General features: G+C 43.7%; 6 protein-coding genes and 2 long non-coding RNA genes across 12 annotated transcripts; 4 read left to right on the top strand and 4 right to left on the bottom strand.

The window, feature by feature from the left end:
* Positions 1-2,065: 2,065 nt before the first annotated feature.
* Positions 2,066-3,786, bottom strand: GPR135 (G protein-coupled receptor 135). Its single transcript, XM_056493143.1, has one exon. It carries the CDS (start codon positions 3,778-3,780, stop codon positions 2,518-2,520), a length of 1,263 nt encoding a protein of 420 aa, XP_056349118.1. The 5' UTR covers positions 3,781-3,786; the 3' UTR covers positions 2,066-2,517.
* A 1,534-nt stretch (positions 3,787-5,320) lies between these two features.
* On the bottom strand, positions 5,321-8,517 carry L3HYPDH (trans-L-3-hydroxyproline dehydratase). Its single transcript, XM_056493141.1, has 5 exons — positions 7,945-8,517; positions 7,525-7,694; positions 7,124-7,246; positions 6,103-6,240; positions 5,321-5,807 (listed from the first exon to the last, which is right to left on the bottom strand). The coding sequence occupies exons 1-5, from the start codon at positions 8,492-8,494 to the stop codon at positions 5,682-5,684; spliced, it is 1,107 nt and encodes a 368-aa protein (XP_056349116.1). The 5' UTR covers positions 8,495-8,517; the 3' UTR covers positions 5,321-5,681.
* Positions 8,518-8,834: 317 nt separating this feature from the next.
* Positions 8,835-13,285, top strand: JKAMP (JNK1/MAPK8 associated membrane protein). Its single transcript, XM_056493142.1, has 6 exons — positions 8,835-9,006; positions 9,538-9,692; positions 10,371-10,577; positions 11,219-11,400; positions 12,056-12,132; positions 12,428-13,285. Exons 2-6 carry the CDS (start codon positions 9,631-9,633, stop codon positions 12,644-12,646), a joined length of 747 nt encoding a protein of 248 aa, XP_056349117.1. The 5' UTR covers positions 8,835-9,006; positions 9,538-9,630; the 3' UTR covers positions 12,647-13,285.
* A 31,318-nt stretch (positions 13,286-44,603) lies between these two features.
* RTN1 (reticulon 1) lies at positions 44,604-160,321 on the bottom strand. 2 transcript variants are annotated; one of them, XM_056494021.1, is made up of 9 exons: positions 159,643-160,321; positions 93,238-93,975; positions 89,422-90,201; positions 48,685-48,892; positions 47,689-47,827; positions 46,768-46,837; positions 46,335-46,381; positions 46,188-46,246; positions 44,604-45,422 (listed from the first exon to the last, which is right to left on the bottom strand). In XM_056494021.1, the coding sequence occupies exons 1-9, from the start codon at positions 159,809-159,811 to the stop codon at positions 45,380-45,382; spliced, it is 2,253 nt and encodes a 750-aa protein (XP_056349996.1). In that variant the 5' UTR covers positions 159,812-160,321; the 3' UTR covers positions 44,604-45,379. The 2 variants fall into 2 exon arrangements, with proteins under 2 accessions (XP_056349996.1, XP_056349997.1); XM_056494022.1 differs by lacking the exons at positions 89,422-90,201; positions 93,238-93,975; positions 159,643-160,321 and adding an exon at positions 60,639-61,020.
* A 36,643-nt stretch (positions 160,322-196,964) lies between these two features.
* Positions 196,965-216,075, top strand: LOC130254417 (uncharacterized). The gene is made up of 3 exons (XR_008840706.1): positions 196,965-197,329; positions 209,483-209,651; positions 215,980-216,075. It is a non-coding gene; the product is annotated as an uncharacterized LOC130254417 (long non-coding RNA).
* A 22,423-nt stretch (positions 216,076-238,498) lies between these two features.
* On the top strand, positions 238,499-256,298 carry PCNX4 (pecanex 4). 4 transcript variants are annotated; one of them, XM_056492212.1, is made up of 13 exons: positions 238,566-238,654; positions 239,219-239,360; positions 241,357-241,437; positions 241,526-242,252; positions 243,898-244,077; positions 244,166-244,680; positions 245,486-245,586; positions 245,733-245,855; positions 247,265-247,628; positions 250,768-250,871; positions 251,290-252,326; positions 252,826-253,012; positions 253,343-256,298. In XM_056492212.1, the coding sequence occupies exons 4-13, from the start codon at positions 241,564-241,566 to the stop codon at positions 253,592-253,594; spliced, it is 3,552 nt and encodes a 1,183-aa protein (XP_056348187.1). In that variant the 5' UTR covers positions 238,566-238,654; positions 239,219-239,360; positions 241,357-241,437; positions 241,526-241,563; the 3' UTR covers positions 253,595-256,298. The 4 variants fall into 4 exon arrangements, with proteins under 4 accessions (XP_056348186.1, XP_056348187.1, XP_056348190.1 ...); XM_056492211.1 differs by lacking the exon at positions 239,219-239,360 and having other exon boundaries at positions 238,499-238,654; XM_056492215.1 differs by lacking the exons at positions 239,219-239,360; positions 243,898-244,077 and having other exon boundaries at positions 238,569-238,654.
* A 100-nt stretch (positions 256,299-256,398) lies between these two features.
* On the bottom strand, positions 256,399-275,060 carry DHRS7 (dehydrogenase/reductase 7). Its single transcript, XM_056492216.1, has 7 exons — positions 274,817-275,060; positions 270,142-270,294; positions 264,490-264,596; positions 263,941-264,180; positions 259,137-259,259; positions 256,999-257,214; positions 256,399-256,616 (listed from the first exon to the last, which is right to left on the bottom strand). The coding sequence occupies exons 1-7, from the start codon at positions 274,941-274,943 to the stop codon at positions 256,581-256,583; spliced, it is 1,002 nt and encodes a 333-aa protein (XP_056348191.1). The 5' UTR covers positions 274,944-275,060; the 3' UTR covers positions 256,399-256,580.
* On the top strand, positions 274,583-276,740 carry LOC130253552 (uncharacterized). The gene is made up of 2 exons (XR_008840579.1): positions 274,583-274,670; positions 275,382-276,740. It is a non-coding gene; the product is annotated as an uncharacterized LOC130253552 (long non-coding RNA).
* The last annotated feature ends 1,593 nt before the right edge of the window (positions 276,741-278,333 follow it).

Raw genomic sequence — 278,333 nt, 5'->3', positions numbered from 1 at the left:
TTGCCAAACACTAGAACAGGCTGCCAGGGAAGAAGTAAAGTCACAGTCCCTGGAGGCACTGAAAATACATCTAGATGTGGCACTTATGACACGGGTTAGTGGTGGATTTGGCAGTGCTGGAATTCGATGTCCCAAGAGGCCTTTTTCAACAGAAATGATTCTATGATTCTGTGATTATGAGAAGCACAGGCCAGGCACAGCTTTAAAACACAAGCTGCCTCTCTACTGGAGCTGCAGCAGCTCCATGTCAAAAAGGATCAGGTCATGAATCTTCCCTTGCTGCAGCCCAAGTTAGCATTTCACAAAATGTGCCAATTTGTGATGCCTCCAAGACCACAGCCAGCTGCCCTCGTTCAACTCCTCACATGCAAGACTAACATGCACCGGCCTGAGCTTGTTAAAAATACATTGAAACTTGTGTTACAGCAGTTCACTGCCACTTTCCTAGAAAGCTGTGTTACTTCCACTCCCAGTGCAGCTCCTCAGTCCTGACATCCCCAGTCCCTCCCTTGCCACAACTGGCTGCCACAGAGATGCTTCCCTGTGGTACACTGGTCAGGACAATAAATCAGTAGAAAAGGAAACCAGTATGAAAAAGAGGGAATCAGGGGTTGTTCAGTGCCTGAGTGACTGGGCTGGTGGGGACAGAAGGACAGGGAAGGTGGCCAGAGCCAGGCACTCAGGGGAGCAGGACCACCCTCTTCAGGGGCTTTCAGCCCCTGAATGATGTTCTGCATCATCAACTATCCACCCCCAATCTCCTTGGTACCACCTGCAGCTACCCAGGTTAGAGTTAAAACCAATCCCACCACTCACAGCCACCCTCTTCCATTTACACTTAGTCACACATTGCTGGGGAAGAGCAGGTATGCCAAAAATTCCTTCTTTCAATCCAATTTCAAAAGTTGTTGCCCTTCCAACAAGCCACCCGTGTTCACTTGCTGTCAATCAGCTCCTGTGAAGAGCTGGGGCTTTCTGCACAGCTTCTTTCTGAAACAGCAAGAAAACACTGCTCAACCTGCAACATCCAGTAGCTGCAGGGCAAATTAGCAGTGCTGAGTAGTCAAGGGCCAGATCTTTTCCTCATGAGCTTCAGGAGCATCAGAGAAGAAAGCTACAGTAATGCTTACAGCATGGAAACCAGCTGCATTAAAATTTCACAAACAATGAGGTCTCTCTACTGTCATTCATCTGGCAATTTTTTACAGGAGTTCCCTTCCCAAGGCTGGCCTGAGAATGATGCCAGGCTGAGACACTTTCATTTCCTGCATAAAAGACAATTTATTTCTTGTCTCACAAAATAATGATACTGTGTTCACCTGCATCACAAACAGCTGAAAAATCTGGTAAAAATGAAACACTGGAGTTTTAAAGCTTGTACAAGCAAAAATACTGTCTCACACTTAACTCTGACAAGGACAAACAAAGGCCAAATCTTAATTTCTGATTCAAAATACTAATTTAAGGCTTTGGGCCCTTGAAGAAAAAGATTACACTGATAAATTCATCATTTGAATTTATACTGTGCAGTCCCACTTCCAAGGTGTTATTTTCCTTTTTTTTTTTTTTTTTTTCAATAGCAAACAGCTGGTTTTGAAACATTGTATTCCAATGGATTTCTGCCATCAATACAATATCTGTTCTGTGCATATACACATTTTCACGTGCTGCAGAGCACACAAGAAACATGTGCTATTGCTTTACCTCTCCTTTCAGACATTTTTCTCACACAGCTCCTCTAATTATGGTAAAACCCTTGGAGATGTGAGACACTTGGATGAGCTCAAAAGAAAACACACATCTTGTGCACACCACAGTTTACACCCACACACTTTTCAGTCTGTCTGAGGAACTCATGTTTCTCATATTCATTGTATTTTAAGTTGACTTTACCTGCAAAAAAAGAGAAAAGGCTGCTGAAATTCCAACACCTGAGGTACTACCTTCCTTTCCTTCCCTCCCAGTATCACATATCATCCCTTTCATAATTTCTTTTTATGCCTCAGAGTTTAAATTAAAAAATAAATAAATAAATATATAAATAGATCACTTCTTCAGCCTGTCCTGCAGTCTGTGACTTTATGACTATTGGCACTTCCACACAGAACGGGATAAAAGCAACATTTTCCTGCCATGAAGCGGTTTTCACAGTGTGGTGTTTTCAGAGTGGCTTCCAGCTGCCAGTGCTCAGCTTTCAATCGCTTTTTGGGCACTTAGCAAGCAGCTCTCACAGTCATTCAGTCACTTTGGGATGCTTTGGTGTGTCGGAGCTTCACAGTGGCACATTCTGCAGCTCTGGAGCCAACGCTGTCCTGTTCTGGCAGCCGAGCTCTTGCTTGGCCGGGCTCAAAAGAGGCATTTCCCTCCCTGTGCAGCTCCTGCTGCTCGGACATCGGGTCACCAAACCAGAGCTCACAGAGTGGAGAAACACAGTCCCGTGCTGGTAATCCGGCTGCAAGGGGCTCCAAGCACCAGGGCTTTCTGCAGGGAGGTCCAGCCGCCTCATGCCCCATCCCCTCACAGGCTGGTGTCGATGGCGCCCGCTTTGGCCTTCAGGGCCTCGGAGGCGGTGTCGGGCTGCCCGTCGCGGCAGAAGAGCACAGCGGGAGTCTTGCAGGCCCACATGGCGAGCTCAGCGCCGCTGGCCGGGCTGGAGGAGGACAGGCCGCTGCCCGGGCCGGCGCTCTGCCGGTTGATGTAGCGCTCCCGCACCCGCTCGGCGCGGCCGCGGGGCTCGGGCTGCCGGCCCGGCACCGACAGGTAGGCCACCACGTTGTTCCGAGTCCTGTAGCCGCCCTCCCGGCTGCGCCGCAGCAGCACCGAGATGTTGGGGTTACGGGCGGCGTAGATGAGCGGGTTGATGGCGCCGTTGGCCCAGGCCATCCCGCTGGCCACGGCGTCCATGGTGGGCGAGAAGGGCAAGCGGCCGGCGGCGGCCGCCAGCCCCAGGACGCAGTAGGGCCCCCAGCAGCAGATGATGGAGACGATCATGATGAGCACCGTGGTGGCCGTGCGCATCTCCCCGTAGGCCCGCAGCAGGTGCCCGTAGGTGGTCAGCGGCCGCACGCGGCTCTCGGCCAGCCGCACCGCCCGGCAGATGTTGAAGTGGCAGAAGCACATGACGGCGAAGGGCAGCAGGTAGCACAGCACGATGAGGGCGGCGCCGTAGGGCGGCCCGAGCCGCGAGGAGCCCCAGGGCAGCACGTAGACGCAGCGGTAGGCGCCGGGCCGGGGCTCGCCGTGCCCCTCGCCCGCCAGCCCGTACCAGGGCCCGGCCAGCGCCAGCGCCGCCAGCCAGACCGCGGCCAGCAGCTGCGCGGCGCGGCGCCGGCCCATCTTGTGCCGCGGCTGGCGCACGATGGCACAGTAGCGGTCGAAGGACAGCAGGGCCATGGTGAGCGTGGCGGCGATGCCCAGCCCGGCGTGCAGGGCGGCGCTGGCCAGGCACAGGCGCTGCCCGAAGAGCCAAGCGCCGGGCGGGCGGCTGAGCAGGCTGAGGAAGGCCAGCGGCAGGCACAGCAGGGCGCCCAGCAGCTCCGACAGCGACAGCGACAGCACGAAGGCGTTGGTGACCGTGCGGAGCTGCCGGTGCCGGGCGATCACCAGCACCACCGCCCCGTTGCCCAGCGCCGAGAGGGCGAAGATGAGCAGCAGCGCGGCCGCTTGCGAGGCCAGCGCCGCCGCCGACCAGCCCGTCCCCGTCCCCGCCGCCGCCGCCCCGCCGCTCTCGTTGCCGCCGCCGCGGGAGAGGTTGCCCGGCACGGCCGCCGCCGGCTCCATGCGCAGCCTCACGGCCCGGCCCCGCCGCGGCTGCACAGGCCCCGCCGCTCCCGGCTCCCCCGGCTCCCCCGGCCGCTGACGTCGCTCGGCCGCCGTTGCCCGGGGAACCGGCCCGGCCCGGCCCGGCGGGACCCGCGGGCGGCGGAGCGGAGCCGCTGCGGACCGGCAGTGGGGCTGGGGGACCGCACCCCCCACACCGGCATCGTCCCCATGCTGGAGACGGCGGTGGGTCCGCACAGATGTGCTCCCCCATCAGCCCCTCTCCCCGCACAGCCCATCACGAAGGAACAGCTACCCCCAGACACTCGGGTGGAGGGATCCACCGCCCCGGCTCACCGGGCTCCGGCTTGATCTGCAGCTGCAGGATTGGGGGATCAGGCCAGGCACCCCCACATGGGAACCAGGACCCTTTATCCCCACTCTCATCCATGCTATAGCTGCCTGCCCCTACTTGAAAATTTTCTTAGGGATGGAGGGTAGAGAATAGGTAATGAAGGAAGCATCCCAATTAGTGCCTGAAGAACCTCCAAACATCCTGTGCTGGGCTTCATGATTTGCTGTCCCAGCTCTTTCTCAGGAGCCAGGCTGAGGGGCTGATCAGAAGAGGGATGCCCAGAAGATGAAAACACATGGAAGAGTGTGCTCCTGCTAGCACAGAGGATGTTGCTTCTAGTTCTCCTGGACCAGAGGCTTTACAAGGGGTTACAGGAAAGCTGGGAGCAAGAGCCCCAGACACCATCCTAAAAAACCTCTATTAGCACCATAGCAGTTGCATGAATCGGGGGATTTTTGTTTCCTCCTGCTACAAAGTTTTTTTCATGCTGACAGAAAAAAATCCTCCCAGGCTTTTCTGTGCCAGCCTTATCTAAGTAACCAGTCTGACTTTCTCCCTTCTGCTGCAAGAGCTTCTGTGAGATGATCCATTCTCATTTTCATGCCTCATTTTAATAAGTGCCAGTTCCTCCCATGAGTGTCTTCATTTAACAAGCACCATTTTGTCCAGAGACATAGTGGAAGTGACAGGCCACCAGAGGTCTGAATCTCTGCTCCTGCCACTGCAAATGCTTGGGTTTTCCCTGGAGGCACTCCAGCAAAGCAAGCATTGACTGCACTCTGCTGCACAAACTGCCCCTGGATTGGGACAAAATCAGTAAATAATTAGCAGTCAAAGGTCGTAATGGCTCAGCCCTTCAAACACAGCTGCTCCTGTTGAAAGTTAACCACAGGGTATTTGCAGCCAGTGGTCCAAGATAAGCAAGAGAGGAAGGCTTAGGGAAGCAGCACAGCATGGACACTCAGCAGGAACATAGGAAATTCTGATGAAATACCTGAATCCATCCCCAGGATGCAGGAGAGCCCTGGTGGGGTGAAATGAGTGAGGAAGGGATTGTCTGGACAGGCTAAGCAGGGAAAGTGGGACATGAGACAGAGCAGCACAGCTGGCTGAGCAGGAGACAAGAGTTTGCAGTTCAAACCCAGAGTCATGACACTCAGCAGAATCCTGCAAATGAGCTATGGGAGTGAAAACAAGGAAAATGGCAGTTTTCAGAGTTTTCAGTTTTAATAGAAATCTAACTTTGAAATTCATAATTTGCAGACATAGAGAAGGCACATAAATTTGAAGGCAGCTCTCCAACATCAGCTCTGTTTTCTGTGAATTATTGGGAAGAAAAAGAAGAAAAATACTACAGCTTCTCAGAGCAGCTTGTATGTGTTAATCACAGTGCTCCCAATATGCTAATCACAAGAGGGCAACAGGCCTGTTATCCTGAAATGTGACAAATGCTGTCACACCACCCAAGGCTGCTCCTGTTGCAACATCTGGAGAAGCAAAACAGAAATTCATGGGCAGGAGAAGCACAGCAACATCAGTGAGACTTTGCCACCACCCATGGCTCGGGTCACTTGAAGAAGAAGCCGTGTTTCAGTGGGTCCTCCTCTTCCACAGTGAAGGTGGCTGTGCCAGTGTAAAAGGCTTCTCCTGACACTTCCACAATGACGGCGTTGTAGCTCCCAAACTTGGTTTCCTGCAGAGGGATTAGGATGAGGATAGAGGCAACAGGAACCCCTCCACTCTCCCAACCCCACAGAACTCCAGTGCTGCCTGACATTTATGCAGACACCCTTCCCCGAGCTCTCTCACACATCCCAAAGCATGCAGCAGCCATGCTACACAAGGTCCTAAAAATCCTTGAAGTGCCCGCAGGCTCCTCCCTCCTTCCTACACCTTCCCCAGGCACAGAAAGGCTTTTCTGCTTCCCCACTGAGCAGAGCAGCCCTTGAGACAGGGGCAAAGTCCAGCATCCAGCACAAGCCACTTGCCTTCAGTGCCTTCCCAGTGAAGAAGGAGCCCGTGGTGCTGCTGCGGAAGGTTCTGGCCTGGCCCAGCTGGATGAGTCCCTTATGGAACTGCAGGGCAATGCGAGCTGTCACCCCCGAACCTGTGGGACTTCGGTCAACCTGCAGCAGAGAGATGAATCTAGAGCAGCTTGAGACTTTGGGGTTTAACACAAAATGAGATGGCTCTCCTCAGTTCTCTCTGCCACCTTTATATTGCCCTTGGGGGAAACCCCTCCACCCCAGGGTTTTGTAGAGGATACAGATATATCACAACTGAGAAGGAAAAAAGAAGCAGGTTTGGGGTACTTCTGGACTGTGATTGGCTTTAGCACAATTAGGGATGAATGATGTAACAAACACTGAGGCTATTTAGGAACACTTGAAATCTTTCCAGAATCATCTCAAAAGGACTGAGAGGGGCTGAGACCACCTGCCCCATTCTCACACTTCAAGGCCAGACTGGTTCTCTTCATGCTCAGGGGGCTTCTGGCCAACCTGATTTTTAAAATCTCCAAAAACACAGTGTTGACCAGCTTCTGAGGTGACCTGTCGCACTGCTCCACACTCTTCACTGCTGGGAAGCCCAAGCAAAGCTTCCCCTGCCATTTATATGATACCTTATGCACTGCAGACAGGAATAGAATTTTAACACCCCATTTCTCTCCTGTTGTTCATCCCCAGAGGATGTTCCCTAGATTAGGAGTTTAGAGACATGTACTATGTTCGGATCCTGTCTCAGCCCCTGAACTCCTGGAAAATTCCAATCAACAGGTTTTGAGTATGAACCTTTTTAAAATGCCATCATCTAAGGTGTGCAAAAGTATTTCTGCTATTAGGGGCAAAACCAGAATGTGTGCATTGACACTGCTATCCAAGGACACAACAGCAGCACAAGCAATCACTGTCCAAACCAAGAATCAGAACAGTCTCTCTTCTTTGCAGTGTAAGGGACAAAAGTACAATTGTGGTGCCTCTTGTGCCTGAGAAGAGCCTGTTTTTGTACCTGTTCATCTGCAAACACACAGATGTTGGTGGTGGGCTCCTCGCTAAAGGCATCTTTCCCATCTGTCAGTATGGTGCCATAGAGGAAAGCCAGGTCTTCACTCTCAGGGTGATGAAGCTTGAACTGGGAACAGCACAGAGAGGGTCACAAACACACACACCAGCAGAATGTGTGCAGTGCAGCTTCTGTGAGAGACCAGAGGAAGGGGACAAGGACACACTGCTGCATTTCCACCTCTGCTTCGCAGGTAACAGAGAGAAGCAGGAAGGCTCCTTCTCCTGTCCCTTTAAGGACTCTGAAATTCAACATGGGCCCGGGAGAATGGGACTCTCCTACCACCCTGAGCATCTCAGTCTGGTGATGCAGGGAACATGCTGGGATGCCACAGTGCTCATCCATACCTGTTTCTTCACCGCCTCTGTCACTGCACTCGCTGCACTGACAAGGTCTCTGATCTTTGAAGAGCACACATCAAGGCCCAGCTGCTCGGCACTGAGGAAGGCATAAAAAGTGCCACCATAGCCGACGTCAACCACCACCTTCCCATAGCCAGGAACATCAATGGCCAAGTCTGAGCAGAGAAAGGGAGGAAGGTGAGGAGGCAAAACTGTGCTGAGCCATGGGCTTGCACAGAGTTAAGGAACCCAGCTGTATGCGAGGGCAGTGGACGGGGATAACTTGAGTACTCCTATGGCACCTTACAGCATCCCTGATGACCTCTGAAGAACAGCAGAACTAGGGACATAACTACCAAGGGACGTAACTACCAGACCTCCCTCAGCCAGGCCACCACCCACCCCTCAAAACCCACTGTTCCCCACCAGTGGCGGCAGCGAAGGCGGGCACGCTGTGGAAGCGCACGGGGTTGCCGCTGCGGCGGCCGTCCCAGGGCACGAAGGCGGTGACGGGCCCGCAGGGGCAGCGCAGGCGGACGGCGGTCTCGGGCCGGGTGGGCGCCGGCACCAGCCCGTAGTCGAGGGCGAAGCGGCCGAGGCCCATGACGGCGTGGCCGCACATGGCGCTGTAGCCGGAGCAGTGCAGGAACAGGGCGGCCAGGTGCGCGCCCTCCGCGGCCGCCGCGCCGCGCACCACCACGGCGCCGTACATGGCGGCGTGCCCGCGCGGCTCGTGCATCAGCGCCCGCCGCACGTGGTCCTGCCCGGCCGCCACCTCCCGCCGCAGCGACAGCAGCGACAGCCCCGCCGCCGCCGCCCGCTCCGCCGCCTCCAGCCGCGGCACGATGCGCAGCGGCTCGCCGCCCGTGTGCATCTCCACCGTCTGCAGCAGCACGCCCGAGGGCGAGTGCGGCGGCAGCGCCCGTCCCGCTCCGCCACCGTCACCGCCGCTGTCACCGCGGCCCTGCTCCGCCATCGCGCCCGCACCGCCCCACAGGAGACCACGCCCACAAAGCAGAGACCACGCCCCACCCGGGCCCTCCCAGCATGAGGCCACGCCCACACGACGCACACCAAACCTCAGCAACCACGCCCACAGCTGTAACCACGCCCCGCCCTCAGGCCCCGCCCCTCGCGCGTTCCCGCGGCCGCATTCCCGGGCGGAGCCGCCCCGCGGCGGAAGCGGAAGCGGCGCGGCGGAAGGAGCGCGCGGCGGTTGCTGGGTTACCGCGATGTTCCGCGCCGGTAGCGCGGGCCGGGATGGGGCAGCGGGACGGGGCTGGGAATGGGAGGGAGCGGGGTGTGGATGGGGTTAAGGGTGTTGTCAGCGGCCGGAGCGGGCCGGGACTGGCGTTCGGTGCCTCTCCCGGTAACGCGGCCCGCGCTCTCCCCGCAGCTGTGGAGATCCAGCCCGCCTGCCTCGGGCTGTACTGCGGCAGGACCGTGCTGTCGGTGAACGGCTCCCTGGAGACGTACGGGGACTGCGGGGTGAGTGCGGGGCTCGGCGCGGTGCGGTACAGCTCCCTGAGCTCCCCGAAGGAGCTGCTGCAGGCTCGGTGCTGAACCCGGGCTGAGGAGGGGCTGGGAAAGCTGGAGCGGAACGCCATGGTGTGGAGAGCTGCGCTGAAATAAGTCACTCTGCATGCCAGTTTTGTTGGAGTGCTGAGGAAAAGCTTGATCCAGGAAGGGTGGGATGAAAGGGAAGCAAGGAATGGGAACAGTGGTTGTGAGCAGCCTGGTGAGGGAGCTGAGGTGAAAGGGAGCGGTGTGACAGCAGGAGAGGAAAATGGAGGCTTGCATGAAGGCTTTTAATCATGCTTCACCCTTGTTTGTATTAAAAAAGAAGAGCAAGAGAGAGCAGGTGCAAGCCGAGAAATTACTGGGGTTATTGTTTTGTCTCTTAAAAAAATCTGCTCTGTTTCTTCATCTGTTGATGACAATCTTCAAGCTGTTTTTCCATTAACTGGAGTGATTTGCTGTTGGTAGTGGGGTTCTAAATGCAGCCTCTGCTTTCTGTAGGTGTGTCCTAGAGGCCAAAGAACCGATGACAACAAAATCTGCCGGGAATGTACGGGATCTCCAGACCGCTATGACTGGCTGTACCTCGGCTTCATGGCCATGTTGCCCCTGGTTTTACACTGGTTCTTCATTGAGTGGTATTCTGGAAAGAAGAGGTTTGTGTACCCTTTCTCTAGATGAGTTGTTTAAAATTGGAAATCATTTGTCCATGAGTGATCAATCTGAGATACTGAACTGAACTGTCCAACAGTTCTTAGAATCCGAGACTGGTTTTATTGAGAGGGAACCTTAAAGATCATCCAGTTCCAATTCTCTCTCATGGGTGAGGACACTTTCCAGTAGAACAGGTTGCTCAGAGCCCCAGGTTTAAATCCACAGCTGCATGTGGCCATTAGGTGTTAGACTGGAGTTTTTTAAGAATTGATGGCTCTGGAGTGTGCTGAACTGTCCCTGTCCATGGCAGGGAGTTGGAACTGGATAGTCTTTAAAGTCCATGCTAACCTGAATCATTCTGTGAGCATTGAAAAGATAGGGGACTGGGAATGTTTAATATATGAATATTACCATCTTGCAGCTTTGGAAACTCTGCTCATATCACATGCAGCAATATCACCCCTTCTGAGATGTGTGGTGCGTCATGCTCACGTCTCTTCTTTTACACCCTAAATCACCTGAGATTGCCAAAGAGTTTCCACAGTCAGCAGGTTTTAACTCTGCTGAGCTAAGGGAAGGCTGTGCCCTGCCCAGCCCGCTGGGTGTTGGGGTTTGCCAGGAGTGGCAGTGGCAGAGGCAGTGACAGAGGCAGTGACACTGACATGCGTGCTGTCCCGCAGCTCCAGCGCGCTGCTGCAGCACCTGACGGCGCTGCTGGAGTGCAGCACGGCGGCCCTGGTGACGCTGCTGCTCAGCGACCCCGTGGGCTCCCTGCACATCCGCTCCTGCAGGGTGAAGAAGCTCTCAGACTGGTACACCATGCTCTACAACCCCAGCCCCGACTACATCACCACAGTGCACTGCACCCACGAGGCCGTCTACCCCCTGTGAGTGTGAAGGGTTCGTGCTCCTGCCTGCCCCTGCCCTTTGTACAGCTGGGTGTCTGTCCCTGCCCCCTCACAGCTGCCAAAAGTCTTCAGCTAGAGCTGGATCAGTGACAGTCAATCCCCGGAGTTTTTTGTGCATTGAGCTGTTTTACACAGATTTAGCAACACTTAATGACTTTCTGAGTAATCAAACAAAGTGGCATAGCCCAGGCTGTCACACAATCAGTTTGGTTGGAAAAGACCTCTGGGATTATTGAGTCCAACCTATGCCCAACACCACCATGGCACTAAGTGCCAATTGCAGTCTTTCCATAAACATCTCTAGGGATGGTGACTCCATCACCTCCCTGGTCAGCCCATTCCAGTGTCTGATCACCCTTTCTGTGAAAAAATTCCTCCTGATGTCCAACCTGAACCTCCCCATTGTGCAGCTTGAGACTATGTCCTCTCATCCTGCCACTAGGTAGCTTAAAACTTTTTTTCTTGGCTGTTTCTCCTAAGGGAAAGTGAACCCATCATTCTGTGTTTACACCTTTTCCCTATAAAATCTAGAGTTCACTGACTAACCCTAAATTCCTTGGTTATGACCTAAATCTCCATGAGAAAACTGCACATTTTAAGGAACTATTTTTTTTTTCCAGGTACACCATTGTGTTTATCTATTATGCTTTCTGTCTCGTGCTGATGATGCTGCTTCGGCCTCTCCTGGTTAAGAAGATTGCCTGTGGTTTGGGAAGGTCTGACCGATTTAAAAGCATTTATGCAGCACTCTACTTCTTCCCCATCCTCACTGTGCTGCAGGCCGTGGGAGGAGGCCTCCTCTGTGAGTTCTCTTCTAAAAACACTCCTGAACACACCTGTAAATGCACACTAAGAAAGGACTTCAGAGAGAGAAGGAAGGGACACTTTTTGCTTTGGGAATAAGGATATTGTTTAGGGTTATTTTGAGGGGTTTCACCTGAAAAGATTGTTTGTTAGGAGCTCTGTCCTCACCAGGTACCTGACCAACACTGTTTTGCCTCAGCCAGTGCTGCTAGAGACTGTCCCTTTCCCAAAAAAGGAGTGGAGGGGGTGTGAGAGGAAAGTACTTCTGAGGGAGCTAGATCCACTTTTTGCTAAGGCAGAGTTTGTGTGTTTTCAGAGATGGATTTCAGTGTAAATTCAGGGAGATTTGGCTATTTTTAGTTTTGCTTCCAGCATTCTTGTCACATTTGGAGAGGTGCCACAAAATCCCCACTCAGCTTGACTACTTTTCTCATTATGTGCCTTTTTCAATTCCTGGTGTAAGTGTTGAGTTACTCCACTGAGAGATAGCAGAAAACCTCAGAGGGAACAGCTGAAGGCTTGTGCTTGGCTGACCCCTTACTGCTGAGGCAGCTAGAGTAGCTCAGTTTGCTTCACACCTGTGGAAAAACTCTCTGTTGAAGGATAAGCTCTGCCATGTTTTGCCTGCTAACATGTTGCATGTTTCCCTTTAGATTATGCCTTCCCATACATCATCCTGGTGCTCTCTTTGGTTACACTGGCTGTGTACATGTCTGCTTCTGAAGTGGAGGTGGGTAAACACATTTCCAGAGTAAAAAAGTTGAATGAGCAGAGACCACTTTGTCACTTGCCTTTTCTCAGTGGTGTATTTTACATTTAAGCCTCTTCCTTTATCCCTTCTCCTTTTGGCTGGAGGAATCTCATGTGAGAATTCCCTCTGATGTTGCACTGAAAAACTGGGTGCTGGAAGGGTTCAAACCCAGGAGGCTTCACATGGTTTTTGTGCTCTGCTTGTCACAACTCTTAAATTTCAGGTGCTGGGTAACAGGCTGAATGCTAACAGGATATTGTGTTTATTTTGCAAGTTTTTCAAGGATCTGCTCGTGAGGAAGAAAAGGCTCGTTGTCCTCTTCAGCCACTGGTTACTTCATGCCTATGGAATCATCTCCATTTCCAAACTGGATAAGCTTGAGCAGGACCTGCCTTTGCTTGCCTTGGTGCCTGCCCCTGCCCTCTTCTACTTGATGACAGCAAAGTACACAGAGCCCTCACGCATCCTCTCTGAAGGGGGGAATGGACATTGAAAGGAGCCTGTGCCAACACCTCTGTCCCACTGATCTGGAGAAAGCAATTTTAGTGCTTGTCATGCTTTGGACACTTCTGTTTTCAAAAAGAAGTTGTTTATGTGCCAGCCTTCTGGTGAAACACCTCTGGGTGAGACTGTATAATATTAAAAAGCTGCACTTTGTATTCTTCCTGAGTATCTGGTATAGATCAAAAGCAATGTCTTTTTATCTGTTTATCACTGTGAATCTGTATAAAAAGCTTGTGATACATCCTAGTACAATGGTTGGTTTGTGTATTGTTCATTTCCTAACACAATATTTGAATAAAACAATAGAGCCTGGTTTTCAATAGACTTTAATTAAAAAAAAGTAGAGCTTGAATATACCAGAGAACTTGATTTTCTCATCACATGCTCTATCTTCTATCCCCCACCAGTGGAAACAGACTGTCTTCTTCCTTCCATCAAAAGATAAAACATGTGCATGATTCCTCATGATGTTTGAGTCTGCTAGAGAAGAAATGCACTGTAAAAGAAGAAATGCAAAATTCTGTAAAATTCTTTATAAGGTCGAGTTTATGCTCTTGTGTGCTTCATATATGGAGACCTTCTTGGAGAGCATTAAATGGATCAGATTAAAGATTTTCTTTTCTTGGGAGCTGAGTTAGTATTGATGCTGTAGAGGGTCTAGAGGAAGATGCAGAGCAGTGCTTAAGGGCCAAAACCAGAACCAAGAGTAAGAAGAATCTCTCAATTAAACCCTTTCCACTGTATGGATAAGTGGCTGTAACAGTCCATATTTGTATGTGTCTGACAATGCTTTTTTCATTCACCTGCAAACACTGCTAAGGACAGAGTCTGCCAGCAGCTCAGCTTTGAAAGGTGTCATCTCAGCCAGGCTGCCTCGAGCTGCCACTCTCCTCCATAGAAAGTTTGTTTTTGCTACATCTGATACGCCCTTCCTCACAGCTTTATGTGATTTTTTTATTTTAATGTGAAATGCCACTTAACAGGCTCACTACACCTAAAAACTCTGTGCAAGCAAACTCACTCCTGCATGCAGAAGTGAGGTTTTATTTAGGGATTACAGAAGTAATTGATCTTCTTAAATACTATTTGTACTGCTGTGTACAACGTCTACTTTGCAGACACAGTGATCTAGAGGAGATAAAATATAAGGACTGAAAGATATTCTTAACAAGAATAAAAAGAAAGTCACTTTTAAAACATTTTGAAGTAGTTATTAACATGTTACCATGAAGCACTGTAGGTCATTCAGGCTTTTGCCTACTGCTGGCTGGAATTCACTGCAAAAATATCTTCTTTTATTATTGCTCTGTGAAAAAAATAATTACAACTGAATATTACCACGGCTTTCTAAATATTTTCCTAAGAGTTTCACTGTTTCTAGAGAGATCAGGAAGAATAAAATGAGGTTTAGCTTATGGAAATACAAAGGTTAATGTATTCATCTGACATTAAAAAGACAGTTTTTCTTTCAACAACATCATCCATTTCACCTCTCTGAACAAATTTTAGGAGTTTCCAAAATCAACACAAGCCACTCGTGTCTATGGCAGCAAATAAAATGAGTGAGAACAGCTCAAGCAGGGAAATTCTTCCTCCTTTGTTGCCATAAAATTGTGTTGTCTCAATAATGTTGGGTCAGCTCTACCCAGCTGAATTTCATCCTGGGGGAAGCCTTTGTTTCCAGACAGATCTAATCAGATAGAGCTGGCAGACAAGAGTCTGAAAGGTGCAGAATAATTTCAAAGCATAAACTCCACATTTCACATTTCCTATGCCACCCCTCACCTGCATCCCAGCCCCTTCATGTGCCAGGGAAGTGTTTTCCTAAAATCCCTGAGTGCACCTGACACACAATATTGATTATGCCTCATGCCTTAGACACTCCTCTTTGTTTCCTTCCAAATTTATTCTCTCTTCTGCAAAGCAGAGAAAAGGTTTTTAGACAGTGTAATGACTGACCATTAGACTTATGCTGTTATGAATAAAAGCAGGATCTATCAGCAACTGATTGGCTTAACCTGTCTCCTTTTTTTTTTTAAATTTTAAATTTTGTGTATTTCTCTTTTGTTTCTCTCTGGGTTTCTCCCAAGGTTAGCCTGCTTATGGTTTAATTCTTCTTCTTTTTACAGCAGAAGAAAGAATACTGAAAGTAATCTCAAAAGGTCATCCTAGTCCATCTCTGCTGTGCAGCAGAATCAATTAGACCTAAGTACCCTGACAGATGTTTGATTTGTCCTTAAAAACCCTGGTGGCAGAAATACTCTGTGTCTGCAAAACTCAGACAACTGGTTCCAGTTTGATTCTAGGGGCTTCCTCAGAGCTTTCTAAGGGCCTTCTTCTCATGTTAAATCTGTTCTGTTCCCAGTTAGTTGTCTGAAAAAGTGGACAAGGAGAAAACTTACTGTCTTGCTAGGAATTTTTATTTATTTGACGGTTCCTACCGTGCCTTCTCTTGGATTTACCTGTTTTAAATGGAAAAGTTGTACATTTCTTCAACTTGTTTTCATAATTTATTGAATTCCTCTTCAATCTCAAAATAATCTGCATCCTCCTTTAAGCTCCAGCTCTGTCCTATATCAAGCTACAGGTGAGAACACACACCTTAAACTTTGCCAGGCCACCTTTTCACACACACTGGGCTGACTATTGCCTTTGTCATTGCTTCAAATCTTTGTTCACTTATGTTCAACTTCTCAGCTTTAATTCTGTTTATCATTGCTTAAATAGCTCCCTCATGATGGATTTCCACAAACAACTGTTTCCACCTAAATGCGAAAACATGGATTTTTAACAGTAAAAATTATTATGAAGCATTTTTTCCCTTAAATAATTTTCTGGCTTGCTAAAGTAATTCTTAATTCTAGTTCTGCCCTGCAGAGGGTGCTCCCACTCTTATCATGTTTGTCATCAGCAGATATGATAAGCATTTGCTCTATCCTTTTTTCTATCAGGAAAAAAGAGATTAATTCCAGTGTGAGGCCAGACCTCCTGCAAACTACCAGGAATCATTATTCTGTTCAGTCAGTAAAGCATGGATAACAATTATCTAGGGTGATTTTTCCAGCTGTTTTTGCTCAGCCTGAAAAAGAGGCAGTTGAAGGGACATAAAGTAAAGGTGTGTAAAAATCACACCCACCTTTGCTGGAGGAGATGAGATGAGTTACTGTTTCTCATTGCACAAGAACTGCAGGATGCCAATAAACTTTTGAGACAGCAAGTTTAAAATAAGGGAATTCTTGTTCTTATTAAATAAATTATATAAGTTATTAGGGAGGATAAATGTATATGTGAGCTAAAAGAATCAATCAGTGACAGAATATTGCACTGAAGATCCAGCATAGCATAAAATTCCAACAAAAGCTATTAAAATGCAGATATCATCCTCATCCAGAGAAGCTCCTGACACCCCATTTGTCATGGAGATTATACAGAAGGGTCATTCTATATTTGACTGTTCTTGCATTACTTCTCCAAGGAGGATTATTGATCACTGCAGAAGACAGGATCCTGGAAGGACTGAGCCTTGCCCAGCATGGCTATTTTGGGAAATGAAGCTGATTTGAACTTCACTCACCTATTCCTGATGAGCACTTAAATATAATCACGAGAAGCTCTGGCCAAAAAAGAGTCTAATTTGATGTATGTGCATCTCTCAGCATAGCAGAATCTCATCTTGGTTAAGGCCAAAGAAACACAAGCCACAAGTTAAATGACTTTTCAGTGGAAAAATACATCCCTTCTGTTTTGCTGCAGCAGGGAAAAGCACAGAAAGGGGGGACAGGAACAATCTAGGCAGGCTGGGAGACTTGGAGAACAGAGAGACAAGATGATACCCAGAAAATAAAGCCAGACAAAGGGATGAAACTGGGCCCAGGATGAGAAGCAACACAGGACTCTGAACTCACTTCTGTGCAGGATTTCAATGTCAAGTGCTGCACTGCCTGTTTTTGTTCCCTCTGAGGCTCTGAAGTCGGGTAAATCTGTTGTACCCACTCCTGTGATCAAAGACAAAAAACATCAGATAAACTCAAAGTATAGATGTTTGGATATTCTCATGAGCTTTAATTTTATTTTTTTTAACAAAGGACTTAGCAGAAAAATCAGTATAAAAATGAAAAAAAAAGTGAAATATGGAGAACAGAGGAAATGGCTTCCTTGGCAGAAACAGGTATGTGAGGAAGGCAGAGAAAGGTGAGCTGAGTCTTATTTCTGTGAAGTTCTTTGATATTTTGCATCACAGTGATGCTCCAAACAGAGAAGAATGAGCTTGATCTGACATGGATCCTACAAAGGAATTTATTCCCCTCACACACCTCACCTCCCTAACACAGCATGCAGACAGGCATTTTACAAATTAAAATAGTGAAGGGCAAGTGCAAGAAATACTGAAAACCCTGAAAGAAAAATGGAGGAGAAAAGGAAGCAAATTCTGTTGTTCCATCAAAATAGGATGAAATAAAGCAAAGTAGGAAAAGTTAAAATAGAAGGGAGTGTTACCAGTGTGTCACTGAGTGAAAATAAACAATTACAATTGGTTTTTATACCTAGTTCTGTTCAGGACACAAAAGCAAGACCAATCCTCTGGTAACGATCTGATCAGCACTGTACTGGATAAGGAGGAAGCTCTTTTAGAATGGATTATATCAAGGAAAAGACAGAGCAGGAAAGTATCAAGGTATATTTGGTCACTCTTCTGAATGCTCTGCTTAGCTCAGCTGCCAGGAAGAGCACGAGAACAAACCCAGCACAGTGGTTCACTCTGCAGGGACAGCCTCAGCCCTGATTTCTGGGGAGGCTTGAGGAGTTACACGAGCATGGCTCTCCTTTGTGATGTGGGAGCACAACCTCTCCTCCAGAGAATGAGAACAACCCTCAAGGCCAGCTGTAAATCCACCTTTCTAAGGTCAGCCATGCAAGGAGGATGTTTCCTGCACTCCTGGCATCTGATTTATCCTGTCTCAGATCAGACAATTTCCCTGGGGATGGAGCATCTGCTATGGACCAAAGGAGCTCTTGGAATCTTTGAAAGCTGCACAGTTCATATTCAGCATTTCAGTGCCCTACTTTCTTTGGGAAAGAAGCTCCTCATTGTTCTAAGGAGCAGTGACAGTAGCCTTGGGGGATGTCCTGACCACCATCACTCACTCCAATGGATTTACTAAAAATTCAGAGAAAACTTCAACCAGTGCCTAAAATGGGGAAGTGTGGACAGTGAAGGATGGGATGGCAGGCATGCAATATCAGTGCAGGCAGGCAGGAATCATGAGTCTGGGCTAATGGAGGCAAGTGCAGGAAAATTAAAGAAACACAGGAAATAGGAATGTGGGTGATTGGGGTCATGGCTGTGAAAGCTGTACAGGAGCAGGTGGAGGGGCCATGGGATGGGAAGAGCGGGGCAGGAATGTGAATTCTGTCCCATCTGTTAACCCAGCTGGGGCAGTGACCCTGATCTCCTGGCACACATTATCTGCTCATGGGCCATCTTTAAACCAGCTGGGCAATCATCTTTATCTTCCCACAGCCCATCCTCCCTCCAGGAGATATCTCCTGTTCATGGCCAGTGAGTCCCAGGGCATGACTGATAAAATTCCATCATCCCACTGGGAGATGCTCCAGCCAGGGGAGGAGCCAAGCCTTTCCTACCCAGATAAAAACTGACATTTTGGACACCAAGGCACCTTCTTTCCACTGGATTCCAGAGGAAAGCCAGACCTTTGCACATCATCCCTGGAGCTTCAGAGGAAACTGCACCTTCTCCAGGAGCACTGCTCCAGCTGAACCACATCTGCCCCTGCAGGAGGATGCAGCCACCATTGAATGGGACTGTGCCAACACCCTGACTGACTGACGGGTGTCAGCTTGGATTCTGACTCTGGCAGGGTTTGGGATTGCTCTTTGTAATACTGCATTTCTATTTTAATTTTCCTAGTACAGAACTGTTATTCCTAATTCCCCTATCTTTGCCTTAGAGCCCCTTAATTTCAAAACTATAATAATAATTTGGAGGGAGGGGGTTTACATTCTCCATTTCAAAGAGAAGCTTCTGCCTTTATTGGCAGACACCTGTCCTTCAAACCAGGACAGGGACAAAGCCAGCAGAGCCCCTGTGGACAGATGTGTGCAGAGCCCCCATTGGATTTAGATCTTCCCTCCACACATTGAAAGTCAATAATAACTTACAAAAAGCACTTCACCCTCAGCTTTCCAGACCAGGAACTTGACCTCATCCTTGCTGACAAACCTCCCCACAATCCTCCCACATCCATCTGTCTGCCCCATGCTCTTACTGCACTTTTAGTCCCTCCCAAATCAACATCCTAACATCATCATCCTCTCTTCCCTTCCACCCCAGCACACAAAACCTCTCCTTCAAGCTCATCAGAACCCTCAATGCCTCTTAAGTCTTTCAACATTAGCCCATGGCCTCATTAATAAAAATGTGAGCTAGGATAAATATAATACTCTTACCTTTTCAGGTTCCTTATTTAAGTCTTTCTTTTCCTGGGCAATTTTTGATTATAAAAGTAGTAACTTAGAATCAAGCTGAATCCTAATAAACAAAACCAATGTAGACATATTTAGGAGGTTGTTAGCAAAAAAAAACCAACCCAAAAATTAAGAAAAAAAATCATGCATTCTAATTTTCAGGTCTCTCATATGAGTATAAGGAATGTCTACATGCTTTTGAGCTCTATTCCATCTTTATTCATTAATTCCCTCTGATATATCTGATGGGAATGAAATTGGCAAAGAAGGCAAGGACATACAGAACCAGTAGGATTTCTACTACAAGGCCTTAAATCACAAGTCGAGGCAGGCTTGTGGGGAGAGGCAATATTTTCCACAGAAAAAGAGAAAACAGATGCTTCAGGTAGGTAAGTCCAACCTGCTGGTCTACAGGATAAAAGTCTGAGCACAGATTTATATTTCTCTCTTGGGTGAACATTGTACATTTGTGTTTTACAGGATGCCCTCAGAACAGGGGATAGTTGCTTCCTTTTTTAATTTCCTATAAAACAGGAGTTGTGCAAGAAGCACAAGCCTACCCAAAGAAGTGTTTGAGGAAAGAAATCTGATACAGAGGAGGAGAGGATAAACCAAAGGGAAAAAAAGAGGAATAAGAAACACCAACACACTAGCAAGTTTTATATCAAACAAATACAGAACCAGAAATCCATCTTGACCAGGCTTGGGGAGCATGTGGCAAAAAATATGAAGGAAAAAATACATTGATGAGATATTTTCTTTAGTTCAACTCAACTGAGCAGCTGTAAAAATGCAGCACAAAGAAAAAAAAAAAAACTAACAAGAAAAAGAAAAAAAACAACAAAAAAAGCAACAGAGAGACAATGTTTCTGTGAAATTCCTGCAGCTCTCTGGTCAGCATCAAATCATAACCATCAAAACAACTTTGTCAACTTCCCCAGCAAAAATATTCCTACTGAAGTTAATTCTCAGAAGAGTAAAGATGAGACATTTATAACTGCCTGCAAGATCAAGGGCCATGGCTGATGCTGGCTGCAGCTCATTTTTTACAGTAATTACATTGCTAATTAATGGCAACACTCATTTCATGAGGACATTAATGAAATAGTTCTGCCACCAAGAAAAATAGTAGAGTTCTGAGCAATGGTTTTACACAAGTTTCCAGGAACTCTTATTTTCTTCTCTGCAGGGTTTATTAGCTGAGACTGTGCAGGGAAGGGGGTTCAAAAGTGGGGTTGGGTTCACCAGGAAGAGTCTCAGCTTTTCTCCCTTTACTTTTGTCCCACAACCCTTCAAAAGGCAGATCAGGAGAGAAGCAACTAATAGATAAAATAATAAAAAGAATGATAAATTATTATTATGGTGCTAAATTGAGTATCTGCACATTAAGCTCCATGGATAACTCCACAGAATATTTGGATTATTTTGCCTGTTCACACTTTTTGCAATGCCTTGCAATTCAGGTGATAATCAGAAGAAGAAACCTCTGTGCCACAGATTCTCTTTTCAGAGAATGTCAAAATGCCTGTCTCTTTAAATTTCATTTTTCCCAGTTGCTTTTTTTATTTATTTTTCAGATTTGCTATGAGAATTAAATATAGCCTATAAAAATAAAACAGAATATGTCAAAACAAATGAAATTTCCAAAACAGCAAATAATGAATCCCTTTACTGCCACTGGTGGGCTTTTTTTAAAGTTTTCATAATATCTGCATGAGTATCTACTATTTTCTAGCCCCTCTGAGATTTCACAGTTAGAAATTTCAACAGTCTGCAAAGAAAGAATACAAAAGGAGCAGTGGTTAAGGCTGTATTTTCTGTATTTAATTGTATTTAAATAAACAATAACCAATGCAGCTTGGTAATAAAAACAAACTTTAGAATGTTTACCTGGGAAATCTGCTATTGGAGGGATCCTCATTGCAGGATTAACTCAGGTTTAAATTCTGGAGGAGTACAGACTCTTTCATAGAGTCTGAAGAGTCTTCTTTCCTAAATTTCTTCCTATTTCACATCCTAGTTTGCATCCACTAAATATCTGTTGATTTTAATTTCTCCTTTCAGCTGGTCCTCCAAGCAGCTCCAGCAGAGGCATGGGAGGGACTGGGATCCAAATCAGCCTCTCACTGACTCTTTTTAACATTCCTTATAAAAATATCCTGATAAATTGACCAAAAGAATAGCAAACTGTTCCATGAATCTGGTTAAAACAGATTTTTTTTTTTGTTTTAGAAAGTGACTTTACAACCAAGTAATTAACAGTTAATAAGGTCAGACATCAGAAAAGCTCATTTTCTTCTTCAAAGGTGGGGACAGCATTTCTCTATAAATGCCCCTCACTTTGGCCAATTATAAAATTGAATTTTGACCTTTGCAGTAATAAACCCAAAGAATTTTGTGTATAATGTACCATTGAATTCAGACTTATCAAATGCTATAAGTCCAATAATTTTATACTTGGGTTTTCAACCTTTTTCTTGGAAGATTTTCTTGGAAGACAATCATTAAGATTTTTTTTTCTTTTAATTTATTTCTTCCATATTAAAAATAATGCAATTAACTGAGCAATGTACTGTGCAATATTTAGCACTTTAAATTAAAACATCTGAAGCCTTCCAAAATTAAACAAGCATAAAACTTAGACTGGAAGAAAATAATTTTCTGCAAAAACCACAGCTATGTACCAGACCACAAAATTCTGTTAGATAAAGAAACTATGACTAATTAATATACCATGCAAATTAGAACCTGATCAAATTTCATGTGATTTTAGTCCAGTGTAGGAACCTGATTATACCAGATTTAGTAAAAAATCTAAATAATTTTTAATCTGGTAATCTGTCCTTATGTTATCATTCAGAAAGTATATCAAATATACACAACAGAAAATAGGACAGAACATAAAATCCAGTAAAACCTCATCTCACAGCTTGCTGGGAAATGCAGGTACCTTTATTTTAAGCAGTTTGCCTGGAGGGAGTGAATTCCAAGTATGTGTTTGTTTGTCTGACAGTCTGTAAGAAGCATCAGTACAGATGTGACATTCTGAGATGTTCTGATACAGAAAAAAATTCACATTCTCTGTGTGTGAGTGCATATATTTATATATACCACACAAACACAAGTCAAATCTGCTCATGTGCACCCAAGGGAGTCACTTTTCTGCCTGTGCCACTGTGGGAACAAGCCAGCTCCATATGAGAAGGCAAAATTCAACATCTGGAATAATTTCTAAGGTAATTTCATTTCTGGCACTGTATAATTATCTGCAGAACTGGGAGTGGGTTTAAAGCCTTTACCTTTTATCACACTCACAGAAGCACAGAATGGTTTGGGTTGGAAAGGATTTTCAAGATGATCTCATTCCAGGTTTCCCTGCCCCTGGAATGAAGTCCCTTCCAACCCAAAACATTCTGTGATTCCAAAATTCTGTGTGTGTTGAAATGAATCCCTGCTTATCCATACATGAATAAAATTAATATACATGCAATAATGCATGACATGACCAGCAGCTGTGGTAAGACCATCTAAAACTTTGTGTTCCAGTAAAACAGACTGCAGTTATTTGTATCTTAACTTCTAGGAAGTTTATGCTTTTTCTGATGCACTTGTTCCCCACCAGTTTCATTTAAAATGGGAGGGCTGCTTGCAAGCACTGGAAGAACAAAGAAAGCAGGGAGAGGTTTCCCCAAAGAAGGAGAATTGTGATTTATTTTTGAGCAGCTCTAGCAGCGTGGCAGAAGGTGGCAGTGGCATGAAATCTGGCAGGGAGAAAACAAATACTTCCCAAATCTCTGTTGGAGCAGCCCTTGAAGAAGAAGATGGATCTCTAGCAGAGATTCTAACACACACTCTAACACAGTTACTGATTCAGAATTATTCTGTCCTTTTTTTTTTTTTTTTTTTTTTTGGGTTGAAAACTGTGATTTTTAATGAGGGAACAGCCTCAAGTTGTGCCAGGGAATGCTTAGAATGGATATTGGGGAAAATGTTGTCACTGAAGGGATGACCAGGGAAGTGCTGCAGTCACCAGCCCTGGAGGGATTTAAAAGATGTGTAGAAGTGGCATTTAGGGCTATGTTTTAATGAAGGGCTTTAGCAGTGCTGAATAATGGCTGGACTCAATCTTAGAGGGCTTTTCCATCCTTAATGATCCTGTTCTATGATTTTTGTCTGCAGTAGTTCTTTAACATTAATTGTTAAAACTCTGGTTTTCCCTCAGTGAGCTGTAGAAGGCAGGCAGCAGCAGGCAGGCTCTGCTGTTCCAGAAAAAAAGATCTTAAAAACCTCTTGCTGCTGCAGCAGAGAGTAGCTTAGGAGCCCTCAGCAGTGATCTGCAGGGGTGAGGGCCAAGCACTGCTCACCATGTTTTGAAAATATTTCTGTTCTCAATAATGCCACCAGTGCAGTTTTCCACACATGCAGCATCCTCTCTTTCCAAAGGGTTTCTTTGCCTCTCACACAGGAATCCAGTTCCATAAGCACAGCAAGCTGCAGCTGATGTGATTTTTCTGAACAGCACTACATTCATGTGCAGCAGGAACAAGGGCTAAAAAATAAATGCAAAATGCCTCTTAGGTATAAAAAGCTATTTAGATATATAAGATAATGCATTAAGGGATTGATTTATAATCTCCAGTTCTCTACCATTGATGCTGCCAGCTGGTAAAGGATAGCTGTGATTCTGACAGCCCAGAAATCACATATTTATTCCAGTAGTTTAGTCTTACTACATTTTCCCTGAGTCATCTGCATTTATCAACAAGAAGCCTGCTGTGTTCTCACAGTACAACTGCTCTTTTTCATGCTGTTTATCTAAGAAACTCATTAGACATACAGTGAACTGATAAAAATTACTCCTTTCCTCCCCAAAACCTCTCCTGCACGATGAGCTCTGGCAGCCAGGGATAAGGAGTAGGAGCACCTGGTTGAAATTCAGTATTTTTCTCCCAGAAAAGCCACTGCTGTGTGAGAGGGAAGAGCATGGAGGCTCTGGGGATGAAGCTCCTCTGTGCAGGGGTGTTGTACTGCAGCATCTCTTCACCTTTAGAGATGAGAGACACACCAGGGTACAGCCACTCCATCAAAAAAAATCATTTAGGGAGTGCAGGATGGGAGCAAAAAACACAAAGAACCTTCTGGCTGCAAAGCAGACACAGGCTGTGGGCAGAGAGAGGTGAGGCAAGGAACTGGCTATGAAAGGAAGCAAACAACAAACATCAAGCAAAGCTGTGGGGGAGAAAAAAGAAAAAGAGAATAAGAGAAAAGGTCTGGTTGCTGTTTTTTGATGTATTTAAAGATGATCTAACTCAGCAGTAGTAAAAAAAAGCCAGTCCTGCTCTCCCTGGTCATTCTGCCACATTCCCAAATCTCCTGCTTTGCCACCCCAGCAGTCATGGTTAGCTGGATAAAGAACTGCACTTCCCTTGCTTCTCCCAAGGAAAGGAATCCCTGATTTTTATCTTTAACACCTCCCTGAACATTCTGTTTTGTGGCCACAGCAAAGAGAAGGGTGGTAACAGAATATGCCTTGGTCATCCTACAAGTCAAGCCATACCTGAGGGAAAAAAGAAAGAGAAATAGAGCTCAAAGTTTATTTCATGTGGGTATGTAAATTGGAGCTGAGGCTTTACTCTCCTCTCAGAGCCAATGGAGAGAAAGAGAAACTTCCAGCTCGTGATGAGCTCCAGCTCCAGCCTGGAGAAGAGCAGGCTCAGAGGGAAAATTCTCACTCTGCACTCCCAGACAGGAGGGAGCAGCCAGGGGGGGTCAGGCTCTGCTGCCAGGGAACAATGGATGGACAAGAGGAAATGGCCTAAGCTGTGCCTGGGAAGGCTTAGGTTGGGTATCAGGGAAAATCTCTTCACTGAAAGGGTTGTCAAGCACTGGCACTGCCCAGGACAGGGCTGGAGTCACCACCCTTGGAGGGATCTGAGAAATGTGTGGATGTGACACCTGGGGACATGGGTCAGTGGTGGCCTTGGCAGTGCTGGGGAATGGTTGGACTTGATGACCTGAGAGGTGTTTTCCAACCTAAACGATCCTGTGATTCTCCTGAGTTGCTTTAAACATCTATTCCAGGATGCAGGATGTCTGAGAATGCCTCTTACTCTTGGCTGCCTGAAAGGTGACAAGTGTTTGGACAGGTGAACCCCACCCAGAAACAGTGTCACACCTGGTTAAATATCATTATCCCTGCCTCACACAGAGGGGAGCTGCAGCACAGAGCTGGGGTCAGAAGGAAATGCTGCAGTTCTCCAGTCCTTCCTCTACTGCTTGTGCTTTTCCTCAGTAAAGATGCTTCTCATTTAGACTCTTATGTGAGATTAACCCTCACAGTATCACACATCAGCAAACACCCATCTTCTTCCATTAATAATTTATTAATTATTAATTAATTTTTAGAAGTAATATTTACTTTACAGAACACTTCAAATTGTTTAAATGCGTATAAAATTCAATTCTCTTGCTGGAGTTTCTTTAGGGGGTGTTTTTTTCAGGGCTGGTTAAGTCAGGACTACCTGTCTTCTCTGCAATAATCTCTCCTGATTATTATTATATCTCATATTATTATGTGGTTAGCTAGAAAACCGCTCGGAAGATCACGCGGTGTACGAGGAGTTAGGGCCCCTCCCTCTCCACAGTGTTGGCTGATCACAGTCGGCATGGTAGAGTGACGTAAGCACCTGTCGGGTATTTAAGCCGGTGCCCGTCAATCAATAAACGCACTTTGCCATCCACCATATTGGTGTAGTGTGCAATTTGTCGTGGCCAGTTTGTAGTTTCGCCGCGGTCTCCCTCCGGACCAGGTCGCCCTTGCTTTGCGTCACCAACGCGAAGCAACATAGTGGTGCCGAAACCCCCGGGACACCACACGGGCGCCGAACCCCGTCCGCTCCCCGGCACACGGGTTCGAGCGGCGGGCGACGGGATTCGCGCTGGAGGAGGCGAGACGGTCGGAGCAGCAGGTCTGACTCCGGCGGGGAGGACGCTCCCGTACCGCCAGCATAGATTCGCTGTGCAAGGTAATTCTTGAGGTTTATAGACAGTGGGGAACCGAGTGCAAGCAAAAAGATTTTGAATGCGCAATCATGCAGTTATTGAAGTTAAAAGCGATTGATCGTCCCGTCGACATCCTGCACCCAGGCTGTTGGGACGAGTGTACTAAGGCACTTGCAAACGATGTTATTACTTCAGGCTCCAGCATGTGTCTCAAGAGTTGGGGGAGGGTCACCCAGGCGCTCGAAAAGGCTCTTATAGAGCAAGAAACGTGGAAGGCAGCCCGTAGTTGTTTGAAAATTATACCCAAATTGGGTGTGGGAGCTGCTACACAGACCGCGTTCGGGGATTGCGTCGAAGACCCGTGTCCGTCGGTCGAAACTAACCTCCGCCCACGACCCCAGTCCCCTAATCTAATCACCGAACACGAAGCACAGCTAGATAGTGACGGAGCCTGTGGGTTTCAGGGCAACTTTGATTGCACGAAACCTAATAAGGTTTGGGAACGGCCGCCACCCTATGCACCACAAAATGGCGCCGGCCGAGAGGGAGAGGGGCGGGACGCACAGCGCTTTCCCGCCAAGGACACGCGCGGTTGCGAGCACGGGGAGGAGACCGCGGTTGGCAAGGGGGAGGAACCACCAATGTCCGATCAGGGAGCGCGCCCCAAAACACGCCCGCACACGGCGATATGCTCCCCTGAGGGGAGGTGGAGAAGGGAAAGGGAGGAACCCACCCGGGAGGCTGTTAGGGGGCGGAGTCCAGTTAAAAGGCGCCACTGCCCGGAAAAACGCTGTCAGTCGACTTCCCCCGAGTCGGACAGTGAACAAGGGTGGATCCGGCGGCTGCCGTGGGATGAGTGGTGGGGGAAACAAAAGAGCAAAAAGCGGTATCCATCCTTCGAATCCGGTTCCGATTCTGACAGCAGCGGCACGTCGGCTGCACCCACCAAAATTACTAACCCGCTTGTCCCACGCACAAATAAAAAGGGCCTTGTCGCCCAATTTAGCTACTCAAAAATAAGCAGTCCAGAACAATGTAAATGGGACACCCTCCGTAAGGGAATTACCCTGGAAATGGTCTCTGGTCAAGGGATCTGTATAGGCAGCCAACAACTCATAAACCAAAACAGACACCTTTGTAACACATCAATCACCCTCAACAAGCAGTACCAATGGGCCATTCCTGCAGTTCCAGGCACGTGGGCTTGTCACGCCACAGGTATCACCCCGTGTGTCTCCATTAAGCACTTTGATGAAATTAACGACTTTTGTATCCAAGTTGTTGTCGTTCCCAGGATTTTATATCATCCTGACGATGAGGTGCTTCTTCACTTCGACGACAGACCCTATCGGCAGAGACGGGAACTGGTAACTGCAGTTAGCCTCGCAGTGCTCCTAAGCTTGGGAGCAACGGGTACCGCTACCGGAGTGTCCGCATTGGTATCGCAAAAACAAAACCTGCTACAGCTACAAAAGACTATAGATGAGGACTTACTTGAGATCCAAAAGAACATTTTAAGGTTGGAAGAATCCCTCTTGTCCCTATCTGAAATGGTCCTGCAAAATAGGCGGGGTTTAGACCTTCTCCTAATGCAGCAAGGAGGCTTGTGTGTTGCCCTTAATGAGGAATGTTGCAGTTACGTAAACCACTCCGGGATTATCAGAAAGTCCATGGCAGAGCTGAAAAGCAGGCTCCAGCGACGCAGCCAGGAGCTTCAGCAACAGAGTTGGTTCAATTCTTTCCTCACCCAGCACCCCTGGATCACCGCCCTTATTTCCACCATTATGGGACCTGTTGTAGTTGTTGTGTTCGCACTTCTGTTCGGTCCCTGTTTGCTCAATAAGATAGCCCAGTTTGTTAAAAACCGTCTTAGTAAAATAGATGTTTTGCTGTTAGAACAAAGACAGTTATCCTAAGCAAGTTCAGTCACTCCTTCAGTTTACTAGTTCACAAGTTATAAAAACAAGTTGTGGTTGCACCTAAATGTTTAAAATAGTTCAGGCCTTGTTACTAACACGTTCTACAAGTTGATACTAACACAAGTTTAATATAGTTGTAAAGTTTAATTGTTCATGGAGAGGGGGGAAATGTGGTTAGCTAGAAAACTGCTCGGAAGATCACGCGGTGTACGAGGAGTTAGGGCCCCTCCCTCTCCACAGCGTTAGCCGATCACAGTCGGCATGGTAGAGTGACGTAAGCACCTGTCGGGTATTTAAGCCGGTGCCCGTCAATCAATAAACGCACTTTGCCATCCACCATATTGGTGTAGTGTGCAATTTGTCGTGGCCAGTTTGTAGTTTCGCCGCGGTCTCCCTCCAGACCAGGTCGCCCTTGCTTTGCGTCACCAACGCGAAGCAACATTATTATAAATTCTGCATTCTGAAGCAAAGATTGCTGCCATTTATAGTCTCTTCTAGACATTCAAGCATATGCCTTCAAATTTCTTTCTGACAATTAAAAAAAAACAAAAACACAAGTGACAATGAAGTGATACAACTGATAAAAAAAGCACTTTTTCCTTACAATTTTTATTTTAAATTTTTGATACTGGGTATTTTCCATGTCTAGGTAAATCATTCTGCTTGCTCACCTTGTTCAACAGGTTTCCCAGAGAACTGTGGCTGCCCCATCCCTGGAACTGTTCCAGGCCAGGTTGGATGGAACAAGTGGGATAGTGGAAGGTGTCCCTGCCCATGGCAGGGGAGTTGGAACTGGATGGACTTTAAGGCAACACAACTTATGCATAAATCCAATTCAATCTTCCTCCTTGAGTTTTTCTGGAAGCTACAATCACCTGCTGAGACACTATGGAAAGAAATTATATTGTTGAACTCTGCTGTCTGCAGAGCCAGCTCTGCATACATGCATATAAATGACTCTCCTTTCCTTGGCAAGGTGAAATATTTGGAGGTGTAAAATAAATGTGTAAAAGGTTTTAATTTTCCTGTGAGTTACATTCTCAATTAGCTGAAGTGGTGAAAAAGAAAACAGCTTTATGATTTCAGCACCTTGCATAAAACACTCATCTGACAGACTAATGCAGAGCTGGCCTAAAACAAGATGATTTAGAGACCCACTGAAGGAGAAAGGGGAGTTTTGGATAGATAAATACATTATGGAGATGCTTTTAAAGCACCTTCTGCTGAAGATATTCTGGCTTTATTGGCTTCAGAGGTTTTACCTGTGAGCAGCCATCCCCAGCTCATAATTGCTGCCAGGTTTTTATTACCAAGCAGTCACCATTCAAGAGGTGTTTGGGCAGCACCCTCAGGGCCATGGTGGAATTTTTGGTGATGCCCTGTGCAGGGCCAGGAGTTGGACTTGATGATCCTTGTGGTTCCCTTTCAACTCAAGGCATTCTATGAATCTATGCAAAAGTTTTGAGTAAAGATAAATATTTTTAAAAAATCACTTTGCACCCAGTCAAAGGGCAAACCAGCCTCCTGCAGGGAGGGGAGCAGAGTTTTAAATGTTCAGGCATTCAGGATGTAAAAAGCTCCACACAAGCTTTGCCTCCATGTGATTTTCATGGTGCTCCTGCCCAGTCAGGATTCAGAGCTTGCACAAAAGCAAACAATGAAATCACAGCAGACCTGAGAGGAGAACTTCAGCCCTGAGTCACAATTCACTGACCACAAGACCCTTACTCTTCTTACTTTGACAGAAGTGTAGGCACACATCTTTAAAAGGGTTAACTGCACCACTCAATTAGTGGCTTGTCTTCATTTTCTTCTGTCTTCACTCAGAGTCAGGGTCCAAAACACGAAGGAGATGAATTTTCTTGTGTTTGGGCTTGGTTGTTTATTAAATCTTATCTAAAGTACAGAAAGTTCAGCAGCACTTCTAGCCACCAGCTAAAAGTGAGCAAAATGGAGGTGAATCAGTTAGTTACAAGGTTTTTTAAACAATCCAATAGAGAATTAACACCTATATTATTTATACTTTTGACCCAATAACCAAACTCCTGTGGCCCTCAGTGCAGCACTGACTGTCCAACCAGAAACTACTGCCTGAAACCATGAAGAAAAAGGAAGAAGACAGAAAGAGACACCACCCAAAATCCTCCATCTTGTCCCACACCTATTACTATATTCCAAAACCTTCAAATTTAAAACCCTTCACCATGTGAAATTACACACTTTCATTTTAACTCTGTACATTTAACAGTGATTCTAACTCCATCACTCAAATTTGGAAGTTTTCTCCAAGGCCTCAGGTCAAAAGCAGTGTTCTCCAGGGGGTCAGTGCCAGAAAGCACAGAAAGATCAAAATCCCAGGTTTCTGGGATCCAACAAGATCAAGCTTCCCCAGCCCCTATAATGTATAAATGGCACCTTTTGCTCTCCCATTAAAGCCCCTCCAGGTGAGCCAAGGCTTGGATCAGCTGTGCCACCTTCTCTATCAGATTGTTTTTTTTCTGTGACAGCCAAACCTCTGCAGGCAGCAGAGAGCAGGCAAGCTCCTCCCATCACCCCAAAATGCCTTTTTTCTTTCTCTCTTAATTCACACCAGAGAGCACTTCTGATAGTACAACTGTGAAAGATTAATTCCATGGTTACCAACTAATTTATTCCCATATGTTTGAGACTAAAAATTAAATTTTCCTTACCAATTTCTTAATAGCAGCAATTGTACCTTCAAGACACTGCACAATTTCCCTGCTGAATGCAGAGCCTTCATTTTCCAAGCGTTTTCCTAAATGAAAAACACAATGAAATTAGAATGTATGGTTTCTAAGTGTCAAATATTGCTCTATTGTTCTGCAAGAATTACTCTGAAAGAGAAGGTTGGTTTTTTTTTAAATTATTTTCTAAAGCTGTTTTCCCTTGTTCTAAAGTAGGTCAGCATCTTTCACACTCCTCCTCCTCCTGGTGCACAGAAGAGGCAGATGCACCAGCAGTGTTTGAATTCCACAGGACCTGGTAAAATTTTCAGTGAAAAAATGCTTCCAACTTCAGTTCTGCTGAGTTAATCTTTTAAAACAGTCATCCAGAGAAGTTTACAGAGGTTATTCAACTGAATTAAGAGCTGTGGATCAAAATAATTTCCCCTTAAGCAGGGTGTAGCTAATATTTAGGAATTTTGCAGACAGTCATGCCTTCATTACATCTTTTTCCAACCAAAAATATTAATCCAGATTTGTCAAAGCCTGAAGTGAGATTTACATTAGCCCAGAAACTACTCTTTGTGTTGTAAATTTTAATTTAGCTTGAGCTGTAATAATAACTGCAGGGATTTGAATTCATCCAGAATATTATTGTACCTGTTACAGTGGCGTGAAATTTTTTTAATACCCTGATTTAGTAACAGAACCCAAATCCTCCTAGGAGTGGGAGTAAGAAAATTTGTAATCCATGAATAAGTGAATTTGTAGTGAAGATGAGGGACTTGGCCATGGGGTCCTCATCCACAGCTGGGGGAACAGAGGGCAGGAGAAGCTCCTGCCTCAGCCTTACCTGCCCATCTTCATCCCTCATGGTGACAGCTGCTGGATGGCATTTCCTGTGAAATACCAGCAGGAGAAATGCTGGAAAACAAGTCCATGCATACAGCAAAGAGCAGAGTTGCTGTTCTGGAAGGGAAGGATTTGCCCCAGCTTCACCAATTTGCAGCAATTCCAGGCAATTCTTTCCAACAGCAGAAATCATGAGTTTTTTTGCCACCTTCAGATCAATAGAGCTGTGAGTTACCTTCCCCAGAAACATCAGAAAATTTAAAGTATATTGTGAATAAATGAAGGTACATGATGAAATCTAACTAAAGTGCTGCCTTCTGTCAGTGGGAAGCTGCTGCCCCTGGTGCTGTCCCTCCAGGCCCTGGTACACAGCCCCTCTGCCTCTTCCAGGGAAAAAAAGAAAAAAATTTAAAAAAAGAAAAAAAAAGAAAAAAGAAAAAAGAAAAAAAAAAAAAAAAAAACCACCCAAAAAAAACAAAAAAACAAAAAAACAAAAAAACAAACAAACAAACAAACAAAAACAAACAAACAAACAAACAAAAAACCAAAAAAAAAACAAACAAAAAAATTGAGATAAAGCATTTAGATATTTTCAATTTCCTTCCACGCCTATTTCTGAACCAAAAAATAAACTCATGTTAATGAAGTAAAGGGGTTTTATTAAGGAAACAATCCCTCTGGGAAGTCTTGCCAATTTTTCCTCCGTGTTCCTCCAGAATCCAGCCTGCCTTTTATCCCAGCCTCTTCACTGCTGAAGTTTTTCTCCTAATCAAACCTTTAAGCCTTTTAAAAGTGGTTTAAAAATTAGGGTGATATGCAAAAAATGTCAGCTGACCCTTTTCCATCCCTCCTGGACTCACTCATTGCCACAGGCACAAACTTCTGGCTTCAGAACAGCACCAGCTCATCTTCCCTGCACAGCAGAGCACTGCTTGCACACCATGTTCCCAGAAACCATGGAATATTTAGGTTGGAAAAGACCTTTATGCTCATCCAGCCCCCAGCACTGCCAAGGCCACCACTAAACCATGTCCCTGAGTGCCACATCCACGTGTCTTTTACATCCCTGCAGGGATTTTGGCTCCATCCCTTCCCTGTTCACTGGCATCACTGTCATGGACACAGCAGAGCTGCTGGTTTGTCCCACCTGAAATCCCTCCCCAACCCCCTGGCTGCTTTGGGCCAGGAGGGCAGAGTGCTGAGACCATGGGCAGTCACTGCTAAAGTGCTCCCAGACCATCTCACAGCTCAGGAACCAGCTCATGTCACCCCAAGCCATTGGTCTGCTCTGGGAATGCCTTTTTCTGACTCCTGGTTAAAATCTCTTTGAGGGACATCACAAATGTGCAGCATTGGAAACCAAACTGCCCTGAAACAACAGGGCAGCTCAGGCCCCCATCCCAGACAGTCCTTATTCTGACAGATGAATATTCAAAATACTCCAGAAGTGAATATTTTATGCTGTACATGTTATAAGCACAAGCTGTGCCAAATCCTCACTATTTATAATAAACCAGTTTTGTTAGACAGGAATAACTTTCCATTGCAGTTGAACAGATGTGACAGCAATGGAAAGTTTTGGACATTCTGAAATTGGATAATTTGGAGTGATAACCAGGGGCAGTGTGGAATCCATCCCTGGGGATTGCTCAGCCACCTCTGCCCCTACATCCCAAAGAGGACATTTCAGAGACAGATAAAACTTGTTTGAAATGTGCCTCCTGGTACTCAGTTTATTTGGTGCTTTTTTCTCTGGGCAACTTTATTACTCATAGTGCAATTTCCTTGCTTGCACTTGAAGTGATCCTTCTCCTGCATGGTGATTAATCTTGCCTTCTGAAACAAATTTATTCTGTTTTTAGCCATTACTTCATCTCTTTCAGGAAGGCCTTCACACCGAGGTGCTGATTGCTGAATTGTTCCAGTTTTGCATCCCTGTAATCCATCCAGGTACCCTGACAGCAGGCTGTATTTCTTACAGCAGTCATCAAGACAAATGGCATTCAATAGGTCACATTTATCTTCCAAGGAAGCCAAACAGCTCCAAAGCCAGGTCCTTGTCTGATACAGCACAGGGGAAAAAAAATTAACATTCAAGAGAGTTCAAGAGCTTCTAACCTCTCAAGACCTGAAAAGAATGAATTTGTGCTCTGAGCATGTTTTAAATTTCCTTCTGCCTTCAGATCCCAGGCCACATGACCACTTCAGAGGCCGGGGGACAAGGAGCATCTGTCTCTCACCACCTGCCACTGAACCACCCTGCAAGGTGCAGTCACCTCCTAATGCACCACCAGACTTGTCAGTGAAGGAGGATTTTCCCAGCACTGCCCTGCAACATCAACACTGATGATGTTGACAGCAAGGTTTGTGTGACAGGTAAAGACTGCAGCTCCATTTTTTTTTTTTTTTTTTTTTTTTTTTTTTTGAACAAGGTATTCAGAAATTAGATGCAGTAGAAAGGGTCAAAGAGGAAAAAACCTAGACATCTTCATGTACAGGCTTGCCAAAAAGTCTTGGGAGTCCCACAGAGGAACCAGATGGCCCCATATGTGAGAGTAAAACCAAAAAGACAAGGAGGAAGTGCATTAATAACCATGGCAGCCACCTCATCATGAAACACATGGCCTTCACATGGCCCTTCCCCACCAGATGCTGTGACTCTCCCCTTTGGATTTTATGTCTTTTACATTACCCCAGAAAACTGGAAAAGACAACCCATGGCCAGTGCAGCCACTGTGATAACTGTGTTTTCTTAGGCAGATATTTAAATTAAAAAAAAACCAATTAAAAATAGTAAGTTAAAATAAGACCCATTTTCCCTATTAATCCTTGTCTCCAAATATCCCCACATGAGAAATCATGTACAATACAAGGAGATGGTCATTTCACAAAACACAGAGCATACAATATTTCCAGCAATTAAAATAAATAATTTCTGGCCTTGGAGACTATGCTGGCATCCCAAACTTTCAAAACACAGAGGGATAAATAATATTAGTAATAAATATTACCTTACACTCTTTATTTTCTCTTCCAAGGCTGGACATTGCAGTTGAGTTGCATTTTGGGGCTTTCCCATGGATGTGTTTAAATGCAGCCATCTGTGTTTTACAGTTATCACAGGGGGGTCTAAGTACAAATATCAACTCAGAACTGAAGAGAGTGATTGTATGAGGGAATATCAGGTATCACTGCTGATCATTTCTGTGAGAAACAGGCTTGGAGAAACAGCAGGATTACCTAAAAAAAGTCTAATAAAAAGTGCTGCAACTTTCCTCTGGAGACAATCAGCTTGATAGGAGATGGCTCCTTTCTCTCCATCATATTTACAGCTGCTGCCACCCTGCCAGGCTGCTCCTGGAGACCTTCCCCATTCCAAGTCAGCCTTGATTTATGGCTCAGCAAGGGACCAGCAGCAAGGCTGGGGCCATCCTTCACCTCCAGCACGCTGAGAAATTGCCTTGGAAATTGAGCTGTGCCAAGAACAGCCAGGTGGTAAATGATCTGTGTGTCAGGCACCTGCACTGGACCTGATCCCAAGAGAGGTGAGACTCTTCCCATTCCTCCTCCTGATGTTTGAAAGGGATGGGGGAAATCAGTGCACCCTGCCCTGTGGGGTGGAGCAATGCTCTTCTGTGGTCTGCATGTGCAAAGTGTCCCCAAAACACATGGATCCATGTCCCCATTGTCCTGCAGGCAAAATACCTTTATCTGGATGAACACAGTTATCCCTGGAATAGCAGAAGACCTATTTTACCTGGCTTTATGGGGGAGGGGGGAAGTCACCTGTTCATTGCATGACAGCCAAATGAATAATTAACAATTAAACTTTGCTAGGAAGAAAAGTAGGCCCTCTTTTTCTGAATATCTTTTCAAGTCTTAAACAGGACTCAGGACTGTCTAGGTTTGAACAGGACAGGTGTCTCCTAAGAAAAGTAGCAGCTTCTCTTTGAAATGGAGAATGTAAACCCCCTCCCTTCAAATTATTATAATTTTGAAATTAAGGGGCTCTCAGGCAAAGATATGGGAATAGAAATAACATTTATTTACAAAGAAAAATTAAAATAGAAATGCAGTATTACACAGAACAATCCCAACCCTGCCAGAGTCAGAATCCAAGCTGACACCCGTCAGTCAGTCAGGGTGTTGGCACAGTCCCATTCAATGGTGGCTGCATCCTCCTGCAGGGGCAGATGTGGTTCAGCTGGAGCAGTGCTCCTGGAGAAGGTGCAGTTTCCTCTGAAGCTCCAGGGATGATGTGGAAAGGTCTGGCTTTCCTCTGGAATCCAGTGGAAAGAAGGTGCCTTGGTGTCCAAAATGTCAGTTTTTATCTGGTAGGAAAGGCTTGGCTCCTCCCCTGGCTGGAGCATCTCCCAGTGGGATGATGGAATTTTATCAGTCATGCCCTGGGACTCACTGGCCATTAACAGGAGATATCTCCTGGAGGGAGGATGGGTCATGGGAAGGATGAACACTGCCCCAGCTGGTTTAAGGATGGCCCATTAGCAGAGGATATCTCCACAGAGATGAGGGTCACTGCCCCACCTGCTTTCAGCAGATGCTGATAGAATACACATTTTTGGTTACATGCTGCATTGCAACCCAAGACAAGACCTCAGTGAACTTGGTAGTTGCACTTTTGTACCTGACTGAGCCACGAAAACAAATGGATTTAAAATCACAGAATTGCTGAGGTTGGAAAAGACCTCTAAGATCATCAAGTCCAATCATTAACCCAGCACTATAAAACCAAAATACTCTGTTCTGCTGGTGAGGTTAGCCTCTCAACTAGAAATTATTCTTAAGGAAGAATTATAGGTTGGTTCCTTTTCAAGCATTAAAACACTTCTAGGTAGAATATTTACCTATTCTTCACTTTTTTTTTGTGTATTATGTTTCCACAGTTGTGGTGGCACAGCTTTGTACAAATACTTTAGTGGAATTACAGATTTTAATGGAAAAATAATAGTAATGTTGCTTTTTCTTTATGAACTGCATGACCTCTCTTTTATATTTCTTTCCCCCCTGTAAAAACAGCCTCAAAATCAGAACTTCTGATATGAAATAGTAACTTTTTTTTTTTTTCCAACAGATATTTCAAGCCAGGCCTTCACTTCAAACAGCTCTGCAGAGTGCACAGGAATTTCAGTCCTTTAACACTTAAAAGAAGATGTCTGGTGACTCCTACACAGAAGGTCCTCTACAGGGTTTTCTCCTCTCCCAGAGAAATGCCTTTTCCATTGCAATCTTGGTGCTTCTGCATGTCCAATAAAACCTTATCTGCTGGTCTTGCTTTCAAACTCCTGTCAAAGATGAGGGTGTTAAATAAGGTACAGACACATAAAGTGCAAAAGCAAAGGATAAGTCATGAGCTGGGATGGTTTTACTGCTGCTGCAGGACACTTAAGCTAAGAAATACTCTGATTTCTAGCCCCAGACTTCTAAGGATTTATTGCTGCCCTGTATCTGAAATAAATCCAGCAGCTACTGCAATGATCATCAAATGGGGACAGAGAAATCCCTGCCCAGCCTGAAGGTGAGAGCAGCTGGGAAATGCAGCACCAGCCTGCAAGAGCCCAGGGTGCTGGGCCTGAGCTGGCAGAGGTGATTCTGTGTGGGAGGATCTGCTCCCTCCTTCCTTCACTACAACTCCCAGTCTGAGCAAATGTGTGTATGTTCTTAATGGAAATTTCCACCTCTCATACATCACCTGCATCCTGACAAGTTTATTAAAAACTAAGAAGAGAATTCGAGTAGATTTTTTCCACTTCTATTTACTTACACCAAACAGAAAACCCCTGTGGGTTTGTTTGCACCCATTTCTATAAACCCATCCATCACAACCCAAATCTAATCCAATGGTTACCCTTTCCCCCACCTGCAAAACTGTGTCACAGCAAGCCAGATTCACAGAGGAAGACATGGCCCAGTCTGCCTTTATAGCATCTTTCAGGAAACAAGAGGAGTCATGAAGCACCATTTGGAAGGATTGACAATTCTCTACAATTTTGTCACAAGCCTAATGATGGCCTCATGGGTGCCTGGGAGAGTTCCTGCCTCTCTGAGGACTTCAGCTGAGCCTGGAACATCCTTCTTGGGTTCACAGACATGGCCAGTTAATAATAAATGATAAGAGCAATCTTTTCTTCCCAAGGAGAATGGGCCAAATTTTGAGTTCATGTGATCTCTGACTTCAGCAGATCTGATTGTTCATATTCACGTGCATGTATTATTCTCTTCCTGATAAATAAACACAGGCACACTCTGATAGCTAAATGCACTGGTGCAGTAACTGCTGGGGGGGAAAATGTGTGTGATTCTCTTCAATCCTCTCTTGTAGACTCACTTTTTTTGGTAAATTCTCCTTTCACAATGGAGAGCCACAAGGGAAATTGCCACCTGTGCATGTCATCAACAAGACACTGCATTTTACATAACCTATTTCCCACCCTGAATGACTCAGAGATTCACAGTGCTTGTTCCTAACTCCTATTTGGGAGCCAGTGTTAATTTCCCTGAGCAATAATAAATTTGAAGGTACAGAACAAAACCACAGAATGCAATTTTTTCCCCCCATGTCATCATTTAGCACCTTAATTAAGCACTAGCTTAGACAGATTTTAGTCTTCCTATGTTTATGAGCAATGCACAGGTAAGGAGCAATTCTCAGCCTCTGGTTTCTATAAGTAACAAAGCTGAACTCTTCTGGACTCCAGTCCTGTAAAGGCCCCACATTCCCTTGTACAACCCTAACAGCATTTCTCTGCCCCACTGAGCATTTTCACACAGTGTTTAACCAGAATTTTTCATCAGTACTTGTTTCTAACCAGCAGCCTTCTAGCCACCAAGGTAATTTTCTGTTATCAGTCCAGGACAGAACTCTGAAATGCAAAGTACAATCAGATTTTTATTGCTCATGGGTGTCAAGATTACCCCTCTCCTTCCCTGTGACATCCCCTTCTGATGGGAACTTCACCACTTCATATCTTCAGCAAAGCTCAGTAGCTTTTTTATTTTCATTTTGTGTTACCAATTCTCATCTGCTCCTGGAGATCTCCTTAAAAATCTTGCATTAATCAAGGTTTTTCCTGCTTCACTCATAATTTCTCTCTCCAGACATCAGCACCATACCCATGACACCTTGACTGCAGGTACTCTAAGGGCTTCCCTGGCTGATTTTTTATTTGGAAAATGTAGTTATGAACCTCAGTTCATCCACAGCAGAGACATTTCTCTGCAGAGGCAAACTTACTCAGGTCTCTTGTGACTGGGGAGCTGTGGGAGTACCTCTGGTTAAATGGCAGTAGGAAAAATGTTTTCTTTTAATTTGCACTATTGGTGTAGTTTGTGAGTAATAGACGTGTGACTGCTGTGGGGAAAGTGGGTGGGAGAAAACACTTGAGAGGAAGAGAGATGCTTGATTAAATAATGATGTCAGAATTAAAATTTAAGCTGATTTCCTGAAAGTCTGGTGTTCAAAAGAGGCAGTAGTACTATCAGAATTTTACACTCCTTCAGGTTTTTTTTTAAGCTGGCACATGAAAATTCAGAATATAGTTTTTGAGAGTTTTTCTCTCTGCAGTTCATCATATTTCTATATTTCATCTGGAAAAAGTTGCAAATTGTATAATTTTTGAGGGGAGGGAGGTGTGAATAAGGACTTCAATATTTCCAGCTAGAAGGAATATAAGAAGTTCTTCCTCAGGTAGGTTCTTCTAAGAACCACCTCTTCCTATCTAAGCACCTCAACTTTGCTGAACACTGAGAAGTCAAGTTGATGTTCTGCTCATCTGCTCAGTAATTATGTTTAACCTGTGCCAAAAGTGATACTTTTTCACTCACTGTGACAATTGTGTGGATGCTGGTTTCTCCAAGCAAGCATCTGTGGAATTAGGAGAAATGAAATTAGACCTCATATCTAACTCAGCAAATGAAGAATACTTTATGTAAAGACATCTGCTATTGAAGCCACTCCACTGCCTGGATGTCACATATATTTTGTTGTTGTTTTTGGCACATCTATAAAATGCTGTAAGAGTTTTTGATGTTACTGTAGATCACAGAGATGTTGGAGTCCAGAGGAGGTCACAAAGATGCTTTGAGCACCTCTGCTGTGAGGAAAGGCTGAGAGAGCTTGGTGAAGGCTCCACACAAATCTTAGAGCCCCTTCCAGAACCTAAAAGGGCTGCAAGAGAGATGGAAAGGGATTTTGGGCAAGGAGCTGGAGTGACAGGAATGGCTTCACACTGGGCAGGGATAGGTGGGATATTGGGAAAGAATTCCTGGCTCTGAGGGTGGCACAGGCTGCCCAGAGAAGCTGTGGCTGCTCCATCTCTGAAAGTGTCCAGGTTGGATGGGGCTTGGAGCAACCTGGGATAGTGGAAGATGTCCCTGCCCATGGCAGGGTGTTGAAATTAGATAAGCTTTAAGGCTCCTTCTAACACAAACCATTCCTGGATTCTATAATCCTGTGATTTTTAGACTGGTCTGGGGTACTTTATATCACAGCATCTAAATTAGAAGGCTGTGCAAAAGAAGTAAAAATGTAAGTAAATTCTCTTTACAGCTCCCCCATAATGAAATGTGTGCAGAGGGACCTTAGTGTAAATGACAATTAGCTTCACTGGACTGAATTATTTTTTCAGCTAAAACAAAAAGACTCATGAGGAGGCATAAATTGCAACTTGGAGGCTGAACCTCTTTAATATTCAATGAACAAGGGAAATGAGTCTGACTTGGGGGCAGGCAGGAGGGAAAGGGAATGAAAGCTTGTCAGCACAGGCACCCTTGGTCCCTTGGTTTTCTTAGACAGACTCCTGCAGCTCTGCCCATCCTCTCATGCTGACCAGGTGCCTGCAGCATCTCCCAGTGCTTTGGCTGGGGCAGAAGCAGTGAAAGGGAGGAGAGTAGGGCAGTGCAGAGATGAGCATGTCCCAGTTGCAGAGGGATTGCAGAAAGCTGAACAGACCAGTCAGGTAACTTCACTCTGCCTTCACACACCTGGTGGTGTCCCCAGATTATAAACCTGGCACATTCATAGATTCAGAACACTTTCTAGGGCAGCTGCAGGAGTGGCAGCCACGTGGATCAGATGGTGACCAGAGGAGAGCTTGGAGCTCACAGTGACCTGAACTTCCCTTGTGAGCAGACACCAAAGACAAGGAAATGAGCAGCTCAGATAAATGAGAGAAGCAGATCAAACCCACTTACCTGCTTAGAACCCAGTCCCATTTCCCTGTGGAGAAGGGTCCCCCACTCTCAATATCATTCCATGCTATGTCAGAGAGCAGGGCTCTGCCACTCTCCTGTACAGGTGCTGAGCACCCAGGAAGCCTGGCAGAAATGAGCAGAGCCCACTCCTCCTCCTGCTGCTTCAGGCACTGCAGCTTTGACTCCTGTCAGTGGACATATCTCACCCTGACCCAAATACCACATGTCCTGCAGGGCTGCATGCACCAGCCAGGCTCACTCACTCCTGAAATCCAGGAAACCCACACACACGCTCCCTGATGGAGCATCTTCTGACCCTGTGCCTAAAAAATGAATATAATTAGAGGAGTTAGGAAGAAATGCATCACACTTGGTCTTCTGAAAGCTGCACTGGGCAAACACAGGCTTGTCACATATTTCCCTGGCCCATATGGAGAAGGAAAGGCTGGTAAGCTCACAGCTACTGACTTGTAACCCACCAGGACAGGGATGGGAGCCAGCTGCCATCTGAGAGCAAACAGGGAGAGAGCAAAAGCCATGGGGGAGCAGCCAGATTCTCTCTCAATGGATTAGCTGCTCACAGAATATTATAACATTCTTATCTCCTCCCAGTTGCAAGGCTTTCCTGACACTCATGTGCTTTATGATCCTACTCTCACTAGATAAATACTAAAGAGCAGAAGGAGAATAAAAGAGATCAGTAACAGAGGCAAACATAATAGAGGAGTAGAATGCTGCTGAAGCACCAAGAACCAGGGAATCAAAACCAGTGACCTTGGAGAAAATTCACAATTCACGTGAAATACCAATGCAGTAATCATTTCAAGGTGCAGGAACAGACATTTAAGTGACATAAAGCTCTGACAGAACTTTAAAGTAACTTAGGAGGCAGCAGTTTAGGAGCAGGGTTATAAAGTTTCTGCAAGGTACAATGAAACATGGAGAAGATGTTTTAAAGTCATAGAGGATGAGAAAAGACTCATGTGGATGTTCTGACAAAGTTTTCTCACCTGCCAGCACAGCACTCCTGATTTCATACCCCCAAGTCAGAGTTAAATTACTTTCAGCTCAAATTAGCAGTCATTTGGGCTGGCTCTCAAAGCTCAGCTCAGCAGGTGGAGTTGTTATGTTCCTTGGAAAGCAGCACCACGTTGAGCAGATCAAAAGCTGCATTTACATTTCCCAGCCATGGAAAGGCCTGGTCTGTACCATCCCTGCATCTAAAGCAGCCTGTGCCACTGACCCTGGAGACCCTCAGCTGCCTCTCCAGAAAGGCAACATCAGAGATGAGGAGGGAGGCACAGCCAGGACAGGTGTTTGGCACACACCTGCCTCCAACCACCTCAACAACCTCCCGTGGTGAGGTGGGTCCCCAAAACCTCCTCCCTGGCTTCTCTCATTAAAGCAGCCCTTGAAGCAGGTGGAAAAGCTGGCCCTGAGTCACTGGGGATTTCATGTCCAGGCTCCTCACCCAAGGGACACTTTGAAGAGAAATGAATGGTTTAACACCTTCCCCTGCATTTTAACAGGCAGAGTGAGCTACCTCCCAGGTTTCACCTGCCCAGAAACACCCACAAATTTTCTGCTTTTACCAGTCAAGCTTTCCTATGCTGTTTTTACTTTGCAAGTGCAGATCAGAAACAAAAGGGCTTCACAGCCTGTGTATGTCAGAGCACAGCTCATGAATGTGTTATTCTGCTATCTTCAGCCCCCTACTGTAATCACATTAAAATATTTTAACAAGCAGAGCTCGGTGTTGGTTATTTTCCCCCACATTTGTTTGAAAACCAAAGAAATGGATGTCCAGGGACACCAAGGGTGCCACAAACCTTCACTCCCCATATGCACTGGGACTCTGTTATTGCAAGGTGTGTAGCAGGACAAAGAATTATCAGAGATTGGCTTTCTCCAGGCTTCCATGTTCAAAGGTATCACAGGAAGTGCTGCTGTGTAAGGGGCTGGTGGCCATGAGCAGCATCAGCAATTCAAACCCTGCCAGGAACCCTCTGCTTCTCCCACACCCCAGCCTGGTCCCACCCACCAGGTTAAGCCACCCCAGCTGCTCAGCAGCACTTGCAGGATGTTTCTGCCAAATAAATGCAAAGCCAGAGCAGCTCTGGGGAAGTTGGGGAGTTTTCTTGGCAAGGTGGGATGTGAGAAAAGGATGTGGGTTTGAGAGGTGTGTGTGTGCAGGGGTACAGTCAGCATGGTTGGGGATTGGGGCTTGAGAGAGGAGGATGCTGGAGGAAACAAATATGGGAATCTTGGTCTCTGTTGATTTAGGCTCTTGAGGATAGTTGTACTCTTCCAAAAGGTTTATTTTGCTTTATTTCCAAATATGCAGGAGATGTAGCTTTTAAATTGTGCTTAGGGTTCAGCATTGCAAAAGGCCAACCTTGGATATTACTGCACTGGGGGTATGAGGGAAGAACACATTTATGGGACCAGGGGGATGAGACATTTAATGGGCTCATTTTCAAAATTAACATGTTGAGCCCACACACTCATCTTGTAAGTAATAAGAATTCTGGTGGTCAATCTTTATCCTCAAGGATGCTTTGTATGATCTGCACTCCCTTCCTCAGAGACACAGGGAGCTCCAAGGCAGCTAGAGCTGGGGGTTCATGTTGAATTTTAACTCCTGGCTGCAAACTGCACATGCTAAAGCAGACAGACTCAGTTTGACCAAAACCAATACATATTCTTTTAACACATTCAGCTTCTCATTCAGGAAAAATGTTCCCATCTAGCTGCAGGTGACATTTAAAACCCAAGTTAGTGTTTTGAACATTTAGATAAAAAATTTAAAAGAAAATAAGGGTATTTGTGACTTGTCACGAGAATTAACTAGCCCACAGCCACACCAATGTTTCTACTAACTCCTTATGTGCATTTGGGTTTTACAGTTAGATACAAACAGAACTGCAGCCAGGCCTTGGATAGGTGTGACTGTGGCGATGTAGAGCTGAGACAAAGGTGAATTAAGGAATGAGTCTAAGGAAAGACTTCACTTTTAAAAAGGTGAGATAAGTGTTTAAAAATCTAGTTCTTTGTATAAAAATTAATTCTTCATAAAACCATTGTGACTGAAAAAGAGAAAACCAGCAATTTGGCTGAAGATATTTTGGTGTTCACATTTGTATAAAAAAAAAAAAATCACAGGTGTGTTCCACAAATGAGCAAATCAAGCACTTAACCAAGTGTTTGTTTTGAAGCACTTTGGGTAATGTTCAAGAGCTATTTCTCTCCTCTGCTGGTTCTTAAACACCAAACTCCAACTTTTAAAAACCTTCACCTTTGAACCAGAGTAAATGCTTGTTTCAGCTCCCAGTGTCTGGATTTGATATTGGTTCTGTTTAAAGCAGATTTCAGAGAACAGCTTTGGGTAAGAGAGCAATTGGTGATAAGGAAATTGAAAAGCCCTTTGTGCTGTGCTGACACCTCCACACTCTGCTCATGGTTTGCACAGTGAGCAAACAGAGGACAGACACTTGCTCATGTGCCTGATACTTGCTACACCACCAACAAAAATAAACTGAGTGCAGAGATCTTCCTTTCATTCCAAGAAAGATCATCAACATGTAAAAATATTAGATTAGCTCAAGATGTAAAAATGCTAGATTAGCTACTCTTAGTTAGATACTACTCGTTGGACTGCACCATGGTGTAAGGGCAAAGTGTGTGCAGGTGTCCAGAGGAGACAGAAAGAGGGAAAATGCTCCTTTTTGCACAGTATGTGTCCAGTTCCCAAATGCCAAGGTAATCCCAGTGGTGAAAAGAAAGAGAACTTTTTACATTTAGTAACATTTATTTCTGCATTCGGTATCAAGTACATAAGTGCAAATATTCAGAGTCCATAATTAAGTCCATTAGGAACTACAGAGAATGTAATACAAATTGTAATAAATTGAACATGCTGGAACTTTCCAGTTACCATACATGTAAATCAGCCTGTCAATCCTTTACGACAAAAGTACTGGGTTTTGTGTTCTTTTTTTTTTTTTTTTTTTGAGTTATACAAAACTGATTACCATAAGTACCGATTACTGTTTATTTTATTTGTGCTGGAAAACACTAAAACATCAGTCTACAATTCTATATAGTTAATAAAGATGAATCCAACCAGCAACCCAGTGACGTAGAAGCAATTTTAACTATTGCATCAAGTGCGCTAAGCAGGAAAGCCCCTAGCCACATGTAACATTAAAAGTTATAGAAGCAATGCCAATAGAAGAAGGAAAAACACTAAAAAGAAAAAAATTTAAATAAAGAGGTCAATATTATTTAGGCTCTCACCATCATGCACTTTATAAGCAACACAAAAAACCACATCTAGTACACTTTTCTCTTTACTATACTTTAGTGCTTGACACAAGTGATTGCAAATATTCTAAGTGCAGAAGCAGCAGGGGAAAAGCACTGCTTCTCAGTTGTATGTTTCTAAGATTATGGTGTTGAGAAAAAAAAAAAAGAATGATAAATTTGCAGTAAAGTGTAAGAACAGAGCTGTTTTCACTCCAGATTTCCCCATTATGCACTACTGTAGTCAGTGAATTCTTGATGTCTGCTTTACTCTGCCTTTCTCTTAGCACCTGGGATTTTAGCTTGAATCCTAAAAAATAAAGAAGAAAAAGGATTATACAGTGAGGCAGTTATTCCATTGCAGTGGGTTCCCACCTGGTTTCTTCTCCAGGGATAACTTCTAGTCCATGTGAAGTGTGTTGTCTCAACAGGGGAATTAAAGTGCCATGAGAAACAGGAGTGATGCCCATCTAGGTGTTCTTACAGGTTTTTGGTGTTTCACGTAATCTTGGGATATGTTCAGTGATATTCTCCCCTGACATTATTTCTCCATGGTCTATTGTCAATAGAAAGCCTGGAATGGAGTCTAAACATAGAATTTTCAGGACAACATTTCAAAATTTCACCCAGGTCTTCTGCCTGTTCCATGGGGATTGGAAACACTAAAGATCATGGTGCTCTCAGGTATTTGTGTGAGAGGGTGGTGTCCTAATTCCCACTTTGGTCATTAATGCTATCAACTCCCTTAATGCCCAAAAAACCAGGCTTGGAGTGGTCAGTGGGGAAGAGAATTAACTCATTCCATCCTGTTTGTCCTGGCTAGGTACCAGTGTGGACACCAGTCCACGACTGGGCTGCTCTGTCCACAATTCCCCCAAATTGTGGGAAGGGACAGAAGGATGGAATGCCTCAGTCTGCACTCAGCTGGGAGAGTCTGCATTTCTCCAGGGATCTGTTCTCCCTCAACCTCTCCCATTCCAGGGTCTGGAGAGGACACCAGTGACAGGACACAGTGTCCCCAGGACCACCCAGCCCCCAGCCACCCCCAGGGCACCACTGAACACACTGAACTCACTTTGCCACCACCGTGTTTATGTGGGTCCGCACCAGCCCCAAGTATTGATCAATCTGTGCCTGCAGAGAGCAAGGGGAGACCAAGTCAGTGAGACAACAGCCAAGCAGAGCCCCCCAGCCACCCCAAATGCACTCTGCAGAGACCTACCTGGTACTTGTCATATACAACAGGGAGAGTAAACATAGACACCACAGCTGAGGAGGAAAAGAGCACAGTGTTATGTTCCTGCAGATCAGATTCCTCCAGAGGACAGACCTACTTTGGTGACAAACACATGATCGTGCCACTTGGTCAGCTGATCCAGCAGGGAGCCTTGTATTAAAAATGCACTTTGCTCAAACCTCCCAAATATGGAATTCCCCATTGCTCTGGGACTGAGAGCTGCAAAACCATAAACTGCAAAGTAGCTCTAGCAGGAGGGATGGCATAATAGCACAATGAATATTTACTGGGAAGGGAAATAAATGCTGGTGGTTTAACTGAGGGGAAGGCATGCCAGGGATGGGCTGTTTTGTCTACACTGAAATCCAGAGGGATTTCAAGTTAAAAATAGATTTTTAAAAGAAATGTAGGTTTTTACCCATTATCAGAAGAGTCAGGCCATTGAAGAGGGCTCCCACATAAGTCAGCAGCCACATTAGTACTGCAAACTAAATTAAAGATGGATCATTACATCACCTCTACTGCCAGCATAAGAAGAAAGTAGTTTGCTTAACTAGCTAATATAACAGCACATTAGTCTTTTTTAATGTAGAAGGGAGTGGTGAAGGCACATTAGGAGCTAGATAGATTTTCTAGGTGTACAAACCCCATTCTCTGTTCTGCTTCTCACCCTCTTAGCTCAGCTTTGTGTCTATTTAGGGCTTAAATTGCATCCATATAGGACTCTGCATTGAGAATGGCATGGGCAGATTTCTCCATCTAATTTTTATGATGGCAGGGGTCATCCCAAACAGGTTACACAGAGCCATGAAGTGATAATCCCAGGGAGTGATAACACTTGAGGCTGAGGGATGGGTATATTTTCCTTAAATTCTTTACACATTTAGGAGCCTAACCTATGTCTGTTCACTTAATGATTTTCCCTTTGCTCTAAAGGACACCTGCTTGAGTGTAAGGCTAAAAATCAATAGTCATTTCAGCAGGGAGTGAAAGATCTTCTTCCATAGCTGGAAATGCCACCAGAGGAAATTCAGATTTAAAGCGGGGAACATTATTTTATAGCAAAGCACAGAAAGCATAATGCTGGGACACTTCTAGAACTGAGGAGGAGCTAAGCTGGTTCTGCAAATTTATACATTCTGTATTACCTATCAATACATTCAAATACCAAACCTCTAAAGTGCTGGAAACAGTTTTTAATTCAAAAAACAGAGCAACTTTCATATTTGGAGCTACACAAAACTAGACTTCATGAGAACTCTGTCAACATGGGAAGAAGCTCTTTGAAATGTAGATTGATCCTCCAGAGAGGGGTTAAAAATATTTAAAGCAATCTTACTTTTAAAGAATCCACGAGGTCCTGAACGAGAAAGAGTCTCCTCAGCTCTTTGACTGTGCTGTTGACATATAGCTGGAGACAATCTGTGTATTTCTGGATCTGGTCCTGTGAAAGATTCATCTCCATCTCCAAGTAGGCTCTGCCAGAACACAGGTCCTGTTACAAACCTGGAAGTTTTCCCTGCTGTTGGTGCTCATACCCACCCAGCCCATCATTCCCTGCTTCCCAGACCTTTCCTTGTGCTGGAACAAGGTGCTCCCCTCCCTGCAGGCACAGGGCCACCAGCACAGCCCCTTCACCCTGCAGGACCATCCCTCTGGGTGATCCAGCCTCGCCCTCTTCCCACACAGAGCCTGGTCTGGATGGGATTTCTCTCTTTTCCTCACCCAAAGGGGGATACAATCTGACCTGTGAGTTTTCCCCACAAGTTCCTGTGCTGCTCTCTGAGTCACTGCTCAGAACAAGAGAAGCAGAAGGAGCAGCACCCCAAAAAGATTCTTTTGTAGGATGTGTGTGCTTGCAAATCACACCAGTTCCACGACCTGGTTTACCAACTGGTTGGCTCAGCAGAGGAGAAAGGATCACTGTTCTTGTGGAGCAAAAAACCCCCTGTGAAGAGTGGGGAGTGCATTGGCACTGGCACCATCACTTAGATTTTGAGTTGCTGGAGAAGAGACACAGATAGCTTCCTTCTATGCCCAATAGATTGTGCTCAGAAACAATGCTCTCTTCTCTTGCAGGTATGCTGTATTATCACCAGCTCTAAAGAAACTCCTTTTCTCTGCTTGCCTAAAACTTCCTGTATCTTTTTTGAGAGAAAACCCCCATGCCTTAGAAGATGACAATTTTTGTGCTGCGTTGTTTTTCATTCTCTCTGCAGGATCTAAGCCAATAGTACCTTACCATTTTTGAGACACTGTGAAAACACTATTATTTCTGTTTTATGAGCAAGAAGAGAATTTCATCCAGCTTGGGCATCACTATGAAGCCACTCACTTGAAGGGGTGGCCCTCGTCCGTCTTCTGCACAGCCTGTAGCACTGATTTGTAGATTCTGAAGCTGATGGTGGCTGAGAGACCAGCCAGGGCCAGGTAAGCCACCACGCTGACAACGCTGAACTGGGTCAGGGAGAAGAGCAGCAGCAGCAGGCTGCCAAACACGATCCCTGTCTGCTTGATGTCACGCCAGTACAACAGGTCGATAGCTGGGGGGAGAAAACCAAGTTGTTAAAGGCAGGAACTGGGATGGCATTGGTGGTTATGGAAGGGACTTGCTGCTGGTCTGTGAGACAGAAAGAGTTAACTGATAGAGTTTGCTTCTGAAAGGAATTTTACCAAGGCTGTTGGTATGGAGACCGAGAAGAGAAGAAGGAGAAGATAAGCAAGAAGAAATCTCCAGCTGGGAAAAGTATTTTTAGAAAAGTTTTGTGAAAAGCAGTGGTGGAGACTGTTTTGCACCAATCAACACTATGTTGATCTATTGCAACCAATGAATAAAGTGTAAACTTTGCAGAGTGTATAAAAGACAGCCAGCTGTTGTAATAAATGAATTTTAGCCTTTGAGATGTAGTGTGTCCTTTTGTGTGTCACACCCACTGCTGTGGCACTGGGTGACCTCAGAGGAGCAGGGAGCAGGGATGTCTCTGCTCATAGCAGCACCAACACAAGCTCCTCAACAGGAGCAGGAGCAGCCAAGGCACTTGAGTGACTTGCTGAGGAAACTACAACCCATGATCTGCTTGAAACCCTTGTTTTCCTCATGCCTGGCTTAGATAAGATGGATGAATATCTCCAACTGCAGCTTGGTGGGTGGGTCTCCTGCAGCAGCAAGGCAACTGCAAGCTGGGGTTTGTGTTGTTAATAGGGCTGCATGAAAGATTTCAACCTACCTGGCATTTACTCAGTCTGAAAACACCATTTATTTATTTATTTATTTATTTATTTATTTATTTATTTATTTATTTATTTACAAGTTCAAGTGCCAAATGCTTGATCAAAACATTTCCCAGTTTTGGTTGTTGATAAATGAATGAGGAAGTTTGGGGCTAGCCACAACAAACCACTTTCCCATTCAAAGTTTTGACAATTTGATTTTGTTGTTTCTTAAGTTTTGAGAAAGGAAAAGACTCCTGGTTTTACCACTGCTTTATAGTTCCCTGAGTAGGAAACCATTTTTCAGAGAAGGCCTTCAAATACAGAATAACTCTTGCTGCTCAATTCAACCATCTCAAAAATACTAAAAAAAAATAAAAAAGCTTTCTGCTTGTTATATAACTTCCCTTGTCCATGGGAGGTGCTGGTTAGAACAAAACAAGTGCATCAGACCATTTTCAACTAGTGCATTTTTACATTTGTAAACCAGTTAACTCTTGCTCTATTTTCCACCCACTTGATATATTTTATTTCAACCTCTTCAGCAAAAAATTTTAGCATCAGAGACAGGCACTAAAATAGCAAAATTTTATGAAAGGATTGTGGAATATCCAGTCCACAGAGGTGAATTTAATCTGTTTACACCCACAACCTGTTTTTCAGAGGACATGGGGTGGAGATCCAGCCAGAGAATGTGCTCATGACAACCTAAACAAATCAGCTTTAATTTCACACACTGCACAAGTCCCCAAGAACAGCTTGAACACACCACCAGCCAAACAGATTTGAGAGATGCCACTTGTCAAATCATTCTGAACAAAGAGTAAATTCAGGAAAACTGCAATCTGTCAAGGAAAAAAAAAAAGTCACCGATACTGAAAGAGACAAAATTAATCCAGCCTCTTAGTCCTTATCATCTAATCTCCAAAAATTGTGAGTCATCAGTGTGTTTGCCTTGAGTCAATGAATTATATTACTCATTACTATTACACATATTAGCCTTGCTTCACAGTGATGGGCTTGAATGCAAAAATTGCTCTTGTATTACTGAGCTCTCCTCTTTTCATGCATCATTCACATCCAATTATATTCTCCATCAATGTACACTATATAATAATAACCTTTTACTATTTTTAAGCATTCAGCCCTGGACCTGTGACCATGAGCACCCATGACTGGATCCTGTGGGCTGCATGGAAGCCATGGGACCTTGGTGCCTGTTTTGGGATCCTGGCTGCTGACTCCCCAAAACAGGGACCAGTCTTTTCTGCTTCCTGCAGAAATCCTGGGGCAGGGAGTATGAACACTCCAAAATGCAGTTCCAGCATTGTCAGAGCACCTGGATGAGGAGGTGTAGCAGCAGACACAGCTGGATTGCAGGACACAGCTGGAGCTCCACGGATTGCTCACAGTAATGAGCATGCAACTCCATCCTCACAAACCATCCTTACAAAATGGCATCCAGAACATAAACATGCAGGTTTGGCCATTTTTCATATTCTTTTTCAGTAAAGTGACTTCAAAATCCTGCACACAACAACTAGGTGTTGTCACCAGTGAGCATTTGGACAAAGTTATTATATTTTCTGTGAGGGTGGTGAGGCACAGGGTCCCCACAGAAGCTGTGGCTGCTCCATCCCTGGAATTGTTCAAGACTAGGTTGGATGAGGCTTGGAACAAGTGGAAGGTGTCCCTGCCATGGCAGGAGGGGTGAGATGAGATGATTTTTAAGGTTCCTTCCAACTCAACCCATTCTAAAATTCTGTGATTATTCACAACCTGATATCTTTTCTGCTCAAAAATTACTCTGTCCGAGGAGAGTACTGGAAATTTATGAAAACCTGACTTTGAGATATTTAAGTTTTCCATCACACAAAATTTCAACATTAAATTAAATAAGCACAGGTGAGCTGATGTACTTGGTACATTATCTGCTGATGGCAGAAAAAGGATGTGCCAGGAGAAAACACTCCCTGGGACACAGGCAGTAAAGAGACAAAAAAATGAGAACTGAGCCAAAAAATACAAACTGAACTCAAATAGAGTTCCCTGAATTAATCCCAATTAATTATAAGATCCAAAATAACCAGCTAAGCCTTTTTCTTCCATTGGTCTCCCAGCTCATACTCCTGCAGACTGGCAGTGGGCTGCATTCTCATGCAGAGAGATGCCAAACTGCAATTTCTCATTCCCTTCAAAAGGGAAGATGCTGAGTTACTCAAGACAGGCTTGACCAGGTATGTGCATATCCTGAAAGTCACCTGTTCCTGCCATGGAATGACTGGGATATTTCCTCAGCTGTATCAGGAAAGGAAAGGATCAGAGATGGACAGAGGCCAAGTGACACAGTTCTGGGAACAAGTGCATGTGCAAGGGAGGAGATGAAAAAGCATCTGGCCTCTTTCTGCAGCCAGAGGAGACCTGGGAGAGAGGGATCCTGTGTCTTTTAGACCTGAGGCAAATATTCCCACGTGCATAGAAAGAAAAATGCCAAACACTAGCGGAAAAATCTCAGCACAGAAAAGGGAGATAAGTTCAGTGATTTTTACACGGCTCCCCCAGTGCCCAGGTCCAGCCTGGGAGCACATTCCCCTCACCCACAGCCTGCCAGGTCTGTCAGCATTCTCAAGGGCAAGAAGCACATCTGCCTTCTCCTCATATCCCTTGAAGGGACAGGGAGCTGCAGCACTGCTGCCCTGCCCAGCTGTTTGATTGGGATTTCATGCTCCTGCAGCCATTCCTCCTCCTCTTCCTCAAGGAGAAGGGGCTGAGCCAAACCTCCTTGCAGAAGGTGACACAGGAGGGAGGTGAACCTCACAGCTCCTTGGGCAGGGAAGGGGAAGAAGGAGGATCCAGAGCTAGAAATCAGTAGAGACTTGGGGAGACTTTGGCTGACAGGCCTCAGGGATTTGAGCTGTATCAGCTCCCCTGGAATTCAGATGCTGCTAAAAAGACCTGAACTACACCTGTCAGAGCCATGTTTTATCTTTCAGTTGCACCTTCTGTCACTTCAAAGGCTTTTTTACTGGAATGGAATGGAATGGAATGGAATGGAATGGAATGGAATGGAATGGAATGGAATGGAATAGAATAGAATAGAATAGAATAGAATAGAATAGAATAGAATAGAATAGAATAGAATAGAATAGAATAGAATAGAATAGAATAGAATTATTTCAGTTGGGAGGCACCTACAACCATCACCTACTCTGACAACCTGACCAATTCAGGGCTGAGCAATAGCTAAAATATGTTTTTGAGGGCATTTTCCAAATGCCTCTGACACACTGACAGGTTTGGGGCATTTACCCTCTCTTTAGAAGCCAGTTCCAGTTTGACCACCCTCTTGGTAAATAAATGCTCCCTTGCTGAAGCAGTAGTAAAATCTTTTTTCTCCTGTATTTCCTTATCTAAGCAAATCTCCCTTAAAAATTGAGAGAGGTGCTCTGGGTACAGAATGCCCCAGCTGGGATCCTTTGCCTGCTTCATCAGAGTGCCATTTTCTCCTGTAACCATTTACACCAGAGCCAAAGTACCTCTGACATCACTGTCTGGTGCTGTAAATAAAGACCAAGGGGCAAATGAATGAGAAATTTTCTTATTGACCATCAGGTGAACCTAGACTTGTGCCAACCCTCCTCACACCTTTTCTTTTTTATTCTAAACAGGAATTCAAATTAAAGATGAGGTTGTCCACCACATTTATATGGTCACTAAGCATGGCCAGTGCCTGAGCCTCTGCTGAGGGGCAGCTGCCTGTGCCCCTCCCTTGGCACTCTGAAGAGACAGCCAGGCAGGCTCAGAGCAGCACATGGGGATGCAGAGGGGATGAGGATGGCAGGGCCAGGAGCTGAGCTGGAGCTGCAGCTCTCACACACACACACTCTGGGCAGAGCCACTGGGCAGCACACGCTGGCCCCACGCTCAGCCAGGCTGGGACAGCCCCAGCCCAGCTCCAAGGGGACACAGCACTCCCCAGACAGACTACAGGACAGAGGATACCCCACTGCATGAATTAACCACACCATGAGTGCTTTGGGCAACCAGAAGGGGAAGGATAAAAGGTCCCAGTGTGGTGCAGGGTCTGGGAAGGGGTGTGTGTGTGTGTGCACTGCCCAGACCCCACCACAATGGCACAATTCTGAGTGATGCACACTGAATATTCATGAGGCAGGAGGCTGCTGCCACGTGAGGCTGTCGATGTGTGATGTGCATGCAGTTGGACAGGGGCTCAGCCTGTTTGCTGAGCAAGATCCACTCCTGAGAGCCAGAACACCAACTTCAAACCACCCCGTTTGCAGCAAGGACTTGCAAAAGGGGTTTGGGCATCCAAATCAGCCTTGGCTTCACTTGAGGGTTGGGCTCCTTCTGTTTTGAAGATCTCTACTGTAAAATCCTGGCCATGCCCATTAACATGCAGAGGCTGTTCTGCTGTAGCTTTCCATGTCTCCCTTCAGCCTCCTGGAAGGAGGGAAGCAACATCACTCACTTTGCACTCTTAACAGTACAACTCACCAGAGGTCTGAGTCATTTGTGGAGGTACAAAAGGGCTCTGGGTTTTGCCAGAACTGCCTCAGACTCAAAACTATTTGCATTTATTAAGGAAGACTTACCAGACATCCTTAAGACAGCAGTGCTGCAGGTCACTGCCACTGCCTTTGAAGAATTTTTCTGGAGAAGTGTCCGATGAGCTGTTTATCTGCAAGTATTGCCTGCCTGTGCTTTTCAACTCACAGCACAACTTGAAAAATGTTACTCAAGTAGTTTCTAGTTGCAATATTTTTCAAGGGTACCAAAACAGTGCTGTAAAGCCACACTTTATGGCAGAACCTCACCTGACTGAACTAACAGAATCCTGCACTTGGGGCCAAGCCACAGACTAGCAGAGGTGAACTCTATGGTACAAGAAGCCACCTGTTAATATGAACAGCTGGTAAGTACCCATGTTTGTGGGGCAAGCTAAAATTAACCTCCCAAATATAAGGAGCAGCAGCAGCAGGCAGTGCTTGGCAGCAAGCAATGGCTCACTAGTGCCTGAAAGCTCTCACAGCTCCTAGCATGGCTTGGAGCAGAAAATGTTCCTGCTCCTCAGTACTTGGTACCAGAAAATGCAGAAGACAGATGTGGGGGCTGGAAAGGGCAGTGCCAAGGTAGACTGGTAAAAAATGCTCCTGAGTCCATTCTTGTTAGGATCTGGAAACCAGGGCTGGGCTTTGGGGGTTTTTATGGTGCCCAGAAGCCTCGTGGTGTAGGGAGCTGCAGGCTCAGCCTCCTGAGCAGAGACCCCAGAGGGAGAACAGAGGATCCAAAACAACTTAGAGCTAAAATGTCCTCCTGCATGGTTATGTTTTCCAAAAATCCTTCTGTGGGAAAAATGGGGATCTTCCCATTCTATGTCTCAAAGAAAGCATTTTAGAATGAAAATTAATGATCAACCAAGCAGAGATTGGACAATTCAAATCTTCCACAGCTTCTCCTCTGAAAATCTGCTCTCTCCTTCTGACTTTACAAGTTCTTCCCCTACTGCAATGACTGTGTGAAAAATGATCATGCAAAAACCAGCATTTCCATGGAATCTAGTACAAAAAGTGTGAGCAAACTCCTGGTACCCAGCCTTCAAATGAAGCCCATGGGCCTAGATGATTATATAAAAGGTTGTATGCTCTGAAGTACACAACAACACCTTTGGAAGTGATCAGGCTGCTCTTCCCACCATGGAGGTACCACCAGACCTGCTTAGGAGGTAAAATCAATGGCTTGTACTGCTTCACTCCCTATCCAAAAACAGCTTTTAAGGGAAGTGAGAAAAACATCTCTGAACATTTACTTCTGCACACTGTGCAACATTACAATTCATAAATATAAATGACTTCATAAGGCATTTATCAGACCTTCTGGGAGTGAAAAAGCCAAGAAACACAATTTATGAAAAGCAATCTTGTTTGTAGCGCTGTCACAGAAGTATTTGACAACAAATAAGAGAATGCTGTGGGTTTTGAGTAGAAATAAATACTGCTGACACTCAAAGCAAGCCCAGTTTGCAGGTTTAACCACAGGCTGCAGCCTCTCCCTCTCCTCTCCAGTGAAGGATCCAGTGTGGACACTGCTCCCTTCCCCACAGCAGATTTGATTCTAACAAAATACAGATGGATACACAGTTTAATGAGCACTCTGCTGCCTTCAGGAGACTGATGTGATGAACAGCAGAGCCAGGAGAGAATACCTGTGCTGTTTCATCAGCCATATCTCCTGATCCTTCACCTCCAGCCTGGAGGAATCTCTCCAAACCTCTACCTCTTGTTCACACTCTGGCCATTAACTTCCTGTCCTCAGTTCAGCTTTATAACTTTATTATCCACCTGTTTCAAGGTTTAACTTGAAAGTTCAGACCCTCTTAGTCCCCAGAGTCTGATGAGAGGAGACCTGGAACAAGAATAAGGACCAGGGAAAATGAAAGCCTTGGTACAGGATGCCCTCCATGTTATCTCCTAACATCTGCAAGATCTAGATATGAGCACAAAAAATACTGATGGATTGCCTCGTGTGAGGCACCAGAGTAGGCTTGGGTAGACAAGAAAGGACTGGCAGTAAAAGAGGATTGTCAGTAAAAAAATCAATTCTCATATTGACCAACAGGTGAACCCAGACTGGTGTCAACCCTCCTCACACTCTTTCTTTTTTATTCTAAACAGGAATTAAAATTAAAGATGATTTTCAAAATGAGTGGTTCAGACCTATGTTATTTATAATTAAATATGATGTGGAGAAATTATCCCCTTCTAATATCATAAAAGCCTCACCAGAACTCACTTCCCAGGGACCTAATGAGAACAAAGCAGCTCTCCAACACTACCTTCAGCTATTGCTCCCCCATCACCCCCCTGATGGAGTTTAAATTAATCTCAGGGAATACCTCCATATACTCTTACTTTTGGGAATTTTCACCTTGTTCTGGCAATGAAAGAATTTAATCCATCAGTTCTTAAAAGACATGGCTCTGAGCAACGTGGTCTGGTGGAAGTGTCCCTGGCCATGGAAGGGAGGTTGGATCTGGGTGGTCTTTAAGGTCACTTCCATCCCAAACCCTTCTGTGATTCTGTGCTGGCAGCACATTTTCTCACTGATCTTTTTTTGCCATCCACAGGAACGTGCTGGAAGAAGAACTGATACAATTTCTGCATCAGTGACCAAAAAAAAAAAAAAAGCATCTTAAAGTGGTAAGCAATCTTGACATATTTCCTTCAAACTTCACAGGAAATCATCTGTGAAATTAGGAAATAAACTCCCCATAAATTGGTAAATTTTTTTTAAACTATGAGCTAAATTTTTTACAGCAGATATTGAGTTGGTACCAAGGTTTTAGCCCTACCAAGATCCAACAAAAGAACCAAATACTGGAGCAGATCTTTATCAAGTGGATCCCAGCTGAGAGATCAGCCCACAATATTTTCAATAAAGCACTGAAAGTACCAACTGGCTGAAGTTTTATTCTCATTATAAACTGTAATTAGGCAGACTTCACAACTGTCAATAAGATTACAGATTAACAGCATGCAACTGTATTGTTGCCATTGAAATTCTTTATCAGTCTTAAAGTGAGGAACATCACCATGAACAGTTGCTGCAGCTTCCATCACCCTTTGGAAACCAGTGGATACCTCAATCAGGTAAGGAAGCTGGCTCTCTGAAAACAGCTGCCAAGAAAATGATAATCAATAACTGCAGTCCCAGTGCACTAACGTCAACTAGATGGATTTGATGAAGTCTGCAGCCCTTTTCCACATTAAGTTATAATTATAATGTGGGTAACATTTAGGATCATTTATATGAACACTTCACAGGCCTGTGCCTCTGGATCTTTTCATTTTTCTTTTTTTAATAATTCTTGCAGAAGGTTGAAGTTGCAGGGGCAAGCCTGACACTTGTGACCAGCCAAGAGTTGGCTTGTGGAAGGAGAAGTGGAAAAGGGAATATTCATGAGCACCATTGTGCTGACACCAACCAACTCTTCCAAGCTGGGGTGCAAACTTGGGCACTGATCTCTCTGTGGTAGCTGAGGGAAGGGCTGTAGATGTGTCAGGGGAGGTTTAGGTTGGATATCAGGGAAGGTTCCTCACCCAGAGGGTGTTTGGGCACTGAACAGGCTCCCCAGGGCAGTGGTCACAGCACCAAACCTGCAGAGCTCAAGGAGGGTTTGGACAATGCTCTCAGGCACAGGGTGGGATTGTTGGGGTGTCCTGTCCAGAAACTGGACTTTGACAGCCCTGAGTCCCTCCCAGCTCAGGACACTCTATGGTTTTATGTTTAGCACCTCTCCAGCAGGGTGTGAAGCTGTGTCCTGAGCTGAGCTCAGTCCCGGGGAGGGCAGGGCTCCTGCTCCATCCCTGGCCAGCATCTCCCGGAGGGAAGCTGCGCTGTGTCACTCCGTGTCACACACGCTGGCACAGCCTGCGGGCTGCTCTCCAAGGCCCGCAGCCACCAGCACAGCCAGCAGGGACATTTCCCTCACACTCATGCATTATGCATGGCTCCATCCCAGCTGCTTCCAGTGCATCACCTTCCCGAGCCGAGATGACTGGGGCGTGGAAGCCGCGGCCATTCCTGTTAATATTCTGAATGAAGCACACGCCCAGCAGGGGTGAATTACTGCCCTGCCGAAGGGCTGCATCGTCACCTACCTTTGCTCTAATCCTGCTGTACCTGCAGGATGGCCAGGGAAAAACCAACATTTCCAAATCTGTGCAGCAGCAGCAGTTAATTCACTGCAAGGGAAATATCAGTACCTCGACTGAGTGGGGCAAAGTCAAAGCATCACCAAGAGTCTTTGCTGCTTCTCACAATCCCCACCCGATTTTACACCAATTATCAATTCAATGATACAGCTAGTTGCAGGCTTGGTTGTTGAGTAATCAAAACTTTTGTTAACCCTGTTGTTGAATCTCCATCATTTCCATAAAAATATGTTCTGTATTTACTGAGGCTTCTCTCTGCATCTGTTACACTCACAGACACATTCCAGACTTTTCAGGGAGGAACCATAATTCCATTGACAATCAAGCTGGCAGAATTATGCATCTCCAGATTTGCTCAAAAACTGATATTCCAGGTTGAGACAGAGACAACATGAATAATAGATATTAAAGGAATCAATGGATCGTCTTTAGTCTTCATTCTCCTGAATTTTAAATTTCCTCTATTTTATCAGGGACTGATCAAAGAATTTTGATGACAGAAATAATATTCTGTGGCTATTTCATGCTTTTGGCAGGATCATTTTGGAATCATAAAGCACCAACCAAGGAAAGGAAAAAAAATATGCAAATGCTGGGGAAGTGAAGCAAGTGATTTATTTTAACTGCGTTGATTTTTTCAGACCTGGGATTTTTTTTCAAATTAGCATGGGACGTATTGTGTCATTCAATTTTCATCAAATCTACCCCACTTTCAAAAAGAAAAGCACTGAAGGAGAGAAACCCCACTATTATTATTAATTATTAATTTAAAAAATAGCAGCACGCCCTTTGTTATTCCTCTTTTTTAATTTATGATTTTTTTTTTTCTGATGAGAAGGAAAATGCTCAGTTTGCTTCTAATAACAGGTGGTTCAGCAATCTGACTCAGCAAGTCAATGTTTTTGTAACAATCAGCACAATACTGAGCAATTTTGAAGAAAAACCCAAACCCCACCCTACGAGGAAGTTCATCTGCAAAGCTCAGAGGAAAAGACCCTGAAGTTTGGTTGTGACTCTCTTGCAAAAGCTTAATGAATCCCACAAAAGACATGGAAAACCCTTCATTTCGGGGTGGAAAGCCGGAGTTGCTGGAGCCTGGTATTTAACAGGTGCATCTGTTTACTTTCCAGCTACTCATCCTCCTTAAAAAACCCTCAGTTCCTAAATACAATTAGATGCTGAATTGATTGCAAAAAATCAAGATCCCTAGAGACAAGCGGCTGAAAGGTCTCTCCATCCCCTCCCTCCCCCCCAAAAAAAACAATTTAAGAAGGTTTTCCAGCTTCTGTTGCATCGAGCTGCGTTTATGAAACTGTCTGCAAGCATCCTTGGACCCTTTAACGAGATGATGCTATGGAGTAATCGCTGTCCCAGGGACCCTGCTGTGAGCATCAGCACCACGAACGGACTGTACAGCGTAAACACGCACCTTAAAATTACAAAAAACACATCCAAACAAAGCCTGCCCGAAAGGATCAGCCACTAGCTTTTCTCCCTCTAATCTGCCCACCGAGCAGCGTCACAGAGACTGTCTTTTATCAAAACAAAGGCTGGATGCTGGCTGGGAAGTGTGAAGCCGACTAAAAATGGCTGAAAAGCTGCCCAAGGCACCCGGGAAGGTGGCCAGCCCCACCCAGCGCAGACACCGACCCGCTCAAAATCCGCTGAAATTCAGCCCGAAAAGGGAGATGCCATTGTTCCCTTCGCCCACGCGGCAGCGAGAAAACATCACCGCGATATTTTACCCCCCACAAAAAGTGCTCGGGTGCATAATGAAAGGATTAATGTGGGTTTTTTGTAAAAAAACAATCCTAGAGGAGAGTAGGAATCGCGGGCCATCCCGATTGCCGGAGCTGCGTTTTCTTTGTGTGACACAAGGCTGAGCCCGGCTCTGGGTGTGTCCGTGGGCAGAGGCACCCAGCAGCCCAATGCCAGCACCCAGGGCACCGGCACAGCGGTACCCAGCATCCCTAAAGCCGCAAGGAAGGGAATCATGCCTGCGATACCCCGGCGGAGAGAGGCGAGCGGCAGGAACGACGCTCTAAGGGCAAGGGCGGATGCTGTAAGGTGGGAAGGGAGGACCTGTATCCTGGATGCTTTCAGGCTGAGACACCTGGCGATGGGAGAAATGCATTCCGAGGACAGAAACAGGGGGTTTTTAAACCTTTCCTCCTTAAATTACCCCCAAAGAACAAACCTGGCGGGGAGGGAGAGAGGGGAAACAGCATGCAAAGGCCCACAAGGTGAACAATGCAAAAAAAAAAAATTTAAAAAAAAATGGATGAACCCTGCCTGTGCCTCCTCTTCCATGCACTCGCAGCATGCAACAGCAGAAGAGATAGAATACCCTGACACTTCCAGTTGCTCCACAGACAGTCCATCCTGGCGGGGTCGGCGCTGGCTTGCATGGCGGGCGGTGCGGCGGAGCGCTGCGCTAGCGCTCCCGCATCCCCGAGCGGCGGCGGCTCCGCGGGCACCGCGCTCCCCGCCCGGCCCCGGACTGATGCTGTCAGCAGCACGGGCGGAGGGGGAGGGCATATTGTACGCGCTGCGGTTTCCACTGCAGCAAATCAGCGCTGTGATGTGGCTGCCCTAGGGAGCAAGGCTCCTTTGAAAAGGGGGATGCGGTCCCTTTTCGAATCGAGAGCTTGCGCTCGGGCGGCTTAGCCCGCTCCGAAAGCCGTGGAAATGGTTAAGGCAACCTGATGGCAAAGAAATAAAAACAAATCGGGTGTGGGTAAAGCTGGGGGGGGGGGCGGTGGTGGGTGAGCAGTGTTTTCTATGTGTCAGTATGGTTGTGGCTGTTCGTGTTCCAGAAATTTCTTGACAGTGATGGAATCTGGTGTTTTCTTCTTTTTTTTCCCCTTTCTTTTTCTTTTATTTTTTTTAAATTTTTTTTTTTCCCTTTCTTTCTTTCTTTCTTTTTTTTTTTTTTTTTTTTTTAAATGAAGGCGAAATTTCACCCTCAAGGTTTTCATGCCTCCCTCTCCTCTGCCCAGCTGGGTGGGGTCGGGGAGTAGGCAGGAAAACAAACAAGGTCAGGATCCAAGCCCTGCTGAGCAACCCCTATTTTGCTTTTTTTTTTAAAAAATCCTACGAGCATGGGGTGACCCGTGTGACGCCCCCCACCACACCAGGATGCTGAAGATTCCCAGTTGCTCCAGGTTTGGGTGTGCTGCCTGCTCTCACTGCCCAAAATGCTGCATAAATCAAGATTTGAGGTGTAAGGGTGCAGGAATAAGGACAATTTGTGAAAGGCCCACTAATATCTGAATTTTAACATGGGCCCCACTCCTTCCCTAGCAGGGCACAGCCTCTGCCTCAGTTTCCCCACCAATAAACTATCATGAATAGCCTTGCAGAGACATCATAACCATAATTCACATAAAACTTGTGTATCCTTGTCCCTGGAATAGCCCTAAACACCCCAAATACAGTGCATAGTCAAATTCATGGCTACTGTGTGTGTACCAACAGCAACACAGCAGAGATTTCTGATTTCTGTTTGGTCTCACTGTAACCCAAATTTCTCAGTCAAGTACAAAGGACAAATTCCCTTTGGGCAGAAGAGTGGCCCTTGCACATTTAACATCCCACTAATGATTTCTCCTTGCCTTCATTATTTGTAGAAATTTGTCTTGCCACAGACTTGATGTCTCCATTCCCTCTTACAGGCTACCAAAAAGAGCCACACCATCAGGCTTCCTGCTCAAATTCTTATTCCTCTTTGGAAAAGTGTCTCTTCAGACCTGGCCCATGTGATGGGACTCTCCCACACTACTTCCAGAACTATTTTAATTCACAGGCACCAGAGCCCATCACTCTACCAGCAGTAACAGGAACACTGCATTTGTGTCAGAAACAGAACTGAACCAGAAGGGTGAGATGAAGACACTTTAAAAATGCACATGGGCTAAGAAGGGCTTCCAGTGTGCACTCACTTGTCCCAGGACCTGAGGCAGGTGGGGGACAGAAGCAAAGCTGTGTGTGACTACAGAAATTGCACAAAATCCCAATCAGTGCTGGGTGGAAACAGGACTGAAATGGCATTGATAAAAAAGGCATTTCTGCAATGAGATTTTAAATTATGCATTCAGTAAGTAGTGAGACAGAATTAGGGCTAGGCACTTAGCCATCAATCCTGGGGTTAAGAACTGCTGCTTTGCCACAGAACTAAACCAGGAACAGGCTGGAAGGCACAAATAAACATTGCACTGCCTGGATCTTAAAAGGGTGAGACATGCACAGAGATTTTGGCATCAGCTGCAGGAGAGTTCAGTGTTGGAGGAAAACTTTCCTGTGATCATGAATATGAGCAGGATGAAAAGTAGTAAGTGGAATTTGCTTCCCTTCAGAGCACTGTCCATTGGAAGCCTCCTTCTGCTATGGATGTTGCTGAAATTATTACAGATCTTCAGATGTGTTAGTGAGGTCACAAGAAACTCAGTGTTGATGGCACAGCCACAAGCCAAGAGGGCTCATCAGCCCTTGTCTGTTAGCTCTGCTGGAGATAATGACCTGTGTGTGCAGGATGTGTGGGGCGAGCACTCAGTAAAATAAAGTTACCCATGGGATCACTGCAGGAAACCACTCACCAAGTGAGCACATGAGGAGGGTATTGCTGTCTGCCTCATTTATTTCCATCCCTCCAGCTCCAACAGACATCACAGAATCACAGAATCATACCTTAAAATGCCTTAAAGGTCATCTAGTTCCAAAGCCTTTGCCCATGGGCAGGGATGCCACCCACTAGACAAAGTTTCTTAAAGCCCTGTCCAACCCACCTTGAACAATTCCAGACATGGAGCACCCACCTCTGGATGGCCAGATGAGCCTGTGGCTCTGCAGAGGCCAGGGACACTCTGCCATGGAGTATGGCCACCAGGGTTGTGCCTCTTGCAGGGGCACAGGAAATCCTGCAGCAGGATGGAGCTCCAGCCCTACCTTGAGTCCCCCACAGTGACCCAACCCACCTGTGCACCACTGATGAGCTCTAACAAGGTCAGAGCTAGCAACATTTAAGGTTTTTTAGGTAAATCTACTGGAATGGACCATAACAGTCCATAAGAGCTCAGAAGCACCCACTGTTCTACCAGGAACTAAACTTCAGGGCTGGCCCTCAACAACCCCGCTGGAGGGCAGGGGTGAAAGTCAGCTGGTTTCAGTTGGTTTCAAAGATGATTTGGTGTTTAAAAATCCAAAGTCAGAGCTGAAACCACTGTTTGGAGTGCAGTGACTTTGAAGGCATTTGGCTGATTGCTCTTTCCTGCACCACTCCACGTCAAGGCTCCGTGGGACACATTGAGGGCAGCGCCAGATCTGCAGCGTGGTGCTGAAAGACCCTGACACTTAGCACTTTAGCAGAACAATGGCATTAAGGGAGATCATTTGGGTTATTTTTCTAAGCCAATTTGTTCTTGACATTAGCAACAAAAATAGGGAGGATGCTATTTTAAAAGTTGCATTAATATGTCTCGAAGCTCTAAAGAGCAACGGGGAATTTTTGCCTGAGCACTCCAAGCGAGGGCAGCCAGCAATTACATTTTTGTGAGGAGGCTGTCAATAGCAGAAGGATAGGCCAAATCCTGGCTCTGCTCTCATCCTTTTCACTGTCTTGTGCTCGTTCTTGCACATTTTCTGGTCTGCAGAGCTGCTCAGAGGCAGCTCAGATGCAAGGCCACGAGCTGGGAGATGCTGATGCTGTTCCAGGTCCATCACTTCTCACAGTACAGGAAGCACATAGACAGCTCTGTCCTTGCTCTCTTTTGCCCCAGGTCTTTGCTACTTTCTCTTAGAAGATGTAATGCAGTGATGAATTACCTTTTTCCTAAGGTCTTCAGACCACAAAAGGAATCAATAGCTGGTAAAAAAAGACAATATGGTCTTAAACTGGCAGAATTAAAGTCAGAAGCTGAACAATCACAACAAAAGAAGCCCCATGTCGTGGCATGTCACATAATGTTCCAGCTTCCCTGAAATTTCTTTTTAAGTCCTGAAATGCCTGGATTTATAGGGGGCGTTTTTAATCATCAGTCAAAATATTTGGGGTTTTCACGAGGACAAGAAGTGTGATTTTGAGACGTGCTAAGCTTCTGCTCTGCTGCCTCTGTTTCACTTTTCTGCTGAGCAAAACTGTTCTTACCCATCTTTGCTCATAGGCTGAGATTATAGATATCTATATCTATATATAGATATATATGGATAGATCTAATCACAGAAGTGTAAATTGGAAGGGACCTTAAAGATCATTCAGTTCCCAACCCCTTCCACTATCCCAGGTTGCTCCAAGCCCCATCCAACCTGGCCTTGGACACTTCAGGGATGGGGCAGCCACAGCTTCTCTGGGCACCCTGTGCCAGGGCCTCAGCACCCTCACAGGGAAGAATTTCTTCTTAACATCAGATCTAAACCTGCCTTCTGTCAGATGAAGCCATTCCCCTTTCTCCTATGACTCTGTGCCCTTGTCCAAAATCCCTCTCCAGCTCTCCTGTCAGCCCCCTTTAGGCACTGGAAGGTGCTGAGGTCTCCCCTTCTCCAAGTTCAAGAGTCCTGACTGTATAAGAGGACTAAATAACAACTACATATAACTGTAAAATTAATCATATATAACTGTATAATAACTGTGTATAACTGTATAATTAAACCTTATTATCACCAGATTTTCTTCAGCAAGCCAGTGACAGGAGTTGGTGAAAGATCCAGGTGAGACAAGCTTTGTGCTTGCTTCCTTCCCTGGGAATGAGGTGGCCTTTCCTTGAATCCTAGTAAATGAGAATTTTGGGAGGGAGCTCCTTATATTCAATGTTGTTATTAAGAAACCATTTTGGGTTTTGAGCCTGTGATGCACCTCAGTGAACACAGACCTTCCCCAGCAGCCATCCCAGGGATGGCTGGGACTCCTGTGGTGCCATTTGAGCTCCCTGATTACTGCAGCCAGCAGCACAACCAACACATAACAATCAGTTTTGATTTACTCCTGGTTCTTCAGAGGGAGATAATTTCTCTTGGTTCTTTAATGTTATTTTTGAACTGCAAGGTTCATAGAAATAAAGGCTCTATTCCTGCCATTGACCTAGAAAAGTCTTTTGATTCTTTCCAGTGGGACTACTTTTTTCAGTTGCTGGGAACCTTAAAATCATTCTCTCTTCTGTGGGAGGTAGTTGCAGCATCTTCATTACTCCTTTAAGATTTGATCAGTAAAGCTGAAGAGACCCTAAATCTCTCTCTGACCTCCTGCACTCCCCCATTACAAAGGGAAGTGCTTGCAGCTTACTCCCATTTTCAAGCCTTCTGTTTTTAAGCCTGTGCTGTGAAGTTTTTCTCTCCTACAGCACTGCTGGTGCTGCAGCTGGCATTATTAATTCCATTTCATTAACTGATCTTCTTAATGTACTGGAAGACAAAAGGGAAGACAGTCCTGAGACCACAGAGTGGCTCAGCCTCAGGAGATCTGTTCAGTGCCCACGTCTGCCACAGGCTTCCTGCATGACCTTGGGAATTCTCTGTCTCAGGTCTCTGGGTCTGCTCAGTCTATTTAAATTTGGGGCATTGTTTCTGCAGCACCCAGCACAACATCTGAGGCTCCCACAAAGGAGCCTTGCTCATTTCTGCAGCACAGCTTGCAAGGCTGGGGCTACTGGCTGCCATTCTTGGAGCAGGGAGATGAAGCAAGGTTGTAAAGATGAATTTGGATTGCACTGCCCCTGGAAATGGTGGAATCCTGCCTGGTGGTGTGTGAGGGGCACAGGGGACTCTCCTCTTTGGCCAAGCATGCCCTGAACAGATGATGATGATGATGCATTTTCAGCAAACTCTTGCAGCAAGGTTTGTTGTCCAGTGCCTGAGCTGGGAAATGAGGCAGTGCCACACAGCAGTGCCACACAGCAGTGCCACACAGCAGTGCCACACAGCAGTGCCACACAGCAGTGCCACACACAGCAGTGCCACACAGCAGTGCCACACAGCAGTGCCACACACAGCAGTGCCACACAGCAGTGCCACACACAGCAGTGCCACAAGCCACCAGGGAGAGGTCCTGTCCTGCCCTTTGCTCCTCTGCACATCCAGGTCCTGAGCTCAGGCAGCTCTGGTGCCCCCCCAGGAAAGATGTTCCCCCAAAAATGCCAAAGCTTTGCTTCCAGCTTGCAGGGCTGCCCTTTGCTCCTGCTCTGCTGGGATCAGACCCAAATTTTGAAGCTGATTCAGAGGTTGGGATGCTCTGCCCAAGTGCAAAATGCAACTACAAATTTTGCAAATGTGACAGCAAATTAAACCAACAGCCTGCAAGCAGAGGCTCAGGAGACTGAGGCCACATTTGCAGCAGTGCCACAAGCCCTTAATTGGGTTTGGGGTGCTCATGAGCAGCCAGGGGTGCCTGAGAATGAGCTCTGGTTTGCAGCATTTCTGCTGGCTCCCCTGCTCCTGTACCTGGCACTCCTGCTGCCAGCCCAATGCAGGCCAGGGGAGAAGGTGCAGAATAATTTAATGTAGATCAAGCCCCTTTCCCCAGCTTCAGATGCTCCCAAAAATAATATTCTTTGGGAAAAGGTGCTCTCCAGATGGGCCTGGGTTTCTCACCATGCTGGGGAGCTGCTTCAAGCCTCTCACCACGGGCATCTTTCCATCCTCCACCTGCCCTGCAGGGAGGATAAAACACATGAGTGGTGGAAGTGTGTGGATACTGCAGCCCTGCACTGGCTTGGCCAGCACACAATTGTCATGGCAACCCCAGCTTTCCCTGGAAAACAGAAGCAAATCACTGAAACACTGCTGGATTCAGCCTGCTCCAGCATGAGAGACACCTGGGTACCAAGATGCTCTCTGCAGAGGGACAGCTCCAGTCATGCCCAGCCTGGGAATGCTGTTAACATGGGAAAATGCTGGCTGAGGTTGCAGGGAGATGGAGCACAGGCTGGACAGGGGGAGGTGAAGAAGCAGCTGCTCCTGTCCTGAGCAAGCTCAGCCTAAATTTCTTACAGAAGTGATGGAGGAGGCAGTGTGGCTGCTCATTGCAGCAATGCCAGTGGTGGTGGTGGCACAAAGTGGGGGAAAAAACCCAAAGGGAGCAATGAAGGACATTAAAATGCTGATGTGTAAGGCAGAAGTGCCCGTGCAAGGCTGTGAGAAGAGGAAAACAAGGAGAGAAGAGGTCAGGGTTTTGCTGAGAGTCTGTGTGGGCACTGGCTGGAGAAATGCTTTGGATCCAAAGCAGCACTCTGAGCTTTAAATGTTATTATGGGCCTCCAGGGCAATTAGAAGAATTAGATCAGGAAATGATGTGCCAGAAGTGTTGGCTTAAAAGTGCTCAGAGTTGTGTTTGCTGGGGAAATGAACAGGAAAAATGGTTTTCTGTGGTATTTTAGGACATGGGTTGGAAGTGAAGTAACACAGAAAAGCAGAAGTGGTTTGAGTAGTGGGAGGCTGGCCTCACATGGGGCAGAGGGAAGAGGACAGATCACTTGTATATATCTTATAAGATATAAGCAAGGTCAAGCAAGCTTCCAGCATCCAATCAGCAGAAAATGCCATGAAAATCCATGCCCTGGAGCCAGCTCATTGGGAACTTAAGATCAGTCATCCCTGAAACCAGTTATCATATGCAAACAGATGCAAAAGGAGGAAAGAGAGAAGGAAAAAAAATGCAGAACCCAGTTGAACCCACTGAACTTGTGGAAATGGGCTTCTCTCTGAAGAACAGATCCCATCTCTGAGCACTTGGCTATCATACAACCTCACTCCCTCTCTGCACACAGTGAGCAAGTCCTGATTTGGATGCTGACATCAAGTAGCTGAGAAAAGACAATTTAATTTCCCATTCTCAAGGTTAAAGGATTAAAGATAGAACAGCAAAACTATTTCACATTTAGAAAACCAAACGAAAAAGCCTGGGGAATTCAGATTTTCCCAAAGATATTGTTAAATACCACAAACCACATTTTCCTGACTGCTTCTGCAGAAGGACTGAGAGCTCTCTATCCTGGGGTGAGTGTGAGCAAAATACAAGGTATAGGGTGGATTTGAATATATACTTAAAAATGGAATTATTTTTCCATATTTATCAATTAATAAGTAGCTTGAAAGTCCACTGGACAGAACTGAACAAGGGGAGGTGTTTTCCTTATTGACAGCACATTTAACCACTCTGCTGTGATAACAGCACATGGATATGGAGAAGCATCAGGAATTTCAGGGTAACTGCACATTTGCAGGAATCCAGAAACAGCTTTATCCCAGGGCACTGCACACGAGCAATGTGAGGTGGAAGGAAGCATACCACACATTCTGCATGGATGTGAATTCCCCTGCAACAGGTTTGGCATGGGGAAATGGGGAATTTCCAAAGAGAACAGTAAAATAGGTCTGGGCAGGATTCACAAAAGGTCTGCTGGGATTTCAGAACTGCTTTCCTTAAGTGTTTCCCTCCTTGCACACATTTAAGTCCATGGGGCTTTGATGAAAGTCCCTGACTGAGACAGGTGCCACCAAATACCTCATTGTATTGTATCAGTTAGTTCATTCTTAATAAATCCACCCAGGGGTCCAAAGCACAATATCCCTTGTGAGATTCTTGAATTTCAAATGCCAGGTACTTAAAATTAATGTCTTGCAGATGAATCAGAGATAAACCATAATGGCATGACATTAATTTCAAATTATAAATTTGAAGAAAACCACAATCTTATTTTGGTTTGCAAACCAAAAACACCCAAACCCCAAACTCAATTGTTGTATTTTTGTTTTGGATGAACCTGCTCTTTCACAGGTGCAGTAGATATGATCAGCTCTTGCTGAATTCTGGGCAGGACTCTGAGCCCAGCTGGTGCTCAGCACCTGTGGGGCTGGGCTTTGGAAAGCTCAGCCTCTGAGTACCCCCCAGCTGGAAACACCAGCCCACAAGATTAGGATGATTTATACTGGGAAGAGAGGGATTTGGTTTTGGAAGCAGCAGCAGCAGCAGCTCTTACCTTTTCCAAAACACTTTCTTTTTAACTGTGCTTTCCCCCCACCTCATCCTTTTCCCAGACTGCCTGACATTTAAAGTGATCAAAGTTCCCTGTGAACCACAGCTTCTAAATTTCAGATAAATATAGCCACACTGCTCTGCATTTGTTTGTTTTTCTCAGGTTGCAAACCTGCAGCAGAGACCTACTTACTGTGGAGCAGGGGGAGCTGCTGGTTTGTCACCCCGTGTCCAGCAGCCAGGAGGGAGCAGAGCCCTCTGTGCAGGATGGGGCTCACAGGGTCCAGTCCTGCTCTGAAAACTCAGAACAAACCCAGCAGCAGCCCCTTGTTGGCTGGAGGAGCCAGAGCAGCCCTGGAGTGGGCAGAAGGCACATGGAGACATGATGCAGGGAGGGAGGATGGAGATGGCTGTGGCTGAGCACTGTGACACGTTGTGTTGGGTTGATGTGGCCAGAAATGTGAATTCTGTCCCCATCTGTTAACCCAGGTGGGGCAGTGACCCTGATCTCCTGGCACACATTATCTGCTCATGGGCCATCTTTAAACCAGCTGGGCAATCATCTTTATCTTTCCCACAGCCCCTCCTCCCTCCAGGAGATATCTCCTGTTCATGGCCACTGAGTCCCAGGGCATGACTGATAAAATTCCATCATCCCACTGGGAGATGCTCCAGCCAGGGGAGGAGCCAAGCCTTTCCTACCCAGATAAAAACTGACATTTTGGACACCAAGGAACCTTCTTTCCACTCGATTCCAGAGGAAAACCAGACCTTTGCACATCATCCCTGGAGCTTCAGAGGAAACTGCACCTTCTCCAGGAGCACTGCTCCAGCTGAACCACATCTGCCCCTGCAGGAGGATGCAGCCACCATTGAATGGGACTGTGCCAACACCCTGACTGACTGACGGGTGTCAGCTTGGATTCTGACTCTGGCAGGGTTTGGGGATTGCTCTTTGTAATACTGCATTTCTATTTTAATTTTCCTAGTACAAAACTGTTATTCCTAATTCCCATATCCTTGCCTGAGAGCCCCTTAATTTCAAAATTATAATAATAATTTGGAGGGGGGAGGTTTTACATTCTCCATTTCAAAGAGAAGCTTCTGCCTTTATTGGCAGACACCTGTCCTCCAAACCAGGACACATGTCCAGCCCACACTGACACACAGGGGGACAACCCTGAGCCCTTCGAGACATTGGGAAGCTCTGTGGGCTCTGGGGTGTGGATGGAATCACATGCTAGAGCAGGAAGGTCCTGCCCCTGCTCATACATACACAGCCACTCAGCCAGGTACAATTTATTTTGTCCTCCTCATTAGCTGGGAGGCAAACGTGGCAATTTGTACATCTGAAGTGTCAGAACCCTTTGGCACATTTCCCTGAAGCTGAATAATTAATGAAAGGTTCTGATTAGTGTGAATCTGGTGGAATCATCAGACAGCATGGAGTGACATTTATTTCTTGATGCCTGAGACAGGGCTTTGTGAGGAGGTTTCCATCCTTCCCTGCAGCTGGAAGGGCGTGGCCTGAGGTTTGTTCTGGAAAAAAGGTTTCTGCCCTGCTTTGTGCTTAGGCTGCCACAGGCACGAGCAGCCTTCAAAATAGGAATAATGGAAGATAAAATGAGTGATGGAAGATAAAATATATTTATTTTCCACGCAGGAAAGACATCCTGCAAATGCAGCACCCAGCAGCTCATTCCTCTCAGTGCCTCATTAGAGTCACCACATCTACAAGGGATTTTTTTCCCCTCTTACTGACAAACAGGAGTCAAGGAGAAGATACCAGGTGTGCATCTGCCAGGGGTGGGGCTCAGATCCTGTGAACTCAGCCCCCACAGCAGGATCTGGCTCCCAGGGCAGTGGGATTCCAGGCTGGCACTGGGTGGCAGAGCAAGCTGGTGTCCCTGCAGGGTGAGCCCTTCCAATAAGAGGCAGCTGCATGGGAGGTACAGGAAGAGCTGGTGGCTGCCACTTTAAGTCCATTTTCTTCTACAATTTCTTTCTGAATCAATTCCCCACACAAAACACAGCAGAGAGTTGTACTGAGCTGTGGCACACAACTCTGTGTGAGCTGCTGCCCTTTTCCCAGCCCTCCCTCATTTTATCATCAAACTGCAAAAAATCTGGTTTTTACCCTGAGGGAGAGAGGTTTTTACTGAGGAGGAGAGGGGCTGCCCAGAGAACACATGGAGCTATCACATGTGCAAATTTGGTATCTTTGGGGTCCTGCAGTGCAGAAGAAGGTAAATCTTCACCTCTCCAGGGAGGAGATGAAAGTAAAGCAAAGAGTTTACATAAAAGCAGAACTCTTCTGATCCCAAATGCCACAGCCAGAGTGACACCAGCTCCAAAATGCACTGTCCCTGCTCTGTCTCATGCATTTCATCTCTGAGCAGCACCTTCACATGCTCAGGGATTATACTTTCAAACCTGTGCATCAACACCTGTCAGACTCCTCAAAAAGCTGCCTCTTCCTAGAGAGATTTCCTCCTCACACAGAGTTTTGTGAAAACAGGAGGTAAAGGACTCCTTGCAAGGAAAAGCAAATAGTTTGGAAATCATGTACTTGAAGTCTGTGCCTGGTTCTGCCTCATCCAACATGTGTTTCCATGGAAGCAGAAGAGGAAATGGGCAGCCTGTGGCTGCAAATCACAGCAATCCCACTGCCTGCTCACGAGCCTGAAAAGACAAATGGATCATTAAAAATAAAAAACACCTGAAATTTTAAACAGCCCTTTTGATAGTAGATAGCTGGTATTTAGTGCTGCAGTGTTCTCTTCAGGGACAGGGTTTCAGGTGCATCACAGATGAGTGAAACCAAACCTGGGCTCATTCTCAGAGGAAACAGAGTATGTGCCAAATAAAATTATTTTTGCTCTTTTGTTGGTCACACTGGTGTAGTGATCGTGTGAGCACAGAGAATGGCAGTGCAGCACACAAAGGCAGTTACATAAATGGAATAAAAACATGTTTTCAGCATGGTTTGGAGGAGTAAGAGAGATCTAACCAAGGATGGTTCAGGAAACATGGATTGTTTAGGAAAAGGAAGGGTTTATCTGTTGATCAAACCTGATTTTGATTTCAGGAGTGAGTCTCCTGAAGTCAGCCTGTCAGTCTTATCAACATGTTCTTTGAGCATAAACTTGTTTCTGACTACAACCACAAAATTTTCCTGGCCTTAAACGAGCATCTTGAGGCATCACTGCATCCCAAGAAAACACACAGCTCCCAACAGCTCTCTTAACACCTTGCTGCTGAGCCAGGCACATTTCACTGGGAGTAATTACCATTTATCCCCAGGTAAGAGCTGCTTCTTGGCCAAAATGTGGCACTGGGTGACTTGATTGTAGCTGCTTTCCAGTGACCTGGTGGCTTTGTGCCAGCTCCCAGCAAGGCTGATCTGTGTGCAGCCATCACAGCATCCATGCACAATGTCCTTCCTGCACTTACCCCCCTCAGAAAAACATTTCTCTCTTTTACAGCAGTCCCAAAAGGCTGCAGAATCTCTCACCAGTTATGGGTTTCTTTTCTTTCTTGACTATCAGGCAAGAAAATTTAGCCACGCTTAGAAAAACTGCCAATTAGAAAACAGAGTTGCAGGCTCCAGTGAGTTTAAAATCCTGAATTTCCACAGCTCTCTGTGCAAAGGATTTGGAGCTGTTGCCTGTAGCTGCCTGAATGCTGAATTTCTGAATACTGTGGTCAATACTGTATTGAATAACAATACCTATGATCTAATGGCAGCTCTGTGTGCATCTAGGACTTAAGTTTAGTAGACTGTTTTCAGGCAGAGAACAGCAAAAATTGAAAGAATGGATCAAATCCATTTGAGTTTCTTAGAAGCTACATCCAAACAGGGAAATATGAGAGATTAAAATAAATCTACTGGGTGAAATGAAGAGATTGAGCTTGTACCAGGACTGACCCTATTTCCAGAGCCTGCAAAGGTCCCAGAGAGCTCAACACCTGCAAATCCCAGTGAGCAGATGGGAGAACCACAGAAGGTGTCCTTCCTTTAGCAGCCTGTGAGCACATGGCTTAAAGGGAGGGTGCATTGGGCTGGTTTTCATCTCTGACTAGTGCTTAATATTCTTCATCTCACCAGTGGAAATTGCCTGCTGGTACTGGCTGGTGCCATGAACTGTGATAATCTGGGATTTTTCCTTTTTTTTTGTCAAAAATATGGATGTCAAATCATAATAATGGTTTGTGCATTAGTATTATTAGATCAAACTGTAATAGTGATTTGTGGGTTGTTTCTACCTATACTATTGATAAGTGAGCCACTGAGTGTCCACTGGGCCCAAAAGCCTGAAGATGAAAGGCTCCTGTATCCTGTATCCTATTCCCAACTCCAGGCCCACCAGGACACAGCTGGGAGTGTTCAAGTCCAAGCTGAATGGGGTTTTCAGCAACCTGGTCTAATGGAAAGTGTCCCTGGCCATGGCAGGGGGTTGGAACTGGGAGATCTTTAAGATCCCTTCCAAACCTAACTATTCTGTGATTTGAGGATTTTATAGAAAGGCTCTGCAAATTTTGTAAATGTGTAAATAAAGGAAGAATACTGCAAGAAAATTCTTGGACTAGGTAGGAAGGAAGTGAAAGGTGAGCAGAAAACTGGTGCAGATGTGCTTGCACTAGGAGGATATCAGAAAAGCATTTGCTTCCAGACAGCCAGAGATATTGATCTGCAGTCACACAGCAGCACAGGCTGGACAGGAAGCATCAGCAGAAATTGGCTGAGGGAGAGGGAGAAACATGTCAATAAAATCAAGCCATGTGTCAAAGGGAGGAGGAGGAGGATGGAAGAGACCAGCAGGGCAGCCTGTGCTGGAGCCATGGGTGTTTACCTCACTCTGTGTATCAGTGACCTTGGGGGTGATGCCATTATCTAATGATGCCAAATTGTAGGAGGCACAGAACAAATTAATTACAAATGGGAGATTATGCTCACGGTCTGATAAGCAGCTCACGGAGTTCAATGGAGAGAAGTTTTAATGAGATTAAGTGACAAAGCCATCACTTAGAAGGAAGCATTAAAAAGACTACAGACAAGGAGAAAGAACTGGGGGCGAAGGCAGAGGACTATTAAAACCATCTGTGTTATTAAAAGAGGAGTAAACAAGGGCTGTGCCTCTCAGGGAGGAGTGGGGATGGTAGAGAGGAGTGAACGTATTGCATGAAACATCTCAGGCAGACTCAGGGGGATATTGATGGGAAACCCAGCACAAATTTGGGATTATCACCAGCAGCAAAGCACTGAATGATGGCTAGGAATAACTGCAAGCAGCAGCCTGGAGAGCAGGTCCAGGAGCCTGGGTGAGTGGGAGGTGGCAAAGGGCTGGAGCTGGCTTGATGGAGAAGAGCTCTGCTTCAGCCCAAGAGCAAAAAGAGCAGCATGGTAGCAATCAAGGAAAGAAACTGGCCAGCAGTTTATATGCCAGGCTCTTAAATAATAATAGCTCTTGCTAATGATGAATAATTAAAGCAGAGCCCTTGGTCCTCAGGCCACTCCTCTAACGCATGGCAGAAGAATCATTTATAGTATGTGGCAGGAGGAATCTTGTGATCACAGGGACTGGCTCTGCCTCATCTCCTACCAAACCCACTGCATCCTTCTCCCTCAGCTATATTTAAAGCTGAGTTCAAATAAAATTGGAATGGGAGCAGCTTCGAATCAGTCTGATCAGAGACCTGGGGTGTGGTGATTGGAAATAATGTCCTGTTTATGTTACCTGCAGGCAACGGGCCAAAACAGCTCCTGGAAAGGAGGAGACATCTCTTAGTTCAACATCAGTGGGCAGAACCCTGTGTGGCTGTGCTATAAAGCAAATGTTAGGCACGTTTCCTCACCCTTCCTGTCTGTGATGGGGCAGGAGCTGTTGGGGTACCCGGGGCTGGCTGGCATTGTCAGGCATCTAGTGACTCACTGACACACGGACTTGCCAATTCTCACCTTTCAAATGCATAAAAGGTTGGAAAGAAAGCAGAGCAGACCCCTCGTTTTTCTCCCTTCTCCCTCCCTTCCCACCCACCACATCACCATTGTGAGGGGACTGAGAAAAGGAACAGGCACCAGGCAAAGCAGAGCTGACCCTCAGACAACACAAAAAAGTGGCAATTCCTGCATTTAATAACCCTCCTCACAATGAAATTCATCCTACAAGCTCTCCAAGGAAAGGACCTTACTGCTTGCTCTCGTCTTGGCTAACAAAAGATCCTGATCTTGACTGGGTCTCCAGACACTACATCTAAAATAAGATCTAAAAACAATAATCAGCCCAGAGCTTTCTTTTTCCTGAGAAATCAGGGAGCAATTTGTGCATGTTAAGAAACACATCCAGCACTGCAGCCTTTCAAAGTCATCTGCTATTCCCTTGACTTCCCTTGCAATGCAGATTACCCAAATGCAGATCCCTGGATGCTCTCTGATACCCAATTCCAGTAAATATTTACATCCCCTCTCTTGCTATTTTGGGTCAAAATATGCTAAAAGGATGCATAGGGGATGCCTCAGCATTTTGCAGTTTCTTCACTTTGGTCAGCAAAACTGAGATCCTGTGGGGGTGACAGCTAAAAATGTGTTGCAATCTCACCTTTCTGGAAAGATTCAAACCCCTACAGTTAAACCTGGTTTAAAAAAATGCAGGTAGAGGGTTATACATACAGGTATGATATGGGTCTATGCTTAATTCAAATTCACAAATAGAACCCACAGCTCTGAACTCCAGCCTTGCCCACAGGGCAGGAGCAAAGTTCTCATCTGAATAAATCCTGAAAACCTCATCTGCAACAGCAACAGGAGCTGAAGCCAAGTGCTCTGAATATCTCCTTGCAGAATTCCCAGGAGAGCACAGCTATATGTAACAGATATTTCCACGGTGTTTGAGGCAACGTTTCTATCTTAGCAGACACAGAGGTGCCAGGAAATGATTCTACTCCCCAGGCAGGATTCAAACCACAGCACAGGCAGGCCTGTGAGGCCATGGCCATCACATTGATCTTTTTAACCCCCTCCATGGACCATCAGGCATGAGCTGAGTGACCACTGCTCACCCAGACACTCCTTTAGCTGCCGTGCTGTAGGGAAAGGCAATGCCCCTGCCCAGACTGTCCCTGAGCAGGGCCAGGTCCCTGCTAAGGAAGATTCTTCAGCTCCCTGCCCTCCTTCACATGTAATGCAGAACAGCTTGCTGAGCCAGTGTTGCTCCCTTTCTGTGGGGTTTGAAGTGCAGGGGAGAGGGGCAGTAGCTGCAGACAGCTGCCCAGGTTGGTCAGGGTTGGTCTCCTCACCTGGACAAGCAGCACTGGGGGAGGCACTGATCTAAGTTAACAAGGGGTGCAGGAGCAGAAGGAAGCAAGACTCCTCTAGGAGGGATAAGAGATGGCATGTTCCCCTGCCAGGTGTGTCTGACAAAGGTGAATTTCCATTCTGCATGGCTCTGCATGCTCCATCAGCTGCCCCACCAACCCCTCTGACCCTGCTGGCCATGGCCAGCTCTTTGCCATGCCTCCCCTCAGAGGGAAGGTCTCACATCCCAAACTGAGCCAATCTGGGCCCACAAACATCACTGAAGTCACTGCCAAACCATCCACTCTCTCCTTTACAAAGGCTTTACCTGACAGCCCTGGCACTCCAGGGTGGGATCCCTGCCCCATTCCCTGTGAGCCCTGTGACACTGGGACATTTGGCTCTGTGACACTGGGACATTTGGCTCTGTGACACTGGGACATTTGGCTCTGTAACACTGGGACATTGGCTCTGTGACACCAGGACATTTGGCCAACACATCCTCTAGCATTTGTCCTCCAGCACCCTCATGTATTTCCTTTTGCAATGTCAGTTTGCCCAGGCAGCTCAATGAATAATTCAGCAATATTAAACACGTGCTAAAGCTGTTTCAGCTCTCAGTAGGATCAGTTCTTTGGTCATTTTCTCCATTTAAACTTCATTCCAACATAATCTCCTCTTCATTGCTGCTGTGGGAGCAAGATCCACAAGTAAGAGCACGCTGCCATATTTATATGGAAATATAACAATATATATGGAAATTCCCTCTTTGATAGGAATGGTGTGCTGCTAATCATTCTGCTGGATGCATTGCTGCTCCCACTCACTGCTTCTGCTAATGATGGAAAAAACAGCTATTTTTTTTTCACAGACATCTATTGGATATAAGGTTCAATAACCACACCATCAGGATGATATCACTAACCAGAATCCAGAAAAAACCTGAGGCAATTTCCCAGATTTGTTGTGTGTTCCTGGTGTTACTGCAGTGAAAGCAATTCATCACACCCAACAAATCAATTACTCACACAATAAATTAGCCAATATTATTCCTTTTTCAGCAGCTTTTCCCGACAAAAGGGGTTGCACATGTGGTGGAGTCAGTGTGTGACATCCAGCTGCAATAACTGTGCACAGGAAGGGTAAGGTGAGTGCCCATTTCAGAAGGCAAATTGCTACTGTAGCTTTTATTAAATCCTACTCATTTTATCCCTCCCTGGTTGGAGCAATAAGCCTTTCACTTTCAGCTAAGGGTGAAACATGGCTTTGTTTTATTTTTGCATCAGCAGAGCTCCAGTGCAGGAATCCCAGACAAACAGGGAAGACATCCCATTCTCCCTCTTTGGGAATAATTTCCAGTTATTTGGAGCAGCTCTTGCATTTAAGCTAAGCAGGTAAGCACAGCTGCTTGTGTTTCAGTGTTTCAATGCTGCATTAGCTGATAAAGAAAACTTCAGAAATCCTGGCTGTTAATCTCTGCTGACTTTTCTTCAGGCTCCCCTGCCCTGCTTGTTGCTCAGACACAGACCTTGTTTTGTTGTACCAGCCAGGTATGGTGGTACCAAACCTTGGAATTCTGAATTACTTTTATCCCTTGAATTTTGCAGTCTCATTGCAATTTCTATTCAAAAGATAAGAAGCTATTAAAAAAAAATTTGCATTTTGCTCATCTGTATGAAATGTGTTGCTCTCATCCCAGATGGATGATGTAGTAACATCAAAAGCTGTTTCCTGAGGAATTATTCTTTAGGATCCAGTTTGAAAGAGGACAGTCTTTAGTGAGATTCCTACATTACCTGGCAGTCTGGGTGGTCTAATGGAAAATCCTTAAGGCCAGCTCAATTTGCTGCTTTATATCTCCCTTTCTAAGCCATGACTTTTTGCAAAGGCAATACTGATTATCTGTGTCCTTTTAGTGCCTCTCAAGTCACCTCAGCTCAGAGGACTCCTGAGGTCACCTCTCACTGTAGCTCGCACTCTCAGGAACTGAGTTGTGAATTATTTTGATATGAACTGGGAGAAATCTTGTACACCTTTCCCAGTGATGCTGGAGAGTTTCAGGAAAGGATTGGAGCACTAATTCCATATAAAATCTCATGGCACCAGCTGGGAAAGGGTTTCTCTAACAAGTGATATCCAAAGGCTTTCAGTGCATAGACTCAAACATGAGTCAAGTAGGAGCTGCAAGGAACATAAACCACAAAAACAGAGGTTCTGGCACCAAAGCAACCCAATTAGCAGGGCTTTTCCCCCACAAAAAAAAATCACTGTTATGTAAGATAGCTGCAAATCTGTCATGTTTTTGTGTCTTCTGAGCCCTGAACACTCAGGAAACAATTGCTCAGCTATGTTGAGTGGAGAAACACCTATTTCTGAAGCACAAGGAACTTTGTATGCCAAATTTTCAGGAATAAGACACAGCTGGACCCTCCCAGACCCAGAGCAATTGTGAAATTGGTCACCACCACTGAAAAGACAAACCTTCACCTTCATTTCTACAGCTGATTTAAACACCCCTGACATCCCCATACATCCCCAGCACAGGCAGGCTTGCATCTGGCAGACCTGTGGAGGGAGCAGGAGATTATTGGCAACAAAACCAAGCTGTGTTCTGTGTGCATTAAGGGTTTTTTTCCATACTTATTTGTATTTTTCACACACAAATGAAAAGCAGCAGAACCAGAACACCAGAATGAGCTCTCACCACCACAGCTCCCATGAAACCACCAAGCTGGTCTCAGAGCCAAAGGGGAAAGAGGGTATTTGTGATATCTCCCTGGAAAAAAATAGCAGACTAAATTCTCCAGGCTGTGTAAAGGTCGAGAGAGTTTGAAAAAATATACTGCAAAAGAATAAAGAAAAGGAATGTGGTAACTAAGGTAAGATCAGGAGCCAAAGTGACAAGGACACAAGATGCTTCCTTCAGGGGGGAATTCAAGCCCTTCAGATTGAATGTTGGATCATTGCAAGTCCCTTAACTTCTATATTGTTCTGAACTGATATGAACTCAGCAGCTCCCCAAGGAAAACAAACCAAAAAAAAAAAAAAATCCCCTTTTGAGTCAATATGGCTGTTATGTCCCAATCAGCAGTGTACCCTTGGAAGCTAAGGAAAAAACACCAGGAAAATCAATACCCACCTCCAGGTTTTATTCTCAGTGGAAATCTATCACATGCCCACCCTTCACTACAGTCAAATACATTAATTTTAACTTCATGGTATCTACCAGACACAAATAGCAATACCCAAGGAAGTCCTTATTCTGCTGAACATCAGAGGAATTAGAGCCAGCAGTTCCAGGAATTTGTGTTCCACCTCTCAATGAGACCTAGAAATATATTTTGTATCACTGGAGCTTAATCTTAAATTTAAATCTGACCTGAAATGAGTCCAAACTCTTCAAATGAATTAATCAATGAAACTGGTGAAAAAACATAATTCCCAGCTCAGACCATTGCAGAGGTTAAGCAGCAGCATTTCTAGATCAGAAAACAACATTCCTGGAGTTCCCTGCAAAATACTCAATTTATGAAAAAAATTCTGAATTAATAAGAAAACTATTCTGTAAACAAAAAAAAATATATTTTAATTTTTCATTCACCTAATCTGTATCCCACTTTATAAACTTCCCTAAGCACCTTTTGAGCTAAAACCTTGAATTGTTATGGATGCCTCATCCTTGGAAGTGTTCAGGACCAGCTGGTCTAGTGAAAGGTGTCCCTGTCATGGCAGGGGGCTGGAACAAGGTGATCTTTAAAATCCCTTCCAATCCAAACCATTCTGTTATTCTATGAAGGATTTTTTTAGCATAATTTACAAAAAACCTTACAGGTTGTATAACTTTCACCCCTTCATTATTTATGACTTAGGGTTTGTTTTTTCCCCTGTTTCTGTGTGCCTCTCACTATCTATTGTGTCAGCCACAGAAAAGCTGTCATTGCTATCTCATAGGTGCTAGATGTGTCTCTGTCTGGAATATCCAGACAAAGCATCCCCACATCCAGGCATCTGCAAAACCTGGCCACCATCAGAGTGTCAGTGTCACAGCCTTGCCTGAGAGCTGAGTCATTGATCCCTGGCACAAAGAGACACCAAAAGGGACTCTATGTCTAAATTTTGGCTTTTGGTGTTTAAACTATGAGTGATTCTGCACTTGGGGAGTGCCTGAATTAACAGAAAAATCACCCATGAAAAGAACAGTTGTCTCCTTGCAGCCTTTCCCAGGAGCAGAACTGAGCCAACTTCAGGTGCTCAGCTTGGTGTGGCATGAACATGGATAAGGATATGGATATGAATATGGATATGGATAAGGATATGGACATGGATAAGGATATGGATATGGATATGGATATATGTAGAAGGAGCAGAAACCCTGACAAAACCTCCCTGGAAAACCATCCCTTAGATAAGGAATTGCTTACTTAGAATGACTCATACTAAAAATATTTTCCCCCCTTTGTAAACCCCCACTTTATTTCTTTGTGATTTAATTAGTCCATTTTTGATCCCCTAGGTAATTGGTCACTTTTTTACCTAAAATCCCTAACAGCTGGTTAGTTTCACAATCCTCCATATCATTGGTCCATTTTTAAGACACTCTGACCCTACAAAAGCCCCTTAGTACCTTATACATTTGGATTGTTGCCTGGATGGAACCTCCATGTAGCTTTCTTGGTCTCTTTCTCTGCTGGCCAAGAAGATATTTTGCAAGCTGAGCAGAAATCACAGTAAGAGCTGATGGCCTGAACTCTAGGCATTGCTTGCATCCAAGTACCTTGTGGCTGAAATCTGCCTGAGACACCAGGAGATGCTGTTCCTTATGGGACACCTTATCCAGGCTTGTTGTGGCAGCTTGGGGCAAAGCTCAAGCCCCAGCAATCACAAATATGGATATAGATATGGATATAAAGATGGTTATGGATATGGGTAGAGCAAGCTGTAGACTCACAGAGACAAGTCTTTGCACACAGCACATTTTTTCTCTCCATTCCTTTTGTTAGCAAGTTCTTGTTTGTCTACAGATACCTCCCAGCTCTCTGTGCTTGGCCTGCACTTTGCTATTCATGGCCCTTAAACATTTGACACAGCCATCAGGTCCCTGCACACAGTTAAACAAGCAGCTTTCTGGGGTGTGTCTGTTTGTTTTTCTGCTGGTCACTCTGTAATCTTGATCTGGCAGGAAGATTTTATAAATGCCATCTCGTGTCATGTCTGTCAGAAAGGTACACTTGTGTCTGCGTGCTGTGGCTGATGACAGCTCTTCAGAGGCTGTCCCTTGCTCTGAAAGGGAAGATATATAAAACAGGAAGGAAAAAGCCTGTAATTTTTTATAGCTCAGTACTTAACACTCACAGGCAGTGGAGTAGACAGCAGTCCCAGGAGGAGACATGTGATCCTCCCACGTTAGAGCTGTACCCAATTTTAAAAGCCCCTCTGAGCATCCAGTCACTGTGTTTAAGATGCTTTGACACACATGCATTAAAAGTTTGACCTTAACCAACAGATGGGGAGTAATTTTCACCAACAGAGACAAAAATCAGGGGAGGAGAGAGATGCCAGAGGTGAAACAAGCCAAATACTCAGGCTATGGATAACACAGGTTGTGGAATGAAGGCGTGAGATTTACTGAGACATTTCTGAAGGTCATATAAAGGTCATGCTCTGTGTACATGGTGCTCACTGTGAGAGGGATTATTGCAGTAATCACCACTGATCCCAGCCACTGCCCAAGCAAACCAATATCTCTAAGGACAAAATCCCCTGTTCTTTGCTGTGTTCTGATATTTTCCAGGGTGCAGGCATCTCCCCTAAGTGCCCACTCCTCAATTAGGAGACCCTGCTGTGCTGCCATCAAACCAGGACTCCAGGAAGAACTCCAAAGTCAGCACCTGACTATTTTTCAGCTCTCTGTAACCCCTATGCAGAGGGGACAGATGACACTGCAACCACTCCTGAGGCCAGAAGGGGCCAAACTCACTCCTTGCTTCCTGAAAAAGGAGTGAAGGACAAATCCTGTACAGCACAGCCCTGGTGTGCACGCTGCTCATTTCCAGCACCATGGCCTGCACATCCTCATTTTCTCCAGCTCAGCTCTGGCTGAGTTAGCACAGCTTGGTGGGTGACAAGCTGTCAGGTGGCAGCTGAACTGCAAGAAATGGCCACAAGTGGGGAGGTGGGCAGGAGTGTGTGCCTGTGATGTTCTCTCCTCCATGGGCACAGGAAGCGCCAGTGCTGGAATGGGAAAACTCCTCCAGCCATGGTGGCTGGAGAGGATGTCTGGGACCCAATGGTAGGAAAGAACAGAGGGAATGAGACAGTTCAGGAAGCTCAAAAACATAAAAAAAAAAAAGAGAAGAAACCAGAATTGCTTAGCCTAAAGCAAAGAAGGATGGAAGAGTGATAACAGTTTTGGAGAGACACCTGGAGCTGGTGGAGGATCTGCCAACAGAGGCCTTTCCAAATGAGTCACAAGCATCTGTCAAGAGTGTTCTACCAGGAATGGTGGCTGTGGGCCAGGAGATGGCTCTTGGGGCCTCGTGGAGCTCCTGCCAGCCCACTCTGCATTGGGTGGCATTTCTCCTTTACCCTGCTCTGCCTGCAGGCACAGGACTCACCCAGACCTGCAGGCTGCAACTCTCAGCTCCCCCAAACCTCTGCCTTGCTGAGAGGATGGACAGAAGTGGCAGAGGAAGGCAGAGGTCCTGCCAAACTGCTTTGAGAGCAAGGGCTGGACCAGCTGCTTCCCACCTGAACTGCTCCCTGTGGGAGGAAAGTCCAGAGAGGCTCACCAAGCTACTCCAAGGTTTCATGGCAAGACCAGGACTAGGCTCACATGTTTACTGCTCTGGACAGGTTTTTATCCCACTCCTAGAGCATCACAAGGTGCAGACACTCCTCCCCCAGGCAGGACATCCCTCTCCCCTACACCTTTTCCAAGCAGGGGCTTTCCAAAGGATGCAAAGCTACCCGAGCCCCATCAAAAGCAAACTGAAGCACAGAAAACAGATGGGCCAGAGTGTGGAGGCACTTACAGCAGATGGCACTAAAATATTAAACTAACATCACCGTATGCTTAAGCCTTGGCCTGGCTTGCTGCTGATTGCAGAGCCAGCCTGGTGCAGATGAGAAACAAGCCTCAGATTGCTGAAGCACCCAACCAAACATCCCCTTCCCACGGAAAAATGCCTCACTAGCAGCTCCTCCAGCAGCAGGGATGTGCTAACTCCATGCAGATGATGTTTAGCTGAGCAAAAGAGCATTCCCAACAAATTCAGGTCTTTCCCAGATCTCTGCTGGAAAACCATTTCCTAGAGAAACTCTGTAAAATCAGTGGCACCAAACAGGGAAAAGCCCACACTGTTTAGTGTTTGTGGGATTGCCCTGGACACCTGGGACAGCACAGGAGGCACCAGGAAGGAGGGAGAACACCTTCTGCAACCCAGGGCATTTGCCATGTCACCCCACAGCCAGAAGTGATCAACCTGCACAACCTGCAGCTTGTGGCACTACCCAAGAGACACCAGGACACCACACAGAGGTGGTGGCCCCAAGCCTTGGTGTCCCTGGTGGGTGCTTGGAGCCACAGCAGCCACCAAGGGTGGGATAAGGACACATATTTGTACTGGAGCAGTGCTGTGAAGCCCTTTCAAGGCATCAAAATCAAGATGCTTCCTGGCAGGTTGGCACAGGACTGTGCTGCAGAGTAATGCACTTGAAATGATTAATTTTATTTGACTGTGTGTCCAGCAGGATCTTGCCCATTGTGTCATCTAACCTGTGAGTGACAGCCCACAGCCCCAGGCCTGGGCTTTCCTTTTATTAAGTGAAACTTTGCCATAAAGCAAAAAGAAAATTAAAATAACCACTACATTGAATGTCCACATCTCTTTTATATCCTGAGGTCAGGTATCTGAAAGGTAACAAGCTGCTGTGTATTTCATTAAATGGATCAAGAAGAAGGAATCTTCTAATAGTGTGACTGAGAGAGGGGCTGGGGAGAGACAGTATCCTCCAGCATGAGGGAGATTTCCTGCCAGGACCAGGTCCTCAGGCTGTGGGACACCAGCACAAGGTCAGCCAGGCCATCCTGGCAGAGGGGCCAAAAGAGAAGACAGGAAAGCACTCAGCAAAGAGTCCTTCTCAGCTTGCCTTGATCCAGGCTTCTTTTGGGCTTCTTGCAAAATGCCCCAGGCCAAAGGATTCATGTTTCCAGGTCTTTTCTGAAGTTCCCTCTATGCCCAAAACATATGCAAATCCAGCACATAATAATTTTTTAAAAAAGAATAAAAAGGAAGAAACTGAGCTGTCACCTGTTGGAACACTGGAAACTGAGAGTTTTAGACTTTCTGTGCTGACAGGCTCTGACCCCCAAGAAAACACTACTTTTGACCTGAGGCCTTGGAGAAGGCTTCCAAAATTGAAGATAGAACTGAAATCACTGGTGTGTAATTTGAATAAAAGTGTGTAATATCACATGGTAGAAAACTTACAATTTAAGGTTTTAAAATGTAACAGTGTATGGAAGGCAAGATAGAGGTTTTAAGGTGGAAGTTTCTTTCTTCTCCACTTTCTTCTTCATGAGTCTAAGTGGTACTTTTGTAATTGAATGAAAAATTCAGCATTGCAGGTCACAAGTGTTTAGTTATTAGGTTAAAAATAAAAATAATTTAAGTGTCCATTCTTAATTGAACAGTTTAATCTTAAAAGGCCTTGTAGAGAAAAAATATGTCACCATTCTTAGCTTGTTAGCTAGAAGTACTGTAGAATTCACTGTAACATAAATGAGAATTAATAAACATCTGAGTCCAAATAGAAAATAGAAAAAAAAAAAAAAAGAAGAAAAAAAAAAATAAAACACAATAGTCACCCTCCCTCCCTGCAGTGCCACAGTCAGGATACTCCAAGCCCTGTTGTGTGAGGGCTGTGCCCACCCCTGGGAGGAGATGCCAGGGGTGATGTGAGGGCTGCTTGGCTCAGCTCTGCAGGAGGAGCTGGCAGCACTGACACAGGTGACAACTGCACATCCCTGGGCAAAGCCAAGCCTGGGGTGCACCAAGCAAAGAACAGCTCCCCTCCACCAAATCCTGGCAGCTCCAGTGAAATGGAGGTGGGGAGTCACTGCCCGTTTTTGTTATTGCCACTGGATGGCAATAGACGTTCAGCAGAGATCACTGTGCCCAGCACACATGCACTTGCTGCTCAGGGGTATGGCCATGGTGTCAGCACGCCCAGCACACACACAGAGAGCTCCAGAGCCCCCAGGCTGCAGCAGCACAACCAGCAAGACTCTTGCTGGGTCAGGTTGAACACTGGGCTCTTCCTTTGCACAGCCTTTCCTGCACTCAAAATCAATCTTTGTCTCACCAGCTCACAGCAAACTCTTCTGATGAGCAAAATACATTAATGCCATGGATGGGGGTGAAAAAACACCTGGTGGGATTGCAGCACCATGTGTGAAACTGGTTGTTTTTCAATTACATATACCTGGCTATGAGCTGGCCAAAAGCCACAGAAAAATCTACAGAGGGGTGTCAAAAACACAGCCAGGTGTGCTGAACAGCCTCATTTGGTCTTGTGTAACAAGTAAGTAATAGGAAACAATCAAGGTTTTTCTGATTTCTATATTTAACAAGTACATTGTTGTGTCTTGTTAGTACTCTCTTAATGATAGATAACTATGACTAAGATAATTCTCCTGATTAATGAATGATGACTGCTCCTGCTTTGGGTGACATCACTCTGCTGTCACAGCCCCTCTGCTCTGTGTCACTGCCACTCCTCCCCTGCTCTCCTCACTCTGGCTGAGTGTGGCCAGTGCCAGATGCCTGCCAGGTGCCTCTGAGCTGGCACATCACAAATGTGATGCTGTGATGCCAGTCTCTGCCAGGACCTCAAGCTGGTGCCATGAAAGCAGTCCCTGTCCCAGTGGATGTGCTCTGCCACATCATTTCCCTGCCAGCCAATGTGTCCTGGGAGGACCCATGGGGATGCTCTGGTTCCACCAAGCCAGTTAACACATCCCTCAGTTCACCTCTGATAACTGATAAAGTGCTTTCATGTGGATTTTGTGTGGCTTTCATGTGGATTCTCTGAGTGAGGGACCAGCTCTCCTTTCCCAGGAGAGAAGGAGAGCCCCATACACCACCTGTAATAATTTTTAAATATTGCCCAGATATAGCAACACTGTGCACTGGAAGGCATTGTAAAAATCCTACATCATCCAGACTTTCTTGTTTTGAACCTACCTCTCCATATCTAGAAATCAGCTTTAAAAAAAATATACACAAGTTTTACCAACAATACTCTCAAGAGGCTCTATGTTTTTGTTTTCCTTGCCTTAGGCACCAGCAAGAAAGCTGTCTTGAGAGCAAAAAAGCACATACTGAATTAGTCCTCTTTGCACCACCAAGCAGTAGTTAGCTGTCTTGTGAGGAAAAGTTCCTGCCCCTACTGCCCTAGGGGAATAAAGATAGGAAACATGGACACAGGGACAAAGTCTGCCCACTACACAGGGATTTTCTCTGACCACCATGTGAGAACAAGTATGTTAACATCACTTCAGGCAATGACAGAAATAAAGAGAGTCACGAAACTTAAGCAAAAAAAATCTGAATGTGACTGAGGGGTATTAAAAATTGTAACAGATCCTGAAATCTCAAAACTGAGGGACAGAACACTAGCTGTCCACGTGATAATCCCCAGCTGCTTTCCCAAATCCAAGACCAAATTTTTACTGTTTTGTCCATTGCAACACACATACACTGGGATTGCAAACACCCAATGCTAGACTGAAGGAGCAGTGTTTAAAAGTTACAAAATTAGAATTAATTTAATCAGCCCTACAGCTTGTAGGATTTGGGCAGAGGCTTCTCTAGTCCTAAAAAATGGGAATTTGGTAAGTGGGAAAGAAATGGTTTGAGCTCAGGCTGTTTGTGAGGGAGATGAGATGCACAGCATGACATTGGGAGCTCTGAGAGTCTGCCAGGAAAACACACAAGCAGCAATCATGTTTCTCCTTCAGACTGTTAATGTCATCAGTGCATTGCCACTCAGAATCAGTATTAACATATTTTGTTTGTGCTGCAGATCTTGCAGCCCTCAGCACATGATGCAAGTTCAGGCTGTTTCTTGCATGTTTGGGCTCACAGCACACAGAAAATGGGTTTAAGTGTGCCACTCACACACCTGCCACATCTCCAGGCCATCATGTGGGACACGCCTGCACAAACGTGGGCAGAGGGAAAAGATGCTCTTTAAGCAGGGTGGGGGGGATTCTTGCTCCCCTCCGATCTCTATCCAGCTATTTGCAAGGAAGCAGCAGCTCCAAAAACAGCCCATCTGACAAGAGATGTGGGTACTCACTGTCCTCCAGCCCAGCCAGGGGGGTGGCAGCAGGGCAGGTGTGGGGCAGCCCCAGTGTCCCTCCCTCCCACACCAGCCTACAAAGCCAGGGCACACAAAATACTACTTAAAGCTGGCATCTTGCAAAGAATAAAGTGCCTTTTTTTCCTCAGTGGTTTGTAACCCAAGCCCCTTACAGCCTATAGGGACCCCAGCAGTGTCAGCAGTGACCACACCCTACCCCTTGGTCCTCAGGGTTCAGCTCAGACTAAAACCTGGAATTCTCTCTAAAGGTTTGGTGGGTCCTGTTATACCACAGTGCCTGGCACGGCAAGCCTGGACCTGGCTGGTTCTGCACTGGCCTTGAAGGGATCCTATGGGCAGACAGCTTGAGCTCACCTAGAAGTGAGACCTAGAAGTGTCCTGGCCTTCCTCCTCACACTGCTGGATTCAGGAAGAGGATCTCAGAGGAGCACACAGGGTGTCCCCTAAGTCCTGCACAGCTGGGATGAGCCACCCACTTCCCTGCACTGGAAGTATCCTCATTATTAAGAATGGAAGTGTCAACCACCATGAGAGATTTGTTTAAACTGCATCAGCTTCAGTATCACTGAATGGTTTGGGTTGGAAGAGACCTTAAATATTATACAATTCCAATGCCACATTCACAGACAGGAGACAGGGACACTTTCCACCGGACCTGACTGCTCAAAGCTCCATCCAACCTGGCCTTGAATACTTCCAGAAACACCCAGACTCCCCAAACCCAACTCCTCTCCTTCTCCACTTCTTCTTTTTTTTTTTTTTTTTTTTTTTTTTTTTTAATGAATGCTTCCTGAAAATCTGTATCCTTACCCTTCTGAGAGATGCAGAATGACATCACTGATTGCACCCCTTCCCTGGGACAAGGCAAGTAGTATTTAAAAGATAAGATGATCATTTGTTCTCTTTGTCCTCAGATGCCTGATGTACAAATCAGGTATGGCACTGGGGTTACTGCACCATCCTGTATCTATGCTTAAGCCTAAAAATGTGGATACTGGTGAGGATTCAGGGAAAGATGCAGCTTGCATTTTCCCAAGCTGCTCAAAGAAAACAGAAGCAGTGGAATTAATAACAGAGATATGCACCTGGTGTTGATCACAGAGCAGTGCATGGGCTACGTGATGATTTGGTAAGAGCATGTTTCCAATTCTTGAACCAATGAGCTTTTTCTATTCTGTGTTGCACGATCTAACCTATAAAAGTTACTTTTTAATAAACCGCTTTTCTTCTGCCTCAGAAGGAAGTGTGTGTGTTGCTATATTATTCGCCATTCCTAGTCTGATAGCGACATAAAAATTATTGTTGCTGGTATTCATTTTTTTCCCTAAGAGGATGGGCAGGTGATGTATAGATTGTCACAGACACACCCAGCTCCCACCTGAGGATATCCTGTGCCAGCAGCTCTGCACTTTGAACATCTCCCTGCAAGGAACTTCTCCCTCCCCTCCTGTCAGCAGCACCACAAAAAACCAACATAACATCTGCATTTACCTTTCTGCTTATTTAAAAACGGCAGTAGGAACGAAGCCAAAGGACTTTTTTTGCCAAAGTCCTTAGAAGACACTTTACTTTGGTTAACAACAGTTTCTTCAATGGGTTTCTTCAGTTTTACTCTTTCCTTCAGCTCCTCGGTGCTGACGGCAGAGGTCGGGGGCTCGGCGCCTGTTTTTGGTGCAACAAAGGAGCTTTTCAGGTAGGACGAGGACTCTGCCAGGTTCTCCCTGTTCATCCTGCTCTCCGTCATTTTACCGGCCTCGTAGTCCGAGGCGTCAGTGCGCGCGTTGTTCTCCTCCTTGATGATGTCCATGACCTTGGGCTTCATCAGCGGCGAGTCCTGCTCCCTCTTGGGGCTCTCCTCCGAGGCCGACGAGGCGTCGCAGGACTCGATGATGAGCTCGCTGTCGAGCTCTGCCTCCCGCTCCTCCCGCAGGATGCTGTACTGGATGGAGGGCGAGGCGGGCGACGGAGGCGGCCCGCCGATGTGGCTGAAGGTCATGTAGTTGGAGTGCAGCACCTCCTCGGCGGCCAGCGGGTCCTCCGAGACCAGCTCGATCTCCGAGTCGCCGGACTCGGCGCTGCTGGCGTCGTGGTCGCCGTGCGGGGCTGCGGGAGCGCGGCCGGGCTTGCGCTGCTCCCGCTTCTCCGCGGCCGCGGCTGCCGGGCGCGGAGCCTCCGCCGCCTCCAGGGAAAAGCTCTTGGCTTCCTTGATGGCACTGATGAGCTCGTCCTCCGACAGGCTGCCTTTGCCCTGCGACTCTGAGCCGGATGGTTCTGCCGTGCACGAGGAAAGAGAAAAAGGAAAAAAAAAATAAATAATCCTATTTTCTAGCAATTTGCGGAACGAACGCAATAGATTTCACAGTGGCACGTATCCCTCTAGCAGGGCTGGGAGCACAGGCACAAAGTGTACCAGTCTGGGATGACAACAGCAATAACAGCCTGACCTCATACAGCATCTCCCATGCAGGTACTCCTTATCGCAGAACCATCACTTTCTAAAGAAAAAGCTGAGGTTGAAGGCAGTGCCGCTTACTGCTGGACCAGTGGCTCAACAATGTGGTTTTCACCAGGAAAACCATCAGTCAGGAGGAACATAGGACACACATGACAGCATCAGACTGCCACCAACAGATACTCATCTGTTCTGGGGGACAAATACACACCTGGGGCTGGTGGGTTCTGCTGATCCTGTAATTTCCAAACTTTGACTTTCAGGTGTGAAAAAATTTAAGATCAGAAACTTTTCTCTCTCTCTCTCTCTTTTTTTTTTTTTTTTTGTTCTTTGTTTTGTTTTGTTTGTTTGTTAGTTCTTGGCTGACTAGTTTTTTTTTTTTTTTTCATTAATTTGGGGGTTTTGTTTTTTTTTCTCAGGGTATAGGTGGTGAATTCTGGAATTCTGTCTGTTTGCTTTTAGCTCAGTTGGGTCCAAGAATGGAACCAATTTTTTTCTACTGCAATTCTTAATGTCATTTTGAACTATGTTAACAAAAATAATTACTATCTCATCACCCAAAACTTGAAACAAAACTAAACAAAAATATTTACAACTAGTCTGCATTTTCTGACTGCAATTCCCCAGTCACATTGAAAAAGCCATCAAGTGATGGCTTTTTAATGTGATGGGGCCACTAAGTGGCATTGCAGGTTGTGAGGAGTCAAGAAAGCCACCAGGAAAATAAATCCCCAAGTTTTCTCCAGTGGATGCTGGTGAAGAGGTCCATGAGAGGACAGTGCCTGCAGGTATCCACAGGGCTGGGTACCACAGAGGAGTGCAGGAAGGTTTCCAGTGGTTGCAGATGACACAAGAAAGTCCTCCTGCACCCAAACTGTGGCCACAGACAGGATTAAGGTGCTGGCACTGTTGCAACACACTCCAGTCTGGATGCTGGGAATTTTCTGCTGCATTGGGAGCTCGTGCATCCTTCCCTGGCTGCAGGAAGCTGTGCTGCTCTCCTGCATCACCACATGTGGGCATTTTCTCCCTGAGCCACGACTGGATCCGGCACAAATCCAAACAGGCATGTGACTTCCAGCCCTCCCTGGGCTTCACCCCACTCCTCCCTGAGCTGGCAGTAACTCCCAGGCCTGGCATTCACCTTGGGAATAAAACAGTCCTTTGTGGCCAGCAGCAGGGTGTCACATTTACTGCTGGCACTGGGAAGTGGATAAATACCCACAGCCTTTCAGCACAGCACAGAGACAAACCACATCTTCCTTCCCCACAAAGATGAGGGACAGAGATTAAAAGCAAAATGTTTTCAAAAGTCTTGATCCAAGCAGGGGGTGACTGGCAGCTTTGCCAGAATGCTTGAGGGGTACCTTTGTTGGGTCACTGCACGGGAACAGCAAGGGCAGGTTTCAAATTTCTTCATCACTTGTGAACGTGGGGTCTGGGCATGCAACATTCCCAGCTGCAGGAAAGGGGGGAAATCCAGAGGAAACACTCCTTGGGAGCCAATCTTTTAGAAGAAGATGCTGCCTTCTCTCCTTAACAGGATGGATAAGCAGTTTTGGTGGGATACAGACACCAAGCATCCCCAAGGCAGCCTTGAACAGTCACCAGGACTAAGTAACTAACAGTGCCTGAAGTCCTTAATTACCTTGTAGCAAAACGTGTAAATCGATGAACAGAGGCACGTCTCAGGAGCAGTGTGTGATTTCACTCAGTCAAATAAAAGAAGAAAAATGTGGCTCTAAAGTCTATTCATTAAAGTTTCTGGCTGATGTAGGCAGAATAAATTCACAGCTGTAGTGGACTCTGTCTCCTTTTCCTATGTGGAAATGCAAAAATGCTCCCTCACTTTTCTCTAGGGACTAAATATTTCTCCAAGGGGAGATATTAGTATGGGTGCCAGACTGCCATTTTAAGGAAAATCTAATTGATTCGAAATGAAATTGAAGCAATGGAAGTTTCAGCTTGGGGATGTCCTTTGTCAAATGTTCATTGTTCAAGGGTTTTGATCCATGACTTTGAAATTTGATTTTCAGTCCTAAAAAATTCCGTTTTCTCTCACAAAACTTTAGCCCTTTTTAAAGGGCTATGCTACTTTTATATTTTAGCAGTGTATAATAGGGAAAATGAGGAATAGATACTATGCACTACTGCAGTAATCAGACAGTAGGAAAATGTATAAACTTGGGATTTGGTGACCCACCCCCCCAATAGCAATCAGAAGTCTTTTAAAGAGACTGGCCCTTTGTCCCTCCAGTCTCCTTTGTAAATGAGGTGAGAGCATTTTCCTCCTCAGCACTTTATAAAAGCAGCATTTGGACATGAAAACAGCACTGATTTTTAACAATTTAACCTTAATTTCTGCAGGGGGGCAAAGAGATGTTAAGCCAGCCATTAAAATTTTAATAATATGAACCCAGTCAGCTGCATTGCCCTGATCCCACACACCTCATTTCCCTTGGGGAGTCTGGACAGCCAGGGTGACCAAGAGACCCCAAACACCAGGATCCAGCTCAAACCATGACCTAGATGAAGATACCCCAGTGATGCCACTGCTTCTCCTCCAGGAGAGATCCCTGAGGGCTGAGCTCAGCCTGGATCCCTTTCCACACAGCAAGGGCAGCCCATCCTGAGCAGTGTGTCGTGATGGGCAGCACAGTTTGCCTCTACTTTCACTTTGGCTGCACAAACTGGTGCCAGAGCAGAGCACAATCATGGAGACACAGCATGGAGACTCATCCATGTCCTGTCACACCCCAAAAATCCACGGTAATTCTCCAATGTGCAGGGTACAATTGTACAACCGCCCCTTGAATAGCAAAACCCTCAGTGGCCTGCAGCAGCACCAGCATTACCTGTGCCAGAGGAGGGGGGTGTGACAGATCCTGGGCTGTCATCCTCTGGCTCTGACACCGTCACCGTTGGCACCACCTCTCGGCTCGGCTTCAGGCCGGCGTCCGGCTGGGTCGGGCTCGGCTCTTTGCTGGCAGCTTCCTTGGTGCTGTCTGTCTCGGTGAGTGTGATCTTGACAGGGCTTGTAGCCACAGAGGGACTGTGCTGAGCCCCACACCTTCTGTCTTCCAGCAGGTCTTGCTCCTTGGCTGCCTTTGTGCTCTCCGAGGGCGCCCGCGGAGGTTGGGCGGCGTGGCCGGACCCTGCGGGTGCTCCCCGGTACTTGTCACTAAGGCCTGGGCTCTCATCTTCTGAGTCAGAGTCATAATTTCCTTGGTACTTTATTTCTTCTGATCTACTCATGTCCATGTATTTGTAAGCTTCTACTTTCATGGGATCTGCTAAGGTTTTGTCGACTTCAGTAGACTCGGCAGGAGTCATCTCTATTCCCGAGTCTGAGCTAAACAAGCCACGGGACTCAAACCCAGTCACGTCTTGAACAGGATGCCCCAGAGCATTAAACCCTTCTGTGCTGCCTGAGCAGGGAATGGGGGTGTTTTCCTGCTGATAGATGCCAGTGAAATAGGTGGAGTCCCGTGGGGTGGTGTAGTGGACATCAGAGATCAGAGAGGTGTAGAAGGAGTTGTCCCCCCCGTTGGCGGTGGAGCCGAAGTCAAAGAGATGTGAGGAGCCTGTGACACCTGAAGCAAACACACAAAAACGAGGCACAGTAAGACACAAATGCCTGCATGCTTTCTGCATCAAGCTTTCTGCATCAAGCTTTCTGCAAAGCCACACTCACCCCCTGCTGATTTTAGATTTGGTTTGTGAACCAGACTTGACTTTGCTTGCAAGCTCTTGGGGCTGTCTCTTTCTATACCTTTGGGCAATATAGTGGCACATCTGTCACACAAGGCTTCCAGCTGCTGTTCCTTCTTAAAATAGCTGTAAGGATCCTGATAGTAACTAAGCATTCCTGGCCAATGTTTGCCCAGCCTGTAAATAAAACCTTCCTGTGATTGCAACCTCTCAACATCACTCAAAATCCAACCCAGTGGCTCAGCATCCAATATCCTTAAAAGAAATCTAATGTCCAATGCTAAATCAATATTTCTTTTTAAATACATAGACCTGGAGGAAATTCATCCTAAGGAAACTTTTTATTATGAAAAAAAAATCTGCTGGGCAGAAATTGAGAGGGAAAGTTGGCAAGTAGATTTAGATTGCATTTCATCTTAAATTTGTGAAACACCAGGGCATCACCATCCTCATTCAGTGATTTCCACACATTCAGAAAGCTGTAGCCCATGTGCATCATCTAGAAATCATGCTGGCACGAAGGTGGTTAAATCCATGCATCATTTTCATGCACTGCCTCTAATTCCCTCTGCCAGGCTCCAGCTCCTGGGGATGATGCTAATTAAATTAGAAGCAGTGGCCACTGTCCCTCTGCAGCATTCACACACAGCACAGCTCGATAGGAGCAGTGAGATCCCCATGAGAGGTGGAGAGATGGATTTCTGTGGGGGCTGAGGGGATGGGATGAGAGGAGCAAAGCCAATGTCTGTAGGAGCTGGTGCCTATGGGAGGGAGCAGCCTGTTAACCCCTCGTGTGCTGAAGCATCTCAGGGGCTGGCTGGCTTTCTCTGACCTCTGCTCATCACCTGCAGGGGATGTGAGGCTCCTGACCTGCTCCACACATGCCTGGACTACCACACACAGTGCAGACTTCATCATAACCCTTAAGGGACATTGCTGCAGCTGCAAAGCCAGAAGCTGGAAAATGTCCATTTGAAAGCTTTTGCATTTTGCTGCTTGCTTTTGAGTATTTCCCTCCTCCTTGCACACACAGAGAATGATACCATCTCTAAACACCACCACCACTGCTTTTCCCCACATGCATCAGGGATGTGCAGCTCATTTAGCAAGCCCTGGAGCAGTATTTTCCACCCTGTAATACCTCAGAGTTGTAGCTGAAGGCTTTATTTTACTGCACAGCCTCACTGGATTTGACACACACGCCCCCCAAGCCCTGCACAAAGGCAGAGTGATCATTTCCCTCATCACATTTCTGCACTGTTCAGTGTTGTGATGTCTTACAAGCAATTCCTTTTCCCTGGATTGCCTCTAGGCTGGGAACAACATGCCCCTCTTATTACAGGGGGAAACCTGTTAGCACAGGGGAAAAGCAACCCAGAAGTGCCCCTCCTTGCTTTTCAGCCCACCTGTGCCACCTGCTCCTGTGTCCCCATCCTCCCTGGCTTTGGGTGCTGTGCTCCCCACCAGTCCCCCTGCTGATCTGCTCCTGCACACGATGCTGGCAGCAGCTCCATCCCCTCAGCCAGGGATTTGTAGCAGCCTTTGCCACGGGAGAGCACTGAGCAAGGGATGCTGCAGCCAGCAGGTGGAAAACCATCCATTCCCAGTCATTCCCAGCCTTCAGCTGGCTGTTCTCACTGCACAGGACTTTTCATAGAAACATTTATCATCAAGACAAGCTCTTGTCTCAGAGTATTGAGGGTCACTGTAGAGATGTGAACTTGGGGCTTATTTCCCCCTCTCTTTCTGTGCACCTTTATATTTACCTACTCCAAATTTCACCTTCTATTTTCCTGCCAGCTCACTCAGGGCTGCAAGATGCTTTTGTAACTTGGTGCAGGCAGCTCCCATCCTCACTGCTCCAAATAACCCAGTCCCAACAGCAAAGCTACATGAGAATGAAGCCACAGGGGAAAGGCACAGTGGAACCAAAGCAGAATAAGAGATAAACAGAGCTGGCCAGCACCCAGGTTCGACCTGAGGTCATCCAGTGCCTCACAAGGACAGCTCATACCCAGAACACATTCCTAAATGAGCAGTAAGCAAAAGGGAAAAGGTTCTATTCCTTGCAAGTGCTCTTCTTGCTGAACTTGCCTTTTTGAAAATTATCCATGAGCAGGCTTGGATTTTCCCAAATGTGTTGGTTAGCTGGAATTATCTGATGCATTGTTTACGCCAACATATTCCAGGCTGTGAGCTGCTGACTACAGACTATTCATGCCTGTTGCTGCCAGTATCTGCTATTTGTAATTTACTGTTTGTGCTGGGTGAGTGGCTGTCTAAATCACGGGGTTTCAGGGCTGCTCTTTCATTAAATGCTTCCTCAGTGCCTCCTGGAGCTGACCCAAAGCCCACAGAATTCTCTAGAAAAGTCCCACTGACTCTGAGTGGCCGTGGACCAGCTCAAGATGGCTGTGGGATTCTTCCTGCTCACGAGGAGCACACTGTCACAGCACCATCAGAGGGCAAAAATCCAGTCCTACAAACATCCCAGTCTTGCAAGGAGAAAGGGAGCACAAACAGAGTCAAAGGAGATTGCAGCCACTGCCAAAGCAATATTCACAGATGCTGCTCACAGCTTTCATTTGTGCTCTGTCCACACTACATGGGAGCCAGATGCACAAGCATTTTCAGCTCCTGGCAGTGCTGATCAATAGGGCAGGGAAAGGGTTTCTGATGCATTTGTGTCAGGTGCTTCATAGCAGGAGTTATAGCCAGAGCAGCTCACAGGAGAGCCATGGTGATAAAGACAGGCTGAGGAAATACCAGCCTGTTCTTCAGGTTATTGCTCAGAAAGAAAAATAACCCTGAAATAGTCATTCACACAAACATCACATTTTCAAACAGCACAAACCCAGTACTGTAGCAGATGTTTAACACAGGAGCTGATTTAGAATGGAATCACTGTCAATCAAACCTTTTTTTCTTTTTCCTGCAGCAGTTTTGCAAATAAAAATGAAACCAGAAAATGCATTTCCTACTGGGGTTGAGGAGGAGAAAGAGTTACAGGGTATGTGAGCAAAGGGAAGGTTCACATTAGCAGGACATATGGGGATCCCAACTCTCAAGGCAACAGCAGAGTCAAAAGCACTGAAGACAGCTGAAATTGCCTAATTAATAGGATTTAATGTAACTCCCTATTTCCACTGGGATTGATTTAAAGCCATTGCTAAAACTGCTCTCATTTGGGAAGCATGAATCTCTCAGCTATTAGACTGGCTGTTAAAGACATGGAAACTGATAATGGCTGAGCAGATTTTTGCTGAAGAATAGTGTACTCAGCCTGGTGATGAAGCAATGCCCTCTCTGACTTTAGGTTTATTTGGTTCAATATCCGTGGGAAGGAGAAGCCTTGAATAGCACTGGTAACAGATGACAGTATCAGGTCTGAATTTACCCTTGTTACAAAGGTTGGGGTTTTTTAAAATCTGGATTTTACTCAAAACTGCCCAAAAACTTGCCTGCCAATTCAGGTGAAGGAAAGCTATTCAGCTCCTGAGAGCAGCAGTTGTGCTTTCTTGTAACATGAGCCCTGGGGAAATAATTTCACTTCCTGCAACAAGCTAAGAAGCAATGGATGTGATTCAATCACTCCAGCCCAGCTGAGATGCTCAGCAAGTTACATGTGCTTTCATCAACTGCAAAGGAAAAAAAAAAAAAAAATATTGGAAAATGACTGTTTTGTTTGCTCAGAATAAGTGAATGCTCCAGAAATCCTCTGCTATGGAACAGGATTTAAGAGCTATTTAGCCATTGACACAGGAAATAATTTAGAAATCATTGGTTCCATGCAGAGTAGCTCTTAATTTAAGAAAGGCAGCTGAAGACCAATTTGGATCAAGGCAAGATGCACTGCTGCAGCACACTGGAACAGGGAACAAAAAGTTAGCTGAGGATCACAGTCAAGAAAAAGAGCTGATTTAAATAAAACTGATTCTTTTTTATCCTCAACCAGAGTATTCTTGGCCTTATTAAAATTGATCACTTCAGAATATTGTGCTCAACTCTCAATAAAATAGCCTTATTTCGTATTAACCTCTCAAGCTCCACATGCAGCTCTGGTGATCTTCACTGGCACAGACACACTGACATTTGAGGGACCTGGTCTAGTGGAAAGTATCCCTGACCACAGCAGGAGGGTTGGAACAAGATGACCTTTAAGGTCCCTTTCCACTCAAACCATTCCATGATTCTGTGACATGAAATTTCAGTTCCCCAAAACAGCTGGCAACCCCTCAAATCAAGGTTCTGTATTTATTGTCACTGCTTTGCTCAAAATTAATAATTTTTCAGAAGAAGAGAGGGGAGAATGAATCTTTAATTAGTTGATGCAGTTTTTACAGCCTGGAGCTGTGCAGAGAAGACAAAACCTTTTTGGTTGCAATGGGAGGAATCAAGGTTTCAGTGACCTTTTCAGACAAAAGCAGAATAGTGGGAACAAGCAGCTTCCAGCAAATTCCTGTAAGTCTTTTAAATCATTGGCTCTGACTTTTTGCTTTGGGTCTTGAGCTTCAGGAGGCATTGCTGGCTGCCCCAGTGCTGCAGGGATGAAAGCTCCCAGAAGCAGAGTCTTCCCAGCTCTCCCCCATGTCCACCCTGTCCCACTTCAACAATCCCTGACCTGCAGTAATTAATCAACCAGAGATATTTCATTTTTATCACTCAGCCATGACCATTAGGAAAATGTATCTTCCTGCTTTCTTCCAAATGCACGACAAAAGTTGTTATTAAACTGTCCTGCCTCTTTTTTCTGGACCAAATTTACAACTTTGTCATCAGTCACTAGTAAAAAGCCTTTGCTTGACCTTGGCTTTTTTTATTCCTCACTTATGCTTTAAAAACAAGGGGGGAAAAGGGAAGGATTTTTTCCTGGTTTTTGACCCTGATACATGATGTCTCATTGTGTCCTTTTAGTTCCTGAACTCAGTTCTTTTCTTTTTCAAAACGCATGATGTCTCACTGCATTCTCATCTGTATCCATGCACATCTTTATGCAGGTGTTCAGTCTTACATCACTTTTCCACTCCTCTTTACCATACCCAGACAGACCAGCAGTCCCAAGTGTGTCTCCAAATTCAAAGCACACCATTTTCTTGGATCCAGACCAAGCTGTTTTCCCCTCTCTGCTTGATTTCAAATTCAACCCAAACCTCAGGAAAGCTCCAGATTTCTGAATGTCCTTGACTAGAACCTTCCTGTCAGTAGCAAGGGCAGCTTGCACCAGTGGCAGAAGCATCTCTTACCCTCAACCCAAGTCATACACTGCTTCAAAATAATCTCACCCTCAGGGATATTCGAGTGTACCACTTGGGAGTCATCCTCTCAGTTCTGCAAGACCCTTCTGCTTGAATTTTCTAACCCCAAACACTTCGATATCCAAACAAAACTCAAAAGTACTCCAGCAATTGTGTGTCAACAGCTTGAAACCCAAATGGCTGAGAGGTCTCAGGCCAAGCAGAGGCATCAGTGTGCTGTGGATCAGCTCCCAGTGACTCCTGGATTAGCCCTTCTCAGTGGCCATGTCAGCCCTGAGCTCTCCCACCTCCAGATGCTCTGGGCTGGACAGAGAGAGCAGCAAGCCCTGCAGCAGAAGTGCAATAGGGAGTGCATCCCTGGGAGCAGTGCCAGCCATCCCCAGCTGCCAGGAGATGGTGCTCTTTGTTTTAGCTCGGGATTCCCAAACCCACTTTACAGGTTGGCAACTTCCCTTCCTCCAGAACTCTCATAATCCTGTCTGCAGCAAAGCTACATCCCCACAAATGGCACTGGCAGGCATGAATAGCCACACTCTGAGAATCTTTTGGGAATTCATGTGCACAGTAGATGCTACAGGAAAGGACGTATCTGGAGGGTTCATGATCCCATTCTGTTATTCCTCCCCGTGGTTCTCTGCATGGTCCTGGATGTGCTGGGGAAACTCAGAGCAGCAGGAAGGCTGCTCCCTGCTGTCCCCAGCAGCTGACAGCCCGTGCCTCAGCTCCTGGGGACAGGAGTGAGTCAGAGCCTCAGCTGGGCAAGTTATTCATCCTTCCCCCAGACCCCACAGCAACCAGAGGGAACATTGCCATGGCAGGTGCTGTCTCCAGCACAGGTAGGAGGGCAGGAGGACAGTGTGGAAAAAACAGACTTAATCCTACTGACACTCTGATTACACAATTGATTTCTTTGCAGTGGCTTCTGATTCATCCTCCCCTGAGATGGAAGTGAGTCCTAAATTCAAACAAGTGAATGATCAGCTTTGGTGCATGTAAAACCTCTCCCCCAGGTCATTTTGCAGAGGGTATGAGTTACTACAGCCTCCTAGTTGGAGCTGCATCACTTTTCCACAGCTTTGGCAGTCTATTGTAAATAGGCATTGCAGCTTCCAGATCCAGGGATACCCAATCTCAGCCCTCCACATGATATGGATATGGGGGAATGGGGGTCAGCTGGGATCCCAGCCCACAAAAACCTTGGGTGCTGAGGATCAACTCCCCATCTTCTTGTAAGCACAGAGAATGGAGCAGGGGACAAATCCCTTTCAGGATCCAACCCTTAGGGGCCCTAACACGTTTGGGAGCATCAGTTTGCCTGGTTGAGAAACCCCTCAGCAGCTGGTGGCAGGTCACCACCACGTTGTGGCTCTCCCCAGGGCTCTGCTTTGGGGCTTTTCCTGTAGCCCAAACCAGCTCCTGGTTTCTTCCAGCATCTGGGCAGGCATGGATCAGGTCCTGGCTCTGCTGTAGAGTGCTACAGCCTCATCTGTGGAAGGGAGCTTTTAATAAGATTAAGGAGGTCCACTCCATCCCAGCAGGATATTTACAGCATCATTTTTTGGCTGCAGATGCTGCACCACAGCAGCTATTGTTTCCCTTGCAGTGACACCAGGTTCCACTTTTTGCTGCTGCTGAGCAGCCACTGTGGGTGCCAGGGTGCACCCAGACCAAGCCAAGCCACAGAGGGGAGCAGAGCTTGGTTTGGTGATGCTGAACATCCTCAGCCCCCACGGGCATCCACGGGCCTCCAGGGCTCACAGCATCTGGCAGGAGATGCTGAGCAGGTACCCAAAGCCCAAACCATCAGTGTGCAAAGTGAACCCATCCTAAAGGATCCAGCACTTCCCACCCCCACCTGCCCTCGGGGCTTTCTGCTTCAGTGAATGGTCTCAGAGAGCTCCAGTTTGACCTGGCAGTAAAACCCTCACATAAGGTCTGTGACAGCCCTCCACAGTACTCTGGGCAGTGAAATGTATGAAAAATACAGAGCATTTTAAAAGGAGGTCTGAGAAAACACAAGCATGGTTTCTTTTGCAAATGCTGCTAGATCTGCAGCATTATTTAAAAAATATAAATATCATTTAGTGAGTTAAAAATCTGGTTCTTGTAAAGAGGTTTTCACTCTGGTGATAGTAACATGACTGGTAAATAGGTTTCAATGACACCATGATACTACCTAAAACACCTTCAAATGCAATTTCCTGAGGATAATTAAAGCCCACTTATACAATTAATTCTTTCTTATTTCGCTGTAGTCACATTTTCCCTGGAATGATAAAACTTCACTGAGCTCCATGACAAAAATACTCCAAGCACTAAGTGAATTAGCACCTAAATCATGTTTTTCCATTACCTGAAATGAGACTCAACTCCCTTTAGAGCAATAGACTCCAAAGCATCTCACAAAATCTGGATGTGTTTGGCTAAGTCTCATTTGTCTTTTAAAATACTGAAATCCCATTTCCAGCATGATTCAGGAAATTCAGCTGCTCACTGCTCTTACCCTTAGAGCAGACCAGGTTGTCCTCCAACCTCCCTTGCAGAACCACCTTCTCTTCTGGCCAGATTCCACCCCTGGAATGCCCCATCCCAGGCACCTTCAGCCCACCTTTGCTGGGTCCCAGTTCCTTGTGAATTCAGCTTTTCAGGATTGCTCCAAGTCAATCTCCAGTCACAGAGCTACAGATTCCCCCTCAGCCTGGAAAAGGGAGAGATTCCAGCTGCTTTTGATGCTGAGATAAAACTGCCCTGCAGCTTTAGGCTCTTCCACAGGGAGGGAAAACCCAGAGTTGGAGAAGAGCTTTGCTGAAATACAAGGTTTTTTGTAAGAATCTGATACACATCTAGAGGGATTGCTGAGTTCTCTCTATGCCACTCATACCTGACCACAACAAATCCTGGAAATCTCAGGGAAATCCATGTATAAAAAATGAGAGAAAAGGCAAAAAGGGTTGTCTTGCACTTGGACTTGTCTCCCCATCCCCCAGGGCTGAAGCCACTCCAGCTGCATGAATCTTCCAGGGAGCAGAGTGACAATTGCAGAGAGCTTCAGCTGAAATCACCGAGGGCTCTGGAGAGGAAAATTAATTTTGTGACAATGCCTAACACCTACAGTGATGTGTCAGGCACAGTAATTCAGGGAGAAAACCAGCTGTCAGGCACTGCAGGCTGGGGTAAATCAGAAGTGACTCCACCAAAGGTACAAGAGTTACACCTGCATAAAAATGTCACCAGGGAAGGAAGTATGAGACCCTGGGAGCCAACAAGTAGAGTCTGAAGACAAGGCATTACTGGCCATAAATCAGCATCAGATCTAATGCCCAGGGCACAGCAGGGAAATCTAGGTCAGGGAGGACATGGCAGTGCCAGCCTGACACAGCCAGACACAGAAAAATATCAAAAATCATCATCAAGCTCTCTTTCCACCAAGGTCTTCCCACCTCAGCATGACCTGCTCCAGAAAGGCCAGAGGAGCAGGTGCTGGTGTCTACCTGTACAGGCAGCAACAGAAATATTAGGGCAAAGGACCCTGGAGAGCATTGAGCTGGATACAGGATATATAATATCAGAAATTATTTAAAGAAAAAAGGAGAAATGGGGAGGTTCTGCAGAGGCAGGTGAGGCAGCAGACTCTGATCCAAGCCCTAATGGGGTTTCCTTGAGCATTAAGTGATTTCTCTCTGTTTCTAGAAGGTGGTGCTGCCAAGGATGCACCTGAAAGTCAATCAAAAAGTTTTCAACATTAGATTAAAAGTTAAACCTCTCCAAGTAGTGCAGAATTTGGGGCAGAACCACTGCAGTCATAAATCAGCATCAACCTGCTGGCTCCAGCTTCTGCTTGAGGAGGACTGGGCCATGTGTGCTATAACTAATGCTAGAAATGTCCTTGCCTTCAAGGTCTCTCCTTTCTTTACCTGCCACTGTCTCTTCTGTGACAGATGAACTCACTCCAAGCAGAGACAGGAAAATCCTCCCAGACATCTCACTCCCCTGGAGGATGTTTTTTAGACCTATCCCACCCTTTGCAGGAGAACCAATACAAGTCCTTCCCTCTCTTTTCTGTGAATTCATGACACCAAAACTATTCACCCTCCCAGGAGAGCAGCCAGAAAGTTTGAACTCTGTGCTCTGAGTGGAGACATAACCAAAATTTCAAGGAGGACAGGTTGGCTTGACTGTGAGACCCCAGAGGATGCTCCTGCTCCTTCCTCCCTTCCTTGCAGGGGACCCAGCTCCCCACAGCTGAGGTTGGTGGCTGAATCAGCTTTCTGCAGAGTTAACAACAGCACAACCTGCACTCCTGAAAGCTTTGCAGCTCGTGGCAGAGCAAGCTGGATGCAAACCAACCATTTTCTGGGATTGTGGGGTGTTATTAGAGCAGGAGGGGGCAGCAGCACCAGGAGCTCATCCTGGTGCTCAGCAGCACAGCTGGGGCTTGGCTCCACCAGGGAAGGGCTGGGATAATTACACAGCTCCTGATTCCTCCTGCAGCTCTACCAGAGCCCAAACAGGAGCCAGCTGCCTGTGGAACCTGCAGGGAAGGGCAGGAGCAGGAGCTCTCCTATTGCCTCATCCACACCTGCTGCAGGATTTCTAGGAAAATCTGCAATGAAAACTTAGATTTTCACTCACAGGGAGGTCTGCTTTCCTCCAAAGAATGTCTCTTCCCCTGTTGGAACCCTAAAGCCTGGAAGTTTTGAACTTTCTGTGCTTTTTGGCACTGACCCTCAAAAGAGCACTGCTTCTGACTTGAGGCTTTGGAGAAAACTTCCAAATTTGAGTGATGAAGTTGGAATCATTGGTGTGTAGTTTGAATAGAAGTGTGTGATATCACATGGTTAAGAGTTTGGAATTTCGGGTTTTAAAATATAGTAATGGGTATGGGACAAAATAGAAGTTCTTAGGCATTATCTCTTCTTCCTTCTTGTTCCTTCTTAGTTTTAAGTAGTGGTGTTTGTTGGACAGAAAGTACCACAATGTGGGTCACAGGTGTTTAGTCATTGGGTCAAAAGTATAAATGATATACATATTAATTTTTAATTAGATAGCTAGGCTTTAAAAGACTTTGTAACTAACAAGAACTACCAACATTTTCTCACTTTTGGCTTATTAGCTAAAAGTTCAAAAGAACTCTCTGTACTGCAGATAAGAATTAATAAACAACTGAGTCCAAACACGAAAATCTGTCTCTTGTACTTCAATTCTAAGTAAAAGCAAAAATAAATAAACAAACTAGCCATTAATATGTAGTGCCACCAATATTCCCCCAGTGGGACACCCAAGACTCCCAGCCTAATGCTACCCTGGCTCCAGAGGAGGCAGAAGACACTGGAATAGTTTCCTGTGCAGCCCAGGAAGGTTTCAGACCCTGAGGAACTGAAAGTTTTTGGGAGCAGTTACAGAAGGAACCCTCAGATGCAATCAGTGCAGCTGCTCCTGCTTGGAGTGACAGGGTAAATACATGACCTCCAGGGCAGGTCTCCTGCTTCAGGCTTTAGCATGAGCTGCTTTTGGAAAACAGCTGCACAACAGCCAGAACTGCATCTGTGAAGAGCAACAAGGACCTTTCCATCCCAGCAGATACAGCACTTCAGCTGAGGAGGGAGCAGCTTCTAGAACAAGTATTGGGCAGAACATCTCTGCAGATACTGCTGATTCACCCACAGGTTTGTTCCATAATGATAAAAATGTCCAAAGAGAATATAAAAATATGGCAAGCAGTTTTTTCTGCACTGTTTTCAAAGAGACAGGAGATCCAGAAAACTTCAGGGCAAGTGAAGCAGTCTTTCCTCTGGGAAAAGCCCATTTTTAGAGTCTACCACTGCCAGTGAGCCAGAGGGCATTTGGAAAAGCATCACTATAGGTAAGTTTAAGCATTAGAATCATAGAATAGACCTCATAGATCATCCAGTTCCACCCCCTGCCATGGCAGGGACACCTTGCACTGCCCCAGATTGCTCCAAACCCCTCCAGCCTGGCCTGGAGCACTGCCAGGGATGGGGCAGCCACAGCTCCTCTGGATAACCTGTTCCAGGGCCTCAGCACCCTCACAGGGAAGAATTTCTTCCTAATCTCCAACCTAACCTCACCCTCTGGCAGATAGAAGCCATTTCCCCCAGGTCTTCTCAGTCCATGCCCCTGTAAACAGCCCAGGACACAGCTGACTTTTTGTGCTGCCAGCACATATTGCTCAGTCATGTCCAGCCTCTGGCTTGTGCTTCACAAAAAAAAAAAAAAAAAAGTGTTTAAAAATTAAATCTAATAGCCTCCTTGGCTATAATACTGCCTTTAGGCAGCACAGGAAAAATACTGAGTGTGGGAAACTTCATTTTCGCTTGTAATTTTGGCATTTGGTTCCCTCTGGTAATCTACTCATAACAGGATATCAGACAGATGGATAAAGTGGTAACAGGGGAATTAAGACACTAGGATGTCCTGGAGTGAGGTCTTTACATGCAGTATCAGATACTGGTAATCATTCATTGCTTTAAAAACCTCAGCCAGGGTGGTGTAAAAGCATCAGAGGATGACCCTGTGCTCAGGGGTGCAGTGCATTCCCCTCAGCAGAGAGTGTGTGTGTGCAGTGCTGTGCCTGAGCACAACTAACACCCAGCAGGACACAAAGGAGGCCAGAGCCAGCCCAGGAACAGAAATAATATAAATAACAGCTCATGCACTAACCTGCAATGTAAAACAGAAAGTCCCTGACAGGTGTGGGCAGGGCAGGGAGAAGAGACCCCCATTATTTGTTTGTACCTTGTCCTTTAGCACAGAAAACCCAGGAGCTGGGCATTTCTGTGTTTCATTGCTTTCCCTGTTTGGGGGGACAAGGACAGGAAGGTGCAGAGAAGGGACAGAGATGCTGATGGCACAAGCACTGAGGGCAGGACCTGGGGCCAGATTGGAGGAGGGAATAACAGATAAATTTATATTGCACAGTAGAGAACAGGATCACAGTCTATAAATATTCTCAAGGTAGAAGTGAAGGGAGGGAATTAGTCACAGTCTTAGAGGATGGGAGGAAAAGTGGCTTGGAGTTAATATATAAAATTAGGCTACATGTCCAGGTATATTTCTTGATGGAAAAGGGCAGGGGAGTGGGATAGGGAGCACAGGGGTGCCCATACAGCACATCTGGATGAGGGAATGAATTCCAGTCCTGCCCTTTGACAGGGTTCCAGATGTCTTTTTCTGGCACCACCATAAACAACCCAATTTTGCCTCTTGTCACTTAGCACTGCAGATGAAAACTGGGCAAGTAAGAGACTCTTCAATTTGGCAAGAGAGAAAATTAAAGGGAGGTAATTCTACTTGGAACTGAGCTGTAACAGATTTTTTTTTTTTAAAACGATTTTTTCAACGTGAAACAAAAACAAACCAATAAAAATCATTCTAGGTCAAATCAATTTAATTTGACCTGAAGCTAAATGTCAGATCTGGTTTACAGCAAACTTCTAATACCAAAAGGGAGCTGCTGTGCATCAGGGTCCCTCATGGCTGAAAATGCAAATTGGTGCACAGGGAGGATTCTGGAGTGTCCTCGATTTTCACTCCCAGCCCAGCTGCACCCAACAGGGTCCAGCCCCCTTCAGAGCCAGAGCAGCATCTTTTATCTTCTACCCTGACTTTTCCCCAAGTCCAATCATTCCAGCACAGCACCCACATGACCAAAGTCCTAAATCACTCTCAGGCCCATCTTAGCTCCCAGCATTTTGGATTTAAGCCCATGAAATTATTCACCACATCATATAGTTGCTATAGCAACATCCTATTGAGTATTAATATAAATTGCTGTTCCAAAATCCCATCTATTGGAAGGAGTTGTGCAGCAGGGGTAAGAGACATCTTTTTCTGAGTGGCTTCCATTTCCCCTTGCTCCCAACAGCAGCTGATCCAGGCACTGGATTAACCATGTTGTGTCTTCCCTCAGTGCTATCAGCTGTGGAACCCCACTTCCAAGGGCCCAGCTTCTCCAAAGCTGCCTCTTCACAGCAAAGTTTCCAGAAGTGAACAAAATACAACCTAATTTAAATGCAGGCAATGAGGATTTTGGGTAGCCCAAGCAAACATGTTAAATCTTTCCCCCTCCTTTTTTGATAAGAATTTAAAGTATGGTGCTGCAGAGGTTTAATTTTTTCAGTAGAACTTTCTGGACACTTCCTTTTTCAACAATTTTTTTCCTGATGTTGAATGTTAGAACAGTGCACATTCCTCATCACACATGAGATTAGGTTGGTACAGAGCTGAGGATGGACAGAGAACACTGGATGGAGGAAGAATGAGGCTGCCAGAAGTAACTATATCCTTCCACTAAATTCCTTTTCCAAGAGGAAAAGTGGCTTGGAGTGGTTAAATACAACTAATTTGTTAGACAATGGCTTTCCACAATAAGTTAGGGATTTCAAGAAGTTTTAAATAGCACTTGATGCTTTCTTATCCAAATGCAGGATGGCTCAGGCTCTTTCCTTACAGCCCATAGCCTGGCAGATACTCACATCAGCCATGGAATTTTAACACAAAAAGAGCTGCTGAGGCCCACACAGCTCCCAGACTGACCTGAACTATCCCAAATCCCAACATTTTTCTCCTTTACAAACTGGAAATGGGAGAGATGAGGGAAGTTGAGGGTAGGAGACAGCATGAAGAGCATTTCCAGCAGGCTATTTATATCCTCTCTGGCTCGAATCCACTTCCCCTGAAGGCATTTAACACTGTTCCGTGGTGTGAAAGGGTCTTCATGTGGATAAACATTCAGGTCTGTCACTGTAAGACACTCACAACATATGGGCAGACTCTTCATTTCTAACGTTTTCATCTGTTTAAATACATCAGATCCAGGCTTAAGGGTTTTGTGTCTGATTCTGAGCAAGATGAGAAGTGCAAACAGCCATTTCAGTGAGGTATGAAACACCTCCCTTTGGCTGCCATCCCTGCTCCTGAGCCAAATCTGTGCTGGCCACCCAGGTCAGGGCTGTCTTTGGGGATCAAGAGTCCCCAGAGTGAAAAGGAGACAAAGGAGAACAGGGAGCACTGGTAAGAGCAGGGAGAAGTATTGGAAAGGAAGAAAAAGATGAGGTGTGGAGAAGGATGGAAAGCAGAGGAAGGGAAGGACACTAATGGGAAGGGAGAGAAACAGGCAGAGCAGAGTGAGAGTTAAATGAAAAAAAAAATAATGAAGCCATGGGAACAAAGGACAAAGAAAGGTAGAGAAGAAAGCAAATACTGGAACATAAAATGGGTGAGAAAAGAAATTTTAGAAGCTCTAGAATAGACACATATACCTGTCCATTTGTAGACTCTGAAGGTTACTACATTTGTTCTTCCCTCATTCATATTTATCCAACATACAGTTCTGGGAGGCTATTTTTAACCATGCACAAAAAACACACAAGGAGCTTTTCTCACTTCCATTTTGGAGGAAGGACCAGGCACTTCCCAGGCAGAAGGCAGATCTCTTTTTAGAATAAATTCAGAGAGACTATCAGAGCAAACCCATTGCCTGTGAATAAATAACACTGTTCTGCAGAGGAGGCTGTGGCAAGGAGTTATTCTCAGGCAGCACACAGCCCCAAAGGAGAGCATGTTTGGGAGTGAATGAGGAGGTGGTGGCCTCCCTGTATGGAATTTTACCTGCCTCCTCAGGCATTTTACCTGTCTTCTTGCAGGGAATGAGCTCTTCCAGTCTGGAGCATGAGGAACAAAATGTGCACAAAGGAATGTGTGCACACATGAGCTCTGTGCAGGCAGCAGCTTCCTGCACCATGGCCATGCCAGTCTGCTGGAGGATAGCCTGAAACAGGTTGAGAAACACCAGCCTGATGCTGGTTTTGCTCCATGTCAGGTGTGGGGACCTTGGCTGGAGCAGAGGTGCTCTGGAGGGATGCTCTGTGCATCCTCAGCAGCAGGGCTGGATATTGCTGCAGTGGGAAATGCTGGGCAGGGAGGGGATTAGTTCAAGGCAGAAATGTGCTGATTTAAGGCTGAACTTTCCCCCAGGGTCATCTGTGTGCTTGAATCAGTCAAATAAGCTGCTGTGTCCTGTTCCCTGCACGTTACAGCTGCTCTGCCCCTCTCTGTAAGCATCAGCTGGGGATGATTTAACTAGTTACAGGAGGAAGAACCCAGAATTTATAAAAGAAACAGCCATCCCTTCTTGGGTAGGAGACCAAGGAAGGCAGGGATTGAGTCTGAGGAAGCATCACATTCCCCTTAGGGCTGCTGGAGGCTGGCTTAACCCTGTCTCAAGGCTGCTCTAACTCCAATTGGAGCCACTCTCATTACTCCACATGAAGTGGGAGCACATGGAGATGCACAAAGCCATTCCTACCCACCTTTCCCCCCAGCCATTTGACCATAAGGTACATTTAGTCTGCTTTGAAAAGAATGTCCCTCTCCTGGGAGGTGGCTGGGGACACCCATGAGCAGGGACCCAGGAGCTAAACACTGCTTGCCAGGTCTCAGACAACAATCTTACTGCTCATTTTTTTTTATGTTCCTTCTCCTTGGCTGCTAGATTTTACTGACTATCTAATTGTTCAGCCTTATCCATCTGGAAGTTTATGAAGTAGGACATTGGTGAATCTTATAAGATGGCACTGGAGGCATCACTTTTTTGAGAGGTAAAAACAAAAGACTTTGGACAATCTGCAATTTGACTTTACTCAGCTGCCTCTTAGAGCAACTGGGCTCACTGAGATGCATCCTCCTGAGAGCCCAGGCACTAAAAATGTCAGTAATGTGCATCAGAGTCTGAGTGCCTGCACAATTTATCCTCATTAAATTGCTGTACAATTTGAAGATACCTATCCTTGCTTAAAAATTCATATGTTTCCCAATCCTGGTCCATTCCCAAAGTCTCCAGGACTGGAGTTCCAGAAGGCCTGGCTGCAGCAGAGATGGCTTTCATGAATTCAGCTGGTTGGGCTGTGTCCTGTGGCCAGAAGAATGAGCCAGGGATGCAGGGAGATGCTAAATGCAGGGAGAAGGTAAAGCTGGATGGAAATAGAGCAGCAGTGCTGAACTCCTGGCAGGGCTGTGGCTCAGCTGTGAAGATGCAGAAGTGCTGCCTGATGGTTGGAGGCACATGTTCCTGGTGAGTTCAATTGCTAATGCACATGCAGAAGGTGGAGAATGCACAAATGTCCAGATGGGAATCAGCCTCTCCTGATAGCCCCCTGTCATCCCTGCAAAGCCATGCAGAGCACAGGCAGTGCAGAACAAAACCCTCAGAGGGTTTGAGACATGGGAGAGTTGCAGAGTTTCAGGCACAGCCTGCCTTGATGCCACACTTAAAGGAGATGAGTATCTCAGATCTGAGGCTTGCTGCCAGCCTTGGGAATGGCTGGAAGCTCTTTCTGCTAATCAGCACTTCAGCCCTCAAAAATAAATCTATTTCCTATCAGTCCTTGGCAGGAGGTGCTGCTGGGAGGGAATGGCAGCCTGTTCATAGGGCAAATGGAAGCAGGGAAATGCCCTCCAGATGTGCAAGGCAAGGGCTGGCACACAAGGTGATGCACTTGGAGTTCCTGCCCTTTCCACCCCCACAATGCCTGGCATCTCCATGACTTGCTTCTCAACTCCAGTTTTTGGGGTTTTCTTCAGATGGGACAAGGCCATCCTATATATCTCCAGCTACCACACCTTTAAACCAAGGAGACAGAGTTCTGTAACCAAGCTGCTCCCTCACACAGGCCTCTGCTGCTTTCCTACACATTTTAAGGACACTCCATGGGCAAAGGAACCAGATTTCCACAAAACTCAAAGTTAAAAGTGAAGAACACTTGGATCAATAGGCAAAGCCACCCCCTTGCCAAATGTCAAATACTGTCATAGGACCTTTTTCAGGACATCAACCTCTGTCTTAAAAAGCAATTTGGCTTTTGATTCCTTACACTCCTTAGAAAGTTATTACACAACCTGTCTGATATTAAGGAGTCTCCTAAATTTCCAGCCCGAATTTATTCCTCACCAACCCATGTCCATTAGTTATTCTGTCAGCATCAGCTCTTGCCCCTTGAAAATATTCATAGGAAGCAATCACTCCCTTGGAGCTCTCATTTTGCTAGACTGAACAAATTACTGTCACCAGTCTCCTAAGGAAAGCTCTCCATTCTTGGACACTAAATCTCCTGGAGACTCTAGTATGCCTGGTGTTACACTCTAGAAAGTTTCTTTTATTTTTTGTCCTAAATTCTTCTTTAATGCTGTGTATTTTGAGCCACTCTTTAATGAAGTTTCTACACATGGAAATACATTTTAGTGCAGTGCAGGCAGCTCACACCATTATTTCAGTTGGCTGGAGCAGCACAAAAATCCACTGATAGCAGTAGGATGATTTCTGAAGCATTATTCTTTCTGGTTCAACCATAATAATTTCTGCTCTGGTATCATGAAAGGAAGAGAAACACTGATAAGGATCAGAAATGGTGCTGAAATCGGAAGCACACAGTATTATCAGAGTCAAGAAAGCAGATATCAGTTTTCCTGGCAAGCATGGCCACACAGTAAATGTCACATCAAAGAATCAAAAGCCAACTACTCCAAAACACATCCATAGGAAGGCACATCCATGTGTTCTCACACACCTACATGCACATCCCCTTCTCTCCCAAGCACAGGAATTAAGTTCCCAAGCACTCTGAGATTGCTGGAACCACATTTCAGGATGAGCCCTACACTCAGTGCCTTTCCCAGTCCCTGCATCACTGTGCCTGGAAAGGGAAGCTCTGTGCAAGTCAGCAGGCTCACACTGAGTGTCAGCAGAGTATCCTGGCCCATCTGCTGCAGATTAAGACCACAATGAAGCAGAGCATTAATAAATGATCTGCAATTCCTGCCCTCCTCCACTTTAAGACATAGGGGGGAAAAAATATTCCCAACGCCCAAATGCACTTTTCAGCAACAAATAATGATTTGGCTGAACATTAAGCACAAAAGAAAAAAGGTTAATGCAGAACCTGAGCACCATCCTATCTCACAGGGCTTTTGTTTCAGCATGAAGAATTACATAAAGCTGAATCTTTTTCTTAGATTAATTCAATTCTTCAGCTGCTTAGACTGCTCCTGTACATCCTTTCTAAATTAAATTTGTTTTTCTATACCTGCAGCCATGGTTATCCTGTGCATTTTCCTGTGTATTCCACTGTGAAAATCGTGATTAAGTTCACTTGTCATAAAACAAACATGATGCCATGAATGATAAATAAGCAGAGCGTGCTGCAGAGCCTGGCAGTGCAGCTCAGCCTCCTGGGTGCCTGGGGAGTGGGGAGAGTTTCTGTGCCACTCATGTCTGAGATTAAAAAGCTTCCTAATGAAGAAATCTGTCTAACAAATGATGTCATTCTGGCAAAGCCACGAGCTAATTTGCAAGGAAGGGCCCAGCGACCCCAGCATCACCTCCCCAGGCGTGTGGAGGAGGAGATTTCTTTCCTGGCTCTCAAGAAAGCAGGATGTGGAGGGAAGGCAGCAGTGGGGGGCTGCCTGAGCTTCACAGCCCCACACACCTCCTCAGGAGCTGGGGGGACATCCACCCCAAGGGGACACAGCCTCCTGTCATTCTCACTGCATCCCTGGAGACCCCTGAGCTCACCCACTGCTGCACACCCCTGCTCACTCTAATCCACTTCCAGAGGGGAGCAGTGCAACACTCAGAGCCATATTTTGTTAAATTCATCTCAGGATAAGCCATCATGGCTGGCAGTATTTCAGGAGTCATTCACCCCAGCCCAAACCCAGCTGTGAGCCAGAGGGGAGCACAGAACCACGAGCAGGGGGCTGTGTTCTCAGCATCCCTCACATCCCAGATTTCAGGAGGTTCCAAAGCAGCCTCACCCACACCCAGGAGAGCCACCTGATGAGATCCAGGGCACAGGAATCAGCCCCTCAGCTCTGCTGGTCACCACAAGCTCCTGACCCACCACCCTCATCACTGTTTATTTTATCACCATCCCTGGATTTCAGCACTTCATGGAACAGAAGCCCATTTTCCCTATCATGATTCTTTAACTCAAGGCAGATCAAATGTTAAACTCAGATCCCAGGAAGCTTTCAGTGTTTTGTGGCACCCCTGGCTGGAAGGGGAGGTGATGAGTGCTGCAGTTCTCAGCCTGTGCTGCCCTGCTCTTGCTTCCAATTTTTCTGCTGGAGTTTCTTCCTCTGTTGACTTGATTTGCACCATCTTGCTTCCTTCTGCAGAGCCCACAGGTTCTTACTCAGACCTCTTAATTACATGTTTAACATAAAACACAGGAATAGACAGAATACAAGCCCATGCTTTGCTAAGTCATAGCAAAAACAAAAAGCTGCAACTCCTGAGTTATAAAGACATCTTCACTGTCTATAATTCAATCCTACTCAGGCTCTTCCTTCTCCAGCTCCCAGCCCACCCAGAGAATTTTCTTGCTCTTAAGTTCTGTCTTCCTCTGCTAATTATTCACCTAGCAAGCCTCAATAAAAACATTTTTTTTTTGCCATTTTCTCTGCCCTCTTGCACCAAAGACCCCCAGGCTCATTGACATGTTTTCCACTAACCTCATGCTCTAAGGCATCCATAGGTCTTTGTGCTGGAAACCACATTTGGAGCTGGAGTTCTAAAGAAAGTCCTAAACAAAAGGCTTGCAAAGGCAGCCAGCCAAATACTGACCTGCCCAATGCAGCAGCTGCAAACCAGCCAAACACTGGGATGTGGACCCAGGAGAGCTGCCTCCAGAAGAGAGGCAGCTTTTCTTTATCCACAGGGTAATGGACAAGATGGAGATAGGAATCACCTGCAAAAATTCAGAGCAAATTTATGACCTCTCCCTGTGGATTTTCAGGGCATTCACTCCATTCAGCTGTAGGTCAATCCTTTTTCATTTACTTTATTTACAAGAACCACAACTGTGTTTGCTTAATTCCCCAGTCCCTTCTGTCTTCTGCTTTTCAGAGTGGATTCAATTTCAGCTTTCCCCAGTCCCAAAAATCTCTTTGGCTAATTCTCCTCCTAACTCAGTTTAAAAAGCTTCAGTTAGTGGTGGTTCAATACCTTCCCATTAATGCAGCCTTTTCTCTTCCATACGTAATGAAGGCAAGATGCAAATACACCCTGCTGTCCTGGAGCCTCATCTCTTTCTGGAGCCCATCAGACATGCACTTTCTCACCTTTCTGACATGCTTTCCAACAAGGTTGTCCCCTCTTCCCTTAATTGCTCTCATTACCTGCTGTCTGCTGTGCTGGGAGCAGCTGTAAATAAAAAGCTGCTCCCAGTATCACCTGAATCCATTCTGTCCCCCAAAGCAGCCCATGAGTCCCCATGGCCTCTGCCCAGATCACAGCAAACTGAGTCCAGATTTGTGACAAAGCATATTTTTACCTGTAGAGTTTTTTAGGAATGGGTATCCCAGTTTTGCAGCTATTCATGTATTTCACCTGGCTGAAAACTCAATAAAGCCAGTCAGAATTATTTCTACTTACATAAAGCTTTCAGTCAGGTCACCTCCATCCCCTGTAGGAGCCAACCAGGGGAGGAATTAATAAGTTTCTACAGAACTTAGCCCAGACACATTCTAGCTACAAGACCCTTTGGGATAATCTGAACAGCACACAGGCAGACAGGAAGATTGTGCCAAGTGCTGGGAATTTTCCTATAGACATTATTAAACAAGGAGAGGAGCTGCTCTTGAGAGCAGAGGCTCACTGCTTTTTAAATTCACTCTCAGGAAGACCTGCACTGAATCGATGCTGCATCTGTAAGTGCAGGGTAGGAGCTCCCCAGTCAGGCAATAATGGGGTTTGTCAGAACAATTACATTGGAAAATGCATTTTTAGGTGTCACCTAGTGGCTGGCAACGCTAGCAGAAAAGTTTTTAAAAAATAAACCCAACAACCTGCTGCTCAGTGAGGCAGCTACAGACAGCAAAGCTCTCCACCAGCCTGCTCACTGCACAGAACAGAGTGGAATTTCACAGCTCTGCAGGGCACTGATACAAATGGGTTTGTATCCCATCTTCCTAAGCCATGGAGCACTGCAGGCATGGCAGAGCAGGGACAGTCTCCAGCCTGCTCCTTGCCAGGGCTGCAGTCAGTGGGCAGAGCATCCCTGCTGGAGAGACCCACCCTGCACAGGGCTGGTCCAGGAGAGCAGCTTCCCTTCCACCCACAGTGAGAGACTGTGAGACTGAACACCTAAATAATGTGCCCAAAGCCACAATGGGGAGGTCAAGGAGGTGAATGGCCACCTCAGGTCATGCTCACCCCAAAATGGGTGTGTGCCCTGTGTGCTCAGCAGGGGATTCCTCACAGCCACAGCAAACACCACAGCCCTATTGCAGCACCATGATTAGAACACACACAGAGTATGTTTTCAAATTTAAAAACCTCTTTGGGGCATTACTCTGGCGTTCAGACAAAGCAGCAGCAGCAATGGAGAGGCATTGATTGAGCTTGGTCAAAGACAGATCATAATAGATTTTGGTCCCAAAAGGAGAGCTCCATCACCAGAGCAGGAAGGTGGAGGCAAATGGGTTCATGCAGACAATCCAAGGCACAAGCTCCTGACTGCAGCACAGACTTTGTAACCCACTAACCTGACATGTGATGGCAGAATGACATCAGGCTTGTAGAGAGATCTGAGAAAACTTTTGAAACGCTGGTTATGTCAGTGTGTGAGCAACTGGAGAACAGGGAGAGCACAGGGAGGTGTTTCTGGGGACAGCTTTGGAGCTCCAGGTTTGATCAGTGCCACTCTACAATGGGAACACCGACTCAAAGGCTGCCAGGATTCGGTGCAGCCATTATTGCAGACTTCAAGGGGCTTTGAAGCAGAACACCAGGGATTAGAGTAACTTTTACTACAATTGCTTTTACAATAAAGCCACAAGATGACAACACCTTCTGCCTCATACATCTCCAAATATCCAAGAGCTTAAAACAATCTGTCTTTTTCTGTTCCTAAAGGCACATCCACAGTTTTTCTGTGTGCCATGTGTCCAGCTGTCAGTGGCGCTTAAGGAGGATAAAGAGACTCTAGAATGCCAACTTACAAAAAGGTTTTTTCTAAGATTCAGGACTTTTCAGTGCTTTGTACAGCATATTCAAGCTTTAAAACAATGCCATCTGTCATGATGTATTTCTTGAACTTACACCAAGAAGGATGGGACAGTTGGAAGCACCATCAGTCCAGCTCAAGATGTCACACCTCAATATCTGTGCAACAACAGACCTCAGCAAATAACTCAGGTGAATCATGATGCTCACAAAGTGCTTTGAGGGGGTTTTGTTTGCTTGTTTTATTTTAAGGTGTCCTTGCTAAACAATCACACATTTGTGTAAAATAGATTACTGCCAGAGAAGAACAAGTGCACTCATCAGATGCAGCAGGGTCTCCTTCCACATTTTTCCTTTAATTGCATTAGCAGAACAATGATAAAGAACTTCATTTCCAGGATGCCATAAAAGCAAGCAGATTGTGAGCAGCAAAATAATTTTAGAGCAGAGGAATAAGTATTAGGAAAAACAATCCTTGACTGTGAGGGTGATGGGGAGCAGGCTGCCCAGAGAACTGTGGATGCCCCAGCCCTGGCAGTGACCCAGGCAAGGCTGGACAGGGCTCTGAAAAACCTAAACTAGTGGAAGGGGTCCCTGCCCATGGCACGGGTGGAACAAGGTGGTTTTAATGTCCCTTCTATCCCAAATCATTCTATCAATGTACATCTAATGCTGAAATTACTGCTCTTTTCCAAATAAGAGCTCAACCAAAAGCACTTTTAAATCAGTGAGCGCTGCTTGCCCGCAAAACTGGCAGAGAAGATGGAGCCATGTCCAGTCAGCTGGAATTCAACCACCAGTAATTCTGGTGGGAAGTGTCACGTGAAACACCCTGCACAGAAGGGCTGCTGGCCTACCAGGATGGGTCCATACCCTGCAAATGTTCAATTTTTATGCCAGTTGAGAAATAGCAGTGTCCAGTATGGGAGAATCTAACACCAAAAAAACAACATGGGAAAGTAGGCAGGAGTCTGCAACCAGTCAATCAGACCATGCACTTGGAAACAGAGAGGCACAGGCTCCACTGCCTGCTCCAAAATCACATTATACATCTTTAACAGCTTATAAATAAACCAGCACAAGAACAGGGACTGAAATTGGGTCCTTTGTCTGGGAGGCCTGCCTGTAGCACTGGTACTTTCCATCTCCAGTTGGCTGCACAGAGGCTCCTGCACTCACCTGCTGGCTGCAGCTTGTGCCCAGCCCTCCTGAAAACAAGGACAAGGCACTGATGTCCTAGGGAAGGGCAGATTCCCTCCCCATCCCTGTTCCTCAACCCAAATCAGCTGCTTCATCAGCTATTTGGGCTTCCCCAAATGAACCAATGGCCTGGGTGTCAAAATCCAGACCTGCAGCTGGTGAGTTCAGCACCTCCAGACTCACCTGCTGTGCAGACCAGCTGGAGATGCAAGTGACTCCCAAAAAAGAGCTGTGTGAGGAAAGCAGGGCTGGGCCAACAGCTCTTTTCTGAAATGGCTTTGTTCCCCACCATGTTTATCACTACTTCACTTGTCCAGCTTTAAGGACAGGGCAAAGATTTAAGTGCTTTTACTAGCCCAGTGCCAAGACTAAATTAATGATGTGTATTAATAATATACAGCATTCTTAATGAAGCTGAGGCCATTTTCTGATGCATAAAACAGTAAGCTAAAAATGACTGATTTTAAAATCAATACAAAATTCACTCTCTGGTACTACTGCATAAACTGCAACTTTCATGCTGTGTCTTAAATATTAGATGGAAGCAGCTGGAAAACTCTGACTGAGAAAGTTCTGCTCCTCTTCAATCTCAGAGGTGACCTGCAGGTTTACAAGTGATTTTGGACATCCCTGGAGAAGAAAAACTGGAGAGCCACTGAATGCAGTGAGAGACCCTTCAGAAACCAGACTATCACCTGGTAATTCATGGGCAGCACATAGACCCACCAACTATCCAGCCCTGTGAAGCAAAGAGCCTTTTAACCAAAACAGAAGCACTTCAGGGAAAGCCACCCTAAACCATAGAAAGGTTCATGTCAGGTTTACCAAGCAGCTCCTCACCTTTGAGTTAAAAGGTCACATTTATGTACCCTTGTCCCTCTTTTTAGTCAGGCTAAACCACTGAAAAAGTAATTCAGAGAGACCACAAAACACTTGTCCTGGGATTCCTCTTGGCCATCTCTGGACATAGAGGTTTTTAAGGATTATTGGAAGGGGTTTTTTTGGTTTTTTTTTTTTTTTTTAAATCTGTGAGCACAAGCACCATGGCATGCAGCACAGTGGTTTTTGTGCACACCCAGAGCTGTGGCAGGAGAGCACTCAGGGGTTTCTGAGGTTGTAAAACCTCCCAGGATGGGGCCAGTGCACACAGAGGATACAGTCAGAGCCCTGGACTCCCATATGGAAATGGCTCTGAGCCACATTATTACCTAAAATGGGATTTAGCTAAAGCCATGCTATTCAACTCACTGAATAAAACACACATGGGACACAAGAAAGCAGTCAGGATGAAAATGATCAATGTTTGAGCTGGAGAGTTGTGACTAGGACACCTTCACAGGCACAAACATGAGATGTGGATCATTAAGAAAGGCACCTGCTTCCAAATCTTTGAATTTCAGCTGTGTGGAAACATTCTTGTGCTTTTCTGACAAACAGGTTCTGTCTGTCTGTTTTAATTTTGGAAGAAATTGCTGTAACCCCCAGATACTTGGGCAGACCACAAAAGTTAAAAGGTTTCCATAACAAAATCTCTACCAGCTTCCCTAAAACCAAACATGTCAGAGCAGGACTAATGCAAAGGAAAATAATATTATTCTTAATTAAATACAAATATTACTATTATTAAATACAAAACCAAAACAATTTGCTTTATGGGTGTGTCTTACTCTTCAGCACCTGTAAATAGATCTTATTCCATTGAGATAAGCCAGAAAGCCAGTTTTTAAAACACTAAAGCCAGGGAAATGAGTACTATCCCTAAGAGCATAGTATCCTGAGCTAGAAACATATTTCAGTTACAGGCTCCTAGAAATATCCAGTATTTCTCTTATAACATGAAACCACTTCCAGCCATGTCCCCAGCTGGTGGCAGGCAATAGAGCTGAGTCTTAAAATAGATACAGATGTAGGACACACTCTATTTCCCAAGGCAAACTACAGGCAAAATACCATGACCATTATAAAAAATGAAGGAAAAAAACCCACACAGGAAACTCACAGGCAAGAAACAGGTTGGTATCTAAGGGAGAATTTAGTGCAGGTACATCCTGCAGGGTAACACCAGTGCAAGGACACACTCACACACCTCCCCAGTGCACAGAGGTGAGGACACACCATACAAACCCTCCAAAAAAACCCCTCCCCACATAAATCCTCAGCTCTGGGCTCTTTGCAAGCACAGAGGCAGCTGAGGGAGACACTCCTGTTTGGGAGCTAATTAGATAAAGCAGAGCTAATTAGCAAACTCTGCTGTTCAAGTCAAAGTGGAGACCAGGGGGCTGTAGGAGAGGAAATTCTGGTGTGTGTGTGGCTGGAGGAGCTCTGCTGGCTGCTGAGCAGCTCTGTCCCCTGTGTGTGTGTTTATAACTCTCCCACAGGAGCAGCCACTGCTGCTGGGAGCCTGGAGGTGGAGAGGGCAGGGCATGGGGTGGAGGAATTCCCTGTGGCTTTGGCTCCAGCAGCAGCTCCAGCTCACCCAGCTGCACAGAGCAGCACCAGCACATGCAGCTCTGACAGCACTGGGAGTTTGCACCACCCAATTAGTGGTTTGTCTCAGTCTCTTCTGTCTTCACTCAGAGCCAGGATTAACAAATACACCATGGAGATGAATTTTCTTGTGTTCAGGCTTGGTTGTTTATTAAATCTTATCATAAAGTACAGAGCATCCAGCAGCACTTCTAGCTACCTGCTAGAAGCAAGGAAAATGGAGGAAGATCCAGCTTCTACAAGGTCTCTTAAAGCTAAACAGTCCAACAGAGAATGAACACCTATATTATTTATACTTTTAACTCAATAACCAAATTCCCATGACTCTCAGTGTGGCACTGACTGTCCAATCAGAAACTACAACCTGAAACCATGAAGAGGAAGAAAGATGAACACCAAAAGGAGACACCACCCCAAATCCTCCATCTTGTCCCACACCTATTACAATACTATAAAAACCTCAAATTCCAAACCCTTCACCCTGTGAAATCACACACTTCTATTTAACTACACACCAGTGATTTTAACTCCATCACTCAAATTTGGAATCCTTCTCCAAGGCATCAGGTCAAAAGCAGTGTTCTCCTGGGGGTCCAAATTTGAATGATGGAGTTAAAATCACTGGTGTGTAGTTAAATAGAAGTGTGTGATTTCACAGGGTGAAGGGTTTGGAATTTGAGGTTTTAGAATACAGTAATAGGTGTGGGACAAGATAGATGCTCTTGGGTACTGTCTTCTTCTTCCTTGTTGTTCCTTCTTCTTCTTGATTTTAGGTAGTACTTTTTGGTTAAATAGAAACTACCACAGTGTGGGTCACAGGTGTTTGGTCATTGAATCAAAAGTATAAATAATATAAATGTTAGTTTTTAATTGGATAATTAGGCCTTAAAAGACCTTGCAGTGAGCAAAACACAGCTCCATTTTGTCACTTTTAGCTTGTTAGCTAGAAGTGCTGTAGAACTCACTGTACTATAGATAAGAATTAATAAAAAACTGAGTCCAAACATGAAAATCTGTCTCTTGTGCTTCAATCCCAACTCTAACCAAAGGCAAAGGAAAAAGGAAAGTAGCCACTAATACCCCAGCTTTAGTTCTTGCTGTTTATAAAACAGCAAGAAAATCTTCATGCTAAAGCCTCCCTGCATTAAAAAAAGGCTCCTGAATCTTTTTGTGTTCAAACCAGCTTTGGCTGAGCCTCCTTCATGAAGTTACTCTGTACAACAGGTACAAACAATACATTTTCCAGGGTGGCCTCAGTGTCACACACACTGTGCTGTGCACACCAGGCACAGAGCCCTGCCACCTGCACCATGGACACAGCACTGTCACACCAAGCAGCACTATGAAAAGTTGGGAATCCACAAGGGGAATCAAGCACAGCAAAATAAATCACGTGTGTGATGCACCATGGCCTGTGAGGTAAGGAAAAAACACCAAGAAATTTGTGTTGTGTGAGTTACTGAAGTCCAAGGGTGTTTTTTTTTTCCTAAAGCAGCACCTGGGAGCCCCCAGCAGGAATTCCCTGCAAACCCCACAGGTGGGACAAACGTGTCACCAGCCCTTCTGCACATCTCATCCTGAGATGGTTTTATTCAAACACCACACTGCCAGTCTGCATTAATGCCAGAATGTTAATATCTAGGGAAGCCAATCTGACTAAACAGCATGCTGCTCTAATGAGCAATTCTTCTGTATTCACCAGCAGCAAGGCTCTGTTGTGGATGTGGCTCTCCATAATTAGCACCCACTCGTCGCGCTGCTGGGAGCTGCTGTCTGAAGGCAGAAATAAGAAGGGAAGCCCATAAAGTTGGAAACACTCCTTCAGTGGGATTTTATTAGGGACAAAGATGTTCTACAGCCCTTTTTAGCACAGAGAAAGGAGAGGGATTGGAGGAAAAAGCAGTGGTATCTTCCAAAGGATAAGGAGCATCTCAACAAAGCTGAATAAAACCACAGCTTTGAAAGCTGTGCCTGTAGATACCTGTGACAGGGCACATCCTCTGTTTTCAGCTGTTTCCCCTCTGAGCCAAGCAAGCTCAGTGACTTCTCTCCTTGTTATGAGGGTGCTGGTGGGAGGCAGCAGTAAGTGAAGGAGCCCCCACATTGCACAGTTCACCCACAGACCTGGAAGCTGTCACAGGTTTTGCAGAGCTTGTCAGGAACCAGCAGCTCTGCAGGCTCTGGCTGACTCAGCAGGATGCTGCATGGCTCAGAGGATGGTGCTAACAACCTGGATGGCTTTGATCTTGGGCACTGAATGAAACAGATCTCACACTCCTCAGCTCTGGGCAATTTTAGAGCCATGCTGGGGGTTACAGAAGTGTTTTGTCTGAGAGGCTCAGTGAGGAAAACAGCATTTTGAGAAAGAGAAGTACCTGAATCACCTTTGGCTGGGTGGAACATGTTGGCACTAGCAGTGATGTTCTCCCTGCTGTTAGCTTTCCATATCCTCCCTACCCGTGGTCACTTAATAAAGATACATTAAATGAAAGCAAAAAAAATTTGTCATGCATTTTTCCAATTTTTAAAAAAAATTCTTTTTTAGGCATTTAGAATAGCAGCTACAACAAAACAGGGCACATTTGTGGACCAGTAAGCAAATATTCAACCATTTCAGACATATTTTCCCCTCAAAGCCCTGACTAATTAATTGCTAAAAAGCTCAGGTTGAGGGAAATTATTACATCACCACATGTGGTAATCCTCAACACCACTTAATAAAGGGGAGGGGGGTAAAGGATCTAAGATGCTTTTTTAGTTTCCAGATTTTAGCTTTGAAACACCTGTGCTCTGTAATTGTTGGGGGGAAAGAGTGAGATTTGTAGTCAGTAATTTCAGGCTTCTCCTGGTAAGTGCAGAAGGCAGAATGGTTTTTTGGGGCTTGGACCAGCCCAGAGCCCAGTTCTTGCTGTTGGGCATGGAATCCACCCTCCAAATGCAGCACGAGTGGGAATGCTAATGCAAATCTCAAATCTCCAATTCACTGGCTGAAACTTTCATATTTTAAGACATAAAGATGTTAGTCTATACTAAAAATACCACTAAAATAAGTGCAGCAAGGGGGGGTATGTAGGGCAGAGCCACTCAAGGCAGGTGAACTCCCTCTGCTTTGGCTCAACAGGACATAAAATGGATCATTACACCTGCTGAAGTATTTGGCTGTCAGCAGCTCCATTCACAAGCAATGCACTGAAAACCTCATCTCCCCATTATTTTTCATGTGTTCAGCATTTGTCCTGTAATAAACCCTCATCCAAACCCACACTGCCTCAACAGCATCCCCCATCTGCAAACCAGCAAAGCAGTGACACATGAGATGAATTCCCTGCTCAGATGCAGGCACGTGCTTTGGTAAGTTGTGAGTTTATGGAAGCCAGGGGTACCAGCTGAAACAGCAGGTCATGCTAAACCAAATCCCTTTTGAGCCCCTGATCTTCCACATGCATGAGACCAGCTGAGTCACTGCCTGTGCAGGGAGGAAAACACTGGCCTCTAGTAGTGACATCGAGAATTTTCCTAATAAAATCTCCCTGCATTACAGGTCAAGCTATCTCCCCTTGATACAGTGCTGGTACTGGACATTGCAATCATCCTGGTTTCCTCCTACAGGAACTCCTCTCCTGCAGATTGAGGTTATAAAGTAGACAAAAAGGTGAAAGAGCATCAAAAATCAAATTACTTCTATTTTCCCATCTCCACCCACCTCTGGGAAAAAAGACAGCAAAATGCCAAGCTCCAGCAGATGATTTCCCTCCTACAAGGAGAGAGGGAGAGAGGAGACAGAGGGTCCCAGTGAGGCAGGGGACCTGCAGGTGGCATGGCCTGCCCCTTGGCTGGGGCCAAGGCAAGAGAAGCAGCACAGGAGGGTCAGAGGTGCCCCACTGGCACTGCTGGAATCAGGGGTGAGCCATGGAGTGTTTCCATCCACAGGCTGTTTAAAATCCTCTTCCCATTCCATGGCTGGATCCCCCTGGTGGCTCCACAGAGCTTTCCCTGGAGGTTGCCTGTGGTTGCATGCAGCCAAAAATCTTGTAGTAAGGACTTTTTTCCTCTCTTTTTCCTTCTCTGCAGATGTCTCATGTGTGAAAACCATGTCCTTGAGTGCAACCATCTCCTGGCTTGATCTTCTCCTTATTCATGTCTCTCATTCAGCAGGCATTAATGCTGGTTCATTCATAAACATGTATTTATAGCCTTCTTCAAGGATACGTCAGACTACACACAATGCCAACACTCAGCTGGCTTCTTTTTATAATGCTGTTGTTTTCATTGTTTTGCTAGACCTTCCCCTCTTCTATAATAATTTTCTTCAGTCCTCCAGGATGACTCACCAGTGGGGTTAGGGAAAATACAGTTCCTGCACACCTCACCTAGAAGGATTAGTAAAAACCTAAAGATTGTTGAAATCCCTCTCCTTTCCTTTACTGTAGCAAAACAGGGGAAAAGAGGCAGCTTGTAACTCTGCTCCCAAAAGCCATCTGAACCTGATTAGTGATTGGGAAATTTGGGAAATCATGTGGAAAAAAAAAAAAAAAAAATAAAATAAAAGGTTTCTACACAGGGATGCAAAGAGAATTATAGAATTGCTCACTTATAACAATCACCCTCTGCCTGTGCTGAGCTTGAGGAGCTGATCCTTTATCCTGGTCAGCAGGATCTTTGTGCCCTGGAGATGCAAATCCTCATTCTGAATGTCCACAATGCTGGAGATGGCCCCTGGCAAGCAGGAGCAGACATGAGGGAGCACTTGTGCCTGGGAGCTGCCTGTTTTCCCTACCAGTATTAGCTGGTCCATTAGAAGTTGTTATCTCTCCTTTCCAGTGGAGCCTCGTGTGTCCCCAGGCCATCACAGCTGCAGTGATGCTCTGCCTCTGAAAACAGCTCTGAAGGCCAAGTCTGAGGTGTTACAACACCACAAAGATGGGGCTCGAGGGGGATGGGGAGGAAACACACAAACCCTTCTCCAGATCTCACCGAACTTGCAGCAGCACATCTCAGGATGATGTCCTGGTCACTGCACTCACTGGAAACTCCACCAGGCTGCAGGGTGATGGGGATTTACTCCTCATTTCTTCACCAACAAGAGGGGTTTGACCCCTTTGTTCATTCAGATTGCTCCTTCCTTTGCTAAAAAAAAATGAGCTGAATGTCTTCCCTCCCTTTCCCCCCCCATTTCAACTAGTTAAAAAATAAATTCCTTCTCTCTCTCATCTCCAAAAGCCAGCAAATACCTGCACAATCAAAGAGCGCTCAGCTGATGGAGGCAGAGTTGGCTGTGTGGGAAAAGTGCTCCTAGCACAGACCTATCCATAGGGACCTGATGGAGAAGATCATGGAGAATGGAACTGAAACCTGGTTTTAGGAAGATAAATACCTTTCCCTCCCAATAAACAACCTCACCACGAAATGCAATTTCTGTGATGAGGATCAGGGTTTCTGTGCAGAAATAAAACACCCAGTGCATGCAGTGAGGGGCTGAGAAACCTAAAGATAAATGCAGAGTCCTGAGAGGAAGACATCTGGATCCTCTGAGAGCTGTGAGCAGTGTTTACTGCAGAGCAATAGTGGCGCTTGCAAATGCAAATGTGTGTGTGAATCCCAAAAAGCAACAGACTGCAGGAGCAACACCAGCGCGTGGGTTGCCACACAGCATCAGCTATATCTGCCTGGGCTCTTGGTTTTTTGGGTTTTTTTTGTAAGGGTAGGGAAAGAAAGAGTTTGTAATGCCAAGGGAATTTAGCACACTAAACCTTGTCACTATAAGGATGGATTTCTGGCTTGGGTGTTTAAAAGAAAGAAAGAAATCTATCACCCAACTAATTCATTTATCCTTCTGCTTCATGTCACTGCCATCCAGGGTGGCAAATGTCCTTTGATCACTGTGTGAGGGGTCAATGAAACTCTAATAATCTAGATTTAACAGACAATTACAATGAAATACCCTTTTAAAAAGCCAGCCTGGAAAGCCTTGCCTGTCTCTTAAGGAGCAGCATGGGAATTTCAAGAGCTCTTCAAAGGCTTTGCTGAGCTCACTAAAAGCAGAGGTGGAGCAGGAGCAATGCTGGGGCTGCTCTGTGTGAGGAGATACAACTGCTCCCCACTCATGCTCAGTCACTCTGCACTGCAGGTGGGTTTATTGTCTCCTACAGTGTCTCCACACAGCACTGCTCTTAGAATACATTAGTGCAGGGTGCCCAAAATAGGTCCAAAACAGGTTCAAGCCTGACTTTCCAAAGAGAAATGCTCACCTGCCTCTCTGGTGCACATCTGATGCACTGGTACCTCAGGGCTGAGAAAACCTGTTCTCTTGCACACAAGAACAAAATCCATTACTGCTGTGCACGTACTATTACTATCAATTATTTGAATTTCAATAAATTTAAATAGGAGCCCCAGTAATGATTTTTACTCCTATGTGCTGAGAAATGAAGATAGTGTTGTGCCAAATGGCTACAGCCTGAAAAGCCAGAGGCAGAAAGTGAAGGAGAAAGGGGAACAGAAAAAAGTCATGTCAGTGGAACTGGGACCATTTACTATTTTAGTTCTGTGCACCTCTGAGAGAGGCTCTCTCTTATTACATATCTGTAGAGTACCAATCTCAATAGTGCCTTGACCTTGATTGATGTTATAAGATGAATGTGATAATAAGAAATGGCATTTTCTGAGTGTGCTCACCTGAGACCCATGGTTTTCTGAGGGCTGGAAGGAAGAACCAAGCAATGCCTTGCTGAAAACAGGTTGGCAAGAAATTTTCTTAGGTGGGAACTGTATTACCAGTGCCAGACAAAAAGGCTGGATTGCTTTTAACCAAACACTGAACAGCCACATCTTTCACAAATGTCCTCCCACTGCTTTCAATAAGATCTGTAAAAGGCTTGAACTTTTAAAAAGCTAGGAATTACATCTGAGTTCCCAAATGGCATATCTAGGTTTTTAATCTGCATCTCCTTTACTATCACATTGTTTGTTTTGAATAAATGATCCATAAACCTGGGCCCTTTTATTGTCCCTCAGTTCTGCTTTCTATAAATACATCCATTATTTGCATGTTGTCACTGAACACTTAATACTCTCTCACATGGAGGTATGGAAAATTGTTATATTGGAATATACACACTGCTCATTAGACACTGTGGAACTAAACAATTAACTCACATTATGTTGTCTCCTTCAGCTGATGATCAGAGTAACCAGCAGCAGATTATGAATAACAAATTTCCACATTATCAAGGAACAGCCCCGTGGAAATGAAGAGGAGCATTGCTGGATGAGCCACCTTGGACTGGATCAGAACTGGAGCCAAAACTTGGGAGTGCTGCTTTATCCCACTGTAATAACCCCTTTGTTTTTTAAAAAAAAATTGTCAAAGAAGATTAAAAGAAGTGCTGGGAAATAATTTCCAGCTTTGAGCCACAGAGCAAAAGAGGAATTGATAAAACAGTCTCTGTGTGTTTCCACACTCGTGGATGGTACAGGAGAGAGATGGGGTCAGGCAGCCTGCACACAGCACAGGGCTGCAAACTCTCCTGTGTGCCTCATCCAGGGAGAGGTGTGTGCCTTTGGGCACTCCATTTCCCCATCTGTTGACTCACTTGGCCTTGATATTTCCACTCCCACTATGGGAAGAGGCAGAACATGTGAATTAGAATCCATTAAAAGTGTTGAAGAACTACACAACATAAGGGAATGCACTTATTTCAAATACACCAAAAGCTAGGAAGAATGAAAAGGCTTCTTCTATTTCCCATCCCTTTCAAACATGGACATGCACAGAAACACACTCTGACTTCCAAGGTAATTACTGACAGAGTGAGTTTGACCTTGCCACAGCACTATAAGATAAAATCTTTAAGCATGATTTCTGCAGGATGTCAGATTAAATGATTCAATTTTAAACTCTGCTTTAAATCCAAGGAGGACCATTTCCTTCCACCAGTAACCCTCCATCCATGAAATGCAACTGATCTTTAGCTTTGCTTTCTTTTTTTTTTTTCTTCTTTCCACATTAAACTGTTCCAGTGAATGGAGAAGGCCACGTGCTCCTCCTCCTCCTGCACTTCCATCTCAACTCTGCTGTATCCCAAATTCCCACACTCATGCACCACAATTCCCTGTGTATTTTTAGCCCTCCAGGATGGTAACTACAATTTCAAGTTGTGCAACCTCCTGAGCCAAGGAGCAATGCACTGATGCATTAGGGAGCCTCTGAAAGAGACCCAGCACAGCATATTGCTTATTGCCTTTTCAATAATAGATGGATTCAAATCTATTCATGGTTTTTAAGAAGGAGCACTTTTGACTTCAGTATATTACTGTATCATAACATCAGCAGCCATTAAGAGTGCAAACTTCAGCGTGTCATGGTCCCTCTGTAACACAGCAGAGCCTGATCTGATTATTGCAGATTATTGCCACTCACAGTGCCTGCCCCAGCCCAAGAGCCCCAAATAAACTGTGGTGTGTCCCTGTGGGCATCACCTTTGCATTTTGCTGCTCTGTGGGCCCTGGCTGACATCAGATGTGGCAGAAGTGTCCCGAGGAGGAGCCCTAAAAGTGCCCTGGGAAACAGCAGGGTGCTGATGGCTTGTGTGACTCACACAGCTCCTGTCAGCAGAACCACAAGCTAAAGATGCATCAGAAGTCCTGGGCATCAAAAGGCTATTTTTGATTTTCACCTTGAACTTTTAGAGGTGTCAGAGATGTTTGTGGTTTACAGAATTTGCCTCTGTTCCTTTGACTCTGCAGGAGGGACAAGTCACCACTGCACAAGTCAACACTGCTGAGGGCAGAGTCCTGATGCCACATTGCAGGAGGAAGGACTGGAGACACAGGACTAATTCCAACATCCATGTGCACAGAGCATCTAGCAAAGAAGATAGCAGCTCTGGGCAGGGCAGTCAGGCATGTTTTGATGACAAAAGAAAGGAAAATTCCACCCAGGTATCCTATTGAAACTCTCTTTGCAGGTTCTACCTGGTCAGATATCCCACTTCAGACTGACAAACAGTCCCAGAGCTGTCCCCTCGTCCCAAAACTCCCTCCACTAAAAAAAAATGGAAAGAAAGAGGAAAAGGAAAAGGAAAAGGAAAAGGAAAAGGAAAAGGAAAAGGAAAAGGAAAAGGAAAAGGAAAAGGAAAAGGAAAAGGAAAAGGAAAAGGAAAAGGAAAAGGAAAAGGAAAAAGAAGGAAAAAGTTGGTCTAACTCAATGGGGAAGTAAATTCTGACCCAGTTCTCTTGAAAACTGTGCTGGGGTACATCCATATGAAAGACAGTGCATGAAACAGCCCTTAACTCATTAAGCATGGGCAGTGCAGTGGTATTTTGCACATGGGAAGGAGAGTCTTGTGCTGTTTCCATAGCAGGACACTGCATTTTGGTTTGTTTGGGAGCTCTCCTTGCTTGAATGAAATGTGTTACTCACCTGAATTGTGCAGTCAGCACCAGCCACACTGTATTGCTCCTCAGGCTGCTAACACTGCACACCATGAGCAATGCCACAAGAGAAATGATGTCTTTTTGGTTTTCCTGCTTACTTTAGTGTTCCAGCCTGTGCCAGTGGATTGCCTGGATGCCCAGTGCAGGGGCAGCAGGTGTTTACCTGAATATGCACCACACACATCTGGTATTTCTGGCCAGACCTGTATAAGTGTGTCACACCCCCTAATTCTCTTTGGACAACATTTCCAGGTGGTAAAGGAAGCTCAGCTCTATATATAGAAGAGCTCTGCCCTCTGTGCAGGCCCTGCTCCAGCAGCCTCCATCCCCTGGGATCTTGCCCTAATTCTGCCCTAATTACTGAGAGCTGAGTGGTGCCTGGGGTCAGGCAGAGAAAAAGGCTGGGGGGAACCAGCTGGGCTGCTCTGCCCTACATGGCAAAGGGCTCCTGGGAATGAGGAACTCTGGTTTCTATTCCTGGCTCTAGAAAGCAGTGTAGCCTCTGGGTGATGCACAGCCTGGTGGAGATGGGCAGATGTCCCCTGCTCACTTCACAGGCCAGCTCCCATGACATTTTATTTAGTGGTTTTTAAACAAGGTGCTTTGTGGGAGGAACATCTTAAGCCAGGGTTTTATCCTTCTTTCTCAGGCACAAGTCTTACACTTAAAATAATGAGTTAATCTTTAAAAGAGCTGCAGTAGGAGGCTTTAAAATGACTCAATGCTGTATTTTGAAAAGAACTCGTGGATCGCCTGTGTCTCAGAGCTATTTATACACTACCTGCCAGGGAAATTCACAGATGAACGAGCTAGCAAGAAACATGCTATACAAGAGAGACATTCTTAGGATCTGGAGTCAAAAAAACACACACAAAATTGCATAAGGGTTCTGGTTCAGAGGGCTCTACTTGCTGGAGAGAAACTCTCAGACACCATTTCTCCATGTGCTGCTAAAAAGGGGCTCTCCCCTCTGCCAGAGAAGTCACCACCAAGCAGGTTTGGAGTCCAACACTTTCCAACAAATGGATATTGCAGCAATGTTCTCTGTGCTATAGCTGTCTGTGAAACCAGGCTGCAATAAATGGGAGAATATCTATGCACAAAACTGGCTCATGACCTTTAGTTCCATGGTGGAATAGTAATAAACACAAGTGAAAATCCAGCAGGCTTCCTTGCCTTCCCCTTAAGTGTTGAATGGGACATTTGGAGGGCCATGGTCTCTGTGTGTCACTTTGCTCATCACCAAGTAACCCCAAGAATTTCTCCAGGGGTGGAAGCTGGATTTGGAGATGCTGGTGCAGCCTGCAAGATGCCAGAGAGGGAAATCTGTGAAGAGAGGGAGAGGCAGCCCTGAGACACCCAGCCCCAGGATTAGGATGCAGACAGAAATCTTGTGTTAGGCTCAGGGACTTGCTGGTTTTAACAACACCAGAATGACCACAGGGCACGTCTCCAAGTCCCTTTTTGGGGTGGTCCTGGCAGCCTCAGCCCGGGCTCCTAAAGAGCAGTTCAGAGAGTGCAGGGAGGGGCTCTCCACACCCACATCTGGCAGGGGCAAGGAGGAATGTCCTGCTGCTGCTGCAGGGAGCAGCCTGGGCTGAGAGCTGGTGTGTAACATTGGGTGTCAGGGTGGCACAGGAGAGGGGGAGTGCCAGAGCACTCAGCAACCTGGGGACATCCCCTTGGAGAAGGGTCTCCCCACACCTCCCACTACATTGCAAGAAGTCCTTGGAGATTTTTTTTTTCCTTCTCCTTCTGCTTCTTCCTCTCTTCCTCCTCATCCTCCTGGGCTTTCAGGGGACACCCCAGTCCTGCAGCAGATCATGGCTTGGAGGCAAGGTTCTGTCCTGCTTGCCATACTTTCCTCTTTCCTCAGGTGTTTTCCAGGCTTTAGGGAAGGTCTGCCACTTCTCACCATGATCTCCCCTTCCTTGGTGCCATCCCTGAGTACCACAGACGCCATCCCTGGTGCCACAGAGGCCATCCCTGGTGCCACAGAGGCCATCCCTGGGTACCACAGAGGCCATCCCTGGGTGCCACAGAGGCCATCCTTGGTGCCACAGAGGCCATCCCTGGGTACCACAGAGGCCATCCCTGGGTACCAGAGATGCCATCCCTGGGTACCACAGAGGCAGGCAAGCCTGCAGGGCTGACCCCTCCTGATGGGCAAAGGGAGGCTTCACCTCCCTACACCACTGCCCATGGAGGATGCTCTCCCAACAGCAGAAAGGCTGCCATGAGGCACAACCCAAAAAAACCCCTTGTGCTCATGCCTGCCACTGCCCACTCTCCATCTCTGAACAGTTCAGCAATTTCCCTGCCCCCTCAGACCTGGGCTGGGGCGGTGGTGGGTCAGATGTGACCCCCTGAGCCTTCTCTGACCATCCTGCAGGAAAACAATTGAGGGTGTTTGCCAATGGGAAAGTGATGAAAGTGCTCAGCTGCTGGGAAGAAGCTGCTGGTTGGGAATGTCAGACACCCCTGGGAACCCCCAGCCCAGAGAGCCAGGGCTGCCTGCTGCACAGACAGTGTGGGGAGGATGGAGGAGGGCAGCAGCACTGGCACACAAAGCCCAGCCCTGCTGGGCAGTCCCTGAGCTGCACTGGAACTCCCACCTCAACAAGAGTGGCTGCCCAAAGGCACCACGAGGGCAAAACCACAACAAAAGTACAGGATGTACTTCCACTGTTCTCTTTTTTATTACATCTGTTCAGCTCCTTGCAGGTTGCAGGGGATCTGGCAGAACTACTGCTGGAAAAGGCACCTTTCCTACTGAAAAGAGTGAGAAAAAAAAACCTCCTCCCTGTGTTTCATGATCATCTGACTTTGTGACTGATGGAGTCCTTTTTTCACACAACTCCCCCCATTCCTGGCAAACCCTACAATGGGCATGTTTTAAAGTCAGCAGTATATGTATATGTATATGTATATGTATATGTATATGTATATGTATATGTATATGTATATGTATATGTATATGTATATGTATATGTATGTTTGTGTATGTTTGTATATGTTTTAAAATCAGGATTATAGCCCATGAGGACAAGTCCCCTCTTATTTACACCTCTTTATACTGAATGTCAGGAAACCAGCTCAAAAGGCAAATGAAAAATAGTTGATCTAAAATTAACTCCTTTTTAAAAAAGGTATTTAAAATTTCCCTCTAGGGGTTCCCATTAACCTTAACAGCTGGACATGCAATGGGCAGACAGACATGCAGTGGCTGTTCTCAGGTGCTCACAGTCTAACAGGGACAGAATCAGCAAATCACAGAATTGTTAAGGCTGGAAAAGACCTCTAAGTTCGTTGAGTCACACACTTAACCCAACACCACCATGATCACCACTAAACCAGGTCCCAAAGTGCCACATTTCATCTGAAATTTACAGGAGTGGCATTTCCAACAGCTCCCTGGGCAACCTATCCCAATTCCTGACCACTCCTAGGCACTGGGTGGTCATTTTTCCTATTATCCAACCCACACTGCCCCTGGTATAACTGGGGACCATTTCTTCCCATCCTGTTGTTTGTTCCTTGGGAGCAGAGCCTGACCCTCACCTGGCTGCTGCACCCTCCTGTCAGGGGGTTGTAGAGAGGAAGAAAGTCTCCCCTGAGCCTCCTCTTCTCCAATCTCAGCCCCTCCAGCTCCCTCAGCTGCTCCTCATCAGACCTGTGCTCCAGACCCTTCCCCTGCTCCACTGCCCTTCTCTGGACACAGGGATGGAGACAAGAACCTATTAACACAGAAAATAAAATAAACTATTCCAGGCCAGACTTTGGGTTTTTTTCCTAAGGTCAAAGCCCTTTGTTTTTCATTCCAAGCATGAAAATGTTGCTATCTGATGACATGGAAATTGTTCCAGGAAGACTGACCCCATTCCTGACCCTCCTCCTTCTCCCTGTCCTGCCCTGTGTCTCTGTTGCTTTGAACAGCCCTAGATCAAAGAATTTCAATTTTTTAGTAGCAACAACTATCTGGAGATTTTGGCTTCTGGTTTCAAATAACATGAGAAATGTTCTGGAAAATGTCAAACCAAAGTTATAGAAATATACCATGTTCTTCAAACACCTCCAGGAGCTTTCCCTACTATGGACAGGGAAAACATTTCCTTGCTGTATTTACTGGGGTGATTTTTAATGCCCTCAAAGATTGCCAGGTCAGTGACCCCTTGCACATTACAAGGCACTGCCATGTACCATCCTGGGACTCTCCCTGGCTTCACTAAAAATGGGGATAGAGGAGAAAGTCAGGAAAAATTATCCCTCTCCAGAGCTTTGGGTCTACCTGTGGGAATTTTGCTGTGTTGGGGTTTCACCCTCAATTTCAGCATCCCAGTGTGAGCCCACCTTTCACAGCTCAGTATCTTCTGAAGGATGCCCCTTTTCACAGTTTATTCCCAAACACAAACAGCAGCTAATTCCTCTTTGGAACAGATCAAAGGAAGAAGCAGAAATATTTCTGAAACTTGCTCATAGCCCTCGAGACCCATTTATTTTTCCTAGTTTATCCTGAAGATGCATTTAAGTGTTTCTTGAGCCCCAGGTGTCTGCCTGGATGGGCCAGAGGGGCCACACAAACCGTGTTCACAGCTGCAGAGCAAATCCTCAAATCCCTCCCAGCAGCACATGTATTCAGCTGGAGCCACTCCCATAAGGGAAATGCCATCACACAGGATGGTCTGGAGGGTTTTTTATCTTTCAGTAGAGGCATCAGTAAATATTATGCTTACAACAATGTCCCTGAGCTCCTGCAGGGGAGTTTTACCAGATTATAACAGCCAAAAATCAAGCCTGTGCACGGTGGTACCTTTCCATGCCTGGCACAGGTGTTCTCCCCACACCTGCCCAAAGCACTGGCTGGTCCAGATTCATTCAGCACATTCCCTGTCCATCCCAACTGGCCCCATCTGCTTTCCAGGAGGAGCTCTCTCTGCGTAACCCTGCCTGTCAGAGCAGATAAGGCTGCTCCTTGTGCTTTTCCCCACGAGACAGATGGGAAGGAGGGAAGCAGGAGGCACCTCAGACACACTGTTGTGGTGCCAGCAGGGCTGGCTGTGACGGGCTGGTGGAGAGGGGACCTGTCTGACACCAGGGCTGTGCCAGCCAGCAGGAGCACAGGGACCAGCAGGGACCACAGGGACCAGCAGGAACCACAGGGACCATGGGGATCAGCAGGAGCCACAGGGGCCAGCAGGGACCAGCAGAGACCAGCAGGGACCAGCAGGAGCCACAGGGACCAGCAGAGACCAGAAGAGACCAGCAGAGACCAGCAGGGACCAACAGAGACCAACAGGGACCAGCAGGGACCAACAGGAGCCACAGGGACCAGCAGGGACCAGCAGGGACCATGGGGACCAGCAGGGACCAAGAGGGACCAGCAGGGACCACAGGGACCAGCAGGGACCATGGGGACCAGCAGGGACCAAGAGGGACCAGCAGGGACCACAGGGACCAGCAGGGACCATGGGGACCAGCAGGGACCAAGAGGGACCAGCAGGGACCACAGGGACCATGAGGACCAGTAGGAGCCACAGGGACCAGCAGGGACCAGCAGAGACCAACAGGGACCAGCAGGAGCCACAGGGAACAGCAGGGACCAACAGGAACCAGCAGGAGCCACAGGGAACAGCAGGGACCAACAGGAACCAGCAGGAGCCACAGGGACCAGCAGGCACCAGGAGGGACCAGCAGGAGCCACAGGAACCAGCAGGGACCAGCAGGGACCAGCAGGGACCAGCAGGGACCACAGGGACCAGTAGGGACCAGGAGGGACCAGCAGGAGCCACAAGGACCAGCAGGGATCAGCAGGGACCAGCAGGAACCACAGGGACCAGTAGGGACCAGGAGGGATCAGCAGGGACCAGCAGGAGCCACAGGGACCAGTAGGGACCAGGAGGGATCAGCAGGGACCACAGGGACCAGCAGGGATCAGCAGGGACCCTGTGACTCAGCTCTTATGTTGGGAGTTACAGGAGCAAATAAAGGGATGTGCAGCTGGTGCTCAGGAGAGAAAGGGAGGCAAAACCAGCAGGATGAGGTTACATTCCCCAGCAGGAGCAGAACTGCTTGGTTGCTTGCAAGTAGGATGAGCTTGGATACTGGGGATGACCTGCAAACATCACATCTCCTTGGAAATGGCCTGGATACCAGACCTGCTGTAACAGAGCACAGTGCCAAGGCTTCATTTCCCTGCTCAGAACTTAAACAAAGGACATCCAGGCTGAAGTGTAGCATTTAAAAGAGGAGTGTACCCTCCTCAGCAATGCACCCACCCAGCTGGTTTTATGGTAGGGGGATGTGTATTCCTGCCCCCAGCTAGAGAGAAGCTCAACTAGAGCAGTTGATGGCCTCCAGATTTTATCCATGCTGGAATAATCCCAGTTTCATAACTAAGGGATATAGCTGACAAATTTCTCAATTTGCAGATTAGAGGAAGTTCAACCCCAGCTTAATCAGCTGCTGTGAGGGGTCAGGAGACAGAGTAACTCATAAACAGTGTGAAATTCATGCAAGTATTTATCATATTGTGCATGCAGTTTTCCATGCCTGCAATCCAAAGAAAACAGAAAGGGGAGTCCAAAAGCCCTCCAAACAATTGCCAAATATGTTCTTGGAAAAATCAAGATAGGAATGTAGCAGGGAATATTCAACCAAGTGCAAACTGTGAGGGATTAGATTCACCCTTCCCAAGGATAGTCCTGGGGCAGAGAAGGGTTTTGGAATGGACCTTTGCAAATCCATAGCCCTACTGAATCCAAAAAAAAACCAGAGGAGAGACCTCAGTGGAGCTCTGCTGGCTTGCAGTGGCTGAGTCCAGGTCTGCCATCCCACAGGTCACCCTTGGCACTCACAGCAGGGCACAGCCCATGCAGGGGTGGCAGAGATGTTGTGGATGACATTGGTTTTACTGGAGGAACTCCAGCAGAAGTTTTTCAAAGGAGCAACAGAGAGGCAGAATTCTGCAGAAAAGAGGTAGTAAATATCTGTGGTAAATATTTCTTCTTTGTTTAAACCTCCTTTCAAAACACATTTAGGGCTTAACAATAGGCTTCATATTTTTTCAGGATTCAAATACATGTTTTCATCCACTCCACCCAGTTAAGGGTTGTTGGAGTGAGAAAAGACTCTATTTAGTGCAGATAAATGGCACAGCAGATTATATTGGGGGCAGACTGTATTAGAGTACTTAGGAATGAAGGCTCAGCAGCACAGTTTGATTTCTGTAAAGCTACACTTAGGAAATAAATGTTGTTCAGCAGGGCTGCACACCTCACAGCTTCTATAAACCAACAGCAAGGCACAGCAGCGTTTTCTGTCAATACCTTCACCCCTCTGTCCTGCAAACCTCTGTGTGCCATTCTCCATGGAGAATGAAGACTAACTGTGGACTATCGTGCCTTGAATGAAGTGACTCCACCGCTGAGCGCTGCCGTGCCGGACATGCTGGAGCTGCAGTATGAGTTGGAGTCCAAGGCAGCAAGGTGGTATGCCACCATTGACATTGCCAATGCGTTTTTCTCCATTCCTCTGGCAGCAGAGTGCAGACCTCAGTTTGCTTTCACCTGGAGGGGCGTGCAGTACACCTGGAATCGACTGCCCCAGGGGTGGAAACACAGTCCCACCATCTGTCATGGACTGATCCAGGCTGCACTGGAAAAGGGTGAGGCTCCGGAACATCTACAATATATTGATGACATCATCGTATGGGGGAACACAGCAGCAGAAGTGTTTGAGAAAGGAGAGAAAATTATCCAAATCCTCCTGGAAGCCGGCTTCGCCATCAAGAAGAGTAAGGTTAAGGGACCTGCACGTGAGATCCAGTTCCTGGGAGTGAAGTGGCAAGATGGACGGCGTCAGATTCCTACTGATGTCATTAACAAAATTACAGCTATGTCCCCACCTACCAACAAGAAAGAGACCCAAGCTTTCCTAGGTGCCATAGGCTTTTGGAGAATGCACATCCCTGAGTACAGCCAAATTGTAAGCCCTCTTTACCAGGTCACTCGCAAGAAGAACGATTTCCACTGGGGCCCTGAACAACAGCAAGCTTTTGCCCAGATCAAGCAGGAGATCGCTCATGCAGTGGCCCTTGGCCCAGTCAGGATGGGACCAGAGGTAAAGAATGTGCTCTACTCTGCAGCTGGGAACCATGGTCTGTCCTGGAGCCTGTGGCAGAAGGTGCCTGGTGAAACCCGAGGCCGACCCCTGGGATTCTGGAGCAGAAGTTACAGAGGGTCTGAAGGCAATTACACCCCAACGGAGAAGGAAATTTTGGCCGCCTGTGAGGGAGTCCAAGCCGCCTCAGAAGTCATTGGTACGGAAGCACAGCTTCTCCTGGCACCCCGACTGCCAGTGCTGGGGTGGATGTTCAGCGGAAAGGTTCCCTCAACCCACCATGCCACCAGTGCCACGTGGAGCAAGTGGATAGCCCTCATCACTCAGCGTGCCAGAATCGGGAAACTAAATCGTCCTGGGATTCTGGAAATAATTACAAACTGGCCCGAAGGTGAAAGTTTCGGTGTCGCGGATGAAGAAGAACCAGTGACACGGGCTGAAGAAGCTCCACCATACAACGAGCTACCGGCAGAGGAAACACGCTATGCTCTATCCACTTGACCACAATCTCTGTGTCATCCCCTATGACTGCAGCTCCTGGTGAGTGTCTCTGGTTTCCCCAGCCTTCTGCAGACCAGTCACCATCACAAGCTGGAGACTGACTGCTCCCATTCACCTTCTACAGTCTGGCTGGTGGCAAATGTCCACCTTTGTCCTTGGGCACAGCTGCTCAGTGCTGTGAGAGCCTGTTTTGTGCAGGCAGGCAGAGCACTGCAGCTCACAGGATGGGATGGCACCTCCACAGAGTGTGGCATTGCCCAGGGTGGTTGGAGAGGTGGCTCAACCCTAGATGTGGCTACACAGCCTGCTTCCAGCAGCATCTCCCTTAGCAAGTTCCCATTCTCCTTCTGTCTGAACATCCAGCATTCATCAGAGGGAATTTCTCCTGAGAAAGTCAAGGCCTGAGGAAGTGAGCACCACTTTTGGGTCCAGCACACCCTCAATGCCAACAGCTACTGACTGAAATAGATAATGGTGCTTCATTTTTTCCTTTCCTGCCTTGCTCAAGAGTTGTTACAATCTCAGAGTGAGCAGAACAGCAGGAGAAGTGCACACTGCCCATGGAAATGAGGCCAGAAAATAAACAAGCCAAGCCACAGCAGGAGAGAGTGGTCAGACACTCCTGCTCTCATCCCTTTGCCTTGGTCCAAACCAGCTGGGTCCCACCTGTGCAACTGGGAGCAGCAGATTCATGGACAAACACTTTTCCCCTGCAGAAATCAAGACTTGAAGTGTTAATCAGGTTTTCCACCCATGAGCTGATGGCACAGCACACGAGCAAACATCAGCACTTTAGTCACTGCCTTGCCCTTATTCTGTTATCACCACCCCTCTGCACAAAATGCTGCTGGCAAAGAGTGCCAGCTCCAAGAGGAAACCATTCCTCATCTCTGAGGATGGGGAAAAGAGGGACAGAGACAGGAGAATGTGCACAGAAGAGGTGGCTGTCCCCATTCCATTGTCCAGTCAAATCACCCCACAGAAAACCCATCCCTGCACTTTCACCTTTCTCCTTAGTTTCAGCCCAGCTTTTCACTCCTATAAGACAAAAACCACTCCATTGCCAGATTATTTCTCCTTGAAACCACCAGTGCAAATCTCTGCTTTAAACTGTTAAAAATTGGCCTTTGTAGCACAAATTAGGGATACAGGAATTCCCTGCTGCACTGCCAGAAGTGAAGCTGGCTGAGGTTTGGGGTGTTGGTAGGTGATTGGGTGAAAAGCTCACATTTGATTAACCTCAACATTTGAAAGTTTCTGCCAAACTCAGCCAATTATTTTAGCTAAATAATTTTAATTATTTTAAAAATATTTTTTAAATTTAATTAATTTTTATTTAATTAATTATTAATTTTAGCTTAAAAATTATTTATTTCTAATAAAAGAAGAAAGCTTTTGTTGCACAGTGGTTGTGGCAGACTGTACTGCAATTTATGTGCAGTGTCTTTTCCCAAGCTGACTTTTCATAAAAGTAATAAGTAGTTTCCAAAGTGAAGTGAAAGGAACTGGCAGGGAGAAAATTGAACACCTGGGATTTAATAAAAACAATTTTTTAATTTGGTTTGTTTGTTTGTTTTCCTGAGGACAGTGAGACTTCCTAGTCTCAGGCAGAAATACATATATTTTATTTCATTAATTCAGTCTGTGAACTAGAAAGACTGAAGAGACTGACACAGCAGAGCAACAAGACATGCAGCTGGGTTGGAGAAGCAACCCAAGCCCTTTGTTGGTGCAGAAGTGCCTTGAGGGCCAGCAGCCAACTTTTAAAATAGCCCTAATTACCTTTATATTTATAATGGGAAAACAGGTGGAAGTGGTCAGGAATAGAAGGTAGAAGAGAGCAGAGAGAAAGGTGATAAAACCAAGTCTTTAAAGTCAGAATTACAGGAAAAATTAGGCTGGAGGAGACATCTGGAGGGCTCCAGACCAAACCCTGCTCAAAGCAGAGGCATTTCAAAGCTAGCTCAGGTAGCTCAACTTCCCTTCTATCCACCCTTGGCTGAACAGAAGGAAAAACCTCTTCCCTCTTCTCCCTGGCTGAGCCCACACTGCTCATTCCAGCTCAGTTACTGACCACCAGAACCTCTGCACATCAGTCAGACAAAACAATTGCACCATGTGTTTGCAGCATACCCGGTATATTTGGTGAATGAATGTGTTATTCAGACTATGCTAGCAAAGTTCTGATGAATTTTAAATTACTGAAATCCAATTAAAGCCAAAGAAACACCCTAAAAAAATTCCAAGGCTGTTCACTTCTCATAAATCATGTTTTTTTTTGCCCCATGGGATAATGATGTTAACTATAACCTCACTCAAATCCCAGCATTTGAATTTCAGGCTGTATGGAAGTTTGTCTCAGCATTGCACACAATGAAATGAAAAGATTTCCACAATTCAACACCACTTTAACATCAGGTTTTATAAGTTTAACACCATTGGTCTGTGAAAGAAAACACAAATATTTTTCAGAAAACATAATAATGTGTTGTTATAGCTACTCAAGGTTACATTAAATGCATATGTTCCCTTCTAAGTGGGGAAACAATGATACCTCAAAGCCATAAAACAAAAGTCTGTTTAAAAAATGGGTTTTGTCCTTGGCTTTTCATGGTGGTTGATGGGGGAAGGTGCATGTCTGCAGTTGAAAACAACTTTGAGATGTTTTGTCTCAAGCAAGAACTGCACCACCAGCCACAAGCAGCAATTAAGGAAAATTATTCTAGTCAATGCCACCTTTCTACCAGCTCAACAAGATTTTGCTGTGGTGGGAACATAAGCTAAAGTCTTCTAATCATGAAGTGGCCAGAGTTCACCTCTCTAAATAAAATCCTTTCTGTAACAGGGTTGTAGCATTTCCAGACCAGCAAGTGGTAAAAGATTTGGGCATTCCCAGAACTGCAAAATCTCAGGCCAATTAAGCTGAGTCAGCAAAGCAGAGAATATCAAGATTATTTTAATCGTGCACAGACACTTGAGACCTTATTTTCCTTCTTACATGCAGACTAAGATCTGCAAATATTGAAAAAAACATGAAAATTTGGTCTTCATATTTTGTGAGAAAAATATTGGTCCAATCAAAGAAACAACCATCTGGCACCACTCCTTCCAGATGTCTTCCTAACCATTCTTATTTTTTCTTCCCAAATGTGTGTTTTCTGCATACTCAAAGAACTGCCATGATCCCCTCTTGTTTATCCATGCCTAGCTTCAGATTTCCAAGCCTGTTATTTCCTTCTCTTTTTTCTTCCTTAATCTGTCATTCCTTTGGTCATTGAATCTATTAAAAAAACAATGTTGTGTTTTGGAAAGAATTTTATTTTGATTATGTTTGTTGTTCAAGGGGTTGTGGCTGGCTTGGCAGTGTTTTTGAGAAGACAGTTTGCTAATAATTTAAACCAACACATAGACCAAGGAATTTTGGAAATCACCATGCCACCACAATGAATTTACAACATTCACTTGAGCTGGGAAACAATCATCAGTGCTTGGAATGGTGGAATCATAGATGGAACAGAAAATGACTGTATTGTATCTGTGGAGTCACTCTCCAAATAGATAATCTCATTTTTTACTCTGTTAAAAAATCTGTAACTTCAGCAATTAATTAGGTCAGGTATCCTGGACTGGTGTAACTGCACTGATCTTTACAGGGAAAAAAATGAAGATTATTTTTCAATCCAGGCAGGTCATTGACTCTGACTTGCATCAGCCTTTGCTGCTAGGCAGAGAGAAGATCACATTTGTCATGTTTTATGAAACACTCATGAAACACAGCTTTAAATCCAATGAAAAGGTACTTCAGAGAAGGCTCTGCTGAAATCTGGTGTAGCTGTGTGCTTTAATAGAGTTTAATACAGTTCTCAGGAAACACAAAGGGGTTTTTTTCCCCAAACTTAATAAACAAATTTTCATGAGAAAATTGTGGCACAAGCAGTGTACCACAAATGGTGAAAACTGCCCATCTGCTCCAGCTGGAACTAGATGGCTTTTGAAGTCCCTTCCAAGCCAAGCCTTTCTGTGATTTTTGGAGATCTTTTGAGGACTTTGTGCTTCCCACTAATGCTGGATGCAGGATGAGACCCAGAGATGGGCAGATGTGGCAATGGAGCAGCAATATTGGAGCTGCAACACCCACTCTTGTTCTGAGGTGAGAATTCCAGCCACCCTCCTGCCCAGGAGAAACATAAACATACCAGAAACACACACAAAAAAAACAAAAAAACAAAAAAAAAACAAAAAAAAACCAAAAAAACCAAGACAAAACAAGACAAAACAAAACAAAACAAAACAAATTTTAAAAAAAGATAAGACAAACCAACTAAGCAAAATAAAAACCAAACAAAAAAACCAAACCAAAACAAAACAAAAAACAAAACTGTGGGATACTCTAGGGCTTTCCTGTTTTACCTTCCCCAACACAAAACAAAACAAAAAAACCCACCAAACCAAGATCCCAACTTACAGCAGAGCTAAGAAAGCAAACAGGTCAGCCTTTCCTGAAGAGGATTCTGACTTCACCTAATAAAATTCCCACAGCTGGACATGTGATGCTGCCACCCAAGTGCATCTCACAAGAGAATCTTAATGTTATTTTTTAAATTTTGTTACAGGGGAGATGATAGGGAAGTGATGCAGGGAGGGATTTAAAATAAATGTGGGTGTGGCACTTGGGGACATGGTGGCCTTGGCAGTGCTGGGGGAACACCTGGGCTCAATGATCTTAAAAATCTTTTCCAGCCTAAATGATTCTGTGATCCTCTGACTCCATTGTTCTATTACACTCTTTATATTAGCTAAATCCATGTATCCTCTCTTGTTGACACTTGAGAAATGATTTTTTTCTGGCAAAGAGATGTTTGCCAAGGCCAATGACAAATGTGTTGTGTATCAGCACTGAGAGAAAATGAGCCCTGAAATTGGCACAATCAAGGGTGTATGAGAGATGTGTTTGCTCATGCCTCCAATCAAGGATCCTCGTTAAATAATCATGTGACTCATACAAGAAGCTGCAATTAAGCAGCACAGCTCACACTTCTAATATCCATGAGCAGTCCACAGAGCCCAAGTATAAAGGGAATCATTTCCAAATTTGGCTCACAAGTTGGTCTGAGGAGATGTTGTTTTCTCACCAATATCAGCATGGCTGGGAAGAGGTGCTGCATTTCTCCAAACAATGGTCATTGATTATTCCCTCACCCTTTCAGAAGCATGGAAAATTTTTACTTAAAAGAATTGGCTGGAAAAATTAATTTCTATGAAACTGGACTTTTTTTGTTTTTTTTTTTTTGTTTTTTTTTTTTGGTATTTTTTGTTTTTTAATTGAATTAAAACTGTTTCAAAGCAGATCAAAAACATTGGAACCAAGTGTTAGGTATTTAATATTTCAACTCTTTTTCTCGATGTCACTCTTATTGCTTTCACTGCTTTATCCCAGGTACCTAAGGGACACCTTTCACTGCTCCATGTTGCTCCAATCCCAACCCATCCTGTCCTTGGACACTTCCAGGGATGGAAGGGTCCAGCTTCTCTGGACAACCTGTGCAGGGTCTCATCACTTTCAGAGTGAAGAATTTCTTCTTAGTATTTAGCCTGAATCTCCCCTCTTTTAGTTTACACCCATTCCCCCTTGTCCTATCACTGTCTGCCCCCATAAAAAGTCACTGACCCTCATTTATATGGGCTGGATTTATATTTCCCATTAAGTACTGGAAGGCCACAATGAGGTTACCCTGGAGTCTTCTCCAGGATGAACAGCCCCAGATCTCCCAGCCTGTCTCCCCAGCAGAAGTGCTCCAAACAGTGCTGGGGTTTACACTTCACTGAAACCCTGTCAGAAAACAATCCATCTCTTGCTGAAGTAAGCTATCAATTTTGTCTTCACAGTCCACATTTATAAATCAATGATGCACTTTTCCCATTTCCCCTTTGCATTTGCAACAATGCTAATTAAATCAGTTTAATAAGACTGTAGTTTCCTCCTTTCTTGGATGCAGGCACTGTGCTCTTAGCATCCAACTGTCACTGCTCACTTTATCTTCTGTAATTTCTCTCTGCCAAGCCTGCATTTATAAAAAACCCTTGTTATTATTTTGTGCTGAAGTTTGCTGTTTGTCCAACTTATTGAATGCTAAGTTGAGATTTATCTGCAGGAGTCCATTCACCCACTCCCCCTAAGGAAAGCCAGACTTTCCCTGCAAAACACATATAAAGCTATTTTTCTTTTAAAAAAATAAATTATTACCATGAAAAGACACTGAAACACAAAAATATCAACCATTCCTACTTTTCTGTGGTTGAATCCTTTGAAAGATTTCCTCCTTTCAAAGAGGAAGAGAAGCTGCTGGTTTGTACCAAGGAGAACCAAACCAAGATTGGAAAAGAATAAATAAGTGTATTTCCTGCTGCCATGCCTCACCTCAGCTCACAGATTCACCAAAAACAGGGCCAGAAACACCTGAAAGACCTGATTCCATCACTGGCCCCAGGCAGCAGCATCACTTCTCTGCCATCTGGGTGATGTCCCTCTGCACTGCCCACTCCAGCACCTGAGCTGCAGCCTCCACCCACACAGCAGCTGGTCCACATTCTCCAAATTTTTTTCCAAATGTTTGATCTGAATGTTTCATCTGAAGCCATTCCTGGACACCAGGTTGGCTCAGGCTCTTTGCTTGGGCTTTCATGAACTCAAAGCACTCAGAGGCTGCTGCTGTTCTGCACCCCAGCAACTCTCACTTTTAGCTTAAACATGCCTGGTTCTTTCAATCTTCCCCCTACACTGTATTTCCCTGACATCTGATCACTCTGGTCCCTCTCCTCTGGCTTTTCTGCATTGCTCCTGAGGTGTTGTGCTCCATTCTGGGCACCACATTCATCCCCAAGCCATTTATTGCATCTTGCACTTAAAAACCACATCACCACATCTCATCCTGGAATCTGCTGTTTAGCAACAACAAAACAGCACAAGATTTGCAGCCTAGGGTGGTTTGGGTTTGGTTTGTGACCCTCAACCACCCCATCCTTCTCTGATGGATTCACCTGGAGTTTCCCATCCCATGGTTAGGAAGCTGGCTCTTCCTGCTGAGGTGCCCTGTCCCTGCACAACCTCCTCCTGTTTATTCTGAATGTTTATAGAGGTGGCCAAGATCACTCTGCTTTTTCATGTGCTAGATGTAGGAGCTGGGAGAGCTCAGCCAGGCTCCAAGGAGTGAACCCAGCACATGAGGCAGGTCCTGCTGCAGCACAGCACTCCTCCAGGAACTGCTCACATGGTGAAAGGCTCAACAGATCTGTCTCTGCTTTGAAGAATGGGGATTTCAGGCCCTTTCAATTGACTGAAAGAAATAATTGAGAAATAAAAATGTATTCAAAAGCTTTTTTTAAATGCAATTATGTTAATTGTTCCCAGTGAACAAAGGGTGGAGGGAGGTGGTTTTACAGGAAAACTGTGCCTCCAGATTTTGTGAGCACAGGAGATGTGGACCAAAAGGCATCTGCTGAATTCATAAGCTGAACTCCCATCACTACATCCCTTCATAAACTGGTGAGAAATCCATTGCTTAAGAAGTCCAAACTCTTTAGAGTAGTTGGGATTCCATTTCTTGCTGTCCATTTCCCCCTCCATGCTGACTTCCTCTCCAACCTGGACTGACACTCCTGTGTAACATTTACACAATTTTACCCATCTGCCTACACTGATTTTTAGTGTAGCTCATTTCTCCTGCCAGTTTCACCATGCACCAGAAGCAAACACCCTTTTCCCTCTCAAATTTATGTTGGACAAGGTTAGAAACCAGCTTCTTTAATTAATCTTCTCAGAAGCTGGCTTGTGCCTGGCACAGTAGAGCAGTTGTAAGCAGAAACCTGAGTGAGCAATTCTGCAGATTCTTTGCTCAGCTTGTTTTGTTTTTTTTTCTCATATCTGGCTCTTTGTTTCTTAAAGTTACAAAAGCCTGGGACACCTGGTGCTGGAAGGAGACAGGAGCAGAAGACTCCTGGTAAGATTTGCTCTAGCAGTTGCTGCCATCCAGCTGAACAGGACTGAAATTGGTTGAAAATTTGGGAACAAACTTTTTTTCTTTTTTTTTTTTTTTTTTTTTTTTTTTTTTAGCAGCACATCAAATCTGAGGGAGCAGTTGTTGTTGCAGCTCCAAGTTCAGGGTTGGGAAAGGGAACCTGATGGCTCCTAAAGGCTTCACTTCCTACTCACAGGGAGCTGCTTTTCTGCTCACACAGCATGAGAAGGCTTTTCCCAAAGTCTTTTATAGAGACTAAGAAGAGTTTCATTTGCTGTCTTCCCTCACTTTCCTCCCTTGCTTGGCATCAACAGGCAAGTCACATTTTTAAGTGAGTAAAGGAGCACTATATCATGATGTTGACCTGTTGGAATGAGTCCAGCAGATAGCAGGTCTGGAATACATCTTTAAAGACAGGCTGAGACAATTGGGGCTGCTCAGACTGGAGAAAAGAAGGCTCCAGGGAGATCCCAGAGTCCCTTCCAGTGCCTAAAGGGACTCCCAGAGAGCTGGAGAGGGAATTTTGGACAAGGATATGCAGTGACAGAACGTGGGAGAATGGCCAGCACCTGAAGGAAGGTAGGTTTAGGTCAGATAATATGAAGAATTTCTTTGCTGTAAGGGTGTGAAGCCCAGGCACAGGTGCCCAGAGAAGCTGTGGATGCCCCTGGATCCCTGGCAGTGTCCCAGGCCAGATTGGAAACAGCTTGGAGAAACTGGAACAGTGGGAGGTGTCCCTGCCCATGGCAGGGGGTGGAACTGGATGGTCTTTAAGACCCATTCCAACCCAACCCATTCTATGATTTTTGATTCTATGATAATTTTTTCAATCTAAGGGCCCTGGGCTGGCTTGGGAAACACCTCATGCCTCCTTCACCACAGTGCTGGCAAAGTCATCTGCCATAAAGAGAAAATAACCTGCTTGGTGTTACAGCTTGGCAGGGATGAGATGGGCTGGGCCAGAAGGAAATTTCATTTCCAGTGACAGAGAAGCAAGGTCACAACCCTGCTGACTGCATTAAATAGATGCTCACAAACCCCACTTGCTGCTGCAGTAGCTCTCAGTTGTAATGGGTATTCTCAAGCTGAGAATAAAGTGTGTTTATGTCATTATTCTTCAGACAGAAATGTCAAGGAATAAGTCATAAATGCAGAGTTGAAATTAAGCACACTGATCACAGTGGTTTGTGTTATTCCTGACATTACCTAGAAGCCAAGCTACTGCAAAAGAAATTCTGTCCTGTGGGAAAATTTCATATTATTTTCAATTTTCTTTTCATCTCAAATCAAGGGGAAACAGAAAACCATTCTATGGAAGAGAAAGCTCCACAGGAAAAATGACTGGAAATGTTGCTTCAACAGATCTACCAAAGTCAGCAGAGCTGGCAAATAACACATGGTATTCCCTCAATTTTGTTGAGCTGGAAGAGTGAATGCCATTGTAAAACATAACTAAGGATCCTCACTATTAATTTAAAAGTGATAACACGCAGGGAAAAAATAACTATCTTCAGGAGCTAAGTAAAAATAACTGCCCTACATTATTTTTCAGAGGAGAGGAGTGACTTTTTGGAGTCTCAGCCTGAGAGGCCCTATAGCCAAAATCTCTTTGGAGAAGCCTGGCTTCATCAGACCCAGACTGAGTTCAAATGCAGCTCCTGGGGCTGTTTGTAAGACCCTCCACCCTCCTGTGGGTCAGGAAAATAGTAATGAAGGTATCTCACACCTCCCCAGAGGCCAACCTGAGCAACCTTCTGTGCTTTTCACCATCTCCTGGAAAGGGAGATGCTGGCAGAGAGCTGGCCAAGGGAAAGCAAATAGAAACACAGACCTAATACAGCAAGACTCCAAGTACAAATCATGCCAAACCCAGAATTCCAGTCAATGCCAAAGACCCAAGTTGATTTTGGGCAGGGAAGGTGAAAACTAACTTCTCAGAAAGTGCTGGAAGATGTGGCATTTCCATTTCCAAGGTGTTGCTGATATGCTGAAAACTCCCCTTGCTGCTCATTTAGCACAGCTGGAACTTTGCAAAAACCAAACCCTCCTTGTGAAATTTTGGTGTTTTTTTTTTTTGTTTTGGTGGGGGTTTTTTTTGTTTGTTTTGTTTGGTTTTGTTTTTAAATCAGCAGATTCTGCAGCAGAGTTTTCTTCCCTTGGTGTGGAGGGAGGTGTCAGGAGTTACCATCCAGCTGTGATGGCACCTTGTAAGAACAGTCAGAAGAAATTCCTGAAATCTTTATTGCTGAAGCTCAGGCTTTGGCCAATGTCTCAGAGGGACTGTGCCCACCCTCTGACATCTGCAGGCAGTTCTCTGCAGCCTGGAAAACATGCTCCAGATTCCATGCAGATGTCAGACAAAGGGAACAAGTAGTAGAAAAGGGAGAGACTGAAGCTGCACTTCTGGGATCAATTCACAGAACCGTGTAGAAAATTGTTCACCCAAAGCAGATCACATCAGAAATTATCTTGATGACAAAGAAAAAAAATAAGCTATTCTGTGCATCTTCCTTGTCTTTAGGGTGCAATCAGGGCACATCTTCAGCACTGCTATTAGCATTCCTCCACCAAAGAAATCCCAGCAAAGCACTGAGCTCTCATTTTCAAAGATGATGCTGGAAAGCTTCCCAGATTATATATTTTCCTCTTTAATTTATACCTCTGAGGATAATGCTAATCAAGGATGCAGCAAAAGTGGTGAGACACCCCCTAACCCAGGCTGATTTATTAACAGTGGTTGCATTATTCTCACTTGGAGAAGGATGTTAGCATCCAGAGCTTCCATTAAAAAAGATCCTGCTTGCTGGTAGGTTATCAAATACAAGCTGACAATGTACTTGCACAGCAGATATGCATAAGTGCATTGCACAGTATGATTCATCTGCAAAACATCCAGCATGCTAGAAGCTCAATTTAAAGTAGGCTAGAAGAACGATTCATTAAAAAGCAACAGCAGAGAGAGGGGGAAATAAAGAAACCCAAGCTCAAAAATCTCCTCCTGGGAATGGTACATTTATTTCTCAGGCTTTGTTCAGCCCCTTTCTCCTCACTCCTGAATAGAGTTTGGATGGCACAGGGAGGGACAGGCATGTGAAAATACATGTAGCTAGACAAATATTACAAATGCCATCTTCAAGGCCTGGCAGATCTACCAAATATTCCAGGGATTATGCATGGTCTGCTTAGCACGTTCAAAGTGGAAGGAGATTGCATATATTTCACACAGCATTAATCCCCAGGCCTTGTCTCCTCAGCTCTGACCTGAACTTCTACTGCACAGCACTGAATTATAAAGGCTAATGTCAAAAGGACTTTGAGGAAAAAAAAAAAATTCCCAAAATGGCAACTGGCTTTTACTATGATAACCGCTCAGATAATCCTCTGTAATCTCCAGTGGTATTTTTTAGGGTAGGGAAAAAAGAAAAAAAAAAAATCACAACAGAAAAAAATGTACATGACATGGCAATTCTAAAATAGAATCAAGAACTTTGCAGGCTGGAATTAGTGCTTTTGAATTGGAATTTATGTGTGTTTGGGATAAATGTCTTCCTATAAAAGCAAAGGTACCTTTCTAAACACTGCTGCCAGCCAAATAAGGTGAAAATATGAATTGATCTGAGAATAATTTGAAAATATATGCACTAATTTATAAGATTTCACTATTTTTATTAATACTATTTTTATCTACGTATCTCTTAAGGAAAGGGTTTTTTTTTCTGATGACAAATTTCTAAAAAAAATTAAATTTCAGGAAATTTAGTCCTTTCTCCTGGCAGGAGAGGTAGGTATGCATTTTCACAGGCAGAGTTCCTATTTCAACCATGTAAAAGTAATCCAGGTTTTACTTAATTACTCCACATCTGTTCATGCAATCAATTAATTTCTTGTTTGACTTTTCAGTCCTGTGTTCAGTGTACCCTCATTAAACACTCATGAAACTTTTTATTAAAAAATAGATACCACCTAAAACACTAAGAACCAACAAAAATCCTCTCTTGCAAGCAACAAAGATGCCACTTACCAGCCAATTTATTATAAGGATTTCTTAGTAAAAGTGATAAACAGAGCTACTTCCCAGAGGTTCCAAACTTATTTTATTTTATTTTATTTTATTTTATTTTATTTTATTTTATTTTATTTTATTTTATTTTATTTTATTTTATTTTATTTTATTTTTATTTTTCCCATTAACAATGTATTCAGAGGAAGTGACTCCTCTGGGATTTTAACTCTCACACATCATTTTGGAGTTTCACCTTTGGGTCCAACACCTTTCCTACAAACTAGTTATGCTCTGAGAATCACAAATTATAAACAGAGACTTTCGGGATAACCAGGAAATTCTGAGGAATCAATTCTACATTCCACTCCAGTGACAATTTGCTAGAACAGTAGAGAAATCAGCAACTACATAAATGCTGCATTATGTCTTTTTTTGAAGAACTGCAAAAGCTGCAAAAGAGAGGAATCAGCCCCAGCTTTAGGTTAGCCCTACATCAAAGGCAGCTGTCTCAATTAAAATTTAGTGCACAGCAATATTGCAGTTTAGAGCATTTGCTCAATGGTGTTTACCAAAGCTATAAACCTTTATAACAAAAGCAAAAAAAATGTAAAAATAAAAAATAAATAAATAAATAAAGCAAACTGACAGACATGCTACATCCTTAGACAGAGATGAGCACTAAACAGAAGATGAAAAACCTGTGATACACATTTTTGTAACTTTTATAAGGAGCGGGAGAAGACATTTCCCATTTTAGTAAAATCAGTTCTGCAAATAACAAATGACTGCTGCTGCTATCACACAGCTCCACCTGCACAGAGCAGCTCAGCTTCCAGTTCAGCTGAAGTGCACATTTCATTTCCAGCGTGTTGCATCGTGCTGAAGTCAACAGGAATGGAAATACATGAAATGCAAAACATGCAGCAAGTGCATCTCGTTAGCCCCTGCATTCAGGACACCAGGGGAAGACCCAGTTAAGGCTGATGGGAATTCAGACCCCTCCATGCTCCAGCAGAGAGCTGGTCTCTGTGAAACCTCATTCCCCCTGCCACCAGCACATGGAATGCTGCTCCACAGATCACAGCAGAGCAGAGACACTGATCCCAGCTCTGCTGGCTGCAGGTTTTCACCTCCCAGCCTCCCTCAGGGAGAGGGATGCAGCTGACCTGGATACAGGTGAACACTTGAATTTAGAGATTTACAGCAGCCTTTGGGCTGTGCTCAGGATCCAGCCCTTTGGCCTGGCATTAAAGCAATTTCCAAGCAGAGCTGCTCTGCTACATGTGCACCAAAACCTGTGTGGGGTGAGGGAGTCCCCACTTTCCTGAGGTGTAAAATGATGTTTGGGGGGGAGGCCCCCACTTAGAGGATGGGTTAGCCTGTGAATAGCAGAACTCTCTGGCTGATCACAGCCCTGAAATGCAGTCTGTGCCTCCAGCAGCTCTTTCCCAGTGCCCCTGAGTGTTTTGGGGGCTGTGGAGGGGCCCAGGCTCACACCAGCACATCAGATGGCTCAGGCTGTCTGCAGCCCTTCTCTGCACAGCTGTGCTGCAGAGCCTGCCCAGGGTGAGCATTTCTGTTTGATCATGCAGCCAGTGACTAATGCAGTGCAGGGAAAGCTGGGCATGACATTTGGGTCTGTAACTTCTGCTTTTGTGGCTTTGAAATGTCCGTGGGGTGAGGGATGGCACCCAGGGCTGTGTTTGGGACACAAAGCCCTGGCCAGACTTGGTGTTTCCTCCTTCCCAGCCACAGGGCTCACCCACATGTGCACCCAAGACATGGACTGATAACCTGGACATTAAAAAAAACCCTCAGAGATGAGAAGCACAAGATCCTGAGGGAATGGGAGCAGGAAAATTTCCAGCCTGGAAAGGCTGCCCCATGCATTTGCTTTTTACTGGCCACAGTTAAGAAGTCCCTTCAATGTTTAAAGCTACTGGCAATAAATCAGCTGCAGTTCATAAATTCAACACTGCTGAAAATAAGACATAACTCATGTCCTGAACGGCACAGAAAAGACTCTGCAGAGTCACCCAGAGCAGAAAGCACCATCCCTGCTCCATCACCTCCTGCACCCAGACTCTGCAGAGTCACCCAGTGCAGAAATCACCATCTCTGCTCCATCACCTCCTGCACCCAGACTGTGCAGAGTCACCCAGTGCAGAAAGCACCATCCCTGCTCCATCACCTCCTGCACCCAGACTCTGCAGTCACCCTGTGCAGAAATCACCATCCCTGCTCCACCACCTCCTGCACCCACACTCTGCAGAGTCACCCTGTGCAGAAATCACCTTCCCTGCTCCATCACCTCCTGCACCCAGACTGTGCAGTCACCCAGTGCAGAAATCACCATCCCTGCTCCATCACCTCCTGCACCCAGACTGTGCAGAGTCACCCAGTGCAGAAATCACCTTCCCTGCTCCATCACCTCCTGCACCCAGACTGTGCAGTCACCCCCAGTGCAGAAATCACCATCCCTGCTCCATCACCTCCTGCACCCAGACTCTGCAGAGTCACCCAGTGCAGAAATCACCTTCCCTGCTCCCAAGCAAACACCCCACTGCAGCACTGCATCCAGGATGGGAGCCACTGCTGTGTGAGGGAGACTGGGGAATGCTGCAGCTGTTGATGGCAATTGTGTTGAAATCACCTCTGCAGAACCAGCTCCCTTTTCCCATAGAAGATCTCATGGTAGCAGGAGGCTGTACCAAGGGAAACTCATAAGAGCAGTGAAAGAAATATGCAAATAACTCTTTCACCAGCTGATATTTAAATAAAGATGGGAAAGCTCGCTCTTAAGGAATATTAAAGTACAAAGCTGGTGTTTATGAGGTAACACCTCAATATTTGAAAGTGACAGGCTTATGAAGGATGTAGTAATTTCTAACAATTTTTATTCTCACCTAGACACACATGATAGATCAAAATAAACAATAGCAGCATGAATATGATTTTCATTTTACATTTCCCATCTCTTTAAAGGTTAATTTTCACAGTGATGTAATGAGATGGGTAAGTACTGGTGCTTCCATTTTGCATGCAAGTGTCCTGAAGCACTCTGGTCTAGTGGGTAATAAAGCCAATTTATACATGATATATCTTCTACCTCATTTATCTCTAAATTAAACAAAACATGCTCACCTTTATGCATATGCTTAAGACCATCCTAATTTTAATAGCAGTTAAGAATGCATTTATGTTCCATAAAATCAGAATCTTAAATACTTCATTGAAACAAGGAGGACTGAAATAGGTGATTAAGGTCCTCTCTATTTCAAGCTTTGTCTTGCAAGTGAGTGCCAAGAATTTATTCTCACTGTTGAAGGCACAAGGTTTCTTGGAGGAATAGACTGACCATAAATCAGAAATGTCTTAATAAACAAGAACACTAAATGTGAGGTGTGCTCCTGAGTGCTGAATCATGCCAACTCTACAGCTTCTCCTGAATTAGAAAACTAATTACAAATAATGCTTCATTATTTGAAATGGTCTGCTATGTGGAGGCTACCTTCTCTTTTGAAAAAAAAAAAAAAAAACCTACAACAAACAACAAACAACTCAAGAAAAACAAGAACTCCTAGAATTTTGTAAGCAGTCCTGATTTAGAAGTAAGAGAATAGCACATGAAGAACAGACATAAATGCTACATTAAAAATGAAAAATCTCAGTACATACTTGGCCCATTTTTCAGGTGCCAAACAAGGAGGGACAAGAAATCACCCATTTAAAAACTCCATTCCCTGTTGATGATGTGGACCTGCAGCACAACTCATTGGTTGTTTCAGGAACTTTGAGCTAAAACTCTTAAATAAAAAGAGTTTTTGTTTAGGACTGACAGCAGAGCCTAACTCTAATCCTGAGCATGCTGGGCCAATCCAGGCCATGCAGTTGGGCCAGGATCCCTTCATGGCATGGTCTGTGGGGACATGATAAACAGACCCGTGGGATCTGCCCAAACTCCGCTGGGAGGACTGGAACAGGGACAGCATGCAGGCATTTTCTGGGGTTGCTGTCCCCAGACAGACTGGTACCTGCACAACTCAGGGTTTTTGGTAAAAATAAGGCATAAGACATGTCATTGAGTGGCATTTCCAGAGCTGAAGGAAAAAGGAGACAGATGTGCCTCCAGAGACCCTTGTAGCAGTGAGAGATAATGAAGCACCCAGCCCAGGGGAGATTCACAGCCCAGAAAATACTGCAGCTCACAAAACCCAACACTTGCAGTAACTGGGACATCCAAAGCCTCTCCCCTCCACACCATTCTCCTCCTACCCAAACTCTCCCCCTCAGTTCCTCACCTATAAATAAAACATTTCATTACTGAGTGATAAAGATTAAAGTAAGGCAGGTGAGTCACCCTCCCTGGTACTACTTTGCTCTTTCATCTGCCTCATCCTCTTCCTCAACCCAGTTGCAGCCCTGAAGGCTGAAGAAAATTCATCAGTGTGGCAGTAAAAGCAGACAGAGCTATCTGCATCCCTGTGAGGAACAGGGAAAAAACAGCTGCATTTTGATCTGTATGGAATTGAGAACTTCACTGCTGCATGGATTTTATACCAGGAGTTTTAGGCACCTCTGAGAGCAGTCCAAATGCAGAGCATTTCCATTGCTCTGACTTTACCCAAATGAGAATGAAGGATGGTACTTCAACAGGATTTTTTTTTTAATATATATATTTTTTTATGGCTAACTATCGGCTTAGGCTACTTTTTCAAGCCTCGTGAGGATTACAAGAACAGAAAGATCCAAGAAGAAATCCGCTTTGTTTCTGCCCCTCTGCAAAATCTGCTTGCACTAACAAAACTCCAGGGAATGGGGAAAACCTCCACCAAAGGGTCCCTGTCCCCTTCACTCACAGCAGTACATCAGAAGTTTTAAGTGGCTAATCCAGACAGCAGAGAAAAACTGAATTCAGTTCTCTAAATCAGAAAGGACTAAAATGTTGATAGTAGAATTGGCATGAATATATACTCCTCCAAAGTGGGACTAAATCTGGCCTTAGGGGGTTCAATCTGAGCAGGATTGCCTGGAAGCTCAGGACATATTTCCAAACACCTGCTGAGGCTCTTCTGTGTCATGCTTAGGTCAGTGAATCCATCATACCAAGACTTTCCTACAGCAACTTGAAAAATTAGGGTTTGGACCTTGGCCTTTCCAGTGTGGGGGATTTGAGCAGCACATTGCTATGGGTGCTTGGGGAGAGGGAGATCTTCCTAGACAGCACCTGGGAAGGGGGGAAATGCCACAAAGAGCCACTTGTCTTGGGGAATCTGCTGCATTTATCCATGACCTGACATCCCAAAAAGTGTCAGTGCCAAGCCCAAGCAGCGCAGACATTCATGTCCATGCCTACTTCTCTCCAGCCAGGTGAACCCCAGTGCTCTCAATCTGCCTGAAAACCTCTTTCATGCTGAAGTGCAAAGCTGCCAGTAACTGGAGAGAAACCATAAACTGAGATTCACTGGTGCAGCATTGTCAGTGCAAAGTCAGGCTTATGGCAGGGCAGGCAGAGGGTTGGGTTGGTGGGTTAGCTGATGGTGAGAACAGATGGGGTCACAGCACAAATCTTCAAACCCAGACACTACAAATCATGAGAATTAGAAAGGGGTTTTAGGAAGGTCCATACTTAAAGCACTGACTTTAGAGATTGTCCTCATCACAGAGCAGTGGGAGCCAACACCCCTCACAGTCTTCTGTGTTATCTCTGCACCTATCAGAGCATGAAACTCTCCTGGGATTTGGCCTCCCCTTGCTCCTCAGCTCATCTGCCTCATCCAAGCAGCTTTGAGCCCCTCCATCCCTCACTGGCACACACCAAATGGATGCTGTTATTCCCACAAGCACAGGGCTCCCACACCACTGAGGCACCCCAGGGGATCCCAGCCAACCCTTGGATGCTGTTCCAGAAGGGTTCCCACAGGCCACATTCCCCATCCCATTGTGTCCCCATGGACATGTCCCAGTTATCAATGCCATCCCCTGTGGCACTGGCCTCCCCCCCTTTGGGATGTCCTGAGTGCTGTGGCCTGTCTGAAAGCCTGGAGTGAGCACGAGCTCACTCTCAGCTCCATGGACATGGGGGCATAACCCCACTGACTCTATCACCCTACAGACACCCAGCCTGCACGAAATCTCCCAGATCCTTACACAGGAATCACCATTTGTATCAGTTCCTACCCTTTCCCTGCTATTTTTCCACTGAAGAACACATCCAGCATGGGGCTACAGTCCATTCTTCCATTTTGCCATTTCTCTGGAGGAAACCATATGTATTTATCCTGGGGAGTGCCTGTTAGCCTGTGTCATATTTTTGGAAATAATTCCTGTCAAGGGATTTTAATCACTGTTGGTGCATAAAAATAAAATAACAGAATCTGTGACCAGATGGTGTGTTGGGTGACATGGGGCTCTCTTCACCAACATATAACTGCTCACCAGCCCTTCAGAACAGGTCCTTGCCTGCAAGGTCCTCTCACCCTGAACCAAATTCTTTTTTGGGAAGAAGGAAAACTCTGCATTTGAGGAAGAGAGACATTTTCAGCAGAACTCAAGATAAAAGCAAGAGAAACAGCTTTATCCCTGCCCAGAAGCTACTGGAGTTTATCTTCATTGCAGCCCTGCAGGAGGAGAGGCTGCTGTGGGACCCTGTTGCCCTGACTTTGCTTGAGAAATCTCTGAGCTTTCCACTCCTCGTGGGAATTTTCTCCTGCAGTCTCAATCACTGCCGATTTTGGTTGATCCAAAGAAAGGGGAGTGAAATCCATTGCTTTTCATCATTCAGAAACCACTCACCAGGTTTTGACACAAAGCCAGCTTGGCTCAAAGCCGGGCCCACGGCCAGCTTGAAAATATTCCTGAACCTTTCAACAATCCCTGGCTGGTTTTCAAACTTAAAACAAAAGCCAAGATCAGGGAAAGTTTGCAAATTTTTAGGTTGTATAAGAAAATATCTGCACAACCTGTGATGAATTCCCACCATTTGTTTTCAGTTCTTTCCATGCTGAGAGAATCTCCCAGACTCCAAACCTTGCTCTTGCCTCAGAGAGCATAACCATGGTTTTCACACACAAAAGACCAGTCTGACATGTGTGGAGGAAGATACAGGATGAGCTGGGAAGCTACCTGAAAATTATTCTGCCCAGTTCACTCCTGTTTGGATGGATTGCTCCTTGTCTAAATTGTCCCCAGATGGCCCATTGTGAGTTTACAGCAGACTATGGCAGAGTTGTAAAAAAGCTGGAGCAGTGCATCTCCTGCTGGGTCCATTCCTATGGCTCAGGAACAGGCAGGAATCTCTCTCTGAGCAGGAGAAATAAAGAGTTTTCAAAAAGCTTGACAGTTTCAGATATTCAACAATATGACAGCCTTCTTATTCAGAAACTTATGAATACTTAGTCACACAGAGAGAACAAGGAAATGATTAACTTCCCCCGGTGAGGGGGGCGGGAGTCGTGGCTCTCTAGGTGGTGTGGAACAGAAATCCAGCTGCTGCAGCCACAGACAGAGCAGGGCTGAGCTGCCAGGGATGCTGCTCTGCCTGCCATGGTCACAGGCACGCACACAGCCACACAACGCTCTTTATTGAGCAGGGAAAACAACATGGGAAATGTTTACAGCACCTTACTACTCTTATGGTACTGCTGGTTTGACAGGTTGACAGCCCACAGCCAGCAAACACCAAAGAAATGTCCCTATCACTCACTTTGCCTCCACCTTGCCACAGTTTGACACAAGCAAACACATCTGAAGCCCCTTTGCAGAGGATTCCAAAAGCTTAAAAATTTCGTTGCATCTCTTTCTCTTTCTTTCTTCTTCCTTTCCCATTTTTTTCTTTTCTTTCTTCTTTTTCTTTTCTTTCTGTCTGTCTATTCTGCATTCTCTAAGTGTAAATCTACAGATATGTCAAGCCTGAAGAAGCCTTCCTCAAATGTAAGCAGTTTCGCAGTGATTCCATTTAATGGTGATTTACACAGTTTAAGAGACCACCCCTCTTTGTTCTGTACACTAAGATTCAGCATGGCCGTATTTTTATCCATCAGTGAACAAAAAAAAGCTCACAAGATTCTTTTCCACCCTTGTTTGTGTCATTATATGGTTGAGGCAGCCCTACCTGCAGACCCCAATCCTGCTCCCCTTCACACCCTCAAGCAGCCTGACATTCCCAGCCCTCTGCCTGTGCCTCCAGCAGAAAGTCACGTTTCACAGCCCAGCACATCAGCAGATGAGCTGCCTGCCCAGAGCTGCAAAACAGCAAAGCATTTCCCACATCAGCCGAGGGGTGTTAGGTCCTGTTTTACCCCTGGGCTTGGTCACATCAGGCAGACAGACAGACAGACAGACAGGCACCAGGGAAGCATCCAAGGGGGGGCACACACCCAGACCCCAAACCACGGGTGTGGGTATGAGCAGAACAGCACACACAGCACACACAGCCACAGACTGTGCTGCTCCTGGCCAGCCACTCTTTGTGCTGATTGACTGGAGGGGATTAGAAGGGACTCAGCCCAAAAACGCAGTTCCTAATGCTCCTGCAGCCATTGCATAACTGAGATCGATCCCTGTCCCGAGCCCTGACCCTCAACTTACTCAAGACAAGTTTAATGCTTCAGGCTCTGTAATGGAAACATCTACTTCCCAGTGAGATGGGATGCATCAGCTCCCCCAGGGGTTTCTGGCTGTTTGGGTTCTCTGACAGACAACAACATGAAAGAAAGTAGGGAATTATCACCAAGAAGGAAAGAGTCATTTTTCCCCAAATATTTCTACCAGAAGCTATGGGGAGCTGAAGCTTCCTGGGGTTCATGAACAGATATACACCTGCTATTAATACACCTTCTAAAAGAAAGCAACCCTAAACCAAGGGAAATTGAACACATCCCAAAAATAAACTGGAAATCAATGAACCTGCAGACCCTAAACTGAAATGCACCTGAAGTCGAACACACATCAGTGTTCAAAAGGTGGAAAACACAGCAAGCAAGAAGTCCACAAATAAATGAACAAGTCCCAAAAGCATGCACAACATGTACAAACACTTCAGAAGAGGCACTCCATTAAAAGCTGGGTGTTGAAATAACACGAGGGGCCATGCAGGAATTCCAGGTGCACGGGGAATAGCTGAACTAACTCCGTTGAGATCTGTCACTCCAGATGTGAACAGGTGTGTGACAAATGAGGACAGATCCACATCAAGTCAGTGAAATCTAATACCCTTCAACATTTGCCTGGAATCTGGTTGTCTTGTGCCTAACAAACTGCAAAGAGCTTTAGGGAACTTGGCTGGCTCCCGCGTCCCCCCTCCCCCACATCAGCAAAAAATAACTATTTGCAAAGGCCGCAATTCCTCGTTATTTTCTGTTTCCCTACATGCGCTCACTAACTCGTTAGCAATGTTTCCAAGCAGCCAGGCTGGGAGAAAAACAGAGGAAGCGTCGGGAACGAGACAACCTGGAGATGCTGCCGGCAGGGCCCCCTTTGTTGAGCATCCCTGGGTACCCCTCGCCTTTTACCTGGGGATGCAGTCGCCATGGTAACGGGCGGGTGTTCCCTGGCGGAGCCGAACCCCAGCTGCTCCCGCTGCTGAGCCCCATCTCCATCCCGCATCTCCGCCCCGTCCGCAGCCCAGTGCGCCCCAGTGCCCGCCAGCAGCAGCTCCTGCGGGTCCGGCGGGGCTGACATGCTGCCTGCGAGGCGGCCGCTGATCTCCGGCTCTGGGGATGCAGCGGGGGCCACCGGAAGGGCTGCGGTGGCCGCCGGGCTGGCTGGTGCTGCGGTCTGGCCGGCTGCGGGGACCGGGAGCCGCCGCCGCTGCTGTATCTCCGCTGGCGCTTATTACGCAGGTGAAAATGGCTTGTTAGTTGGAGCCTTCCAGCCCTTGCGTCACCCTGTGGCTGGCATATCACAGGGCAGGGATCTGCCAGCCAGGCTGCTGCCGCTCTCCGCCGTTTAACTGCTTCAGCAGGGTAGGCATCGGCTTGTGCGGGGAAGGGAAGAAATGCCCCCTTGCAGGCGGGCACATCCCTCCGTGTCCCCTCCCGCAGCCCCCCTCCTCCTCCTCCGCATCCCTGCGCTCCGGAGCATCCCGCAGGCGCCGCAGCCGCGCACGGCACCGGGAGAGCCGCGGCTCCGCCCGCCCCGACGGGAGAGCCCGGGGCACGGAGCTCCGGGAGAGACCCCGAAAACCGCCCCGCTCCTCCCCGGCCGGGGGCACGGAGCTCCGGGAGAGACCCCGAAAACCGCCCCGCTCCTCCCCGGCCGGGGGCACGGAGCTCCCGGAGAGACCCCGAAAACCGCCCCGTTCCTCCCCGGCCGGGGGCACGGAGCTCCCGGAGAGACCCCGAAAACCGCCCCGCTCCTCCCCGGCCGGGGGCACGGAGCTCCCAGCGAGCCCACCCTAAAATCGCCCCGTTCCTGCCCCTCTCCGCCTGCCTCGGCCGGGGGCAGAGGGCTCTCAGCAAGACCCCGAAAATCGCCTCGTTCCTCCTCCTCTCTGTCAGCCCCGGCCGGGGGGCACAGAGCTCCCAGCGAGCCCACCCCAAAATCGCCCCGTTCCTGCCCGTGTCCACCAGCCCTGGTAGGGAGCAGAGAGCTCCCAGCGAGCCCACCCTAAAATCGTCCCGTTCCTCCCCGGCCGGGGGGCACAGAGCTCCCAGCGAACCCACCCCAAATTCACCCTGTTCCTTCCCCTCCCCGCCAGCCCCTAACCCAGCGAGAGGAGCCGCGCTCTGCCCCGGGGTTTGTTTGTTTAGTTGGCTCCTCTCTGTTTGGAGACATGATCGCAGCTCATTGACACTTATCAAAATAAACTCACAGCAGGTGTTTGTGTGCCTATTCTTTTTCTTTTTTTTTTTTTCTTTTTTTTTTTTTCTTTTGTGCCATTATATTTTCTTGCTTACTGCTTCGCAGAAGTCATGTGTGTGTACCGAGGCGATGAGAAATGTCAGGAATTTTTGCTGTCAGAGAGAGCAGCAGCAGCATGAGGTACAGCAAAGGTGAGAGCACAGGGCAGGATCTGTGCTTTCACAGAATCTGTGCTGCTTCTGAGGTGAGCTAGGAACAAGTTTCCTTGCTGTCCTTTTACAGATGGGGAAATGGACTCAGGGGAAGGGTATGGGATCATTCCTGCATTGCAGAGTTCTGGCACTGATGGGTCAAGCAAACAAATTTCCTGCCTTGTAGAAGGGCCTCTCTCTTGTCATGTGACAGGTCCAGCTATAAAGTGGAACATAATTGTCCTAACCAGAAGATTTCATTCCCAGCTGGCTCCCTGCCTGTTGCAGCCCTGGATCTGTATGTCACAGCAACCTTAGGTGGGCTTCAGACCCTCTCCAGCTACAACAAGCTTATGCTTGGGTTTGAAAACTGAACATGTTTCCACTTTTTCCAGACAAGAGGGGAGGAAATCCATGGTAAGACCACAATACAAGATGAAAAGCCTTCAAAGTAACCTTGAGGATTTCCATTTGCCACCTTTATCCTCACTCTGTCCTGCTGCTACCTGAAAATCACAGAATGATTTGGGATGAAAGGAACCTGAAAGAACATAAATCATCTAGTTCCAGCACACTGCCATGGACAGGGACACCTTCCACTAGGTCAGGATGCTCCAAGCCCAATCCAACCTGGTCTGAAGCACTTCCAGGGATGGGGCAGCCACAACTTCTGTGGGCAGCCTGTGCCAGGGCCTCACCAGCCTCACATGCCCAGGCTAACTAGATTTTCTTTATTTCTTTATTTCAAGGTAGGACATGTTTGCTGTAGATGAGCAGCAATGATTTTAGTCATGGTTGTAATGCCAAATCCCATCCCATAACATCAGGGTCTATCTCATGAGCAGAGGAAATAAATTTGTCTGAATTCATGGTTCCCCCTTTGACATATACAATTTCTGATTATGATTTCAGCAAAATTCTGATGATGTCAACACTGATATTAATGAAATTAATAATATACAGTATGTTTAGCTTTTAAAAATATGTCTTCCTGTAGTTCTTAATTCACATCCTTATTTGGGTTTCCCGGTTTTCTTTTGCATCCACCACTCCCTGGGATGCCCCATGAGTCTCTTTGTGTGAGTGTGCAATGGGCTGAAGCTCTCAGGAGAAGGTCTGTAGGAGCACTGAGCCCCTGGCAGCTCTGCTGTGTGAGCAATGGGCCATCACAAAGGTCTTGTGATAAGGCAGCATCATCAGGATGTGTGCACACTGCTGCTAGGAATGATTCATTTCCACAGACCTAAAGGGTTATCATGGTCTGAGGCTCCTGCCATGAGCAGCAGAAAAAGACTCAGAAGAAAGAGTGTGGACTGTGTGCTCTGCTTACTGAATAGAAATGGGGACAAGCAGGAGTCAGAGTGTGCCCAGGTGGTCAAGAAGGCCAATGGATCCTGGCCTGTATCAAAAACAGTGGGGCAGCAGGACCAGGGAAGTGATTGTCCCTCTGTGCTGGGTCCTGGTGAGGCTGCATCTCAAATCCTGTGATGATTTTTGGACCAGAAAGACATTGAGGGGCTGGAGTGTGTGCAGAGAAGGGAACAGAGCTGGAGAATAGAATGGAAAACGAGTCTGCTGAGGAGCAGCTGTGGGATCTGGAGGGCTCAGCCTGGAGAAAAGGAGGCTCAAGGGGAACCTTCTGGCTCTGCACAACTCCCTGACAGGAGGGGACAGTCAGGTGGGGTCAGGCTCTGCTCCCAGGGAACAAGGGACAGGACAAGAAGAAATGGCAGCAAGTTGTACCAGGAGAGGTTCAGGCTGGACATCAGGAGCAACTTCTCCAAGCAAAAGCTTGTCAGGTATTGGAAGGGGCTGCCCAGGGAGGTGGTGGAGTCACCACACCTGGAGATGTCCAAGAAATGTCTGGGAGTGGCTTTCAGTGCCATGGAGTCAATTGGTCAAAGATTGGACTTGAAGATCTTGGAGGTCTTTTCCAGCCTTAATGAGTTTAATGTTGTATGTAAATAAATAAAGCACAAAGAAGTTCGTTGGGTTTTTTTGTTTTTTTTTTTTTTTTTTTTTGTTTTTTTTTTTCTTCAGGGATCCCAATTATAGTGCAACCCAGGACTTTATTTCACCATTTCCTGTAGAGTTCTCAGGTGACCTGGAACAGTCTCATGCAATACAATCAGCTCTGCTCATCACCATGTAATATTGCAAGGGAAAAACACAGGTCTGACTTCAAACCTTGGATACAAACCCTGAGTTCCTACTGACCATCACAGATGTGGTACATACATTTCTGATAGCAAAGCTTTGGTTTGCCAGGATGAGTGAAAAAAAGTCAACAGGAGGAACAAGACAATACTTTAAAACCTTGATTAGTCCATTTTTCATGCTGTAGAGAAAACTTTGAATTTGGCTCAACCTGGACTGTCCTGCCTAAGTTAATTTACAGGGATTTTTAAGGTCCCAAAGGAAGATCAGGCTGGATGAAGATTTAATCAAATACCTGTTTAAGAGAGGTGTGAGTTTAAGTGACACAAGGAATAAAAATGAATTCTTTCTATTTTCAAGGCATTTACAAAAGCTCCTGGTAGTTGTATTGTAGCAAACTGACCTGCATGGGGCTCATCTATCTCTGCTTATTGGTATTTAATTATCTTGATCTACCCTTTGGACATTATAAACCTCTGAATGTATGAAGTCTGAAAACACAGACACACAAATTGCTTCTCTTTCCATTATAGCCCTTTGTGTTCTGGGGATGCTGCACAATGCTGGGACAAAGTGACTTTGAACCTCGAGGGGATTTGTGGTTTCAGATGTAACATTACCAGCAAAGAGTACAGGACCTGGCAGAATATATCAAGGGATTCAGCAATGGAAAAAAAAATCTCCTCTTCCTTGAGGATTTATTCTTGAGGTTTTAGAATAAATGAATTTCAATAGGAAAAATGAAAGGGGGGGGGGGGGAAAGGAGGCTTTTGACATAAACAGGAAAATGAAGATAAGTAAAACAACCTCCCCTACCCCAGAGAAAAGATGTCAAGACTGAAGCAGCTACAGTCTCTTTTTCAGTTCAGCACATCTGCACTGCAGCCCACCTGCTTTCCAGGTGTCTCACATCCTCAGCCTCACACAGGCAGTGTGTGGCAGCTCTGGGTGCCATCAGATCCCACTTGGACACAGACAGCTGGGAACCCCCGGAGCCCCAGTGCTGTGGGGTTAACCTGGCACACACACACCTTACAGGGCATAAAGAGGTTTGGAACACCCAGAGAAAGTCTGGAAACCTGTGAGAAAAACAACTCCTGGGCAAACCAAACCACTCAAAACTGCCACTACAGAGAGGCAAAAGGCCTGAGAGGAAAGGCACCCGTGGGTGCTGGTGGCTGTCCCCACAGCAAAGGTCACTCATCACCTTTCAGCCCACAGAGATCCTTCCCAGGGAGCCCTTTGGGTCTTTGGTCTTCCACCTTCTCCCTCCCCACCTCCACAAGCTCTGGCAATGAAACAGGGCCAGGCAGCCTCTCCAAGGTCCTGTTCATCTTTTCCTCCCACTGCCACAACTGTGGCCATATTTCTGGAAATAGGTACCCCAGACTCCTGAGCTTCAAGGCATCATCCACCTCCCCACTTCCCCAGAGCCCTCCTGGGACCCCCACAGGCTCCTGTTCCAGACTGCTCTGGAATCTGGAGTGTCTGCACCAGCCCCTGGCCCTGGGACCCAGCTTGTTCTGAAGGCACAAGCATCTCAGTGCCAGGAAAATGGGCCAAGCCCAGGAAAGGCAGAAGGTACAGGTGTGATCACACCTTTCCAGCTTTCCCAGACAGGTGCTGAGTCCAAAACTGCAGATCTCTAAAATGATCTCCTGGATAGCCCCACTCTTCCCACGTGCTGTAAAATGGGGAGACTGGTTCAGCTTAGACCTTTAGTAAGTGCAATTTCAAAAACACCAGAGTCTAAACAGCAGCATTTTTACTGCAGGTTGTGTAATTTAACCTGCCTTCACTTCCTCTGCTCTGATGTTTGCTGGGTGCATCACAGCAGTGCACAGAGACCCTGCCTGGCCCTTTAATTCCCACATCATGCCAGAGCTTTCAGCTTCTCCAGCCCTGCAGTTGTAATGCAATGTGATTAAAGGTGGTGCTTTCCCTGGGTAAGCCTGACTGACTGCTCTGTCCTTCATCCCTGCACATCAATCCCTGAGCTCTAGGAACACTGAGGATTACCTCTGTTTCTCTGGAAAAAGGGTTCTGCAAGGAAATCCAGTGACAGGAGCTTTAACAGCAAAACTATCAAACCTGTGACTCTAGAACATACATCCACTGAAATGACTCCTTGTCCTAGAGGGCACTGGCCCAGGAGTCTGTATCTGAATCCATGGTCTTTTCTGAGGATATTATTTCCAAGTACATCCTCCATGTGGCAGCAGGACCTCTGCATGCCACTGCAGGTGAAGCATCTTCAGAACAATAATCTTCTCCTTTTACAGTGTTCATCCTGGGAGACCAGACCAGGGATCATAAAAGAAGAATTAGAATTTAGAATTTATCCTGTAGAGATTCCCAGCTGCATGGAACAGGACAACTTCTTTGAGTCCTGGCAGAGCAGTTTCAGAGCCAATCCTCACTCAGGAAAATGTCCAGACTGACACCAATGGGTCTGGTGCTATTTAATTGCACTGCTAATGATCCAGCTGAAAGGAAAGTCTGCAACAACACAGCCCATGTGAGCCCTGAGCAGATCACCCCAGAAGTTTATATGGGCAATGGTTTGATACTGGTAAAACAGTGAAAGCAAACAAAACAATAATGACAATAAAAATATCCTCAAATTTGTTTAGGGAGAAGCTGAAAAAAGTGAGACAAAGGTCTGGCCAGAATTGTGTCAATCATAGGACAGATAGACTGATACTCCAAGGGTATCAGCCAGAGATGCAGAAACAGATTTGTTAATGAATTCTCATTCCCTTGCATTACATCAGAGGGTATTTGTGCACTGAGTGCTCTGTGCACTTACACAGCTCCTCAGCAAGTCCATTAGAGGTTGGCTCCTGAGTCCTGATTTATGCTGATCCATGCCTTTATCAGGCTCTGAGTGTTGATTATGCACCATTTGCACATCTCTGGAAACCCATAGATACTAAAGATTACAGCCTGTGAGCTGGAGGAGACTCAAATGGTTTTCATTTCTAATTTGTCATGGCACAGAGGCTTCCAGAGACTGAGCCTATGGAGATAAAACCTACAATCACATCCAAAACCCACAAGAGATTGCTCCTTGTGATGTAACTAAGGGGCACAACTTCCATTCCTAGGACCCAGAACTGCTGCAGTATGGAAATATTGACCAAACTGCAGTGAAAGGGAACACATGATGATAAAAGCAATGTTTTGTGCCCAGAGATACCTCTAAGCAATTCCACCTGAGGGTAATCAGCAGTGCTTCCAACAGCTGCTATGAGGATATTGATGTGCAGGACATTGGTTCATTTAAAATACCTGATAACCTGAGAGATCAAATTTAATCTAAGTGGTCTGAGGAGAGGGAAAAACTGAACATTGCAATTGCTGCCTCAGTGTCACCTTGATAGCAGGGAATCATATTCCCCCAATGAGCAACATATTTGTCTTTTCCTCCATTTTTACAGCACAGGCCTAATTGTCTTGCTTTGTAGAGAAATGAGAAGCAAGAACAGCTTTACAGCATCCATAGGGCTAATCCATAAATCAAATCCAGCTCAGAACTGCCCATTTTTTTCACTTTTAATTTAAACTTTGCTCATGGGAAGCAGTCATCTGAGGAAGAGGCTGATGCCTGTTGCCCAGTCACAGCAGCTCTGTCTCAAACCAGGAAATTCTGGATGCGTCCAGCTGCCCTTTGGAGCTGAAGGTTGGGTGTGAGAGAGGATTTGGGAATACTGAGCACAGCCCTTTACCAATCAGTGCCCACACAGCTCATCCCTGAGGTGGGAAATATCCCAACAGTGTTAAACCCTGTCCTGCAGGATTTGGATCCCAGAGACCCACAGATGGCTGAGCCAGGCAGGAATTCCACTTTGTCATGTGGAGCCAAGCTGGAGTTGTTCTGAGATCTATTTTTTATTAAATTCATGGAATTAAACTCCAGTGAACAGAAGTGTTGTACAACCAGGCTCTATTTTACACTTGTAATTAGTCTTCAAAGAAGCTGGGTTTGTACAATATTTGCAGGGCTGGGATTTGTTTTCCATTTAATTGATATTTCATTTGGCACTTGATATCAGCCCTTCAAAGGGAACATTAATGTTTTACATTTCAAAATCACTTTGTAGTGCATTCTGTACATCACATTATTCAAAATGGGGAGAGCAACCTGCAAATTCTCACCAGCTCTACTCATCTGTGGCTTTATTTTGTGAATTAAATGCCTACAATGAACACAAGCCTACATTCCCCAGATTCCAGCTGAGGTCAGTGCTGAAAAAGCAAAACCAGGCAGGATTAATCCCAGATATAAATAATCTCTAAAATCATCATTTTTTATTCTCTGTGTTTTGCAGTGGAGTTGGTAGTTAAGTAAATAAGTCTGATTACTTGTTTTTGTAACTTGTGCCATCTTCTTTCCCTAATGCAACTTAACTTTTACCAAAAAAATCAAAACCTGAACTGAAAGCAAGGCTCAGCTGGTTTCCTGTGAACAGCTCCATTGTGTAAGTAAAATCATTTTCTGCCGAAAAGAAAGAAGTGAAATCAGATCCAGGGCCCTCTGCTGGATTGTGAGGAAATCCTTGTCTTCCTCAAAATGCTGAAATGAATTGCTGCCCTGGAAAGTTCAGAGTTTGCATCAACATAGAACCTTTGGCCTTTAACATTATGTTTATGAAGCAGAACTGCAGATTTCAGCTCATCTTGTGACAACTCACAAACAACACTGCAGGGAAGGTTTCCCAGAATAAGGTATACAGAATCTGTCCTTTTTGTGTTCCAGAAATAAAAAACCCCATTCCTTGTAATTTCCTTACCTGAATTCTTACCAACCCATTACAGCTGAACATAGTAGAGAAATAGATAAGAAAACAGAGACAGATCAGAACCAGTGAAAGATGCTGGAAGAGGAAATGAGCTTTTGACCTTCACTCATCTTGGGGAATTGTTGAGAAAAATTCAAGCAACTGGAAGGAGTTTAATATTTTCTGCACTTCATACTTGGAAGTCTTATCAAATCCCCAAGGATTCCTCTCCCTTCAGGGGATGGAAAGGCCACATGTCCCCATAGTCCTGTCATCCCCCCAGGCAGCAGGAGCTTTCTAAGGTCCAGGACCTCAGCCAACACAGAAAAATGAAGATGGGCTCTGAGGGAAAACCAGGGAGATAACTGGGCTTGCAGGACAGAAAAGCTAAATCCAAATGGAAGGAGGGTTGTGATGCTGAAAGGAAACCTTTCACATCAGCAGTGTCTCTGTCCAGCTGTTGGTACAACAGGTTTCACAGGCTCTTTCTGGACAAAATTAGCCTGGAAGCCACAGCTGAGTCCTCCCTCCATGTCACTCCACAGAATTCCTGTGACATTCCCAAAGAGGTTTCTGAAAAAAGGCAGAATCTTGGCAAGTCTGACTCTCCAGCCAGGGGTGATGAATCAAAGTGAGATGAACACATAGTAAGTGACTGCATGATTCAATATAGAATTGAAAACTTAAAAGCTGTGTGATGCTGCTTGAGGCTTGACTAGTGGGAACAGGGAGGAATGATTTGCCATTCCATTTTTTATCTGACTTTTCAAAGCTTCCCTAGCATTTCCTACTTGCAGCTCTATCAAACTATCAGATTGGTTACCTTTGTGCTCATTTATGGTGGATTCATGTGGGGGCTTTTCCTGCATTTTTAAATATTCACTGTTTTATATACAAGTTTAGAAATAATTTTGGTTAATATGATCACTTCTGTGAAAGTTGAATGACATTATCTCAAAGCAGTGGCTTGGATTCTGGATTTGCATTTTCATTTCCCAGCTAAAGCAGTTTAGCAGAATCAGTAGGAAATAATTAAAGATTCTGAACCTATATTTTTGCTGGTGAAAGTCTTGCTGTCAGAGTTTTGTCCAGCTCTGGTATTCTCAGTATTGAAAGTTACATCAAGTGAGATCATGAAAAAGCAATGTGAGAACTTGAAGTCTTTTTTTACTTAAATTATTCATCTGTTGGTGTTGGACAGAGCCCAGAATTTCAATGCTTTTATCAATTTGATTGTATATTAAGAATAAAGGGTAACTGCCTGGCATCTGATGTGTAAGTGGGCATGGTCAGATAATAAATGCTCCCATAGCATATTTATTTAATCAAGGAATGCAAGTCTCAAGGGGGTAGATTAAAAGATATCTCTGAGAACAATGAAATGACCTTGTACTGATATGCATGGAAATGAGGCTTACAATGCAAAGAATCAAAACTGCAGTTTTAATTAAAATCAGAAAACTCATTGGGAGAGCTTCATTTCCCAAGCATGTCTATTTTAACTTTGGCTTATTTTCTATTAAAACAGCCAATCAATGAAGTTAGAATTTGAATCTTCATCTTGCTAAAGATCTGTTCTGGTTTGTTAAAAACACCACTGTAAAATAATTACCTTGTGACTATTTGCCTAAAGCATGCCTTGTCCTAGTGCCACAGTGATATGCTGCAAAGGATCCAGGTTATCTCAAAAATGCACTAAATCTAAGCACCAGTGACTCTTCTTGTAAGGGAAAAACATTCTGACCTGCTCTTCCATCCTATTTTCCACATATTCCAGTCTCCATGCCATCATTTTCACTGGTTTGGAAAGCCCAGTTCCAGCAGATCTGAACAGAAACCCTCTGGATATTTGTGATTCTGATGGCAGAACACCCTCCTGTGCCCCTGAGAAAGAGGAGAGGGGATCACTGAACATTTCCAAAATCATATTTTCCCATAGTTAAACACAAAGTTAAATGGCAGCTCAATATTAATAAAGTAATAATTAAAAAATAAACAAAAAAAAAACCCCAAAAACCCAAACAAACAAAAAAGACCCCACAAGCCATCCTCAGAGAGTAGTGAGCTGTTTAAATATAAAACTAAAATTAGTAGCTAATTTTGCAGTCTGCACTGACCAATCCTTATACCTGAGGTCTGATCTTTTAGGTGCTGACTTCCATGACTATTGCCTTCATTTTGTGAACTTTTCAGAACCACTTGGCCTCAGAACCTGAGGTTCTTGTATGACACTTTGAACTATGTAGCTGGAATTGGTGGTCCTGAACCTCCTTTTGAAATCACAGGATCAGAGAATAGTTAGGACTGGAAAGGAGCTTGCAGATCATCCAGTTCCAATCCTCTCCTGCCAGGGGCAGTGGCACCTTCCTCTAGACCAGGCTGCTCAGGGTCCATGAGCATCCTCCACATGAACTGTTTCCTCCTGCATGATCCTCTCTAGCATGCAGATCTTGTTCATGACAATAAAAAGGAAACCTAACACTACTTTGGGTGAGCAATTAAGAATCCCCAGCCCAACATTCATAACTTTTGGCCACCATCTTCTCCTTTTCAGCAGCTTTCAGAGAATCCACCTCCTTGTGTTTTGTAATTCTGCCATTGAGCTCCAGGGTTTGAATCACCAATGATATGAGTCCTGATGAAGAATGACAATTAAGACTGACTTGTTCATCATGCTGGCACATCCTGAAATTACCTGGATTGCTGCTTTATTCAGCCTTATTTTAGACAACCCAAATGATGAGTCATCCACGAGTCCCTTTGAGAAAATATTGCATAACCATTGTCACAAGTTTCTCAAGAAAGTAATTCTCTCCCTGCCCTTCAAATGTTTATGATCTCAAATCTACTTTCATCTTATAATACAGAATTGCTCAAAATATAAAGATATAAGGGTTTTCCTGGCTTGCCAGACACAGTCCTTTTCTATTTCAAGCAACAATATCATATAAGCTGTTCACTGTCATTTGAAAAGAGAGTGCTCTGTCTCTTTTGTTTCTATGAAAAAGCAATTCCAAAAACTCACTCCTTTCAGGGCTAGACAAATTCTTCTAATCTCCAGCCTGAATTTATTCATGGCCAGTTTACAGCCATTTGTTCTTGTGCCAACAGGGTACTTCAGCTTAAACAACTTCTCCCCTCCTCGGTGCTTTCTTTGCTGATTTGTATTCCTGGCTTTGTTAAAGTCATTCCCTATTTTTATTTTGCTGTGGGTTTTAGACATGGTGCATTTCGTTCTGGTTTGGTTATTAGAGTTTCTGAAACTAGCTGCAGGGGCACAGATGTGCTTTCACCATGGTGGAATCAAGAGGCTTCATGACATAATGCCCCTGCACATGCAGATCAAACCAACCACCCCCATTTCCATTTCAATATATCACTGTCACCTCACTTCCCTGCTGCTGTCACTTAACCTCTGCTTTTCTATGTACCTACTCACATTTCTGCCTCCCCTTGAGAACAGGAATATGGGGAAGAGGAAAGGCAGATTCCCAGATGTATCAGTTTACAAAAGAGTTAATTTTTAAAAACTAATTTCCAGATTCCATTTCCCAGTTGCTCTATTTTTTTTCCCCCGGCTGGAGTTTGCATCCTGTTCCAGAGCTGGATCATTTGCACAATTTTTTTTAGTTGTGCTTTCAAGTGCTCTTTTAGATAATGGAAATTCATTAGATTTTTTCAGCCCAGCTCAGCTCACAGTCATCCCCAGCAGCTAGAACTGTGCCTTCAGCTCATGGTGTGCCTCAGACATCTGCCCAGTCTTGCCTGGCAGAGCCTTCAAAAACATCTCCAGTGTGCATCAAGGAAAATTAATTCTATGGCTCATGTACCCAGGAGTTAATTGAAAATCCTTCCTGCTTTTTCCAGGTGCTGAGCATTAAGACATGTCCAACATCCCCAGAAATCAAAAAGGTTTGTGAAATCTGGTCAGAGAGCAGCTGTGCTGCTGAGAGACTTAGTTCATCCAATGGCTTGGTCAGAAAAACTGGAGGCAGATAGAGGGAAAGGAGAAATGAAATAAATAAGAGTTATAAAGAGTCACAATGGGTCAAGCTAAAGGATTGTTCAGGATCCTGTGTTTGAGACAATCCAGTTTCAGCTGTTTGGAGATTGTGCACAGGGGAAAATCAGGAGTGAAAATTATCCTTTTCACAAGGACTGAAAATCCTCTGCCCTCCTTCCTCAAAATATCCTGCAATCTTTGCTGAAAGATTTCCCAAGTCAGATATTGAAACCACATCCTTCTGTTTAACAGCCTTTGATGGAGGTGCATCCATAAATTTGTCTAATCACATTTTTAATTCATTTATGCTTTCAGCTTCCATGGCATCCTGTAGCAATGAGTTCCACAATTTAATTATAGACTGCCTGAAGAAATACTTCCTTCTGTTTGTTCAGGATCTGCTGACGATTTCATGGTGTGTTTGTACAGAAATAATGGCTACAGTTCCCCACTTACATCTTCCATGCCACTTGTGGAGCATATTTTATATATTTTATATATCTTATATATTTTATATATTTTATATATTTTATATATTTTTATATATTTTTATATAAAACATATAAATATATTTCATATATTTCATATATTTCATATATTTTATGTATTTTATATACCTCTGTGATTTCATCCTCTGCTTTCCAAGGGGAGCACTTCTATTTAGCCTCTCCTCGAATGGAAAACATTCCATGCTGCTGATCATTTTCAGTACTCTTCCCTCAGATTTTTCTAGCTATATTAAAAAATTGTCAATGAGGAAGTGGGAAGAGGTCAAACTGCTTTCACAATGCAAGGTGTGGGTACACTGGGGATTTGCTGCTGCAGTGTGATGGGTTTTTTCATCTCATCCTTCAGTGCTTATTAAAGTTTTGTCTCTTTCTTCGGGTTTTTTTTTTCATTGCTCCCAAATATGGTGCTGATGCTTTCATTGAATTATCCACAATGACTCAGATAATTTTTCTGGAGATGTGATAGCTAATTTGGAGCTCATTGGTGCATATCTACTCATGCCTGTTCCTCATCCAGCTATCAACCTGGAGTTTATTATCTACAGTTTCATGATCCAGTTACTCAGATTTTATGAGGTCCCTTTTGCAATCCTTTGCAGACAGCTTGAGTTCTTACTAACCTAATTCCAAATAATTTATAGTCCTTGTCACATCTCTGTTTCCCACCTCATTTGTGGGTGTGGGGAGCAGGACAAAGCCAGCACTTGTGCCCCCTGATCCTTGCTGGGAGGATCCATCCTTTGAACACTCTGCCCTCTCTGCCTCCTCTTTCCAGCCATCATTTCCCTCTCTGAGCATCCCCCCACTTCCCTCCCTCATGCCCAGCTTGCAGAATTATTCTCACAACTCTGAATCTGATCCTTCCAGCCACTCATGTGCTCTGGTTTTGGTGGCCCTGCTCTTCAGGGAGTGTGGAGATGCCTGGATTGGTTACAGCTTGTCTTAACAGGAGCTTCATCCATCTCCTCCAATCCTGGTGAAACACCAGACAAAAAAACCAAAACAAAACAGGAGCAATAGGCTCGAACCCACATAACCATCTTTTGAATCCAGCTGCAAACACAAAACTCTACAGATTAAAATGGAGTGTAAACTAATGCTAAAAAAAGTTGTTGCTTTCTGCCTGGCTTCCACCCAGCTTGGACCTCTGGTATCTCCTATGGTGACTGAGAGTCTAGAGGCATTAAAATCCCACAGAAAGACCAGATTGGTTTTCCAAGAGCATTGTCAGTACCAAACCTCACTGCAGTCAGTGAGAAGGGAGTGTTTTTGACCAGAACCAGAGTTTAGAAGTTGCACAGTTTGCTGCCTCCCATGCACACATCACGAATTTCTGATTTGTCTCTCACACCATAAATATCTCATAAATAGCCCTCAGGGACAAATGCCATGCAGGCAGATTAATTTGGCCATAACTTTGCAGAGATCAGGACAGTGTGGGCTGTGTTTGATGTACCTGGGTAGGGAAATCAGCGTGGCCATTCCTTCCCCTGCAGCAGGAGCAGCATCCTCTGAACATTCCTGTGCCCTCTGTCACTGACTTGATCCAGCACCACACTGGATTTTCACTAACATCTGTAAAGACATCTGAGATGTCATTGTGTTGTTGGAAAGCTGAAGACTTCACTTGATCATTGCTATTTTCATTACAGGATCTCACAGGGGTATTACCAACCCCCCTCTAAATCCCCTTAAATTAAGTTTTGAGATGTTTCAAATACACATTCCATCAAATATGAGAGAAATTTTGGATTCCCTCTTTCCATTATATTTTATAATTCTATTAAAAGAGCAATCAAATTTCCCTGGCAAGAGAGAATCACTCTAACTTGATCCTAGTTCAATATGCAGAGTTTCATTATCATTGCCAATTTTAACATCTTTCCCATTCTTCCTCCTCTATTTTTTTTCAGCATGTCCCTAGAAATGTGAGCTAGTTTTGGAAGGGAAAAGCAGACTCCTGAGTCTGTCTTTATTACCTCAGTCCTAGATCTGTCTCACAGCAAGAATCTGCTGGGGAGTTGGGTGCCTTTTTTAAAGTATCCTTTGTGGTTGACCTGTCCCAACACCAAGTAGCAAATTAATTCACCTCAGTCCTCACCTTTTGTAGTCTTGAGGCTCAGAGCTTGTCTTCCAAATATGCTAAGACAAAAAAAGGCTTTATTCACTGAATTCCACCACCATTGCAGTATAGAACATGCACTTCTTCTGTGGATTTATTCATGGATGTCATAAATCAGAGAGTATTTTAGCATTCTGTTATTTTTAAATACAGAGTGTTTCTGAAATCAGACTTAATGCAAAATATAGTTCAAGTTTGGCCCTGGTCTAGCATGTCAGCCTCTTCCATGGTTCCCTAATTGTTTTCAGACATTGATTAAAAATTGGGGCCTGGAAATTGAGGAGAAATTACTCACTAGTACAGCTTTGAATTTTTAAAATTACATGTTTCATGGTAGTAAATCCAGTGTGCTGGGCTGCAAACAGCAGAGTGTTATGACTCTCTTTCTTCCAGCACAACTATTTATCATACTTCTCTTTTCCCCCCAAACATACAGAACTTTTGTCAGAAGATTATTTTATCCTCATAGACAATTAACAGATAAGTTATTTTTTCATACTTTTCTCTATATTTCACATTTTTTTCTATCCTCATTTTCCATTAAATATTTTCTGTTTTCTTCCTTCATCACATAAACTGTAGGAAAAACAAATTTTGGGTATTCCTTTTGGCTTTTCTCCTCTTACTGTGGCTCCCTTCAGATTCCTCCTGTTCAGTTCTCCCTCAGTTTATGGTCTCATAACCATGGCTGATCTCCATCACTCCAATAAAATTTAAAAAATTATCCAAAATTTGTAATCCTTTGTGTTCCCTCTGCCTTTTCTGTCTTGGAGGAACCTATTCTGCTGTTTAATTCCCCAGAGCTGTAATAAGACAGGGCCCTCATCATCTAGACAGTTGATATACAATTCATAAATATATAAGTAAGCACTATACAAATAACTACCCATCAATCCAAAGCATTTCTCTTCAAACACTGGAAAAACAGGAACATAATCCTTGCACTGGAGAAACAAACTTCAGCCTAAACCTTATCTAGAAAGCTAATTAGATTCTGAAATAGAGAACTGGTTCATAAAAAAAGCTGCTAATTAGCATGTCTTTCCATCTTTTACTCAGCTGTTGGAATTAATTTGGTCTGTGGAAAGCACAACCAAGAGGAAAGTCTCATCAGCTGAATTCATTAAGTCTGCTGTCCCTCCCACCCCCAGAAGGCACTTTGCTCCCTTGAGTGCTGCTGTCCATGGCAATCCAGCCTTTGTTAGTGCTGCTCTGTCGTTGGATCCTGCTGGAACCAGGGAAAAAGCAGCCTTGAAGCCTTGAAGTTATAACAATGATAAAACACCTGCTGGAGATGTGATGTTTTGCAGAAAGCATGTTTTCAAAGAGGTGTTGCCTTCTTGGACCACTGAGCCTTTTCTATTCTGTTTTGCACAAACTACCCTATGTAAGTGCAGTGTTTCTTTAAATAAAGCTCTCTTTTGCTTCCATTATCTCAAGAACTATGTTGCATTATCCTTTCTGCTGCTCCTATAGCCAAAATGCAACACTGCCCCACAGGCTTTTATAACGAATTTAGTTTAGTGAAATAAACAGTTTGAAGCACAGCTGGCCCAAGATGTGCTCAAGAATATGGTGCTGTACTACAGCCAGCATTCTGGGGAGCCACATTTCCCTTCTCCTGCAGGAAGCCAAGCACCTGATGCTGTCAGCATTTGTGTTTCTTCCAACAGAGAAATTCTCCTCTTTGTTGTACTGGCTGGAAATTCCCTACTGAGACTCACACCCACAACTTACCCCACTCTGGGAATAAATAGGGACTGGCATTAGGCCAGCTGGAGCTCATGTGTGGGTTTTGCTTTTTCTGCAAGCTTTTTTTTTTTTTTTTTTTTTTTTTTTTTGGGTGATGGTGATGTTGTTTGGTTTCTGCTCTTTTTCCAGTTGCATCTAAAATAACACAAGAAATCCAGGTCCAGGTCTGATTCTTGATAGTGCAAGGGGAAATGGTCTCGAGCTGCACCAAGAGAGGTTCATGTTGGATATTAGCACAAATTTCTTCACTTGGTTAAGCATTGGAACAGGCTGTTCTGGAAATGTTGCCTTGCTGGATGTGTTCACAAAGTGAGTATGGTTTAGTGGGAGTTGAAGCTTGATGATCTTGAAGGTCTTTTCCAATGATTTTTTTATGATTTTATTATATCACTCTATCATATTCTATCTTTTTAATGATTTTATTCTAACATTCTCTTCTATTCTGTTTTCTCATAAATAATGAGAGAAGTGATAAGATGAAGGTCTGGAAAATGTGTTTACATGAATATTACAACATCAGATGTCCCACAAACAACAGAAGCATCAGAGAACAGCATTGTCTTCACTCCAAAAATGAAACACTGCAGTGTCCTGAGCCTTAGTATCTAGTTCCTGTATTATGCCCAGTAAGACTGGTGTATTATATTGCTAAAATAATTTCCCAGAAATGTGAGTGCAGCCTTTCAGCCACACTTTTGAAATCATAATCCCTCTCCCAGAGCAAATGAGGAGAGTTGTCAGGACTCTTGACACTCGGGGCTCCACTGGCTGACACCTCTCCTGATGAAATCATTCCACATTTCAGATGGGCTCAGCCACTTGGGCTTCTCAGAATTCTCCTTTGCCTTGGCAATATCAAGGCTGTCAGAGCACAGTCACTTCAGAAAAGAAACTCATACATAATCCTTTTGTCCTGGAATATTTTTACCTATGGCTGTACAAGAGGAATCAAAGACACGTTTTTGCTGCTCCTTTTCAAAAGAAATGCTTCAATTGTGGTCCTCAGAACTGGGCTGGAATTCTTCACTTTCTTTTTTTTAAATTGACTATAACACAAAAAGAGACCTTTCATTTCTTCTTTTAAAAACAGAGTTGTTTTATAGTAATACAAGCTGATCATCTCTCAGTCTTCCTTTGTCTAGATTATAACATTGTTTAGCAACCTTCAGGATATTGCATTAAGTTATTCATCACAATATTAACTTAAATTATTAATTGTACATTTCTAGTAATTTCGAGCTCTTTAGACTGTGTTGTAACTATTTTACAGTAGGGACCTGGTGACAGCTAAATATGATTTCCTGTTAGACTCTTTCAAAAATAGCCTTATGTTTTAGATGTTTTCAATATTCATATTTTGAAGGGTTTTGACATATTAAGCTGTTCAAAATTCTAAATTGGGGTGGTTCCCCTCTATCACAATTATAAGTCAAAAAGCAAATTAATTCCATTTCCTGCTGTCAATCCTTAGCAAATTACTTTAAACAAGAAATGTATTTCTTGGGCAACATAAAGGAAAACAAATTTGCACAATTAATTCAGGGAGCTGACACAGTCAGATGAGACTTTGGAACTTCCAGGTTCTTGCTCTCCTACAGAAAATCTACAAGTTAATGTAACATCAAAGGGTTATTGAGAATACCAGAATTTCCTCTTGCATTCAATAACTTTCTCTGCTCATTGGGATTAAAATTTACCATTTGTCTTTGGACTCCATTCTGCCTTGGAGTGAAGGTGTGCTTTCCCAAGTGGCTTGCTGGCCTTGTTTCTCTAATGCAGTCCAAAAATATTAATGAAAAAAAAGAAATACAAGAGGAATACAAATGTTCTTTTAATGACTTCCTTAAGCTGGTGATGGAGGAGTCCATTACATGCTCAAAACAATGATTTAAAGTACTCTTGTTCTGCAAATCACATCAGAAATTCTCTTCATTAAAAGACACAAATAGCTCAAGGAAGATTTGCTGATATCAGATCTCGAGTGCTGTTCTCATCATTTCTGTCAGAAGGAGATAATAGGGCTTGGGCAGCTTTCATTTCCATACAGACAGAACTATTAATGTATTATTTCATCCTGGAAAGCTGAGGGCACTTATCCCAGTCCTGGAGGTTTTAAATTTCCATTGTGCCTCAGAGAGGCAGAGATGTGCTGCTCACCATGGAAGAATGCAGGAAAAGAATTCCTCAGGTGAGAATTCCTCACTGCACTTCTCTGTTGTTCTCAAGTGCCACTTTTGCCATAAATGACAGACAAAATATTCAATGCTGCTTTTTTTGAGGTTAATTTCCAGGAGATTTCTGGTGCCATTGCAGTGTGACTGCAGCATTTGCTCATGAATTCTCCTGGCTGCTTTGGTTTGCCTCTCCCTGCCACCCTGGAGCAGGGGCACTTGATCCTGGTGTATCCAGGATCTGGGAAAGGATTTTTCATAAGGATGCCTCATAAAACTGAAATGATTCTTCACACCTCCTCTGACAGCTGGGTTTCATGTTCTGTGTGTAGATAAAGCCAAAACCAGGGAAGAATATGACAGAATCCAGTCTCCAAAAAACACTCCATGGTATTCAGTGGAGCTACAGGAGGGCACATAGACTGCAAATGAGGCCCAAAATTAAAGTGTTTTGGGGATGTCCCATCCCTGGAAATGTCCAAGCCCAGGTGGAATGGGACTTGGAGCAATTTGCTCTGGTGGAAGTTGTCCCTGCCCATGGCAGGGAGTTGGGATGGGATAATCTTCAAGGACCCTTCCAACCCAAATCATTCCATGGTTCCATGATTCACACATCTGCAATGTCACCATGTCCCATGGAAGATTTACTTTTGTTCCAGTGAATCTTGTTCAGGCCTCAGATGAAAAGAAAGATGAAAAGGGTGGAGACAAAGATGGCAAAATTTTTCAAAGTACTGATGCAAGCACAGTTTCTTCTTTTATAAAAATTGGAAATATTCTTCACAGTAAGATGAGAAGCATACTCAAATTCCTATATATGCAGATCTTCTTTAGAAAGCTTGGAGAATTTCTTTCCCTCTCTTGGAGAAGGTATTTACTTTACCATTCTTAGGGTTTGAAAAATATAAATTGCAATCTTCAAAGGCTTTAGTGCATTGGATATCATTGATAATTTACAAGGAAGGATAAAGCTGAAATTAGTGAAAAACATTACTTTGCACTTCTTTTTCCAGACTGTCCATGTAAATACCAGGATGAGGTTTCACAGGTGCTGATTTCTAAGCTGATCCTGCTGAGATTAACAGTGCAGAAGGATTCAGCACTGACACAGCACAGCCCCATTGATGCTGACAATACTTCACATGCATTTTACAGTACACTGGCCAACTTAAACTGCAGTGGCTGGACATTGCTGAAGCTTTCCTTGTCAGCTGCTATCCAGCTGTAATTCTCTGTAGCTTCTTATATGCTCCTATTCAGTTCATTTCAGCATCCACCAGTGAGGGTCTGTCAGCAGCACCAATCAGGTTTTTTCCAGTTCATAGCCAAGACTGTGGCCTCCTTTTCTGGATCTCAGACAAAATAAATGAACACACCATCACAGGGGCTGTTTGATGAGTGCTGCACACCAAAGAAAAATCCCTTCTTTGGGCCTTTTCTCTGCCCTCATCTACTTGATAAGCCCATGGATGATGTTGGTTAATTTAAGCAGAGCAGTTCAGCAGGAGCTCAGGCTGAAGCACTTTGCTGTGTTTGGCCCTTTATCCCTTTTCTGAGCCAAAGCATTCCAAGATGGGAATGCCCATTGTGCAGCTGTAGCCCATACACACCTGGTGTGTCAGTTTTAGCTCTATTGAAGTGCATATTGCTGGGCCATCAGCTTTTCATTAGGTAATTCAAATAATTTTGTGTGCTTATCATCATTACTTACTACTCCACAAGTCTGTGCCATTTGCAGATTTAATTGGCAGGGTCCTATGCTCCTATTTGGATGGTCAATAGGATGATTAGATAGCTTTAATAAATTGATCAATAATCATTAACATTATTTTTCCCCATTTTGAGATATGCTTTTAAGTCAATTTTTTACATAATTAACTTGTGCCCTGAAAATTATATTTTTTTCTGCACTGGTTTTTTTCATACATTTGGATTCATAATTTGTGTGTGTGTATTCTTTTCCTCTTTGCAGTCTGTTTATAACAACATTCCTCTGTAGCTACCTAGCTGACAGTTCCTGAACAATTCCCTGCTTCCATCAACATTTCCCATTTTCAAGCTACAATTTATGTCAAAAATTGCTGTAAGCTCTGGGACAGTGACCCTAACAAAAAAATTGGCATGCATCCATTACTGCATAGTGATATTTTTTGTTTGCATAAAGCAAGCATGCCAAGACCATGAGTCACTAGGCAACTGCTAATTTATAGATCAATGCTGATCTCATTTCTCTCTGTGAGCACGACACCCAGCCCAGAGCTGGCTGAAGAAGTTACTGCAATAATAAAACATTCTGTAAGTGATGTCTTACCTGTTGTTTTTAGAAGCACTAGTGAATCTTTATTGGTTTGTTCAGGGGGAGGGGGTTTAAGCTCCTTACAGACTCAAAAAAGCTATACCCAGAATAATGTGAGATAACTCAGCCTTCCTGTGTGCTCTTGCAGACAAACAACCAGCAGCCCCATTCCACGTGGGCAAGTGACAGACTTGACACAAAACACTTTTACCCCATTGAATCCTGAAGATGAGGCTGTAACTAGGTGGGGAAGCTGCCACAGTGCTCCCTAAATAATATTTATTTTTGGATGCCAAAACCAAGCAAGTGCTCTTCTCTCCTGCCCACATTCATGCCTGTGGCTCATGGGACTCTTGTGAGCACATTCAATGCATCCTCACTCCTGAATCCAACCCTCAAAGTCTTGTTTTGATGCCTTAGGATTCAGCTTTTATATTTTTCAGATCCTGTATTGCTTTGGTGTATAACTCTAAAACCCCACAGCCTGTCAGCTATTGCTCTCCCATTTTATCCAGACCAAACAATTTCTAAGTCTGAAACTCAAGGACACCTTATTGTCTCAGGCCCTGAAAGATGCAAACAACAGTGAATTGGGGGAGTAAACTTGGAGTAAACTACTTCATTACCTGAAACTGTAATTGGAGGATTAACCCCAGATATGCAAATGGACCAAACTTGTAACTGTAGGAAAAATTTTTGATTGTTGTCCATGCTGGGTGTAACCCCTCAGAGGCTTCTGACTGCCCAAGGTGGACCTAGTGAAGGCCCTCAACAAATACCTGCTTTTCTACTCTTAATTTTGTCTAGCATCTGTTTTAGGTAGCCACTCCATCAGTTTCAGTGATAATTTTCTCAGCCTTAGTGGGAGTAAGGATTCTGCCTTATTAAATGGAGGCATCAGTGTAAATTACCAGTTTCCCAACTGTTGCCTCTGCTTATCCTGCTTCCAATCACAGCTGAAGGGTGACATTAACAGGTAGTGTCTGTAAATCTATTATTTTAAACATTTATAAGACACAGCCACATTTATATCAAAATATTTCTACTGCTAAAATTATTAGGAAAAAAATATCCAATCCAAAAACTGTCTCATATATGTTACCTAATACTTAAAGCTAAATGATGACAGTTCTATTAAAGCTAAGACACAGATAGGCCAGTTTCTGAAATGTAATCTCTCTTAAACATTTACATGAGCTCTATCATGACTGCTTCTTGCCATTTAATCTGACATTTCATCTAAACACACACTGGTTTGCAGAGATGGTTCCAGAAGCACTTGGATTAATAAATGACACAGTCAGAAATACTCCAGTGATACAAGGCAGAAGCAGACAAAAAACCACATATAGATTCCAAACAGTATTTATTTAAGGACTGGGGACCCTTCTACAAAAAAAATACAAGGATGAGTGCTTAGCAATGTCAGTGAAACCATCAAATATCAGCACCAGTAGAAGGCAGAGACAGAAACACATCTGTGACACACAGTGATCCATGAGAATCTGGAGAATATCAGTTTCAAAAGTTTCCATGGCAGTCAGCAGAAGTACAAGGACAATTCTAAAAGTAAATATACAGCAGCAAAGCACCATCAGCACTTAAACAGTGCTATGAAATGATTTCAAATTATAGTAAAAGGCATTAGGAGAATTAGAGTAGAACGTGCCACAGCAGAAGGTGAAAGATAACACACAAAGTGATTAATTCAGTCTGAGACAGCTTTGAAAATCCTTAACATTGAAAGAGAAACCTAGCAACTGCTGCCATTTTAAAAATACTGTACATGCAAATATACATTTTACTGGCTTTAAAAACCACCACAAGATTATCTAGCAGTAACATTAGCAAGCTTCTAATGAGCTGAGTTAATGATTAATATTGTAATGCTGCCCTGTATGTTTGCTGCAGCTAAAGGGATTAAGAATATTAGGCACTCAGATTTGAGGCTGCCAGAGCAGGTCACTCTGAGATGATTCAGTTACCTAGAAAGGGCCAAGGTGTTGAATTGTACAATAATTCCCTTCTGGTAAGATAGGAGTGCTTTCCAGTCAAGCAGAAATCCCTACACCCAAATTAGATCATTTGGCTTTCCTCACTGCCAATTCTGAGTCATCCCCTCAGACACTCAGAAGCAAAAGCAGTTCCAATTTGCTCCTGGTGGCGCCAATGAATCTCTGAATTTGGATGCCATGTCCAGTTTTAATGCTTGTTCATTCTATTACTGTTTAAAAATATCAAACAGATCACAAAATTTTATCAGTTGGCCTTGTTGCATAAACTAATTTACAGAGAAGGTTGTCCCTAAGGTTCTTTGTCAATGAGAAAGGAAAGAAAAAAGGAGTAAATTGCTGTCAAGGAGAAAGAAAAGCATTTGCTGGTCAAGATCCTCTTTCTTGAGGAAGGAGGTGGTATAAAGGGAACAGAACACTTAAGCAAAATTACATAAAAATACCTCTAAAGAAAGCTCAGAGTAGATGATTGATTTGGGGCTTTTCCCTTGAGTTAGAAAATGATGATTAACTATTCTTTTATTTCAAATTGTTCCATTATATACTTGCCATGATATGTTAATTCAGGAGAACATATGCTCACAGACTTGTTAGAGACTTCAGCTAAAAGAAGCAGCACATTTAAATGTAAATATATACACATTTGACTTTGTGTAAGTGAAATCAGGCACCTATGGATGTGAAATCCAAGATCAAGACAAAACATTTTGCAAGGGAGAAATGTGGAAGATTCTGCTTTATGTGGTCTTGGAGGGACATCTTGTGACAGCAAAAAGCAGTGCCAGCACCAAGCTGCAGACAGAGGATCCACCCTGGCAGAAATGCAGAATCTGCTTGAGCAGTTTCCTCCCTCTCCACTAAAAATGTTTTAAAAAATTAATGCAAAGACTTCCACACAAATCTTTTTCATTTTCAATAAATTTAACCTCCATCCTCACAAACCAGACATCTCTGATGACATTTGTTTCAGTGAGGATCTGATTTTCTGCTGAGCAATCCTACCCCTGGGAAATGTGCAGCTGGTCTCACTGCAAGACAAATGAGTGAAAAAAAAAATCCCAACAAAACATAGTGATTTAATTATAATTGATCTTACATGGATACAGCTATTCCAGTGTAAATGGCTCAGTGAGAACTTCTTTTTTGGTTTGATAACCTGTTTTAGCTGATTTGTCCCTGATTTCAGCTTTAGTAAACTCCTGTAGCTCGGCACAGTTAATCTCCATTTCCCCCCAAGGATAACCTGCCCACAGACAGGGCACAAAACAGAGGAAAACTCTTTAACCATCTTTTTTTGACACTCACAACCCAGTTTATCAGCCCCACTCCACCACTCTACACACAAACAGAGCACGAGGAGATGGCACTGCAGCTCAAATTTGCAGCCCAGCAAAGGGATGGGGAAGGTCTGCAAGGTGTTTCTGTCAAACTGTGGGCCAAGCAGGGCTCAGAAATTAAAAAAAAAACCAGTTTCCACTAGGGTTGGAGTACTCTTCCATGGATAGAGGCTGGAAGAACTGGAGTGCTGCAGCCTGGAGAAGAGAAGGTTCCAGGGAGAGCAAAGTGAATTGTCCAAACTCCAAATGTTGGGCAAAACATGGAATTATAGATCTGTGAGGAGGAAAGCTGGAACTCTGGAAACTGAGAATTTTAGACTTTCTGTGCTGACAGGCACTGACCCCCAAGAAAACACTGCTTTTGACCTGAGGCCATGGAGAAAGCTTCCAAAATTGAATGAGAGAACTGGGACTGTGAATGTGTCATTTGAATAGAAGTGTGTCATATCACATGGTGGAAAACGTAGAGTTTAAGGTTTTAGAATATAGTGATAGGTATAAAGCAAGATGGAGGTTTTAGGGAGGAGGTTTAGTCCTTCTTCTTCACCTTCTTCTTCATGGATCTAGGTGATTTTTTTAATTGGATAGAAAAATCTACACTGTGAGCCACAGGTGCTTAGTTATTGGGTTAAAAGTAAAAATAATTTTGGTGTCATTTTTTAACTGGACAATTTGCCCTTAAAAGACCTTGTAGAGAGAGAGATGTTGCTCCATTTTTAGCTTGTTAGATTGAAGTGGTGTGGAACTCACAGTTTGTGGGAATGTAATATAGATAAGAATTAATAAACATCTGAGTCAGAACAAGAAATGCCATCTTGTGCATTCAATGCCAACCCTGGCAAAAAGAAGATAAAATTATATAGAGGAAGAATCTGGAACTGAAAATTCAGTTCATGGTAATGAAGATACAGAGAAGATGTGTCCAGAAATGTGAGACAGGCTTTGGGTACAGTTATCTCTGAATTATTTACTCTGTTATTTACCAAGTCCAATGGAAGGAGAAGTGGGTGCAATTCCTCATCCTTCCTTATGGTCAGAATAGTTTATATTATACAAATCTCTGGATGTTTAGAATCTCCCAACCACCAGCCACCATCATACCCAACTCCAGGGAGATCTTAAATAACATTTCAGTGTCTCAAGGACCTACAAGAGAGCTGGAGAGAGACTTTTGACAAGGGTTTGGAGTGACAGGACAAGAGGGAAAGGCTTTAAACCAACAGAGGGCAGGGTTATATTGGAAATTAGAAAGAAATTTTTTGCTGTGGGGCTGGTGAGGCCCTGGCACAGGTTACCCAGAAAAGCTGTGGCTGCTCCATCCCTGGATGTGTCCAGAACAGTTTGGATGGGACTTGGAACAACCTGATCTGGTGGAAGGTTTATTCAGGGTGTAGTTTATGTGTAGTGTGGTTAATACATCATGTAAGTGGAGCAAAAGGAAAAAAAAAACCACCTGCTGCAAGAATCCCACTTATTGCTAATAAGTGTTCATTCTGGAGATTAATCACAGCAGCTCTGATTACTTCAAAACTTCCTGGCAGAGAATTTTATACTCTCAATTATACTTTGGTAGATTTTCTCACTTATGCAGAGGGGCTTTTATTAAGGTTTTGTGGGGGATTATGAGCTCTTTCTGGTTTGTTTTTATTTAATCTTTATGCTTTGTGTAAATACATCTTACTGAGTCCAAGGATAAGTGAGTGCAATTCCTCACCCTTCCCAAAGGCAGCCAAAAGGGCTTTTACTATATTTTTTTCTGGACCTTTGGAATTGAAGAAAAAAACTTATTACAAAGGCAGTGGAGTATTCCAACAAATTTCACATTTCTATTATTGTGATCCCCATTGTAATTCTATTAGAAATACAGATTCTGCAATGTAATAATTGAAAATTATTTTTTGGAAAAAATGTTTCAAAATAATTTTAAAATATTTTATTTTAGATGGAAGATGCCATCTTAGGTGGAAGATTTTGGGGCATGGTATAAAGTGCTCCTGTAATATTTTGCAAATGTGCTTTGGGAGCAGAAAAAGATCTACTTAATTGCTATATACTAAAGAGGGCCAAAATTGCAAACCCAGCGATTATAGTGCAGAGAAAGTTTTAAAAGACACATCTGATGTTAATCAGCTCCCTTTGATTGGCTGTAATGGCACTAAGATGTTCTATTGCATAATGCATTTTGTACAGCATGGACATAAATAGAATAATATTTGCATTTCCAGTACAGACGTAATGGATTGTTTTTTGAGGACGTTGATCAAGAGGGACTAAAAAGAGAATTGGTTTTCTCAGATTATCCCAAGTTTGTATGCACAAAAGTTTTCAAAAGGTTTCAGACCCTCCTGTTGTTCAAGGAGTTTTGGATTCCTGTGCTGCTTAATGGGAAGTGAAATACGAGTTTCCTTTCCAGACAAATTTATACAATTTCCAGCACCTTACAACAATAATCATATTCTTTCACAAGCACTCCTTTCTTCTGTTCAAGGAAGAAGGCACAGTTCAAAGCAATCAGGATCTGCTACTTTTTCACTGAAGTATTGAAAAATGAATTTTATATATGGATCAAATATTACTTATTAGAAGGTTCTGTAATTTAGAACCTCTTTCTGGATTTTTTTCTCCCTCATTTGAAACAATATTTTTTAAAAAATAATCAAATTGAAACCTTCTGCAGGAAACTGGTTAGATACCAAACACTTAAATGAAAATAATGCTTTATTTTAAAACAAATTATTATTTATATTAAATTGCTGTAGCTGCTACTACTTTGTTGCCTTGATTGAAAAGCTTTCTCAGAATTCTGCAGAGAGTGGGATCCCAAATTATTTGGATCTACCAAACAACTTTCTGTGCAAGTTATTAACATTTTGATAAAATAAAGTGGCATTTTGTTTTCAGTGCTGCAAAGTAACAGCTCTTCTGAGAAAATAGAAAATAGATGTTCTTCAAAAATGTGTAAATTTGCAGAAGTTTTATTGTTATTGCAGTGAAATTACCAGGATGGAAAATCTGGAAGCTCTAAAAAAGTTCAGCTTACTTTGGCTGAAAAATAACCTTATGAAGACTATGGAGGTGAGCCTTGTGTCCTTTTTAGGATATTCCTTTTTGCTTTTCTTTTAACTGTATAGTATTTAAATAGTATGGCATATAAATATATCCAATAGATAGGGAATTTATAGAACTGTTGAACAACAACAAGGAAAAAATGTAACTTTAATTTATAAGTATCAAGGCTGAAACATTATTTGGATTTTTTGCTTAGCTGTCAAAGTTTTCTGCATATGCATAAATCATTCATTTCCAAATGTTTTCTGAGATTTTTCCTAATAAAAAGAGGCTTTTATTTCTTGTACCTGCAGATTTTTGTCTCAGCTTCAGTATTATGTGAAAGGATTGCCATGTGGGGTTTTTTTTGTTGTTTTGTGTTGTTGTTTGTTTGTTTTGTTATGCTTTATTTTGTTTTGGGGTTTTTTTGTTGGGGTTTTTTGTCTGTTTTGATTTTTTTAATATAACTTGGAGATGTAAACTCCTTTTCAGAAGGAAGTTTCATCCTTTATCTTTTTTTTAGGCTCTTATATTTCAAATTATCTCCTATGAAAATTTGCTTTCTTCCCATGCTAACCATTGAATTGGAAGCTGGTCCAGAACCAACAAAAGCTCTGTGATGGAAAATTTGGCAGATAAAGGGAGAAGAAATGTGTGAATGCCTTTTTCTAGCAGAAAACCAAGTGGCTTTCTGTATTCCCTGACTCTTCACACCCCAACAGAGAGATGGAATTTCCATTTTCCCTTGGGAGAGAATGTGGGAAGAAAGGCAGAGGGAGATACTGATAGCAAATAGAAGCAGCCAGAGCAGGAGATGCTGATAAGGGTGAATGAGACCAAATCACTGTGAACCTTCAAACCTGTTAAAAATAGACAGGGAGAGAGAAATTGGAGCATGATGATAAGTAAGGAAAGGGAAGGATGAGAAACCAGAGCTGGCAAAGTGCAAGTCAGTTTTTACTTCATCTTTGTGCTTTGTGCAAATACATCTTACTGAGTCCAAGCACGAGTGAGTGCAAGTGTAAAGTGTAAAGAGTAAAGGGAGCAGAGAATTTCCAGCAATGACTCTTTCCTAGCAAGGACACCACAAACAGAAGTGAAAAAGAACTGCAGTGTCATCGTGGAGAGAAAAGATTGACATCAGTGATTTCCTTCTCACATTCCCAGGCCAGGGCATGGGCTGCAGCCAACAGCTGATGAGCATTCCTGACACCAGGCATGATCTGGAGCTTCCCCATGCCCAGCTGTGAAACTCTTTATTTTCATCACAGTATCATTTACAGAGGCTTTCCAAGCTAATCCCCTCTTGGCAAAATGCATTTTCTCTTTCCATGTCAAAAGAAAGCAATAGTTCACAACAGAGGCCAGCATTGTTTAGACTCCAGTCAAATTTGTTTTTACATTTGAGTGATCTGCCTGTTAGCCTGCAGGCTCCCCAGCATTTGCAGTGCTACATTAGATTAAAACTGGATTGTTTAAAGCATTCACAGGCCTTACCTACTCTGCAGAATTTGCAAGAGGTCAGCCTTGCAAATGCAGGAAAAATAGGGAAGTGGTACCAGTCTCACATTTTTGTCAAGATAATTCTCATTATTACCACGGATTTATATAAATGGTTTAATTTTTCTTTCATTCTAATAATTTTTTTTTTACCAACTGGCAACGATTTGGAGTCATATTCATAAAATACACAGCCCTGAGCATCTCAAAGTCTGTGTCAAAACTCCCTAGGGCTCATCTTTGTGTACTCCAGACTCCTCCCCACAGATGAAGTCGTGTCATAAAGGACAGAAAATACATATCAGTGAGATTTATTAATATAGTTACTTTTAATCTTCAGTGCCCTAGTATAATGGGTACTTAATTTAAATGTAAATCAAGACTGTTCACTTGTAAATGGAAATGTAAATAATGACTGCATTTCCAAGCAGATTTTAGAAAATCTAATTTTTTTTCTTGGTTTATCTTCAACTATAAGAAAAAAAAAATCTTCCAAATGCTATCCATACATTTTGAGTGGAAACAGAAAACAATTAATAATTATTATATTTATGATGTCACTGTTCACTATTCTTCACTAAAATCAACAACCAAGTTTCTAGAACACTTCATGTCTTGCAGGAGATCAATTTCCAATTTCAGTTTGCTGGGTTCATAACTATTTCCATCAAATACCTCAACCCTCAGGTAGCAGCTTTGACCAAAGGGCTCTTAAAAGGAACTGCATCAAAACAGGAATTTTTGCATATAAATCTAAAAATCTATAAAATAGAATCTATAAATCTATAAAATAGAACCAGAAAATCTTCCTGATTATACAAATAGGACCCCTAAAAGTACTTTGATCAAGACTCAACAGATTTTTTGGAGGGAGGGTGCAGAGACCAAGGACTCTGTTGGTGCAGGCTCCTGCCATATGTGATCAGGTAATACCTAGGAAGCAAAAATGTCTTTCAGTCACCTAATCTCTGTCAGAAGTGCCTGTAGAAACTGCATATTTGAACATTTCAAATAATATTCACATTGAGAAGTATAGGCAGAGTGGACTAAGTGGTCTTAAGAAGATTTTTTTTGGTTTTTTCTACTTTTTAGTGCACATATAGAGAGCTGATCTTTTGGAGATGCATAAACAGGATCATTTCCCTGCTGTGTTTTATTGTAAACTCGTGTTTCTGGATCCTAATGAGGTTTTTTATCAGCTGAAATGTGAATTGAGCAAGATGCAAATGTTGGATGAAACATTATTTATTTGAAATAATAAATCTCTAAGGAGTAATAATCTAGAAATTGAAACTTCAGTGCATGAGTGTTCATGGTAAGGAAGATACTGAAAGTACTTTCTTGAAAGGTCAGTCTTAGAAAAAAAACCTAAATCCACTAGAGGAAAGAATAACATTCTGGAAGAGAAAACTGAAATAACATCTTTAGTGAACAGTCATATTGGAGAAATGCTTGGAAGATTGGAAGAGTTTTCTGGGCCTTTAATAAAATAGAGATCCAGCAAAGTGCTGTGAGTTTGTGGGGTTTTAAAAGTGTTTTTTGAAGTGGAAGGGTTGCCTGTAATTCCAATGGGAACTTTATGACTTCTTGTTATTATCAACTCTGGTTTAGGACTTCCAAGTCAAATTTAATCTAAAACCAATGGCCAGCACAAAGTCTACAGAGAATCCTCCAGTAATGGGGCATGTGGAGAGTGTCAGTGATGTCACAGATCCAGGGCTGGACACCAGCAAGACTTGGAAGCTCATGGGTCAAAATGAATCTCAGGGTTGTGGATCAGTATGGGATCAGTATAACCACATTTTAGAATCACTATACCCAGTTACGGTGGAATCAGACTTATAAAAAATTAAAAACATACAAAAAAAATCCAGACTACCTTCCTGTATTCATTATTTTTGCTGAATTTGTAGCTTATAAAAAAATTAAAATTACATCAGTTGTCTGTTGTTGTTGTTGTTGTTGTTGTTGCAGGCAGAATTTTAAAATATTTCAAAGTGGAAATTAAGAAAAGCTTTATTTTGGTAGTACAATTCTTGTTGGCATAATTGGAAACAGTGGGAAACAGTCACTTTGAAAAAGACTTATTAAATAATCCATGGTAAAGAGATACTTCAAGCTAGAAGCTGTTTCTTATGATTCCAAGTTAATAGCTTTTAACAAGACAAATTTATTACAAGGGTCTGGAGTTTTCTGAAGCATCAGTGCTCCAGAGGCTCCATTTAGAGACAGCTGGCAAGAAAAGAATCACTCCCTCTCCTCTCCCCCTCTTGGTGGAAGCTGAAGCTTTGAGCCCACAATGAATTTTTTGTTGCCTTTTTCTTTATTTTCTATATATGAAGACCTTGATTTCAAAAAGGAAATATAAAAGAACAAGCAATCTATCCAACTGCTTTGTAACAACAGCAATTTGATGATTTTAAGTTCCTGCACATCCTTTCTTGTGGGGAAGCACTGGAAGTCACTTACATAACCTCTGTATGAACAACCTTGACTCTCAGTTGAGAGGAGATTCAAATTTAGACTGGCAGCATTTCAAGGGCTGTTTTCTGCTTGAATACTCCAAGCTTGTCCACCTCAGGTGTGCCTTCCTTCCCTCTTCAGGGATGTTTGTTAGAGCTGCAGGTACTCCTGTACTTACAGCTTGCATTTGAGGTTGTTTATAAATAGAATTCTGCTTGCTTTTAATGCCACTCTCTCTAGAGCCAAGGATCTTTTTGTTCTGGCAAGGAGAAATTAATAAATCAGCCCTGTGGGGATGAAAGCCAAACCAAAGGGGTTTGGATGAGTAATCTTAGCACATAGCCATTTTTGAAAAAGAACATTTTTAATAGCTGCAGTAATTATATTGGTTTTCACAGCTCATTCTTTTTAAGAAAACTTTCCATTAATTGAAAAGCTGGGGAACCTGCTTCTTTTCCAGGGTGGTTCTCTTTATACCACAAATTCTTTAAGTAATCTTATAGAATCAGGTGGAAGAATGGGAGTTTTTTCTCAAGTTTGACTGTAGAAACTATTGTAGGGATTTGCAAACCAAGACTGGTTTAGAAGGATTTAAAAAATTGAAAATATGACACTGCAAAAAGAGAAAAGGAACACTATGTGATTAGATATTGGTATTTAGTGCTTAACTTGGAATGCAGCCCTCAAATAAAGTAAATTTATCTGGCTCCACTCAAGAGAGCAAAGTTATAATGAAATGAAACAGGCTAGAGGTAATGCTTGTGATTCTTTTTTCTGAGTGGGAAAAAGAAGAAAGTCATGCAGAAAGAATGGAAAAAAAATCAGTGCAAAAGGCGAAAAAATACTATTAACTTCTTCTCTGCATGCATTTCTGCTCATGGGTTGTTCATGTATAATTCAATCATGATTCCCTACCAGAGACTTCAGACTAAACAGTACCATGGGAATGAAAATAAAATGCACATTTAGAGTGCCCAATCAAATTCTGAGGCTGAAATTGAAGAAGTTTCAAGTATTTCTGTAAAAAGAAGTTTTCAGTGTAGCAGAGTAAGAGCCTAAGCTCTACAAGGCATTTAATGTACCATTGGTCTGCTTAACTTTATGATTATAAGAAACATTTTGCAAAGCAGCAAGTAACTGAAGATTGTTAAGAAGTTTTAGCCAGACAGAGGTGGCTTGAAGCCCCCTAAGGTCCATATGGTTGGTGTTTCTATGGCTCTTGACCTTCAGAAATAAATCAAGTCCCATCCAGATATTGCATTTCATTGTAGCACAGGACAGCATGTGCATGTCAGGACAGTCACAAGGTGGATTTTATCTATTGAAATAAGTCACAGCATTTTCTGGCTGAATCTCAACTCCAAAATTTTCATGATTTCCTTGAGCAGCTCACAGAGCAGTGTCACCAGTGGTCTCAGGACACCCATTTGTACATTTGTACCTTGAGACAGAACTGCTGAATCCATTTCTTCCTTGGCATATTGGATATTTGTGACTGTACTGTTGCATTTCCAGTAAAGACCATGCTTTTCATCTTCTTTTAAGGGCATTTACCAGAAGCATGTAAAAGTTTATTTTATATGTAAGCTGAGAGCTTGAGGGGACCAAAAAGACCTTTTCAATCTGGAAAGCAAAATTTCATCTCCCTGGGGGACAGCAGGTTCTGAGCTCAGAACATTTCAGCTGCCAAGATCAAAACAAATTCCCTGGGATTCAGAGCATTCCCATTTGGAGATGCAGTATTTCACTTAATGGCATCATTATGTTTTGGGACTTTTTTTAGAGGGTTTTGTTTTGTTTGCTTGGGGATTTGGGGTGGTAAGGCTCTGGCACAGTTTGCCCAGAGAAGTTGTGGCTGCTTCATCCCTGGCAGTGCCCCAGGCCAGGTTGGATGGGGCTTGGAGCACCCTGGGATAGTGAAAGATGTCCCTGAGGAAAATAACTCAGTTGGGTTTTGTTTTGGGGACTTTTTTGATAATTCTGAACGTGAACTCCTCTTACTGATTATAAAGAGACAAAAGAAAAAAAAGTCTTACAAGTAATCTCATGATGACAATGAAAAACAGCATTATGGATTTTGAGTTAACCACAGTCTGTTGAGCTTAGTGAATGCTGTGCTATGTGTAAAATTCAAATGGTCAGAATGTCTATTCTTGTCTTTTTCTCCCCAGTATCACCTTTTTCCTACATTGCCCTTTCTCTTTTTCTTGCCAATTGTCTCTCCACACTCACTTCTCACCAGTGCCCCACTCTAGTGTTTTGGGGGGGCTGGTGCAGGACTAGTTTGGAAGAACCCACAGTAACATCTGCAGCACCTGTATTTACTGCCAGTGGAACAGATCGCCTCAGTGGTTTCATTTTTTAAACAATTTTCATTTATATTCATTTGAACACAACATCATTTTGCTATTACCATGTCCTTCCTACCAGTGCTACACAGATGTTAAATTCTGAATGAGCATACAGGAAAAAGATCCTGTTCCCCAGTTAATGGTCTGATTTTCTTGTACCTGGCTCTCATTCTGCTGGAATCATGACACCACAAACTGTTTTCTTATTCACTATTCTTTACTATCCCTGCATGCCATCCCTTATCATACATCTTATAGTATATTATATGCTATTTTATATATTTTTTAAGTGCTGCTTAAATTTCTTTAAATGTTTAAGATATGGTCTCAGTTAAAGAAGAAAGGAAAGGAAAGGAAAGGAAAGGAAAGGAAAGGAAAGGAAAGGAAAGGAAAGGAAAGGAAAGGAAAGGAAAGGAAAGGAAAGGAAAGGAAAGGAAAGGAAAGGAAAGGAAAGGAAAGGAAAGGAAAGGAAAGGAAAGGAAAGGAAAGGAAAGGAAAGGAAAGGAAAGGAAAGGAAAGGAAAGGAAAGGAAAGGAAAGGAAAGGAAAGGAAAGGAAAGGAAAGGAAAGGAAAGGAAAGGAAAGGAAAGGAAAGGAAAGGAAAGGAAAGGAAAGGAAAGGAAAGGAAAGGAAAGGAAAGGAAAGGAAAGGAAAGGAAAGGAAAGGAAAGGAAAGGAAAGGAAAGGAAAAGGGAAAGGAAATGGAAAAGCAGTTTTTCTTCTCTGTAGCAGTCTAAGCTTATGTGAATGTCCCAAAACAGAATTTCTGAAACAATACTACAATACTTTAAGGCAGAAGGATCCTGACAAGTCCTTCAAGCATGAGTCAAAGCTTGGAGAGATCTGGTGAAATATGAGCTGTATGGCTGGAATAATTCCTGCTACAAGGACAGTTTGTAGATACTGTAAATGGCCATGGGGTGGCACATGCAGCCTTGGAAGAAGCTCTGAAGCACTGCTGAATTCTTTTGGCATTTTAGGAAGCTCCACAAAGGGCTTTGGCTACCTGGAGTAATTCCCAGGCAGGAGTTTGAAGAGTGAGAAATAACTAGATCAATAATTTCCCATGACACCAATTAGCTGTGTGACTCTGTCCCTGCAGTGGTTTAGGATTGGTCAGGTTTCAAACAAATTTGAAAAAAAGTAAGGAAGTCTTATAGGTAATGAAATATTTATGACACAAACCCAAAGGACACCTGACCTCACAGGTTCAAGCCTTTATGAAATTACTTGTACTTTGGATTTCACAGGTTTAAAACATTAGCTAGCTACAAGTGTCAGATTTCACAATGCAATCACTTTTTTTTTTCCTGCCAAAGTATATTTTTAATTAATTAAAGAATAAACCCAGAATCATGATATACATAAAATACTTACTTTAATAATATGTACTACATATATATTAGAATATTCTATTTTTTAATTAATTAAACAATAGCCCCAGAATCATGGTATAGATAAAATATTTATTTTTATTAATATGTACTACATATATATTAGAATATTCTTTTGCCAGACCAAAATGCAGCCTGCCTGTTATGACATTGACATCACTGTTGTGTTATCCTGTCTGCACTCCCAAATTAGAATTTGAACCATTCTAGAATTAGAACCATTAATTGTCTTTTCTCCCTCACTTAGGGAAAGTGATAATTGCAAAATTTTTCCTTGGCCACAGCTCTCCAGCTTGTGCAATGAATGAAATCTATCAAGCCAACTACCCAGGAGCTGACTCAGTATTCAGGCCATGGAAATGCCAAGAAAGTGATGCATCTTCTTCTGGCAATGGTGTGTATTTGAAGGTATTCATTAGCATAAAGTTAAGGTTAAATTAACATTTATATTCTAAACTCATCTTTGACTCTGGGCTGTGTCAGAGTTTTCATTCCTCAGGACACAATCTCTGGTCAGCTGAAGTGCATTTTTTCCAAGACAATTGCAGGCAAGAGGATTCCTCCTTGAAGGGTTTGTGCTTGTTTAGGTGTTAGAGTTCCACACCAAAAGCAGGGTCACAGCCCCTCCTCATACACTGGGACTGGGGGAGTGATCCAAAGGGCAACATGCAAATATCAGAGGGAATCTTCACCCTTAAACCCACAGTCTGAGCAAATAAGAATGAGAAATAGAGTTATAAGTAACCAGATTAAATCACAGTCATAACCTCTGATACATTCTGCTTTATCCTGTTTTTTGCACAAAAACAGAGTTCACTTCTCAAAATTTTGATAATTTTAATGTTCTGATACACCCTCCAAGCTTTTCAATGCTAACTGGGAGCAACATCTCTCTCTCTAAAGGAACTGGGATTATTTCTGGTTTCCCAGAAGAGAGGAAATGAAAGCTGATTTGCAAGGTAACCACAGCAGAGTATGGAGTAGTTTTGGACAGTGCAGGAAGAGCAGCAGAGCAGGAGAGCTGTCCATGCTCTCTTCTGCTGGAATTAATTAATCTTCCTGCTGGGATCTGGCAGTTGTTTATTCTGCACAAGGTATCAGACAGCCAAGTTAAACTCCTTTATCAGCCTGTGTGAGTCTCTATGGCAAAGATCTCTGATGGTGGAAAGGAATTAAACTGATGGAACTTCACTGAAAAAGATACCTTTGACTCAACATTCTGAAATTATCAGACTTAGTTAAAAACATCAATATATTTACCCTGTTTTGCCCACTCTGGAAATGTGTGTTTCCTTGGGATAGGGGAATTGGGACTGCAGCCACATTTATTGTGAGAGGTTTGTGTTTGACCAAGAGCTGGTTCTGCCAGAATCCACTGCTGGGTTTTAGGGTCTTACCTGGCATTGGGTCCACTTTGATTATGAGAAATTAAACCAAATTTCCAGAAGATCAGTGTTATAGAAAGATGATTTCCTTGACTTGATTGCTATTCAGTTCCTAATCAAACTCCTCCCATCTTACACTCAGTATTACATTTATAATTTAATTAAAAATCAGGAAGTTTGCAGATTTCAAATGCCTTTTATTTTATATAGCTCAAAAACAGTGTCTGTTTTCAATGTTCAGAATAATTGTGGAAGTTGAAAAGAAAAACACAGAAAAGTTCATTCTGTCTCATGATTTGTAATGTGATAATGGTGTTTTGAACATGGAACTGACAGCAAAGGTCAGGTCTCAGACTGCTGAAATGAAAAAACCCACAATATTTACAGAGTTTAAGGCCAATATTTAGTCAGGTACAAGTGAGATATTTTTGTCAATTTTCCAGTACAGTGAATGCATTATGTAATTGTCACTTTGTTATTCAGCATGGTCCATGACCTAAAACAAACACAAAAGTTAAAAATTAATGTTTACATTTGGGCTTGATTCTGATGCTGCTTACATTCATTTAACATAACTAGTACTGATATTTCTATGCCTATCATTTATTATGCAACGTGAATTATAATTATTGGGCTGAATCCTAGTTGCATTTCCTATTGTGTAAAGGACATAAAATTTCAAAGAAAAATAGTTTTAAAAAAAATAGTTTAAAAGGAATATATCTGAAAACAGGACACAACCTAAACCATCAGCCTGTCCTTTGAATTTTATGAAATAAATGATTTCATGTCATTATGTCAGTTGTTCCAGAAAATATTTTCTTTTTTTGTGAAATCTGACATCACCAGAATGCAGCCTGAGGAAAAAAAAGAAAAACAAAACAAACAGAAATTTTAGAAGCAATGTTCAGGAAGAGGAGAAAGAGGTGAATAACAATTATCTTTCTATTTTACCAAGGTGCCACCTTTCCAGTGATTCTGTGTTTGCAGTGAGATAAAAGCAATTCTCCTCTGTCTTTTCCTTTTCCTAAGGATCTGTTGCCTGTCCCTGCTTGGCTCCACTCTTCCCTTGCTGCTCCATAATGGAAGAGTTGCCACTTCCTTCATGTCAGCAGCATCTGCTCCCTTCTCCCTGACCCCCCATCTTACTTTTATTTCAAGGAGAAGTTTGAGAATAAATAGTCTTCAAATAACTGAAGAAGAGTGACCATACTCTTTGTTGAATTTTCACCATTTCATTGTGTGTATTCCCACTTTATAATTTTTTTATGGTTTAGCAGTAGGACAATATTTTATTAGCACTCCACCCGTTGAACTTTTCTCATTTTAAAGGCAGCTGTGGAGCCTTAGAGAATTTGGCTGCAAGTCTGGCAAAATTGTGATTTCTGATCTACTTTTGGTCTTGGTTCTGAGCTTGAGCAGGAACAGCCTGAGCACACTGTGGGACATCTCTAGACTTAAATGCCCGTTGAGGCACCCAGAAACATCCAAAAAGTTGCTGCCTTGTCTATTTGTGCTGTCAATTAAGCTCTAATTAATCTCTTCAACACTTGCTAAGATATAAACAAAATAATAACAGCTACCAGATCCAGTTTCTGGTTCTTTGTTGTTATTCCTTCAGTATTTATCATATAAACTTCTGATTTTGCTGTGTTCTTTGTCACCAGCTCTTGAGTATTATAGATCATTAAACCTCATAAGTGACCAGGGGACTGGAACTAGATGATCTTAAAGGTCCCTACCAACCCAAACCACTCTATGATTCTATGATTGCTTTTGGTTGTTAAAATACATCTATATTTCATTCACAAAAACATTTTTGCTCATGATGTAAGAAGGGTGCATTTCATGTATTATATGTTAAATTATTTGTGGGGATGCTTTGAGGTTTCAGTGTCACATGTAAATCTTTTAGGTATTTCTCATGTGTCCTGTGATGCTTTCTTTGGGTTTTGTTTGGTATTATTTCCAAATCATAAGTGAATTCCTAGATTACAAAAACAAATACAAATACACCTTATATATTAGTGAGCTGTGCAAGATGGTGAATCCCTTGTGATTCCAGAGCAGTTTATCACCAGCAATGTCACACAAAATGGGGACAATCAAAACTGGCCCAATGTTTTGAGCAAACAACATGAGCATGGATGGCACAGTGGTTCTGCTGGAATCATGGCAAAGCTCTGGCAGTACACCAAACAGAAAGGAAAGGCAAGCCTGTCTCTTGTATATAAGTTATATTAGAAATTTTAAAATATTTTATCTTCAAGCAACCACATTTCAGCTAAGTGTCACTGGGCAGTTAAAGGCTCTCACTGACCTGGAATGAGTCCTTATTTCTGATAAAGAAGTCACAGAAGCATCACAAAATATTCCAGGATCAAAGATGAATGAAACTTAATATTCTGTTGCAACTTATACTGGGTGCTATTAAAAAGGAAATCTTCAGGAAAAGTTCTGTAACTGTTTTCATAATGCAAATATCATTTTCTGGGTTTTGTGAAGATAGAAGCTTTGTCCTTGCTTCTGGCAGCAGGTCAGAAATTAATTATTAAACACTGATCCTACAAAGATCTTGGCTGGTATCAAACTGTTTATTCTAACATGATCTTGGAAACAGTCATGTTCAAATTCTGCTGAATCCAGAATGCAAGAGTAACTGTGTTTGGCAAACAGAAACAATGGAGTGGAAAATCAGAAAATCCCAGAATATTTTGGGTTGGAAGGACCCTTGAAGATCATCATGTTCCAGCCCCTGCCATGGGCAGAGACATCCTGCACTAGACCAGGATGTTCCAAGCCATGGAAAACCAACCTGGTCTGGAACATTTCCAGAGACAGAGCAACCACAGCTTCTCTGGGAAACCTGTGCCAGGACCTCACCACCCTCACAGTCAAGAGTTTTTTCCTAATTTCTAATCTAAATCTACTATTTTTCTGTTTAAAATATTTATCATCAATAATATTATCACTTCATATTGCTCCTAACCTTCTACAAGTTCCCAAGCTTGCTACCACTTGTGTAAAATGAAAACTGAAACTTCTGCAATGGATTCATTAACATCCCTGACTGAAAAATACCTGCTTTAAAAACATTTTCATGTTTAGATTATTTTTAGTTGCAAATGAAATACAAACCATTTTCTCTTACCCATGCCAATTAAAAGGATCTCATCATGGTTCTTCCCAAAAGTGTAGAAAAACATTAATTGTAGCTATCTTCATCTTCTCTATTCTGACTATTTTTAAATCCTAAAACAGGCTCAATCCCATTCATTCAATTTCCTTAGGTCCTGGCTGTGATCTGTATGAGCCATCAGATTTTCAGTGACATTTTTATCTTTTGTTTTCAGCAATCTGTGTTTCTAAGAACAGTCTAATTCTCACTGCTATCACTTTTCCTATTTTTCATTCACTTCTGCTATAGTACAATAAAAGGGCTATGGCCTGGCCCAGCAGGGCTCATGAATATTTGCTTTAATCTGTATACTTGAGAGGGTGAGGATGCTTTTAATGTAAATGAGTGTGTATTGATGAAGTGTTGAGTGTTTCTGCATCTTTAAACATCTCCTAAACAGCCTTGCATTTTTAGATCAAGTTTCTGTGTCACTCTGGTGACATTTTGCTCGTGCCTGCTTGCAGAACATGAAAAATTTCCTTTTTAGAACATCAAGGCTGTATAATGGAGGTGCTTCTGAGACACACTTGTTCTTTTAAAGCCAAGATCAAGTGTTTAATCTACTTGCTTCATTTAAGGATTCCAAGAATTCTAAATGCTCTGGAAGTATTTCAAAGGAGAGTGTCAGTAAAGCCTCAAGAACACTGAGCAATTTTTTAAAGGGGAAGGACACAGGTGGCAAAGGGAATGACAGAACCAGAGTGACTCAGGAAATGTCAGCCAGCTCCTTTGCATTCTCCCCCTGATCTGTAGAAATTGGCCCTGAGAATTATTCACTGGAATATTCAGCAGCTCAGTTTATTTATTCTGCCAATTTTGAACCCTTTTCTGATGTCACAGAAGTATAATGTGGAAACATTAATTCTCCTAGCAAATTCTACAAACATAAATTCTCTACTACATATATAGCAACACAGTTTTCTAATACTGACCCTTCAAATATACCCTGCCCTAAAATCTAGAGGCTTAGGAATATTTCATGTCTAAAGCCAAATGAGCTTTGCCATGTGCATGTTGAACCCTCCACACTAATCCATTTCTTGTGATCAGGCAGGATTAAAATTTGAGTTTCTACTGAATACCATTATGAAAAGCAGATTCCAAGGAGAGAGCCAGCACATCTAATTTCAAGGCAGCAAAGACTGAATAAACCTCTGAGCATCACCTCTCACCTTGAAAGAAAACCTAAAATTATAAACTAATTAAGGAGTTGGTGATGAGCAGCAGGAGTGTGGGAAACTGGTTTGCTTTAGGAGAGAGCCTTGTCTTTGGGTTACCCAGTGTTTAATTAGGTGTGAATTCTCAAGGTTTCTCAGATCAATCAAAAAGGATTGTCAATCTCTCCTGGATCCTCCAGATTGTATTTGAGCCAAAATTGCAGCTGTTCCTTCATAGGGAACATCAGTCTATAACTTATTCAGCTGCTCATTTCCACAGAATTTGTAGGAAAGCAAGAAATGCTGGTCTAACAAATTGGTCCAAAACTCATCAATAGGTTTATAAATTAGCAGTAAGGCCAGCAGATGGATATACAGATAGCATAATCCCATTAGCTTGTCTCCTCAGGAAAGTGACCCAGCAAAAAGCCACAAGACTCAGTGGAGGAAGATCCAAGGTCATCCTAACCTGTTCTGATCCATCAGCTGAAATCATGTTAATCTGCCCAGTATGAAAGGTTAAAAGCTGCTCTGTCAGTTCAATTTGCTATTAGAATACAGAATTGCTAGAGGAAAACACATTTCTGCTGATAACTGTAGCACTTCATTCTGTGTGCATTAGGGAATTCATGTTTAGAAAAATTGCCAGGAAAATTAATGCTTTAGAATATGCCAAGTATGTTTTGTGACATCAGAGAGAAGAGACTCCTAAAGGGTACAAGAAATTCTTAGGAAAATAAAATATAGCCAGAAATGTTGTTTAGTCATTAAAAAGCAACCTAATGGGACTGATTATTAAAGTGATTATCTTACAGACAAATTAGATACAATACTCAATGATTTGGACCCTGACAATATGATCTGAATTTTTTTGATTGGGACTGTGTGATCTTTTCTCTGTTGAACAATAATTGCTAACACACCATGGTAGTATTGGAAATGGGAATTATTGTCAGGATCCCTGACTGCCTTACCTTTACAGGAAGCTTGCTGCCAAGTGTCCAAAGTCAGATCCTGTCTAAAAAACTCATTTCACAACTGGGACAGCAAAATACACACATGGTATTGGCATTTGTCTTTTTTCTGCTCTTGTTTCTCTTTTTTCACTTAATTCAGAGCTGTGGACATGGTGTTTGCAGACCAGTTTAGAGATGTGTGTGCAGTGTGAATTTATAGAACAATCTCATGTCTTTCATGTTTAATCTTCCTCCCTAATGCCAAGGGGGATTAATAACACAGTCTCATTTATTTTCTTTGTAGTAATACTAATGATAAACTAATTTCCTTTGATTGAAAATAGTCTTTAATCTCCTTTAATACCCTGTTGTTTGTGGGCCTTGTAACAACAGCAATCACTCATCACCAAGCTGATTGCAAGGACTCTTTCCATTTTACAGTTCTGCTGCAGTAATCTGATCCAAAATCAGTGAATTGCACCAAACTTTCTCAAACTGACCAATCATCACTCTAAAGATCAAATTCCCGAATCAGGAAAGCGTAACTGGCAGTTTTGCTAATGTGTTAGCAGAGGAACATTCTGTTTGATTAACTGTGTTTCCTTTTTCCATGGATTATGGCTGAGCCACAGTCAGATTGAATCAATACTGCCTGGACAGAAGCTCCCAAATCAGGTAACACAGAGGGAGCAGCTGTGCTCAGAGTGACTTGTGGCTGTGGACAGCAAGGATGTGCCAAAGGAAGCAAGTGCCATCAGCTTCTAAAATACACTTTTGTCTCTCCTGTACTCCATGGAGGAAGGAGGAGCCTTTAGAATAAGTTGCTTTGGATCTCCTTTTTTTTTTAATCTGCTCTGAGCTTGAAGAAACCCAGTAGATTGCTGGTTTTGCTTGTTTGGTTTGCACACATATGGCAGGTGGGGCATCACTTTGTATTTTCTTAGCTCTTTATGAACAGCTTCTTAGGTCACTTCTTCATCCAACAGCTCTACCAGGCTGCCATCATCTGTATTTTGGATTCTTCTTTGCATAGGGGGACAGGCATACATTGAATTTTTTTCACCTTTCTGCAAAGGATTTCCTTCTGAGCAAGGGAACCACCTCTGCTGCTTTGATCTGGGAGATTGTGTCTATGTATATCCAATCAGATTGATCATTGGTATTTTGTTTTACTTCCTGAATTTGTAACACATCACACAACAAAGTTTTAGAAATATATATTCAGATGGTGAGAAATATCTTGAGATAGTATTTCAGTCCCTTGAGCCTGACCTGTGAAAACTCAGCTGTCTTACACTGTATAATGCTCTGATGGAAGCCACAACTCCTTGTTAGAATCAATGAGTTCAGTCAGTTCAGATTACTGCACCTTTTCTGAGCATAAAGAAGACTTTTTTTTATATTCATCCAAAGTTCTTCTGCAGCACTGTGTGTAGTCTGAGCAATCCTTCATCCTGCCATTAACCCTCCTTTCCTCTGCTCATTTCATAAGTTAAATTCTTTTCACCATCCTCTGAAGGAGACAACCCTACTCCCTTCATCTTCTTTTCCCCATCAATGTTGGATCCTAAAAAGCATTTTCAAATCACCTTTCAGGCTGCATTTCTCATCTGTGCACTTTTTCAGGGCTGAAACTTCCGGGACCTGTCAGTATTCATTTACTCATTTCTGCAGCATAAGGGAACAGCCATGGTCAAATTCAGCTTCATCCACTCAGACAAGTCTCACAAAGTCACCATGCAGAATTCCCTCTATACATTGAGTCCCCTTCATACATTGGTCAATTTTATAGAAGTAAGAGAGGCAGAGCATCACAAAACCCCAGAATCCAGATTTTGTGTGCATTTTTCTCAAGACTTCACCCAGCTCTTCTTGCCTTCATCCTTTTTGTATGTTCAGCATCTGGAGGGTGGGAAAAACATGAATTTGTTTTCAGATTTTCTGGGGAAAAGGGACATTGACAGAAGCACTCATGGGTATGGGCTGTCTGGCCATTCATCACAAAATCACAAATTTCTGTGCTCATTTGTGAGTCTGTTTCCTCATGGGAGATGAACATTCAAGACTAATCTTGAAATAACTGTTCAGTAACTGTAGGAATGCCCCTCTTGTTGATGAAAAACATTTTTTTCACTCTAATAACTTCCAACTTCCTCTCCTTTCCTTTCTTAAATAATGAGAAAATGTACCTTTTTTAAATATCCCTGAAACCTGTCTGACATTCCAAAATTTAGTGTAAATCAACTTAAATATTCCATGATGTTTCTCAGCCAGCTTCTTCGAATGTGACTTGCTGAGAGTCAGTGATTAAAACACCTTTCAGTTCAGTAGCTGCTATTTAACAACATTTAAGTCAATACTGAAATGGAAATTATTTCATTATTACTGTATGGCATGCATAACATTGACCTTTTTTCTCCACAAAGGCTGCACAAAAGTATTTAGTAAATATCTACACTTCATTTCAGATTTATTGATGCTTCTACCATCTTCAGTTAGCAATAGTACAGTAATATTGTCAAGATTACTTTTGTTATAGATATACACTCAAATTTTTCCCCCTCCCCTTTTCTGCATTTGCTCTTTTCATATATTTTTTTAAAGTTTTTACTTCTTACCATGTATTTCTTTGTTTTTTTCCATTTATTCTCTCTGCTTTCAATTTTCCACTACTGGATACTCTCCTCTCAATGACTGTTGTTTTCTTTCTTATGCATGAGGTGTTCTAGGGACAAAAAAATGTGTTAAACACTCCCCAGATCCTCTTGACACTTTCTCCAGAAATTCAACCAGCCCTTCCTTTTTGCAGCCTTTTGGAGATAAGCCTGTGTAGTAAAGCATGCACAGTGCACATTTACACACATTAGCACAAATTAATATTGCCTGTTAATGTACATTTTGGATATTGTTTTGTGTGTGATGTATGAATGTCATCATCTCATGTCCTCTACCTGCTCAGCAACTACCAATATTTAGTGGTTTTGTGGAAATTTGGGCTACCAAGCCCATTGTTGCATTAGCTGGGTCAAAAGGAAGAAGCAAAGCTAAAATGAGAACTCTTGCTTTCCCTTCTCTTTCATACTAATCTATTAGCTCATGTTGCCTAATTGCAGGTCAGACAGAAAATAAAGGAAGCTTTCACAAGCAGATGAGTGAACAGTGCATGTTGATTTATTTAGCCATATTTCCATTCAACTGCTGTGAGAATACACACAGAAGTCACCAAATAGGTCCCTTCCAACCCAAACTATTCTATTATTCTATAAATATTTTACTAAATTAAGCAGTAGTTTATTACAGCTGTTTTCTTTTCTAGACTTCCATGACCAGAAGAAGAGGTTTGTTTATCTATTTGTTTGATTTTCAAGGCCTGGATGCACCAGATTTAACCTATCTTCCACAGGATGGGGAGTGCATATATGTAATATTTACACCTCCAAGTAATAGGTTTAATTTCCCAACACATCTCTTTTATAGTATACAGATATAAATCCTACAAAATCTGCACCAGTGATTAGTCAAATTGCAGCCATCCATATATACTCCTCATAATTACATATATAAGCACTGCCAATCATAATGATGGACCTAAGCCTTGTTTCTCAAGATTTTTTGTTTTCAGTAGAGATGGCAGATAGATGAAATCAAACACATTGTCACCCACTGTCACTGAAGTGGTTCAAAACAATACACAAGCAATTCAGAAATTATGAGTGGCTTTTGCTGAGGTAGAACTACTGATCATTGCTTGTGTTTTGACAGCCAGAAAATGCACAAAAAAGGATAGGAGCTGCCTACCAGCCCCTTGAACAAGTAAAATAAGTGTTATTCAGATACCAAGGACAATATTAATGCAATCCATAATGGGTCCTTAATGCAGTTATCACAGCATTAAAATAGATTTTTTTTCCTCCTTCTAGATAAAAATTTCTATAGCAACCTCAGGCTTTGTAAAGTTGGAAAAAAATAAAAGATACAGGCTCATTTTTGAGGTTTCATTTCTGCTCTCTTTTTGTTGTCTCCCTTATCATTAGAATTATTATAATGATAGTATTAAAATATTTTTAAAATTTCAATTATTAAAGTGCTCTTATCTCACCTCAGAGGTTTTACCTTTTTTCTTATTTCTTGGGGGAATGGGGTGAAGAAATGAGTGGTGGCAACTCAGTTGCTGGCTGGGGTTAAACCACAACACAATGCCATGCAACTAAATCCACAGGGAACAAGAAGAGAAGGAGCAGAAATGCCCACACTTTTGCAAGGTATCTGTATCTGATATTTTCTTCATAAAAGTTTCAGATATAACTTATTCTTTTTTCAGTTTAACAGCAATTCTGCCTGACTGTTTGAAACTGTAATTTCAAGGTGCAATACTCACCTCTAAAACTTCCTTGTCCATCTTTTCTCATTACCTGGGACTCCAGTTTATCTTCTTGATGATTGTCACCTACACAGTTATTTTGAGCTTTAATTTGATAATGCAAGAACATATTACTTTGAAAGATGCTGTCTTGTCCCATCTTCCTCCACAGGAAATACTTTAACACAGAAAATAGTCTTTATTTATTGCTTTGACACAAGCCTGTTGGTTTGAGTCAGCTCTCACTGTTCCTCCTCATCAAACTCCTTGTCTCCATTATTGGGGTTCAGTCCTGCCTTTCTTTCCCCATCCTTGCTGAGAGTGAGGTTGTGTCTGACCTCGTGCCTTGAGCATCACCCCTGCTACAGGTCATCAGCACCCCTTTCTGCCATATTTCAACCTTTGCTGCCCCTTTTGGTGACCAGGGGCTGCCTGGACCTCGTTGTTCTCCTGCAGACCTTGCCCTCACTGACTGTGAAACTCCAAAGAAAACTTCCCAACAGTTGGGCATCTGCTGTGGTCCCTGTCTGCCACACTGACGGATTTCATCGCTCATTGTCTCCTTGTGCTCACCCAGCTGTCAGTCTGTCTGCATTCATTGGCTGTGCCTCATCTCATTGTACAGTATAAATTCACTGGAACAGAGGTTTTTAGAGGGATTCACTGCTAGGCTTCCTTAATACAAGAATAACAGCAGCAGAGAGGAGGCCAGCCCAGCACGTGTCTCCTGTGAACAGAAGGGTCATTGTCTCTGCAGTCCCCTTTATCACTAAGACCCCACTCACTGAAACAGCTCATTGTCCCACAGCAGACCTGCATTTTTTGTATCACAGCATGAAACTTCGCTGGAGATTTGTTTGATAACTGAAATTCCTTCCTTCCCCCTCAAAAGCCTGCAGTAGATAATTTAACATTGGTTTACTCAGAAGGATCCACTGAGAAAGGAGGTGTGGAGTCTGTTCCCACTTTGTGTTCTCCAATTCTCCCCTTTTGTCTCAGTTTTGTTTTTATGAAGCACAGAAACAGTTATTTACAGATCTGAAACACAAGTATTAAGGATGATGAGAAGCACCAGTACAACCAATTTTATTTTCACATCCTCATCAACCTGTTCAGCTTTTCCTAACTCCTCTTTGCTTTATTGATGAAGCTGATACAGCTATACCTGTATTCATAGATGTAAAGCTGAAAGAGGGCAGGTTTAGATCAGTATGAGGAAGGAATTCTTGACTGTGAGGGTGCTGAGGCTCTGGCACAGGTTGCCCACAGAAGTTGTGGCTGCCCCATCCCTGGAATTGCTCCAGGCCAGGCTGGATGGGGCTTGGAGCATCCTGGGATAGTGGAAGGTGTCCCTGTCCTTGGCAGGAGCTGGAATAAGATGATCTTTCAGGTCCCTTTCAACCCAAACCATCCTTGATTCCATGGTTCTATAAGAAGCTCTAGCAGTATACACCTACAGCACAAGATATTCTACTCCATCTCCTAAATTTTTTTACTGCCAGGGTGTTGTCACCATGCTCAACCACATCTAAACTGTTGCTGAGCTGCAAATGCTGCTTGATGCACTTAAATCCCACTTCTTTGCTTCCCACACCTACATCTTTATTTAATCCTTGTATAAGTTCCTGGCCATAAATATTTTACTGTATAAATAAAGCTTTTATCAGGATATTACCTTCTAGGTCCTACCAGAGCAAATGCTGTGATTTGATATTATTTCACTGCTTTGCCAAACCTCATTCTTCACACTGATGGTAGGTTGCTGCTGAAACCAGGTGGGTTAAAATCCACCTACACTCAGGTTCTGTCTCAGAAGTTCATCTGTCACAAGTGTGCTAGCACAGATCTCTGTCTGCATTAACACCTCTGTTTGCAGGCTGAGGGCCTTCAGAAGTTGCAACCACATCTTCCCACTTGAAGCCACAATGTTTGCATACAGAGCTCAAGGCACTTTTGGAATGAGTGTAAATGTTCTATTTCAAAACTGACCCTGCTTTTATTCATTGGACATCACTTAAATAAAAACATGGGAGAGAGAATGAGTGAAGAATGGAAGCTTGTTCAGACTGGATCTTCAGAGAAATATCTGGTTTGTATTCAGGTTCAGTGAAGATGTTATACCTCATTAGCTGCAACAGAACTGAGCCATTTTCTCATTAGATCATCCAAGTGGAACAACACAAAAGATTTTTCGAGTTTGTCAGTTGCATTTTAGTTGTGCTTTTTAAAGTGCTTGTTCGAAAGAAAGAATTGAAACCGTATGGTGTTGCTTAACCTTAAAAAGTGCTTTTGATCTTAAGCTTCAAAAGAGATTTTTCTCAGCAGAGAGTAGGCTGGCACTTTATTTAGTACCAGGTTAGGTAGACACCAGAACACTCTGTACATAATAATATTTTCTTGCTTCATGCTATTGATTAAATCACTTTTAACATTGTCATTGCTGAATTTGAGATGATTTACAGTTCTTTGCCCACAAGAAGTTGATCTTTACTGTTTATATTACTGAAAAACAAATAAGACATTTCTTTCATAAAGACTATGATACAGAATCTTTATTGTTTGGGGGAGTTTTTTTCTTTTCTTATGAAGCATTTTCCAGTTGTAAACTCACCAGGGGACTCTGGATTTCCTGGAATGCCAGCAAACTTTACAAGACACAATCCTCTCAGAACAGCAAATGGGAACCCGAGTGAAAATATTTACCATTTATTTGGCTCTGATCTTATATTTGGTCATGAACATCAAGAGCATCTTCTCAATAACTCAAGTGAAAGAAAACATAAATAAACCAAATTACAGATTCCTGAATACTTGACACAGTTACACTTCTTCAGGTTACACTTCTTCATTAGCCATTCCCATCCCTGGAAGTTTTCCAGGCCATGTTGGATAGGGCTTGGAGCAACCTGGGATAGTCCCTGTCATAGCAGAGGGTTGGAATGAGATAATCTTTAAGGCCCCTTCCAACCCAGGCTATTCAGTTATTCTGTGATATTCCAGATACTTAGCTACATGTTGCATGGTCATATAAAGCATTTTTAACAAGTACAATTTTATCTTTCCTTGGTATTTTTCAAAACTATTCCTTTTACACAATCTTCCCTGAGCTGGAAAATATGTTTTCTGGAAAGATATACATCTTTCTCAGCTCTTCATCCTTGGATGGACCTTCAGATAGAAGAATTAGCCTTTCAGTGCTTTTAAAAGCTTTGGGGTTTTGGGTTTGTTTGTTTTTTTCCCTTTCAATTTATTAACCAATTTCAGACTGTAAATTAAAGTCTTAACTATCCAAGGAACTGAAAGGAAATTATGAAAACATTGTTCTGGCAAGGAAAACTAAGAAGGACAAAAGAATGAGTGCTGAACTCAGTGACTGGCAGCTGGGGAGGCCAGGCAGGGATAATATCCATGTGCATTTTGTGTTACAGATAAGTCTAAGAAGCTGGGAATTACAACAAATAATCTTTGAAGCATCCATGTGGAAAGAGTTCTTGGGCAAGCCAAAGGAGCAGCAACTAATCTTCTAAACCATTTGATGCATCACAGTGCTGCAACTCAAACCAGCCAACTGCACTGAAACACAGAAAATCCAGGCAGGTGAGGCTCTTACCAGCCCCAAACTCTCTGATCTCTTTCCATTTTGGGGTTTTTTTGGATGGGGGATACAGCCAAAAAACTTCTCTTCAGACGTTACTTTCCTTCCTGTATTTTCTTTATCTCATTTTCCAGACCACCAAAAACATATTTAATTCTCCTGATATAACTTGTGATGCATCTAAGAAAGCATTTGGGCAACAATTTAAAATTTTGCAATTAGAACAATGACTGTACCATAAAGTGGAGCCAGCTGTTTAACTGAAATAAGCTGGTATCTCTCAAATCCATGTTTAATCCTTTTCTATCCCTAACTCAAGACTTTGCTTTTTTATTTGTCTGTTTACTGTTGCATGAAATCTAGTTCTGTTTAGCAATTAAAAATATTAGCTATGGAAGTAGAAATGCAAGGGTAGAGCTGTTACTGTGGATAAATATTTATAGTTAAGATTTTAATACTATAAATACTTTATTAAAGAATATTATGAAAAATATTTATGATACAAACAGCAGTATCTTGCTATTACTGACTGCCATAGGCTGGAACCAACATGTGATTGAATATTCCACCAACACTTCTCATCATATCAAATGTTTCTCCACAGCAGGGACATGAACAAACCTGGAACTCGGATTTTTACATTTCCATCTTGATTATTAAAATTTATTATCTGAAGAGATTTGGTCAAGAGCAGGTGTGTAAGCCAGTGAGGTGATTCCTTCTGCAATCATTCTACAAAGTTCCTTTTCAGGTAAGATTGGTTCCAAACAAACATTTTTCTCAGGTATATTTCATGTATTATTATATTTATACACCACAGTATAAGCTGTGATTTTTCTTTGCTGGAAAAGCATTTTAAAATTGCATGTCATTGTATGTTTGCCAAGGAAAAATTGATGGCTAAGGGCTTGTTCCCAAAGATATTTCTCCACAACCAACTGGTATTTACGTGATCCCAGTGGTGATGGGAGTAGTTTCCACAGGAACACGACTGATACCACCAAACCCTGGAGGGGAAACACTTTAAATAAACCTCATTTCAACAAAGGAGGGCTGTGCTGACTCAGATGTGGCAGATGAGAAGGCAGTGGCCAGAGGAAGTGACATTACTCAGCACGACTGATTTATACAGAGCTAAATTCCCCCAGCCTTGACCTCAGCTGCCCCTTCACAGGCTGGATTCAACCTTCTCTGCACAGGATCCTGCTGCAGGCACTTCTCTCATTGAAAACATGGCCTAAAGCAGCATGGATGAATTTTTCCCTATGTTGTAAATTGAACCTCACAGAATAAAAAAAAAAAAAAAACAAACACAAAACCAGAACATGGAGACCACATATTTTCAGTCCTGTAGATGAGCTGCTGCAGCAAGCATCCTCCATCAGTTTTGTTTTATTTGCATTTCCTCACATGCCCCATGTGCTCTTTGATCTATTCCTGCATCTCTCAGCCTGCTGCAACTTTACAACTCCATGCTTAGTGTCTGGGTGTTTCCAATTTAACAGTGTTTTTAAATCCAACATGCTAAAATTAGAAGAACATCTCAAATGCACTTAGACACTAAAAAAACCAACAAAATATTTGCCTTTGATTAAGCAACACAAGTCATATCATCCTAGATCAGATGAAGTGATGGTTCAGTGCAATTAAGACTTAAACTAATTTTTTTTTTAATCTTTCCCTTCATGGCATCTCTTTAGGCAGAGATAAAGCTATTCAGGTGTCATGACAGCCTAAATCTTACTTACTGTGGTTAAATCTCTTTGAAGCATTATCTTCCCTAAATTTATTAACTGACATGATATTTGTAGCATCTTTTACTATTTTACGTTTGTTGCTGATATTTGCTTATTAATTTCTATTTACAATTGATTTTATTAAAAGTGAGAAATCTTTCACACAACCCTTAAATAAAATTAAACAAAAATGTTAGTCACCACTGTTCATTGTTTCTGTTTACTGGGTCTGTCTTTAATCAGCACTTAAATTTTTAAACTTCAAGGAAGATTCACTGAGGTGTCAAAGCAGGAAGACTAAAGTAACCATTTGAACTAAATTTTCAGTTGCATTCCAGCCTCAAAACCCATATGAACCCATTCATTTCTCCCTTATTATTTGGTGCAGTTTGCTGAATTTTTGTCCTTGGTTTGCGTGTCACTAATTAATTGTAACACTTGTGCATGATTTATAATTAGCAACTCAAATTTACTGCAAGATAAGTAATGCAAGGAAATTCTGTGGATTTCCCTTGAAAGTTTAACTTGCTTTCCTTTGCTGTGATCAAAAGAAACAACACACACAGGAAGGCAAAGCTCTTAAAAGACAGAATTTCACCTCACTGTACTTAAAAAAGTAACAAATGCTTGAATTTTCCCATTCTATTAGAGAGATGGCAATGAGCTCTTTAATATAGAAAGGCATGCACTGTTTAATCTACAAAAGAAGGAGTCTGGATCCTTCCTTATTAAGTAAAACAACTTTTTTTTTACAACTGGATTCTCCACTACAGTCCCCAACTTAAAAGGGAGAATCACATTTGTTTGCATTTCCAAATATTAAGAACTTCCAGGCTTCATTTTGTTCTTTTAAAAATATTTTAGTAGTAAATTATATTTCAGAAGAGGAGAAATTCTAGCCAAAAAATAAGATTTTTAAAAGGATAACTTGGACCCAAATGGAAACACCTGTGTTTTAAGACTTGGGATTTTATCCTTTGATGGCATCAGTAGGTTTGGAGTGAGTCACTCCATCCACTGCCTTTAGATGAGAGGGATAATCATAATTTTTTTATTATCTTAGGGGTTCCTTCAGGTGCCCTTCTGGGACACATCCCCCAGTACAGTGCTGGTTTCCTGGTATCACAACTGGAACAGGGCTAAAAGCTTTCTTATAAAAAGAGAAATCAACAAGTTGGAGCTAAAAGATGCAACAGAATGCTCAGGAAGCACTAATGGCACATTCCTCTGCTCTTTATTCCTGAATCCCCTGTTTTAGGAATTATTTCATTTTTTCATTTATTTTTCATTATTACATTTCAGTATTTCATCTTGTTTGCAAAAACAATCTCTTCTTTCTGAAACAAAGTTCTAAAGATGCTTGTAGAGGATGTACTGAGGTAGATGGTGAAACTCTCCATCTCTTGTCTGTATTAGCAGAACTCCAAGTTAATTAACTAATTCCTGCTTTCATCCATGAAGGGAACATAATAAAGTTATTGTCATGGGGGTACATGATAGGACTGAATGTGATGTTATTAATATATTAAATAAGTATTATTATAATTACTTCTCTAAATGGACAGATATTTTTAAAACAAAGTTTCTGTGGTGTAATGTGGAGTTGTTTCTAGCCTCCCCACCTAAATCAAACCCAAGGATCAAAAGAACTGCAAAAATGAGAGAAATTCTGGGTAAAAAAATTATTCTGAGCATTGCTTCACAGGATAAAGTGGTGTTACCAAAGTGAGAGTTTGGGTATTTGTACATCCATTTTAATACAGTGAACATAAATGCATAATGAATATGAAATATCCATTATGTAAAGAAATTATTTAATTCAGTGAAGCAACCATTTAGACGTGTGCATGATACCTGTGAGACTCAGAGATGCCTTTGGTTTGTTCTGTTTTCAGTCACCCTGGTAGAAATCAGCAATAAAATCTAAGAATTTAGTTCACAATAAATCTGATTTAATATTATTTTTTCAGATTTGTACCAGAAAAAAAATGGAGGGCACAGTCTGTTCTCTCCAATTTTACTACATAGTGGGCTGGTCTATTTTTCAAGAGCTTCATGATCTGATTTAATTTCTCTTCTTTTTTACTGGCCTTTCATGCAAAGGTGAGGAAGGAAACATCAGTACATATCAGCTCGAGGTTTTATGCTGGTACATTCACTGTGCAAGACTTTGTTTTGCTGTTCAGAAACAGTTTAATAAAAATATTGCCACTTTGTTGAAATAAATGGACTTATTGTATCTGTAGAGCCTTTCTCACATGTGTGTGTGTGTGAAGTGATGCCAAGCATAACAATGAAACAACATCTGAACATAATTGTGGACTTAATTATTCCATCTATTTTTTAAAAAATACATTTCACTTTTCATATTAAATATATATTTCTTAATATAGCATTTGGGGTACAATTATATTATTTAGGGGTTTAAAATACATACTGGTATCCAAAACTAAACATGTACCTGCTGATTTCTAATAAAATTGTAAGTAGTTTAAAAGCAAATGTGGATAACTTACCATGTTATTATGAAATTAAAGTTCTTAGAAGACTATAAGAGCTGATTTCTAGATTTGATAAATCTTTCACAGAATTCACCTTGCATATCAGATCAAATTAAATTATTGAATAGAATTTTTAATTCTATAGAATTTATTTAATTCTAATAATTTGAGTTCCTAAGCCTAATTCAGAAACCAGCATCACACTTCTATTGAGCACATTATTTATTCTTCACAATTAACATAATGTACTCAACTTATTAGTATAATTTTTTTTCTCCCATGTGGTTTGAATGAGGGGTTGGTATTAATTACACTTTTAAGCAGCTGTCAGGGAGTAAGAGTGAAGATTTCCACCAGAGCTGACACTGCTGGCTGTGAATTCTTTGTGTGTGGTTTGCAGGGCAGCCACGAGGTGTCTTTGTTGTACTGCTGAATTTCCATCAGGAATGCCAACACATGCCTGGAGTGCACTGGGGAACAAGGGCTGACCCACTTCAGCAGGGTTGTGATGGATTTATACCAGGATAAATCAAAGGTTTAGGTCCCATTCTTTAAATTTTGGGTTGGTTTGGGTGCAGAAAACTTGAGGTGCACTGGGGAATATGAGCTGACCCACTTCAGTTGGGTTGTGATGGATTTATACCAGAATAAATCAAAGATTTAGTTCCATTCTTAAATTTTGGGTTGGTTTGGGTGCAGAAAACTTGAATCATGCTGGTCACTGCCTGGCTGTCACCTGGCAGCAGTTTTCAGGTGTTCCTCTGAGCCAGAAGGATGGGAGCACAGTTTGTACCTCCACAGGGAGCCTGAAGGAGTGAGGCACACTAATGTAGCTGAGGTAAGCAGGGGAACAGCACAAAACAGAAGACAGTCCCTTATGAGTGAACTGGTTGTGAAAGTACTACATGGAGGAAAAAGAAGAGTAGAACTGCTCATGCAGAATTTGGTGCCTGTGGCTTTGTGTTACTCATCTGTGTACAAGGGCAGCTCCAGCCCCACAGAGGTAAAACTGGATTTTAAGGCAAGGCTTAACAATTGGCCTCAGGTGGGATAAAGGGAGAGGAAAGGGCTGAGTGAGCTCAGTTCTCTGCAGAGATTTCCTGGAACAGTGTTTTGCTGCTCTCTGTGTAATTCTGAACCCTACAGAAAGACCCTTGTATCGTTCTGAGTAGAATTATCCTAAAGCAGCCAAAGTTTCCCAAGGTCTTGGAGTTTCAATGACCTTCTGCCTCCTCCTGAGAGGGAGAGCCCTGCTTGTTTAAGGGGAAAAGCTTCCATCCCCTTGGGCTGCAAAAGCACAATGTGGTAAGCACAAAATCAGAAATACACCTGTACCCCCTGTAGCTTGGCTTCTTTTTGATTCTCTGAATTTATCTATGCTTTAATTCTCTTGAACTTATCTATTGTGCATAACACTCTTCCAATTTTCCATCTCTGCCTATAGCCAGGGCTCCTTTAAGTGCAGAATTTTATAATGGAAGCCTATTTCGCTTTTGGAGGCTAACTGCACTCCATTAAAACACACTTTCTGTCTCCCTTGGTTTAGCAAAAAATTTCCTTTTTGAAAAATAGTGTCATTAAAGATAGTTAAGTGCTGAAGTACCATAAATACACAGGGCACTTGCATTACAAAGCTTTTAAAAGAGATGTCTTTATGTCTAGAGGACACAGTTACAACACTGGATCTTGTATGTGCATTCCAGGAAATACAGAAGATGTGGGAACTTTCTCAGCACTTGGCTGTTGTCTCCCAAATGAACTTGAAAGATTGAAAGAAGGGACATGATGGGCTTGACAGAGCTGGACTCAGTGGTCTTAAAGGTTTTTTCAGCCTAAATGGTTCTATGACTCTGTGTTTTAATAACTTTTTTTTGCTTTTGATTCACACTCCCTGCACACAAAGAGTAGCAGTGCAGCAAAGGGGCTGCAGCAGACAGAAGCCTTGAGGCTCTGGTGCTATTTCTGTGTTCCTGCCTAATCAAACACTGGTTTGCTGGTATGAAATTCAACATTATTGTAAGATTCTGTAATTGATGCTGGAGCACACAGGATGACAGATGTGTTCTCAGCACCACTGATCTGTTTGTGTTGAGGACAGGCAGCTCCACCACAGCCCTGGCAGTGTGGAGACATCAGTAGGGGTACCACCACCTCCAAACTTGACTGTGCAGACCCAGATGTGAGTGGCCAAACAGTTCAGCAGGAAAACCACCATGAGCTGACTGACAAGAAAAGGGATAAACCTTCAGGAAAAATCCCAGACAAGGATTTAAAGGCTTGCAACAGAAGCACCATCAGTTCTTTGGCTGGATGCACCCAGGATTGTCTGCATTTCCTCACCAATCTCTTCTGTGGGAATAATCTCAGAAGGAAGCAGGACTGAGTTTGGCCCTGTGAGTACAAGTACAATGAGGCTACAGCTGAGTTTTGGTCCTGCTGCAGCCTGTGTCTATTTAATCTTTGACTGACAAAACTTTGACTCTCCCTGTCTGTGCCTGCATTTAAAGAGTCCTGGTACTGCACCATTTCAATAGCTGCTGCCCACTAAGTGTCACACTTTTCATCTACCATTTAATTCTCCTAAATGGATGTTACTCTTCTCCCCATTATGAATCTCCATTGCTTCCATGAAACATTATTTGCATAAAAGGAACTGAATAATTGATAGAGGATGTGAGCAAGAGCCAGCAGACAGCTTGGGAGGGGTTTGCTGGTAATCCCAGTCCCACACATAGCTCCTGGCTCGTTTAATGGGATGGAAGCTGACAGGGCTTCCTTGTAGCTCTGCAGCAGAACTCAGGGCTGCTGCATGACCTCCTTGTACTCAGCTGCTTTGCTTGTTGATCTCACTGCTCTCCTCCTCCATTAAGGGGAGAATTCACAAAGCAAGGGATACAGTCTGCAGTTTGTGCTCATCTACACCTTCAAACACTGCTGCAGCCAAGGCCTGGTGGGATGATTCCACTGCCTTTATAAAATAAAAAAAGAACAAAAGTCATAAATTTGTCATATTATTAAAGCCAAGTCTGGGAACAGCTGTCATCTACAACTTTGTTTGATCCTGAATTCAAGTCTGAGTTTGATTTTGAGGCTCAATAGGTGTGGGTTTTTTCCAAATTAAGGGGTTTTTTTTAAAGTCCATTAGAATTGTAAAACTCACCTTATGCAGATGTTTTGCTCCTATTCTGCAATGTAAGCCTTACACTGAAGGTCTTCTGCATTTTAGATGTCTTCACTTAGTGAGATAACTGTCAGAATGAATATCTATATTTGAGAAAAAGAGAAAAAGCCATAGAAACTATACATCTTGTAAATAAAATGTTTGGCAGCTGTCTGAAAAAATATCTAAAAATAAACAAATCAAATTATTTTTCTTTGAGAGCTTTCCACATTTTCTATAAAGCACATATTTTTAAATGATAAGCAGCAGTATTAGGAGAGCCTGGAAACAGCTGGAACAATTAGTATTTTGTTTGGTGAGGAGCTGCCTCAGCTGCTCTGACAAGCAAGCTGCCATTTTCAATGTAATCACTTTTGATTCTAAAGCACTTGCTTTGCTTTTAACTTTGCACAAATCCCTCTTGATATTTCTCTTTTTAAAGCAGATGCATTTCCATATGTCCATAAAAGTTTCCCTGACAATTCAGCATGCTGCTCAGAATGACTTCCCTCATTCCTGGTGGGGGATTTGTGAAATGAGGCTGCTTTGTTCATTAAGGATATGTGTACATAATGTAAAACATACTTAATATCCTCAACTTCTGCACAGATGTTTCTGTTCTGAAAGGCACTCAGAGTTTCACTGCTTTAATTAAACTTTTTCCTCATTTGTAAAAAAATTTATTAATAACTCACCAAATTCCTGATAAAGTTATTATTCCATGGTTCAAACATTACTCTTAAAGAGTTTTCAGTACTCTCTGAAGAGAAATAATTGAGAGTAAAACATATTTTTATAATGGAAAAACCATGAAAATAACTGATCCAAACATTTCTGTTCATTCTCACATTTTCTGTTCTCAGAACTGTGCCTGATGTTTTTTTGGAGAAAAGGCTTTCTGCAACAACAAGTTACTGCCTGGCACATTTTGTTAAAGTCTTGGTATTTTATTCCTCAAAATGTTTTACACACACTTTTTTAATTCTTATAAAAATAACCAGCAACTAAATACATATCAGTAGCATTTTTAAATTTCAGTTCTTATTCCTTCCCACCAATTTGGCTGAAAACAGGTATTTGCAAACACTGGTAGCCTAATTTCTTGTGGTCTTTCATTTTTTATGAAGTGTTTTCAAAAGACTTCAATCAACCTTAATGGTGCGTTTTTAGTTAAGGAAACAGAATGGAGAGAAGTCAATTTAAGCTCCCCAATGAACAAGTGTGTACAGAAAAAAAAAAAAAAAAAAAAAAAAAGCCATAAATGGGTTTAGAAAACAGAGCCAGTACAAGCAAAATGCAGCGAGCAGAGCGCTCAGGGAAGCCAAGATATAATGGAAAGAGTAAAATACTGCAGAGCTTTTTAAACTATATACAATTGGAACAATGGGCTGGACCCAGACATCCGTGTTAAACTGTTAGGAGATAGGTGAAAAGCAAGCTGCAATTCTGTAACCAGGGCTAGAGAAAACGAGAATGGAAGGACTTAAAGCTGGAGCAAATGAATGTGGGGTAGTTTAGCAGCATAGAAATCAAGTCAAAATTGGCATATTTCACTGTTTAATGTACCATGTGAAGAATCATCTCCTGGCTTTCTGAATTAAAGGATTATTAATACCAAGTTCCTTAATGAAGCTGTTTTTATGCCACCTGTAAAATAATCACACCTTTATTTGCACACCTACTCTCTACCAAAATACTGTAAAAGCACGGGGTAATTAAGTAATGCAGCCTCTGTGAGAATACAGTATAGATCTACAAAATACATAAAACAGGAATACACCTGGGAAACTATCACCCAGCGATCGTTTAATTGTCTCTCATTATTTAAACATGGCGTTAATAATGCATGGAACACATTTTTCCAAAGCATCACAACCTCCCTGGTAAAAGGGTAACTGCATCAATATTAACAAGCCAAAGACTTAAAATAATTCAGCCCTGCTGGAGCAGAGTGAGGCTCTCTCTCAGCTGCCTGGGTCCTGGTGCTGCTTTCAAACAAACTCCTGAACAGGGTCCCGATTATCAGTGTCAGTTTATACGTGGCTGTTATGGCTGCTCACAGCTGAGTGCAGTTGTTTTTTCAGTGTCTGCCTCACGGTATGATTCAATCCATTTGGGTGGCTTAATGCAAAGATTTCGTAATGTACACAGGGATGAGCAGCGCTGAGGCAACGAACATCGTGCTCATTATTCTTTTAACGGGAATGTCAACAAGAGGGGGAATTAGAGAGGAAATCGCTGTAACTCCAAAAGAACATCTGACTAACCACTACAGATGACATGTTTTTTCCCTTTTTATCCTCTTCATGATCCATAAAGCAGGATTTTTCCAAAACAATTAATTTGGTTGCCAAACCCTTCTTAATTCTAAGGAGATTTAAAACTCATCTACTTGGAGTCTGTCTCATGGAGTTAGACCCACAACCGGATTACAAGCTATTCCATCATATGGCTGGTGTTAGCCCAGTTGCTGCTACGTGGTACATAATTGGACTGGTTAAAAAAAAAAAAAAAAAAGGAAAGAAATATAAACCTCCAAGTCTTCTTTACACTAAGCCCACTGGCACCTCTGTCTTTTATTATTTGTGTTACTTTCTCCTCAAAATAAAAGCTCAGCAGCCTGAGAGAAAGAGTTTCCAAAACCTTCCTCTAAGTAACCTTGATATCCTTGATATACAGTCTCCACAACAAACATTAATGCTCTTTAAAAGAGCCAATCAACAGCACTGGGCATCCCAGTTCTACAGCAAAACAGAGGTTTAAGTGGTAAAATGGTTCTTCTTTGTGTCTAGTGTTGGAGAGCATATGGCAAAATTCCACTTAACAACAGTCTCTTGGTTTGCAACACAAACTAATTCCCATGTTAATTCTTTTAATTATTAAGTGTGTGTGTTTGTGTGCACACAAGTCTGCATGTTGTTTTGTTTCTTTAAAGAGAATCAATGACCTTAAAAAAAAATGAGGTGGACTTAAATCCTGATTCACTCCTTTGTAACATCGACTTAGAGCCAGGGTCATGGTGGCAGCTTTGTCCTTTCTGCTGGTGGTGCACAATGGTCTGTGCTTGATCTTTGCAGCCAAGACAAGGCCAACAATTAGATAATGTCTCTGCTGATAGCTGTGGTCTTGGGCCTCTGGTCATCCAAACATCCTGAATGCAACACGGTCACCACCCAGCCTTTGTGCATGTTACCTTTATGGGGAAACTGCAGTGGCCAGGGACTATGGAGGAATGTCCTGAGATGGCACTGGAAGTGCTGTCCCAAGAAGAGGAACCCAGCAGTAAATCAGTGATCTTGCATCATAATAGGATGCTAATTTATCAAACCCAAACCAATTCCAAAAACAAGAAGCTTACCCTTCATCAACCTCTTCATTCATTCTGTCCCCTTCTAACTCTATGACTGGACATGATATTGACAGCACTGGATGTATCATCTTTTAATTTTCCTTTTTTTTTTTTTTTTTTTTTGTGTTGGCCTTTTATGTCTGTTATTCTCAGAATTAAACACAAACTGAGTTCACAAGAGTAACACAAACAAGAGCAAGCTGGAATGACCTGACTGCCCAATATGCAACACACTGGCAAAGAGACATGAGGCAACCCAGAATCTGAAGCAAATAGGGACTCAGTTACAGAAAATGGAGTAGAAGAGGTGTTTGACATGCAGTTTGGATTGATTATTCAGAAACATAATACGGTGCAGTCCAGATAAAGTACCTGCCTGGGAAAACTCTTCCCCTTTTGCAAACAGAAGGGATGAAATATTCTAAGACAAAGGGATGCTGATGCATGTGAGGAATATCCATTCAAATTCCAATAGAGCAGCCTAATTTTTAGTTACACTTGGATTATTTAATTTAACTGTTTAAAGTTTGTTGTCCAAGTTTATAAGTTCCTTAAAATTAGATCTACAGATGAACTCCTCTAAACTATTTTATTTTTAAAAAATAAATGCATTGGTATCTGATTTTCACCTTTGGGTTTCAGTTTGTAATAAAAATTCAAGTTATCCTGTGTTTACACTTGTCCTAGGAAATGAGTTGTCCCACTGGGCTTCTACCCTAACGCTGATCCTCTTGGGAGAGGAAGGCTGAATTGTGAGTTTATGATGAATTCCAGCCTCTGAATCCAGGGTGAGATTTCTCCTCCACATTTCCAGTGTGCAGCTCTGACACTCCCTCGCTGCTCTGCCTGGAAGTGTGTGGGATCTGTTTTGCCCTGTCACAGAAAAACACAGGGAAATTCTACTCTCATTTCTCATCCTCACTCTCTCCAGGGCTCAGAGGGAATGTCCTTTTTCACTTCCTTCCCTTTGTGCAGCTCATACCACACTTACCAGCATTAAACAACAATACCTCTCCCTATCTCTGGCTTGTTCAGCGTGTAACACCATCCAGAACCAAACAAACTGCAGCACTTCCTAAAACACGAATTGTTTTTAAAAAATTCAGGCTGGCCAGCTGTTTGGAGCCTCCCAGGCAGGAATGCTGCCTTCAGAACCCCCTTGATGGTCTCTGTTGCTCACCACTGTGTCCATCTGTCTCCGTGGTGTCGCCAGCTCTGAAGTTGGCCCGATCTCTATCCCAAAAGTTCCAAAGCAACATGGATTTGGACTGACAGCCTCAGTAACTGCCAGGGTCACTTCTTCTGCTCCAAGTCCCTCTGCAGTGACAGCACTGCCTTCCTAGCTAGACTGCTATCTCAGGTTGGTATCTGGCTCCCGTTGGCCTTTCTGCTCCGTTTAGAAAATGACAGAGGGATACTGATGCAGAGCCATGGAGGTACTAGTGAACATAAAACAGTAAATACTGGATTTCTATATAAATCATTTTTAAATACATAAATGTGTTTCTTCCACTTAGGAGTTACATGCTTGAGGTGCATGAATGTGTAACAAAAGGTAATTGATGTGTAGTTTGAAAATTCAGTCACAAAACTCCCCTCGGTCTTATTGTGACAAGAACTCGCCCTAAATGTAATTTTGCTAAAGCTGGTTTAAAACAAGCAGGCTAGGACCCAAATTTGCAAACACCATTTGAGCAGTACTGTGCTCCAAGGAAGTCTCACCAAAATAAATTAATATCAGCTAAAGACATTATCCATTGCAATTCTGGGGACTGGGATAAAGTTCAGAGAATGTGGGTTTGCAGTATTTTTCTTTCTTTTGCTTAGTTCCATATGTGAATGATCTTGCTGGAGGTGCTTTCTGACCCCACCCTGTGAAAGACTTCCTCTCAGGGTCATCACAATTAATAATTACTTCTAAAATTCCTGATTCAGAAGCAGGCTATTTCCTTCATAAATTCCTTTTAATTTCAGTGGGCATATTTGCTCTACAACCATCACTAGGCAACAAAGCATTGCTTTTTTTTTTCTGAGATATGAGTAGTTTATGTCCTGGATTGAAGACAGCAAGAGCCAGATTGTCACTGTAGCTGTAATTTGTATCTCAGACAATTTTTATAGAGTGAAACATAAAAGTTTGAATCTTTAATTTGGAAATAATTGATTTACATTCTTGTTTTCAATGATGACCTCATTAATGTAGAGTTGATTGTATCTGAGTGGAGGGATCTTAGACTAACTTTCTATTAATTAGCATTATAAATTAACATTTCCATTTAGAGCTGTCCTAGTTTTTCTCACAGGTGATGAGAAGGGGGTGCAGCCAAGTCAAACTGAATTGTTTCTGCAAGCAGCAAAAGCAAAGACTTCAGTCTGCTGGCTCAGCCCTGGGTGAGAGAGTGAAGAGTTCTCCTGAATACAACAATTAAGTCAAACACTCTGCTAACTTTGATGCAATGCTGTTTCCATCTGGTTCACCCCATCACATGGGGCTGTATTTTCACACACAGATCTGATGACTTTGAGAGTTTAGCATTCCTGCAGTAGGACTGATGGATTACATTGATGTGTGTGATGTCGTGTGTCTGCACCACACAGGGCTGAAAAAGCTCCCTGTATTGAAGGAACTCCCAGGCTGTGGAAATATCTTCCATTTTGCCTTTGTCTCAGTGGCAATGTGGAACTGCATCGAGGTAATGAAGCACCCTTTATGTGTAAATCACGCTTCTGTACACTGTTTTTTAAAAATATTGTTGCTGTTACTATTCTTTTCTCAGCCCATTGCTGTTTGTTGCCAGTAAATTATCCCAACCCAGAGTCTCTGCCTTTGTTCCTTTATCACCAGAGGGAAACAAGGGAAGGGGAGCAGCATATTTGGAGTTTAAGTTAAAAATCTCTATAAGGATAAAGTGCCCTGTGCAAAGGAAACAGTAAGGTGAGATCGACACAGATACTTCCATGGGAAAATTGCTGTAAGGCAAAGCTTGCATCACTTCTATGGATGCACCACAGCTCCTCCATTTCACAGCTTCCATGCCAGTGAGCAGAGGGACAGGGCTGGTTCAGGGAAGGGTTTCTGGGCACCATACAGGCAGTCAGATGGATGCAGGGTCCTCCCTCTGCACCCCAACCTGTGACAGAGCAGCAGTGGCTGGGCAGCACTGGCTCCCCCTGAGGAGCCAGGGATGAGGGCAGGGCTCATTCCTGGGCAGCATCACTTATTGAGGCAAACCTGAACAGCTGCAACAGCTCTGCAAGCCCATTGTACTCCCATCTGTGGGGAGAAGGCTGAAAAAGTGGGACCACTTCAACACTTCAGGAAATTTCTGAATCCCATGCTTAACAGAAAGTTCTTTAAAAAGTACTGCTGGTGGGTTGTGCTTTTTCTATAGGGACAGGGTTATAATTAGACATGGACAACTATTTTCAAATTTCCCTATTTTAATTCATTCCATTTTTATGAGGGGTTTTTTGAGCTTGCTTGTATATTGTGTTGTATTGTTAACATAGGGTCTTGCAGAGATTCTTCATCAGGCTAAACTTTAAGAGAAAACACATGCACAACATAGAGCATTTTCCCTGCTGTTTCTGCAGAGAAACAACACGAAATCTGCAGCAGCACAGAGCCATCCTCAACTACCCTCATACTCACACTGGCATTCAGCCTCTGTCAGCCTTCTTCAGGGCAGTAATAACACTATAATGGGACTGGGAGACAAAACTGTCAAATTCTTTCCAAGACAATCTTCCAGGCTCATCAGCATAGACAATCATTCCCTTTACTTCTGGAGTAATAGGAAGATTTTAAGCAATATCTTTTGATTTGAGTTGTACTCGAAAAATGACATAGCTGGGGGCCTTATTTGAAAATGCAATGAGACTGAAATGTAAAGTGCAATTTCCCATGCAGTCTGCAGGGAGAATGAGGCACTTGTCCCAGTTCTCTTAATTGTCTCTGATTGCTGTTTGTGTAGCACAGTCACTTCCTCGTCTTCAAAATCACCTTCAAGGGCTCCAACATTTTTCACTTCACTGTTTTAAATCAAGAAGGGCTAAACACCCACCCATTCAACCATTATGGCTCTTTTATGCTGTTTACGTGGTTTATGCTATTAGGCTTTAAAATTTTGTTTATTTAATGGGCCTTAACAAGTACTTAAGTAACAGGTTTGAGGAGACATCAGTGGGCCTTGGCACATGTTGATTAAGGTGTGCTTAACCTGACAGTTAATATTTCTGTACCATTTTCCCAGCAGCCGTGACTGTTATGGAAGAAGTGCTAATTTTCCAAAAATGGTTAGAGCTTGATTATTATGTTGGTCCTTTATTCACATGGCTTCATTATTTTGTTGGCACTGTTCTGTGAGAGATGAAGTAGTGCTATTATTTCTACTCCCAGCTCCTTTCAGTCTTTTGCAATCATTTAGGCACACGTGTGACATTACTCAGACAAGCAATTCTGTTTGCCTTCAGTGAGAATGGACAGCAAAAAGCAGCCATAAAATGAGCTGCTCAGCTTCAGAACTGACCACAGGATTTCCTGGCATATACCTGGGGAGGCAAACAAGAAACTGTAAAAATCATGGTCATATGTCCCACTAAATCTTCTTTGTGTACATAAAGAGCTTTCATTCACAAGGGATGTTCTGTCAGCTGGAAGCCTCCAAAGCCTCTCTCATTTTTTGGGAAGCCCAAAGGAGTCTGGTTATAGTTGGGAAGGAAGGAAAGATTAGGTATTTGAAATAAGTGGAAACCAGACAGGCCACTTCCTAAAACTAGAAAATCTGTTTCTGTCTGTGTCTAGAATATTAGAAGCTGGTACTCCCGAGTTATCCAACACAGCAGAAGTCCAACTTAGCTTTTTACATCAAATTATTCATGAAAGTCAGCAGGAGGTGGAGATAAACTATTCATTCTGTGCATATCTATGTGAAAGGAGCTCTCAGGAGAGATCCTCAAGGTCCTGCCAAGAAAACAAGTGAAAACATTTCAAGAATGGGAGGGAACATTCATAATTGAAATCACCAACAGCGTATTTTGATTAGTTAATTCTACCAGAACAAAGATGCCACCTTCCCTTAGACAAGGGGGTGGCACAGAGGAGAGCAGAGAGGATGAGGGCTGGAGGGAATGTGATTGTCACTCCAACACATTCTGCCAGCCTGATTTTAACCACCATGGGACCTGTGTGACCCTGATGCTCCAGACATCCTGTCCTGACAGAGCACCCAGGCACAAGTGACACCTCTCTCCCTCATTTCTTCCCTGTTCTCAAGATAATACAATAATGCCATGCAGAGATGCCCCTAGACCAACACTTCCTACCACCTCACACTCACTCAGAGGGTTTCCAAAACCATGTATACAGTGGCCTCTGATCCCCTGACAGCACAGTGAAAGGCAGGAGTGCAGACAGAAGCCAGCTCCCTTTTGCCCTTCTTTGCTGAAGGAATAAAAAGGGGAAATAATTATTTAATGTTGCCTTATTTTTCCATGACTTTTTCTTTTTATTATTTCAATTGCCACAGCAATTGTGTCTTGTCCTGGGTCTGAATGTGCTGCTCATGGTTCCTGCTGATGACAGCAGGGGGAGAAACCACAGATGGACAGAGCCCAACAGACCAAAGAGAAGGAAATAATAAAACAAGCCAGGTTAGTATGTGTTTGAGGGGATTCAGAACACCTGAACTTTAACCTTAGAGAAAATAAAACTCCGTTAATATTAAAGACAGTACCAGTTTTAGACCATTTAAGCTGAGGTTTTCTTTCCCCACAAAAAGAAAGTAAATGCCACATAAAATGTGGATTTTCTTCAAAGCTCCTAGTCTAGCAAAAGGGAAAGGAAACAAATGATGTTTTAAAAATGAAAACTTTTGATTTAACTCCAGTATTTAAAATGAAGAGTATTAATTGTTTTCATTCTTTATCTTTAATATAATGTTAAGAGGTTTCTTAGTGGAATTTGTGGCAATGGAAATAAGTCAGGGTTAAATTGGCACAAACCCCAAACCACATTTAGCTGTTCCCTATTGTAACAGTGAACAAAGGTTAACATCTTACCTCCCTTGTTGGGCCCAAAAGTCCCTTTTCAACACAACCACAGCCTTGAGTCTTCAATTTGCAGCTTTGTGGAGAGGATTTATGCCTTCAGATCCAGCATGCTGTTCAGCATCTGTTCACATTTATCCCCATCAAAACTTATCTATGAGAAGCAGAAATGTTTATAAAAGGAATATTTTTAATAAATCAGCACCATAGTGTGCTCATCTCTCAACTGGATGCCTTTACCCCAAACACCCAGATCAACTCTACCCCAGTCCAAATCAAATCTGATTAATTTGCTGCCTTTTTAAGACCCAATGCATTTCCAGTGCTTGCTCCTTGATGAATTTAAGATAAAGCATTCTTGGAAGGACAATCTTCTGTCACCTGGAAAGAAGATATTTCAAGACTATGCATCTAATAGTCACATTTAAAGAGAAACCAACAGTTTGCAGTCCTTCACAGTGAGGTGGTGATGACATCCAAGGCATTTGGCTTCCTCCAGCCTGGAGAGATCAGCACCTCACTCACAAGCACAATTCCCTCTGCTTGACTTGAGCCCTAAGGTCAGCCTTCCTCATGTGTCAAGTTTCCTAATTCACTTTAATATCCAAACACATCAGCATTTTGTGCTTTGCCTCGAGGGCACAGGAGCACGTTGTGGGAAATGCATTCCCTTCCTTCATGGAAATAGCCTTTAACCTGGTAGGATGTGCTGGTTCATGCTCCAGGGAAATGCACCTTTGTGGCCTCAGGGCACTGCTAAAAAGCATCCTCTGTGCTTTTTGTGTCCTTTCAAGTGCTGGATCTCATGGAAAAGATGGAAATAAAGAGAGTAGTGTGCTTTTATAAATGGGAATTAAAAAAAACCACTGATTTTGCATGGATTTATAGCACCTTTAATTTGTTTTTTCACTGCAAACAGCATTTTCTCAGCTTCTTCACCAGCATCTGTGTTTCCAGTTCTTGTTGCAGCTGTAAAAAAGGGAATAAAAGGGGCTGCTCTCCTACCTCGAGAGGGCACCACGAGACAGCTGAAAAAAAGGAATGGAAGCAAACAAGCTTTACCTCAGGCACCAAATATTCCTGTCATGAGGATGTTCAATTACAGTAATTAGCAATAATCACATAAGCAACAGGAGCTTCCCTTACCTCCCTTCACCCCTTGGAAGAATGGAGTCTGCTTCATTAAACCTCTGCTTCCTGCCTAATCCCAGGGACCCTTTCAGGGGTGCTTCCTTCAGAGACCAGGGGAGCTGGATTCACCAGCACAGCTTCCCAGTGCTGCTGCCAAGATGCTGGGACAATGTGTGAACTGCAGATGGAAAAAAAAAAACCAAACAAAACATATTGTAGTGACTCATCTGACTCCAAAATGCAAGTTTTAAAAGGGGTGGGGGAAAGTGTGAAACATTAACAGAGCCTATTAAACATTGTGTGACCCTGGCTGTGCTTTCTGAAATACTCTGACCTACTTATAAGAGATGAGCTCTGTCCATGAAGTAGGATTTGGGATTTTTTTTACAAATAATTATGTTTTCTCTCCTACTACTGGTAGCCAACCAACTTAGTTGGACAGTACCTGATTAGCAGGGGGAAAGCTGAAGTCAGCAGATTTACAGAAGGCCACAAGAAATCACATCTGTTTAAAGAAAACATTTTTTTTACTGTTTTAGCCTGGATGCATCTCAGTCCAGTATCTTGAACTCAAGGTCATTCTTCCAGTCTTCAAATGGAAGCAGTTTGAAGGGAAGGCATGGGGAACTGCACTTGCAAGGAATGGAGCTGAGGGGTTAAAATGTGCTGCCTTGATTTTCACAAACCCAAAGAGATCCATTCCACCATGCCATGAAGACCCTCTACTCTGACCTTTTCCAACAGTCAAGTTAGGAGTGAGCAGATTAATTGTAAATATCATAAATTAATTTTAGCAACGTTTTCACTTCCTTTCTCTGCTGCACCCCGTTTATAACTTTGTTATTCTAGTCCCACATCTTTTTGACAAATCTAACTTTTTGTACTATTGATAAATTTGCAGTATAAAACCTGAAAGTAAATTAAAACATTTCAAATCAGAGAAGTAAAATTTAAAAAGTAAACTATGTTAATGTTAAAAAATACTCAATAAGCTTGGATAAAGAAAGGCAGGTAGAGGACTCTGAGTGTGCTTAAATTTTTCAGCGTGGATGAAAAACAGCCAGGATTTTCCTGATCTCCAAATGCTTGAAAATACAGGCAGCACAAAATCATATTTCTTACTGACTTTCCATAAACCAGGATTGTGCTCTCAATGTCTTCAGTGCTTTGTCTGAGCCATCCAATATAGACAGGACAGTCTGGAGTAAAGCTAAAGCACAAAGTAACAGATTTCACAGATGGGTGTAAATCCATGTCATGAATCAATGACTGTCCCACATAAATGGCAAAAGCAAAGGTAAAAAACAGGAATTCTCCAACAGTTCTATTAGGCTTCTACCAAAATAGCATGCAATGTGATAAAGGCAAAGAACAAATTGGACATTTTCAGGACATTTGGCAATCTGATGGCAATTCCAGTCCGTGACATTTCACAACCAGCATTTTGCTGTATCCTCTGTACTCAGGAAACCAGATGGACAATCTACATTCTCACCATCAGTATGCTGAGGGCAGAGACAGTGAGGTCCTGTTGTTGGAAAGACCAACCATGCAGAAAAAAGAAAACTATGAATTTCAGTCACATAAATATACAGAAAATAAGCATTCATAACCAAGAGGATTCCATTTACACACGTTTATTTTGGGGCAGCACTGCCATCATTTAAACATTAATACTACAAATACAACATTTTAGTACTCACAATATAGAGAATTAAATAACTGCAGTTTCTTGGTTTGGTATAGATTTACACTGGTAATCCTTGTATGGATAGGTTTTGTCCTCTTTTCAGAGTTCTGACAGCCTCCAGAGCTCAGGATGATGAGGTCTTACAAGTGTGAGGGCCAAGAAGTAAAACATGATGTGTGGATTTTGTGGGAACCTCAGATACTTCAATCTCCATCCCTCCAGCACTATTCCAAGCATTCATTTATAAATACTTCCAAATGGCAAAAAGCAATATCATCAAAATCAACTCAAAGAATTGCAAAGTCACAGAACCACAGAACAGTTTAGGTTGGAAGGGGCCTCTGGAAATCATCCAATCCAATCCCTCTGCTGAGGCAGGGCCACCTGGAGCAGGTGACACAGGAATGCATCCAAGTGGGTTTGGAATGCCTCCAGAGGGAGAATCCATGATCCTCCTGGGCAGCCTGTTCCAGTGCTCCGCCACCCTCAATGTAGATGAACCTTTTTGTGTTTGAGTTTATGGCCACTGCTCATGGTCCTGTTGCTGGGCATCACCAAAAAGAATCTGGAACCATCCTCATGGCATCCACTTTGAGATATTTGTACACACTGATGAGATCCCCTCTCAGTCTCCTCTGGACTAAACAGGCCCAGATCCCTTATCTCTCCCCATAAGAGGGATGCTCCAGACTCCTGATCATCTTTGTGGCCTCCACTGGACCCTCTCCAGCAGCTCTTTGTCCTTCACCCAGATATTTATTAATGTACCAGCACAGGATGAGGCCAACAGCTTGGAAAAGATCTTTGCAAGAAAGGCTTTGGGGGTTCTGGGGACAACAAGCTGACCATGAGCCAACAAGGTGACCATCCAGCAGAGAGGGCCAGCAGCCTCCAGGGCTGCATTTGGGAAAGTACCTCCAGCAGATCAAGGGAAGTGATGCTTCTCTCTTCAGCACATCTGCAGTGCTGGGTCCAGTCCTGGGCTCTCCAGTACAAAAGAGATGTGGACATACTGGAGTGAGTCCAACAAAGGGCCATGATGATGATGAAGGGACTGGGGAATCTGATATACAAGGAGAGACTGAAGGAGCTGGGACTGTTCAGTCTGGAGAAGGTCAGAAAATTATATCAATGCACATAATGTAAAGGAATAAGAAGACAGAGACCAACTCTTCCATGTGGTACCCAGTGAGAAGACAAGAGGCAATGGACATGCAGTGCAATAGAGGAAACTCCATTCAAATAAGAGAAGTTTATACTGGGAAGAAAATCAAACACTGGAAAAGGTTGCAGTCTTCATCCTTGGAGATACTAAAAGTCTGAGAGGACACAGCCCTGAGAAACCTGCTGTAAATTGATTCTGCTCTGAGCAGGGCTTGACTAGACAACCTCCAAAGGTCCCTTCCAACCTCAACACTTCTGTGATTCTGTGACTGCCGAGCCAGTTTTTTTTTCCCAAGTTACTGATGTGTTTGGAAACAGGAAGAGCCACAAGCTGTATCAACAAACTTTTGTGACTGGAAAAGCTGAATTAATTGCTAGAATCACACCAGTCAGCTGGAGAGGACGCGAGTTTCTGCTCGATGGGCTGCCAACGTAAACATTATTGCTGCAGAATCTGAGCTCTGGCCGAGGGCTGGGTGCCAGATTTCCTGATGTGCCTCGAGAACATTGACTTTGTTAGCCACAGCAGTAGCACCTTGATAAGAGCTGCATGTGATAGCAGCAGGAGAGGCTGAAACAGGGATTGAGCCTGTGCCACTGCATCTGCTGCACCAAAAGGGGAACAGATGCTTCAGCCCAGCCAGAAAATCACCCCATGGCAAACAAGTGCCAGATATAGGAAAGAACTATGGACATGGTTTCAGAGCAGCCAACAGAGAGGCAAGGCAGACCTGGCCTTCTCCTGCTCTGGGGAAAACTGTCAGCAGCCCCCAAACCCCCCTGTTCATTTTCAGTTTGCCACCCAGCCCCTGAAAGAGAAGCATTTCATGAACATTCATTTCAGCAGAAATATTGTGCTATTCCACAGCTATAGGTGGAGTGGGAGCAATGGGCAGGCACCAAAGCAGGAAAAGGTAAGGGACAAGCAAGACTGAACACTGCTGAAGGGGTGGGCTGGCAGCTGAGCCTCTTGGTGGAACCATCCAAGCCTCTTCATGGATGGAAAACAGGAATGGAGAAAGAATGGTCCTTCCTGTCATTTCCAGGTTAAATGATGAACTGCTTGATCGTGATAAGGGAGATTTCATTGCCAGCTTTGCCTGTTTGGCAGAGGGCTCTTTTAAGCTCCAGTTCCTGGAATACATTTAAGCTTTCCTTTTTTTTTTTTTTTTTCAGGCCTAACAATTTCAGAAAAAGCAAGGTAAACATAATTCCTAAAGACACAAACTGAGAAGCAACATTCCTCACATCTCAAAATTGTTAAGCCTAGTTTTTAAGTCCATCATGTAAGTTAGAGAAGGTCTACCTAATTATTCCATCTGCAAAGACAGATGAAAATATTATTTTCAAGCACATCAAGTGTATTCCAGCCCATTTTTAGATCTAATAATGTCATCTGTTACGTCAATCATCATATGGTTGTAGGTTTCATAGATTCAATTGCAATGCTTGTCTGCCCCCTTCTATATAGATGACAAGAGACTAAACAAACTGGATCTAGATGCTATGAAATTATTTATTTTGAAAAATGATTGCACATTTTTAATTATGCTTGCCATGGTTAATTAAGTAGACCTGCTCAGGAATAAAATTAATCTTTAGGCTGGCTTTATTTTTCATTTTGTAATATATTATGTCTCTATATGTTGAACTGTAATTTATTCCCAACAACACTCAATAAACATCCAACAAAGGACGTCCTCTGCATTTTGTTACTGTTCAAGCAATTTTCACTTCAAACCATGTTATTCTTTGCTTTCTTGTCCAGTTCTGCACATCATATGTCTATAATTGCCGTCCTCCAAACTGCATACACAGCCTGTTTACTTCTCACATCCAAAACAGGAGCACAAGAATAAAGGCTGACTAAGACAAGTATAATTGCTGTTCACTAGAACAATCCTCCAAGATCAAAATCTAGAAAAGTTTGTAAGCATATATTTAATTTAAAACATGCTTGTATTTCCATTGCCTTTGAAAGAATATGTTTTATGTAAAGGCTTCTATAGAAAGTCTCACACTTGAATTATGCACAAGCTAAAGACCTTCACTGGACCAAGATCTGAGCACCTCACAAAATGAGCAGGTCTATTGCACTAAATGCAACCTTCTTTGTCTTTCAGAAACTAAATTCCTTTATTGTCTTTACACTGCAGTAGATTCACACTTCAATTTAAGATCAAAAATGGAGAACAGAAATATGACATACATATTAAGTGAAATTTCAGATATGAGAGTTTCTAATCTGCAAAAAAGCTTCACTGGAAGTGGTTCGTTCCTAGCAAATTACCTGTGACAAGAGAGAATTTCCCTGATCAGCCTCTCAAATACTCAGTGTCTGTTCAGAGGAGTATCTTAAAACTCATCATGCCCAGTCCTTGACGAGGAACAAGAATTCAATTCAAACTGAAAAGAGGCAGAGCTGGGAGAGGTTCTGACATTCAGAAAGGGTAGCAGGATAAAAGAGAGAGAAAAATGACAGGCTCAGTCTGCGCCATTACTAAAATTAGATCACTTCTTTTGTTCTCCTGAACCTTCTGCTCTATTTGCCAGGAATCATATTAGCAACAGAAACTGTGAGAATCTGTCCAACCTTATTAGAGAAGCTGGACACAAAGAAATCATGAAAATCTCTTCTAAACGTACTTGCACATAAAAAGAAATAAGGAAGAGTTTTAGAATTCTGCAAGATTAGATCAAAACCCATGTCAGAAAAACTGGACATCAAACTAACAAAGATTAATTAAAAGTATTGCAGTGTGCTGTGCATCAGCACAGCACAGGACTTGACAATTTCTGTCTTGTTATGTATTGTTTACTACTTAGGACAGACCTGGACAGGCTCAGAGGTGTGCCCATAGCTCTTCACAATAGCAACCAGTTTACCCAAAATGCTGCTTTACTAAGAAACGGTTCAGTATTGCCACCCAAAAGAGCTGTGAAGGTCCAACTTTGCTTCTGGGGAGGATTTGGATAATTGGCTGGGAATCCTTCTCCATGTGGAACCTAATAGTCTATAATGCTGTAGCAATAGTCTATAATGCTGGGACAAAAGATTAATCTGGTGTATACCAAGGAATCATGGCTAAACTCCTCAATATTGGAATATTTGTGGGAATTTCACAGGAGAATCTTCACACTGAGACCTTCCCTCCCTGGGCTGCTGTTTTGAAGACACGATTAGAAACAACAGGTAAGGACTAATTAACACCTTGAGTCAGACACACAAGGGAAATGTGATTGAGTGATGGGATCAGGCTCCTTCTCTAGTCTGATTTCACTAGAATAGCCAGTAGTGGCTCTTCCACAGCCTTGTCCATTGCTTCATGGTTAGGACATCTTTTAGGAGAGGCACAGTGAGCAAAGAAGGTCCTTGGCCTCCTTCCTCTTGGGGTGGGCCACTAGTCCCCCTCAACAAGGCAGTTCCTGACACCAGACCACTGCTTTTTATTCCTCCTTAGGCAAGTACCAGCCCCACCAGGGACATCCCAGTTCTGGGTGGATCAAGACACTTTTTGCAGCATCACAAACCAGCAGCTCAGACCTGCTTCTGGAGAGATCTTTCCTAATGACCAATGCAGCAGCTCTACACTTAATGAGCATCCAACTCTCTCCAGAGACACTTCCTTCATTCCCAATATCACACAAAGCCCCATTGTTGCATTGAGATCTGTGAATTTTCTTGGTTAAGAATAATTTTTGAAGCCTTTGAAGTTGGATGCTGAATATCCTTGGATGCTGAGCCAAGTTTTAAAAAACAGCAAGTGTGTATATGACAATTTTTAATTGGGTGAAGTGGGCAAGGACACAGGACAGCTTGTTGGTGATTTAAACTTTCCTACTCCACTGGAAGCTATGAAGTGCCCTAGAGCTCCAGCTGTAAGAGCCTGTGTGTCACTGGAGCAGTCTCCACATGATCTGTGTCTGTTTATATCCACAACATCCGTGTGGCCACGGACTGGGGTATAAATGACAACTGTGAAGGCTGCATGGCCACAGGACTGTTGCACCCTGTCAAACTAAAGATGCAGAATATCCCATAGTCAATCCTGGGTTGTCACTTATGATTCTACTACCACAAAAATCTGTGATTTGTAATTCTCTTTCTGTCCCTTTCTCCTCAGATCAGTGACAGATTCTCAAAACACAGCAATCGAAAGAGACTTCCAAGAGAAGTGAGTCTTTCCCAAAACATGAAATATTTACCTAGATTGCTTCCATAATCAAGATGTTTTCAGCATGAAATGCAAAAAGGAGAAAAAAAAAGGAAAGCTTTACTGTGTTAACAACAAAAAGAATTCAGCTCAGAGCTCCCGATTTTAAGAATATCCTACACAAATTAAATGGAAATCTGCCAACTCAGTGTTTTATACTCCATCCCAAGAATACAGCTCTTATAAAATCCAAACCACATTACACACAATTAAATTGATAAGAAATACTCTCATGTTTTAATGTAAAAAACAGCCAGGTAGGAATACAGAAATTGCTTGAAGCATATGTTTAGCTGCCATGCAGGAAGGCACCTGAAAGAGAGCTGATATTTTAGTTGCTAAAACTTACTTAATACATGGATGTTACCCTGCAGCTCTTAATGGTTGCTCAGGAATGTCAACAAAAGCCTTCCCCTTTGGGAAAACATGGGTATCTTCCACATGTGAAAATGGAGTACCTCTTCCTAAAGTTTATTTTAAAGGGATAAAGTCACCCAGAAAGAAGTGAGCTCCTCCACATGTTTTTCTGCCTATGGCCACGTTGTCGAAAGGCATTACTTCCAAGGGAGCCACAGGAAAGTAGTGATGGGTAACACACATCCAGCACACACAGATTCCAGAAACCCACACACAGACAAAGGATGGGTCCCCTGTAGGATGCAGGACAAACAGATTGAGTAAAACAAGGAGTCAGATTTCACTCTGACATCCTCCCTTTGGGAATGCCAGCCTACAGATTGCAATTAAACAATAATTAACTTTGGGCATCAGGAAAAAGACAATTCCATAATATAATCTGAAAGTAAACTTTTTTTTTTCTCTAGCAGTAAATATCTTTTTTAAAAAATTCCTACAAGCTCTTTCTTTCTTAATTACCAATAACTGCAAGAAAGCATCTCTTTCCTCTACCCTTATAGTTACACACAAGATGCATTTCCAAACAGAAAATACTTTTTTGTTTTATCTTTAAAGAAAGGTCAGTAAGAAAAATATTTATACTTGCATTACTCAAAACAAAGTCATCATTTACAAATATGGAAATGTTAATATTATTATTCAAGAATTTAGGACTAATAGACTTTTTGCAAACTGAAAATGAACAAGCCAAAAACCAAGTCCCAATTCTGGAAACAGTTCATGTGTATCATAATTTTAAGAGGATCAGGAGTCCTTTTAAATTCAGTGAGATTCACGTTTCCAGCTATATATTGTGTGATAATCAGAAAAGGAGAGCTGGAGGTCAGCAGAATTTACCTGGAACAGTTTGCTCTGTTAGCAAGTTTTATCTTATTTTATATGAACAAGAAAATTTCTAGAACTCTTAAGAGAAATAAATTACTATGCTCCCTTCACCAGTAGCTTGGAGTTTGCACCGAATGAAATTCTGACTTATTCTTTTGAGCAAGAGTGAAAATACAAGAAATGATTCCTCAGAGTTTAGAAAGGAGCATTCTGTGAGTTTTGGAACACAAGCAGCAGAGCTTGCAAGGAAATAAATCCAGTGTCTGCTTCCCTCACTCTGTTGTTGTTATTTTGGACTCAAATATTCCAGAAGAGAATTGTCATCCTTACAAAGTTGTAACTGAATTGGGAAATTGGGGCACGACTCGACAACCAAAAAGGAAATACCTGCTACCAGCTTTCAGGGAATTCCAAAGAGATGCTATTTACCTTGGAATCCCTACGAGATATAAATAATTTTAATAGGATTGCAACAGATACATTTGAAAGAGAAGGTGAAAAAATATTAGATCAAGCATAGTGAAAAAAACCACCTCTTTTAAAATTTATTATCCAGGAGGCTGGAATCACTCATGCCACTGAACTACATTTAAAAGAAATTCAAATAAAGACAAATGGTCATTTTCCTCTGGTTGTGTTTCCAAGGTGTTACACTGGATTCCCCAATCGAACTGCCTTTTTATTATCTCTGAAAAATAAAGATTAACAGACCTACAAAAAGATTATGATGCTTCTGATAAGAATTGCTTACAGTCAACCCTTTCTCTAAAATTCCAACCACATGCTTGGGTGTTAAAATAGGTATTCAGATTAAAATGGATATAACTGTTTGTAACTATTTACAGGGTGATTGTTCTAGCAGGTATTCAGGTAGACATGTGTGTCCTGGTGTTGATACACTGAATTATACATTTTAGTATTATTAGGTATAAATTATATTATGTGTGCTCTGTTAAACATTCTCAATGTTTAACAGATGTAATTTGAAGTGGTAAGTAGTACTGCAGTATTTGGATTTATAGTTGTTTCCCACTCAATGCTCAATTTGACTTAACCAAGAAGAAAACAGAATGGATTTGGTTCTACCTGAGGCTAAAACCAGTGTTTGTGTCTTGAGTTAGTTAATACATAAAGGCCATTAATATTCACAATTAAGGGAACTTTTGGGTGTATTCTGTTACGATATCAAAGTGCTGGGGAACTTCTCCCTCTCTACAGCTCCCTGACAGGATGAGGATCGCAATCTGCTTCCAGGGAAAAAGGGACAGGATGAGGACGCAGTCTGAAGATGTACCCGAGGAGCTAAGTTGGACATTAGAGGAGTTTCTCCCAGGAAGGATGGTTAGACATTTGTTATAAATGAGGAACAAAAGTCTCAATATTCAGCAAAATTTAGATTGCTTTATTTTATCTAGACAGAGCAAGTGGCGCTGGGGAGGCAGAGGGGTCACAGCCCACTCCACACTCCACCAAACTTTGGTTTGCAGCTCCCTTTTATTGCATGGTTTCCTTGTAGTCATCAATAATTGTTATTTTTTTGTTGTCATAGTTTTGCCAGGTAAGCAGTGCTCGTCCGTGGGATCGCTGGACGACGTGGGTCTCTAAATCGGTCAAGTCCCATAGAAAACCATCTGCTCTTGGTAGGTAAGAAATGGCAGAAGTTGGGAAGTCTGGTCTTAGGGATAGGCTGCAATTGATTACACAAAGGCAGGAAAACTGATTTTGCAGAATCTGTAGGGCTATGTGAAAACCTTGTTTTGCAACCTGTCAGTAGACACAACTTATTTAGAAACATAATATTCATAACAGGGGGATTTAAAACAAAATGATTTAATCATATATTTTCCTGTCTTTAGTGTCATGCTTCATTTCAGACCTAAATATTCTGGTTTACACAAACCCAAATACTTTTATGATTAACACAAATCTTTTATTATTTATCACACACTGGAATGGCCAGGGAAGCTGCAGGTGTCACAGACCGGCCGGGCACTCAGCGCCACGGTCTGCCCGGCACGGTGCGCTCGCTCACGGGCTGCGCTCCACGACGCCAGAGATCCTTCCCACCGGGATCGGTTCTGGGATGCCAGAGATCCTTCCCACCGGGATCGGTTCTGGCATGCCAGAGATCCTTCCCACCGGGATCGGTTCTGGGATGCCAGAGATCTTTCCCACCGGGATCGATTCTGGGATGCTGCGGGGCCCTGCCCGATGCCAGAGATCTTTTCCACCGGGATCGATTCTGGGATGCTCTGGGACCCTGCCCGATGCCAGAGATCCTTCCCATCGGGATCGGTTCTGGGATGCTGCGGGGCCCCGCCCGATGCTAGAGATCCTTCCCACCGGGATCGATTCTGGGATGCTCTGGGACCCTGCCCGATGCCAGAGATCCTTCCCACCGGGATCGGTTCTGGGATGCTGCGGGGCCCTGCCCGATGCCAGAGATCTTTCCCACCGGGACCGGTTCTGGGATGCTGCGGGGCCCTGCCCGCCGTGAGGGGGCGGGAGCACCGTGGCTCCTCATGGCTCCGGTACCGACCCCGCCGAGGAGGCGGCGGGAGCAGCCCCGGGCCGGCCGGAGCCATTTCCCGCAGGCAGCGCGTCCCCTCCGCCTGCCCCGGCGGGCAAAATGGCGGCGCGGCTGAGGGGCGGGAAAAAGGGGCGGGCAGAGACCGGCAGCGCTCCGCCATCCTCCTGCTCTCCTCCTTCTCCAGCGCCGGCTCGGCCCCGGGCCCTGCCGCCCCTGCCCCGCTCCGAGCCCCGGCCGCAGGTAGGTGCCATCCCCGCCGGGCTCCTTGCCGCGGGTTTGCCCCCGGCCCTTCCCCTCCGGAGACCGCGGAGGTGTTTCTTGTCGCCGCTTATGTAGAGGTGAGGGGAGGCGGGTGGGTGGGAAGCGTGGTGCCCCAGGTGGGAGCCCCAGGGGCAGAGGTGCCTCGGGAGGAGCCGGCCAGCGACCCTTCCCAAAGGAAATCCAGGGATGCTCATCCCATAACTGGCTGGGGTGCGTTGTCCTAAAATGCTGAGAGCCCGGGCTCGCTGGGGATGGAATCAGCCCTGCTGAGCAGGACTCCAGCCTGTTCTGCCTGGCTCCTGGCTGGGGGCTGGCCTGCAGCACAGTGGGGTCTTCAGCCATGGGTGTTCATCCAGGGAATCTTGAACGGTGCGGGCACGGGGTGCATCTGGATTTGGTGGGACAGGGGATGCCACAGCCTCCCCTTCGCCTCCCACCTGTTCCTCCAGCTTGGCTAGCAGGTGGTTTGTAACCCTTATAACCCTTACTTACCCTCTCATGAAAACCACCGAGGTAAGGATTTTTACACCCTATGTGTTTCAGCTGCTTAGGTGGCAGACAGCTGTACACAAAAATAAAAGCAAACCAAGCTCAGCCGATCCAACATCAGCCCACGTGAAGAATGGTGTTCATTTCTGCAAAAATCCGCGCCCTCCTGTGAATTCCTGCCTGAATTTCTGGCAAGGTTTTTCTTTGTTTCCCTTTATAATAAGGGCATAACGAGGTTATTTGCAGGGAAAACTTGTGACATGACTTCATGGTGTTCAAGCCCTTTTTCCATCCTTGCTGTGGTGTGTCCAAGTGGCACGGATTCCCCCGGTGATGACAGCCTGTTGTGCTGGGGGTTGTTTGGGTATCCAGGCAAGTTGTCAGAGTGGGGCCAGGCCTGTATGTCAGGAATGTGCATTGAAGCCAGGTCCTGTAAACACTCACAAATGTGTGGAGCCTTGTTGCTAGGGCTTTGCACAGGAATAAGACATGGATGAGTCCTTTGAAGTCCTGATGTGCTACCTGACTAGTTGGAAGCCAGGAGAACAGCAGAGGGAAGAGTTTCCATAGTTAGAGAGCTTCAGCAAATAAATTCACCTCGTTCTGTAGCAGAGCCAAGTGGAACTATATTGTTTGTGTGTGTAGATTCTTGTGTCTCACACAAAGATGCCTATTGTTTACACAGAAACTGTAAGAGGAATGTTTTGTTAACATTTGGTTAGCAATATAAACTGACAAACACAAATGCAGACTGGAACTTGAAACAAAAATAGTCCTACTCAGAGCAGAGAAACACAGCTGCCCAAAAACTGTTTTTCAAGGAAAACTCTGCACCTATTAGTTCTATGTTTTCTTTTTAAACTCAGATTCTGTCATTTCCATGCCTATAAATCTTCTACTGCATGTAAATATCCCAGCAACTTAAGCTCCATGCCCATGTACCCTCTAAACAGTGCTTGTTTTTCTGAAGAAGATTGACTGAATTGTGATATTTTATAATTACATTGGAAATTTGGTTTTAGTTGGGTGTGTCACAGTTACATTTTCAAATTCCTGAGCTGACTGAGATGAATTCCCCTCTCCATTGTCAACATGTGTCTTTTCCATTAGTTCCAGTAGGACTGACTACTGCCTTCTCCTTGCTTTTAGGAAATATTTAGTGGCTTGAAATAGTATGACCAAAAAAATCCATGTTTTCAATATTTTATTGAATAAAAAACCCCAAAAAATCTACAGCCTACATAAAGACTAGTTACAGAACCTGTGGGGTCCTGCTTCCCATGGTGGAATGTATTGACTTAGTGCATGCAGAATGCAAATTTTCAGTCATGATAATGCATAAAATCTCATTTGCACTGTTTCCAGTTTCATTCCCCAGTGACCAGCATCTACCAATAGTTAAGTGACTGATACCTCTTTAAATAAACTGGGTGAATTGTTCTTAGAAAGGCCCAGAAATGTTTGGTATTTTAGAAAAAATGGATCATGGTAGTTTGAAGACTCTGGGGCAGCCAGATGTTTAATTTTTAATGTCTCACCAGTGATAGCAATGAGTATTCATCAGATTGTACAGGTCCAGTGGAAGAAAGTCAGTCAAAATTTTGGTCCTTGCACATCTCCTAATGCACACCATCTCTTTTTTGGAACTATTATTAATGACATTGGCTCTGCTTTTTTTGTGCTGGTTTTTTCACCCTATTTCTTAGCTTGAATATTTCTGCCTGTCACTCATAGATTATTGCTTTCATGATTAATAGCATAAAATTATATTTGAATATCATAGTTACCACCTTGCATTCATTGTTTCTACATTGCCTCATCCTCTCCAAATGAATATTCAAACCTATTTCTATTTGATGGGTGATTGTAAATGTCTACAGGTATCTTTTTTTCCCTTCCTTTTCAGCTTTTTCAGTTGGCACAAAGAAGAATATATGCTGATTTCTCTACAAGTCACAAGTATTGTGTTTGGGGTTTTTTTTATTTTATATGTTTTAGGAAGCAGAAAGTGAACTGTTTATTTTACATTATAGTGAGATCCTGTCCTGCAACTGGGCTGTGTAGGGAGGACAGTAACAATGCTGATGTGGGAAGCAATTTGTAATACTTCTACTTACATTCTTGAACATATTTATGTAAAAAAAAAAATTATTCCATAAAGCTTTGGTTTGTTTTTTTTTTTTTTTTTACAGGGACCTCTGTGTGCCTGTGTCCCTGCACTTGTGTGGCTGGAAAATTCTAACAGCAACATGTCAGAATTCCACTGTAACTTGGTAAATAAAAAGAAGACCCAATAATTCCCTGGGTTCTGAGCTCCAGAATCAGTAATGTGTCTGTGTATTCCTTTCTGCTCTCTCACAGGGAAGATGATCCCCAGCCAGTGTTCCTGAGCCACGAGGATGGGGCCAGATGTTCCCCTGCTCAATGACTACAAACAGGAGTTCTTCTTGAAGCGCTTCCCTCAGACTGTGCTGGGAGGTCCCCGCCTCAAATTGGGCTACTGTGCCCCTCCTTACATCTATGTGAACCAGATCATCCTTTTCCTGACACCATGGCTTTGGGGAGGAGTGGGGACACTCCTGTACCAGGTGGGAGTGATGAGGGACTTCTGCACCGCAGCGCTGTCGGGGGGACTCATGTTTGTTACTGCACTTGCTCTTCAGATGACAAACCTCTATGCCAAGCAAAAAACAGTGACAGTAGAAAGAATGCAAATCCAGAATACCCTGACAGATGAAGATGAGTTTGAATTTTCCAGCTGTGTAGGTTCAGAGACAGTAAAATTTATTATTCCTGGCAAGAAGTACATAATCAACACTGTATTCCATTCCCTTCTGGCAGGGGTATTGTGTGGGCTGGGAACTTGGTATTTGCTGCCAAACAGAATAACCTTGTTATATAGCAACTTTGGAGGAACTGTTGTGATCTTTGTCTTTGGATGGGTGACCATATGTATTGGAGAGTATTCATTAATCATAAACACTGCCACCGAAACAGCAACTTTCCAAGCACTGGATACTTATGAAATCACTGCTCTGATGAGACCTTTCTACATTTTTGTCTTTATTGCAGTGGATCTTGCACACAGGTAAACATAATAATGCATTTAGCTGCTTTAAGTGATGGTTATTCTGGGTAATTTTGATGGGAAAGGTTAAATTATTCTTTCGAGGAAAATTTGAGATTCTGATCAACTGTAGTAACTTCAAAGAAAGAAGATTGATGCATAAATGAAAAAAAATTGAGGTTCTGTGCTGTGTATAAAAGGTTCTTAAATTTTTATAGTATTCCATGTAAACTAGGAAAAGCAGTTTGTAAGTAAGAGATAGTTTTACCTATCTTCTACCATGTCATTTTTCATATTTTTGTATTTGAGCATTTGCATGTATATCCTTTTAAAGGATGTGAAGGATTTGAAAACACATGTTCCTGACCTGGAATCATAAATCTAAACACTACAAGCTTCAGGATTACTGGATTTATGTCCAGATTTCATCCTGGAATACTTTCTGTTTTAAGCTCTGTAAAGTGATAGCAGAGGCTCTAATACAACAGGCAAAAAAAACCCCAAAAAACCAGAACAAAACAAAAAACTCTCTGAATTTGGTTTTAATTAATGGGTAAGCAAATGGGAATATTGCTGAATACAGATTTTGAACTTGAATCTTTAAATGCTTTTGCAATGCAAAAGATCTGTGTCAGTCTACAAATTAGGAGAGTCACATTTCTGTTTTTCAGATGAGTGTTTTAGCTGAAGTATTTGTAGATCAGGCTCCTAAAACAAGATGCTTTTAGATTGACCCTATGCATTCTTTCTCCATATCAGGTGATATTTATAGCACTTTGTCACATGTACATATTTTATGGTTGGGGTACTCCAGATACATTTAAAAAAAGCATGTTTGAATTTCCTAGTTTTGCTCTGGGAGATGTCTTTGTTAATGATTTACCCTAATTGCCACTTCAGATGAGGTATGAGAATTATACATGTGGTCTTGGACTCCAAATTCTTCTGTTCAATTTCCTGAGGAGAAGATTAAGACATTGTCAAAATTCCTGATAAAATTGCTCTGAGGCTTGCTTACTTATTAAAAAGCAGAGAGAAACCAAATATCTTGGCAGTCTGCCACATTGAATGATGAACTACATATGGTTTAGAATTTATGCAAATTTCTAATACTGATCTTTGTGGTTTTGCAGGAATATTTTGACACTTTTATGTGGAAATAAACTCTATTTAGGAATATACAATATTATCTGTAGGTGTACAGGCAACATGCCAGTTCTTCCAGTGTTCAAGCTTAGATCTTGAACCTTGAAATTGCATGAAATTTTGCTTTTGTGCTCCTGAAAAAAATACTTTGCAATATTTTGTTAAACAGTTGAGGCCTTGGAGCCTATGGACCTTTCTTTTTTCACAAGTATTTTTTTCAGTGTATTATCACAACAGTAACAAAAATAATCAGGGTAATTGCATCACCGTATTTAACTGAAGACTTGAAATTTGTTAAATGAAAATTTAGTCTGTGTTCTGGTGTTTTAATTAATGTGTTGCTGTCCCAAGCATAAATACATGTCCTTATTTTTCCTTTTAAAAGATACTCATTAGGTTTTATAGGTTGAATGTGAAATGTTTTTACTTTGGGATTTACTGTAGTAATTAAACAGGAAGTCTTCCCACACTAAAGTTTTTTTCCTTCATAGAAATCAGATCCTTTTCTTCTTTTATCCAGGTTTGCTGTCAACACACCCATTCTAGAACAGACAAACCAGATTTTGCACATCCTGTTTCTTTTTCTGCCATTCTTGTGGGCAATGGGAATTCTGCCCCCGCTTGATGCACTTTTTCTCTGGGGAATGGAACAACTGTTGGAGTTTGGACTAGGAGGTTCACCTATGTCAAGTAACACAAAGTAAATGTTTATACAGTTGTAAAATATTTCAGTATTGTTTATAACCTTTTTCTTTTCAAGCAAATCTTCTTTATTTTCTCCTTCACAGGTTGTTAGTAATGTTTCTCATTTCTGCTGGAACAGCAATAGCATCGTATTTCATTCCCAGCCCCCTCGGTGTGATCCTCTTCATGACTGGATTTGGGTTCATACTGAGTCTTAACCTAAGTGAGATTTGGTTTGCCTTCAAACACACCATGATCAGCCATTTAGCCTCCAGCAAATGTAAAAATACACACAGAGGTCTTAGAATGCAATTTGGGTGGAGGGAATTTATTTTCTATGTGACTGTGTTGACATTTGCTCTCACAGAAGTGAGCCTGCTGCATCAATTTGCAGGCTCCTCATCATTTTCCCAGGCCAGCCCCCAGGCCATAGCAAGTTACATTCTGATCCTACTGCTTGTAATTACGTGGATTCTTAGAGAGATTCAGAGAGTGTACTTGTTTGGAGTCTTCCGAAACCCCTTTTACCCAAAGGATGTCAGGACTGTGGCTGTGTTCATGGAGAAGCAAAGAAGGCTTATGAAAGTTGGTGTTGTCAGGAGGATTTTACTAACACTAGGTAGGAATACACCACTCTCTGTTGTTTGTTAGATTATGCTTGTAGGGGATTTGAAACTCTAGAATTGCTGTATGTGCAAGATTCTGTGAATGAACCAAAGGAAACCAAGTGGCTGGAAATACTTGTTGATGTTAAATTGTGCATTGAGCTCAAAGTTACTGGTCCAGCATATTTAAAAGTGATTAAATTTGAAAGTGATTTTATTTATTTCTTTTATAGGAGTGAACCTAAAAAATTGAGCCTTTTAAAAGCCCAGCTAAGAAAGCAGGGCCTTTTAATGTATTTTAATTACAGCTGCAGTACCCACTTTTGAAAAGATGTTATTGGAAACAAAATGAGTTGAAAGTCTTCAAGCTGACTAAATATTTGGTTCTTAGAGCTTGCTAGTAAAGGGAAGAGCCTCCTTTATGGTAGGTTAGAGACAAATGTATCTACTTTGAGGAAGCAAACAATTGATTTAAATTATTTCATTTCATAAAGAAGGATTAGTTTGGGAAAGTAGATTGATGACTGGTAGTCCATGTTTATTTTTACTTATTTGAGTATTCTTTTGGAAAAACAAATAAAGGACAAAAGAATAGCAAGTAAGAATTATGCATCCATGTAAATGTTTGTTGTCCTGGGCCATTAGTGCAAATGAATTGCTCAATATCATGGGAGTGTAATACAAAGAGGAGTTTGTGATGATGAAGGAAAGGTTTCTCTTTTTATGCTGAGATTTCCATCCTGCAATAAGACTGTTACCTCTGTTGACTTTTGTTATGTTTTTGGAAGAAGGTCAATAATTCTTTTATTTCAATTGCAGTGTCTCCATTTGCTATGATAGCATTCCTCTCACTTGACCATTCTCTACAAAACCTGCATTCTGTGTCTGTTTCCATTGGATTCACAAGGATATTTAGGATGGTAATTTGAATTTTAAATATTAGCCTTTGAAATGCTCTTCTACGTGATTTGAGTACCAAGGTGACCTGGAAGAAATATTCCAGGTCATGAAAACAGATGTAAATAGATATATTTTTAAACATATTTCTAACATATTTCTATTTTAGGTCTGGCAGAATACAGAAAATGCCTTACTAGACATGGTGGTTGTGTCAGCAGCACAAATGTTGGTGTTTAATCCAGACCTCTGGTGGAACAGGAGCCTTGATACAGGAATCAAACTCTTGCTGGTAATGGCCATAATGTAAAATTAAGCAGATAGTTGTTACCTGAGGCCTCTGTTTCTCCTGGAGATTTACAGGGCCCAGGACCCAGCAGATAAAAGCTAAAAACTGTACTAAGATATATTCTAACTGCAAAGATAGTAATTTGAAGGTTGTGAGTTTGTTCCTCACTTGGGGTACCACTTATTAGTGTCACCATGTATTACTGGCTGTCTTCTTTTTTTCTTTGCTTTTATTCAGAGTCAGGATTGAAGCACGAGATGGATTTTCGTGTTTGGACTTGATTGTTTGTTAATTCTTATCTATAGTACAGTGAATTCTACAGCACTTCTAGCTAACAAGCTAAAAGTGAGAAAATGGAGCTGTGTTTTGCTCACTGCAAGGTCTTTTAAGGCCTAATTATCCAATTAAAAACTAATATTATTTATACTTTTGACCCAATGATCAAACACCTGTGACCCACACTGTACTTTCTATTTAACCAAAAACTTTAACCTAAAATCAAGAAGAAGGAACAAGAAGGAAGAAAAAGACAATGCCCAAGAGCATCTATCTTGTCCCACACCTATTACTGTATTCTAAAACCCTAAATTCCAAACCCTTCACCATGTGAAATTACACACTTTTACCCAAACTACACACCAATGATTCTAACTCCATCACTCAAATTTGGAAGCCTTCTCTAAGGCCTCAAGTCAAAAGCAATTGATTTACCGAAATAAGAGTATTGGTCTAATACTGATACTCAATTGTGACAGACAAAAGACACTCTAACAATTTACAAAGTGTATGTTTCTTCAGCATGAGGTAATCCTCAAATACCACTGCAAAATCACAGGTGATCATGAAGTCTATTTATTGGCAAAGGATTCAAACAAATATTCATAATAACAGCCCCTCCCATCCCCGCTTCCAATGGTAATTAGCTGGAATAGCTATTAAGCATGTGTGATTGACTTCTTAAATTAAGTCTGGGGTCATTTTCATGGGGAGGGGTCTTAAAAGGAGGAAGTGAGGCAAGTCTTCCTCACCCTAAACTCTTGACCTTTTCTATCAATGACAATACAAATGATTTCTGGGGATAGTCCAGTTTTTCAAAGTGAGTTTCTGGTTGCATTGTCTATGTTCCTTTGGGTCTGCTCACTAGTTTCATCTTTTCCCATTGTAAGCGCAGCTGAGCAAACATAAAATGTTTCAGATAACTACTCCCTTCTAATGTCTAGCTTTTAATTATTTTTAGCAAGGCAACTAAAATCCTAATTTTCTAAGATGAGTGTTTCACAGTGCTCTTTTGGGGGTGAGTGCCAGAAAGCACAGAAAGTTCAGGGTTCCAGCAGTCATTGTGTTCAAGTTGCTGTAGCTGTGCTGATGACACTGCAGGTTAACACCTTGTGCTTCCTGCCCGCGTGCTGCAGGTCGGTCTCCTGCGGGATCGGCTCTTCCAGTTCCTCTCCAAGCTGCACTTTGCCGCCGCCATCCTCCTGACCTCGTGGACGGAGAAGAAGCAGCGCCGCAGGTCCAGCGCCGCCCTGATCGCGCTCAACGTCGCCTTCTTGCCCGTGCTGCTGGCGCTGGTGGCCGTGTCGGCGCTGCTCTCCTCGCCCCTGCTGCCCCTCTTCACGCTGCCCGTGTTCCTGGTGGGGTTCCCGCGGCCGCTGCGCAGCTGGCCGGGCCCCGCGGGCGGCAGCGCCTGCGTCTGCCCCGACACCGTCTACTACCGGCAGCTGGTGCCCGGGCTGGCCGCGGCGCTGCAGGCCGCGCTGGCCGCCGGCGGGCTGGGTGCGTACGGGCGGGGCTCTGAAATACCGCAGCTGAACCTCGGGGGACGCGGTCTGCTGCAGGGTGGGAGTCAGGAGTCTCTCTGGATTCTGCAGAGAGAAACCAGAGTGCAGTTCTGATGTTTTTAGCTGCAGTAGTAGCTTGTGAAGGTTGCAGAAATACTGATATCTTCAGTTGAAGCTCCAAGCCTACAGTTGTAGACAGTGATTAGACATAACAGAGTTGTAGTAAGAATGTTGCTTACATTTCTTAGATAGAGCAAGGCAGATGCTATGTGTAGTGTTATACGTAACCTGGTGAGCTAAGAAACTAGAATTCTGATAGGTTAAAGAGTGTGGTCCGAGTTTGCATCTTTGCTTGTTGGAAAAATCCTATATAACAGTATGTATTGAGAGAGTTGTTGCTTTTAGCTATTGACTTTTGCCAGGGCTTCTAACCATTTGCTTATTGCCATTGCTTTTGCTATTGCCTGTTGAGACTGATGTGCTTTGTAATAAGATATGCTTTGTAATAATTAACCTTTTTAACTATTAGCTGCTTTGCTTATTTAAGGTTACCTGACAAGTAGGAGCCTAAGAGCTCAGAGCAGGAGCCTATAGAGCTCTGGAGTTTGGTGCCTTAGAGCACCTGGGGGTCAGAAAGAACCCCCACATCTATTGCTGCACTGGAGAACAGGAGAATCTGTGGTTGAAAACCACATTTCACAGTGGGGGTTAAATCTGATGTTCAGAGATCACGCAGGAAAAAGTGGTTATTTTTATCCTTTTAATCAACTATATGACAAAGAGGAACAGCCACAAGTTGCACCATTTGAGGTTTGGGTTGGGTATTGGGAAATATTTCTTGATGGAATGGAGGGTTAGGCATTGGAATGGCTTCCTGGTCACCATCCCTGGGAGCATTCAAGGGACAAGTAGATGCAGCAGTTTGTGATATGGTTTCATGGACTTGGTAGTATTCAGTTAAAGGCTGGGTTTGATGATGTAGGAGATCTTTTACAGCTAATGATTCAATGATGTCTACTTGTTACAATCCTGTAAAAAAATAACTCTCTTTTGTTACCTTTGAGGAAATACTAAAAGGGGATGAAACAGTATCAATCCTAATCATTCTGTACTGAAAAAAAAAGATGGAATTGGCATATATATTGACAATAAAAGGCATTGATCCCACCTAACTGCAGGCAGTAAATTGGGTTGTTCAGCCAGACAGCATAAAGAAGGATGTGTGTCAGACTGCTCTCTGTAGGTCTGTCTCTGCATCAATCCCATTACTCAGCATCCAGACTTTACTGATTTGGCTTTATTAATTGGTTATGGTGAATATTGACTGGATGTTTGTGAAATTCATTCAGCCTAAGTAGCAGTAAACAGCTGAGCACAAACCCATTGATAAGATTTAATGTCATGTCTTGTTGGGGAGTTGGGATAGGACTGTATCAGCACTTGTGGGTTTACAGCCTGTGAAAGGCATCATTATGGGGTTTTCAAAGAATTACAGAGACAGGGGTGAAGAAATGCCCAGTCTTTTTCCCAGCTGGAGACAGAGTAACTGTTTTAAAATTGCAAGGTCATTTTCTTGAGAAACAGCTTTTGTGTAACCTAAATAATCAAAAGATTGTAGCCCTTAGACAAGAGGCAAATATTTACATAAGCCTCTTAGAAAATGGCTTATGTCTGGAAAAAGTGGCCTAATATTTGAAGGCAGTGGAAGTTAACCTTAATCATGCTTTTCTGAAGAATATATCCAGGTGCTTCATTAGAAAACATGTGCTGCACTTTTATCACTGGTTAGAGAGAGGTGCTAAATAAAATTAGGAAATCTTTTTTTCTCTAAAGGATACTTCAGTTTTTCTGCTGCATTAGTCCATCTATGTTTTATATGTACAGTAGATATATTTATTTACATATGTTTATATATGTTATTTATCTCTTGTATCTATCTATATTAGATATATACATATTTTAATGGGGTTTTTTCACCATTCCCATCATGACTATGGTGGCATGTATGCCTCAGAATAAATAATTTAAAACACTAGTCTTGAGGAGTAAAAAGTCTCTTCTTTAATGGGAAAATCTGTGAATGAATGTCTTGAAGCAAGAAAAACTGTGGTGTTCTCAGATGAGTTCAAGAGGAAGCAGTACCACTTTGTGTGTCACTAATTTAAACCCATAGCTTTTTCTGTGTAAAGGAGTTTTAGTAGCTTTAACAGCTGGCAAGAAAGGAATTAAAATCTTTGCAAAATGTTAGCAAGAAAATGCACTTCATTAGCTCAGTGAGATAGAAAAGGTTACTTAAATTTTAACTACAGCTTAATGGTTGGTTTCACTGATTTCATCTTACAACATTTTAAAACTAAAATGCTCTTCAAGTGAGTCATCATGAGTGACAGGAGAAGCAGGTCATAAACTGACAGCAAATGTCATGTTTAAGAATAGAACCATTGTGTTAGGAGGATTGACATTAGGCTGTAGTTCAAATACAATATAACCACCAGATTTTAGGAAATTCAGCATTGCTCTTTTTGTGACATAGGTAAAAAAGAGAAAGAGTATACCTTTTTTTTTTCCTTTGGACCTAAGCATCCTCTAATTTTTTATAGTGAGAGCCAAATTGTGAGGATTTTGAGTATTAATTTGATATTGTTCACGACCTGATTTTCTAATTACAGTTCATTATATTTTTACTTCTCTGATATTATAAACTTCCTACTCCATAGCAAATTGGGCCATTAGGAAACTCCTGTGCTATATCATGATTCTTTAATGTATTCTTGGTAGGAAGGATTTTAGGTCTCCAGAGAACATCAGTGGGAACTGTGTGGTTGGAAATGCAGCCAAAAATTATCTTTAATCATGAAAGTCATCTCTGCAAAGGGAATTGAGGGTGGAGTTGTTTAACCCTGGTCTGGTGTGAATAATGCAGCCCTGCAGTTGTGTGAGGTTTCCCAACTTTCCACAGCTTTTTCAAAACTGCAATTTCAGCCAGTTCCTTCAAGATTCTAAGGTGCTAGTTAACCAGTGTTAACTGATTGTGATGTTGATGCAGAAATATTTTGTATTTGCTGTTGAATCCTTTCATTGGCATGCAGAAAAGGTAATAATGTAGTTTTTGTTTGGCTTTTTCTCTTGCCTAGGTCTCTCTCTGCCTGGGTCACATTACTTGTGCCGCTTTCAGGACAGGCTGATGTGGATCTTGGTGCTGGAAAAAGGCTTCACATACTGTGGTGTTAACATTAAGGTAATTGCATGCTGAGCACTGAGATGTTGATGTTTGGAAATCATGCAAGCATTTTGCTGTGTAACATTTCAGCAGTGTAACTGATTTACATTAAATTTTCTAAGATGAGTGTTAAACTAATTAGTCTTGCAATTTACATGAGTAGCAGATGTGAAATTTTTTATCATTTAACTTGTGACAGTATCTTTAATAAGCTGGGAAATAAAATCTGCATCAGGCAAAGATTTATTTAAGACCTTGATCTGTGCCTAATATTGCAGTGAGTGTAATTATTGCTGTTATCTCTAGATAGATTTGTAGATTCAGTTGTGGAAGTAGTGACAATCATCTTGTTCAGGATAATTCTGTTGCAAGCAAACAGCTTCAAAGTTACATCCTGATAAAGACTAACAAGAAGCTGTTTTCCTGTGTGCTTTAGGGGCTAGAACTGCAGGAAACATCCTGCCATGCTGCTGAAGCTCACAGGGTAGATGAAATTTTTGAAATGGCCTTTGAACATCAGGAGCACACAAGGATTCTATCTCCAAATCCTCATTTTGGACACATCCTGACTCCCTGTACTGTTGTTCCTGTCCGGCTGTATTCTGATGCCAGGAATGTGTTATCTGGAATAATTGATTCCCATGAGAATTTGAAGCACCTGAAAGATGATTTTGTTAAAGTGCTTGTATGGATGCTTGTCCAGTATTGTTATAAAAAATCAAAGACATGGGAAAGCCCAAGCAGTGCCAACAAGAGCAAACAAGGATCATTTCCAGAAAATCAGCATGGTGGTGCAGTGAAAGGATCCAGAGCTCTGAGGGAAGAAGACAGCTTTAGTGTTGATACAGTGGAGGACTGGACTGATGATAGTGACATTTTTGATTTTGAACTCAGTAGCAGAACAAGAGACAGAAAAGAGCCTGGGCAGCTGGGACTGACACCAAAAGTGCACCTGTCTATTCCAGGGTCTGTAGAAACACAGAGCCAAGACTTCCTACCAGAAATGTCACCAGAAGATAAATTAAACAGGGCTGTGGGGCTTGGGCTGCCTGCTGTGGACAAAGGGAAACAGCCAGAAGTTTTACCTCGTGTAGAATTTAGTTGCTCTTACTCAGAGCTGCTGAGCATCCCTGAAGAATGGAGAACAGCACCAGTGCCATCTTCCAAAGTCAGTGAGATGAGGCAGAGGTTTCCAGAGGAATGGTACCACTTTGTTTTGAGCCAACTGGACTTTTTTCATCTGAAAGAGAAGCCTTCCAGTTTACTCACAGACCTCATGGAGGATAAAGCTTTGAAAGACCTGTACATCCACGGGGTGCTGTCGTGTTGCTTTGGTCTGTTTGGGCTGGACAACGCCGTGCCTGCCCCTCGCCACGTGTTCAGGGCATACACTGGTGGCATTCCCTGGTCTGCTGGCCTGGACTGGCTAACAGGCAAACCAGAGCTCTTCCAGCTGGCATTGAAAGCATTCAGGTAAAAGAAAACATTTCATAATATCAGAAAAATTATATAGAGAAGTGTCACTTCAGTAATGTTTTGTTAAAGCTGTATAGTTTAAATTTATTTGTAGGTTTTTCCTACATAAATATTGCCTATGACTCCAGGCAGTGAAGCCTGTGGTATGGAGTTTTCTTCTCTCTTTTCCACAGCAGCTGCCTCCAATCTGGTATGTTAAGTGGGGAAAAACCTATTTTCGTGATCCCATATCTCAACAGTTTTGCTGGATTTGGGTATTTGGCACTATCCATTATTGGGCAGTGGGGAAATGTTGGAGGAGAATGAGAGATGTTTGAGCTGAAGTGTTTTACCTGTGGGTGAGCTAAAAGCACACCCAGACCGACTGGCAGTGACTCTGCTGACAAGCAGTGACTGACTGAGTTGGTGGAGCCTCTCCATCCTCTGTGGCCTAAAGAGCCTTTCTCCCTCCTGTCTTTGCCACACAGCTGACTGTGTGATGTTCTGCACCTTTCAGATACACCTTTAAACTTATGCTGGACAAAGCCAGCCTGGGCCCAGTGGAGAACTTCAAAGAGCTGGTGACTTACCTGGAGGAATACGAAAGTGATTGGTACATTGGGCTGGTGTCAGACCTGGAGTGGCAGCAAGCAGTTCTGCAGGAGAAGCCATACCTGTTCTCACTGGGGCATGACCCAAGCATGGTAAGGAGAAAAACTACTAGGTCAAAGTTTCCTTTTCACTGTTCTTTTTTATCCTTTGTAATTGTGTTCTAAAATATGAAGGCTCTGGAAGGTTGGTTTGTACTAAAGAGGAGCTGTTGAAAGCCCCACTGCACTGTTCTTTAGATGCAGCAATATTTCCTGATTATATTCCAGTGGAGGACTTGAACTGAGGGGACTGGTTCATACTTTGCTGTGTTTGAAGTGTTCGTAGAGTGTGGTCTCAAAGCTTCACCCAGTGCTTTGTAACCAGAGTGCTCTCGTCTCGTCTCGGGCAGTGTACTGGACATCGTGGTCTGTTTGTTCTTGCAGGGAATTTACACGGGGCGGGTGCTCACTCTGCAGGAGCTGCTAGTCCAGGTGGGAAAGCTCAATGCTGAAGCTGTGCGAGGGCAGTGGGCCAACCTGTCCTGGGAGCTGCTCTATGCCACCAACGACGACGAGGAGCGCTACAGTATCCAGGCACACCCGGCCCTGCTGCGCAACCTGACCGTGCAGGCGGCCGACCCGCCCCTGGGCTACCCCGTGTACTCCTCGCAGCTCCTGCAGCTGCCTCTCTTCTAGCCTGTCCCTCCTCCTGCCGTGGCTGCTCCTGCTTTGTCTCTTCCCCTGCACGTTGGGAATCAGCTGTCAGTGCTCCTCCGTGTGCTCCAGATCAGGTTACTCTCAGGTGGCAGTGCCAGGCCAGCAGGTGTCCTTGGTGCTGGCCAGAACCTTCAGCAGGCAGCAAGCTGGGGACTGGTTTCTGCTGCTGGAATGTGAGACACCATTGCCTGTGTGGCTGACAAGCCACATGCTGAAATTCTCTTCTCCAGTTTAGAGAAGAGCATAATTTTGATCATTATCATAATCCTGATCACTAACTTAATTCTGTTCATTAACTTCTTTTGGTGCATTCTGATTTTTTTTACTTTTTTTTTTTTTTCCCTTGGACAGGTGACTTGCACTGCCAGTCAGGTTACAGCTTCTTGTAGTGTTGGCAACCCCAGAGTTGGCAACCAAAGTGTATATAGGAATATTTATATGATTTTTTTTATTCTGGCCATTTTATATTGGACTGAGTTCAGTTCTAGCTTTGTTATATGACTTCCACTGATCTTCCTTATGTGTAGTAAGTTATCAGCCATGCTTTAACTAAAGTAAATTGTAAAGGACAATTTTTACCAAAGTACTTGTTTTGGTAAAAAGAATTTATATAAATCAGTGTGTGCTCTGACACACTCATAACCTGGGTGACTTTACTGATGAAAGAAGTAAGCATGTATAATTAGGGGACAGAGGAAATTTTAAGAACAAATGGTATGATTTAATCTCCTTCCAGTATACATATATAAGATATATATTATAAAAAAAAAAAAATATATATATATATATATATATATATATATATATATATATGTTGTTACAATCTCTGTGCACCTCTCTAATCAGTCTTCCACAAATGCAGTGAGAGTTCGATGATGGAGGGATGATAAAAATTCAGCTGTCTGTGCCAGAAGTAATTTATTTTTTTTTAACCTCACTACAGACTTGGGCAGCTGGTTTGTAACATTACAGGTTGCCTTGAAAACAGGTCCCGGTCCAATTTCTAGTGGCTCATTTATCCTGTTCACTACCACCAGTCTTAGCACATAACTGTGTTTTCTCAGCAGGTCAGTGGTTACACTGTAGGCAAATACTGAGCAGGGAGTATAAATAATTGTATTTCCTATAGAATCAATTTAAATCACACCCACTCCATAACTGAAGCAGTACTGGTGTGAAACACCCAGCCTTGTCTGAGTCCAAGCAAATTTATTACTTTTACACCTCACCTTTAAGATCTTTTGTTGCAGTTGAAGTTTGCCACACAATCATGTACTTGGCTGCTGGCTTTTCCTTTTTAGTGGCTAAAAAGGATTTTTAAAAACTATGCAAGTGGTGTAGTGGATTTCCAGAGCTGGTTGGTGCCATGCTGGGCCCTGAGCTGCACCTGGAAATACAGAGCCATTGAAATGATGTGGAAGGGGCTTACAGACAGCACCTATTTCAGCTCCCTCTCACAAGGAACTACCCTGGCAAATGTTTACTCTGATTTAAAACTTCCAATGCAAGGAGTGTCATGAATTTTGCAAGCAGTTCACTCCAGTTTTTTGCTGCTCTTGCAGCAGCTGGAAAATGAAGTTATTTTCTAAATCTAATTAACCCTCCCTTGCCTCATTGTAAATCTCTTACTACTTGTCTTCTGTATGGTCACAGAAAATTTAATTATCTTTTTTTGCAGCAGTCCTTACTCTAAGATGGCTGTAATTTCTGCCCTCATCCTTTATCTTTTATAAACTGAATAAACCAGTTGAGAAAAAAACTGAAGAGATCCTTTTCCCTTCCTTTCTCTGGGTTCTCTCCATCTGGTCACCAGCCTTGAGGAGAGCTGCTGATAACTGGGCCCAGTGTTCCAGCAGAGATCCTGACTGGCACCAGATGGAGCAGCACAATTAGCAACGGGCAGAGTTCCTGCTGGAGCACAGGAATTGGAGCTGGGCTGTGCTGCCCTGCCACATCCTGTCCCCTGCTGTCACAGGCAGCATGTCCCAAACTCCCTCTCACTGCTCACAGAGCCCCTTGGCACAGCCCAGGGGGTTCACAGCCCTGAGACCCTGGGGCACAGCACCCTCACCTACAGCCTGTCTGCATCCTGCTTTTGGCAGAAACAGGAGCTAAAGCTTCTTGTTCTGTCCCACAGATCTGTGCAGCTGTTGGTTTGTGTGCTCTTGAACCATGGCCTGTTTCTTTTGGAACATTTCTTTGATTTGCCTGGAACTCAGGAATTGGAGCACCTTCAACCCTGGCCTTGTCTATGTTCACTGGCTGCTATTGGGATTACTGATGGTATCTTGGTACTGCACTCAGCAAGGGGACTGAGCTTTGGGCCCACTGTTATCCCATGTGACCCCTGAACTGCTCTGCTTTCTAACCAGGTGTCTGCACACAATTTATTTAATTCTTCCCAACACCTCCTTGCTTTAGATTGTGGTGTTAATCACACACAGGGAAGTGCAAGGGCAGCAGAACTGAGAAAGGAGCCAGGGGGTAAGTCCTGATGTGTCAGAAACAAAGGGATTTAGCCTTGAACACACATTGTGCACAAGCAACACAGCCCAAGCACAGACCATACACCCTTAAACTCTACATTACTACCCTTCTACTTCTGAGGGTTTTTTAATCAATATGAATTAGGAATGAAAGTGATGGAAACAGGATCCTAGGATCTATAATTTTAGTCTGCTCAGCAGGTATTTGCCCATGTCAGAGCAGGAGTCCAGCCTCTCTTGTGTCTCAGTTCTTATTAGCTTAAAAATTCAGCCTGTGAGAGTTTGGCATGAAGCAGGTGTGTTTAGAAAGAGGTTTTTATTTAGTCAAGTGTGTCATCGGCTCGATAGATCTAGATCTGTCAAGTTACAGGATGACAAAGACGTAACAAAACCAAAAAAAGTTGTTTTTTGCAGTCACGCAATACGAAAAGTTTCTCAGCCTTAGCACAAGTACAGCAGGATTTTGTACACGCTCATCCTTATTTCTTCTTCCTTGAATAAGAGGCATCAGCATCCTGGAGGAAGAGAACATTAAATCAGTATTTCCCCACCCAGCCTTCTGCTGTTAAATACAACACTGTGAGTGAAAGACTTACTTTGAAAGAGCTTGTGACCATGGGCAGTTACAGTGTGAAAGCACAGAGTTTTAAGCTGCACATGCCACCCTTACTATTACATTTCCTGTTTTTGCAGTTCTTTAAGATGGGAGAGGTTTTTTGTACCAAAAGAATAAATAGCATCTACCAGGGCGCACTGCAAGAACAGAACACTGCCCTTCACATCAGGGCTCTGAGTGTGAGTGAGAAGCAATGCAATCCCAACATTCCCACAGCAGAAGACAACACCAGCAGGGTGAAACAAGCAAGCAGGAGGGACAGGGACACACTGCACACTCACAATTCCACTCTTGAAGTTCTGTATCCTCCTCTTGCCCATCCTGTTCATGAGCCACCAGGCCCAGGTGGGTGCATACTGCCAGAGGTAGCACACGGCCAGGTAGGGGTGGTCGCTGATCCAGGCCTCCTGCACGTCGTTGGCCACGCTCACCAGGGTGAGCCGGGCACAGCGGTCCGTGGGCATCTTGTGGGACTGGTCCCCGCTGTTCTCGATGGACTGAATGCACAGAACCACAGATCACTGGGCTGGGAGAGACCTTCCAGGTCATAGAGTCCAACCCATGCCCTAGCACCTCAACTAGTCCATGGCACTGAGTGCCACATCCAGTCTTTTTTTAAACATCCAGGGATGGTGACTGCACCACCACCCTGGGCAGACCATTCCAGTACTTGATCACTCTTTCCATGTAAAACCTTTTCCTAATATCCAACCTATACTTCCCTTGGTGCAGCTTGAGACTGTGTCCTCTGGTTCTGTGAGTTGTTGCCTGGAGAAAGAGACCAACCCCACCTGGCTACAGCCACCTTTCAGGGAGCTGTAAAGAGTGATCAGGTCACCCCTGAGTCTCCTTTTCTGCAGGCTGAACACCCCCAGCTCCCTCAGCCATTCCTCACAGGGTTTGTGTTCCAAGCCCCTCACCAGCCTTGTTGCCTCCTCTGGATGTGCTCAAGCATCTCAACATCCTTCCTAAACTGAGGGGCCAGAACTGGACACAGCACTCAAGGTGTGGCTGAGGGGGACACAGCAGGGAGGGGTTAGAACTGAATCCCTGGGAGTGACGGAGAAGGGGCCATGCTCCGTGTGACAGACACACTCCTCCCAGTTTCCTCACAGGAACTCACCCAGAGACTGGGGCAGGAGAACCCATCCCTCACAACCCTCTGGTTTTCAGTGTGGGAACACTTTCCACCTTCCTTGGGCTCAAATAAAGCACCCTTTTAACTAATGCCTCTATTGATGGGTCAAAGGGTAAAAAAATGGATCTCCAAGTGCTGTCCTGCTTCAGCAGGGTTTCAACTTGATGGGGATTATTGAACAAGTTTGATCTGCAGCTCTGAGGAATGGGAGCCCCCAGTTCCCAGCTGTGCCTGCCCCATTCTACACTACAAGTTACTCAAGTAGCCAAGTTAGTAGGTGAGATCACATTCCCCATTAACTTAGATATTCCTGCCTGTTCTCTCCATCTCAACCAAGAGAAAAGCAGCCAGCTGCTTTGGAGTAGGGGTACCAGCCTGAGGTCTTGTCCCTGTGTATCATTTAGTGAATATAAACCACAGCCCTGTGAACTTGTGCACATTTCACTCCAGCAATAACAGGCCACTCTAGCAATCTGTCCTGTTTCACAGGGCAAAAATAGTTCTGGTCTAGATTTGCTCCTCCTCCCTGGTCTTCTGCCACACCGAAATCTGAGGAATGTGTTTTGCAACTTTCACCATTGTTCAGAAAGTACATCTTTTCTTTCATGCAAGTCAGAAGTTTTCCAACATGAAAATCATTCCAGAACCCGACTCAACAATGAGAGATCCCCTCCCCCTCACTGGTGGGTCATCCTGGGCTTCAAATCGATTGAATTTGGGGCAGATTACAGTTTGATGTATCACAGTAGCAATTTTTGCCAGCTGCTTTGTCAGACAGCCTTTACTAAAAGCCATTGTGCAGTTGGAAGGTTTTGCTTTTCCTCCTGGAACAATCCCTAACAGGAAAGGAATGCACAGCTCGTGTCAGCTGAGCCAGGGCTGTGCCAGCAGCAGCGTCACCCAGCAGGGCACAGCGTGACCAGGGCAAACAAAACCCTACCTGTGCAGCAGGGACAGCACTCCCCAGGCAGAGCTGTGTCCAGAAAATCCTGGCTTCCCCCCCAAAACTGCAGCACAGTGGCTGTGCAGTACATTTATTTTACTAGACTTAGGTTGTTTGTGTTGGAAGAGAGAAGGAATAGCAATTATCAAACTCAATTTTCATTTGATACCACCAAGAATTACAAGAGTACACAGAGTTCTGCACCACTCAAAGCATTTCTTGGTAAGAAGATGAGGTTAGTGTTTGCAAGGAGGACAAAACCAGACAAAAGTACCCCACTAAGGATTACTGACCCCACAGCTAAAGCTGGGATTGTCACAACAAAACTGGGTCCTTACCTTTGCAAGATTCTCAGTAAAGACATTTTGGATGATCTGGGACTGTACAGGCCCTGGGCAGATTTGGATAACACTTATCTCAGGGTAGTCAGTCAGCTCAGTCCGCAGAGAGTTAAAGAATCCCTAGGAGGCAAAAATATGGTGAAACCTTCCTTTCCCATGTTTTTAGCTAAGTTTAGCTGATGACATCTTTTCATACAAATTTATACTGTAAAAATAACAAGATCCCACTACAAGCAATTCCTACTACTTTCTTTTACTTCCTGATTAATGGCTAATTTAACATTTTCTTTGCAGTTACAGACATTGATATGTAAACCAGTAAGGAATCTATTCTCACCTTACCAAATACACAGTAATTTCTCTAAACTACAGCCAGATTCTGCTGTCCCTGTACTGAGGACAAAGTCTTGCTGTTTGGCAGTTGAAATGCCACCTAAGAATTGCAGTAGAAATTACCTCTTGCAGGTTTGGGGTGACAATAAAGAGTTTACACAGTTTCTATGAAGTGAGTGGCACTGGTTTATGTAAGAAAAGGAAGAAAATTTTCAGCATAGTAAAGTCAAAAATACACCCTGACACTTCAGGGGGTTAATTTTGCAGCACTGAATTTGCTGTGGAGTTTGAAATTGGCATCCACATAGATACAAATCTTATTTCAGCTCAGGAATATGCTACCAGTGTATCCAAGTTAAACCAAAATTGCAAAAATTACCAGTTCTTTGCTTTAAGTGAAGAGGATACAAGGTTTTCTGAATCTCTGTAGCAATTCACATTTAGACAGCAACTATTATGGGAAACATGGCCAATTCAGAAGGGTGCATTTCACCAAAGCTGCTGGCCAAGCACTGTGGAGGATGATTTAGCCAACACCCATTGTGCCTTATCTTTGACCTGGCTACCAACAGCCCCCTGTATCTATTCCAGCACGTAATTCTGTGTCACAGCTGAGACACAGAGTGAGCACAGGCTGATAAACTCCTTCCCCTGTAGTAAAATCTTATCACTCTACTCCCATCCAGCTTGGGAGGAGGGCTGGCTGACCCAGAGCTCCTCCCTGAGCTGAAACACAGGCTCAAACCAGCCAGATATGGGCCAGTGGTGACACAGAACAGCAGCTGGGACAAGCCACCAGAGCTCAGCAAGGAGCAGCACACTGACCAATTTCCCAGCTGCTGGTGGCTAATTCTAATTTATGGATTCCATACAGGCTTTGCAGTTTGGTTCCCTAAAAACACTGAGCATGAATTTAAAGTTGTGAGTACCTGCAGGCCCTAGATCTGGGGCTGGATCTTCACAGCAAGACTAAGTTCTAACATTGGACACTCATGTGCACAGAAATCTGCTTCTGGACAGATGGGAATCTGCTCCTGGACACCCAGTTGTTTTTGTTTAAAAAGCCAGGCCCTTCCCTGGCTCCTCCACCCTGTGTGCACAAACAGGGCTGTGTTTTATCCACCACTCCAGGCTAATGCCACATCCCAACCTGCACGTTCCTCATGCCTTCCTTCCCTGAGGGACCCTGAGCCACTTCTCTCAGAAAAACCCCAGATTGTGCCATCCTGTCACAAAGGTGGTGCTGTCAGTCCAGCTGAGGATAAAATCACTCACAAAAAGACACTGAGACCCCCACTAGCCCACCACTCCCTGTCCACTTGAGGTGAGGAACAGAACTGGCTCCCATTTTTCCTGAAGGGAACACACTCACAATGCACTTCCAGGAGTTGGGGAGGTGGAAGGGTGTGTGTCTGGGAATGCTGTGGTAGAAGGGAAGCCAGACCAGGCTCAGTCACTTTTGACAAAGCTCCTACACCTGCTCAGATGCTGGGAGGCTCCTGGGATCCAAGCTGTCCCTAAAACTGGTAGTTTTAGAGCTGTACTCTAAAACTGGGCAGCTGAGCAGGCACACAAAGGCACAGAGCAGCAGGCAGCTCTGTGGGCACTGCCAGGGCCAGGGTCAGTCCATTAAAGGCTGCACAAAATGCAAGTAGCCAGAGATGGCAGTGAGCTCCTGTTCCTGCTGTCCCACATCCTTCCCTCGTGCTGCAGCCCCAGGTTTTACACCAGAGAAGAGACACAGCCTTCATCAGCAACACAGGAGGGCCAGGACACTCACTCACCCTAAATCCTGGCTGATACACATGACAAGGGCCTCTTGAAAAGCAGAATCCTGCATTGACTCAGTCCCCTCTGGAGGCTCTGTGTACAGGATGCACATGTTTTCTAATTCCTGCATTTATCCTTGATATTCAAAGATAGCTGGTATGAAATTCCTCTACTTCCTCCCAGAAGAGAAGCTTTAAATTCCTCAGCAAGAAAAATAAGTGCTTTCTCTTATTGAAATTCAGGCAGGGACAGACCCAGATCTGGGAGCAGTAAAGGAACTCCAGTGTAAGAGGAAGAACTTGAGTGTTCCCACCAAGCCCAGACTGAAGAAATTCCACAAATGAGTGAACAAAGAGAGGAGCTGTGGCTGCTCAGTCCATTTGCTTCTTAAAGTTCCTGATGAAGGAACATTTTGAAGGCCACCATTCCTGATCCACCCCCTGTGCCACCATGAAATGAATTACACATGAATGTGAATGGCACATGATCCCCATGAGCATCATCCCTCCAGGAGGGAAACTGCACCAGGCAGATGCAGACTCCTGTGGGCTTGACTCATGCTCTTACAACACTCCCAGCACTGAAATAAAGGGTAATTTCATCAGTAGAACATTGTTATGAAGAATTCCAGTTGGCATGAATCAAAGCATGATTGTTTCAAGAACAGATTCTAATTCCAGGCAGAATTCCTTCCTTCCTCCTACAACTGCCATTTAAAGGAATTAAAAAAAAAAAAAAAACCAACCTAAAAAACAAAAAATCAAAACAAAACCACAAGCAAAAGGAAAGACTTTTTCAAAAAAAGGTGCAATTAAGTTTGCAGCATTAAGTGTGTCAGTTGTGATAGACTCCAAGGCATGAATTAAAAAAAAAAAACAAACAAAACAAGCCAAAAACCACAACAGATGAATCTATGTCAAATGGGTTCACATATTTAATAGCTGCTGGCCAAAACACAGCCTTGAAGATCTTAGAATACAGGTGGGCACATGCTGGGAAACCTGAACAGGAAAAGCACCACTTTTGGCTTTGGCTTGTTTTTCCCCTCCCTTCTTCCAGTCTCTGTTTCTTCTTGGCCACCATCAGAAATGGGCTACAGGGTTATTTAAGGAGGGCTGCCATTCCTCCAGAATTCATTTATGTGAACTGCACTGGTGAAGTTTGTTATTTCAAAAAAGCTTTTCCTAGTTTTTGGAGGCTTCAGGCCCACATTGAGCCATAACTCCAGAATGATCAAAGACTCTCAGGCAGAGTATTTCCAAAATCAATTTTGCAAGCCACGTTTCAACACCTGCAACTAGTGTTTCTAGAATTACTGTGAAAGAAACAAGGAAGGAGGTTTGGAGTCTGGCCTGATTATTGAGCAGAAGATTGAAGCAGTTCAGTCAGCTTATTTTAATTAATTTTGGTAAACTATCTCTTCAAAGCTTTGTCTGTGCTCTCAATCTTAACATGAGATTGAGAATTCTGAGCATTTTCAAAGCAACACGTGAATTCCTTGTGCTCTGCAATTAATTAGCTGTGCTTAACCCAACTGCACCACACCCAAAGATAATTCAACCGAAAGAACATTTAATAAATCAAGGAGCATGAAGGCAAGTCAGGCTTCTGCTCATTGCAATCTTCTCATTTAAATCTACCAGGTTTAATCCAAAAGCTGCCCTGAAATGGGCAATTCCAGCATTGCCACTCCAGTGAAGAGCAGCAGATCTCTCCTCATGACTGACTGATTTATTTATTTTTTTTTAGCAGAGATCTGTCACCATATTCTACATCTTCATATCTTCAAGAGGCTTTGCAGTGTCAGCCATTTGTTACATTTCTGTTGTTGCTGGTCAAATTGTCAAAAAGATATTGATCCCTTGGCTTAAGCTGTTGTTTGCTCTGTTCACGTGCTGAAATGCAGCAGGGACTCAGAAGATGCCAATTTTAAACAATCACTGAGCACAGCTGAAGTTTGTTTTACTGAGATCAAAATGTACATTAGCAGGAGGCCAAACAGTGGTGAAAGACAAATACTTCTGAACAAATTTACTAGTTAAACAAGAGATTCCTCAATGATACAGGCAGAAACTGTTCTGAGCACCTCTTTTACGTTTTTCTACTCAAGTGACACTGCTTTCAAAAACTTTTTCCAGGCAATGTTGAGTGCTTAGTGTTAGGCAGAAGGTAACTTCCTACAGCACTGTGAGCTGCCACAGAAACACACAGAACTCTTGGGATGAGCCATTCAGCTGTTCTCAGATGGATCAGGAATTATCATTTCTCTGCCTTACCACTCACTGCTCTCAAGATTTCCTCAAGTGTTAAAACTCTCACCAGTGACTCTCTCTCCCTGAATGGATTGAGAACATTAGGGCTCTATATGCAGCAGAATAATCTCCTCATAAAGGTATTCCCTCATCTGAAGGGCAGAGGCCAAGGTTTTGTGTTTCACACTGGAATTTAACCATGTAGTGGTGAGAACCAGCTAAGCTGGCACTTGAATTCCAGTCAGGAAAAAAAAAATCTACAGTGGGAGCTATTTCACATTTCAGAACAAATTAATTCTAAAGTTCTTGCAATACTTGAGGATGTTGCCTATGCTGTGTGAAGTTTCAGATGAGACTTGTGTTTTCTGCACAGAACAAAGCCCTCTGCTACAGCACTGGTAGTGGTCCACTTAATTAACTTAATTACCTTGCAGACTGTAACTCACCTGCAGAGCGTGCTTGCTGGCACAGTAACCGGTGGCAAGAGGAGCTCCCATGATGCCCATCACACTGCTCACAGTGACAATCTTCCCTTTCTTCCTCTGGATCATGTGGTTCAGGACATGTTTGGTCAGTGAGATGGTGCCCAGGTAGTTGAGCTCAATGATGGCACTGTAGACATCCAGGTTTGTGTCCACGAACAAGGAGCGCTGTGAGCGCCCACCATTGTTGACCAAAACGTCGATCTTGGGAAAGATAAAAAAGATAAATTAATACAAACACCATTTTCTTTAATATTTCTGCTTCCTCAGAAGATTCAGTGAGTGTTTAGTCCTTGAGAAGGACTGGTGATTATTTGTTTGTTGCTGAAAACCAGAAGAAAGCAACAGAAGGGATAAAAATATAGGCAATTTCTGGCGAGCTTAATACTGAAACTGAAGTAAGATGTAGACACTGCTGAATTGATCATACAGTAAAATAAAAGTGAAATATGAGCATAAATGCAGCTCTAGGAGACAAAGAAAAAGAAGTTTAACCCCAGAAGCACACCTTACCTTGCCAAAATGCTTGAGCACACTGTTGGTTGCAGCTTCATGAGAGGATCTGTCAGTCAAGTCGAGACGCAGGACAAGGATATCATTTTCACTCAAGCTGCTAATCTCTAAAAAACAACCATAAAGGGAATGGGAGCTGATAAAATTCCCAGTGTCAGAACTGTGGGAAACATAACATGCTTTTAAACACCACATTTTCACAAAGAAGACATCAAGAAACCATAACATCAAGTTGGAAATAAAATGCTTGCTTTGTTTCCATTTTGATCCCCACATAAAATCTATTTTTAATTTGTTCCTACCAAGTGTTTTTCTTATTATGTTTTCCTATGTGAAAAGCCTGACTTTATCAAACAGGCTTTGTAGCACAATACAGAAGTTTCTTTTTTCCAAATAAATTTTAATAGTTAGGAGTAAAATCCAACTGAAACTTTTCAGGAGGGATTCAGAGGCACATTGGGAGCCCTGACACTTTGCTTGGATGTCAACAGGTCAAGCATGTTTATTCCTGACAACAGAATTCATACAATTCACACCCAAAACACAACATACATCCCTTAGCAGCTACAAGGCAAAGTCTACAGAAGCTGAATTATTGGGGGCTTTTTGGGAGGGGTAAAAGGTTTTTGTTTAACTGACAGCTTTTAACATATCCATGCCCTGAAATAAAAGTCAGCTGCCATCAAGTTCCTGCCTTTTTGTTGCTTTTTTATCCCCACTGTCTCTTCAGAACAACTGACCTTTTCCATAGAAGGCATTTCTTGAGCAGTGATTTGTTACCCTGGGGTTTTGGGGCAGATGACTCACAAAAACAAAATTTTCATTTCAACCTTTTTTTTAAACTACATCTAACAAGGAATTTTACATTACTTATACTAGTTTGTTAGTGCTATTTTTTTCCCTAAATCAGTTCCTAGCCACATCTAAGTGTGGCTGCTCCCCTTTAAGCAGCTGCCCTTTTGAGAGAGCCTCAGGCTTTGACTTTTTAATTACTACTTCTTGTAAATACAGGGAAAGTTGAACTTTGTCTTAACAGTGACATAGAAATAAAGAGGTTATTTAAACCCATGAGCTGCCTGTGTTCAAAGGTCATTAGTATTTAAGCCACTGGTTAAAATAAACCCAACTATCTGGTTTAATGCTAGTAGTATTTCCATTTATTGCTCCCTCCAACCCTCCATGTGCATTTTCTCCTCCATTTCTTCCAGAAATAGAGCAGTAAAATGTAGTTTAAGCTGTCCTCTGCCTGGTGCTGCCTGAAGCAGATTTGCACAGCTGAAACCTGTTGGGGTGTGGATGTTTCTGCCATGGGTTAGCAAGACCACAGGGTCAGCCCTACAAAAACTACACAGGGGAGAAAGGAAAGAGCAGAGGAAGAGATACAGACTGCTGGTGAGGAATGAAGTGCTCTTTTGTAAGATGTAAGAAACATCTGACATCAGGAAATTTTAAACCAGAAACCTTGTAGAGGATTTCCACCCTCACAGTATTTAAACTGTACATCTCCAGCAGCCTCCCTATTTCTTTTCTAGGGTGAGGGATCTTTACTTCAGGCACTCCTCACAGACAGCTTTTACAAAACCCAAGCATTCCTGATACCCTTTTCTAAATCCTTCTCCCATTCACTATCCCATTGTTTTTCTGGCTCATAACCAGCACTGTGCCCAGTGTAGAAGGCACATGTGTCCCAATTTATACACTGCCATGGGGTTCCTCATTGCTTTTACTAACAGACCCTAATATCCCACTGCCCCTTTTGCCTGCTAAAGTGATGCTTTTAAGGGAAAAATTATGATACCCATAAAAAACACTTGGTCCCAAGTAGGAGACCTTAGTTTAGAGTTCATTGCTTGGGTTTCAGGTCAACAACTCTTTTCAATACATGTTGATCTCAGGTAGCAGTTTCTCATAACATGATAAATATTATATATAGCTCTGAGTAGCATTTTCCAGCTCTTCTGCATTTCCTCTGTCTTTTATTTCTCCCTTGTATGAATGCCCTTCAACAGAGGTTGAGCTGTCAGCAGAGGCTGATCAACGTGACCTCCTGGGGTCCATTTCAACCTCAGTTACTGTGTAATTCCTGAACTTACAGATTGCCTGTCACTCATTTGGCCTATCCATAATTAAATCATATTTGACCTTTGCCAAACCAAGAAACATCCCTCCCTGCTTTTTTCTTTTTAGGGCTTTTGAGAGAAAACAGCCTCCAACATTTCCAACAAAAGAAAGAGTGGCTGGGGGAAATAGAGAAGCCTCTTGAAGGAGCTGAGTTATACAAGTTGTTTTCTCTCCCTCCTGCCCAAGTGCAGTGAAGGGTTGAGTTGGCATATGCATGACTCAACAGGGATTACCTTTCCTTCTGTCTCTCTCTCCCCCCTTCAGCTTTTAAGCAGGGTAGAATGCACAAACCTGTACCACAGGGTGGTGTCACTAAACTCTGAACAAGATATATGTGCTTGTTTCTGACACAGTTCAGTTGCTGCTGTGCTCAACCTCTACAGCAGGCGTGTTGCAGCACATGGGCTCCAGTTGTGCCCCATAAATCAGCCAAATTCACTCTGATATTGCACATTGCTGGTCAGACTTCATCCTCCCTGTGCTACTCAAGCCTTACAGGGCTGTCTTGAACTCAACTGCCAAGGGAAAACATGCAGGTGGGAGCAGGGACAGCCCACCCAAAAAGCACACTGGACAAGCATGCAGAGATGGAATCAGGAAGATCAACACCCAGGTGGAGCTGAAACTGAAATTTCCACTGGAGTTGAGGAATGTGAAAGGCAGCAAAGGCTTCACAGGCACAGCAGCAACAAAAGGGAGGCCAAAGACAGAGTGAGCTCACTGGACAGGGATGGTGAGGATGAAATGATGAAATGCACAGAAAAACACGAGGTACTTAATGCCTGCTTTGCCTCAGTCTTCTCAGATCTCCTCTCAGGTCTCCCACACTCCTGAGGCTATGCTCTGGGAAAAGAAACACTACCAGAATCAGACAAATTAGGAACAAAATGCACGTACAAGCAGGGCAATACATCCATGATTTACAAGAGATGATCAATGTCACTCCTTTTTGGAATTTTCTTCTAAGTGGAATAGCTGCCCAGGGACAGCAAGTAAACAGATGTCACAAAGCCTAACCTCAGTCCTTGGGAAAATTATGTAACAATTCCTCCTCAAAGCAATTTCCAAGTAAAGGAAAGTTGTGTGGGAAAAGCCACCATGGATTTAGCACAGCCACATACTGCCTGGGCAACTCAACTGCTCTTTGTGATCAGCTGTGGCATCCCTCCATGATCAATATGTTTGAATACCTTCATTGATGACCCAGATGATGGGGAAAAACCCACAGATTTTCATAAAATTTTGATTTAACATCAAGTTCAGAGGAGCAGTCCTGCTGCAGGGCTGGACTGCCACACAGAGGCACCTCAACAAGCTCTAAGAATAGTCTGACAAACCTCATTAAGCTCAATAAATGAAAATGCAGATTTTCACACCTGGGACAGGCTAATGCTCTGCAGTACTGCAGGCCAGCATCCAGTGTCAGATCTCCAAACCAGACCTGGGTCCTGATGGAAGGACTGCAGCAAGCTGAGTGCAAGCCAGCAACTGGCTCTGGCCATGGCAAATGCTGATGGGCTGCACTAATAAAAGCACACTGGGGGAAAGTGATTGTGAAGAGCTTCTACACAGCATTCTAAGACTGCACCTAGAGCACTGTGCCTAATTTTGGACCCCCTAATTCAAAACAAATACAGATAAATTTGAGATAGTGGAACATAAATCCATTAATTTGGTTGGGGGGGCTGTAACAGTCAAGGAAAGGGGTGGAAGCTGGATTTTCACATCCTTGAGAAACAAGGATAAGAGTGGAAGTGGGTCCAATTACTGCCTTCCACTACTTAGAAGCTGGCTGTAGAAAACATGAAATGTATAGAATTACAGAATAGTTTAGTTTGGATCTTTAATGTCACCTCATTACAACCCCCTGCCATGGGCAGGGACACCTTCCACTATCCCAGGTTGCTCAAAGCCTCATCCATCCTGGCCTTGGGTGCTTCCAGGGATGGGGCAGCCACAGCTGCTCTGGGTATCCTATCCCAGTGCCTCACCAGCCTCAAAGGCAAGAATTTCTTCCAAATATCTAATCCAAACCTGGTTTCTTTCAGTTTAAAGCCACTCCCCCTTGCCCTGTCACCTTCTGCCCTAGTTATGTTTCTGGGTTACTGAAGAGTTTCCAATATTCCTACTTCTCAAACCTTCAGTTAAAGCAAAGCTCAGTAGCAAATATTTGCAAAGCACAGTCTACATAAGAGGTGTATGGCACAGCTCAGACATTCACAGGGCACTGAAAGTTGGCAGAGGCAGAAATCATCTCAGATAAATCAAAGCTCTTGGTCCACATTACCTGAAATAATATTTCTCAATATTTCTTAGCACATGACACATGTATTTCCTGAAAATGCCCATCCAGGATGGCAGCTGCTGCCAGCCTGTCTCGTGTTATCAATTTTGCAATCACAACAAACAGCCGTGGACAACAAACAGCCATTGTGTTATCAATTTTGTAACCACAACAAACAATTGGTGTCGCAGATTTCTGCTGACCATTGCATCACCCAGCACCAGGATTTTGTCATGACTGCCACTGAACCACGCTGCCATCACGTGCCCCCTGCCTCTCTTCAAATATCCAGCTCTTTTAGTGACTGCTTTTTGGAGCCCTCAGAAAATAAAACCAGGATAAAAAGAGTTGTGCATTTTTGAAAGTTCCTTGGAAAGCTTTTCTGAGTAGGCTGCTGCAGCTTTCAGCTTTCTAGGCATGTTTAGGTGCTAATCCAAGAAAAACATGTGCTTATTCTCCAGCACAAATTCCAGGTAGACTGTGGGCATTCTGTCAACATTACTAAGACTGAACTTTTGGTGTGATGACACATTCCACATAAAATACTCCATCCTGAGCTATAGAGGAAAAATTGTCTGAAAAAATGCATAACATGATTAAGGTTCAAACCAGTGTTAATTATGTTCTATCTACCAGTGTGAATTAACTGCCTATTCCTCTTGCTGCCAAGCCAGAAAAGAGGAGGGAAAAAGAGAAACAGGAGGAATGAAGCCAGCCTACTGAGTCATCAGGCATATAAAAGCTAACTGAAAGATAACTGGAATAGTTAAAAATTTTGCTTCACATTTTTTCCTCTTGATTCCAGAAGATCCTTTCTTCCACATTCTTAGAACAACTTTTTCTGAATATTTTTATTAGTCCATTTTCCAAAGAGCAAAGCCTGTAACATGCACAAACCCAAGAGTATTTCTTAGCAGCAAGCACCTACACGGTTTGGTTCTTAATAGGATGATAACTCTAGGATTGTTTCCTTTATTCCCCACAGTATTTATTCAATTTCTTCATCTAGTGCCTTACAAGAGCACTTGCAACTGATAATGAGAATTTTAGGTAACAGTGGCTTATGTCAGAAGTTGAAATGAATGTCTATACAAAGACTTCTCACTCTCAAAAAGAAGATACCAGCTCTGTACAAAGCTGACTTCCATCATCAAATCTATTCTTGTGCTATGTGTGTTAGTGTTCCTGTGGCAATTCCAGCCCAGCCAAGGTGGAGCTGCTTGCATGAAGTGCTTGGTTGTACTTACGAAGGCATTTCTTCTTCACTCTCTGCAGCTCATCCTCCCTCCTGGCAGAGATGGCAAGCAAGGCTCCCAGCTTTGCCAGCTGGTAAGACAATTCCTCTCCAATGCCACTCGAGGCTCCTGTCACCCAGACAACCTTGCCACGCAGTTCATGTTCTGTCAAAAGAATCAAGACAGCAGTTCACACATTGCCAGTGCTAGGATAAGCATCTAGCTCACTGCAGGGGTGTAATATGGTAATGTTTTTAAGAAATACGTTCATCTTGGGGGCTATTACAAAATCCTGACTTCTTTATTTTTTAGTCACATGCAGTTGTGAAATTGTTCATAGCTGCTCTATTGCCATTTGAACTTTGTTCCAAAACTAATCTGAATAAACACGGGTTATTTACCTGGCAGAAGAAATCTGATTGCATTTCTGGAGGCCATCCACACATAACAATTCCACTAACCTCAGCAAAAACAGCTTCAGAGGAAAAGGGAGAATTCTTGGAATTGACAGGAAACAGTTACTGTATTTTAAATACAAAAGTCTAAGCAAGTCTTTCCAAATAATGTTTCATCCCAAAAAATGTTCTAGACTAATTGCTGACTGAGCAAAATTCTCTGAACAAAGACAGCTAATCACAAAAATCCAAATGGGTGTTCAACCCCTTTGTTTTGTGTCTCATGCAGGTTAGCTCCTGCACTGGCCAGAGCACAGAACACTGAGTTCCCAGGGTGTAAATTCACATGTGGATTCCCCAGCTCCTGCCCTGACACGCTTTTTCAACCTGTAGTAAAATTTAGAGTATCTTGCTCCATTTTCTCCTCTGCTGATAATGCCTGTTCCCACTTGTCTACAATCATTCCCACTCCATGGTACCCCTGGGCACTGAGAAAACCCTTAGCTTCCAGACATGGATCCAGAATCACCAAATCACAGATGGCTGGAAATCACTCCATTCCAGAACATGATTTAGGGATGAAGAATCACAAATATCAGAGCATTTTCCAGAAGGAATCTTTGCCTGACACGTGTCTGTGTTTCTCAAGATCAAGCCACAGTGAATACCAGTCCTGGGGAAAATCTGACTCACTCAGAGCACTGCTGACAGGAGCTCTTCCCTCTGTTTCTAAAGTTTGTGCATTCCAACATCTAGCCAACGAAGAAAGATTCCATGGCATAATTCAAATATCAGAGCCAAATGCAGTTCCTGAGACTTAAAGCCAGTTTTGTTCTGAAAAGGGTCATAGTAGTGTTTTTTCAGCTCACTAAAATTTAACCATTAATGTAATTTAGCAAAAATATTCCTTTTTCACTGGGGCTGGGACTGCTTTTACTTCCTGCTCTCTCCAGTGATCAGTTCCTGTTTCTCTCCTTTCAAATTTCTCCTTGTGGAGTCATAATGCTACAAATCCCACAAAGATTTAGGAATTTAGGAATAATTGTAGAAAGATCCCAAAAGACCAGCACCAAAACCCTTTACCCTTCAGATAAAAGCAGCAAGCACTCAAGACTGACTATCAGAGCTCAGCTTGACTTTGTGGGGCTGGCAGTAAATATTATTTGTCTTTTCCTAAGCTGCACTTCAGCAAAAAAAAAAATCCTTCCAAAATCCAGGCTTTTGGGCTTGGGGTTGTTTGGAGCTTTTGTTTCTAAAAACACTAACAACAGCAACAGGAGTCACTTCCCAAAGGAGAGATGATGTATTCTAAGGCTGTGAGCTAGGGAGGTGGAAAAAGATGCTGTTGGAGTCGTAGGAATATCCACTGTGTTCATCACTGGAACAAATAGCTGCTGTCTGTAAAGCTTATTCACACCCTTTTCCTACAGTTTTATTCCAATATATTGAATTAAACACAATAACCATGGGAGTTTGCCTCTCCTACCACATTTTTTCTGCAGAAAACCCAAGCAGACAAACACTACATGAACACAACAACACATGGACATAATTTCAACCCTGCTTACCACACTCATTCCTCTTGCTACTGAAAACAAATCCGCTTCCTCCTACCACTTAGTCTCCCTGCTCCCAACCTGTCCTGGGCAGCTTCACAGCAGTTATTCAGGATCTTGTTCTGTGAACAGAATAATTAACTGAGATAAGGAAAGTTTTCCCACTGATTCCCAGAGCTGATCATTACCAAGCACTGAGTTGCTGAGAGTTAACACAATGGGAAACCTCAAATGCTGGTGCAGAACAAGTACCAAACCATCAGCTTTGCTCCAGAATAAATGTCCTGTTGTTGCTGGAAATAAGTTTAAAAATTAACCATGCCAAATTAAAAAATATAAGTAGATTATGCCATTACTAACCATTAACTACTGTGCTACAAGGCATAACAAGTGAGAGGCTGAACTGACCAGCATTGCAAGGTACCCAAAAAGTTGTTTTGTAGTTCTGCTTAGTTTCTTTCCAATGTTTTATAGCTCTTACAGCACAAAGTTGCCATGTCATTTCTTTCAGGAAAAATATTAGAAGTGGGGAAGTTTAAAACAGAACATTTACTGCAGAGCCCTAAAAATCATACCATTATTCCTAAATTTAAGAGCAGGGTTTTCATACATGGAAGGTTCCCCTTAGCTTGAGAATACTAAGCTGCCTGTGAAAAGCACAGGGTTTAGGGTGACTTCTGTGCACCCAGTGAAACACAGCACAGAAGGAAAGGCACCCAAAAACCCTTCTCTCCTGACCATACACATATTCTGAGGATGGGAAGCAATCCAGCACCTGCCAACCAATAAATCCAAAAGTCACATTTCCCTATAGAATTGAATCATTGAATTGGAACCAGTCTTACCTATGTTGAGGCCTTTCTTTGTAATTACAGTTTATAGCACAAGAAACAGTCCACTTTCTGCTAATACCTTCAACACCTATGATAATGTTGTAGAAGTGATAACACAATGTAATGACTGCAAGAGTGATAGCTCTAATAATACCTTTAATTAAAAATTAAGGGATCCACACTTTATTTTCTTAGGCACACTACATACACAACATGGGGAGAAGTTATTTAATGAAACATCTTTTCTAGCATTTTTCCCTTCTGTTTTCCTACCTGGTTTGCTAAATGGTACTACTTCAGTTATATCTTTTACTTAATTAAAAGCACAGAGGCTGGAGGCAAAGGGGAGGTGGCCAAAACACACCTGACCTCTTATGTTGATGAATTTTTTCCTGATTCTTCTTGTATTACATTATAAATTTACTACACTGGTCTTTGCATGTGAATTTTTAAAAAAGGGTTTCCAGGCCTTCAGTAATTCTGAAGGCTACATTCAAATAACACTTTTGTCTACCCAAGAGAGCTCCTACATTTTGATGTGTATTACACATAGATCCCTCAGGAAAAAACTTCAATTCTGTATTAGTCAAGATTTATTTCAGTTCTCTGCCCTGATTCTTTCCATGTTCTTTACAAAGCTCACACCTTAGGGATTTTTTGCAGTTTTCTTACAGCAAGGGAACATTCTGATGGAGTTCATACAAAACTTTGGGCTGAGTACCCAAACAGCTACAGGAGACTGTTCACACTGATTTAAATGTAGTATTTTTTAGAGCCTTATTACTTGTGCTAGTCCATCTAAGGGAGAAGAGGATGCACATCTGCAGGAAGCTTCTACTGAGAGCAGGAGACAAAGATGTCTCAAGTTTGTCCTACTCTTCTCTCCAGCTGCTCCTAAGACCAAAATTCACCTGCACCACCATCCCCTAAGGAATCATGATCCTCAAACCCTCACTGCACCACTCCTGACCCACCTTCATTCTGTGCAGTCCCTTCTCCCAACTCAACCCAGCAGCCTGTTTGGGATATCTTAGAGTCTCTCATCCCACCTTCTGTCACCAATCTCCACCTAAAGCAGCCGCAGCCAGCAGCTCACAGCAGCACAAATCACCCCAGCAGGCTAAACTAAGGGGAGATATTCACAAATGTGTCTTTTCTGACCAAAAGTAAACAAAACAAAACCTATGATTTATAAAGATCTTTGTCCAGAAATAGGGAGAATTGCAGGCAGAATGGAAAGTCCAACACGAGCAAGAACTGAAAGTGCCTGTCTGACGGTATTTCGTGGAACTTTAGCCCCGCAGGTGACCAGGGCAGCACTTTGCAGAGATGCCGTGCACAGTCCCAGCAGCATCGCGTGCCCTGGCACCGTCCAGGGCACAATCCACGGAACAGGAAACCCAGTCAGCCCAACACTAACAACACTCATGTTTACTTCACCGAAAACACTTTCGACATCCCTGTGAACGCAATTCTGCTTGAAAATGTCAGAACAGGCTGGAGCAGCAGCTGAACAGGCTCACAGCCGCGCTGGCCAGGCACCCTCGTCCCTTCCCGAGCCTTCCTGCACACTGTCCCTGTGCCCGGTGCCACAGCCTCAGCTGCTCCGCGGGCCCTGCCAGGACCGGGAACCTGCCCAGAAAAACTGCAGAACAAACAGCTTTGGGCCAAAGGGACCGCGGGAGCTCCAAGTGGCTTTTTGGGAGCTGCTCTGCCGGCCCGCGGGGCACCACGCGCTTCACCCAGGTGAAGAGCAGGTAAATTCCACTTTCGGGGTGCGTTGATGGATAACCCACGGGACAGCTGATGCCACCAGCACCCTGTGCTCCCCGCCACCCGCTTTGGCCGAGCTGTCCCCCCGCGGTCCCGAGCGGGGCTGGGGGCGGGCGGCATTACCCATTACCTGGCTTCTTCCCCCACTTCTCGGCCCAGAGCAGGGTGAGGTCCCCGTCGGCCCTGCGCCAGCGCAGCAGCTGCACCAGGAACGCCAGCAGGGCCCCCCCGGCCAGCGCCAGGCACAGCCACGCCATCGCCACCGCGCCGCACCCACCGCACGGCGCCCCTTTATCGGAGCCGCCCCCGCTGCCCGCAGCCAGCGCCGGCCTCCTCTCCGCCTCCCGCCTGCCTTCCCTTCCACCCCGTCCCCTCCCCTGCCTTCCCTTCCACCCCTGTCCCTTCCCCTCCCCGCTCCGCTCGGCCGCGCTCCCGCCCGGCCAAGGCTGCGGCGATAAGTGCGGGCGCTGTGGGGCACAGTCCGAGCGTGCGGCCGGGGGTGAAGGTTGGTTTCTGGGAGCGGAGCGCTTTGTTTTGCCTCCCCGCCGTGCCCCCAGGGCTGCCCGGCCTTTCCCCGCTGCAAGGAGCTCTGCCCGCCGCAATCCCGGGCAGCGGGACCGCGTCCAGGCTTGGCTGCGGTGTGCGGAGAGCAAACGCTGCTCGGAGGACAAAAAGCAGCGCCTGTTTTCCTGCAGAGCCTGGTGGCTGTCCTGTCCCTGCGAGACACTGGCGATTCCTTGTCCCTCTGGAGCTCTCCGAGGGTTTCCAGCCACCCCTGGGCAGGTGACAGGTCACATCCTCTCCCGGCCAGGTTCCTGCAGGAATGCTGCCCTTGGACCTGTGAATGACAACCCAGTTCTCACCTGTACCCACTCTGGCCAACGTTTCAGACCTTGGGCTCCAAAATTCCTGGTGGTGGATACCCACAAGTGCTAAAACCACCATGGACTGCAGCATATCTGGTCATCACATCACTCATCTACGTTCTTAACGACGATTTATTAGTGCTTATGTGCAAAGGTGAAGAACTCTGTTCTAACTGCTTTGATGTACCAAAGTATTTCGTGAGAGGAGGTACAGATGCAAAAAGGAGGCTGGAGACGGACTTTTTACAAGGACAAGTGTGAATGGCCTTAAGCTAAAGGAGGGTAGGTTTGGATTTGGTATTAGGAAGAAATTCTTCCCTGTGAGGCTGGTGAGGCCCTGGCACAGGTTGCTCAGAGATGCTGTGGCTTCCCCGGCCCTGGCAGTGTTCCAGGCCAGGTTGGATGGGGCTTGGAGCAACCTGGGATAGTGGAAGGGGTCCTGCCCATGGCAGCAGAGTTGGAACAAGATGGTCTTTGAGGTCCCTTTCAACCCAAACTGTTCTATGATTCTGTGAAAAGGGTAACCCAAGTAATTCCTGGCTCCTCACCAGACACGACTCAAATGCCTGCAGAGCTTATGTAGGACAGGATATACATCCTGTTTCCAAAATCTCACAGGCTCAGGCCCCTGATCTGTCAGCAGATGCAGCACAGGATGGCTCTTTACCACATGCAGCTGCTCAGTCTGTTCCAGCTCCACCACTGAGCAAAGAATTCATGAATCACCTCCTGAATTATCATAAAATTTGCATTATAGCTTTTTGAGGAAAACACAGCCATGGTTTACCTGTGAACCTTTGGGCTCTTACTGATTTTTCAGCAAATCACTCTAACCCCAAACCTAATCCATACAACAAGGGAAAGGTGACAGAAAATAAAAATACTCCATCAACATACTTTGTTTCTGTAAATAGCCCCAGTCATCAACCACGTCCAAGATAAAAATAGTAAATTAAATGGTTGTGGTAGTCCAGAACAGAAACAGGCCTCTGAAGGTTATAAAGGAAGTCACAGAACTGTGATTGTTCATGGTTACACAGTTATAGTTACAGCTATTCTTTATATTCCTCTGTTTTCTCCTGTTTTACTGAGTTGAGAACTATTTATCTCGTGTTAATGCAATGCACAGTGTAATGAAACCTTAATGTTATAAATAATATAAATAAATAGCAAGTAATTTTCAGTGTTTTCTGGGTCTCATTTTCTCCTTGTGCTAAATGCAGGGGGTGCACACACAGTCGCAGATCTTTGTGCCACAACACACCCAAACAGGCAGCATAAAGATGGAAAAGGATGCAAACTGCAGCTGCACTGTGTATTCCCAGTGGGGGTTTTCCCAGCTATCCCCAAAGACACAGGAATGCAGCAGCTGGGCCTGAGCACAAAAAAACATGAGTAGGGGAAACTCACAAGCATCTTGTGATGAAATTCCAGCATCTTGTGATTGGATAGTGGTGAGAATTTATTGTGTTAACTCTGTGCTTTAACCCTTCTTTTACAACAAAACTGAGTAAAATATATTTCTTTTGGTAAAAAAAAAAAAAAAAAAAAAAAAAAAAGTTTAAGTCAAGGGGGTTTTGTGCATTTGTACACCTGCACAGTCACCATCAGTGGAGATTTTATGTCCTGCCCTGAGACAGGCATGAAGTTCCTGCTTGGTGTCAAGCTGAGCTTGGGAAGAAGAGCACTTGGAAAAGTCAAAACATCCTTTACAAGTTAATGTCCATTCTTGCTGTTTTACAACTTATGAAAAGTAAATACACTCATCTCATTAGTATTATTTTTATGATAGGTGAGTACACTTAAGGCATTTTCTATTCAAGTCTGTTCTATGATTTCTAAAAGGATCATATCATAATGGAGCCCTTGGATTTGACCAACATCTTAATTTCCAAGGAAGACCAAAAAAATTTCTCTTTATACTGCCTGAATTTAGCTTCCACATGAGAAGCTAGTTTTCACTTTCTGAAGAGGCCATCACTGCTAACAGCTTTTAAAAGTCAACCAAAGTCAACCTGAACATCAGCAGCATGAATGACAGCTCTGCTGCCCTTTGCCCTGTGGCAGATGCTGATGGCACTTTGGAGCTCAGTAAACACAAACGTGCTTAACTGTAGCTTGGAAGTGCAAGAGCCAATGTAAAGCTGAAGTGCAAGGCTCTGAAAACAAAATCACAAGCAGTTACTAATGTGGGAGGTCACAGTCTTGCTGCACACCTTCTGTGAGCCTTGCTCTTCCGTGCTCTGTCAGTGGCAGCAGATAACAGGTCAATTAAACTCAGCACATTAAATGATAACGAGCCTTATTCTCAAGAGTTGAACCAATTATATTGACACACTTAGTGTAAATAAAAGCAAGATAAGCTGCCTTCTGTCTCTAAAGCAACATGGCAGAAATATATAATTAATTGGATTTCTTTTTCTATATATTTTATTTTCTCCAGCTGTGCAGTATTGAGGAGACTTTGTGCAGAAGTAGAACTGGGGGATGGAAGGACTGAGAGCTGTCCTGCTTGAAAGAAAGACTTGGGGATACTGATGGGTGAAAAATTGGACATGAGACAGCAATGGGATCTTGCAGCCCACATTTTCTGTCTCTACTCTGCACTGGTGAGACCTCAGCAGAAGTGTGTCCTGCTATGGATTTCTGGGACAAGAAAGGGTGTGGAGCTGTTGGAGCAGTTCAGAGTAGGGCCATGAAAATGGTCAGTGAGCTCCTGTGGCAAAAAACTGAGGGAGTTGCAGTTGTTCAGCTGGGGGAAGAGAAAGCTCCATGGAGACC

This window comes from Oenanthe melanoleuca, chromosome 5 (genome assembly GCF_029582105.1).
Source record: "Oenanthe melanoleuca isolate GR-GAL-2019-014 chromosome 5, OMel1.0, whole genome shotgun sequence".
NCBI classification, from domain to species: Eukaryota; Metazoa; Chordata; class Aves; order Passeriformes; family Muscicapidae; genus Oenanthe; species Oenanthe melanoleuca.
The sequence above is the reverse complement of the archived record's forward strand: the minus strand, read 5'-3'. Positions and strand labels throughout refer to the sequence as shown.

What these genes read in the sequence shown, in the direction of transcription:
- GPR135 (XM_056493143.1), bottom strand. Translation starts at nt 3,780, where the DNA reads ATGGAGCCGGCGGCGGCCGTGCCGGGCAACCTCTCCCGCGGCGGCGGC.
- L3HYPDH (XM_056493141.1), bottom strand. Translation starts at nt 8,494, where the DNA reads ATGGCGGAGCAGGGCCGCGGTGACAGCGGCGGTGACGGTGGCGGAGCG. An exon ending in CAGAGGCGGTGAAGAAACAG is followed by an intron (nt 7,247 to 7,524) that starts GTATGGATGAGC and finishes TGCTGTTCCCAG; the next exon opens with TTCAAGCTTCATCACCCTGA. An exon ending in TCACTGGGAAGGCACTGAAG is followed by an intron (nt 5,808 to 6,102) that starts GCAAGTGGCTTG and finishes ATCCCTCTGCAG; the next exon opens with GAAACCAAGTTTGGGAGCTA.
- JKAMP (XM_056493142.1), top strand. Translation starts at nt 9,631, where the DNA reads ATGGCCATGTTGCCCCTGGTTTTACACTGGTTCTTCATTGAGTGGTAT. An exon ending in TGGTATTCTGGAAAGAAGAG is followed by an intron (nt 9,693 to 10,370) that starts GTTTGTGTACCC and finishes GCTGTCCCGCAG; the next exon opens with CTCCAGCGCGCTGCTGCAGC. An exon ending in TGTCTGCTTCTGAAGTGGAG is followed by an intron (nt 12,133 to 12,427) that starts GTGGGTAAACAC and finishes TTATTTTGCAAG; the next exon opens with TTTTTCAAGGATCTGCTCGT.
- RTN1 (XM_056494021.1), bottom strand. Translation starts at nt 159,811, where the DNA reads ATGTCAGCCCCGCCGGACCCGCAGGAGCTGCTGCTGGCGGGCACTGGG. An exon ending in GACGAGGGCCACCCCTTCAA is followed by an intron (nt 47,828 to 48,684) that starts GTGAGTGGCTTC and finishes GTGTTCTGGCAG; the next exon opens with AGCCTACTTGGAGATGGAGA. An exon ending in TTGTATATGACAAGTACCAG is followed by an intron (nt 46,247 to 46,334) that starts GTAGGTCTCTGC and finishes TGCTCTCTGCAG; the next exon opens with GCACAGATTGATCAATACTT.
- PCNX4 (XM_056492211.1), top strand. Translation starts at nt 241,564, where the DNA reads ATGGGGCCAGATGTTCCCCTGCTCAATGACTACAAACAGGAGTTCTTC. An exon ending in TCACAAGGATATTTAGGATG is followed by an intron (nt 245,587 to 245,732) that starts GTAATTTGAATT and finishes TTTCTATTTTAG; the next exon opens with GTCTGGCAGAATACAGAAAA. An exon ending in ACTGTGGTGTTAACATTAAG is followed by an intron (nt 250,872 to 251,289) that starts GTAATTGCATGC and finishes TGTGTGCTTTAG; the next exon opens with GGGCTAGAACTGCAGGAAAC.
- DHRS7 (XM_056492216.1), bottom strand. Translation starts at nt 274,943, where the DNA reads ATGGCGTGGCTGTGCCTGGCGCTGGCCGGGGGGGCCCTGCTGGCGTTC. An exon ending in TGCTCAAGCATTTTGGCAAG is followed by an intron (nt 264,181 to 264,489) that starts GTAAGGTGTGCT and finishes ATCTTTCCCAAG; the next exon opens with ATCGACGTTTTGGTCAACAA. An exon ending in TTACTGAGAATCTTGCAAAG is followed by an intron (nt 257,215 to 259,136) that starts GTAAGGACCCAG and finishes CTGTGCATTCAG; the next exon opens with TCCATCGAGAACAGCGGGGA.